The sequence below is a fragment of the Hemiscyllium ocellatum genome, chromosome 18, assembly GCF_020745735.1.
Source record: "Hemiscyllium ocellatum isolate sHemOce1 chromosome 18, sHemOce1.pat.X.cur, whole genome shotgun sequence".
Lineage (NCBI taxonomy): Eukaryota > Metazoa > Chordata > Chondrichthyes > Orectolobiformes > Hemiscylliidae > Hemiscyllium > Hemiscyllium ocellatum.
The window spans coordinates 41,993,156-42,225,305 of NC_083418.1; the positions used below are offsets into that span (position 1 = coordinate 41,993,156).

General features: G+C 39.4%; 3 protein-coding genes across 7 annotated transcripts; all 3 read right to left on the reverse strand.

The window, feature by feature from the left end:
* Positions 1-20,370: 20,370 nt before the first annotated feature.
* Positions 20,371-52,026, reverse strand: wee1 (WEE1 G2 checkpoint kinase). Of its 3 annotated transcripts, none has more exons than XM_060838911.1 (11): positions 51,949-52,026; positions 37,556-37,779; positions 32,865-32,934; positions 31,612-31,784; positions 31,077-31,198; positions 30,776-30,922; positions 26,803-26,901; positions 25,837-25,922; positions 24,310-24,480; positions 24,020-24,165; positions 20,371-21,155 (listed from the first exon to the last, which is right to left on the reverse strand). In XM_060838911.1, the coding sequence occupies exons 1-11, from the start codon at positions 51,979-51,981 to the stop codon at positions 21,002-21,004; spliced, it is 1,425 nt and encodes a 474-aa protein (XP_060694894.1). In that variant the 5' UTR covers positions 51,982-52,026; the 3' UTR covers positions 20,371-21,001. The 3 variants fall into 3 exon arrangements, with proteins under 3 accessions (XP_060694894.1, XP_060694893.1, XP_060694892.1); XM_060838910.1 differs by lacking the exon at positions 51,949-52,026 and adding an exon at positions 42,552-43,176 and having other exon boundaries at positions 32,865-32,922; XM_060838909.1 differs by lacking the exon at positions 51,949-52,026 and adding an exon at positions 42,552-43,176.
* Positions 51,968-150,048, reverse strand: znf143b (zinc finger protein 143b). Of its 3 annotated transcripts, none has more exons than XM_060838905.1 (16): positions 149,964-150,048; positions 129,593-129,703; positions 123,125-123,217; positions 122,428-122,511; positions 117,327-117,407; positions 117,044-117,240; positions 116,625-116,699; positions 108,085-108,207; positions 103,479-103,554; positions 89,760-89,885; positions 80,898-81,077; positions 79,699-79,923; positions 73,724-73,878; positions 58,895-59,056; positions 57,287-57,469; positions 51,968-52,057 (listed from the first exon to the last, which is right to left on the reverse strand). In XM_060838905.1, exons 1-16 carry the CDS (start codon positions 149,998-150,000, stop codon positions 51,968-51,970), a joined length of 1,998 nt encoding a protein of 665 aa, XP_060694888.1. In that variant the 5' UTR covers positions 150,001-150,048. The 3 variants fall into 3 exon arrangements, with proteins under 3 accessions (XP_060694888.1, XP_060694889.1, XP_060694890.1); XM_060838906.1 differs by having other exon boundaries at positions 129,593-129,686; positions 149,964-150,000; XM_060838907.1 differs by lacking the exon at positions 123,125-123,217.
* Positions 150,049-172,821: 22,773 nt separating this feature from the next.
* On the reverse strand, positions 172,822-231,518 carry ipo7 (importin 7). The gene is made up of 25 exons (XM_060838912.1): positions 231,213-231,518; positions 226,097-226,178; positions 217,087-217,240; positions 214,087-214,245; positions 213,556-213,712; positions 205,925-206,014; positions 204,613-204,707; positions 204,211-204,295; positions 201,925-202,059; positions 198,472-198,571; positions 195,817-195,893; positions 193,681-193,797; positions 190,794-190,883; positions 188,540-188,705; positions 187,757-187,917; positions 187,383-187,511; positions 187,170-187,236; positions 186,965-187,090; positions 185,773-185,870; positions 181,011-181,106; positions 179,928-180,148; positions 177,551-177,756; positions 174,768-174,968; positions 174,290-174,406; positions 172,822-173,997 (listed from the first exon to the last, which is right to left on the reverse strand). The coding sequence occupies exons 1-25, from the start codon at positions 231,294-231,296 to the stop codon at positions 173,900-173,902; spliced, it is 3,111 nt and encodes a 1,036-aa protein (XP_060694895.1). The 5' UTR covers positions 231,297-231,518; the 3' UTR covers positions 172,822-173,899.
* Positions 231,519-232,150: the final 632 nt, after the last annotated feature.

Here is a 232,150-nt window from a genome sequence, read left to right on the forward strand (position 1 = left end):
ATCCCAGCCTGGGGCGACTGTCTGTGTGGAGTTTCCACATTGTCTGCATGAATTTCCTCCCACAGTCCAAAGACGTGCAGGTTAGGTGTGTTAGTCTCTGGAGGTTTGGTGTGGACTTGTTGGGCTGAAGGGCTTGTTTCCACATTGTAGGAAATCTAATAAAATAAGGCTATAACCTGGTATTTTGTGATTTTTAACCTTGTCATAATTAATGTTAGTCTCCCCAACTTGCTCTGCCCTAAGAATGTCATCCCAGCTTCACCACTCCCTCAAAATAGCTGAATTCTCTCAGCCCTCGTGCCAACATCCTATGTATAATCTCCAATGCCTTAGAATCATTGAAACTGGGATCTCTATTTTAAAATTATAATTTACTGGATGTGGGTATTGCCTTGAAAAGCTGGTGATGAGCTATTTTCTTGAACCGCTACAGTCCATGTGGGGTAGGTACACCCACAAAGCTGTTCGAAGAGAGCCTCAGGTTTTTGACCCAGTGACAGTGAAGAACGGCGACATAGTTGCCAGTCAGGATGATGTGTGACTTGGAGAGGAACCTACAATGGAACTGTGTACAACACCCCAGCTGAGGTATAACTAGACATTTGTAAAGGATTATCATGAATTCCTTGCTTTTGTATTCACGCTCATCAAGCTAACCATACCATGAACTAATTCCGAATACTGCGCGCATTCAAGCAAAGGATAATTTTGCCTTTCTACAATTATTTCCCCATTGACCCTACTCATTGCTGTTTTTCTATGTCTGTATACTCCATCTCTTCTGGATAACCTTATACAAAAGGCAGCCCAGTAACTCTGCCATATCATCTTGCTTTGTAAGCCTACATTCCCCTCTCTTAAACCTTCACCCCCACCCCATTTGTTTAAGCCGTCTCTCCAGCTCTAGTTAATCAATTCACCAGGATTCTGGTCCCAGCATGGTTCAAGTGAAGCCTATTCCATAAGAAAACCTCACTTCTACCCAAGTACCAGTACCAGTGCCCCACAAAATGAAACCTACTCCATCCAACAGCAATCTTTGAGTCATGCATTTAACTTCTTGACCTCACTTATGCTACGCCAGTTTGGCTGTGGCTCAAGTATTAATATAGAGATTATTGCTTTAGAGATGCTGCTTTTAAATTAACTCATAACTGTTCAAGGTTTTTCAGCAAAACCTCCTTTTCTAGTTGTTGGTACCAATGTAAACAATGAGTACTGGATCCCTTTCCAAGTTTTGTTTCAGCCCTGAGAAGATGTCCTTATCCCTGACACTGGACAGGTAACATAGCCTTCAGGACTCCTACTCATGGCTGCAGAGAACAGATTCTATTCCTTAATTATACCACAACTACATTCATATATCCTCCCCTATGTGAATTGCTCTCTGTGCCAAGGTGCTATTGTTGGTTTGCTCATTCACCCTGTTGTCCCCACTCTCACCTGCAGAGTCTGCAAGAACTTCATAACTGTTGCAGAGAATAAGGCCTCTCGGTTTTAATCCCCTGGGATGTCACATATGCCTCATATATAGTCACTGCCTCCTGACCCTGATCACAGAACAATTTTCAATGACATAATCTGACTTTCAGCTCCATATCATTTCAGATAATAATTACTCCATACCAGCTCCACTGCTTTATAAATCAAAGAGCTGATGGAGTTTGATCGATTAGAGCGGTGCTGGAAAAGCACAGCAGGTCAGACAGCATCCAAGGACCAGAAAAATGGTGAAGGACTCCTGCCTGAAATGTCGATTTTCCTGCTCCCCAGATGCTGCCTGACCTGCTGTGTTTTTCCTGCACCACTCTAACTTTGACTGTAATCTCCAACATCTGCAGTCCTCACTTTCGCCTGATGAATTTTGATAGCCAACTCATCTCTACTTGAAGGAACAGATTTGAGACAAACATGATGATTTGATTATAAACACATACAAATTGCTGGAGGAATTCAGCCGGTCTGTTTGCATCTGCGAGAGACAGCAGAGTTTCAGGTCCAGTGACCCTTCTTTAGAACCAAAGGTTTCACTTGTCTTGCTGCTGTGGAAGCACCAAGTGACATGGTCTGAATTGCAGAAATTATTTCTTCTTTGTTCTTAAAGCCTCTGAATAAAGAGTCAGTGGCCTACGCCATTGCTTCTATAGTGACTTAACCATCTGTGAATGGTCTTGTGTTTTACCCAAAAATGGCAAATATGAAATAATGCTTTAGTGTAGGCCTTGCTGTATGCTGCTGGTTTAAAAAAAAACAACTGGTGACTTTGTGAATGAGAGACCAAACACCAAATTTATAACTTGGAAAAAGTTTGATCAATTTGCTAATAATACAGTAGCTTTAGTAATCTAATTTGGGCTGTGTTCACAAGCAACCTGGCACCAAGAAGACCTGATCCCAATGAGTCAGGGATGGTTTCCTGCCTCGTATATTCCACAGGTTAAGCCTCAATCAGAAGAAATTGGCAGCAGAGCGTGATCAGAGAATGGTCTTCAATGTGCCACATTTCTTCTCTCTCCCCTCACACTTACTAGAGGTATCCTTTTTAGCTTTCTTTTTCTCTGCTTGGTAATAGGTTTATTTCAGTGAAATAATAAATAGTTTGGGAAATAAAAATCATTTGTATTCTTAGTTTATTATCAACAATCTCAAGTATCATTACAAAGATGACATCAAATATTAAAGACCATTATTAGGAGTTATTAACAGAAACACCCTTATCATTTTCATTTTGGGTGCTTCTAGAAATTCCGTTGTTTTGAATTGATAAACGGGAATGAGGTGAGAAGACGTCAAATTAATTGAAGAAATTCTTAACCCAATGCTCAGAGGCTACACTTCCCTCAACTGTTTCAAGTTTCTGAGAAATATTAACAAAGGAGAGATACATTAACCAAAGAAAATATCTAATGGATAGACAACAAGTTGCAGGAAGGAAACTGATTCTAGCCTTGCCAGCTTTGATGTGGTGAGAAGGGTGATTCTTCACTGAGGTTTGAGTATGAGGCTATTGCCAGGGTAAAAGAGATGAATCTGTCTTTCTGATATTTGTAATGAGATTATTCCAATAGTTCTTGTGTGGTGTCATCTAATTTATGTTTGCCTTTGTTTCATGTTTTATTATTTAAAATGATAGCATCTTGTGTATATGCTCAATGACTGACTTCCACAATAAACAAAAGGAAAAAAACAATTCATGGTTTATCAGGTCAAGTTCTTCTCTTGGATCGGACTTGTTCAATGTTATCATTAGCTGGGATCATAACAGGCTATAGGCAAAAAATAGCATGTACTTATATGTTATGCTTGGATAAACCTAATGGCTACCGTCCTTCACACAATAACCATAGCACTTCATCCTCTGCCCTGAACTGGCCTCTTGGTCAGTGAGGAGTGAATATCCAGTAGATGCATTTTCACCAGAAAAGACTGAGCATGGATCACAGCTCCACACTGTGAGGGCAGAAGCATAGGTGAGTACTAATGAGTGAGATAGAGAGAAGCAAAGGCAAGAAGCAAACGATGTGCCAAGAGTGGTATGAAAGATGAAAGTGGCAGAAGGTTTGGTTGAGGCCAGAGCCACGCATAGCATGTCAAAAACGTCAATGTGGACAGAACTTGACTTTAGCAAAAACAGCAGTTGTCAAGGTGCACACAGTGAAATGGGAAATGACACTGCATGAATGGGGAATAAAAACAATTATTGCTGGAAAACCTCACCAGGTCTGGCAGCATCTGTGGAGAGAAATCAGCTAACATTTCAGGGTCCAGTGACCCTTCCAGATGTGGTGAGCTTTTCTAGCAATTTCTGTTTTTTTTTCTGATTTGCAGTATGCACAGTTCTTTTGGTTTCTATTGTGTGAATGGAATTGGACTCCAGCACAACACAAAATAATATTTCTGCACAGTCTCATGCTAAACTATAACCACTAAATCCATAGCATGGAATGTGAAGCATTAGCCATCATCAGAGAACCAAACCTGGGTCAGCCTGAAGACACCCAATCCCCACATCACAGCATAAATACTTCAGAAAATAAGAGATAGGACAAAAGCAAACTATTTGGTCCCTTAAGCTGGCTTCAATATTCAATAGTATCATGGCTGATCTGTTTGAGGCCCCAACCCATTTCTCTGACTGCCCCCTACATACTTTGACTCCTTTACTAGTTAAGAATCTATATATCTGCCTTAAAAATACTCAATGCCTCTGCCTCGATCACAGAGGAGAATTCTACAAATTCACAAGCCCCTGAGAAAAGAAAACATTCTCTTCTCCATCTTGAATGTGAGACCTCTGACTTTTAAACTATGTCCCCAAAAGTGGATAAATCCCCAGGACCTGATCAGGTGTACGATAGAACGATGTGGGAAGCTAGGAAAGTGATTGCCGGGCCCATTGCTGAGATATTTGTATCATCAATAGTCACAGGTGAGGTGCCAGAAGACTGGAGGTTGGCAAACATGGAACCACTTTTTAAGTAAGGTAGTAAGGAAAAGCCAAAGAACTATATACCAGTGAGCCTGATTTAGTGTTTGGCAAGTTGTTGGAGGGAATCCTGAGGGACAGGATTTACATGTATTTGGAAAGGCAAGGATTAATTAGGGAGGGTCAACATCGCCTTGTACAGAGGAAATCATGTCTCATGAACTTGATTGGGTTTTCTGAAGTAAAGAAGAGGATTGATGAGGCCAGAGCGGTGTACGTGATCTACATGGACTTTAGTAAAGCATTCGACAAGGTTCCTCATGGTAGACTGATTAGCAAGGTTAGATCTCATGGAATACAAGGAGTATTAGCCATTTAGTTACAGAGGTAGCTCAAAGGTAGAAGACAGAGGGTGGTGATGGAGGGTTGCCTTTCAGACTGGAGGCCTGTGACCAGCAGTGTGCCACAAGGATCGGTGCTGGGCCCACTACTTTTCGTCATTTATATAAATGATTTGGGTGTGAACATTGGAGGTATAGATAGCAAGTTTGCAGATGACACCAAAATTGGAGGTGTAGTGGACAGTGAAGAAGGTTACTTCAGAGTACAATGAGATCTTGATCAGATGGGCCAATGGGCCAGGGAGTGGCAGATGGAGTTTAATTTAGATAAATGTGAGGTGCTGCATTTTGGAAAGGCAAATCAGAGCAGAGTTATACACTTAATGGGAAGATCCTGGGGAATGGTGCTGAAAAAAGAGACCTTGGAGTGCAGGTTCATAGCTCATTGAAAGTGGAGTCATGGGTAGATAGTATAGTGAAGAAGGCATTTGGTATGCTTTCCTTTATTGGTCAGAGCATTGAGTACAGGAGTTGGGAGGTCATGTTACAGCTGTACAGGACATTGATTAGGCCACTCTTTCAATATTGTGTTCAATTCTGGTCTCCCCCCTATCAGAAGGATGTTGTGAAACTTGAAAGGGTTCAAAGAAGACTTACAAGGATGTTGCCAGGGTTGGAGGATTTGAGCTATAGGGAAAGGCTGAATAAGTTGGGGCTGTTTTCCCTGGAGTGTTGGAGGCTGAGGGGTGACCTTATAGAAGTTTATAAAATCATGAGGAGCATGGATAGGGTAAATAGGCAAGGTCTTTTCCCTGGGGCAGGTGTGTCCAGAACTAGAGGGTATTGGTTTAAGGTGAGAGGGGAAAAATTTAAAAGGGACCTAAGGGGGAGATCCAAGATGGCAGCGGTCTGAGTGATCTGCTGTGCTGCACTCTGTGCCATACCCTCTGGCAAGCTGGACCATTATCCCCCAGTTAACCACCTCGAGGAGAAAAATCGATAATATGTAGCTACTGAACATCTGGAGCTGCTAAAATTGTGGTTTGAGAGCTCTAAGATCAGGATGAAGGTGAATGAAGGAAACGGAGCAAAAGGAGTACAGCAAGCTGGGCACTCCCCTACTGTTTCCAGGGTGCCTGTAGCTATTGCTCAAACTGCTGGGCCAACCCCTTTGGATTTAAAGGGGAAGCAGCATTTACTCTTGGAGTTTGGCAAATTCTGAGAAAAGATTGAAGCAGTGATAGAGCCAATATCTGCCATTCTGAAAAAGCATGAGCAGGAGATTCAAATACTGGAGCAATGAGTAGAGGCACTGGAGGAGAGGACCATGGTATCGGAGACCGTGGCAGAGGTCTCAGGAGAAAGGATCTGAATATTGGAAGACCAGGTTCAGGTCCTTGAGGAACAAGTGGATGACTTGGAAAACAAAAGCATAAGGAAAAACTTACAGCTAGTGAGTTTCCTGGAGCGCAAGGAAGGTGAGGAACTCATTGGATTCCTGGGGCTGGAGTTGGAGTCGGGTCTAGTGAGTGTGGAGCGGGCCCACTAGATCATAATGTGCAGGTCCGGATGGAACCTGTGTCCCTGCACAATCCTAGTGTGACTCCAGCATAATAAAAGAAAACAATTAGTGATTTAAACAGCAAGAAGACTAGGAAGAGATTCACAGGCTTTAACATACAAAGGCTCAAGAATAATGTTTGATCAAGACTTCTCGGGAGCCATAGTTAAGAAGAGAAAGGCATTTGATGAAGTTAAGAGAAAATTAAGGGATCTGAACATTCAATATTCCTTGAGGTACCCGGCGGTATTGCATTTCACTCACAGAGGGATGGTATATAATTTTGATTTAGCAGAAAAGGCAAAGGACTTTGTGAACTCTTTGAAATGAAAGTCTTAGGTTGGGACTGAGGTGTGGGGGGAGGGGCACTGTTATGCACAATGGTACAGTTTTTCTTTATTTGTTCTGCCTCTCTTTTTCTACTCTCTCCCCTTCTAGTGGTCATCGGTTTTATAGCTTTTGTACTGCCTTGGTGTAAAACCTGGTTTTATTATAATTTCAGTGGGCTGGTTATTATTTGGGTTTTGTTTTGCTGCTGTCCTTCCTTTTCTTTTTGGATTGGGGGTGGCTATACCTGTGATTAACTTACATGGAGAATAGACGTGGAGGGGAGAGGGTGGGCATCCATTGTTAATTCTCAGAATATAAAAAATATGTTTTCTTTATCTGTGCATTGCCTGGGACTCAGGTGCAGCCTCAGAAGGCGTCAGGATGGTAGTAAGGATTGGGAGGATTGCCCCCTATGGGCATGGGGGTAGATCTCTAGTGAATTGGGTTTTATTTGGGTGTATGTTTATGTTTAATGTAGTGGTTAGTTTTTTTAGTTGGACTAGTTTTTAGGCTTTATATAGTTAATGTCTTCTTTGTTTCCCACAGCTCAGATAAGCTTCCTTCCTCTTTGGAAATCATGGGCTGCCCTGGACTACCATGGCTACTGATTTGTTCAGGTGCTGCACCTGGAATGTAAAAGGCAGTCATTCCCCCATTAAAAGAAAGGAGGTGCTGTCAAACCTTAGGAAGGAAAGGGTCGACATCGTCCTGACGCAGGAGACACATTTAACTGACAAGGAACATCAGAAGCTGCAGTAGCAGGGTTATAATAAGGTATTCTTCTCTTCCTTTAGCTCCAAGAGTAGAGGAGTGGCTATACTGGTAAGAAGGAACCTCCCTTTCCAGGCAACTGAGCAAATTAAGGACAAACATGGACGGTTCATCATTCTTTAAGCTATAATACATGGAGAAGAGTACGACATCCTGAATGTGTAATGTCCCCCAGCACACCCTCTTAAATTTCTAATTGATGCACTTGCTATATTAATGAATCTTGGGGTGTGCTGCACAATCATAGGAGGGGATTTTAACCGCCTAACGGATCCCAAGGTTGACAGGATGCCAAGGGGCCCAGCAGGCACGCCTGCACAATCTAAGCAGTTGGTGGACTTGTGTGAGGAGTTGGGATTAGTGGATGTGTGGAGGCATCTCCACCTGAATGGAAGAGATTTTACTTTCTATTCCAACCCACACCACTGCCATTCGTGAATTGACATGTTCTTTCTGCTGTCGGCTTGTTTGGACAGAACATTGGTGTGCAAAATTGGGAATATAACTATCTTATACCATGGGCCAGTGTATTTAGATGTTAAAATCAAGGGTGGCAGAATAGATTAGATTACTTACAGTGTGGAAACAGGCCCTTTGGCCCAACAAGTCCACACCAACCCGCAACCCATCCAGACCCACTTCTCTACATTTACCCCTTCACCTAACACTACGGGCAATTTAGCATGGCCAATTCACCTAACCTGCACATTTTTGGACTGTGGGAGGAAACCCAAGCAGACACTGGGAGAATGTGCAAACTCCACACAGTCAGTCGCCCGAGTTGGGAATTGAACCCGGGTCTCTGGCGCTGTGAGGCAGCAGTGCTAAATACTATCCCACCGTGCCGCCCACATAGATGTATGGCACTGGCGCATGGACCCATTTCTGTTAAGGGATAGCTAATTTGTTGAGTACATTAAAAGAGAGTTCAGGGCCTTCTGGGATATCAACTCGGGCACGACCATTAATCCAGCAATACTTTGGGAGGCCACTAAGCATATTTATGAGGCCTGATTATCTCATAGTCAACGGCTAGAAGGAGGCAGAGGGAGGAGCAGCAGTGGATGCTGGCGACCCGGCTGCAGATAGCTAAGTATATTATAATAGGCCTTCATTAGTCAAGCTGCAGCAGGTCACGGCTCTCCAGGCTGCTCTCAACTCATTGCACACACCAATGGCCAAAAAATGGTTGCCTTTGCTAAATAAAGATTGCTTGAATTTGGAGATAAGCCAGGTAGATGTCTGGCATATCTGGTTAAAAAGAAAAATGCTACCCAATCCATTATGTCAATTAGAGAGAAGGCTGGCACAGTTACCCATGAGTTGAAGATGATCAATGTTAGATTTAGGGAATACTTTGCAGAGTTATACCGGTCGGATGATGGTGAAAATGGTACAGAGAGAATACAGTCCTTTTTGAGAACCTGGACCTCCCCAGTGTAAATGCAGAACAGGTCTCCCTGTTAAACGTGCCTATGATGATACAAGAGGTGCAGGAAGTAATAAAGCACCTTCAGGGTGGCAAAGTACTGGGACCAGATGGATTCCTGAGTGAATTTTGTAAGAAATTCATAAATGTACTGGAGGAGTCACTTTTGGGAATGTATAACTATTCATGTGCACAGAATTGTCTGCCACCTTCTCTTAGGGAGGCTAATATCTCCCTCATTTTAAAGAAGGGGAAAGACCCCGAAGAATGTGCTTCATACAGACCCATTTCATTGTTGAATGTGGCCTTTAAAATTCTGTCAAAGGTGCTGGCCATGAGGTTGGAAAAGGTATTGCCCCAAATTATAAAAGAAAACCAGATGGGTTTTATTAAGGGCTGTAGCTTCTCCAACGAAATAAGGAGGGTACGGAATATAGTTGATCTTGGGTTTGGTGGTCTCACTAGACGCAGAAAAGGCATTTAATCAGATAGATGGCCATACCTGTTTGGGGTCCTACAGCGCCTTGGCTTGGGGGGAGCCTTTGCTAGGTGGATGGCAATGTTATATAAATGATCCTAAGGCAGCAGTCATCACAAATAGTACAAAGTCAGATAACTTAGTAGTCGACAGAGGTGTCCTCTTTCACTGCTGTTATTTACCTTGGTAAATGAGCCGTTAGCCGAGGCTATAAGGAGGGATCCTGAAATAGTGGCCCCAAACATGGGAATGGGGGAGCATAACACCTCCCTATACGCTGATGACTTCCTCTTGTTCTTAGCCAATCCGGAGGAGTCAATTCCTCAACTGATTCAAAAAATTAATTTATTTGGCAGATTTTCGGGATACAGGATCAACTTCAAAAAATCAGAAGCCATGCCAGTGGGGAGGATTAGTGGAGGTGCCTGATCTGAAGGACAGAATGCAGTTCCCATTTAGATGGTCGTCAAAAGGTTTTTTATATTTGGGAATTATCCCAGCTTTATACAGCTGGTGGAAGGCAAACTATGCACAATTACTGGAGAGGATAAAACAGGATTTTCAGCAGTGGGAGGGATTACCGTTACGACGGTTAGGCTAAGTAGCCCCAATCAAAATGAATGTTGTCCCTCGCCTGTTATACCCCATGAGAATGCTCCTGTTGTTGCTACCCAGACGAGTGTTATGGATGCTCAGTGGTTGTCTTGGGTCCTTTGCTGGAGTCGTAGGCGCCTTCTAATTAAATTTACTAAATTGCAACTCCCGCAGGTTGGGGGTGGACCTTCCAGATTTGGAGAAATCAAGCTCCCTGTTAGCTTATGTGGGTGACTGGGTACGGGGGGACTCAGAGTCAATCACAGTTGAGATGTCCCCTAGTTAATTTATTATTCATGGATAAGATGAAATCTGTGATCAAGCAGTGTAAGAGCCCGACCATTGTAATACGGTGAAAGCCTGGAGGATAATGGGACAAGGCCAGGGCAATTGGCTTAAGACCTCGCCGTTTACCCCGTTGGCAGGAGCTCCAGGATTTAAATCTGGGGCAATGGACTCCGGCTTTAAGCTATGGGAGAATAAGGGAATCTCTTGTTTGGGAGATTTATTCGAGGGGGAGGTCTTGGTGTCATTTAGCCAACGAAGTCAGAAATATGGATTGTCTAATATGGACCTTTTCCAGGACTTTTAAATAAGGGATTATATCCAGAGGAAGACCACGCTGCTGGCTAAGCCTTACAAGTCAGACATGGAGAAAGGAGTGTACAGATGCTCTTTCAGTTAGTACTTTGTATCATTTACAGAAGGGACGTGCCTTCGGAGACGTGGAGAGGCACTGTAGAACTTGGAATTGGGAACTAGGAGAGGGTCTCTCACTGGAAACATGGGAAGATATATGGGAAAATGTAAAGAAAATCTCAATATGTAACAAAGCGCAGGCTATGCAATTGAAGATTTTATATAGGGCTCATCTGGTGCCAGAAAGGCGAACTAAGGTCAAGAGAGAAGCATCTCCAGGGTGTCCCGAATGTAACATTAGTATAGGCACTCTTACACACTGTTTTTGGTCACGTTGCAAGATCCAGCGATACTGGAGTGCCATAGTAAGGGAGCTAAAGGAAATCCTGGGAATTGAAGACAAAGTGGACCCGGTATTTCTTCTTCTGGGGTTGCCAAATATGACCTCTTTGGGAAAATACGGGAAGAGACTGTGTAACATTCTCACCCACTGTGTGAGGAAGAACATTTTTAATGAATTGGATGTTGGAAAAACCCCCAGGTCTTATGAGGTGGCACAGGCTGGTGATGGAGCATCTCCGTCAAGACTACCTCACAAATATGGTGCACCACTAAATAGAGCAGTTTTACAAGATGTGACAGCCCTTTCTAAATTATATTGATGCAGACCTATCAGCAATATTGATTAGGGCTGTGGGAATCAGTTTGGGCTCACATAGGGCCCTGGTAGGGGGAGGTGGGAAAAAAAATAATACGGGTACAATGATTGGTGCTCCCAGGGATGGGAGCTTTACTGGAGATGTGGTGAGTGAAATAGAATAAAGAAATGCAATGTAATTTAATTTACGATAATTTGAATTTAGCTTAGATTAATTTTTGTTTTATTTAATTGCAGTTTAGTTTAAGTAGACACATTTGTTCTGGGAGAATAGTTGGCAGTTTATCATTAATAGTATTGTGATATGACATTGTTGTACTACCTCTATCTTTTTGTATTTTGGTTTTTTTTTTATGGTTGTTTTGTAAAAGATTTGAAAAAGTTTTTACTAAAAATATTTATATAAAAAAGGGACCTAAGGGCAACTTTTCCACACAGAGGGTGGTACATGTATGGAATGAGCTGCCAGAGGAAGTGGAGGAGGCTGGTACAATTGCAACATTCAAAAGGCATCTGGATGGGTTTACGAATAGGAAGGGTTTAGAGGGATGTGGGCCAAGTGCTGGCAAATGGGACTAAATTAGGTTAGGATATCTGGTCAGCATAGATAAGTTGTAACAAAATGTCTGTTTTCGTGCTGTACATCTCTATGACTAGTCTCTTCTACAAGGGAAGACGTTTTCAGCATCTACTCTATCAAATGTACTTACAGTCTTGTTTCAATAACATTGCCTTACATGCCTCTAAATTCAAATGATTACAGGCCCAACCTGTATGGACTTTCCCCATAAGGTAACACTTCACCCAGGAATCTGTCAAATGAACCTTCTCTGAATTGTTTCTAATGCAATTATACCTATCTTCAACTACCAAAACAATCTTCAGCAGTCTCCAAATCTCCTGTAATTGTTGAAAAGTATCACATTTACATTCCTCTCTATTTGATTTCCTAATCACTTGCTGTACCTACATACTAATGATATTTATATTGTTCATATACCAGGATATCCAGATCCCTCACAGCACTGCAATCTCTATTTCTGATTTTGCCTTGTTTTCATGACAAACTGGAGATGTTTACATTTTCTTTCACTATAGTCCATCTGTCAAATCTTTGTTTACCCTATCTGTATCCTTTTGGAATTTTATGTCCTCTTCATAATTTCCTAACTTTGTTCAAATGTATGTTCAAATTAATAATACATTTGGTTCCTTCATCCAAGTTATTGATGATATTGATTGTAAATAGTTGAGGTCTCACACTGATTCCTTTACAACTCCTCTCCATTACATCTTACTAACCTGAAGATTTCTTAATTATGCCTACTGTTTCCAGATAGCTTACCAGCAAATATGTTACCTTCATCATTATGCATTCTTATTTTGCCAAATAGTCTCTGGAAATCCAAGCAGATTATATCCACAGGTCCCCCTTCATCCATGTTGCTTATTGCTTCCTCAAAGAATTTTAATAAATTGATCCAATACAAACTTCCTCTTTCACAAAACTGTGTTTACACTACTTAGTTACATTGAAATTTCCTAAGTGGCCTGTTGTAACCTTAATAGTAGATTCCAACAGGTTTTCTGTGATGTTAAGCTAAGTGGCTTGTAGTTGCGTGCTTTTTGTCTCCCTCCTTTCTTGAATATTCCTTAGGATAGTGTCCTAGGACCAACCAGCTTCAGCTACTTCATCAATTATCTTCTCTCTATCACAATGTCAGAAGTAGAAATGTTCGCTGATGTTTGCACAACATTCACAACTCCTCAGATACTTAAGTAGTCCAAATGGAGCAAGACTTGAACAAAATCCAGGTTGGGACTGACAAGTAGTAGGTAACATTCACACAACACAAGTGATAGGCAATCTCTACCCCTGATATGATTCAATATGGTAATGCTATTGAATAGGAACAGGAGTAAGCCATTCAGCCCCTCAAGCCTGTTCCACCATTCAACAAGATCATGGCTGATCTGTGGTCTAACTCCATATTTGGCCCATATCTCTTAATTTCTTTGCCAAACAAAATTTTATCTACCTCTTTATTTAAAACTAGGAACTGATCCAATTTCTACTGCCATTTGTGGAAGTGTTCTCCAAATATCTATGACCATTGTGTGTAGAAGTGCTTCTAACATCTTTCCTGGACATTCCAGCCATAATTCTCAGGCTATGCCCCCCAGTTCGAGAATACCCTACTTGTCTTTATTTGTCTTTTCCATTTTATATCTTGAAGACTTTGAATTAGATCATCCCTTAAAATTTCTAAATTCTAGAGAAAAAAGGCCTAATTTGTATAACCACTTCTCAACTTAATTCTGGATATTATTCTTGCAAACCCCAAAATCAACATAGTGAGGTTACCATTGACCAGAAACTGAACTGGGCTAGCTATGGCTACAAGGCCAGGTCAAAGACCAGGAATTCTGCAGTGAGCAACTCACCTCCTGTCTACCATCTACAAAACACTGGAGTACTCTTTGCTTGCCTGGGTAAAAACAGCTTCAACAACACTCAAGAAACTTGACATCAATTCAGGACATAACAAGCAGCTGGCCAAATAATTAAGTATTTACAAAGTACATGCTAAAGTTGTTGGGTGGGCAAACATCACATGCCAACTTGCTCCTGATAGTGACTGCAGTCTGTCAGAAAATCTGGATTTTACAGGCAACAGAAAAATACTCAATAAAACAATTATTATTTATAAAATGAATCCTCCATTGCATTTATTTTGGGCTTTGAGTTTAAGATCCAAAAGGAAATGTTACAGAAAGTAGAATACTGGCAGATTTTGTTTGAACTATTGATAGGGAATCTGAGATTAGATTACTGAGAGAGGGAGTATGTCTGGTTGTGAAATTGGCACAGTAGCATATGTACAGTGAAAGGATGTGGGAATTAAATGCTTAGAGTTAAGTCCTTAGAAATTAGTTGGATTTGCTTTATTCATAAACACTATATGGGCACACAAGAGTTGAGCAGCAGTCAGTAAAAATGGAGCTGAGATCGCAAGCTCCCCAGATCAGCAATGGTCTCATTGAATTGTGGAGTAGGCTTGGAGGGCCAAATGGTATATTCCGCACCCCGATCCTATGCTCCCCTAAATGCCTCTTAGCAAAAAAAAAAACTCTCTGCATTAACTTAAAGAGGGTATTGAATAATATTTAGTTGGAAAAATTGCATGGATAAAGGATAGGACAAGAGAATAAGGCAAATTGGATAACTTTTTCAGTCATCACAGGTATGATCAGCTGAAAGACTTTCTTTGTGGCATATCATTTTGTGTAATATGGGAGGGAATAATATTTTATTGTTCCTTTATATTACATGCATTTCTTAATATACAGAGAAATCTTGATTATCCTGCTATCGATGATCCAAATATTGGATTATCCAGCAAAATCACAATGTCCCAATGCTCAGCTAAACGATGTCATCAGGCATTCAATAACGCAGAACAAAATTCTCCCTGCCCATATCCTTTGGATAATCTAGGTTCCTCTGTAGTACAATCTAACAAAATGTCCCAAATTTCACATTAATCGTTATTTACTTTTCATTCTGTCAGTTGGTATATTTGAACATTATATCTCCAAAACTGTAAAACCACAAGTTACTACATGATTTCTCTATTGTAGTTATCATTATTCTGAAGCTGTTAGTCCATCCATCAATTGCATTCTGTCCAAGTACAGCTCTGAATTAGAGTCATAGACATGTACAGTACATAGACTCTTCAATCCAACGCGTTTATACCAAATCACACACCCGAAATTAATCTAGTCCCATTTGCCAGCATTTGGCCCATATCCCTCTAAACCCTTCCTATTCATGGACCCATCCAGATGCCTTTTAAATGTTGTAATTAAAGTCTTTCACAAAGGTTTTAACCACTTAACGAAGAGTTGTGACTTTTCCACTGCCGCCTTCTTGGTTTTCATCTATGAAGTACGTTCTCCAAGGTGGGCCACATCCAGGTCCTCAGGAGCCTTGTTTACACTTTGTCACATGGGGTGCCGACTGCACCCATTCTCTCACAGGACGTCAATGCAATATTCACAGCTAGTGTTCCGCTGCCTGGGACTGCCTGGATTGGAGCCTAAACCCAACCCTTCCAACTCAGAGGCAGGAATGCTGCCATTAAGCCAAAGGCCTAATACTAAAATTTTAGCTATAAACAAAGATTTAACCAATTAGACTATAATACAAATATAAAGATTACTTTGAAAGGTGGCCTTATTTGCTTTGCTACATGTCCAATTTACAGAAATCACAAATATAGCAATCGACAACTACATGCCCTTGTACAGTTTCATCATACAGAGAATGATCAAAACATTTCACAATAAAGAACAAAAGGACACTTAGCATGTGAAAGGAAATTGGAATGGAAAAGCTTTTGGAAGAAATTCCATATAACCAAAACATAGTAACTAAATCAATAGCCATTAATACAGAGGGAACATCAGAATTTTGGTGTTAAGAGAAGAAAGGATCAGTGTAAAATTATAAGGCAAAGGAGATCACGTAGCCATTAGAGGTACTTAAAAATGAGTGGAGAATTTTGAAAGCATTTTGCAGGAGCACAAGATCCAATAAAAGGAAAACTGGGAAGAATCTAAAGATGAAAATCTGAGGAGGGAAGCAGTTCAGTTGCAGTACCAAAGTCTCATAGGCCCTCAGCTGAAAAGAAGGACCTTACTCCCCAAAGATATGCAGCAAAACACAGATGTGATTTTGTAATCCATGGCCTTCATTTGTGAATCAGAAACCTTTCCTTTATTGTAAGGATAAATGGATCCATGTAGCACATTCAATGAAGTTTTCAGCATCTCCTAGCTCAGTACTTACTTATGACCAAATCAATGCTTTACAGAAGCATAGTTTGCATTCTGTGGCAATAAAACATTTCTTTTTTTGGGTTGCTTCAGGCTACCGTGTCATTAGCTTTCAGAATCTGAACACTACCATTGCACTAACCAGTTCACTGTCTATAGTCAGTTAGCTGGCCTCTCCTTCAGAACACCATACAAGTTGAATATCGGAAGCAACATCAGAACGCTCAAGCAAAATCTTGAGGGATGAAGGAGATATGCCTGAAACTGCTTGGAGTCTCATAACAACTAGAACAATGTTTTAGGGGAAGGGTGATTTGATTAGCTTATTCAAACTTAGCTTATTCAGTCACGTGCAAGACAATTCATAGCAAGGCTCTGACACCAATCACATTCCATCAAAGTTTCTGGTCATGCCAGCCCAAGTGATGTTCCTGATGACTCCAGCTTGACACCAGCAGTTCAGGCCCACTCCAAGGGAAGCAAAGGTCTACACCCCTTGACTGTATCTTCATGGCATATCTACAATTTGCCATTTCAATGCTACACTTTAGAGCACATCATGACACTCTGTACAAAGAACAAATACCTAATTCATGAATTCGAGCAGGGTGCATCTCAAAATTCTTCAACTGCTTTTTTAGCCCTCTTCACACCACTTTGGATACTCAAGATGTCTCTGCCTTGCCTTTTTACAGTGTGCCCCTCATTCAGAACTTGGTGCCCTGAAATGCTGGGGGCTGCTATCCAGAGGAACAAGTGATAAGTTAGAGTCACTAAGAACCCCATGCAAATGACTGAATGTACAGAGGCCCCCAGGCTGAAATCAGAAACTTCCTATGACTGACTGTGCTAGAACCCCTTGACTGAATACTATCGCTGTTGACTTACCAGAGAACTATCCCACTTAAAAAGAGAGCAGAAGTAGCACTAATGAAAAGCCAAGTCTAAAAAGAAGCCAATGAAAAACCTAATGGACAGCAAACAAAATTGAGGAACAATTTCATCAATAAAACAGACGGTGAAAAAGAAAAGAGCGCACCACTTTAAAATTGCAAAGTGAACCAGAGTTGGCCAAAGCTAGAGGAAGCTTAAAACTTAGCAAGGCTTGTGAAAGGTCAGGCTAATGGAAGTAAATAAGTCACAAAAACATTAATACGGCACAGCATGCTATCTTGTGATGTGACAAGGTTTTTGTATTGATAGAATACCGCCATCTAGTGGTTTTAAAAAGAATTGACAATGGTGTCAATTTCGTCAGGTCCTATCTAGTTTAACCCATCTTCAGGAATGTTTCCTATTCTGGCTATTACTACTTTAGAACTACTTCCGGGTTTCACTCGTAAGTGACGAAGTTTCAATTGTAAAATTATGCACTCTTGTTCTGGATTCATGCAAAGGAAGTCTGGGTCAATAAATTAGTCAAAAGCATACAAGTATACTGCAACTTCCATATGTCTTTAACATTTAGCCAAAATTATAGCTCAGTCAAGTACTAAGAATACATTGCAATATTCAATCATAAGCCATTAGATCAGCACTTATATGGAGACTCCACCTACCTTCCATTGAGCATGTGGCAGTATTCAAAAGTAAGTGGCAATTTTCATTTCATGTTGGTGAAAGGCAAAGATTTCAGTTATCTAGTGGGGAGGGAAACATCGATTGCGTAGTTAATCAACACTGTTTCCTAACCAAAAGCTTTTCCGTCCCTTGATCTTGTCCTGCCAATTGATAAAATAACTGCTGACATGCCTTGATGATACTAATTTCAATATTATTGCCCTTTGTTGGAAATCTCACCCAGAGAAGTATCCTCCAATTAATTGCTTCAACCACAGACAGTAATAGAAGCCTTGTCTATGCACCCTACACCCTCAATTTAACAAAGGTGTACTCTGAACACTACTTGGTGCAAATAATGAGCACCAGAGTTTTGGATCACTTTCTCATTTGATTGTAATTTGAGTAATCAATTTTAAATACTAAAAGTATTTTCATCCGACGAGCTGAGTGATAATGGAGTGCAAGTGGAAATAAGCATCCGCAGCGCAAATATGTTATCAGAAACTCATCTTGGAATCGCACATGACACCCAGGATAAAATTGGTCAAGTTGAGACAAATAAAGCTTTAGCCCTCCAAATACTTAATTGGAGGAAATGTTTGCTCATCCTTGCTGCATGTGGAAAAAGCAGTCTGATAATTTGACAATAGAAATTAATACTTGAGAACTAACCAGTTTTGGATTATGGCACAAAGACATTGCATTTATATGAAAAAAAATACACAAACCTCCTTAGATAATAGAGATGGTAACATTATGAGAAAAGAAAAAATATTACCATTTAGCAGATGAAAATAGCAGTTCTGGCCACAGAACATTGGATGATGGCATAGGTAATGATTGTCAAAGGTTGCACTCAGATCATGAAAGGTCAAGCAGGGACTGTTTGCTTTTCCCATTAGCTAATCAAAGTTTCAAATGAACATCTAACCACTGTTCAGTTAATATTGTGGAGCTGAAAATCAAGTCAGAGGTTTAAACAGGCAAACACAGGAAAGTTGAGCACAGGCGGAGAAGCAATGCTATAGAGTAATTAAAAAAAGGAAGATCAGAAAAGGATCAATAACTTGCAGAGATGGGACAGTCAAAGGTGCTCAACGTGAATGTCCAGACACATGGCACCCAAAAGTCAAGTGCAGGACAGCAAATGGCCATGACCATACAATGGTAAAATAACTTCCGCTCCAACCTTTTTATTCTAACCGTTGTCACGTGAAAGCCAACAAGCCATGTTTCTCCCTCAAGTTGTATACGGAAATGAACTAACGTTATTCTGCAAGACTTATCCGTTTCAAATGCATCCAATCTGCTAATTTGCTGAAATACTTTGTCACTCTACACTTAATGGACTTTCCACAATGGACTGTAGATTATCTTTCTATTCAGATGCTTTTACATATTTCTGAATGTTTTACCATCAAGTGTTACTTTGTCCTCTTCACAGCGTCTCCACCAAAACATGTTTCCAACAGGCTAATGGACTTATTTCATATGTATCGCTCCCACCTGTTTAAATCACAGAGTAACACTGGCTTACACTTCTAAAACATCAATATTTTCATACAATGCTCAACATAAATATAAACCAGTCAAAAAGATCATTTACCTCAGATTTATGTTATGTTTCACCATTTAGAAATCCGATCCTTTTAAGATAACCACCTAGATTTTCTGTCGACAATTCAGTTCAGCTCTTTTGTTTCACAGAAACCCTACAGTGTGGAAACAGACCCATTGGTCCAACAACTCCACACCGATCTAACAGTAACCCAGCCAGACCCATTCCCCTACATTTACCCCTGACGAATGCACCTAATGGGCAATTTTGCATGGCCAATTCACCTAACCTGCACATCTTTGGATTGTGGGAGGAAACCCACGCAGACATGAGAGAAAGTGCAAACTCCACAGTCACCTGAGGTTGGAATCGAACCCGGGTCCCTGGCACTGAGGCAGCAGTACTAACCACTGAGTTTTTCACAAATGAATTCGTTGGATAGACAACATTGCATACGCAGATTTTGTTAGCTATAATGAAAGATCCATTTAATATTCTGAAATCAGATTGTTTAAAAGAACTTTGAACCATAACAATATGTTAAAACAAAATGGGAAAATAATATGTCACTAAGAGGGATAGATTATCTTTTTTTTCATAGGGGAAACACCAACACTAACATGTCCCATCTTGAATTGTCCTGGAGATAGTGGTGAAGAGTTGCCTTCTTCAACCAGTACAATCCATCTGATACTGGCACAACTGGTTGGCTGACCAACCAGTTTCAGAAGGAAAGTAAGAGTCGACCACATTGCTGTAGATTTGGAGCATTATGTTAAACCAGCTAAGAACAGCAAATTCATTTCTAAAAGAGGGAATTAATAAATTTTCACAACCAAAGACGGCAGAAACAATGACCATAGAACTGAGACTAGCATCACGTTCTGATTTATTTAATTCAAGTTAACTTCCATTATGCTGCTGCAGAATTAGCCTTGGCCCCTGGACAACCCAGTCCAGTTACATTACAGCTACACAACTGTTTCCGCTGTCTAGTTGATGTGCATAAAAGTCCATTTACTACTTGGCTGAATCTTCAGAAACCAAAATCAATTAATTTAACTTACTTTGTGTAATTAAGCAAATAAAGATCTTGACACTAAATGTAACATTTACAAATGTACACTTGTTTATTGGACAAGACAGTTAAGTGACAAACCCCACAATTTACATTTCTAAAAATACAGAAAATACAAACTGGAAGAAACAAAGGTGCAATGTATCCCTACAAAGCACTAGCTTAATAAAAAAAACTGCTGTAAACACAAGCAGTAAACAGTGAACAACTGTTATTTCATTTAATACACATAATTAAAAATGCATTTTTCAAAAACATCTAATCCTGGTACAGCAATGATTGTTTATAATGCTAGCTGAATTTTACAGAAAGTGTACAACACTGACTAATATAGCAGCAGTTTATCCAAGACAAGTTCATCCATGGTGTCTGCCATGGAAATCCCAATGTCTACAAAGTGCTCCCAGTACAATGTATAACATGGTTCAAATACATCCTCTAGATGTACACAAAGTTTTAAACATGAAACCTGGCAGATTTACAGAATTCATGGTGCATGTGCCACTCAATAAAAATATCCTGATATTTTTGATAGATTTTTGTCCTTTTATTCAAAAGGCACACTAAAATTGAAAAATAAAAGTTAAGACCAGAAAGGCAGCAGAAATGCTACACCCTAACCAAGAATATTCTCAATGGTCCTACAACTGTGTGGTTAACTAAACTGGCAACAAACTTTCAAAAATAAAAAATCCCCAGTTTAAAAACAAAATCAGCTGTCACCCCTAAGGTTTCAATATATTGTAAGGCTAACAGAACGATTGATCTTTTTCCCAATGATCCTTGTGCTTCTGTTACTTTGCACAGTAGACCTGGTTGTCATTCGGTCTGTGAACAATACTCTCTCTTCTGCTGCTGCTTTTGCCATTTGTGCCTTCTTCAGTTCTCTAAAATAATGAGAGGTTCGTTATTTAATGCAGCATCTCAATTCAAAGAAAGGAATGAGCATTCATAATTATTTTAAATTTATTTCTTGAGCATCAAAATTATATTCATAGGTGTATAATTCACTGAAGACTTTTACAATCCATAGGCAGCTACTCTATCAGTCATAGCCACAAATAATTATTTGTGGAGATTACAGCACAGACCAGGAGTGTCACATTACAATCTCCAAAGATTGGGAAAGAACCAAGAAAGCAAGTGTTGGGAAACAGCAAGGCGAAAGAAATCTCTCCCCCTTGAGAGATTGAGGAGAGAAAGCAGCAAAGAAAGAGGTAGAGGTAAGAAAAAGCAGGAAAAAAGAGAAAATGGAGATAAGCAAACAGACCAATTAATAGCTACAATTAAGTTTAGGACTTGGAAAAAACAAAGGTAAATCTGTTGAAAACATGGACTCGTTGTGGTTCTGTTCGCCGAGCTGGGAATTTGTGTTACAGACGTTTCGTCCCCCGTCTAGCTGACATCCTCAGTGCTTGGGAGCCTGCTGTGAAGCACTTCTGTGATGTTTCCTCTGGCATTTAGTGATTTGTATCTGCCGCTTCCGGGTGTCAGTTCCAGCTGTCCGCTGCAGTGGCCGGTGTATTGGGTCCAGGTTGATGTGCTTGTTGATTGAATCGGTGGATAAGTGCCTCTTGGACTTCCCTGGCTGTTCTCTGTTTGGCTTGTCCTATAATAATAGCGTTGTCACAGTCGAACTCATGTTGCTTGTCATCTGAGCGTGTGGCTACTAAGGATAGCTGGTCGTGTCGTTTCGTGGTTAGTTGCACAAAACCCTAGCCAGAGAAACAATAGCCAACCTGCTGGACATACAGAACAGACAACAAGACCAGGAATCTATCAACAAAGACTGCATACTCAAACTACTGGACCTGTGCCTCACAACACACTTCACATTCAACAACCAAATATATGAACAAATAAATGGCACACCCATCTCTGGACTCATAGCAGAAGCAGTAATGCAAAGGTTAGAACAAACAGTCTTACTGCAAATTCAACCCAAACTCTGGGTCAGATATGTAGATGATACCTTTGTAATAAATTAAAAACACAGAAATAGAGAACACACACGATCATCAACGCCACACTCTCAGGAATCCGATTCACTAGAGAGGAAGAAAAGGACAACCAACTCCCATTCCTAGATGTGATGGTACAGAGAACACCGAACGGAGAATTCACCACAAAGGTATACAGGAAAGCCGCACACACAGACCCAGTCCTAAACTACGAAAGTAACCACCCCAACACACACAAAAGAAGTTGCATCAAGACACTGTGAGGGCTTATGCTCGAAACGTCGAATTCTCTATTCCTGACATGCTGCCTAACCTGCTGTGCTTTGACCAGCAACACATTTGCAACTGTTCAAAAAGGGCCACAACACACTGCAGTACACCAGAACTGCAAAAAAAGGAAGAACACCACCCATATAACATATTCGTCAAAAACGGATACCCCCGCAATTTCATCAACAGATGCCTAAGGGAAAGACAACGGAATGAGGAAATGCCACAACCCAAAGGGCTAGCTACACTACCATAATCAAAAACACTTCTGAACTGACAGCCAGACTACTGCGACCACTAGGACTCATATCTGCACACAAACCAACAGCCACTCTCAGACAACTCACCAGGATGAAGGACCCGATACCCAGCATGAGCAAAACCAATGTAGTGTACAAAATCTCATGCAAGGACTGCATAAAACACTACATAGAACAAACAGGAAGACAGCTAACGATCCGCATCCATGAACACCAACTAGCCATGAAACAACAAGACCAGCTCATCCTTAGTAGCCACACATGCGGATGACAAGCAACACGAGTTTGACTGGGACAACTCTACTATTATAGGACAAGCCAAACAGAGAACAGCCAGGGAATTCCTAGAGACATGGCACTCATCCACAGATTCAATCAATAAGCACATCGACCTGGACCCAATATACCAGCCACTGCAGCAGACAGCTGGAAATGACAACCGGAAGCAGCAGATACAAATCACTGTAAATGACGGAGGAAACATCACAGAAGCGCTTCACAGGAGGTTCACAAGACTGAGGATGTCACCTAGACAAGGGACGAAACATCTGCAACACAAATTCCCAGCTCGGCGAACAGAACCACAACAATGAGCACCCGAGCTACAAATCTTCTCCCAATCTTTGAACATGGACTCAGCTCTGATTAGGTTTGGGAGGTGCAAGGAGGATTGAACAACTGCACCAAAATGAGTATGTGAGAAAAAGAGTAAGTCAGACAAAAGTAGAATCACAACAGAGGAAAAACGCAAACAAACAAAAAAAGACCAAACTTTGACAATATTTTTGAATTAATTCTGTCCATGCACTTTGAGCAGAAATAGCAAGTCAGGCACAGAAACCATGGAGGTACTGAGTTAACTGGACTTGTATCCATTTCAATACTCAGGCCAACTCAACACAATCTCATTTCAGACCTGTTTGACTCACTTATGCATTCCCTAAGAATCTTCCTGAATGACTGGCGAACTGAACCCCATACTTAAATGCCAAATTAGGATGACTACATTGATCAGTATTTCAAATACGCAGAGTCTAAAGCAGTAAAGTTAACACATTAACATGACGGTACAACAGCAATACACTGATAAGATCTACAAATATGGTTGACAGTTTTAAGATCTACAGTTGATACAGTAGAAAATTTCTAGACCTGTATGTTACTATCTGTACGCATGAAGGATCTGTACGCTTAAATGTCAATGAAGGAGTTACCTTAAGTGACCTACAACTGGCTAGCCACTGAAGAATAAAAGCTTACTTTTGCAAAAGTGCATTTTTGAATTTTTCTGCATTCAGCTCTAACCGAAGTTGATCAGCACTCTTCCTTGCAGTTGGAAGCAACACGGAATGCCTGATCAAAGTACTTGCAGTCGGTCGTTTCTCTGGGTCTGGATGGAGCATTAACTTAAAACAAAGAATTGAAATTAGCATTTTTTTTAAAGAAACAACACTGCAACTTAAAACTTCTCACCGAAAATGTCACCATTGCTTTACAAAATTATGAAATAAATCAAAATCCAAAATGAATTTGCTAGGCAAATATCCTACCTTCAATAAATCCAAAAATTCCTGAGAGAGCTTTTGTGGAATTGTAGGAAGCTTTCCTCGGCGAATTTCATGCCACTTTTCTCCATTGGTTGGTAATGGCTCTGCACCAGCAGCAGATATAACAGTGAGTGCAAGGGCAAAAATATCTGCTTTCAGCAAATGTCTGTAGTCCTGAAATAAAAATACACAGTATTCAAAAGTATCATCACACAGATCAAGGCTCAGTGGGGTTGGGGATGGGGTAAAATGGTAACAGGCATGCAGTTATAAGTGAGAGTGCACTTACTAACTTCACATAAGTCGATCACACCGAGAATTCAAAAATTCATGCAGAATTTATCACTTCGCTGGGTGAAAACATACTAATCTACCGATTTGATTCAAAGTATTTCTGATCTGCTTGGTTCAATTATTCATTAATTTCTGAATCAACAAGAATTGAAATCATGGCCCAGATTTTCTGACAGCTGGCACTTTCTGAATAGCAAGTGGGAGTTGTGCACAGGGACCCTATGGAATCCACATCATAGCTGACAATTCATTAAAGTGTTGGGCAACTGAAGATGCTAATGAGCAACCGATCTATGCATGAAACGCTTCGAAAATATCCATGAAAACCTGAGACATGCAGAACATTCCAAAGAAGGAGTAACATTGCTACTTCTCACAAGCGGTGTTTCACATATTTAGCAAAGATTGATCACAAACGAATTTTTAGACAGTACCCATTCTGAATAGGGTAGTACGGAAACCTAGTTCCCTGGGTTAGAAAAATTTTTCCCAATCAGAAAAATACCGGATAACCCAATTTGTAAGAATTCTCAGCATACTTCAAAGGGAGAAACAAAGATATTTAGATATATCATAGAACTTAATATTATATATATTAAGTAGGTGTTTATTAATTTCTTTAGTGTAGAAAAAGGGTGTTGAATATCAGTCTGATTACAGCTACAAAGTACTACTTTACACACAAAGGGAATATTTTCAAATAGTATCATTACCTTATACAACTTACATACATGGTGGATTCACATTCCAAGATTCAAACTCACTTAAAAATACTGACTTCCAATACCTTTTAAATATCAATGGGAGTTGCAATATTGATTAAGCAAATTACAAAGCTGTTGCAAAGCCTGCAAGGTGTTGGCAATATTATCATCATCTATACTATTTTGGATGAAATCAACAAACTATTCTGGCTGTTCACATAAAATTTTGTCCAACTTCATTTGATCACATTGGAATGAGCACAGCCAAGCTTTTGGTTTTTTTTTAAAACATAAATCACCAACTACACAGTATGCATATCAAATTAGATTCAGTGAACTCTTTCTCAAAGAGAATGTCACAATCCGATCTCAATAGAATTACTGATACCAATGGCAGAATGACAAATTTTTAAACAGGACAATCAATTAAAAAAAAAGTATCCTTATGATTAGGGGAGATGCAAGATAATCTGTTGGTACAAATAGTCAAGGATACATGTTCTACAAAATTATTGCAACAATCAAACACTACCTCTTGCAGCACTTCATTGGCCAAGAACCGACTATCTCCCTCCTCTACATGAGGATTGGATACACGAGTGACATGTCCAAGATCACCTTATTATAAAAATAAATTTGAAATTACAAAACAAATTCAAAAATTTGTACAATCAAAACAGAAAATGCGAGAGAATCTAAGATGATCTGGCAGCATCAATAGAAAGAGAAATAAAACTAACTTCAAAATTCAAAGATGCCTCTTTGGTTCCAGAGAAAAAAAGCATTATACTCTAAGCGTGGACTGTTTTTCTCTTCACAAATGTTGCCAAAACTGCCACACATCTCCACCACGCACAGTGTTATATTTTTATCTAAATTAGTACAACTCTTCACCCAAACAGATTCTTTGACTGTGCCATCTAAGTAGTCTCACTTTCCAAATGTTTCACTACAGGACTGCAAATAATTCAGTTTCAAATGTGTAGCCAATTCCCCTTGAAAGTACAGGTACACAATCCTTTATCTGAAATCCGACGAGCTCCAATTGCGAGGAGTGTCATTTTGGCATGCGAACAGGTGACCCAACTCCACACCCACTCAAACCACGTCACTCAGATGTGATGTGGCCTAGCATTGGCAGGTGTCAATTGTGCCTCAGCGTATGTACTATTCACACGTGCATCTGCTGTTAGGTAACTTTTTAAAAATTTCACTGTGAAAATGTAATTTATTCCGAAATCCAAAACACAACTGGCCCCAAGGATTTTGGATAAAGGAATGTGTACTTGTACAATTTAATCTGGTTCCATGAGCCTTCAGGTAGGGCATTGCAGACTATAATTTGCTGTATTACAGATAAGTATTCCCTGCCTCCCCTCTGGTTCATTCATCAATGATCGTAAATCTCCATCCTCTAGTTACTCTCCTACTGAGTGTTAACTGTTTGCTTATTTACACAAGGTCCTCAACTTAAAATGAATTCTGAAGTAAATTGTACCTATTTTGTAAACAATATTTGTTGATAATATGCAGTCTTCTTCATCCATCTCATCTGCTGCTGAATTAGTAACTAATTTTTTGGATATAAATATGTTACCTGAAAATAAAAGGAATATGCACTTTTAATATCCAACTATTAAAAGCAGATTTTCAATTGCAACACATTTCAGAAGCTGAATATTCTGTACAGATATTTATACATCCTTTCATCCAGCCACAGCAACACCAATAAGGAGGAATTAAGTATCTCCTTTATAAGAAGCATATCAATACATTGCAACAATGTTAAAGGAGTCTTAGCTACATCAGATTAAATTATATCTCCAGGGGTGATGGCTCTAAATTTGTGGTGCCCACTGGTTGTTTGAAACTTACAAACAAGCATGATGTAGCCCCTCCCAGGACATGCAGGTGCAGATGCAGTTACAGAAGACGAACGGGTAGTGAATATTGAACACTTCATTACTCAGACTAGAAAAACAGAAGGCTGGAAGAACACAGCAAACCAGGCAGCCGCAGGTGGTGGAGAAGTCAAAGTTTTAGGTTGAGACCCTTTGTCAGTAGCCTGTTTGTTTACTTTGGATTCCAGCATCTGCAGTTTTTATCTCATTACCCACATTGTCTGCTGGACCTCTCAAATGGGTTTAGCAGAAATCCATAAATAGGGCCTCAAAATCAGCCCATTCTACTAAAAAAGTGTCTAAAGGTCAAGAGCATAGTGTTCAGATGCAGCCAGAAGGAACAGCCATCTTAAACAATGAAAAGGGGGCTGTATCTCTCACATCCAAATGGATGAGAAAACGCTGACTCCTCCAAGCCACAGAAATATGCATTCGTGCTCTGTATCAGATTTCCTCAAAAGATTTTTAAAAAAGGTGTAAAACAGATGGCATCTTAACTCTATCCTTAGTCCTTTGAGTTGCCTGATCACATACGGACACTGCAATTAGTGTCAGCATTTTTAGGTATTCTTTTGGAGTGAAGGAGGAAGAGTAAAACAGAATAATTGTCCTGGTCTAACAGAAGTCACTTGATGTCAGGAGTTGGTAAGATCATCAATGAGACACTTCCATGATTAAATAGACAGCATTCATTCCTGATATCACATGAACCAGTGATTTCAGTGGGATGCGACAAAACATTCAGCATAAGACAAAGGAGCAATAATTAGGTCATTTAGCTCTCGTGTCTGCTCCACCTTTAAATAATGGCTGATATGCTTCTCGGTCAAGAGTGGGGTGCTGGAAAAGCACAGCAGGCCAGGCAGCATCTGAGGTACAGGACAATCGACATTTCAGTCATAAGCCTTTAATCAGGGCTTTCTCCTTATCTCTGTTCTAAAATCTCTTCACTTTATTTGAAGGCTGTACCTTCAGGTTCTAGTCTCTCCTACATGTAGGAATGTACTCAGCCAGAAGCTGACTGTCAAAAGAGCATGGGTGCCAGAATATATAAATATCAACAGTTATCATTTTATCAAGTCTGGAATTAACATCTAGAGCGATTTAAGGCTAAATATATGCTGAATAACTCAATATAATATTTAGCTTTACAAAATGAGCAGAAAGTCATGAACTATCATTATGAACTACAGCAAAGACGACTACCTCAGATTACAATGGGATCTTGATCAGATGGGTCAATGAGCTGGAGTTTAATTTAGATAAATGCGAGGTTTTGGGAAAAGCAAATCTTAGCAGGACTTATACACTTAATGGTAAGGTCCTAGAGAGTGTTGCTGAATAAAGAGACTTTATAGAGTGCAGATTCATAGCTCCTTGAAAGTAGAGCCGCAGGTAGATAGGATTGTGAAGGAGATGTCTGGTATGCTTTCCTTTATTGGTCAGAGTATTGAGTATAGGAGTTGGGAGGTCACATTGGCGGTGTACAGGATGTTGGTTAGGCCACTTTTGGAATATTATGTGCAGTTCTGGTCTCCTTCCTATCGAAAGGAAGGTGTGAAACTTGAAAGGGTTCACAAAGGATTTACAAGGATGTGCCAGGGTTGGAGGATTTGAACTTTAGGGAGAGGCTAAACAGGCTGGGGTTGTTTTCCCTGGAGCGCCGGAGGCAGAGGGGTGTCCTTATTGAGGTTTATAAAGTCATGAGGAGCCTGGATAGGGTAAACAGACAAAGACTTTTCCCTGGGATGGGGCATAGTTTTAGGTGTGAGAAGGGAAGATATAAAAGAGACCTAAGGGGCAACTTTTCCACTCAGAGGGGGGTGCGTGTATGGAATGAGCTGCCAGAGGAAGTGGAGGAGGTTGGTACAATTGCAACATTTAAAAAGCAACTGGGTGGATATATTAAGAGGAAGGGATTAGAGGGTTATAGGGCAAGTGCTGGCAAATGAAACTAGATTAGGTTGGAATATCTGGTCGGCATGGACAAGTTGTACAGCTCCATGACCCTTTTTATGAAGGCGATTCAAATTGGGAGAAATCCAAAATCATATTTTAGGAAGGATACAAAAAAATATAAAATTTGCTAAATGGACAGAATTTAACAGAAAGACTGAACAAAATTGGGATTGCTTTTCATAAAGCTGGCAGCCAAGAGGAGATCTCATGGGGCTCTACATTATGGAGGGTCTGGACAAATGAGATAAGGAGAAACTGTTGCCATTGAAAGGACAGTCTACTCCAGAGACTGTTTGGTCATAAAGTACTGGCAAAAGAACCAATCGCGATAAGAAGGGCCCCCTTAAAAGACAGCAAATGATTATGCTTGGGAATGGAGTGGAAGAGTAGTGGAGGCAGATTCAATTGGGGCTTTTAACAAGGAACTGGATAAACGCATTAAGAAAAAAGTGCTAAAAATAGAAAGAGCAGATAAGGACATTTGAACTTTTCCTGCAGAGAGTCAGTACAAAGGGGCCAATTGCCTAAGTCCTTGCTTAAACGATTCTAATTTTATAAAAGTTCATTAAATTGTATAGAACCAATAATAGAGTTTCATTCCCCAAGTTATTTGATATTAATGATATACGCACAGACGTAAAAGGCAAATAGTTCCGCAGTTCTAAGTAAACAAATCTAATAGATTGAACAGTTTTATGGAAATATAAAAGAACACTTGGAACCTTAAGATCTATGTTTAAACACAATGTTTAAACACAATGTTGACCGCTGCATTCTTTAACTTGACCACATTGCAATTATACTCTTGTACACATTCAAGATCCTCCAATTTCGAAACCTGCATCAAAAGTCTATGGACTTGAACTGCGATGAGACATACACACTTCAGCAGCAAAGCAAGTGTACTGTTCTCAATGGCTTGATTTGGCATTGAGCATAATGGATTACCATACTAACCTACATATTGTTCATACACAATCACGTAAAGATCAAATTTGAGACAAATATTTTGGGTAAAAAGCTAAGGAGTCAAATTTTATTTAGGTACTTTTTGAGAAAGGCTAGCTTCCAAATAAAACACATATTCCTAGTACATACAGTTTTCAGAAGCTGAAAAACAGCACTCATGCAAGCCAATTATTGTCTCTTTCTTTATTAAAGGAATATCATCTCTGGGAACAGAAGGAGTGACAGAGCCGGTGACTGGTTTCAATGCTGCTCAGGGAATCAATAAAGTGAAAGTGAAGCACTGTGCCATTGGAAATTGCCATGGAGCATAGGATGTGCACTCATTCAAGTTTCAAATGGTAAGGTCCAAACTCCCTTTCACTTCAGCAGAAAGGCTGAAACAATGAGTATGGATATAGGCCCAGATGTTCACCAATAACTGCAAGTTGGTCCCTGCATCTTGCTTTTACATTGGGAGAAACTGAGAAAAACAAATCAAAATCAATCTACATTCTTCCCACCTTAATTGACAATTATCAAAAAGATACCTTGAAAATTCAATAAAACAGTTTGTTTCCACAAAACTAATCATAAGCAGAGTCAAGTGTGAATATAAATGGTAGTAAAGCATCCACTAAAATAACAAGGCATTTCAATACTTACTTGGCTTTATATCCATATGTACAAGGGACATACTGTGAATATATTTTAGACCCCGAGCTACCTGTAATAACAGGTCTCTTAACTCTGGTTCATTAAAATACAGTTGGTTCCTATTACTGTCTGATATTGCATCTGACAGGCTTCCACCTTTCAAAACAAAAAATATACAAAATATTATAGTTTGGAAGGACCAATTTAATTGATAACTTATAGGTTAAACTTAAATTTACATACATATGATTATATATATTTTTACAGATATATATGAATATCCTAAAATATTCCTAATTTCAAAACTCACCATTACAATACTCATTTTGTATGAGCATATGATCATCTTCAGCCCAGGCTGAATAATAACGAACCACATGTGTGTGTTGTCCTAGCACTGCATGTGCGTAAACTTCTCGGAGAGCATTTTGTCTAAAGAAGAAAAATTGAATACAATCAAAACAGCAAATCATAGAAATGCAATTGTTGCAGTCAGCATAAATTAAAAAAGGATGGTTAAATTTCCAGGTATATAGCAATTATCTAGCTGAAGGTCAAGATAAGCAACCAAAAGACATGCAATAGTTTTATCAAACATCAATTTTATTCATTGTACTAAGAATTCCGTGGAAAACAAACCTCACGAGCAGTTGATATTAAATAAAACGGTAAGATAGTCAAAACACTGAAGAATTCAGCAGCACTCAACAAAGTGGGAGGGTGGAGCAAATCCTCTTACTTTCTGTTGAAAGGCTGGGTGTCAAAATAATGATAGGTAATTTGTGTTTTAATAAATGGGCAGTCACCATAAATCTTGACTACATAAACATTCATAAGTTACTTACTCATCAACTGAACCTGCTAATGGTTTCTTTGAGCGTTTTATTGCATAAATACAACCATCAAGTCGTTTGACGCACTTAAAAACGGAACCAAATTCTCCAGAACCAATCTTCTCCAATTCATGAAACTCCGTTGTATATCGTGACTTCATGTTACTTTCAGTGATTGGAATTCTCTATTTTAAAATGTATGAAATAAACCCAATGCATAAGTAAATATTTTATTACTCAGGTAGAGAATATGGTAAAACTCATATCTAACTGAACTGGATTACATACTATGTAGAACAAAAGTCAAGTGAAAACTGCCAAAGTATTTGCATACAATTGATTATAAAGATGAGCTCCTGTACTAAATCCAACCTTGCTCAAACCTAGATGTAAGCACATTTAAAAATTTAATCTGCACACAACATTCTTTTCCAAAAATGACAAATTATTTCACAATTATGTGATTAATATCCATTTGTAGAGTGTAATTTCAGCACTAAAAGTTACGGTTTGAATTTATCCATTATAATTTCTTTGGTTCACTGCAAATCAAATGCATGATACCTCACTAATACAAAGGCAGAAATCACAAACTTCAAAAACAATGTGAATTTTTTTTGACAAAAAGAGGTATTCAATTTATTTACACTTGAACAGTTGAGTAAATTTTTGAACTACATTCTACGTGGTACAAAATGTGAAGTATGCCTGGGAAAAAAAAAGACATGTTTTAATGAAATTACTAAATATTTAAACATCAACTGAAATCAGCCTATTTGTACTTCTGCGCACAGTACTTTCCATGAAGTCCTTGTATGCAGTTCTTGCAAACACTGACATTGTAGATATCAGCACAAGTCTCAATTTTGAAAAGTCGCATCAGATTCTAAATGATAATCATTTCTCTTTACTGCTTGACAAGCTGAGTTTCTCCAGAACTTGATTTAAAATAAATTTTGGACACAATTCTCTAAAGTATCTTACCCCGGATTAGTTTTCAAGCAATTTATTAATCCAAATTACAAAGCTGCTTTCAGACTTTATTTTTTAAGGAATAGGTCAATTGAACACATTAGAAAACAGGAAAATAATATTTGTTAAAAAACTACTTTCGCAGATCTTGATTGTTGATATATTTGTCCTGATGCAGTGGTTGACACACTAAACGCACTCTCTCCTAATATGAACTGTATAATGCAACAGTTTTGCATTTGTTGTGATTTTTAATTAAAATTGAGATGATACACGCAAGCATTTAGCATTACCTTTGCTGGTCGAATGCTTTCATCATCAAGTTCCCCATCGCTTCCATCCATCATCTCTCTGCATGGAAACCTAAAACAATTAGATTACAAAACCAAGAAATATCCCAACAATTACACATTTGTAATATGATTACTACAGGCAACAATATCAAGGAAGGAGGGTTTATATAGAAAAGCATTTACTTTGGTATGAAATAAAGTGGCTAAACCTACCTAAAAATGTGCTGTAAAACACACGATAATGCATACATCGGTTGTCATAGTTGAAGCTACATTATTGGCCCAGTGCAAAAATCAATTGAGATTTATCCCTTCATTTTACTGTCAGCACAACACTGTGGGACAAGTTTGCAAAAACTGTCATTTTTTTACATTATAATATTTTGAATATGCTTCAATAGCACTTCATTGGATGTAAAGCACTTGAAGATATCCATTCTCTTTAAGAGCACAATATAAGGGCAAAACTGTATTTTCATTTCCAATAACTCAAATATATCTAACTGTGGCCAGGTTATTACGCTCTACCATACCAAGACAGCTTTCACATATTTAACCTTACCTACTGGGACCCTATCTCATTTTATTCATGATTTTCACACCCATGTCAATTTCTCTAGTGTTCCCCTCAATCCAAAAGTTCACTCAGTCCCAGTGTTCAAAATAGTCAAGGCTCCGTATCTACCTGATATGTGTGGTCAAATTATCAGGAGATTGGGACAAAGTTAGAAAGGACCTCAAAAGGTTTAAATCTCCGGATTACTCCCAGTGCCACATGTTTCAAGATGCAAGATTCAAGATATCATCAAAGCCATGGTATGAGGCCGAGTGTAAAAGACTGAGGCATTGGGATGATTTCTGTGCAGAAGACATTAATTTGAGGAAAGATTAAAACTCAACAAGAATGGAATCAACGTGCTTTTGGGGAGGCTCACTCCTGACTGGAAAGAGTTTAAGTTACATTAGCAAGGGACAGGCACCAGCATGTACAAACATAAAAGACTACTGGAATTGTTGTTAACACAGTAACACCACATTGGAGGACATGGGTCAATATCAGAAATGTTGAGAACTTCAGAAAAAAAAATATAAAACAAGGACAGCAATACTGATTTGGGAAGACATTAGGAGGTTGAATATGCTGGAAGGTAATGACAAATTCAAGTTGTTCAAGTCAAAATGCATAAGTTCTATAATCATGTTATTAAGAATATTCAGTGGTCCTCCAAACACTGCCATGTAGATTTACTACTGTTGTTCAATCAGAATAGCGATAGGATAGACTGGTGATTTTGGGGGTTTTAAGGGGGCACCAAAGTTCAGGCGAGGCCAAATTATTGAATTTGATTCTGGTCATCACACTTTAGGATCCAGGAGTGTCTGAATGTGTGCAAAGGCTTACCAGAACTGTTCCAAGGATAAAGGACCTCAGCTGCAAAAGATTAATTTGTAGAAAATATGATTGCTCTCCTTGAAGCAAAGGCACTGAGATAGGCTATTGGGCCAATTGAGCCTGTTCTGCCATTTAATGAGTCCTCTAATTAGAACTTCAAATCCACACATCCACCTATCTTGATAACGTTTCGCCTTTTTGCTTACCAAGTACATGCCAATCTCTGCCTTAAAAATATTTTTTAAAGAAATAAAACTACACTTTGATTGCCTTTACTTGAAGAGTTCCAAAGATTCCTGACCCTAAATTTTTGACTCAGTTGTCTTAAAAAGGTTACTCCTTAATTAATAATGATCTAGTTCTAGATTTGCCGAAAGAAAATATCTTCTCCAAATTCAACTCATTGATGCATTGTCTCACATTTTTCGATTAAGTTACCTTTTAAGAAAGAATGTAAATTCATAAAAGGTGACCGATATTACATATTAACATAGCCTCACCAGCACCCAATAGAATTGAAGCATAATCTCTACTTCTGTATCAAATTCCCCTCGCAACACATGCTAACATTCTATTAGTTTTCTCAATCACATGCTATACCTGCACACCCAGTGCTCTGTGCTCTAGAATTTATCACCAAAATAGACAATTTCACCATTCCCCCACACACTCCTTTGCACTCGTTAGGTCACACTTTCAACAACTCAGTACCACTTTTCTGGTAAATTTTGAGTTCTTCCCTTGCTTATATTTTCCTGATTGAAAACGGCTTCTGGGATCTGCTGCCACAGTCTATAGTGGAGACTGATACAAAATTCCTGCTCAATTTTCCATGATCGATTCTGCACACAACTTCCTAAAGGACTAATGCTCGCTTGGTTAACTTTTCGTATTTACTGGAACTGTTGAGCATGTTCACGAGCATTTTTTGTACTAACTGTGCTCATTCAATTTTTTATTCATTTTTTACATTTTGCACAATCTTCTGACCTGCCCTCCCCTTGCACTATATGCAACCTTGACCTTCTAGTTAAGAACGATTGGTGGGTGTATTCCTTGGACATTTGTAGGAATGCATTTATTCTGCATTCTGAAACATCTGAAATAAAATTAATTTCCCAGTTCACTTTAGTTAGCTGCTTTATTACCCATATAATTGCCCTTATTGTTTATAATACTAGTTTTCAACTCATTCCTCTTGGAATGTAAAATTCAAATCATGTGATCATTGCCAAAGGGCATTTTATTGAAGCTTTTGATCTTGTACTCAGGACATTTTAAAAGAATATCAATTCAACTGGAAACTAAAAAGCTTCAAACAAAATGTATTTCTCAGAAATATTCAAATTCTGTACTACAGAATGATGTTTGTTAAATGATTGCTACCTAAAGGCGGTATTATTAGGTCATAAATCAATCCCACATCATTGCAGAAAATTAGATTTAGTGTAGCCTGCTCTCTGATTCCAAAACAAGATGCTTAAAGAAACGAACCCCAAAACATTCTATGAACTTACCTAAGCCAGCTTTTCCAATCTAGGAGACAGTGGGGACGGCAGGTGCTGGAAAAGGACAGGTTTGGCAGCATCCAAACAGGAGAATCGGTGTTTCAGGCAAAGCCCTTCATCAGGCCAATCTGTCTTTTTAAGTCCGTCTAGATTAAAATCCTATATTATTCCTATCGTTCAGACAAGTACTCATTCTTTCTTCCCTTATTCTCCACCCTGTGTGGTTACTGCTCGGGGGGGCATGAACCATTCCAAGTGGATCCTTATCTTGATCACTTTTCATTCCTACTCAAAACTATTTTCTTATCTTGGTGTGCAAGAGGCACTATTCAGAGTCTCTACTTCACCTTTTTGGATAAGTCACAAAACATTCTGCTCCCAATTAACTGATCATATGCAGAATAAGGTACAAAAACATAAGTCTCTGGCAAAAAGGTGCAGCAGAATGACAAACACTTTTTCCCCTTAATTCATGGCAATCACTTGGAACACAGTTTTCAGTGCATTAATTGTTGAAATCATTGATAATATCAACAAAAAAAAAATTGGTGGTGGCCTTGAAGTAAGCCTGCAGTGCATCAGGGGTGAATATTATTAGCCAAATGTCATCCTCTTGTACCAAAATGACTCTGTTACATTTAAAAGCAGGTAAAAACTTATATTTCCTTCTGAGCATCTGCCACTCTACATCAGTAGCTTGATGCTTTGCCCTTTATTCTGCTTTCCAAATGTGTTGAGATGTTTTTAACTATGAAAAAAGTTCTAGATAAATGTCATTTCACATAAACTTTTCAAGAACATTAATTTATGTATTAAAATGTCATTTTGCAAATTTACACTCTTCTTTGCAACCTAAACAGTCCTCCCCTCTAAAGAGGATTTACCATCTTATTTCCCAGCCTCATAGCAGTTAGGGCACTCAATGTACTAACAACTCAGACCTCCCAGTTTACTAGTCTCAACATCAATCTTCGGCTCTATGATCTAACATTTTGACTCTAGCTATAAACAGAAAGTTTTAATTCAGGCAAGATCCAACGCAAGAGTCTCTCTGCACCAAATCCAGGTTAAACTAGGGACAGCTGTGAGCCACTGACTTTAAAATGAGGGTTTTGGATAAAGGATATGATTCAAATAAGCTGTTTCCATGAGAAGAAATATTTATGCAGGAGGACATATTTAATCTAACTGAAGTAGTCATGGAAAAGGGAAGAATTTAGTAAGTTGTGATCAGAAATACATTGACTGAAATGATAGAGGGGGGATTCATGGCGAATTTCAAAATAAGTAGATATATACTCAAAAATTGAAAAACTCTGCAAATGGCACAGGAAAGAGGGGTGGGGGTAAACAGAATAATGGATTAGGATTGAGAGAGTTAGCAATAATCACAATGAGACTTTCCGCTTTACTTATCATTTTATCACATAACATCACAGAAATTAAAACTTGATTAAGAAATGCCTATTTTCGTTTTAATAAAGCAAATGTAAAATAATCAAGTGACATTAATTACAAAGAGTAGAATGCAATACCAGAGAAAGTAAAAGTAGGCGACTGACGTTATGTGCAGTCAGATAAGAGGGCAGAGGTTTTTAAGAACACTGAGCAAAATTATAAGAGACAATACTGAGTATGCTAAAAATACTTAAAATTAATAAATGCCACATAAGATATCATAACTATTCTCATATATATCTGAAACTGCTGACAAATCAAGACATACTGTCAAAATCTTAAATTTTCCACAGTTGTATTAAATCATAACCGGAAAACAGCTCAATACATACCCATCCCAATAGGTCCTTTTCCTCCTTCTACACTGTGCAGAAGAAGAATGGATGTACATGGAGTCTGGAGTGAAGGGGTTAATGTTGACATGCGGAGGCTTATTCCTGTTGTAATCACATGGCATTCTCTCGGACTGCTCAACATTTCTGAAAAGAGCCCCTCCACGACGTCTTACTGAGCTGGAACTCAGGCAATTCCTAACCCTTGCTTTAGACAGCAAACTCTGAAAACAAGCATGCCATATGAGCATTGGGATATCAACTCATCAGCAATAACAGAGCAAATTCAAAGTATAAAACTTATACAATGTCACATTCTTAGCTTGGCTCGGTTAATAATTAGCTCAAATTGAATCCATAGAAAGCTGACAGAATCCCTACAAGTGGAAGCAGGCCATTCAGCCCATCGGTTGCACACCAACCTTCTGAGAAACATTCCACCAAGAATGACCCCCTATCCTATTCCAAGTGTCTAATCCACCTTACTGACACATCCTCAGACACTATGGGGGACTGTGGGAAGAAACCAGAACACCCAGAGAAAGCCCACAGAGACACTGGGAGAATGAGCAAACTCCACACAATCAGTGATCCTGGGCATTGAAAGGCCTTGGCGCTAACCACTGAGCCACCATACAGGGCTCTGTAATGCAAACCTCTATTTCAGGAACTATGGACTTCTGCCAATATTATGCATTAACACCACAAAAGAAATTATCTAATCCTTTAAGTATCATATATAGGTCTTTACATGTCTGAGTAGTTGAAAAGTAGTTCTTGAAAAGAATTCTACTAGCTTTGGATCATCCTTGGTTAGAGACAAAAAACTGAACATGTGATAGCAAACGTATAAGAACCTAAAACTGTCTTAATTTTAAAAACACTTTTCATTTCACCATTAATAATTTTCACTGTCATAAAAAGGTAATGCGCAGCAAAAACCAAATTTCACATTCCAAAATAAATACTCATTAGCACCAATTGACACAGCAACAGATGTCAAAACAATAATAGCACGTGATTTTCAAGAGTTCAATAGGCGGCTAGAAAGTCGGTCAATGAGTCATGCGAACATAACCGGAAAAAAATCTAGGATATCTGTAATGCTCACCTATAGCGCCCTTTCCACAAAAGCAAACTACAAGGGGAAACGATTACGGATGTGAATGATGCAGCGTTAAATTTAAAAAGAAAAATCAGGAAACAGTAAAACCAATTGAATAAAACAAACATTTTCTCATTAGAAGATAACCTCACGATGTTTAGAGCCTGTAAACGTAATCGGGAAAATGACAACACCCCCAAATAAACAGTGCTTTACCACTTCGCCGGCCTAAAGCCACGTGGAACCGAGCGGCAAGTACACGCACGTGCATCATCCGGTCTCCGTTATTTGCGCAATGTGTCAGGTTGATAGAGAAATAAATTAGTTATAATAGTGGAAAACATAAAACCACTAATTATTCAAACCTGCTACGTTGAAAAATTCATTACAGTAAGGGATTATAGAAGTGGTGCATCTTTTTACCTAGCTATTTCAAAGAAATGAAAGTCAAGATTAGAGTAGTGCTGGAAAAGCACAGGTCAGGCAGCATCCGATTTTTTTTCCCCTGCTCCTCAGATGCTGCCTGACCTGCTATGCTTTTCCAGCACTACTCTAATCTTGACTCCTAATATCCAGCATTTGCGGTATCCACTTTCACCTACTTCAAAGAAATCTCAACAGAAAAGGCAACGCAATACAAATGGGCAATTACCAAGTAAAAGCATTGTCAATAGCAGAAACGGACCAACCTATTAAAATTTCACATTCGTATGCTTCTGGAAAGAGAAAATGTTACAATAGATCATGGCTAAACCTGACTATAGCAAAGTCAATACCATAGGAAATATGATTAAGAATATTGACTCAATAAATAATATATTTTGTCCATTTAATATCCCAACCCTTTCTAGCATCTTTTGGGAATTAGGAAACTACCCTCTTCAGAAGCTCAGTCACAGTTCTTTAAAATATCCTTTTTTAATGTTCTTCATGGGAAATGTAGGATTAGATGGGGTGGAACGCTTTTCAGCGGATTGGGTGCGGACTCGATGAGACCGATGGCCTGCTTCCACACTTCATAAATTCTATGACTCCTGTCTGTAAAATATAAGAGCACTTCAAAGGGTTTATTATTATTTGTGAATGAGGGATTATTGGAGGTAGGTTCCAGAAAACAATACACAGCCAACATCTGTTGACAATAAATTAAATTTGTGCAATTAAATTTAGTGATGGTCCATCCTGTGATTAAATAAAGCATTCGAATTTAAAGATAATAATACCGAACATTAACTTGTTCAATTTTAATGTATACAAGCTAATTTCAAATGTTTGTGTGGCTATTGTAACTTTAAAACTTAAAACATGGTAACTACCCAAAGAAATGACAATAAATTTGGATTGATAACTATCTCAATTTATGTTCACAACTGTCAAAGGGGTCTGGACACAGAGTACTTCACATAAAAATCAATTTTGGCAAAAACAGCTATTTCTTGTATTTCTTTTCCAACACAGCAAAAATCACAGACCTGAAACATTAACTCTTATGTCCATATCAATTTATAAAGTCATAGAGATGTACAGCATGGAAACAGACCCTTTGTTTCTACTTAAGTTAAAAATCACAATACCAGGCTATAGTCCAACAGGTTTAATTGGAAGCACTAGCTTCCGGAGCGCTGCCACTTCATCAGGTGGTTGTGTAGTATAAAGTTGTAAGACATTATTTATAGCAGAAGTTTACAGTGTGATGTAACTGAACTTATATATTGAAAAAGACCTTGATTGTTTGTTAAGTCTCTCATCTGTTAGAATGACCATGGTGGTTTCAGTTCTTTCACATGTAAATCACAAAACTTTTTTAAAAAATTACATTCTCAAGTGAACTTTAACAATTGGCGTCTATCAACCATTGAAAGTGAGAGTTCCCCTGTGTGATACTGTCTGTGCCATCATGTTTAGACTGATTCTAATCTAAAAAAAAATTGACAGAATCTTACATGGATTCATGCAGTTTTTGAGCAAAGTAAAGTGTAACTCTGCAAGTACAAATTCACCATACGAAGTTAAACGTGTATGTGTGCTTGTGTGTGGCTGTGAGAGTGGGGATGCATGTGCGCAAATGAGTAAAAATTGGTATAAGTCTATAAGAGGATGCATGTGTTCACTTGAGAATGTAACTTTTAAAAAAAAAACGTTTTGCAATATACATTTGAACGAACTGAAACCAACGTGGTCATACTAAAACAATCCAGGTCTTTTTCAATATATAATTTCAGTTACATCACACTGTAAACTTTTGCTATAAATTATGTGTCTTACAATCTTATACACCACAACCACCTAAAGGAGCAGTGTTCCGAAAACTAGTGCTTCTAATTAAACCTGTTGCACTATAACCTAGTGTTGTGTGATTTTTAACTTTGTACATCTCAGTCCAATACTGGCATCTCCAACTCATAAGATAAAAAGATTAGCCTCGAAAATGAAGCTCTGAAATTCTTTCAAACAACATTTCTTTGACCAAGCTTCTGTTCATCTGTTTGATGATCACTGCTAAATTGTATTGGACCAAGCTTCCAAGAAGGATTGAGATGTCATGTTTCATTAACAGTGCTTTTCACAGAACTGAAACAACAGTCATCCGAAAAAGGGATTAAAGACCGTGGCACCAGTTCAATCTGACATGTTGTGACATGGTTTCTTTATCTGCAAATTCTGACAGCAACTGCTGACAGGTTAGCCGACAAAGGCACTCCAAATTCCAAATCAATACCATTCCAAAAAGCATTGCATTGTCAACAGGAATGTGAACCCAAAGATATTTTTCTGACTTCAGCAACATCATTCCATTATCAACTGTAACATGTAGTACCACCCAAGTTAAGATTACATAACTCAGCATTAAACTGACATAGTCCATTGCTGGGGCTATATTCCTCAGATAGACTTATAGCTACCACAGAGTTTTGAACCTAATTTCTTCCAATATTGAGAAAATAAATCATGGACAATTTAGAAGTCTAGATCATCTTTAAATTAAAAGATGTATTGATCTTGGGAGATAGAAAAAATATCAAATGTCAGCTTTCAGAAATACAACCCTATATAATGAGAAATCACCAAAAACAAATAGAAAACGTATTTTCCAAAAAGTTCAATGTTGTTACCAACGATCTGACAGCAACACACAATCCAAAAAACAAACACATCCAATGGTCAAAATTGATAAGTTGCTTAAAAGTAACTCCGCAAATTAACTAACATTAACACAAAACACTGGAGAGAACCTTGTAGAAACTGATTTTCCAATTTTAGTTCTCAAATACCTATAGCTACAACAGCAGGCAGGAAACACAGAAAATTTAATTTGGCCATACCAGACAACCATTACCGATATCCAGATTCAGTTCCTACTATTAAAAACGAGTAGTGCACTTTATGTTGCTGATAACGATCGAACAGGAACGATGAACAGATTACACCAAATATCTCAGTCAAATTGGATCTTAAAACCTTGATGACTTATCTATCGTGAACGTGCACAATCTCGATTTCATGAGGTTAAACGTAAAGAATGAATTAAAAATTCTATACATGACGTTTCTGATATTCACGAAAAATGGTTGGGATTACTACTACCACGGATAGCAGCTGACAAATTTAGAGTCGGGAAAAGTAGAAAGATGCCCAAAACCTTGATGTAGTATAGAACAGTTATTCTCATTCCCAAAGTCAAAAGTTATGCCATTTCCGTCTTCAAGGAAATCACGTTAAAACAATGTGCATAAATATTGATAGGTCATTCTAAAACAAAAGTAAAATGCAGAATGTTCCAACTTCACTTGCACTGCGACTGCTAGATCACATCCTGGTGAAAAGTGTAATAACACAAACGTTTTTGAACCTTGGCAGTTGATCCTGGTATGACATGTGGTGTATTCTTACCTTGGGGGTGTGGGGCGTGTCAAACAGCCGCAGTTTTCTGAGTGTTTTATGTGGCGGTGTATCGGGGCAATCCGGAATTGGGGAACTACACTCCTCCTGCTCCCCTCCTTCTCGGATTGGGGAACTGCATTCTTCCCGGTCGCCGCTTTCACGGATGGGAGAACTGGAGGATTCCTCCAGGTCCCGACGCTCACGGTAATCCCGCCGTGTCTTGAGCGGAGACGGGCTGCTCACGAAGCTGTCCTCCCAGCTCAGGTTCCCCAACTCCAGCTCCTCCGCGCACTGACCGAGCGCAGCAAGCGCGCCATATTTCCGCTCGGGGTCCGGCGACTCCTGGAAGGCAGAGTCCTCGGTGCTGTTTCCATTATCCTCTTCCTCCTCGTCACTCCCTGCGAAGCTGAGTTTTTGTACCGGGAAACCCGAGGCTAGAGTGGGGCTGGTGCCGGCCCTTAGGCACGCTCGGCGGAAACTCATCGCCAGCAGAAAACTCAGTCACTATCCGCCCGGCTCTGACGGAGACCCCGCTGTTCCCTCGGCCCGGCCCTGACGGAGACCCCGCTGTGCCCTCGGCCCGGCCCTGACGGCGAACCTCGCTGTCCCCGTATCGTCCACAACACTACAGGTTTCCCGCGACCGTTGGTCACATGGCCAGCTCCACCAATGGCGGGCGCGTCCTTGTTTTCAAAAATACGGTCACATGATCTGCGGCACACCGGCTGCGCGCGCAGGCTGGGTGTTCGCGTCATTTTCGCGCCAAACTCTCCCTGACCTTATTCAACCTCTCTCTCCTTTGTTATTTTAAACATACTTCATGCAGGGCTTCATTAGCAGCATTCTTAAAGACTTGGATAAAACTTTTCCTTTATTAGCAATGAATGTAGCTTTCAATCAAATTAACTAGATTTTTCAGACTTAAAATTTAATTTTAAAGTAACCTCACTGAATAACTATTAAATCTGATTAAATATATTAAACCTAATCAACACCTGACTGACAAGACTTACTGCTTATTGTTTCAAAGTTAATCAAATATTGGTTTCCTTGTGCAGTTGTATTCTCATCTCTACTTTGACCCTATCTGCAAACCTGGCAGAGCAGATAAATCATGTTTATTTCCAAACAATGACTCAGTGACGGTGAATTGTGTTTATGACTGGATAATCTTTCATCAAACATTAAATCAGAACAAATGTTAACATTGTGCAACTGAAACCCGGGCCATAAACCTTTAAGCATATCTTAACATAGATCTTTCGGCTTTCTTCTTAGCGTCCGGCGAAGCAGCATCAAAACCGATATGTAACCATTCCACGTTCAAACGCCAAACATAGTCTCATTCTAATTACCTCTTCACATTCTACCCCCTCCCTTCTCTCTAATCAAGGCTACAGTTAAACCTCAATCCTCCAATATTGTACTGGACTCTCCCAAGAAATTAATCTCCAAAACATAGCTCCAGACAACCCAAATCTAAACCATGACGTAAATTTAGTTTTTCCCTTTTTTGAACATTTCATTTCTAAGCTGTGAAAAACATTTGATAATGAGGGGCAAGGCTCTTTTACTGAATCAATAATGAATTCAGTTGAGTAACAAAAAAAATCATTCATTTTCAATATATGGCAAAGATGTGTGTATGTAGTGTAAATGAATGAGGCTGAATACGAAGACAGGAAAGGGTGTCAAGTGATAACTCAACACATACAGCCAGAGTGGAGATCATTATTGCGATCGGCTTCATTCACTTCATTTAGCAACAAATCCAATATTTAAATTATTCCCCATCTAAAGATATCGCCCCTTTCTCTGCTCCGTTATAGGCAACTTTATATTTATTTCCTGTCATTCTGGACCACTAGAGTAAAAAGTTTAGCTATCCATCTGATTGTAACTTTTCATTGTGTGCTAACAGATCTTTACCTACGAGTAAGGTTTCTATCAAGATTTGGAGCTCGGGAGCCTGTTGTAGTGTGAAGTTGATTTGCAGGCGTTTCGTTCCCTGTCTAGTGACATCCTCAGTGCTCTGGAGCCTTTGGTGTCTTCCGGCATTTACAGCAGCAGCGCTTTACAGGAGGCTCCAAAGCACTGAAGATGTCCATAAGACATGGAAGTGGAAGCAAGGCCATTCGGCCCATCGAGTCCACTCCGCCATTTAATCATGTCACCTCGACAGAGAAGGAAACGTCTCCAAATCAACTTTCCAACTCGGCAAACATACCCACAACTTAGACATTTCAACAGAAAAAACCTCCTCTGCTCTCAATATGAGGTTAGTTTAATAAAAACATTGCATAACTGAAACACAATTGGATTTTTTTGGACGATATCATAATTCTGGTAACCCTATCTCATAATAATCATCAGCAATATCATCAAAAAACACACCAGCTTCCACATGGAAGCTGAAATGCCTCATAACTATCTCTTAACCACTCCACTGCTTTGTGACTGTTCATACTCCTCATCCAAATCTAGACGAGATCAATAGGGATTTCCTCCAAATAAACATTGAAAGTTTTGAACTACAGTGTACAAGTGCTGGCCAAAAACTGTATTCTCTAACCACCAAATCCACCCCAATCACTGGCCACCTTTTAAGGTTAATCTAGCCTTTTGAATTGTTGAGCCTACTCTGTCATTCAATAAAGACCATGACCAATTTGGTTGTGGTCTCAATCCACTTCCCTTACTGTCTGCCATAAGTGACTCCTTGTCTACAAAAATCTATCTAACTCAACTTTGAATAAATTTAAGACACTGCTGCCAGTGCTTTCTGGGGAAAGGGATTCTGTAGATTCACTGGGAGAAAAAAAAACTCATATCTATCTTAAAAAGGAGACTTAGGTTTAAACGATGTCCCATATTTGTATTTAACCACTGTTGGAATCCATTATTTACAATGTCAAGTCTATCCCCTCAGGGTCTTGTATGTTTCAACAAAACACCTCTGATTCCACTGAATATCAATGGATGCAGGCTTAACATGCTCAGCCTGACTTCAAAAGCTGTACCCTTCATCCCAAGAGAGTGGAGTGAATCTTGCCTGAACTGCTTCAAATGTGGTTATTTTTTTTCCAGATCAGAAGACTAAACCTATATATAGTTCTCCAGATGTGGTCTCACTAAGTCTCAGTACAGCTCTAGTAACACTACCCTATCTTTGTATTCCATTCCCTTTGAAATAAATGACAACGTTCAATTTCCCTTTCTAATCATTTGTCACACTTATATGCAAACATCTTGTGATTCATTACCAAGACACTCAGATCCCTTTGTACAACCAAAGTTTTGCAATCTCCCTTTATTTAGATAATATACTGCTTTTCTACTTTTCCTATCAAACTGAACATATTTACATATTCCCATATTATATTCCATGGATCAAATTTCTGCTAATTTCTCTATATCCCTTTGCAGACTCTATACCTCCTCTTGACAACTTACTTTACTGATGCCATCAGCAAATTTAGCTAGCATGCATTCAGTCCCTTCTTCCAAGTCATCGATATAGATTGTAAATAGTTGAGGAGAACAAACTACTGATCCCTGTGGCACTCTATTAATTATAGCTTGCCAACCAGTAATTATCCCATTTATCCATACTCACTGCTTCTGGTTAGTGAACCAATCCTTTATCCATGCCAATATGTTACCCATGTACTCTGTGCTCTTATTTTGTGTAGTAAACTTTGATGTGGCACCTTATAAAATGCCTTTGAAAATCAAAGTACACACCATCTACTGGTCTCCTTTTATCGACCCTGCTAACTACTTCCACAGAGTAAATTAGTTAAAATAGTCATGCGATAGTACAGAACTCGAGTACTGCTTAAAAAAATTATTTTAACTTTTCATATTGCACTCATCGGGACAATTCACAACAATACCAATTTAAGGGAAAAGCTTGCATTTACAAGATTGATATAGATAGGATCTTGGACAGGTACATGGATGATAGTAAAATGAAGGGTATGTATGTTAGTTTGATCTTAGAATAGGGCCTGTACTGTGCTATACTGTTCTATATGCTATATAGAAACCCTATAACATTCCAAGAGGACTAAATAGAATACAGACGGAAAGGATATTCCTGATGACTAGGGGGTCCAGAACCAGAGTCACTGCTTAGGGATACAAGGTCAGCCAGTTAGTCCTGAGACGAGATGAAATTTCTTCACCCAGAGAGTGGTGAGCCTTTAGAATTTTCTGCCACAGAAAGCAGTTGAGACCAAATCATCAACTGTTTTCAAGAAAAGTTTAATGATCAGCTACGATCTCACTGAATGGCAGAGCAGGCTCAAAAGGCAAAATGGCCTACTCCTTCTCCTGTTTTCTGCCTTTTTTCCTCCCATAATCTGGTGATTATTACCTCATTGCTTCCCTTTGATTAATCTCACTTCCACTCACATGATCTCTTCCCCTCCACTGTTTAGTTCAAAGCCCTGTCTACCACCCAAGTTATACAAGCTGCCAGAAGCATATTTCTTTGTCTTTATCCTCGATTATTCAAATAATTTCCCATACCTCTCTCTTTAGATTCAATTTTACCATTGTATTTTATTTTACTATTATTTTAAAGCCACTTTAATGCACCTCCTCACACTCTGCTTCCATCATGAACCTCATTCTGGCCTCCCAGTTTCTCCCTCTTAACTTCTGAAAATGTTACTTTCCAAAACAGCACTTTTGATAAAAGTCCCATTTTCATCAACCAAGGTCACACTCCACCCCCAGGAGAGACAGGACCCTCAATTATCTGACCCATTTCCCACATTTCTGCTCTCACCTATTTTCTCTCATCTAGAATCATGATACGGTTCCTCTTGTTCTCACATTTCATCCCATCAGCCTCCGCCCAGAAAGAAGGTAACCTTTCTGTTACCTTCAGCATGACATCACCACTGAACACATCCTTTCCTCCCTCGCCTGTCACTATTTTGAAGGGAACATTCCATCCATGATACTCTTGTCCCTTCCATGATCACTTCCATAATCTACAATGGGGAGACCAAACAGAGAATGGGTGACAACTTTGCAGCTCACCTATGCTGTGTCCACAGATGTGATCCTGACTTTCTGGTTGCTTGCTCTTTCAATTCTTCTCCTTGTTCGCATGCTCACATTTCTCTTCTTGGAACAGTGCAACATTTCCAGCTGGACCAACAGTACTTTATCTTCTGATTTGGCACTTGACAGCTTTCTGGTCTTAACACTGAATTCAATAACTTCAGACAATAAATTCTGTTCTCAGCTTTGCTTTTTGCTTTAAACCAATGGCCAGTTTAAACCTTGTTTTCATATTTTTACTTTCAGACAGAGCGATTCATTGTTTTTCAATTAACATTTATGTAGGACCATTACTTTATTGCTTTACTGCAACCCTTAACATTCCCCAAATACTTTGCTTTTTGTTCCATAACACTTGTTGTTTAATCTCTTGTCTTTAACATATTCTTGATGATTCCTTCGTTTCAACTCCTCTCTTAACAATATAAAAACAATAAGATTTCTACATTCCTTCTGTTGCAAAGAAGGTTTATTTGTCTCATACTGTTTCTCTCTCCACAGATGCACAGACTTGTTGAGTTTTGTCAGCGTATTCTGTTTTTATTTCAGATTTCCAGATTCCACATTATCTTGCCTTTATAATATTCTATTTTATTTTTGACTGGTTTTTGTTTTATTTGCTGGTAGAACATACTGCTCTTCAACTTTTCTCTTCATTAAGAATTTACAATAATTAAAAAATGTTGAGTCAAAGATGCTCATAGTGGGGATCTTGTTGTCAAAGCTTTGACATTATCAAAAGAAAAACTATTCACCTTAATTTGGACTACTTACAGTAATCACAGTAGGTTTGCAATTACTTCGACAGTACAAGGAAGACAAACGGGTGTCCATTGCCCATGTCAGTCAATAGTTTTCTCCAGTTTACTTTCCTATTCTCATTCCCTCAGTAATTATTTTTGCCAAATCTATAATCCCAGTCTTTGTGCAATTATTGTAGTATTCAAAAAGACAATGTCTAGGGCACTCTACCTGAATGCACACAGCATTCATAACAAGGTAGATGATCTAAAGGCACAAATAGAGGTGCATTGTTATGACCCAAGTGTCAGGACAGAAACAGAGCTGCATGGTGAACAGGACTGGGAACTGAATATTCAAGGACACTTAACAAGAGGAGGAGGAAAAAAGAAGTGTTTCCGTGCTGTACACCTCTATGACTATGACTCAACTATGAAGTTGAGCTGGTAACGAGGACTGGAATCAGTACACTAGTAAGGGAGGATTTCAGATTGGAAGAGCAATGTGGGGAATCCAGGTGGAACTAAGAAACAGCAAAGGACAGCGAACATTGACTGGAGTGATTTATAGGCCACTAAACAGTTCTGGCAGTGTGAGGCATGCGATTAATCAAGAGATGAGAGAAGCATGTAACATTGGCAATGTAGTAATCATGGTGACTTCGATGTACATATAGACTGGGTAACGTAGCACTGGAGCTATGGAGGATGAGTTTCTGGAGTATGTTAGGGATAATTTTCTAAAGCAGTATGTTGAGGAGCTGACAAGAGGACATGCTTTTTTAGATCTAGTATCACGTAATGAAAAACGGACTAATTAAAAAATCTTGTAAACCACAATGAGTATCCACAATGTGACACAAATGTTATATTATTTTTGAAAGTGAGGTTGCTCACTCTGAAACAAGGATGTCAGATTTGAATATGGGGAAATTATAAAGACGAGGCACAAATTGGATGAGGTGGATTAGGAACATACATGAAAAGGCATAACTTAACATCTTTCAAGAACTATTGTATGACTTACAGCAACTATAAATTTTTTTTCTAGCAACAATTCCAAAAGGGTCAATCGTCACCAATGAAAGAAGTTCAGGATTACACAAGATTAAAAATTGTTCATGAAGTTGCCAGAAATAGCAGCAAAGATATAAAAGTAAGCTTGTAAAAACTTCTACGGGTACATGGACAGGAAACATTTTACTAAAACTAACTCGGGTCCAGTCAGGCAGAGTCTAGGGAATCTATAATGGGGAGAGAAGATAAATATGTTTACTTTGGGTCTATTTTCACTGAGGGAGATAGAAAAAAATCTCTCTGAACTAAAGATCCAAGTGGTTAAGGAGAATAAGGAGCTGAAGGAAATTAATATTAATGAAAAGATTGTAGTGGAGAAATTAATGGACTTTAGGTTGATAAAGGCGAAAGTGAGGACTGCAGATGCTAGAGATTAAAGTCGAGAATGTGGTGCTGGAAAAGCACAGCAGCTCAGTCAACATCAGAGGAGCAGGAAAATCGGTGTTTCGGGCAAAAGCCCTTTATCAGGGCCTCAAAACGTTGATTTTCCTGCTCCTCGGATACAGCCTGACCTGCTGCACTTTTCTAGCATCATACTCTCGACCTTAGGGTGATAAATCCTAGAAGCTGGTGGTCTTGTTGAAGGAAGTGCCTACAGATAGTCGATGTGTTGATGATTATCTTCCAAAATTCTAGTTTCTGGAATGACTCCTGTGGAGTGGAACGTAGCAAATGTCACCCCATTATTAAAGAGCAAGACTTCACTACTCCTGTATGCAAATCCTCTTACAATAACCTTCTCATTGGTCTCGCTAATTGTTTGCTGAACCTGTAACTTAGTCTTCAGTGATCAGAAACATGTCAAAATATTCAAAACTACTCAGCATTGTACTGACTGTCGCACAGGCAAAATCCATTAACTATTTGGAAGATGGCGTATACAGAAAAATGAGACATTAATGCAATTTTGCTTCTGTTTGGTGAAACATTTTGACCAAGAAGAGCAAGACTTCTTCCTTCGTCTCTATAAATACAGCCATGAAATTCTTATCTTCCAACATAACCAAACAATTTGGATGGACTCAATTTACAGCATTTAATTCTTCAAATGGCTCTTCAACAATGCAGAACTCCCTTAATATTGTGCTGGAGTACCCACCTAAAATGTGTGTTCAGGTTCTGCTTCTGAGTGCTACCAAGCAAGCCAAGCTTAGTTAGAATGAATAACTGATGTTTTTAAACATTAGAAACTCAAATAAAAAGCCTCACAAGAGAATTAATTTCAAAATATTTTCTTTTAATATACTTAAAAAAAATTCCCTGGCAAAACCTGCTGACAAGAAGTTACACTACTTCTAAATAAAAAAGTAAACATTTAAATTTTTTTCCTAATTTATTTTTTAAAAATATAGTATAGTAGCAATAACTTTTATGAAGTCTCCTTAACAAAGTGGCTTTTATGCTTTAATAAATCAACCTTTCTACTGATAGATGTTATTGCCAAAATCTAAGCATATCTGTTTAAAACCCTACGCACACGATGCACCTTTATTATCAATTCATCAAATCATTCATGCAACCAATTGTATTTTTTCCTTTGTTTTCACCATTTAAAATGCCTTCAGAATAATGCCTGACACAAAAACGTGTTTTTTGAATAAAGCAACATAAATTTGGATTGTATATGTTTAATATTGCACAACCAAAGCTCCTCCTTTTGTACTTTTACATGATCATACGTAAAAAGTAAAATGTAGGTTACATCTGTGGCATTAGTATGTATTTACAGGTAATTGGTCACAAGCAAAGATCAAACACCTTTTAGTAGTATGAAATTAGTTTCCATAAAAGTGTAAAACTGTAGTCCCAAATATGTTCATCTCTTTAATGTTTGCGCTAGAATATAATATTCTATCACTAAGATTTCCCAGGTGTTAAAATACATGCAGAAATAACTTTTTAATGCATGCTCCCACATTTTCGGGTCTACAGTTTAAAGTACCTTAATATCAAGAACCTGATTTGTTTAGTCCAAACTGTACACAGTTAACAGACAGTGATAATTTACATTCTAAAGCTGCAATATATCATAAGACGTTTATGCAAACTTTAGCAAACCATTTAACAGGAAATGTATGTGTCCAGTAAAGTTGATGAATTAATTAGGAATAAAGAATCCACATCTTTAAACTGGAAATCAGTAGTACAGTAAATATTATTCTGACTCATACCTCCAACTCGAATACAGTTTTGCAAAGATACTATTTTCTTTCAAATAAGTTCGCTGCATCTAATAGACCTGAGCAGTGACAAAATAAATTAGAACAGTATACAAGCAAAGATTGGAGATAAATTAATACTCAACTTCTTAGATTAGTTTGCAGTGCAAAAATTTTGCTTCATTAGCTTATTTTCAATGAGTACTCTGAATGCTTGAAAAATTCATGACGTTTACAACAATATATTGCAGCTTTAAAAATGTTTAAAAGCTACACAGGGCCTGTAGGTGATACAGTCTGTGTATTATATACAGTACAATTATTGTTAGAAATAGGCAGAACTGCAGCCCTTACATTATTTTCAATTATTTCTTTATTGATGTTCATCAAGTCCTGGTGATTCACCACGTTGTATTCTAGATGCTAATCTGATTGCTTCCTCCAATGATTGCTGCTCGCCAAGCTATAAGAAAACATAATTATAATAATTTTTATAATGTAATCTTCCTTTTTGATAAAACTCCATTTGTCAATTCAAAACAATATGCCACTGATCATTAGACATTGTCAGTCAAAACACCGAAAAAAGCTCAAATTATATTGTGACAATGCTGCTCCTTCAGCAAGGTTATGTTGTCCTTGGGTTTTTTTTCAAGAGGGGATGTAAAAGGCAGAGGTTCCAATTTGTCTGGGAGTAGGGACTTTGCTAATGGCTAAGATATATTGTCTAAGGCAACAATCAGGGAAAAGGCTTTTAGGTTTTTTTTTAAAAAACACTTGTACAATGAAAAGGGAGTGGCCAGTTCTTCCAGTTCAGGCTTGTTTCTGGATTCATTTGGTTTTAGCAAGCAGTCTGTTCAAAGATCCTGGTCAAAGAAAGCTTCTGGGAAAAAATGATTCCCTGATTCAACATATGTCCCAGGTTGATTCCCTCTGCCATCTCTCTAATATCTCTCCCGTAACCACCGGTGTTTGAATTTACCTTTTTGCCAAGGAGTATGTTTATGAGGATGTTGCAGGAAATTGGAACAGTACTTTGTTAAGATGTGGGGGAATATCGTGTCAGTCAAGCTTTCAAATCATTGTTATTCTAAATTCTGTGTTCTTTTGTTTGTTTTTCATTCGGTGGTGGGTAAATGAATTCTGTTTTACTTGAAGCCAAGTGGTTTGACCAGCTGCATCACTCCTGCGATATCCACCTTATATCTGCCTAAAACAACTAGAAAAGTTAGGGTCTGGGCTACTGTCTTCAAGTGTTTTGAGGGGGTCTGGACTGGTCCATAACAGTATGAATAGTCAAGTTAGCTACATGGAAACAGGAACTAGAGACAAGAGTAGGCCATTCGTCCCTCTGAGCCTGCTCTGCCAATCAATATGATCATGGCTGATCATCTAATTCAGTGCCCTATTCTCACTTTCTCCCCATATCCTTTGGTCCTTTTTGTCTTCAGAAGTATATCTAACTCCTTCTTGAAAACATTCAATGTTTTGGCCTCAACTGCTTTCTGTGGCAGAGAATTCCAAAAGCTCGTCATTCTCTGGGTGAAAAAAGATTTCCTCAGCTCAGCCTTAAAATGTGACATTTGATTTTGGACTCCCTGGTCATCAGGAGAATTTAACCTGTCTAGACCTGTTAGAATTTTATAGGATTTGATAAATCTCTCCTCATTCTTCTCAACTCCAGTGAATTTAGTCCTAACCGATACAGTCTGTCTTCATACATCAGTCCCACCATCCTCGGAATCAACCTGGTAAATCTTTGTTGTACTTCCATAGTCAGAACCCTTCCTTGGGTAAGGAGACAAAAGCTCCACACAATACTCCTGCTGTGGTCTCACCAAGGCTCTGTACAACTGCAGCGAGACATTACTGCTCCTGTACTCGAATCCTCTCACTATGAAGACTAATGTATCATTTGTTTTCTTCACCCCCTGCTGCATGCTAACTTTCAGTGACTTCAGCAAAGGCACCCACGTTTCGTTGCACCTTCCACTTTATCAATCTATTGCCATTCAGATAATAATCTGCTTTCCTGATTTTGCTAATGAAGTGGATAATCCCACATTTATCCACAATAGACTTTGTCTGCCATGCATTTGTCCACTCACTCAACTTCTCCAAATCACACTGTAGCAACTCTGTATCATCCTCTCAAGTTGATCCTCCACCCAGCTCTCTATCATCTGCAAAACCTGGTGACATTATATTTAAATCCCTCATTTAAAACATTTATATATATTTTGTGAATAGCTGGGGTTCAAGTACTGACCCATGTGGTACCACCACTGCCTTCCACTCAGAAAAAGACAGAAAATTTGTTTTGTTTCCTATCTGTCAACCAACTCTCAACCCAGGTCAGTACACAAACCCAAATCCTATGCTTTAGTTTTACATGCTAATCTCTGACATAGGACCTTCTCGAAAGCCTTCTGCAAGTTCAGGCAGGAACAACAGCGTAGTGTTTTAAATATTAGAAAGTGTCTATGTATTTTAGAAGCTTCATAAAAAGTCAAGTCAGGTGCAAAAGGTACAGGTGTTGAATTTAAGGGTTGAAATAATCCATTGCTACTTCAAACATCTCCACAAATCCTGCACATTGTTTTACAAAGGGTTTTCCATGTAGAAGATCACGAGTTACTGTCTTTCTAATTTCAATAACTATTTAGCTAATTGGACATTTTACTCAGGAGATGTAATAAAGATTGTTGATCTAACGCATCCTACAGCATGGTTGGATCATTACCTGCTTACAGTCATCTCTCCACAGACAGATCAGTTCAAGAAGATTCCAAATTAATTTTATGGTACGATCCAAACCTGCAAAGTCTCTCACCTTTGCTCTTTTGTTACATACCTTCCTTCAGCCAGAACAAGTACAATGTAAACAAAAAGAAGCCAATACAGTGGCCATCAAAGGAACCACCACAACTTCATACCTATATAAAGCACATTTAACCCACTGCAAAATATAGAAGAAAACTGGACCAATCACCATTCTCAGAGATAACAAACAATGTTATTTTATCACAGCAAATTGAAACACTTTCGAAAACAAAACCAGCTGATTTGATATTCTGTACTGTTTGGAGACAAAGCAATGAGATCTAAGTTTTACATTGATGATCGAAAAAATTGTCCAGTGGCAGAGCACAAATTTCAGCTTAAACGTGGCAGTTGCCTGTTGGTAATTGTGTAGTCTAAAGGACAGCTAATACACAGAAATTAAGTATCTATCGTCACAAAAGCTGCTCCAAGGACCAAACAAAAGGTAGCTACCCAACTGAACAGAATTTGAACATATCTTCTTTGTATTATTTAGCTGCAATCAGTTTTTACTGATTATCCTTGTAAGAATACTGAAGGTGAATTCCAATTTTATCCTTGTTCTGCATTTTTATTGCATCATCAGTGGTGAAAACAACAGCCACAAGTGCAAGTTTATTAATTTTTACTCTAGAAACATACCTAAATTGACAGGTTTCCATCTTATTTTATGTGGATTGTTTGTAATAAAATATTTAAGTACGATTTTGAAAACATTTTGCTATGTTAATTTTTTAACAAACAATAGACAAAATGAAGATCAACAGTAATTTCTCTTTGCAAGACCTTGCACAACTTATGACATTAATGCCTTCTTAGGAGGAATTAGAGATCTGTATAAATGCTATCATGCCAGTAATATCCACATCCTCATTATGGATTATAAAAGTGTGCAGTGAGATTAAACCATAAAAGCAAAAATTTGAAAAATACACACGAAATAAAAATTCTGAATTTCAAGTATTTCATACTAAGGAGCCACTGATAATTTAGTATGATGTTGATGATAAAGGAAGGAAACTCATGGGATTGAACGCAAGTCGAGTTGTACATGAATCACAACTTGTGATTAATAGAATGAATGGTGTTGCTCTCTCTTTCTCCTTTGATGGGTCCAACACTGTGGAACAACATGTCAACATGATTCAAGCTTTTAAAAAGGTATGGGAAAAAAGTGAGAGAGGAAAATTTACTGTTTTAAATAGCTGGAGCAATACCAAGTTAGGGAATTTTGATGGCACCATTGCCACTCTGGCAGAAGAACTTTGGTGGAAACCCACTTTACTATATCAGTGAAGTTATTACCAAACTAGCACCTGAGAGTGGAGAAAGCACTTGGAAACTTTACTCTCTACTCTGACTTAGTTTGAACACTTCACTTCCCTAAATATAGTGGGCGGCACGGTGGCACAGTGGTTAGCACTGCTGCCTCACAGCGCCTGGACACCCGGGTTCATTTCTCGACTCAGGCGACTGACTGTGTGGAGTGTGCACATTCTCCCCGTGTCTGCGTGGGTTTCCTCCCACAGTCCAAAGATGTGCAGGTTAGGTGAATTGGCCAGGATAAATTGCCCGTAGTGTTCGGTAAAGGGGTACATGTAGGGGTATGGGTGGGTTGCGCTTCAGCGGGTCGGTGTGGACTTGTTGGGCCGAAGGGCCTGTTTCCACACTGTAAGTAATCTAATCTAATCTTGGGATTTCAATTATAATAAAGAACTGTACATCACTAAAGCAGATAGAATCATCGAGTCATAAAGATGTACAGCATAGAAACAAACCCTTCGGTCAAATGTATCCATGCCGACCAGATATCACAGCACTTGGCCCGTTATCCCTCTCAAACTTTCCTATTCATATACCCATCCAGATGCCTTTTAAATGTTGTAATTGTACTTGACTTCACCACTTCCTCTGACAGCTCTTTCCATTAATGCACCACCCTTTGCTTGAAAAAGTTGCCCCTTAGTCCCCTTTTAAATCTTTCCCCTCTCATCCTAAATCTATGCCCTCTAATTCTGGACTCCCCCACCCCAAGGAAAAGACCTAGTCTCTTTTCCCTATCCATACCCCTCATGATTTTCTAAACCTCTATAAGGTCACCCCTCAGCCTCTGATGTTCCAGGGAAAACAGCCCCAGCCTATTCAGCCCCTCCCTGTAGCTCAAACTCTCCAACCCCAGAAACCTCTTTGTAAATCTTTTCTGAACCCTTTCAAGTCTCTAAACATCCTTCCAATAGGAGGGACACCAGAATTGCACACAATATTCCAAAAGTGGCCTAATCAATGTCTTGTACAGTCTCAACACAATTTGATTTGTGAATTTGCTGATTTTGTATGTAAAAGATATCAAACTAATCATGAATAAATGATCACTGATTTCTTCACAGAACTGAATTTTGATTTTTGTTCCTCAATTCCAGCACATAATTACAAATCTTGAATCGCTGTAATGCAGTAGGAAAAAAACCTCGGCAGCATTACAGTAGTTCTTTAGATTTGAATGGAACATAAAAAATAAACATAAAGCATATCAAACTTTATTGGAGCATAATATGCAATAAATGCAGTAATTTTACCCTTCCACCAGGGACACAATGCTGGCAAGACTTCAATGCGAAAGAAGCAACAAGGTTTTAAAGATACAAGAACAAAGTTAAAGGGGGATGAGAAGAGACAAAATTATGAGAAATTCTGACAAACACTGGATTTTGAAATCAGTCATTAAGAATGCTTAGCACACAAAGATTTCTAGTATAATACAAAACTGTCAGGTCGTTTTGTTTTTTAGACAAGATTTTTCAATTTCATTCTGAAAAAAAATCATCAAAGCACTTACTTTTTATATTAAATTAGAATGATGAAAACCCACCTGCACTGCAATTTGAGTGCCATTTGCCGTAGCCAGTAATGTTACAGGTCGCGCTCCTCCAGTTACTAAATGATGCTCATGATTCTGTTGGGTAACTATTTTTTCCACTTCAACAGATGCAGCTTGTAATGCAGCTATAGTAGCCTCACCTCTCATCTCACAATCTGGTGTCACTATAGCCACCTTTAGAAAAAGAAGTGTTTTTAATCTTTTTTTAAAATGCTTTCAATTCACAAAGCACATAACCTCTTCATTCCATTTCATAAATTTGGTTTAATTATTAATTTTAGAAGATTATTTTGAATAATGCCATCAATTAGTCATGGTATTTCAACAGAAATTTAATTCATGTATAACTGGCCTGCCAAATACAGCTGACGGTCATTGATGCCTTGTTATCCAGACATCTGATCTAGTGATTGGAAAACATTTTGCTTTAGTTAGCTATTATTGCTATGACGAAAAATAAACAGATGTTATTGACTTAAGTGTCGTTTATGTCAGTGACAGAGTTAATAAATCTGCTTCACAACAGCGAACAAGGATAGTCTGTGTTTAAAGTAGGTAAGCTCCTGGTATATGATTTTGAAATTCCAAAATTCCTCACAGTTTTGCACTGCTTTCATTCACTCAAGTTTTCAGTTAAGTCCTCATGACCACAAAACAAACAAAGGCTTAATAATTTGTAAAATGAAGAGGCCCTGTTACGGTTTCATAGTCTTGCTAGGGAACTAGTCTGACAGCCTTTTTAAATGTAAAGAATATGTAAAACAAGAACAACTTGGGAAGGTTTGAGAGAAAAAAAGAAATGAAGAGTTCTTAGGTAAGCAGGAATGTGGAGTTAAGGACATAATCAGATCAATCATGATCTTTCTGAATATATAGCAGGTTCAAGGGGCCAAATGGTCAATTCCTGCTTCTACTTTAGGGAAGTCTAATGGCAGAGCTAGGCTTGACTGAAAAGGAGGATTAAATTTGAGACTGGACCAAATTGGCAAGAGCAGTATAAAGTTCCGAAGTGGGAAATGCCAGCACACCTAGACCAAAGGCTGAACCAAGAATGACACTGACATGCAACCTAGAGACTAAATAAGAATAAAGAACAAAACAAAAATTTTTGAATTTATATAGTACCTTTCACAATCTCAGAACATCTCAAAACATTTTAAAATCAATAAAAGAGATTCATCAGCATGAAATGAACGTAACCTGAAATTGGCAACTCAGAGAATGATGGGATGTCATGATGCCACTTAACTTGCCAATGCTCAGATCTATATTTAGCAGTCTGTTCAACATGTAGTCTCAAATAAATTTCTTTTTAACTTTATTTTGTTCACAATAAATAATGCAACAAGTAGATGGGGAAAATCGATTAAATATTTTGCATACTGCTCAAGCTGCATTGTGAGCACATTCAAAACATGCACATCCATAGCTATATGCAATTATGGTAGGTTTATTTTGTTCTGAGAAAGTGAAAAATAATTCTGAAGTTTAGAAAAAAATTAGAAATTCTGCATAAATGCATAGAATTAGAAAAGTCCAGCTAGTCTGAGCATAAGTCTGGCCCTTGACTGATCAACAGCTAGAAGAAAACTCCATTACCTGTTGACCATCTGAACCGTCTGTTGTCACCATTGTAACCGAGTGCGTATCTTGTGTTGAAATAACTGCATCATGCGTTGGGACTGTGATGGTAGTGCCATCCTGCGTAACCATTGTTATAGTATTGCCAATTCCTTGCAGATCTGTCTGAGATATGTTGACCTGAAACAAACAAATAAAGCAGTTTTCAAATTTTAGCATGCAGACCCAGATTTGCTTTTTTTCCACTTGCTAATCTCTTGAATTACTGCAGACGCAGAGTGGAGATTGTGTAATCTTCCGGGGTAGAAGGCAAAGAATAATTTAACTGTGTGTGAACATGTAATTTAGTCAATTTCAATCTCAGATTTTGTCCATACTTATATGTAATAGTAATTTTGTAGTTAGACTGCAATATTTGAATTGCAAATCGTTAAATAATAATACAAAAATTTAGAGAACAAAGAAATAACATTGCAAACTGATAAAAGAATCTAACTTTTGTTTCTCAAAGTGCGTTTACTCCTTAAAATATCCTGGAAGGGCAAGGCATCTCAAAAATTAGAACATATGAAGCTAGTTGTTTTACATTGCTACTATACAATAGCAACAAAATGCTGCTCTCAAGCCAAAAAGACATTCTGCCTATCACACAAATAAGTCATATGGCATATGAATTTCAGTGTTAGCATGATACCGTATACATAGGCCAAACATCCCAAATACTCTCAAATTGTATCAAACAACAAACCCCTTTGACTGTTCACTGCAGGTACTGACTGTACCAGTCAGTCTCTGCTTGTAAAACTGAAGACACAGCACCAACATTAGACACGTTTCTACACTTGGACAACATGTGTTAGACAGTCCTGACTGTGTAAAGAATTACAGTGACAAGTCAGGATTGTCAGTGCACAGTCTACCACACTGTGAGATACTATAAGCTACATATATTAATATACCGGGCCCTGTGCATAACAGCAAGAACATGTACACAGACTGCAACATTGGTGAGGGCCATTTCCAGACCAATGCTTCAACCAGTCACAATCCCTGCTGGGTTTTTTTATCAAAATTTGGCAGTTAACGATCAGTCAATAGCAACACCTTTGTCAATCAGAGTCTATTTGCTAAGTGATCACTGATCAAACCATCAGTCTCTCCTTGTACAGTAAAAATATTATTTTCCATTTACATTGCTTTTTCGTGTGAATTGTCCTAATGAATAAAAAATGAAAAGCTAGAGAAAATAACATTAGTTTGAAGATGTAGAGTCCAAAAACCGGGCTTACCAGTGTGGGATGAATCAGCTGAATCTCCTCATGAGTGCTTTGCTAAATATAATAACTAAAGTGTGCAAATGTAGTAAGCCACAACAAAACATAAACAAAAAAAATCAAACTAAATGAGCCTCAGCTAAGATGATGAATAGTAGAAAAAACAGTAATGATGTTATTTCCTACAAGTCCAGGAATGACTCAAATTTCCATTTCTAATGGCAACAAATACCAAGATCTTCATCCCCACTGGGGATAACAATGATGCTATAATTTGTGGCTCTCTCTTAACTTCCAGGAATTTGTATATACCCAGTGATTTGTACACTCATTCAATATAACTCATTGCTGTGCAAAATTGAGTTATGATGCTTTCTCTACTCTCTCAACCCCAGAACACGTTTAGCAGGGGCAGGGGGGCAAGTGTGTGGAAGAGTGAGAGAGGGTAAAAAGCAGATGTTGCCAATTTGTTTTCTGAACATAATTTAAAATTGAGAGTAACATTCATATTATATAAGTATTTGAAATACATAAGTACGTGAAAATTATGGGTTACACACACCGTAGTTTCAAAATGAACCAGTGACTCAAGTGTTAATCCCTTCTGCTCCCATGTTGACAAAAATAAACAAAATACAACGGTTAACATAATTTCTGAATAATGCATTTGGACCAACTACAAAGAACATGAGAAATAGGTCTTAATTAGTAGTAAATTAATCCTGGTTTTTATGTGCTTCAGTTGCACCACAGTTTTGGAACCAAAAGGTCACCTTTTCAGACTGAGTGAAACTACAAACTAGTTTGGAAAACATGCTGCACCAACTGACAGATTTGTCTAAAATTCTCAAATGTTTTTATCCAGACAGGGTAAACAGACTCTGACATGAATTCTGCTCTGGCTAAAAGGAACAGAGCTAAAATGCTCAAAGTGTTAAGTGAAGTTGTAAAATGTTTCCAAATTTCAACCTTCCATGTGTAATGTTTGAATTTTGGAGTTTTTAACTTTTTTAATGAAACAAACCTATTCCAAAAAAAAATATCCCATATATACTCAAGTAATAATTGAATCTTTTTAACTACTTTTTAAGGTTAAATTTTTGGGGTAGACTATTACATGGATACAAAATTCGAGGGGCTGAAATTCATGCATCATTAGCAGAAGTCCAAATGATCTCCAAATGAATAAAACAACACAAGTTGCAGTAGTTCTGAAAACCCGGAACGCAGCATGACAGCCAGCAGACTGGAAGACTCGGGGCAGAGTATAATGACTGGCACACTGACTCATAGATGTTTATCTGTTATCTGTGAAGAATGACGGTCGATTTTTATAGGTGGTATATGGAAACTTCCAGATTTTTTGGCCAAACAGGAGATCAACTATTACTTGAGCATATATGGTATGTATGGTGATATGACATAGATGGTATTAATTCTAGATCTAGACAACGAATCAGCTCAGCTAGGAGGCTGATAGAGTGGAATCAAAGTAGAGTTGGCAAACACATTTGAAAATTCTTCAAGATGCTTGAGGTCAAGTCATCAGTTCATAGAAAAATGATGCAAAACAATTTAGGTAAGCACAAGTAACTGACAAAGAAGTGTCCCCTTCATTACCAGTATATTGATTTAAATGCTTATATAACAGCCTTGAAACATTTACAAGCAGGTAAATGAGTTGGATGTAAACATTTAATAATATAAATTATATGAATACCAGTGTATTTAAATTGAGCAGTAACTATAAAATGTAGGGAACTAATTATCTCTACAAATAGGTATTATGGAATAAAACTGAGGTTTAAGAAACATAAGTGATAGAAATGACGACCAAAGATAGACCAAATAAAGACATAGAACAAAGAACAAAAAGTGAGGGGGAGATCAAACAATTCAGCATATTCATTTATAAATGATCCTGGGTTGTAGAAAAAGAAAATGCTGAAAAAGGAAAGGGAGCCACAGAAAATATGTATTGGTGAACTTGTTCAAATCTTAAAAGTATTATTGAAAACTAAGTAGTAGTTATCATGACATAATGCAATGATACTTATAATGTTAATTCTTGCAGTTTTCAGTACAACAGCATCCACTACATAAAATCATAGAGTTATAGAGGTGTACAGGACAGAAACAGACCCTTCAGTCCAACTCGTTCATGCTGACCAGATATCTTAAATTCATCTAATCCCATTTGTCAGCATTTAGCCCATATCCTTCTAAACTCTTCCGATTGATATACCCTTCCAGCTGCCTTTTAAATGATGTCATTGTACCAGCGTCCACCACTTCCTCTGGCAGCTCATTCCATACATAAACCATCCTCTGTGTGAAAAAGTTGCCTCTTAGGTCCCTTTTAAAATTTTTCACCCCTCACCCTAAATCTATGCCCTCCAGTTCTGGACTCACTCCTAAGGAAAAGACCTTGTCTATTTACCCTATCCATGACTCTCATGATTTTATTAACCTCCCAGCCTTCAACACTCCAGGAAAAACAACCCCAGTGGATTCAGCCTCTCCCTATACCTCAAACCCTCCAACCCTGGCGACATCTTTGCAAATCTTCTCTGAACCCTTTCAAGTTTCACAAGTAGCTCCTGAACCTATGCAGATATAAACTAGAGGTTCCACATTCACTTTTTATTTTAATATATTTTAATTTAAAAACAGATTTCTAAAATAGTACAAATACAAAACAATACAATTCAGAACAATACAAAGAAAGAACACAAAAAAAGTAAAAGAAAAACCCAACCCGCCCTCATGTACAAATATATAAATATACATAGAAAAATATATTTTTAAAAAACCCCAGCTAACTATTTAACTCAATAAATAATAACCAACAATAAACTAATAGATAGTAATAACTCAACTCAGCCAAACAAGACACTCATACATTTGCAGTTCATCCTTCCTGGACACTGGACTCGTAAAACACAATTGTTACGGTTATATAAAAGCACTTATTAGTGTGCAGATAAGTCTGCGTCCAGGTATTCCAAAAAGGACCACAGGCCTTATAGAAATTCTCAGTTTTGTGGTGTACCATAGTTCTGAGAAATTCCAAGGGGAATATGTTCCATAACAATCTTCCGCCAACCTGGCCAGCCGGTTTTGTCAAATAATTGAACAAAATTAGCTTTGAACAGTCAATCCAGGACTCAAGTAATGAATATGCCCAAGTAGACAAAACTCCTGTGACCACTTAAATGGGAATTGATATTCGCCCTCAAAACCACCCACAGGCACAGCCTCTGATTTTGCAGGATTAATCTTGCACCCCGAAAAGGCGCCAAACGCACTGATGTATAGTATCAGGTAAGGGTTTGACAAAAAAAATGAGGACATCGTCCGCGTACAACAAAACCTTATGTAATTTTGACCCCACTTCTAGAGCCGATATATTAGGATCCCAACAAACGGCCTCCGCCAATGGTTCAATCACCAGTGTAAAAAGCAGTGACGAAAGGGGACAGTCCTGCTGGCTGCCCCTAACAATGTTAAAATTGCTGGACTGCACCCCACTGGTGATGACCAAAGTGATAGAGTCACTGTAGAGAACCTTTACCCATCTTATGAAGACTTCACCCAAATCAAACCGCTCCAGCATATAGAAAAGGTATGGCCACTCAACTCTGTCAAATGCCTTCTCTGCATTTAGAGAAATCATCAATCCCTGTATTGACTATTGTTGGCATGCTTGAATTACATTAAGCAGTCTGCTAACATTATTGGAGGATCTGCAGCCCTTTATGAAGTTCATCTGGTCTTCTTTAATAATAGAAGTTAACAGTCTTCAACCTTAATGCAAGAGTCTGAGAGAGGATTTTGAAGTTCACATTGAAGAATGAAGTGGTCCTCCAGGACATTCCCTTTTTTTCAGAATAAGCGAAATATTGACGTTTCTCAGAGATGTCGGGAGACAATCATGGCTGTATGAGTCATTAAACATGTTGAACAGCGGGCCTGACAATATATTTATAAATTCCTTACAGAATTCACTGGGAAGTCCATCAGGACTGGGCACCTTTCCACTCTGAAGCTGCCTCAGAGCTTCCTGCATCTCTTGCTCTGGTAAGAGGGCATTGAGAAAGGACTCCTGTTCGGGGGTCACAACTGGGAGCCCCAGATCCTTTCAGTTTGGCCCTCCCCTCCTCACAACCCTCAGATTGGTATGACTTAGAGTAAAATCTCTGGAATGTCATATTAATCTTTCTGGAGTTACACGTTAGGTTTCCAGACCGTTCCCTAATTGCCGTAATGGCTTGAGGGGCACTCCTTTTCCTGTCAAGATATGCTAGATACTTGTCTGGCCTGTCACCATGCTCATATGATCTTTGCTTTGTAAAAGTAAGCTCCTTCTTTGCTGTCTGCGTGAGCACGGAATTCAATAGACCACAGCGCCATAATCCTCTAGCTTCACTAATGAGGGCCTGTCAAAGTAGGCCTTCTCGGCTGCCTTCAACGGTACTTCGAGGAGACATTGCTGCTCACCCTTCTGCTGCTTCCTACTGGCAGAATACGAAATAACTAACCCCTGGCATAGGCTTTGGCAATTTCCCAAAGGGCAGATGGGCTACTAACCAAGCATGAGTTGATGCCTAGGAATGCCCGAAATTCCAGAGAGTAGTCCACAAACTTATTATCCTTGAGGATAGTGGCATCCATTCGCCAGTGCCTTAAACCCATGTAACGTCCTTAATCTTAACCAACAGGTTCACTGGAGCGTGATCGGAGATGATAATATTACCAATCGTACCTTGCACCACCAAGTCCAGGGATGCCAAGGGAGTCAGAAAAAAAAAAATCAATCCTGGTGTGACATCTATGTGGATTGAAAAAAAAACATAAAGTCCCTGCCTGTAGCGTGCAGACACTTCCAAACGTCCACCAACCTAACTCCACATACAGACCCACTAATTGTTCAGTTTGTACAGAGGGTATTGGAGGGCTTCTGGGATCCATCTGGGACTTGAGACTGATCAGTTTAGAGAACACATCTACCAAAAGTTTGAGTGGATTGGCCGGAGGGCAATAAACATTGAAAACACCATATTCTTCCCAGTTTATCAGGGCTTTGAGAATTAGAAACCACCCGTGTGTGTGCCTTTAACACACACTCGTAACTAAAATGGGAGATTTCTCCTAACCAGTATAGCCACTCCCCTCTTTTGGTATTAAAAGATGAAAAGTAAATCCGACCAAAGCCATTCTGCTGTAGTTTCAAATGTCCCCTGTCGTCCAAGTGTGTCTCCTGTAACAAACCAAAATCCACCTTCTCCTTTCTAAGACTCAAAAGTACCTCCTTCCTTTAAATTGGTGAGTGACTCTTCTTGACATTCCAGGTACACCATTTAATCAAGTTATAAGTCATAACCTTCTGCAGTAACATTCAGATTCCAGACAGGAGGAATTCGAACCACAAACTGCCGAGCCTTAGTGTTGGAAGATCCATCACACACATAAATTACATAAACCAAAATTATTACAGTTAACAAAGATTATATACAACGAAAACCAAAAAACAAACTGATATTTCAAGTGGCAACGGCGCCGAATAGGGGAATTCATCCCCTGCCCAAAGTAGCAACTATCCATCCCAAAACCGAATTTCCCATCCCGCTGCCAAGACTGTAGCCCAGGCATAAAAATATTCCTGACCAGGCATAAACTGCCCATAAGTAGGCATCTAGCCATCCCAACCATTTTCCCTCCTCCTAGCTCGAGCCACACCACAAACACAAGCAGCAAAGAAAGAAAATACACCATAAAATAGCAATGTGAATAAAGACATTTTTTTAAAGAAAAAAGGGGTAAATACCCTACCCAGCCTTTGATCTAACTTAACTTAGAAATTGAGAGTATACATCTCAACCACCACCAAACATAGTTTAAAACATATTATTACCAATTAAAAAAAAAAGGAAAATAAAGCCCCAACCGGACTTCCTCTCTTTTTTTAAAAAGAGAGACATACCCAACTAACACTATTTGTACATACTAAATTGTTCAGATTAGGCTAATTTGTCCACAAAGCCTCTTGCCTTCTTCGACACATCAAAGATGTACGGATCCAACTAAGGTGTACTGATGCACGACCAGTTACCTCAGAGTACAGGATCCCAAGCTCCCTCAGTTTTCTCTTAACACCGTCATAGGCTCTTTTTTTCTGGATCACCACTGCTGAGAAGTCCTAGAAGAACATGATCTTAGAGCCCTCATACATTAGGGCCTTCGGACCCTTCCCCTGGAATCCAGAAGCTACCACGATTATTTCCTTATCTCTATAATGATGAAACTGCACCAAGAGAGGACAAGGATGTTGACCCAGACCGATCTCCACACCGTGACCCAGTGAGCGCTCTCGACATTTAAGCCCCTCATTCCAGGCTCAAAGTTAAGGAATTTCGGCAACCAGACCTCAATAAATTCCGCTGGCCACTCACCTTCCTTACCTTCTGGCAGACCAATGATCAGAATATTTTTTCTCCTGCCCCTGTTCTCAAGATTATCAATTTGGTCACGCAAATTATGGACCTGTGTCTCAAGGGCTTGAATCTTATTCCTGAAGAAACTGGTACCAGCTTCCACCACTGTGACTCTGTGTTAAACTTCATCTGTTCCTTTTCCCAGGTGTCCCAGCTGCTGTTCATGCTTCTCCAGCATGATAGAGATTGGGGGAAGCCAGCTTCTCCTCTATCTGCTTACCCAATATCTCACGAGATTTCACAAGCTCCTTCACCAGGACCTGGTAGGTAATGGAGTGTGAGGACCTTGCAGGCTGGACCGTGGGCCCGGCCTCGGACGCTCCTCCTCTTTCGGCATTTCTGGACGGTGAAAACCCAGGTAAGTTGATTTTTCACAGTTTCCTGGGACTCCACGACCTTTCCAGAGTCCCAGGATATCGCAATGGTCCAGGTTGGGTGGGGTTAGAAGTTCGTCCCACTTGTGCTGCAGTGCAGAGCTCTGCAACGCGATCCTCCTAGATCGCCGCCATCTTGGATCCCCCACATTCACTTTTAAAGAATTTATCATATCAGTGATTTCGAGTTTTCATGGCTTCCAATTACTTGGATGTTGCTTTTCAAAAAAATTCAGAGAGCAGCCTCCATCTTACCCTCCTTCTTACACAGTCTCCTTGCTCTTTTTCATTCCTTGCAGTCTCTTCCTCTTTGCCCCTCACATCTGCCTGCTTCATTCCCCCAGCTCGCAGCTGTTATAACCAGTCAAAAATCGGCATGGTGAAACAAACATCATGTTTGACAAAAGTCTTTGAGGATGTAACATGCAGGGTGGATCATGGACTACCAATATATATTGTGTTTTTAGATTTCCAAAAAAAAAACATTGAGTATGGTGCCAAATTAAAGGATACTGCAGATAATAAGAGGCCATAGCGATGAGATGATAATATTAACATCATCATTAATGGATAAAAGTTCCGCTAACAAAAAATGGAGCTCTGAGATAAAAGGGCAATTTTCAGGTTGGCAAACTCTCACAAATGCAATGATGCAGGAATGATTGCTGGACTTCAACTACTTAGAATGTTGATAACATTTGTCAAAAAGGTTTGGCAACAATTCAAAGATAGGTAGGTAAGTTGTAAAGATGGTACAAAGAGACTGTAAAGAGACACAGATAGGTTAAGTGACAGGGTAAGATCATTGCAGATGGAGTATAATATTGGAAATGTGTAGTTGGTACTTTGGCAGGAAGAGAAAAAAAACTATCATTTAAATAAAAAGACAATGCAAGATGCTGCCATGAAGAGAAATCTGAGTATGCAGACTCAAAATAATTAAGGAGGCAAATGGAATGTTGGTCTTTATCGCAAAGGGGATGCAGTATAAAAGCATTGAAATGTTATTCCAAGTGTACAGGCATCGGTGAGACCAACAGTACTGTGTAGCTTTACCTTCTTCATTTAGAAGAGATGGGGAGAAGGTGGTATAATGATAATGTCACTGCACTAGTAATCCAGAATTCCAAGGCTAATATTCTGGGAATGTAGTGTTCTGACTATGTGTTATCTAACATATTAATTTATAAAATTATATATATATTACAGAACTTATTGAAAAGAAACTTTTCAAAGCAAAGAACACCTGTTATAGCAGCAAAGATCTGGATTAGTGATGCTGGAAAAGCACAGCAGTTCAGGCAGCATCCGAGGAGCAGTAAAATCGACGTTTTGGGTAAAAGCCCTTCATCAGGAATACAGGCAGAATGCCTGAAGGGTGGAGAGATAAATGAGAGGAGGGTGGGGGTGGGGAGAAATTAGCATAGAGTACAATAGATGGGTGGGGGAGGGGATGAAGGTGATAGGTCAGGGAGGAGGGTGGAGTGGATAGGTGGAAAAGAAGACAGGTAGGTAGGACAAGTCTTGGGGACAGTGCTGAGCTGGAAGTTTGGAACTGGGGTGAGGTGGGGGAAGGGGAAATGAGGAAACTGGCGAAGTTCACATTGATGCCCTGGGGTTGAAGTGTTCCGAGGCAGAAGATGAGGCATTCTCCTCCAGGCATCAGGTGGTGAGGGAGACCACAGCAGCAAAGATTCTGCATTTACAAAATACGTAAAATGCTTTGGGTCATGGGTCTGCAACACGTTCAGGAAAAGGTCACATGACTCATTTTGTGGTTGTAAAGCACCTTGTATGTGAGCACAGGTAGTGAGAAATAATTTACCACAGAGGCAACAACCTCTGTCCACTTGCTCTCTGTGAAATTTCTCTCCAACTTTGAGATTTGAAAATGCCCCAGAAGGCCTAATCACCACATTGGCATGGCTCTTAAAAGTCTCAATCTATACCACCATCACCAAAACAAAAAGAATTAAATAGTCATTACTAATCCAAAACTAAACCACAGTGCCAAATGCATTTGTGGAAAGTGACTTGGGTTGCAGAACAGTATTTTGTGTAATCTGCAAATATTGTTTTTTTTCCTGAATATAACTATTACTTGGCCAAAGTACTTTAGGATAACATTCCACAGTTTAATACTTTCTCCAGGCTGGCAGATGTGTGCCTATGTGGAAGCATACGTTTTTGCATGCATGGAGATGTGTCTGTGCACAAGCTGTAAAACCTCGGCAGATCTGGCAGTATCTGAGGAAAGAGAGTTAACGTTTCAGGTCTAGTGACCCTTCTTCAGAAGCTCTTCTGTGTTTGGAGGAGTACCAGTGTGCGTGTGGAGTTCTGTATGGATGGATGGGTGTGCACGCGCATGCTGGGGAGAGAAGCATGTGCCAGAGAGGGCTGTATGTGGGGGAAACAACATTTGCTGGGAGAGATGCATTAGGGATGAGGTGTGTGTGGTGGGGGTCGGCATGCAACAAGGCAGTTGTGTGTGGAGCAGAGGTGCATGTTGGGGGGGGGGGGGAATGCGTATGTGGAGAGACACAGGTGTGACAAGGATTTTGTTACATTTAAAATGGAAGTTGGATGTATTTGCAAATTTAAATCCTTTTTTGTCAATAATCTGTCCTTGACCAAGTTTTTTAAGGCAGGTCTTTATTTATTCAGGAACCTGGCTAACTTGATATGGAGCTGCATGCAGTCTAATATAAATTATATAGATATAAAATTGGCAATATCACCTTCCTTTTCAAATTCAAGATTTCTTGTGTACAATGGAGATATGGGGCAAGGAAAGAGGTCCAGCAGCAGTTTATAGGAATGAAGGCTTTTATGAAGAGCAGTTGAGGATTCAGTCTAAACTCAATGGAGTTTAGAAGGTTGGGAATGGTATCTCATTAGAACTTACAGAATACTGAAAGGCCTGGACAGAGTAACATAGAGAAGATCCTTCCTCGAGCAGGAGAGACTAGGACCCAAGGACATAGCCCAAGTGAAGGGGATCAAGAATTATGGGGAAAAAGGAAGATGGGGTTAAAAAACCAACAGCCATGAGAATGGCAAAGCAGACTCAAAGGGGCAAATAGCCTAATTTTGCTCCTATATTGTATGGTCTTTTGGCCTACATGTAACTCCAGACACACACATGGTTAATGCTTAACTGCCCTCTGAAATAGCTGAGCAAGCGCTTCAGTTGTTCTAAACTGGAGCACCGTGGATGCATCTGTACCACATGGAGTGCAACTGTAGTTTATTATCACAAGCTTGCCATGGGCAATTAGGATATGCAACAAATGCTAGCTTGCCAGCAAGGCCCAAATGCCATGAAAAAAGCAAATGAACAAAATCACAACAACACAATTTTAAAATGAGGAATATCTCATTTAAAATGAAGAAATTTTTCTCTTAAAAGATCTCCATCTTTGGAATTCTCTTCCACTGACATCATCAAGGCCAAATCATTAAGTATGGTCTATATTGAGTTTGACAGATTTTTCATTGTCAAGGAAGTCAAAGGTTATAGGGAGCAGACATGAAAATGGAATTAAGGCCAAAATCCAGCAGCCATGATCTTATTGATTGCTAGAGTAAGCTGCAAGAGCCAATTGGTTTGGTCCAGCTCCTAGTTTTTAAACAATCTACAAATAAAGTAGCAAAAGTTGTTTGTCAATCTAAAAATATGTTTTCTCCATTCTTGCTGGTCCACTGAATGCTTGGGCCAAATGAAAAAAAAACTGTTGAATTCTACATAATTGTTTGTCAATGCTCTGTATGTAAACTTGACTGAAAGATACTGGTGACACTCAGGTATTCTTGTCTTTCCGAGCAACTAATATTGATATTTGGCCTATTTTAATATAATTTTTTTAAAAATTTACTTTGTGATGAATAGCATATAATTTATACATATATTTTGGAATCTGATTTCAAAATATATTCTGTTGCATTTTAGTTACTTCTGTGAGTTAAATCCAACATTTTGTCAGAGCGTTGTTGAGTCTGGATCCTGTGGCATTAATGGAAAGATATGAATATTAGTGAGTTTTGAGAAGAGTTGTAGCTCAGGTTAAGGTTCTGGATGGAAGTTTGCTCACTGAGCTGGAAGGTTCAATTTCAGATGTTTCGTCACCATACTAGGTAACATCACCAGTGAGCTTCTGGTGAAGTACTGGTGTTATGACTCGCTTTCTATTTATGTCTTTAGGTTTCCTTGGGTTGGTGATGTCATTTCCTGTTCTTTTTCACAGAGGTTGGTAAATAGGGTCCAAGTCAAAGTGTTTGTTGATAGAGTTCTGGTCGGACTGCCATGTTTCTAGAAATTCTCATGTGTCTCTCTGTTTGGCTTGTCCTAGGATGTATATGTTGTCCCAGTCGAAGTGGTGTCCTTCCTCATCTGTATGTAAGGATCTTAGTCAGAGTTGGTCATGTCTTTTTGTGGCTAGTTAATGTCTGTATCCTCGTGACTAGCTTTCTGCCTGTTTGTCACAGTTCTTGCAAGGTATTTTGTAAATGAGATTTGTTTTGCTGGAGGGTTTGTGAGCTACCATGATGCCAAGAGATTTGAGTAGTCTGACAGTCATTTCTGAGATGTCTTTGACATAGGGGAGAGTGGCTAGGGTTTCTGGGTGTGTTTTGTCTGCTTGTTTGGGTTGGTTGCTGAGAAATCGGCAGACCGTGTTCATTGAGTCTCTGTGTTACTGGGTACCCAAACAAACAGCTCTGTCAGCCATCCAACCCAAACTTTGGATCCGCTACATGGATGACACCTTTGTCATCACTAACCAAAACAAATTAGAGGAAATCTTCAAGACCATCAGTAATATCCTTACTGGCATAGAATTCACAAAAGAGGAGGAAAGCAACAATAAACTGACAGTCCTAGGTGTCACAGTAAAGCGAATAGCCAATGGGGAACTTCAAACCAACATCTACAGGAAAACAACACATATGGACCAAACACTGAACCGCAGAAGCAATCATTCCAACGCCCATAAACGAAGCCGCATTAAAACATTATTTCAATGAGCCACCACACATTGCAGCACAGAGGAGTACGAAGAGCAGAGGAAAATCATGTATACAGTGTATTCAAAAAGAACAGGTAACCAATAAACATAATCTGCCGATTTCTCAGCAACAAACCCAAACTAGCAGACAAAATGCATCTAGAAACCCTAGCCACTCTCCCCTATATCAAAGACATCTCAGAAATGACTGCCAAATACTCAGATCTCTATTATGCATCATAGTTGCCCACCAACCCACTAAAACAGCAGCTAATGAACTTGAAAGACCCTATATGGGCAACAAACAAAACTAATGTCATTTACAAAATACCACCAGGATACATGAACATCAAATAGCTACAAAAAGACCCACTCTGACTAATATCCTTACATACAGATGAGGAAGTACACCACTTTGATTGGGACTACACATCCATCCTCAGACAAGCCAAACAGAGACACACACGAGAATTCCTTGAAGCATGATATGCTAACCGGAACTCTACCAACAAACACATTGACTTGGACCCCATTTACTACCCTCTGAGAAAAAGAACAGGAAATACATCACCAACCCAAGGAAACCTAAAAATATAAATAGAAAGAGGGTCAAAACACCAGTGCTTCACTGGAAGCTCACTTATGATGTTACCTAGTTTGGTGACGTAACGTTTGAAAACAAATCTTCCAGCTCAGCGAACAAACATACATCCAGATATTCATATGGTTGGCTTTTGGGCAAGCAGCATAAACACATAAGCTTTGTTTTCAGCTCAGACGTATCTAGGATGGCCGAGGTTTTTCTAATTTCATTTCATAAGACATCAGTTTGAGTTTAGAAGCAAGTTTTGTTATTCTCCTAGAAGAAGTTTGTTTAGTAGTCTGCAGGTTGTTAGAAGTGAGAAAGTTAAAGTTTTCAGATTTGTGAGAAAAAGATGTCAGCAAATCTGTAAAGGATTAATCAGACTGTCTCCTCAATCCAGAGGAAAAAAATACTGAAAGGAATTAGTTACATAGAACTGTAAAGGGATGAATAGGGATGGCACCTCTCGAGACAGGTGTCTCCATAGAGCTAATGTTGAGGAACAGATTGAAACTTTGCTTTGTTTAGTTTTAGATTCCACATATTTAGATAAACTTTTACAATACCTTATTGTGAACCATAAATATCTGCTGTTGCAGAAAACTTCCTTCCTCTTGTGAATTCATCTCAATGTTAATCATATTAATTAATGAAAGAAGAAAAATATTTGAGTCAGATTTCATTCAGGGATCTGATTTTTTCAATAGTGCCTAGCTTCACTTATAAAAAATTATTTGGTATCATGGCAAAAATACAGCAGCTGCAATAAACAAATTGGATAAAGAAACAGATAGAAAGGGGAAGAGTAAAGTCACCATAGTTCCAGAAGATGATAGGGCTGGTCCCTTATTAGACAGAAACAAGTGGTGATATTTTAACCCGAGGGTCATCATGCTTCACATAAAGGGAAGGGTCGAAAAGTAACAGCCTTCATGATAACCCCAGCTAGTGTGGTAAATGAATCCATGCTGCTGGTGTCACTCTGCATCACAAACCAGCTGGCCAGCCAACTGAGCTGACTGATTCCCCAAGAGAAGAATAAGCAAACAAAAACAAATTAAAACTGGACTCTACAAGGCTAGCCAAGACAGGAATTTGAGTTTAGTTTTTTTTTCTTACCTGTTGCTGTGTACCATCTTGGGCAATAAGGGCCATATGTTGACCTACGTCTGCTTGAGCAACTGTAGTAACTTGTCCAGATAATCCATTGTCTTCTTCAACTCCGGTTACATAGGTAATTGGTTGTCCTTTAAGGATTTCATCTCCAGAGGTAACTTATAAAGCAAAATAGGACACAGTAATACATTTCAAATTGGGGAATATCTCATTGAACATAAAAAAAGACATACAGTTCAGTCTAAAACTAGTAATTTCACATTTATGAGAAAGATTGCAGGGAAATATTGGGGCAAGTGGGAATGAGGGACTGCTGTTTCAAATAGCCGGCACAAACTGAATAGATTGAATGGCCTTCTATGCTACACCAAGCTGTTATTTTATCATGCCACAAAAATGCATAATATTGTTATTTCAGTCTCCAATGCAATAACATTAAACAATTTTGCATGTTATTTAATTGAGAGTTCACAAAATAATCTAACAAATCAATATGAAAGTATTTTGTTTTAGAAAGAGCAAGTAGGCATTAATTGCAGCATATTTATACAATTCCATATTTGTATTATCTTCAAAAATTTCTCATTCTCACTTTTTTGCCAACATAGAAGGTCAGCAAAATTTCTTGCCTTCTGCTGCAGCACTGACATTAGTGAGGTATTACCATATAAAACAGAGCTGTTGTTTGTGGCTGTTTGTTTGACCCTCATGTTCAAAGAGAAGAAAAAGGAAATGCAAATTCACATTTTCTCATACTGAGTGGATATGCTGAGCAGTCTAAACTCCAACTGCCAAAATACAACTGAAACATATTTACTTTGGATGATTCATTAGTTTCAGACATAAATCAGTCCTTGACTTATATGCATGAGAATCGTTGTAAATCAGTATTAAATTTATTCAAGGTCAATATCAACATGTAGCTAAATAGTTTAAGTAGAAAGGAGATTTGGTCCAGGTTTACAAGGTATATTTGCTAGTTGTAAATTTATGACCTCACCAACATCTGAGGTTTTTATATGGTGGGGCGGGTTGGATGTGAGGGTGATTGAAGAAAGAGGAGCAGAAATCACCTTCATGAGTAGGTGGAAATAATGAGAGAAGCGAAAATATTATCAGTCCATCACATTTGTATAGTACAATATATATTTGTAATTTCTCAGATCTACAAAATACAGCTACAGAACTGATTTTTATTAGATTAAAAAATCATTATGATCATAGACCAGAATGCCATATTGATATAGTGAACTGGCTTGAGACCAGTACCATTTTTTAAAAAAACAAATAAAGTGAAAGATCCAGGGGACTTAGTGAATAGAGGCACAGGTTTTCATGGTTTTGACTAAACAACAATAAACGCTACTGTATAACTTTAGAACAATAATACAATTTACATACAAGTTAATCTTAATAACAGACTGAATTAACACCCTACACACGCATCAAAGAGCAAATTATGTCAACAGAGATTTAACAGATTTATTTTTGATTCATTCATGGTATGTGGGTATTGCTGACTAGACCAGCATTTATTGCCTATTCCTGATTGCCTAAGGTCAGTTAAGAGTTAACTACATTGCTGGGTGTCTGTAGTCACATGTAGGCCAGACCAGGTAAGGATGGCAGTTTCCTTCCCTAAAGGACATTAGTGAACCAGATAGGTTTATTCAACAATCGATAATGCTTCATGGTCAGAATTAGACTCTTAATTCCAAATTTTTAAAAATTGAATTTACAAGTTAACATTTGCCATGGCAGGATTCAAACCCAGCCCCCCCGAACATTACTTAGATCTCAGGATTACCAATCTAATGATAATATCTGTAGGACATTATCCTACAGTGGGAGTCAGAGTTAGAGCCTTCCAGTATGGTAAGTGGCCATTCAGTCCATTGTGTCTATGCCAGCCATCTAGCACTCTAGTCCTATTTTACAGCATTTAGCCCATAACTTGGTATGTGATGGCACTTCAAAAGATTGTGATGATGCTGTCCCTTTAATAAAGTTATTCTGTCCTTTGTTTTTTCAAGAGGGGTCATAAAGTCTGTGAGAAGATTTGTAGCTTGGATGCTCGTTGTGCTTCTGTTCGCTGAGCTGGGAATTTGTGTTGCAGACGTTTCGTCCCTTGTCTAGGTGACATCCTCAGTGCTTGGGAGCCTCCTGTGAAGCGCTTCTATGTTGTTTCCTCCAGCATTTTTAGTGGTTTGGCTCTGCCGCTTCCGGTTGTCAGTTCCAGCTGTCCACTGCAGTGGTCAGTATATTGGGTCCAGGTTGATGTGTTTGTTGATAGAATCTCTGGATGAGTGCCATGTCTCTAGGAATTCCATGGCTGTTCTCTGTTTGGCTTGTCCTATAATAGTTACATTGTCCCAGTTGAACTCATGTTGCTTGTCATCTGTGTGTGTGGCTAAGGATAGCTGGTCTTGTCGTTTCATGGCTAGTTGGTGTTCATGGATACGGATCGTTAGCGGTCTTCCTGTTTGTCCTATGTAGTGTTTTGTGCAGTCCTTGCATGGGATTTTGTACACTACGTTGGTTTTGCTCATGCTGGGTATCAAACAACAACTCACCAGGACAAACGACCCGACACCCAAACTGGAAGATAGCTAATGATCCGTATCCATGAACACCAACGAGCCACAAAACGACATGACCAGCTATCCTTAGTAGCTACACACGCGGATGGCAAGCAACATTAGTTCGACTGGGACAACACTACTATTAAAGGACAAGCCAAACAGAGAACAGCCAGGGATTTCCTAGAGGCATGGCACTCATCCACAGATTCAATCAACAAACACTTTGACTTGGACCCAATATACCGGCCACTGCAGCGGACAGCTGGAACTGACAATCGGAAGCGGCAGAGACAAACCACTATAAATGCCGGAGGAAACAACACAGAAGCACTTCACAGGAGGTTCCCAAGCACTGAGGATGTCACCTAGACAGGGAATGAAACGTCTGCAACACAAATTCCCAGCTCAGCAAACAGAACCACAACAAGGGGTGATAAAGGCAGAGGTGCTGATATGTCTTAAAAAGAGCTTACTTTAACAATGGCAAGGGAGTGGCCAGTTCTCCCAGTTCAGGCTTTGATTCTAAACAGGCAGACAAAAAACTGCTGGTAGCAGAGAAGCAGTTACAGTGAAAAAGAGATTCCATGCTTTCACGGATATTTCTTGCCTGAACTTTCTATCTGAAACCTCTCTTGCCTGCAAGGACCTGTGTTTGAATTAACCATTTGCCAAGAAGTGTGTTAATGGGAAGTTGCGGGAATTGGAACAGGTTCATTAAGTTGAGATTTTGAGTTGGTTGGCTTTTCAAATAGTTGTTATTCTAAATTCCTTTTTGGTTTTTCATGTTTGAAGTGCAGTGTTTAAATGAATTCTGTTTTGCTTGAAGCTGAGTGGTTTGAGTACCTGCATCACTTCACGAATCTCCACAATAAATCTGCCTTAAAAAAAATACAAGTTAGGATCTGGGCTACCTTCTTAAAATATTTTGAGGGAGTCTGGCCTGGTCCATAACATGATTTAAATACTTTTTAAATGTTGTGATAGTTTCTGTCCCGATCACCCTTTCAGGCATACCTATCACCCAAATGCTTATTTAAATCCCCTCTAAACTCCCTTCTCTGGGATATTCAGCAAAGTCCTCCAAATGATGATGACACAATGAATCAGAAAATCCCATCAAACTTCTCAAGGATTTGCCTTGAAATTCTCTCTCAAGAGTTCTGTGCCGCTTTACTAACTGCTCCCATTCTGTATCTGTCCCTGGACTTCAAAACTGCACTCATTCACAAATATAACTCCACCAAATTAAAACTGTTCCCAGTTTTCCCCAAGTTCCAGTTTTTCTAAGCTATATCAAGCAAACACTGCTTGCGTGCTTTCAATCCCCACTACCTCAGTTGCACTGAAGTATCATTTTAGCTAATAAGAGAGACTAAATAGGGTGAGGTTGCTTTCCTCACAGCAGAGAAAGCTGGGGGTGGGAGGAGATGGTGAGAAGACCTGACTGAGCTGTACAAAATTACAAAAGGACACAGATTGGGTGGAGAGAAAGAAATATCTCCCCTCAATAGAGGGATCAAATCTTAGGTTAATCAGATTTAAGGTAAGGGGCAGGACGCTTCGAGGGAATTTCAGGGTGATGGGTATGCCTGAAAGGATGGTAGGGGCAGAAACCATCACAACATTCAAAAAGTGTTTAAATGAACACTTGAAGCACTATAACATACAAAGCTATGAGCTAAATACTGTAAAATAGGATTAGAGTGCTTGATGGCTGGTTTAGACACAATGGGCTGAATGGCCACTTTCCATAGTATAAAACTCTATAACTGTATTACAGCTTACAGGTCCCTTCTGACCTGTCTCAGCTCCCCAGGACCACTTGCATCCTGACGGACTCCAGGTGCGCACTAATTTTGAGAATTTCTTGTTTCCTGACATACCAAAACATCCAATTGCTCTTAACTCCTTCCTGAGCTCTCTACATAGTGTGTAGTTTGACTATCTTCTTATCAGTACAGTAGCTTCAGTAATCCTACCATGGAGTCGACATTTCCCTCTTTCTCTTTATCCTCTCCTGTCTCTAACCTTGGAATTCCTCTTCAGTATTCCTGAAATGTTCTGAGTGACCTATTGAAAACCTTGCAGTAAGTCCCTCACCAATTGCTAGGCATTATGCAAAGTTGCCACACAACAACCTTCAGACCATCTGCTCCATTAATGCTATCGGTCATAGATTGCTGGCTTGCTTGGTACAACAAGCAAATACTACAGAGAATTTCATCATAATACTGACTTCATAATTACCTTTCATTTACATCTAACAGAGTCATAGAGACATACAGCACCTAAACAGTCAGACCCTTCGATCCAACTCGTCCATGCCGACCATCCAACTCAATCTAGTCCCACCTGCCAGCACCCGGCCCATATCCCTCCAAACCCTTCCTATTCATATACCCATCCAGATGCCTTTTAAATGTTGCAATTGCACTAGCCTCCACCACTTCCTCTGGAAGCTCATTCCATAAATGTACCACCCTCTGTGAGAAAAAGTTACCCCTTAAGTCTCTTTTATATCTTTTCCCCTCTCACCCTAAACCTATGTCTTCTAGTTCTGGACTCCCCCATCCCAGGGAAAAGATTTTGTCTATTTATCCTATCCATGCCCCTTATAATTTTGTAAACCTCTGTAAGGTCACCCCTCAGCCTCCAATGCTCCAGGGAAAACAGCTCCAGCCTGTTCAGCCTCTTCCTATAGCTCAAATCCTCCAACCCTGGCAACATCCTTGTAAATCTTTTCTGAACCTTTCAAGTGTCACAACATTTCCAATAGGAAGGAGACTGGAATTGCATGCAATATTCCAACAGTGGCCTAACCAATGTCCTGTGCATCCCAAAACTAAATATCCATTTGCTATCCAAAAACCTATAGTTGCAAGTTTGAGACTCAAAAGCAGCCAAATGCCCAGCTACATAAGTGGAAAGAAAAGAGGGTGTTGTATAGCTGAGTATGCTTAGTCTTACAATAGGAAAGATTAGATTTGCAGAGAAATCACTTGTGTTTCAATGGAGTTAGAACATTACAAGAAGCTGATGAATAAACAATATGTTACAAATAACATTTAAACAGACACATGAACAGACAGGGAATAGAGATATATGAATCATGTGCTTTTAGATGGGATTAGTTTAGAATGGCATCATAGTCAGCATAGACATAGTGGGCATATTTCTGTGCTGGACTGTTCTATATTTATCAGATATTCAGAGTGACTTTACAAATCCCATTTACACTGATTTTTTTTAAACCATGATGTTTGTGAATTTCACAGCACACAAACGTTTTCAGACTTTTGCCAAAATTGTTTTTATGATTCTTTAGGATTATTGAATATTACTAGCTAGTCTAAGACTCATGGACAAAAACATGAAAACAAATAAAGTTGTACTCACCATCCTGTGATTCAAAGAAAGTTTCTTCTTCTTCAGTTGGTTCACTGTCTCCATGTGCAGTTCGTTTATGCATTGCTAGGGTAGAGGTCTGTTTATATGTTTTGCCACAGTGGTTACAGTTGTAAGGTTTAGAATGGGTATGAACTACATGGTGCTTATATAAACTGGAGTACTCGGTGAAACGCTTATCACAACCAGGTACAGTACATACATAAGGCTTTTCCCCTGAAAATTATAAATAACGTCATAAATACATAACAAAGATAAATTCAACAATAAAAGTGCAAAATATTATAAAATGTTTCAGCAATGTGCAAAAAAAAATCTTTTAAAATTCTTTTGTCATTTAATAGTTTGAAAGAAGTTACAGCTCAAATTCAGCAGAATTAGCATTTCATACTAAGTCCTCTTATGTTTCTTTGAAAAACAATTCACTGAAGCATTACACAAACTGTACAGAGTTGTTAGTTTTTCTGTCCTAAATCCAACGTGCAGTCTAGACATCAAATCCAGGCTATAAATTCCTTTTAGCCAACTGTGAACTTTTTGCTGAGTGTTTCAAAATTTTTGCTTAATTAAACAGGACTCTCTCACCCATTATAAACATGCAGAAACTGCACAGGGTAATTATTCACTTAAACAGAACACCTTTTCTGAGTCTGTTATAGTGACCATCACCTTTCCAGGATTTAGTCTTGTTACTCAACAATGAAAAATTCTGACTTTCAGGCTTTGAACAAGAAGTTGAGACTCAGACCTTATTCTGAAGGATTTTAAACTCTGGCAAATTCTTGTATGCACACTGCATAATGTATATTATGACTACAAATTGAAAATATACCTGTGCATTGCACATTCCAACCAAAAACTCTCTTCTAAACATTATAAAGGTAAAGGATCTGAGTGGAAGTGAGGATTGAAACTTATCCCAGATTTTGCTCCTCATAGTAAATGACTCGTTGACTTAAAATTGGCTGAAGCCTGAGAATGAGCCATTCCCCTTCACCTATAACGTGTCATCCAGGAACAACAAAAGTAAATCAAAAAGATGGCACAACACTCTTATACTTTTATTGCAAGAAAGCATTCATTACATTTTTGACCAAAATGGATAGTTAAATAGTTATCTGCTCTGTTAGGTAACAAAAAAATTAGCAGGCTTTAGGAAATATTGAGTCGTATTTTATTCTGCTTGATACCTGTGTGTATCCTCATATGGTTCTTGTAATTGGTGGCACTAGCAAAGGCTCTTCCACAGCCAGCCTCTGGACAGAAATATGGCCTTTCACCTGTATGAGTCCGAATATGCACTTTACGAATATTTGATGTGGTGAACGATCTGCCACAGCCTTCAAAAGGGCATTTAAATGGTCTTTCACCTGTTGTCAGATACAATGCAATATGACTTTAACAAAAACAAGGCATAACACATGTAGTAAATCACCTCCAATATTTAGTCAACACATTACTTTAATATCATATTTACATCTTTATTGTTATGCATATGTATGCTTGAAAATAACTACTGCACAATAGTTCTGCCAGAGATTTGATACAAAATTTTTTGATTTATCTATATTTACTTTAACCTCGAGTAGTAAAATAAGGATACAAACAATAACATTCATTTTATTTTGATTTTTTTTTGTCCAATAACTAAACATTTAATATTTAATTGGTCCAAAACCTTGTATCTAGAACGCATTTGATAAGGTGTCAAGTAAAATGCTATTGCACAAGATTGGAGTTCACGGTAATCAGGGTAACATTACAACATGGATTTCGGATTAGTTAACACACACAAGCCAAAGTTTGAATAGAAACATCGAAAACAAGTCCATTCAATATGATCAAGGCTTATCATATAATTCAGTACACCATTCCCATTTTGTCCCCAAACCTTTTGATAGCTTTAGCCTTAAGAATTACATCCACCTCCTTCTTGAAAACATTCAATGCTGTGACATCAACCACTCTCTGAGGCAGGGAATTCCACAGACTCTCCACTCTCTGGATGAAGAAATTTCCCCTCATTTCAGTCCAAAATGGCCTATCACATACAAGTACTTCTTCTGTAACGTAATGGTTGCATTCTTGTGCAACCCCACATTATAGAAAATGTTTCTCATGTTAGAAACAGTGCTTAAAATGTTGGTGATGTAATCGTGTTACAGCAAACACGTTTTAAAGTTTTGCACTTTATAAGCACTGTCCCTAATTCTTCAATCGCATTACAACGAATTCGCCTTAATGAAATGCACGTTATAGCAGAATGACCAAACTGTGACCACTGGTTCTGGGATTCCCTGGTCATGAGGAAGCTCCTTCTTGCCTTTACCCTTCTAGTCCATTTAGAATTTTACAGTGTTTCCATGATATCGCTCCTCATTCTTATAAACTACAGTGAATATAATCTTAAACAATCCAATCTCTCCTCATATTTCAGTCCTGCCATCCCAGAAAACAGTAAACTTTTGTTGCATTCTCTCCAACACCAGAATTTCCTGCCCCAGATAAGGTGATTGAAACTGCACATAATAATACCACCTCATGAAGGAGCAGCACTCTGAATGCTAATGCCTCCAAATAAACGTGTTGGACTATAACCTGGTGTTGTATGATCTTTAACTTTATTCACCCCAGTTCAACACCGGCACCTCCACATGACGGCACATATTAACCCAGGTGTGGTCTAAGGTCATGTACAATTATAGCAAGACACCCCTGCTCCCACCAACATACCATTTGTCTTCATCACCTGCTGCACTTGCATGCTCATTTTCAGCAACTGGGTGTACAGGAATCTCCCCTTTTCCCAATCAATCGCCAAGAAAATACCTGCCACTCAGAAAAATAATTTGTTTGCCAACGAATTCTTTATCCATGTCTGTACACTATATGCAATTCCATGCATTTTAACATGTTAATCTCTTATGTTGGACCTTATTGAAAGCCTTCTGAAAGTTGAAGTAAACTATATCAACAGGCTCTTCTTGATGAACTCTATTTAGCAACATCCTCAAAAAATTCCAGTAAATTTGTCAATCTGGATTTCCCTTTCACAAATCCATGTTGACTCTGTCTGATCATGTCACTGTTTTCCAAGTGTTCTGCTATTAAAATTGTTTATAATGGGTATTTTCCCCATTACCAACATCAATGATCTGTACTAATTGATCTGTAATTCTCTGTTTTCTCTATATCTCCCTCTCTAAACAGTAAGATTAGATTAGAATCCATTCAATCCATAGGAACTGTTCCACAGTCTACAGACTTTTAAAAAGATGTTCATCATCAATGCATCCACTATTTTCTAGGGTCACTTCCTTAAGTACTCTGGGATGTAGATCATTATCCACTGGGGATTTTTTGGCCTTTAAATCCATCAGTTTCCCTACTAATACAGATTTTTTTCAGTTCCTACCTCTCACTGGGCTGTTCCCTGACACTTTTGGGACCTTTTTTTGAGTACTTCTTTGTGAAGACTGAACTAAGGTATGCATTTAATTAGTCTGCCATCTTTTTGTTTTCATTATGCCCTGTTTCTGACTGTAAGGTACTTATATTTGTCTTCATTAATCACTTTCTGGAAAGTTGTAACGAATGGAGTTTTGGAAGGATTATTCACAGGACCTCAATAATTTACTCCAAATATTCATAACTTCAAGGAGGCAGCAGAGTGCAGTGTATCTAACTTTGCTGATGGTACAACAGTAGGCCGGATAGCTTGTTATGATAGGACACAAGGAATCTACAAGAGGAAAGTCATGGGTTGAGAAGGCAAAAACCTAGCACATGGAGTTTATTATGGGGAAATGTGATGTCACCTGAGATGATGGGATTGACTAACAGCTAAACAGGTTAGGTCTTCATTTGTTGGAGTTTAGAAGAATGAGGTGGTGATCCAATTGAAACATACAAGATTCTGAAGGTGTTCAAACAGGTAAATGTGAGAAGATATTTACACAAGTGGATGAGTCTTGAACTAAGAGATGTAGTTAAGGATAAGGGGGCATGATTTAGAACAGATCTGAAAGAATTTCATTTCCCAGAAGGTTGTCTATGTCTGGGATTCTTTACTACGGAGAGTTGTGGAGGCTCAATCACAAAATATTTAAACAGAATTTTTTGAAATGTTAGGGAGTTGCAGTTAGCGAGGAGCTGGCATTAAAGAAGAATTGAGGCTTGCAGAAGATCAGGTACGATCTTACTGAATGCCAGAGCAGGTTTGACTGGCCAGATGGCATACTCCTTTTTTTAGGTTTTTACATTAAGTCCATATTAAATTGCAACATTTACTTCTAAATTTTGCAAACACAGTACTAGTAAAATTAGAATTATTGATCATGCTGTAAAAATAGAAAACATTATTTGGAAAGTTAGATTTATTTTTAAAATAGATGGGATTAAATGTATATGTTTTAGAGGTACATCAAGTTATTAAGTGATGAGATGGGGTAAATGCCTAGTATAGAAGGAATATTGATAGAAACAACATTAAATATAAAATAGTAAAACAGAGCGCCGAAGAAATATTTTACATAATGGGTTGTGCGGCTGTAGAATGCAATACTTTTAAGTGAGCAGAGATCATGTCAATATTTAAGAACAGGTTATATAGTTAACTGAAGAAAAATCAATGACCGCTCATTTGCAGGATATACATCAGCATGATTGCATTGATAGCCCTACCCAAACCCCTCGATTTTTACCATCAAGAAGAAAAAGGGCAGCACACATACAGGTATATCATCACCATTGAGATTCCCTCTAAGTCATGACATTCAGACTTAGAAAAAATAATTGTTCCATCATTGGCGCTGGGTCAAAATCTTGGAATTCCACAGATGAGAGCACTGTGGGACTTTCTTCAACACACTAAGCAACAGTTTAAGATAGCGGCTCACCATCATCTCTTGAAGGGAAAGCACAGATAAGCAACAAATGCTGGCCTTTCCAGTAACACTAGACTGGGTGGGCCAAACGGTCTGTATTCATGTGTAATTTCTGTGCAATTAAATGTTCATTTACCTGTGTGACGGTAACAATCCGTCAACACTGCTCTAAAACTCCGCTTCCTCCATTTCCTGATGTTGACTTAATCTCTGCTTGTACAGCACAGTGCAGTTCAGAAACTGTGCAAGGAACATGGGGAACATCATATGTTACTTTGTAGCCCACTAAGTAGAATATCAATACCTTTAACACAATGCTATCCTCAAAGTTTATCGTATATATGTCATTCTTATTGTATTATTAAGCAACCACATATTAACAGGATTTTAGGTACTAGAATGGTTTACATTTCAAAGTGGATCACAAAATTCATTGCAGTAAATGCCGAAATGCTGTTCCAATGTTGTTACTTACACTAGCATTTAATTGATTCTTGAGAGCTAACTGACTCAGTTAGTAGCACTCAATCTTCGACAGAACGTTATTGGTTCAATTACATTTCAGGACTGAATTACATTAAAAGTTTTTCAGAACTCACAAGTGATAATATTTTTCAAAGCACTACTTTCAGGTGGGACATCAAAAGCAGTGTGTGTTTTTGAGGTCCTAATATCAATGGTCAGATCTGCAAGAAAATACTTTCTATTGATCCAAATTGAGATTGATAAAGTAATGGATAAAAATAAAGTTCAGAGTTCTACTGAGCGCCATTCTTTCAGAATGAAATACCAACATTAAACAATCAGCTTTACTATTTTCACTTTTGTTTTATTCCTTTCTCAAAACTTTATTCTTTCATCATTCACTTTGATCTTAGCTCTACTGTGCACCCTTCATTTCTTCATTATATTTACTTGTTTCACTTTTATTCCAACTTATTATCTCAATTTCGTATTTGTCTCTATTTAGAAGTTGCTAATTTTCTCCCAGCTTTTTAGAATTTGGCTCAATTTCTAGTCTAATTTCTTGCTGACATATTTGATAAACTTGAAATTATACAACATTATTTTCTCTTTTAGTTTTGTCTCTTGTGTTCTTCATTTATGAGTTGCTTTATGAAGATGACAGCAGGCTTTTGTTAAAATGGTGTTCATTTCTGAATTTCCTCAATTCAACATACAAACTGTCCTCTAGAAAAGACAACCCACTCCAGAAATGGACAACAGCAATAGATTAATTCAAAAAGCTAACTTGCAGCTCAAATTAATCTAGCTAGCAACTGGGCTATTCACAGCAATAAATACAAGCTAGACTGTGAAGCTTCAATTCCAGAAAAGAACATGAAGATCCCAGGTTCAATAACTGGACAACAGTCTGAGAAGGGAAGGGGACAAATGAGCAGCTATTTAATGATAGCTGTTCAAAGTGCACAACTTAACAACACTGCATCCACCAAGCTTGTCCCATATACATTGAAATCGTCAGCCAGGCTTGAATTGATTCCAAAATTGTCTACTCCAATAGTTTACTTTCCATCTTTCTATGTCCCATCCTATATAAACTCCACGTAGAGTTTCTCATCAAATTTCACTGGTTCGCTTTCCTTCAACACAACAAATTTTAAAATCTCGAATTGATTTTTTAAAAGTTTTTCATGGGCTGAGAGTTTCATGCTGTTGATCCCTAACTGCTGTTCAAGAGGAGAAAGTGAGGACTGCACATGCTGGAGAATCAGAGTCTAAAAAGATCATGCTGGAAAAGCACAGCAGATCAGGCAGCAGCCAAGAAGCAGGAGAGTTGATGGGCACAAGCCCATGAAAAGATCCTGTAAGTACTTGAACTGCGAGAGTCCATCTGGTGTAGTTACATCCACAGTGCTGCTGAAAGGAGATTCCATTTAATAGACTCAGCACAAGTGAAGCATCGACAATATAGTCCAAGTCAGGATGGTGTATGGCAAAAAGTGAAACTTGCAGGTGTTTGTGCTTCCATGCATCTGTGGCCCTTGTTCTTCTTGGTGGCAGAGGTTTCAAGTTTGGATGGTCCTGTAGGAGGAGAAATGGTTTGCTGCCTTATCTTTGCACTCTTCCTCTCTCAAGTGCCAGTAAATGTTGACCGACTGTTAATTCTGGCACTGTCACCTATTTCATTGCTTCTTTAGATTTCGTGCTGTCAAGCTACAGTTTACATAGAGTCACAAGGCAAAGACAACATGAAAAATGTTATAACGCAATAGGAGTTGTCCAGTTTCACACATGAAATGGCTACTTACATGCAACAATGGCAGGTTTCTAATGTCCCAGCAGAGTTAATGCCACAGGCAAAGAAAACTTGTTGAAAAAAAATGAAGATGACAAAATAGACAATCCCATCTTAGAAAACCACAAACTATACCTTTAAACTTCAAAAGTACTGAACTGTACTGGCAGTGTTTTTTTCAATTACATATTGGAAGATATATGCCAACTCAGTGAAATTCAAATCCTGCAGGTAATTCTGCTATTGTTGGTAAGTAGCCAGATTACTTTGTGGCTCATGTTATCCAGATAGGTTTGGTTGCTATGGTAATAAAGCTTTGTTGAAAGGCATGAAAGCAAATAGTCTGTGATAAACAAATAGTTAGGGTCTCTTAAATGATTAATATTTTTCAGCTAGTGATAATGTTATCACATTGAAATTACTTAAAGAAAAAGTCATGTATATATTTGACATCTCAAAAAATCTGAAACGAATACAAGGTGGAAACAGAGGAGCAAATCTGCAGATGAGTTACAGAAAGATGCAAGAACTACAGGGTAGGAATAATGGGGTATTCAGTTATCCTAATGTGAACAGTAACAAATTTAACAAAAAGTACAGAAGGGGGACATTTTCTAAAAGTGTACACAAGAAAATTTTCATCTGTAGGCTTTCAACCCAATGAGGAAGCATTGGTGGATCAAGATCTGGGAACAAAGTGAGATAGGTAGAACATTTTAAGTGGGAGGTCACATGAGGAACAATGATCATAATATAATCAAATTTAGAATGGTTTTGAAAAATGGTAAGGAACAAGTAAGTATAAATTGCCTATCTGGAGAAGGCCTAATTCCAATGAATTAGAAAGGGATCTTGCTGTTTCCAATTATGTAGGGCTCATCACAAAATCACACCACCATCTTTTCCCTTCTCCTTTGAACATCTCAATCTCTACCAAATACCACATCAGGTTTCTCAGAGATATTTTGATTCCCAAATCATTTGAACAAATTAATAGCTCTCTCTCACCTGATACTATCTCTTATCCTTCAAGTTTGTCATCAGCAGTCCCTCCTCCAATAATCAACTCTTGAGTTCAGAGTCCTTGGAAACTAATGTCCCTTTTCCAAACTTCCTTTTTGGACCAAAGCCACTTAATAGGTTATCACCTACCAAATCCGTGCTCAAATTTCCCAGAATTCCATGTTTGGATCTCGCCAAAGTGATTTCCACTTCAACATTAAGTTGCAAAAGGTATCCTGACAAATTACGTAGCTATGGCCATGATGAGCCATCCCACTTAACCTTCTAAACAACTGACAGCCTTTGACATGGCTATCCACTTTATCCTATTCAATCATCCAATCACCTGATTTTATCATCTATCCAGTTTCAAATAGAATATCAGAGAATCTCTTCCCACAACTACACTGTTACCTCCGGAGTCCACAAGGATCTGTCCCTAGCTTTCTCTCACCTCTTGTCCACATATTGGTTTCTACCACAACATCTGAAAGCATGGCAAGTTCCACATGGATTCAGATGACATTCAGCTCTACCCCACCATCAACCTTTTCAACTTTTCCATAGTCTCTCAATTGTCAAGACAGTTTTTCAGACATCAAGAAATGCATGAGCAAAGATTTTCCCTAACTAAGTGCTGGGAAGACTCAAGTCATTGTTTTTTTTCCCCAATGTCCACTAAGTAGTCTCTGACTCCATTCCCTTCCATTTGCAGCCAGACTGTTCTCAATTTTAGTATCTTCTTTGACAGTGATACATTTTTTTACCGCACATTAACATTATTTTAAACATCATCTACATTGTAAAAACAAAATAAAAGCAAATTACTGCGGATGCTGGAATCTGAAACCAAAAGAGAAAATGCTGGAAAATCTCAGCAGGTCTGTTAGAGGGTTAGACTTGAAACGTCAGCTCGTTTCTCTCCTTACAGATGCTGCCAGACCTGCTGAGATTTTCCAGCATTTTCTCTTTTGGTATCATCTACATTTTCTTCTGCAGCATGGCTCAACTCTGCATTGCCTCAACTCATCTGCTGCTGTCATACTCATCCACGACTTATATACTCAAGACTTTGCCAGATCTCACAGCTCCCACCTCACACAAACTTTAGCTCATCTGAAATTGTGTGTCACATCCAACTCACAACGAGTGAGTCACAACACAACAAGAAAGGGATGGTCTAATCCATCCCTATCTCTGCCACCTCCACCAGGTGTCAACCTGCCAGGATCTTTGTGCTCCTTCAATTTTGGTTTCCTATTCATTCCAATTGTAACCCATCCACCATTGACATCCTTTGATTCCTAGGCTCCAAACTCTGAAATTCCCTGTTTAAACTCCTCTATCAATCTACCTCCTTCTTCAAGACACTTTCTAAAATATCCCTCTTTAACCAATCTTTCAGTCACCTTTGAGAAAAACTTTGGGACATTTTGCTTCATTAAAGCTATCACATAAAGGCAAACTGTTGTTAAGTTACTATGGTATCATTTAGATGAAGTGATATGTGGAAACTGCATTAATATCATTGTGTTTTCTAGAAATCAAGTAACCCAAAGAGGAAAGAAAAGTAGCAGTTAGAGTTAGTAGCACGCATTTATAACGCTATAAAATATAAAGAAGATAGTCATAAAAACACAATGTAGTGTATTATTGAATTATAGCTTTCAATTTCATCACTCAAGTTGCCCTGACAGCAAACAAGTATCAGATTGCAAACATTAATGTTTTTACTGAAAACCCAAGTATTTCCATAAAGGTCCACTTAAAGAAAAATCTGGTTACCAAACTGGTTACATCAAGTTGCATTTTTAATTGAGGATGTGAGAATGAAAAAAATGTAAAATGCAAAATGAAAAATGCATTTTCTTTTAACCAGAAGTAATTTATATATTCTGCTTGACCTGTGTGAGTTCGGATGTGTTTCTGCAAATCCCCTGAGGTTTTAAACGCTTTGTCACAACTTTCTTCTGGGCATCTGTATGGCTTTTCTCCTGTATGGGTTCTTGTATGGCTTTTTAATCCATATCCTGAAACAGGAACAGAAGTATTCATAGAGGAAAATACAATATTGAACAATCATGGAACGAAGCAAACAAATTTTTAATCAGATTGTAGGTAAAAACCTCAGCAAAAGAATTTTTCATGCTTACTGACATTGGATGCAGTGACAATGGAGCACCATCACAAAACAAGTGGAAAGGAATGAGATTAATAATTGTTGCATTTTAGTTTAAACATTTCAAATGATATTATTTTTGTAGCTTGTACACAGTGTACCTTTATTTTAAATGCAGTATAGACACTACAATTTGATTATTCCAATCATTAAACTAAAGACCAGACATGTATGGTAAACCAAAGGAATGGATAACCAAGTACTAGAAGGGTGAAAACTAACTAATAATTTCTCAAAGGAGTTGTCAGGGTGTTGTGGAATCAGTGGAAGAGTGCAAATCTGATTCCAAAGTTCAGTATTATTGGGACTGAGACCTTGATAGATTTCAGGTTCTCCCACATTTTGGACAAAAGACTTATAATCAGACCAGATTTTGCACTGGCAAACTGGAATTATGTTTAAAGGATTCCCATGCAACTTTGCAAAGTTTTAGTTTCTGGCTACAGTGACTCTTGAGGTATTGAAAGAGACAGAGTGCTCAGAGAACACTGACCAGGAATGAGAAATAAGTGACCAGTGCTCAACAGCAACTTACATTTTAATGCACTCCTTCATTTCGTGACTTTGTTTTCATGCAAGCATGTTTATCTTTTCTGGGAGAGGACAGCAGTGCTCACTTTACAACTGTTACTTACAATGCGCATTGTCCTTGGCAGGTGCATTGGTAAACCAACTACATGATGAGGTGAGTGGTGCAAAAAGTAGGCATGAAGCCTCCTGTTGGAAGATTCAAGCATCAATCATGGGGCCTATTTTGATGCTTATTCCAAGATTGCATGCAGTTGTCTGTCTCTTAAACTATGTATAATGCCTATTATGTCAGACACCCACAAAACAGGGAGTCACTAATAACTGAGTAACTCAATATTGGTAGAGCTGTGAATATAGTGATATTCAAGCAGGCTGCTTTGTCCTGAATGGTGTCAAGCTTCTTGTGTTGTTGAGGCTGCACTCATCCAGGCAAGAGGGGAGTACTCCATCACACTCTCGACTTGTACCTTATAGATGGTGGACAAGCTGTGGGGAATCAGCTGGTGAGTTACTCACTGCAGTATTCCAAGCCTCTGACTGGCTCTCGTAGCCACTGTGTTTATGTGGTGAGTCCAGTTGTGCATCTGATCAATGGTAGCCCCCAGGGTGGACTGGGTTAACAGTTGACAGTGGGGGAAATTCAGTGATAGTAACACTATTAAATGTCAAGGGACAGTGATTAGATTGTCTCTTGTTGGTGATGGTCAGAGCCTGGCATTTGTGTGGCATGAACGTTACTTGCCACTTGTCAGCCCAAGCCTGGATATTGTCCAGATCTTGTTGCATTTGGGCATGGACTGCTTCAGTACCTGAGGAGTCATGAATGGTGCTGAATACTGTGAAATCATCAGCGAACATCGCACTTCTGACCTAATGATGGAGGGAAGGTCATTGATAAAGAAGTTGAAGATGGTTGGGCCTAGGACACTACCCTGAGGAACTCCTACAGAGATGTCCTGGAGCTGAGATGGCTGATCTCCAACAGCCATAACCATCTTCCTTTGTGAATGGTAAGACTCTAACCACCAGAGAGAATTTACTACCACATTTCAATTGATTACAGTTTTGCCAGGACTCCTGATGCCACACTCAGTCGAATGTAGCCTTGATATCAAGGGCTGTCACTCTCACCTCACCTCTGGAATTCAGCTCTTTTGTCAACGCTTGAATCAAGGCTGTAATGAGGTAACTTTACTGGTGATTGAAGGTAGACTGATGGGGCAGTAATTGGCCAAGTTGGATGTGTCCTATCTTTTACGTACAGGACATACTTGAGCAATTTTCAATATTTTTGGATAGTTGCCAGTGTTATAACTGGAACAGCTTGGCTAGGGAACCGGCAAGTTCTGGTGCATAAGTCTTTAGTACTTCTGCCAGAATGTGGTCAGGGCCCATAACCTTTGGAGTATCCAGTGTCTCCAATTGTTTCTTGATGTCATATAGAGTGAATAGTATTGGCTGAAGTCTAGTACCTGTAAAACTGAGGACCATTTGGGCTGAAGATGGATCATCCACTCAGCACTTCTGATTGAAGATTGCTGCAAAGGCTTCAGCCTTATCTTTTGCACTGACGCGCTCCAGATGTTGGTGGATCCTCCTCCTCCAGTCTGTTGTTCAATCATCCACCAGCATTCATAACTGGGTGTGGCAAAACTGCAGAGCTTAGATCAAATTCATTGGTTGTGGGACCGCTTTGCTCTGTCTATCACTTGCTGCTTGTGCTGTTTGGCATGTAAGTAGTCCTGTTTATTGGATTCACCAGATTGACACCTCATCATCAGGGATGTCTGGTGCTGTTCCTGACATGCATTCCTGCACTCTCCATTGAACCAGGTTTGATCCCCTGACTTGATGGTTGAGTGGGGGATATTTCAGGCCATGAGGTTACAGGTTGTGCTGGAGTACATGGATGCCCAGTCTTGAGTTGCTAGATCTATTTGAAGTCTGTCTCATTTACCACGGTGACAGTGCCACACATCACAATGGAGGTTATTCTCAATGTGAAGGCAGGACTTTGTCTACACAAGGACTGTGCAGTGGTTGCTCTTATCAATACGGTTATGGACAGATGCACCTGCTGCTGGCAGATTGGTAAGTATGAGGTTAAGTTTTTTTTTCTCTCTTGTTGGTTCTCTCATCCCCTGCCGCAGACCCAGTCTAACAGGTATATTCTTTTGGATTCACCCAGCTTGATCAGCAGTGCTGCTGCTCAGCCACTTTTGGTAGCAGATATTGAAATCTCCCATCCAGAGAACATTTTGTGCCCTTGCCATGCTCAGTGCTTCCTTCAAAATGGAGTAGTATTGATTCATCAGCTGAGGGAGGATGTACATGGTAATCAGCAGGAGGTTTCTTTGCCCATGTTTAACTTGAAGCCATGAGACTTCATGGGGCCCGGAGTCAATTTTGATGACTGCCAGGGCAACTCCCTCCCGACTGTATACCACTGTGCCACCACCTTGGCTGGATCTGTCCTGTCAATGGGACAGGACATGTCCAAAGATGGTTATGGTGGCGTCTGGAACGTTGTCTGTAAAGTATGTCGTCAACCTGCAATCACCTTGCGAATACCTTCCATTATGTTGTGCCACTGTACTAGAAAGGTAGACTTTAAACAGATCTGGAAACTCAGGATAGCCTCGAGCACCTCATGGATATCCATCACCAACAGTAGACTTGTAGGCTAACATAAAATGCACTGTTATGGCTTAGCATATCTCCCCATTCTAGAAATTAACATCAAACCACTGAGTCATCCCTAGTTCAATGAAGACTGCAGAAGGACATTCTCGGAACAAAATTGAGCGCACCTAAAAATAAGGTATTAATGTAGGGAAGCTGAAAAACAGGACTAACTGCTTGCCAAAGAGATACACAACAAGTGATAGCCAGAGGAAAGTGATTCCACAACCAACAGGTCAGAGCTAAGTTCCGTAGCTCTTTCACATTTAGCAGTGAATGATGGTCAATGAAACAAGTCACTGGTGGAGAAGATTCCAAAAATATTCCCATCCTCAATAATGAGGGAGCCTAGTACATCAGTGCTAAGGATAAGGTTGAAGTAATTACAATGAACTTCAAGGAGAAGTGCTGAGACCAGAGGTCCCTAATATCACAGATGCAATTTCTCCAGCCAATTTGATTAATTTCTGGCGATATCAAGAAATAGATTGAGGAACTGGATATTGCAAAGGCTTTGAGCCCGACAACATACCCACAATAATACTGAAGACATGTACTCTAGAATTGCTGTGCCCTTAGCCAATTGATAATCTAACACTGACATTTAATGGCATTACCATTGCTGAATCTTCCAATATTAGCATCTTTGGGTTTACAATTGACCAGAAACTGAACTGGACTAGCCAAAAAAATACAGTGGCCACAAGAGCAGAACAAACACGAAGAATCCTGCAAACAAACAACTTATCTCCCATCTCCCCAAAGCCTGTCCACCATCTATAAAGATACAAGTCAAATAATGTGATGGAACACTCTCCACTTGACTAGATGAGTACAGCTACAACACTCAAGAAACTTGACACCATTCAGGACAAAGTACCTGCTTAACTGGCATCATATCCACAAACACTCACTCCCTCCACCACTGCTGCTCACCTTTCTAATCCATTAGCGCTACCATATGGAAGGACATAGTAAGCAGATTCTAACACTAACTCTATTGTGACAGAACAATATCACCTGCAAGTTCCCCTTCAAGCCACTCACCATTCAGACATGAAAATATATCACCATTCCTTCAGTGTTGATGGGTCAAAATCCTGCATCTTTCTTCTTAACAGTATTGTGGGTTTACACACACCAGATGGACTGCAGTGGTTCAAGAAAGCAACTTACAACTACCTTCTCCAGGGCAATTGGAGTGGGCAATAAATGCTGCCCTGCCAACAACACCCACATCCCATGAATGATTTAAAATAAATCCCTGGATACTTCCTGATGTTTATTTCTTTTCAGCTTCCTTTTCTTCTTTGTTCCAATTATATTTAAATGCTTGTACTTTTTAGTTCCAGTCATGGACTATTTGCTGCATGAATGGTGACCGAACTACTGCTGTGCTTCCACTACTTTTGGTTTTTGAGGCAAGGAGATTCTTCTCACCTCTGTCCGGAATGAGCAATGCATAAATTAAAACAGCCCACTGCTCTGAACTGACCCGCAAGAAAAAAAACTTTTCCATGTCCACACTGTCGTAACCATTCAGGATCTCACACACTTCAATCAAGTCACTCCTCATTCTTTTAGATTCTAATGGAACAAGCCTAGCCTGTTTAACCTATCCTGCTTTCTGTCCCTCCCTTTTTGAATTGAGAGGTTATATTTATTACTTTTCAAACTAATTGAGTCTTTTCTGAATCTAGGGAATTTTGAAAAATAAGCACCAGTGTGTAACTAGAAACCTCATTTAAGACCTTGGGATAAAGTCTATGTGAACCCAGAAACTTGTCAGCCCACAGTTCCATCAGTTTGCTTGACATTGCTTCCTGATTTATAATTAATGCTAGGTTTTTTTTTGTATCAATGAAGATAGAAGAAAAATAATTGTTCATTTCATACCCATTTCTTTATTACTAATTATCAATGCTTCATTCTCAGTCTCTATAGGAACAACACTTACTTGCTGTATTCCTATTGACATACTTGTAGAATCTCTTCCTGTCTCTTTGTACATTCCGATGCTATCATCCTCTTATATTCTAATTTCTTCCTTCTGATTAATCTTTTAGTCATTCTCTGCTGTTCATAATATTCTGATACATCATCTGACCGCCACTCCATCTCTGTACTGTTATATTATTTTCCCTTATGTTTTATGCTTACTGCTTGAGATAGGTTTCATTGAACACATCCATGTCAAGGATCAGTAATCCAAATTGCATCTAAACAGCCTATTAAAAGAATTAGGTGATCTTTGAAACTAAATTCATGAAGAACTATACTCAAGTTCTTTGTGTGTGTATATATGGGCTATGCTTGTTGGGCATATGATCTGAAGTTTTTATTGGCTTTGCTGGACTGTGCGACTCTAGGTTGGGTCTTGGGCCATTGAGAGTGGCTGGTTCTCTGGTGTCTACTCAAACATGGGGCTGTTAATCAGAAACTTTGCAGATCAGTTTCTTTAATTGGCTCAACTCATCCCCTTACAAGTCAACTGGTTACTGAAGAATTTTCCTGTATTACTGTGAATCTTCTTTAAATCTTGACTGATGAAACCAGAGCATTCAAATTGCCTGAAGCTCAGACTTCCCACAGCTCAAAGATCGTGTTCAGTCCATTATCTCTTTCATTCTCACTCATCTAAGCTTGGTTACCCCCTCATCGCATTTCATCTCATTGATCCTCCAAACACAACTACACATTTTCTTTATCTCTTTACAACCACGTGCTTTGACAATTGAGTTTTGATGCATTGCATTATTTTTTTCCCCAAACCTCACCCGGACACAAACTCACTGTTTGAGCTGCTTGTTTATTTCAATATGTGATAATATTCCAAATTGTTAAGCAGTTGCTTTTGTACACAGTTTAAAGGGCATCGTTAATGATCCATGAGCAAGAGACTACCTGTACATACTAAATCTCTCTATTGTTCTCTCAAGAAACTGAAATTTTTAGTTAATTGGATGTCAGTGACATAAAAAACTTAAATCTCCAAGCTAAGCTCCTGGTAATTGCCTATAGGCTGTATTTTATCTCCTGAGGGAAACTATCCACTTAACAACTGTTGTTTTTAGCGGTTGGAACTAGCTCTCATTTTCAGTAAATTTCAGTAAATGTTTCATATTTGGTTTGCAGCCAACTGTTTGAGACAGCACTTCTGGAACTAATGTGGGTTTTATCTAATGGCAAACTAACAACTGAGTGAGGCCCTCTTGCAGCAGGAGGCACAGTCATTGATTTTTTTTTTATACAACTTATCATTGTGTTGAGCACAAACAGTCGGCTAATCAGGTTAAACTGTTTGTCTTAGAACCAAAGCAAAGTTACAGTGCTGATAGAGGCCATTCAACCCATCATATCTGTGCCAACTCCCTTTATCCTTCTAAATGCCACCAGAGTCTTTTACTGCACCTTCACTCTCAGGATCATTCTTGTAAACCTCCCCGAATCCCCTCCAACGCCAGCACATCCCTCCACACAGTCAGAGCCCAAAACTGCTCAAAGTATTCCAAATGCACTCTGTCTAGAGCCTTACACAGTCTCAACGGTGCATTTCTACCCTTGTATTCTAGCCCTCTTAAAATGACTGCTAATATTGCACTTGTCTTCCTAAATGCCAAATGAACTTCCATGTTATCCTTATAAGAATCCTGAACTGGAACTCTCTGCTTCATATTTCTAAACACTGACCCCATTTAGAGAATAGTGTATGCCTCTATTCTTCCTATCAAAGTCACATTTTCCTGTCATGTGTTTTATCTGGCACTTCTTTGTCCACTCTCCTAATCGGTCTAATTCTTTCTGCAGACTCCCCACCTTGTCAACACTATCTGTCCTCCACCTACCTTAGTGTCATCTCCTAATTTAGCAACAATGCCCTCAGTTCCTTCATCCAGACCATTAACACTGACTCCTGTGGAACTCCACTTGTCACCAGATGCATCTGATAAAGATCTCTTTATCTCCACTCTCTGCCTTCTGCCAGTCAGCCAATCCTCTATGTCAATCTTCTATCCTCAAAACTTGGCCCGGACATAATGGATTCCTATCTTATTTAGCAGCCTTCTGTGTGGTACCTTGTCAAAACGCCTTCTGGAAATCCAAACAGATTACAGCTACTGGCTCTCTTTTGTCTAACTTGCTCATTATTTCCTCAAGGAATTCTAACAGGTTTGTCAGACATGACCTCCCATTGATGAAATCATGCTAACTCAGCCCTATTTTACCATGCACTTCCAAGTACTCAGCAAACTCATTTTCAATAATGGACTCTAAAACCTTACTAATTAACAAAGTCAGGCTAACCAGCCTATAGTTTCCCATCTTCTGCCTCCCTCCCTCCCTTGTACACAGGGTTGCTACATCAGCCATTTTCAAGTCCTCTGCGACCCTTCCTGATTCCACTAATTCTGAAAGATTACCACTAATGCCTCTACAATTGCCTCAGCTACCTCTGTCAGAACTCAGTAGTCCATCTGGTGTAGGGTGATTTATCCACGTTCTGACCTTTCAGATTCCCCAGCATCTTCTCCTTAGCGACGGTCACTACACTCACCTCTGCCGTCTGACTATGTTGAAGTTCTGGTATGCTGCTGGTGTCTTCCAGACTGAACAATGAATGAAAGTACCTAATCAGATCGTCATTTCTTTGTTCCCGAATACAAATTTTCCAACCTCATTTTCTAGCAGCCCAATGCCCACTCTGACCTCCCTCTTAACTTTTATATCTAAAAAACATCTCTTACAATCTTATTTCATATTACTAGCTATTCTACCCCCTTATTGCTTTATTAGCTATCCTCTTTCAGTTTTTAATAAGACTTCACAATCTTCTTACTTCTCACTAATCTTCATGACATTGTGTACTTTTACTTTTGCTTTTATGCTGTCCCGGACTTCCTTTGTCAGCCATGGTTGCCTCATCCTGCCTTGCTTCTTCTTTCTCGAGATGAATTTCTGCTATGCCTCCCAAATTATTCCCAAAACTCCTGCATTACCCCTCCATTTTCCCTGCTCAGCTCCCCTTCCAATCGACTCCACCTTTGTATTTACCTCACTCAATTGCAACATCAGATTCCAGCTTCCCACTCGCAAACTGCTGGGTGAACTCTATCATATTATGGTCACTGGGCCTAGGAACTCCTTCACCTTAAGCTCCCGAATTACTTCTGCCTCATTACACATCACCAAATCCAGAATTGCCTATTCCCTTGTGGACTCTACCACAAACTGCTTAAAAAAAACACTCTTGTTGACATTCCATGACTTCAGTTTCTTGTGGTACATTACCAACCTGATTTTTCCAATTTATCTGCATATTGAACTCCCCCATGATTATTGCTATTGTGCCTTTTTATCTCCTAATTTATTTTCTTCCCACATCTTGACTACTGCTTATGTACGAAGCCTGCACATAATTCCCATTAAGATATTTTTTCCTTCACAGTTCCTCAACTCTACCCACGCAGATTCTATATCTTCCAATTCTATGGCACTTCATTCTGTTAACTTAATTTCATTTCTTACTAATAAGACAACCCCACTCCCTCTACCATTTGCCTGTCTTTTCGATCAAATGCATATCCTTGAATCTTTAGTTCGCAGCCCTGTTTCCCTTGCAGGTTTGTCTCTCTGATACCCATAACATTGCACTGGTTAAAATGGGCAGGTACAACAAGCTCATTTATTTTATTTCTTTTACTGCATGCATTTAAGTACAACACCCTCAGACCTGCACTGACTGCACCCTTTTCATACCTGTTCCGTGAGCTGATGTGCCTGAAGTTACATACCTGACCCTGTCCATACTATTTGTCCTATTATTTGTTATGTACTTTATATTATGAGCTAGTTTAGTTATTTTGTAGGTCACCATTCTTCTTCCTTGAGATGAATTTCTGCTATGCCTCCCAAATTATTCCCAGAAACTCCTGCATTACCCTCCATCTTCCCTGCTGAGCTCCCTTTGCAATCCCCTATTAGGTCACCCTTCAGCCTCCTCTGTTGTAAGGAAAACAATCCTAGCATTTTTCCTCCTACTTGCAATTTTCAAGCCTGAGCAAAATTCTTGTAATGTCCTCTATACTGTCTCAACAACAATGTCTTCCTTGCAATGTCGCAACCAGAAAACCGTACTCAAAATTCCAGCTACAACCGAAGTAGCGTCTTATATTGATGCAGTATTAGATCTCTACTTTGGTGCTCAATACCATGCCCGATGAAGGAAGGCCTTCTTTATCTTCCTGTCTTGCTGCCTTCGAGAACTTGAAGGCGTATATTCCAAGGTCTCTTACTTCCTCTAATCATCTCAAAACTTTCCTGTTTATGGTGTATTTCCTTACTTTGTATGTTCTTCCCAAATGAAAATATTGCATTTCTCCAGAATTAATTCTGTTTGCCAATTTTCCACCTACTCAACCAAAACATTGATATTTTGTAGAAGTAGTCTATTTACATAAAAGTTAATGTTAAATATAAATCCGTATCTGTAAAATAATTGAAGAATATCCAATTTGACAACAGTCTACGGACCAGGACCGACGTATTTGGATATGTAACATTGGAAATGAGATTGGTATACTTCAAGAAACAGTGAGAAATGTAAATACTTAAAAATAGAACTCATAACAGTAGCAGGTACTGGGACTGCAGTTGTGAATCAGATGATAGAATTTTTTAAAATATTTATTCATTTGTGGAATGTGGGTGTCGCTGCTGGTCAGCATTTATTGCCTGTCCCTAGTTACCTTTGAGAAGTGGTAGTGAACTTCTTTCTTGAACCGCTGCAGTCCATCTGTTGTGGAATGACCCACAATACCATGAGGGAGGGAAATCCAGGATTTTGACCCAGCGACAGTGAAAGAATGGTGATATATTTCCAAGGATGAGGAGTGGTTTGGAGGGGAAATTGAAGGTAGTGGTGTTCCCATATATCTGCTGTGCTTGTCCTTCTAGACGGAAGAGATCATGGGATTTGAAGCTGCTATCTGAGGATCTTTGGTATATCCCTGCAGTGTATCTTGTAGATAGTACTCACTGCTGCTGAGTGTCAATGGCGGAGGGAGTGCATGCTTGTGAATGTAGTGCCACTCAAGCAGGCTGCTTTGGCCTGGATGGGGTCAAGCTTCTTGTGTGCTGTTGGGGTTGCACTCATCCAGGTAAGTGTGGGGTATTCCATCACACTCCTGGCTTGTGCCTTGTAAATGGTGGACAGTCGTTGGGGAGTCAGAAGGTGTATTACTCAACACAATATTCCAAGCCTCTGACCTGGTGTTATGGGGTGAGTTTAGTTGAGTTTTTGGTCAATTATAACTCCCAGGATGCTGACAGTAGGGGATTCAGAGATGGCAAAACCATTGAAAAATAAGGGGCGGTGCTAAGATTGCCTCTTACTGGTGACGTTCATAGCCTGGTATTTATGTGGCATGAATGTTACTTGCTACTAGTCAGCCTAAACCTCGATATTGTCCAGAGCTTGTGCATTTTGGCATGGACTGCATCAGTATTTGAGCAGCTGGGGCTGAACACAGTTCAATCATCGGCGAACATCCCCACTTCTGACCTTATGATAGAGGGAAGGTCACTGATGAAGTAACTTAAGCTGGTTGGGCCTTGGACACTACCCAGAGGAACTCCTGCAGAGATATCCTACAGCTGAGATGACTGACCTCCAACAACCATAACCATCTTCCTGTGTGTAAGCTATGACTCTAACCATCAGAGTGTTTGATCCCTGATAACCATTAATTTCAGTTTTGCTAAGGCTCCTTGATGTTACAGTTGGTCGAATGTGACCTTGATGTCAAGGGCTGTCACTCTCCCCTCACCTCTGGAATTTAGCTCTTTTGTTGACGTTTGAATCAAGGCTGTAATGAGGTCAGGAGCTAAGTGATCCTGGCGGAACCAAAACTGGGGGACACAGAGCAAATTATTGCTGAGCAGTTGCTGCTTGATAGCACTGTTGATGTCATATTCCAGCACTTTAATGATGATTGAGAGAAGACTGATGGAGCAGTAATTGGCCAGGTTGGATTTGTTCCTGCTTTTTAAGTCCAAGACGTTCTCGGGCAATTTTCTATATTCTCGGGTAGATGCTGGTGTTGTAATCATAAGAAATAGCTTGGCAAGGGGAGCGGCAGGTTCTGGAGCACAGGTCTTCAGTACTATTGCCAGAATGTTGTCAGGACCTGTACTGAGTGTGTCCAACTGCTTCTTGATATCACATGGAGGGCATTGAGTTGATTGAAGACTAGTATCTATAATGCTGAGGACCACTGGAGGAGGCAGAGATGGATCATCCACTCAGCACTTCCGGCAAAGGCTTCAACCTTAATTTTTGCACTGATGCACTGGGTTCTTCAATCATTAAGGATGAGGATATTAGTGGAGCTTCCTCCTCCAGTGGGTTGTTTAATCATCCACCATTCACAACTGGATGTGGCAAAATTGCAGTGCTTCAATCAGATCCATTGGTTGCAAGATTGCTTAGCTCTGTCTATCACTTGCTGCTTATGCTGTTTGACATGCAAGTAGTCCCATTTTGTTGGCTTCACCAGGTTGACACCTAATCATTAAGGATGCATGGTGCTTCTCCTGGCATGCCCTCCTGTACTCTCCATTGAAGCAGGGTTGATTCTCTGGCTTGTTGGCAATGGTTGAGTGAAGGATATGCTGGGCCATGAGGTTACTAATTGTGCTGGAGTACAATTCTGCTGTTGTTGATGGCCCACAGTGCCTCATGGATGCCCAGTCTTCAGTTACGAGATCCATTTGAACTCTGTCCCATTTAGCACAGGGATACAACATGATGGAAGTTATTCTCATCTCCACAAGGACTGAGAGTTGGTCACTCTTACAAATTCGGTCATGGACACCTGTACCTGCAACTAGCAGATTGGTAAGGAAGAGGTCAGGTATGTTTTCTCTCTTGTTGGTTCCCTCACCACCTGTCGCAGACCCAATCTAGCAACTAAGCCCTTTAGGATCCGCTCAGTTCAAATCAGTAGAGTGCTGCCAAGCCACTCTTGGTTATGGACATTGAAATCTCCCACACAGAGTTACTTTGTGCCCTTTCCATGCACAATGTGTTCTTCAACATGGAGGAGTACTGATTTATCAGCTGTGAGAGGACAGTACGTGGTAATCAGTAGGAAGTTTCCTTGCCCATGTTTAACTAGAAGCCATGAGTCAATGCTGAAGACTCCCACAGCAACTCCCTCCTGGCTGTATATCACTGTGCCACCACCTCAGCTGGGTCTGTCCTGCCAGTAGGATAGGACATATGCAGGGATGGTGACAGTAATGTCTGAGACATTGTCCATAAGGTATGATTCCATGAATATAACAATGTCAGGCTGTTGTTGGACTTGTTTGTGAGACAGCTCTCCCAGTTTTGGCACTAGCCCCAGATGTCAGTAAGGAGGGCTTTGCAGGGTCAACTGAGCTGTTTCTGCTGTTGACTTTTCCAATGCCTAGGTCGATGCCAGCTGATCCGAACAGTTTCAATTCTTTGAGATTTTGTAGTGATGGGTACAACTGAAATGGTTTGCTGTGCCATTTCAGAGGGCAATTGAGAGTCAACTACATTGCTGTGGGTCTGGAGTCACACATAGGCCAGACCAGGTGAGGATGGTAGATTTCGTTCCCTGAAGGACATTAATGAACAGATAGGTTTTTCTGACAATTGACAATGATTTCATGGTCATCAGTAGATTCTTATGTCCAGGCTTTTTTTAAAACTCAATTCAAATTGCATTTCAGTATGACAGTGGCAGAGCTTTTTCCTACCTTTTAGCATGAAAAAAATCTCAACACTAATATGACAACTTAACGCCCATTAAACTACGTAGTAACCTTTGAGATTTTTAAAAGAACTTTGATAGTTATCATATAAAAGGGACAATATTCAAAATATGGCCTGATGCTGGTCTGACACAAAGTAACGATTCTTCTTATTTTTATACACTGCTCTACGCCAGTGAATCCCAACACATATTTTCTCTTTAAGTGGCATTTGAGCAATGGTCATAGACTTTTGATAATTCCTACATTATGACGTCGAAGTCCTTACCCTACTCACTACACAGGCATGCATGGTGTACTCATTGGGTATACTGTGAGTGAACAGTGGTAATATTGTGATGGGCCAAATGTCCTCCGACTTTGCTAATATTTTCTAATATTAAATATTTTATATTCACATAATAAAAAATGAAGTTGCATCAAACAGTACCTGTAGCAAAAGCTTTTCCACAGCTTGGATATTCACATCTATACGGGCGATCCCCCGTATGTGCCCGCTCATGTACCTGTGACCAGACAATAAAATTGAAATGGGTTAAAAATGTCAAAATAAGTCAACATCAATCTGAATGGCACTCCAGCATGAGTACTCATTTATACAGTTTTGGTTTTATTCGTACAACTGAAAGATTTTGGGTTTGGTATGTTGTTAGAATGTTCCTTCTAAATTTCACACATATTGTATCACTCTTCAAAATGTACTGACTTCTAATAGTCACAGAATGTTGACAACTTTTTGACATATCATGCAAGAAATCAGTCTTCTTTCCTACGGATACTTCACCACAGTTTCCCATTTCTTTCTAATCTTACCCTCATCATCATCAGCCATAAAAGGGCATTTAGGTAGTCAATGTGAGGGTGGGATGTCAAATTCAATTTACAATATCCAGTAAGAACCAGGTCAGCTAATTTCAGTCACGAGTCATGTGATTTTGTGTAACACCGAGTTAAAATCTCACCTTATGATGACACTTCTGGCCTTTTTATTGTCCAGTAACTCTTATGTATGCATATGCAGACACTATGAATATTGACTATTAAGATTCAAACAAATTCCAATTAATTGAGGTTCTCTAGGGGCAGCGCGGTGGCTCAGTGGTTAGCACTGCTGCCTCACAGCACCAGGGATCCGGGTTCGATTCCAACATTGGACGATTGTCTGTGTGCAGTTTGCACTTCCTACCCGTGTCTGCATGGGTTTCCTCCAGGTGCTCCGGTTTCCTCCCACAGTCCAAAGATGTGCAGGTTAGGTGAATTGGTCATGCTAAATTGCCCATGGAGTTAGGTGCATTAGTTAGGGGGAAATGAGTCTGGGTGGGTTACAGTTCGGAGGGTTGGTGTGGACTAGTTGGGCCAAAGGGCCCGTTTCCACACTGTAGGGAATCTAATCTAATCTAAAGTCAGTGTCATGAGACTGCACTGTCGTAAAGTACCAATTAAAACAAACTGTGTGGTAAGAAAGCATTCTATACCATACTAAAGGAGCTGGGTGAGATAACAGCACTCTTCCCAGCCTCACTCTTTATACACATCTGCTTCGAGTTTCCCTATTACACTACAGCTGAGTAGCTAATCACATTGGAAGCTGTGGGTGTGAAACTATTTCTAACTATCCCATGAGGCACACTTGAATGGTATTCCTGTGGTGCTCTGCACAGATGAAATAAGCATCCTGACACATTTAATAGGGGCATAAAATGGCGACTGCAAACTATAGGAGTATATCAATGTCCAAAACTAGCATAAAATTCTGCATGCCGTATAAATTTAATTTGATGCCTCGTTGTACAAAGCTGGTTCTCTTTGGCATACAATAAAGTCAAATAATTCACCAAAGAAATATATGTGTCTGCTCTTCAGTACAAGGTGCGTATTTGTGTCACTTTAAGATAATGTGATTGTTTATCTATGCAAATAGCACCCTGCACCAGTGTTCAAAGCGAAGCAGGGAATTCTTCTATTTTCTTGATAATATTCCTCTTCTAACTGCCACATCAAAAGGGTTGACCAATTAATCATTTAGTTTCTATCTGTGGAACTTAATTGTGTGCAAATTACTTGCTCATGAAGAGTGCAGATCGAAAGCAGAATGATCAGATTGACAAGTGGGAGGACTTGCTTTTGGTAAAGAAAGTTTTCACCTTCCTGTATTTGGCTCTTCCTTCAGTGCAGAGGGAACTGAATGATATATAACAGGTAAGTTCTTCTACTTAAAATAAATAATCTGTAACGTTAAGATATGACAGGGCAGATCGGCAGAGTGGAATGGACAGTCTGTAGCATGTATCCGACACAAACAAACCTGCAGGAAGTGTCAGTAACTGCATAAACCTAAATTCCACATTTCGTAACACAGCTGGCAGCTGGAATCATCATGGTGCATTATGAGCTTCAGATCTGCTTGAATAGTAATTTTAGAGGGGTAATCACACCACAGGTTAGGAACATTGCAGACAGATGGGGAATGGATGACCGCAAGCACTCTAAGTGAATCAGTAAGGAACTGCAGGGTCACAAGGAAGAATCTAGCTTACTAATCAGTTTTCTGTTTTGGATACTTGTTAAGGTGATGGCTCCTCCGAGGAGTTCAGTCACACCAAGTCAATGGCCCCACAGATGGTTTAGCTGCACAAATAGTGTGTTTTTGTAGCATCTTACCTTGAGGTTCATGCCTCAGCCACTAGGTGCTGGGTTTTTTTCGCTTTTAGCAACAATTCTGCATTTAACTTTTGATGATTTTTTGAAAGTTCATTCCAGTGGGACATGGGTGTCACAGACTAGGCAACATTTATTGATCATTCTTGGTTGCCCAAGTGAAGATACCTTCTTGACCTGTTACAGTCCACATCAGTAGGTTAACCATAATCCCCTTAAGGAGAGAATTCCAGGATTGTAGCCCCATAATAGTGAAGGAACAGCAATATATTTCCAAGGCAGGATGATGAGTAGCTTGATGGGGAACTTGCAGATGGGTGATATTCCCATGTATCTGCTGCCCTTGGCCTTCTAGATGGAACAGGCCTTTAGTTTGGATGATGGTGTCTAAGGATCTCTGGTAAATATTCAGTGTACACTGCTGCTACTGGGCGCTGGTAGTGGAGGGAGTGGATGCTTGTAGATGTGGTGCCAATCAAGCAGGCTGCTATGTCCCAGATAGTGTCATGTTTCTTGAGTGTTTGGAGCTGTACCCATCTGTGCCAGTGGACAGTTTTCTGCCACATTCCTGACTTGTGTCTTGTGGATGTAGACAGGCTTTGGAGAGTCAAGTGGTGAGTTACTCACTGCAGTATTCCTAACCTCTCACTTGCTCTTGTAATCACTGTGTTGACATGGTACAATCATCAGCGAACATCCCCACTTATGACCTTATGATGTAGGTAAGGTCACTGATGCAGCAACTCCACTAGCTCAGATGAGAAGGAAAGATAGAGAGAAAGGTGATAATTTGACGTCAGTCACAGGAAGATTAATCCACTCATGATAGACTCCATCATGAAAGACTAGGCAACTGGACATTTAGCAAATAATGATGAAATTGGGTGGAATCAACATCAATTCATGGAAGTGAAATTATATTTGACAAACCTTTGGAATTTACACTGGATGTCACTTGTAGCACAGATAAAGGAGAACCAACAGACTTTCAGAAGATTTTTGATAAGCTTTCACACAAGAGGCTAGTAAATAACATTAGAATGCATGGGATTGAAGCAATTATACCAGTACAGATTGAGAATTGGTTAACAGACAGAGAGTAGGAATGAACACATTATTTTCAAGTTAGTAGGCTGTGATCATTACAATACCACAAGGATCGGCGCTGTGAGCACAGGTGTTCACAAATCATTTGGATAACCTTAATGCAGAGACCAGTTCAGTATTTCCAGATTTACTGATGATGCAGAATTAGATTGGAATACAAGTTATGAGGAAGATGTCGAAGGCAAGAACGGCACTTGAGCAGGCTAAGTCAATGGACAAGCACATACCTGACGAAAAATAAAGTGTAATGGCATCCATTTTGGTAGAAAACACAGAAAAACAGAATATTTCTTAAATGATGCGAGGTTGACAAATACTAGTATACAAGGCACGTGAGTGTTCTTGCACATGAGTATGTGAAAGTGAGGATGCACTTGCAACCATCAAGAGAGAGGGTAAATGGTATGCTTGCCTTCATTGCAAATGCATTTGAGTGCAGAAATAAAGATGTCTTACTGTAGCTATATAAACCCTTGATGAGGCAGCACCAGGAGTAATGGATACAACTTTGGTTTCTTTATCGAAGGATTGATATACTTCTCATACAGGGAGTACAATGGAAACCCCTGAAATGTTGGGATCATTTTAAAAGGAGAGATTAAGGAAATGGTACATGTGTTCATTCAAGTTTTTAAGAATGAGAAGTGATATCATTGAAACTTACAAAATCTTTACAAGGCATGATAGATAGGACGTCTCTCCTGGCTAGTGAGTCTAGAAGCAGGATACTCAAGCTCAGAAGAAGGGGTAAGCCATTTAATATTGATATGAAAATAAATTCCTTCACTCAGAAAAATATGAATCTTTGGAATTATCGACCCGCAAGGCTTTCAAAGCTCAATCATTGATCATGAAATGATAAAAATCGATAGACTTCTGGAGACTAATGCCATTAAGCAATATGGTGATGACGCAGGCAAGTGGCATTGCAGTATGTGATCAGCCATGATCTAAGTGAATGGCACAGCAGATTCAACAGGCTAAATTCCTACTGAACATTTGTTTACATCTCAGCTATGCTTCAGAATCTCCCAAGAACATAAAACGTCATTAGGCAATTGCCATTCTGATGGAAGTTCACCAACCTGAAATGTTTACTCTGTATCTCTTCACAGATGCTTCCAGATCTGCCAATTATTTCTAGCATGTTTTATTTTTACTGTTTTTCAAGTTTCCAGAGCTCCAGAATTTTTTTCAATTTAAGTAACTGCAAATCTTTTCAATTTTTTAAAGCAATGTTTGAAGTTAGTCAATGTTCTTTTGAACTATACCTTGAGATGATGAGCAGTAGTGTACAGTCTTCCACAACCCTCATATTCACAACGAAAAGCCTTTTCTCCCAACTGTTGAGCCTTGGCACTCACTCGTGCAGTTACATGACCCTGAAGAACAATCTTGGGAAAAAGAACAAATATGAATAAGTAACTAACTTTCTGCTGATTTATTCATTCCTTACATACAAAACATCCACAATTCATTGATTTGAACTCCACCATCTGAAATGAACTGATAATTTGTTAGGTTACATTTTGTAATGACGAGGCCAAGGTTTCACCAAAGTGTGCTACAAGAATGGGTATTGGATCCACTGGTTTTTGTCATTTATATAAGTGATTTGGATGTGAACATAGGAGGTACGGTTTGTATGCTTGTAAAATTAGAGGTGTAGTGGACAGCAAAAAAGGTTACCTCATAATACAACGGGATCTTGATCGGATGGGCCAATGAGGTGAGGAGTGGCAGATGGAATTTAGTTTAGATAAATGTGAGGCGCTGCAATTTGGAAAGGCAAATCAAGCAAGACTTATACACTTGATAGCAATGTCCTGAGGAGTGTTGCTGAACAAAGAGACCTTGGAGAGCAGGTTCATAGTTCCTTGAAAGTGGACAGTTTAGTGAAGGTGTTTGGCATGCTTGCTTTTATTGGTCAGTGCATTGAGTGTAGGAGTTGGGATGTCATGTAGCAGCTGTTCAGGACATTGGTTAGACAACGTTTGGAATATTGTGTGCAATTCTGATCTCCCTGCTATAGGAAGAATGTTGTAAAACATTCCAAAACTAGAGGGCAAGAGGGAAAGATTTAAAAGGGGCCGAAGGGGCAACGTTTTCACACAGAGGGTGGCATGTGTATGGAATGAGTTGCCAGAGGAAGTGGTGGAGGCTGGTACAATTATAACATTTAAAAAGCATCTGGATGGTTATATGAATAGGGAAGGTTTAGAGGGATACGGGCCAAATGCTAACAAATGGGATTAGATTTATCTAGGATATCTGCTCAGCATGGACAAGTTATAGCGAAGGGTCTGTTTTCATGCCGTACATCTCTATGTCTCTATCAATACTAAATACTGTAATGTGTGTCAAAATCCTTCTAATCTTTACTTATTCCTCATAAATTTAGGCAAACCACTATTAATAAAATAAAAATACTGTGTTTTGCTTTTACATCACTATTAATGGACAAATTCGTACTTCAACATCTCTTCAAACAAGATTCGCCCCTTTTAACTTTTCCTAATATTGACAAAATTCAACGGAAGTTCATCCAATCCTGATGCTTCTCCCTGATGCACAATGTCTACTTTGCCCAAATCAGCTGTTAAAATTCTTCAATCCAAGTATCTATTATCATCTCAAATTGGAGTAAAAGAATTTTATTACATTCTCATAATCCCTCCTTCTTGCTTCAAACATGTAAAAAAAATTAGAGAGGAAATAAAGCATTTGGCTTGTCAAGTCTGTCTCATCCAGACATGTTGCAATGAAGGCCATGACCATAACACACTGTATCTAACAACAGCTCGGTAAGCTGAAAAAATCAAATACAAACTTTTGAAACACCATATCGATTCAGAGAGAAAAGAAATTCTGGGTAATTCTTCTCAGATTCCCATTCCTGAAAATTCCAGTAGGAACTCCAATACTGTAGTACCATGATTTTAAAGGGCTCTTTTTGCAGCGACACTTTCATTACACAATGCAATCACTTTGTATTATATTTGTGTAATGTGATATTTGTGGAATTTGGACTCGCACACAAACAAAATTAGAAGAATTCATCGACATTCCCAATAATTATCACTGTTCCATTAAATTTAAAGCCACACACACAAGGTGTGCATTAACTTTCTTGACATGTCAGTATTTAAATAGGGACAATCCAATAAATGCTTTCTCTAAAATAAAAGAAATCTGACAAACACTTCTACATAGAAAAGCCATCACCTTAAATATGCTTGCCATAGACTGGTATGGCTGCAGCTAAACAGTTGTATTTTTTGTCTCTAACACAGTCACTGTGTCTCAAGTAATTCATTGCTTAGACATAAGGTAGCACAAACCTTTACAAAACTGTTCAATATTAATTGTACAATTTACACAATGCTCATTGCAACAGCATTCACATCATTTTCAGCCATTGGTAGATCTTGAACTCCTGCAGCTTTAATTGAGAGACTCCACATGAAATTGCAAGGAATTCATTAACTCAGTTTACCTTTTCCAAATTTACTGAGAATTCTTTTGACGAGTGGTATAAAACTCTATCCTTCCCATGAGAACCACTCTTTCCCTTTTCACACCCTTAACACCTTTGGCATCTTTCCATCCTATGTAGCCCCTTGCTCCTATACTGTGCAGCTCTTCTCTCATCACTTGGCAGCCTCACTTCCTCTCCAGCCTCAGGCATGGCTTCATGACCTCACTTCTAGGACCCCAGCCCCTAGCTTTGCTCACTTCTTCCCACCCTCTCCTTGACTGGATGCTGCCATGTACCTTGCTGTTCCTCTCTCGTCTTGCTGCTAATAGTGAGCCTAATATCAGTAAACACAGGAGATAAACAGCCTATGATTAAAGTTTTCATCCATTTACTTGCAGGGGTCTTTACTCTGACACCTCCATGGGTGAGCTTTCACAGGCAAGTTCGGGAGTAAATGTGCCTGCTGCCCTCTTGTGTATTGAGTTTTGACCAGAATTTTTCTCTTTCACATTTCTACATCCAACAACTGTCACTTGGCCAACCACAGCAACTTCAGGAAAAAGGACAAAGGCAAGAAGCACTGTCAAAAGATTAGATACTCATGGTCACCAGGATACAGGACCATATGAACTTTAAAGGCTAATATGGAACCAGGATCCACACATGGAAACTTGACAGGGATAACTCGTGCTAACTCATTGGACAGCAACTTTCATGAGATTTGTTATGAGAGACTCAAATGAGAAGTTTGATATTGTAGCTTAGAGAAGAAAATTGATTAATATGCAAACTAACTTAATTCAAGCATTGGGAGTTGAGTCATATAGTTTTCTTTCATTGTCAAATGTGCAGGAGTTTGATCCAATGTAACACAGAGCATCATGCAAGGCTGGAATCCAAGCCCTTTCACCACACAAATGGTGCTTAAATCCATAATAGCACTTTCTGACCTAGCTACAATACAATATGAAGTTTTAGCTTCCAATGTTGTAGAGGCAGAAATTGTTCTCAGTGCTGCACTGGATAATCAAATAGAAGTCACACAATTGATAACTGGTGCCACACAGGATCGACTGCAGTCATCTTGGTCCTCAAAGAAGCATTCACAATCTCACAACAGTCCAGTAATTTGTTCTTCTATGGATCTTAACCACTTGCCACTTAAAAGAAAATTCCTCACAGCTCTGTTTCTTTTGCTATTCACCTCAAGTTGATGCCCTCATTCTCAATCATTCCACTAATAGGAATGGTTTCCACACATTCCTCTGGTCCTACACCCATTTTAAAGTTGTACCCTTTGTTTTATTTTGCCCCTCCTTCATCTTCCTGCCAAATTAATAATTTTACACTTCTCTGCATTTAGTTTCATTTGTCGCTTGCCTATTCAGTCCACCAACCTGTCTGGGTCCCTTTGAAATACAGGACTAGTCTTCTCACAGTTCACAAAACAGCAAACATTTTATTAACTGGGACCTACGGGACCAGGAATATGTCAGTTGATCAAATATTATGGTTAATCAAGAAGTCCACATAATCAATGCAAACACAGTTATAGAAACATAATTCTGGAGGTATACATAATCAATGTTATACTTTATTTACAGCATAAATCACTTAAATAATGCAACTTTGCCTTAAATAAAACATCAGCAGAGAGCCTTCTCACTTTCACCCTGAACTGACTACTCAGACATAATGGGATTGTGATGAAACTGTAAACTTCCAGTATTTCAGATATATATGATTTGTGCTGGTTAATCAAGAGTACTGGTTCATAAAGTGCTAGTTAAAACAAAGGTTGCTGTACTTCCAACTTTTGTATAATCTATAAATTTTGAAATTGTGCCCTGTACATTCAAGTTGGTATCAGTGTGTGGAGACTTTACCTGGGTCAGACAAAGGCAGAGTGAATATAACTGGGAATTTGGTTCAAAGTGGAAATTCAGGACAGCAGGAGAAAGAAGTGCTTTAAATAAGGCTTATCTAAAAAAAAGTAATATCTACAAAGGATGAACAGAAAATGACGGAAGACACTGAAACAAAGGCCTACCTCATGGTGGAATGGGATCAGAATGAATTGATAGTCATTTTTGCTCTCATTTCTTTAAAATAGCTTAGGTAAAAGAAGGATATCGGTGTTTTAAAAGAAAAATTACAATACAGTATAAAGAGCAACTATTCCAGAGAAATTAAATAATAAATTAAAAATACAATTTTGATAACAGGTCAGGTGATGTATTGCTGTCACACCATGTAGAAGCTGCTGGACACCAAAGTGATCAGATTATTTGTAATAAGTGTTTGCAGCTCAAGGAACTTTGGATCAGAGTTGAGCTGGAGTCTGAGCTGCAGACATTGCTTCACATCAAAGACAATGAAATTAACTGGGCACTTTGCTCAAGGCGGCAACTTCAGTGTTCATTCAAATTTGGTCGCTAACCAGGGACAGAAGGTGACTGCAGGTGAGACAGGTATGAGGACTTGGAAGCAGTGCCAAGAAGTCTTGTTCCCCGAAACTGTTCAACAGTTATGTGGGCTCTTGCAAGCTGTATGGAAGAATAAAGAAGCAAACTGATCAAGATATGGGAAGCCATCAAATAGGGAGAGGAAATAGGACTGAAGTAGTAGTATTGGATAATTTGGGCAACAGATACTGTTCTCTGCCGCTTGGGCAGAAGTCCCAAAGATTGTCAGGTGTCAGGGTTAAAGATGTCCCCTCATGGCTAGAAAAGAGCTTGGCTTGGGAAGGAAGGTATTCAGTTGCCATTATCCACTTTGGTACAATCAAAATTGACTTGACTAAGAAGGATGTTCTGCCGAAAGGATTTGAACAATTCGGAGCTAACTCCTACCCGAGCCAAATTAAAATCTAGGAGTTAAATGTTTCAGTTCATAGGGCACTGATACCAATACTGGGATAGAAGAGAACTGTACTGGTATATTGATCCCAGCACAGTTCAAATGAAGCCAACGGGCAGCTATTCAGATAATGGCACCCAGAGTGTGAAAGAAAGGGGCAGAGTGTACAAATATAGAACTTAAAACCAAACAGGAGCAATAACATTGTTGGGAGTGTACTACCATCTGAGGGAGACATAAGAGAAGACAGGCAAATTTCAGAGACATGTAGAAGTAATAGGTTAGTGATAGAGGATTTCAATTTCCACAACGATAGCTGAGGTAATCATACACTGAATGTTTAAAAGGAACAGACTTCTTAAAATGCACCCAAAAGCGCTTTTTAAGCCAGTATGTAAAAAGCCTTACAGGGGAGGAAGTGGTTTTAGGTAATGAAGCTGCGCAAGTATCAGCTGGTGAGCATTTTGCAGACAGCAGTCATAACTCTGTAGGATCCATTATTGTTATGGAAAAAGAACAAGGATGGGCCTGAAATTAGACTTCTGAACAAGGGGAAGGCCATTTTAATACAATCAGGTATAATTTGGTCAGAGGGGATTGGGAGCAAATACTTTTAGGTAAATGTGTATCAGAGCAGTGGGGTGCATTCAATAAAAAAAGAGAGAGAGAGTACAAGGCCAACATATTCTAATAAAGACTAACAGTGGATCCAACAAATTCAGCTCACCTTGGATATCAAGGGAAACACAGGATCAGATTAAAGAGAAAAAGGGAAGCTTATGGCAGCAACCAAGGGCTCAAACCAGAGAAACCCTACAGGAGTACCAAATGTTCAAGGGGAAATTTAAAAACGAAGACAAGAGCAGCAAAAAAAAATGGGCAGAAAGAATAAAGGTAACATAAAGGAAAATCCCAAGTTGCTTTTCAAGTACATTAAGGAAAGAAGGGTAACTAGGGAAAGAGTAATGATAATTTGTGCATGGAGCCAGAGGGCATAGGTAGGACTTTAATTGAATACTTTGGATTGGTGTTCATGAGTAAGACGTTCGATGTGGTTATGGAAAGTAGCTATCTAGAGACAGTGAATGTAATTACTTGGTAGGAATGAAGATCTTGAATCAGTCTGGGTAGAAATGCAAAAAGAGAAAGAAAAGAATCCCTGGTGCACAGATTCCCCAAGCAGTGCTGTAGTTCTGCAATGGACGCTGTACAAAAGGTATGGCAATAATCACAGACGATTGTACTGTACGTATAGACTGAATTAAACAACTTTGCAAGGGTAGCCTCAAGGAAGAGTTTATTATTGAATGTATTAGAAATTGCTTGTTTGTAGCAATATGTTAGGGAATCAACCAGGGAGCAGGCTATTCTGGATTTAGTAATGTGTAATTAGGTGAGATTAATTAATTAATTCATTGGAAAGCATCTTTTATGCAATAGTGATCATAGTCTGATCATTGCATAGAATTTCAAATTCCATTTAAACTGCTGAGCGCTGGACTTAATTTCCAGACCCCTTTGCTGACTGACATTGTAAATGCCTCTCTCCTCCCTTTCTCTTCAAAAACCCATCCTCAACCCTTATCTCTTGCCACCTAATCTCTAACTTCTTTTCACCTCCAACATTCCTACAGCAGTTTTTCAACATAAATGGAATCCTATGTGACTGTGATTTGATTGCAATATCTCTCCCTAATTTTATATTTTCACGTCATAATTGTATAGCAAACATTTTTGAGAAGATTTGTAGCTCAGGTGGAGGTTAAGGTTGTAAGTTTGCTCACTGAGCTGGAAGGTTTGTTTTCAGACATTTCATCACCATGCTAAGTAACATCATCAGTGAGCTTCCCTCCGGTGAGTGTTGGTGATATGGTTCATTTTCCATTTATGTATCTTGGTCTCTCAAGGTGGGTGATGCCATTTTTGGTTCTTTTTCTCAGAGGTTGGTAAATTAGTACAAATCAATGTGTTTATTGATGGAGTTCCGGTTTGAATACCAGGCCTCTAGAATTCCCATGCCTGTCTCGGTTTAGCCTGTCTTGGAATGGATGTGTTGCCCCAGTCAAGATGATGTTCTTCTTCGTCTGTATGTAAGGATACTAATGATAGTGGATCATGTCTTTTGGTGGCTAGTTGGTGTTCGTGTATCTTCTGTCTGTCCAATGAAGTGTTTGTTATAGTCCTTGCATGGTATTTTGTAAATGACATTCGTTTTGATGGTTGTTGGTATAGGATCCTATAGGTTCATCAGCCACGATTTCACTGTGTTGGTAGGTTGCAGGCTACCATGATGCCAAGGTGTCAGCGTAGTTTAATAGTCATTTCAGATACGTCTCTGATGTGTGATAATGTGACTAGAGTTTCTGAGCGTGTCGTGTCTGCTTGTTTGGGTTTGTTGTTTAGGAATCATAAGACCATAAGACATAGGAGTGGAAGTAAGGCCATTCGGCCCATCGAGTCCACTCCGCCATTCAATCATGGCTGATGGGCATTTCAACTCCACTTACCAGCGTTCTCCCTGTAGCCCTTAATTCCTCGAGACAACAAGAATCTTTCAATCGGCAGACTGTGTTTATTGGGTACCTGTTCTTCTTGAATATGCCCTATAGATATTTTTTTCTGCTGCTCGTTATTCCATTTACAACCTCTGAGAAAAAGGCTCAGGAATGATATCATCCACCTTAAGAAACCAAGACACAAATAGAAAGCAGGACATAACGCCAATGCTTCACCGGATTATGGTGACAGAACGTCTGAAAATAAACCTTCCAGCTCAGTGAGCAAACCTACAACCTGTATAACAAACATTTGCTGCAACCTTTATTATTATGATCCAGCTTCTAAGCAGAGCTCCTAGTCAAGTAATTTTTCTTCACATAAAATCATTCCCAAAAGACTGGAAGCAAAGTATTTTTAAAACTTAATTCAAAGATGCGCACATGCCTATAAAGGTATACTTATGTAATACATATAATATAATATCTGCTACCAATCAGAACTCAAAATTCACATGGGTGGCAGGTAAATTGCCCCCAAAAGTTTAACATTCATTTATGACAGATCAGAGAAAAGGTGTCCCTGTAAACAGAATGGAAAGAAATGGCAAGGAGAAGCTATTCCAATCACAGGCTGATCCTTTCTTGTGCTTTTTAAAGTAACAAACGTGAGAGTCAAGCAACCTGTGATTGGAGGAGCAGCAAGCAACAAGCTAAGTATGCACTTGCAGGGCAGGAGTTGCTGGAAAAACCTTTGGTCATGGTTTAGCTCCAAGAGCTGGTGTTCTGGTAGGTAGGGTGCTGATGTCCAGGAATGAGGATTTAGGTTCAAGAAGTGCTGGGTCCAAAAGCAGACCTTTCTGAGTGGGAATATACTAAACAGGTGCCAGAAGAGTTACGAGAGGGACAGTATCAATGAAATCAGACTGAAATAAAAATCAATGTTACTGCTCCAATTCTTTTATTCATGAATGTTTACCTGCATTTTTTTCTCATGATCACTCTCATTCACTAATCCTGTACTACTGACATTCTCGCTTCCATCAGCTGTTACCTACACAAAAAAAAATACAATTAGATAAAATGCTAAGAAATATTTTTAAACAGTAATATAAATTGATGCCTAATATTTTTACTTTTCACAACTATTGACATCTATTCAGTTTCCTGCCATGTACTCCTTCAGCACCTAACAATAACAAACATTCCCCTTTTACTCAGGAGTTTCAGTAGTGCATCTCGAGGACAACACTGACAGATTATTTTAAAACTCTAAATATATTTTAAACACTTATACAAAACATTAAAAATTAAATTGTATGAAATAATTTGAATGAAAGATCGAAAGATCAAAGTGTCAATTGTTATTACACTGCTGACATTTAAACAAACACTCACTTTTGTAGCATACTGTTCAAGTGCAGTGATGGTCTCAGGATCTACTGTGGTTTCTCCTGTATGTAATCCTGCCAGGGTGCTATCAGCTTGAACGGTAAGAATAGTGTCAGATTGTGGAACTTGTATTGTATGGTGGATATAGGCAGTAGTTCCATCTTCCAACTGGACTGCTTGCACTGCATTTGGATCATAGCCATCTTTATAATAAAAAAGGAAGAAAGGAAATTATGAATAGTGTCCTTGTTCTTTGATGATAGTTTTACTGTAACCCTTAATGAATTACCTTTTGGTGTATGATGGATAAACGCTGTTGATCCGTCCTCTAGTTGGACTGCCTGTCCATCCTCAAAACGCAAACAATCTCCTGCAAGAGAGCAGTCAGCACAAGGAGTTTTTGAATAAATTTTGAGTTATTGTAATAGGAAAGTAGTAGTACCACAATGGCTCAGCAGTTCTATGTATTGCTAACATAGTCATAAAAATAAAGTTATCATTATATGTTAATGCAGTTGAGCTATTGAGATTAAAAACATCAGTCTGCAATCTTGCTCCAGGCAGCCATCCAATAATACAAAAGCAAAACATTGTGAATGCTGGAAATTTGAAATTATAACCGAAAATGCTGAAAAAGAGAATTCAGGTAGTGAAGAGAAACAGATCTGTTGTGAAGGAGAGAGGTTACACTTCATCAGAAATCCTGTTTGTCTCCACAGATACTACCTGACCCGCTCAGTTTTTCTAATTTTTTTTTGTTATTGCAGCTATCCAATAATATTAGGTATAAAGTTTCATTCTTTGTTTCTCAGGCGAGTATAAGATCGGTATCCCACTGTGATGTCTTCATCACAACTGAAACTGTAAAGAATGGACACGAAAGGTTATCCAAGGGAGTGAAGACACTGAAAATATTTTTCTTTTTAACATGCCGATTCCTGATGAAGGGCTGATGCCCGAAACATCAATTCTACTGCTTCTCGGAGGCTTCCTGACCTGCTGTGTGTTTTTCCAGCACCACACTCTCGACTCTGGTACATATAATGGCCCCAAGTATTTGCTCCATTTCACACCAATAACACAGGGCCGATAGTGGCACAGTGATAATGGCACTGGACTAGTAATCAGAGTTCAGGCCAATGCTTAGGAGAACTTGTTCAATCATTACTAGAATAGCTGGTGGAATTTATATTTAATTCGTAATATCTGGAATCGAAAGCTCAACTTAGTAATAGTTTAATGGTCAATTAATTGATGATCTTAAAAATCCATTCGGCTTGCTTAAGTCCTAGAGGGAAGTTATTCTGCCATCCTTATCCAGTGTGTCCAACACGTGACTTGAGAAACGCAGTAATGAAGTTGGCTCTTGACTGTCCTCTGAAATTGACTGGTGGCCCAGTCAAGTGTACCACTCCACTACAGGGATGCTGCAGTTTTCAAAAAGGTGGTTCACCACCAATTTATTTAGAGCAGTTAAGGATGAGCAGCAAATGCTGGCCTGACCAGAGATGCTACAGTCCAAGGAAGATTAATTTAAAAATATAGAAATTCTACATTTTGTTTCTCAGCAAGAATTTCATCTACACCTTGGATTGCAACCATTTAAATTTAGTGCTTTATACATTTAGATGGAATAAATATTTGTTTTCTGAATGGGATATCTCCAGCAGAGAGGAAAGATGTCACTCTTTGCTTTACGACAAATATGAGTCATTTGAAATTATTTGCATGCTGCGGAGAACCCACCAGGTGTGTAGGAGAACAGTGTGCTGAAGTGAGTGGGGAAGCCTGTTGCAGAGGGAGGGAGTGCTCAAGATAATGCATGATAAACACGAATCATTGGCAAGCATCTCAAATTTAAGAAAACCGAAGGCCTCATATTGTTTCAAACTACTTTACAGATATTTTTGTAACACATAGAACAGAGAACATAGAAAAATACAGCGCAGTACAGGCCCTTCGGCCCTCAGTGTTGCGCCGACCGAATCCTACCTAACCTACACTAGCCCAATAACTTCCAAATGCCTATCCAATGCCCGCTTAAATGACCATAAAGAGGGAGAGTTCACCACTGCTACTGGCAGGGCATTCCATGAACTCACTGTGTAAAGAATCTACCCCTAACATCTGTCCTATACCTTCCACCCCTTAATTTAAAGCTGTGTCCCCTTGTAACAGCTGACTCCATTAGCGGAAAAAGGTTCTCAGTGTCTACCCTATCTAAACCCCTAATCATCTTGTACACCTCTATCAAATCTCCCCTAAACCTTCTTTTCTCCAATGAGAACAGCCCCAAGTGCCTCAGTCTTTCCTCATACGATTTTCCTACCATACCAGGCAACATCCTGGTAAACCTCCTCTGCACTCGTTCCAATGCCTCCACATCCTTCCTATAGTATGGCGACCAAAACTGCACACAATACTCCAGATGAGGCCGCACCAGAGTCTTATACAACTGCAACATGACCTCAGGACTCCGGAACTCAATTCCTCTGCCAATAAAGCCCAGTACACCATATGCCTTCCTCACAGCACTATTTACCTGGGTGGCAACTTTCAGAGATCTGTGTACATGGACACCAAGATCCCTCTGCTCATCCACACTACCAAGTAGCCTACCATTAGCCCAGTAATCCATCTTCTTGTTACTCCTACCAAAGTGAATGACTTCACACTTAGCTACATTGAATTCCATTTGCCACCTTTCTGCCCAGCTTTGCAACTTGTCTATATCCCGCTGTAACCTGCCACATCCTTCCTCACTATCCACAACTCCACCAACTTTTGTGTCACCCGCAAACTTACTCACCCAGCTTTCAAGCCCCTCCTCTAGATCATTTATAAAGATAACAAAAAGCAACGGTCCCAAAACAGATCCTTGAGGTACACCGCTAGTAACTGCACTCCAAGATGAACCTATACCATCAACTACTACCCTCTGTCTCCTTCTAGCCAGCCAATTTCTAATCCAAACCTCTAATGCACCCTCAATGCCATACCTCCGTAGTTTTTGCATTAGCCTACCATGGGGTACCTTATCGAACGCCTTACTAAAATCCATATACACAACATCTACTGCTTTACCCTCGTCCACCTCCTTAGTCACCTGCTCAAAGAACTCAATAAGGTTTGTGAGGCACGAGCTGCCCTTCACAAAACCATGCTGACTATCCTTGATCACGTTATTCCTATCCAGATGTTCATAAATCTTATCCCTTACAATTCTCTCTAAGACTTTGCCCACCACAGAAGTCAGACTCACTGGCCTATAGTTACTCGGGCTATCCCTACTCCCCTTCTTGAACAAGGGGACCACATTCGCCATCCTCCAGTCTTCTGGTACTATTCCCGTTGACAATGACAACATAAAAATCCAGGCCAATGGCTCTGCTATCTCCTCCCTAGCTTCCCAGAGGATCCTAGGATAAATGCCATCAGGCCCAGGAGACTTATCTATTTTCATCCTTTCCAGTATTCCCAAAACCTCTTCCCTACATACTTCAATGCCATCCATTCTAATCACTTGTGACTCAATATTCACACCAGCAACAGTGTCCTGTTCCTGAGTGAATACTGACGAAAAGTATTGATTTAGTGTCTCTCCAATCTCCTCCGCCTCCACGCACAATTTCCCACTACTATCCTTGACTGGACCGATACCTACCCTAGTCATCCTTTTATTCCTGACATACCTATAGAAAGCCTTTGGATTTTCCCTAATCCTACCAGCTAAGGACTTTTCATGTCCCCTTCTTGCTGCTCTTAGCTCTCTCTTTAGATCCTTCCTGGCTACCTTATAACTCTCAATCGCCCCAACTGAACCTTCACGCCTCATCTTTACATATGCCGCCTTCTTCCCTTTCACAAGGGATTCCAATTCCTTATTAAACCACGGCTCCTTCACAAGACCCTTAACTCCATGCCTGACTGATACATACTTATCAAGGACACTCAGTAGCTGTTCCTGGAACAATCTCCACATATCATTAGTATTCTTCTCTTGAAGCCTGTTTTTCCAATCCACACATCCTAAGTCATGCCTCACCGCATCATAATTTCCCAGCCCCCAGCTATAACTCTTGCCCTGCAGTGCACACTTATCCCTCTCCATCACTAAAGTAAAAGTCACCGAGTTGTGGTCACTGTCCCCGAAGTGCTCACCTACCTCCAAGTCTAACACCTGGCCTGGTTCATTACCTAGAACCAAATCCAGTATAGCCTCACCTCTTGTTGGCCTGTCTACATATTGTGTCAGGAAACCCTCCTGCACACATTGGACAAACACCAACCCATCTAACGACCTCGAACTATAGCTTTCCCAGTCAATATCTGGGAAGTTAAAGTCCCCCATAACAACCACCCTGCTACTTTCACTCTTCTCCTGAATCATCCTCGCAATACTATCCTCTACAACACGTTCCCTCCAAGCAACACATCATCATAGCTTGAAATTATATTGCCATTCCTTCACTGTCACTGGATCAAAATCTTGAACACTTTTCCTCAGTGTGGACTGTGGGCGAACTTAAACCCTGGGGGAACCATCAGTAGTTCCAGGAGGCTTTCCCTTCTCAGGGAAATAAATTCTGGCCCAGCCAGTAATGTCCACATTCCAAGAAAGAACAATTTTTTAAAAATCACGGTTACAAAAAGGCAAATGTAGCAATCAGCTTGTAGACAGCAAAGTTCACAAATAGAAAATGAATATTTGAGAATTGGCTTTGGTAGTGCAGATCAAATAAGTTGTCATGTTGGAAGGTGCAGTTCTATTACTAGCTGCACTTCTAAAGACTTTTACAGCTTCCTAAGGGAACAGGCAAGTTTAATGTCTCACCCAAAAGACAGTATCTCTGACCTTGCAACATTCTTTGTACAAGGATGAGCTTTGATAGCGTGGTCAGGTAATAAGATTGGAACCTACACACTTCTAATTTAGAACAGAACTACAAATTAAGTTGACACTGGCAACACTATTCCAGGTGCAAGCTATTTGGAAGCAGAATTTCAATTTTTGTTTCTTTCCTCACTTTAGGTCCCTTCTTGACTCCTGCACAATTTCCTGACACAAACAACAAAGCTGATAAATAACAATCTCTAAAATTGCTTATGTATACAAAGCCATCAGTATTGTTCTTTCTGACACTGCATGAAATAAGTGCAATGTTTTATGTTATGTCATATTGAATTAAAAAAAATTTAAATCCATACAATTATATCTGAAATATTGAGAACAGTTTCACTTTTAGTTTTATCTATTCAAATAAAAGTTTACAATTGCATTCACACCGCAACTGCTGTCAACCTAAGTTGATACAAAGCAAGATAAGGTTAACTTATGCAAGTTCCAGCATATATCTTGCATCTAGCTTACATTCTTGGTCACCACTCACCTGATTTTGGGACTGAAACTTGTTGGACATATGCTGTAGAACCATCCTCTAGTTGAATTACTTGACCATCAATTAACTTCCCATCTGAAAAACATTAAGTATATCTTATAACCTTATAACATAAAGAAAATGAAGGTTCTTCCATGCACAACATGTAATAACTTGTGGTGTCACTGCTGCAAAATCCAGATCAGGAATGTTCCAGGAACTAACCCTGTTCAGGTCAGAATCACCAGAGTTCAGTCAGAACAGCAACAGGGTATTAAAATTGCTTACAGTATCCCTAGGCTAAAATGACTAAAAGAAAATCTGTTGCATATACTATTCATGATCAGTGATTCCTGCTGTTAAAGTGGTGAAGGGAGCCGTAGGTGTGTTTTAATGCCCATATTGCTTACATGCAATGTACAGGTTCATTCAATTTGGGGTATTAGAGGGTGGCTGTGCCGAGGAATCATTCATATGTCAACAGAGGAAATCCAAGATGTGGATAAATGTTTACATTGTGGTGATTGAGAACTAGTTAAGGTTTATAGGTATGGCACACATTTACTTCCTTATACATATTTTGTGTTTAACATCGAGCTGAAAGTTATAGCTGTAAACTAGATAATATCAGGAGACCAAATTATGGAAAACAAACAGATTAAATAGAAGAATTGTTGTATAATTAGAAATTCACCAAGAAAGTCTACACCTTTAGGATTGTGTTGAATATATGCTGTAGTTCCATCTGCAAGAGTAACAGCTTGTAAACTCACACCGTCCATATTTTCCAGTCGATCACCATCTAAATAAAAAGACTCATTACTGTTCGAAATGGGCATATCATAAAATAATTTTGTACACAAGTTGAACAATTTTCCCCCTACATACATCCACACACACGCATACATTATTGGGTAGTTGATGAAAAGCAATTGGAGAAACTGAGCAATAATGTTTACAAAAGCTGCATTATCACTTTTGTGATTCTGTACTTCCCAAATTCAATTTTTTTTTTCCCGTTACGTTGACCATTACAACACAAATTCTGTCTAATTTTGCCCGTGCCATTTAACATGGATTTGAAGCATAATAGAATCAAGAGGACACTGTGCTTATCAATTATCATTCTACGCACATAAGGGAACTTAACATAGTCTCCAACTAAAATCAAGAAATATCCACATGGCACTCTACAGACATTAATTAATGCACTGTAAAATGCCTTGAACCACCAACTAATCCACTACATTCCTTTAAATTTGAAAAATAAATATTTTAATTTGCTTCAGTAGGATGTTCATTTTATTTTTTTCTAATTAACCTGTTCAGAGATGTTTTTACACATCTCTAGAACAGGTGAAATCTGAACCTGGGTCACCCGGTCAGAGGTAGGGACATTACCACTGCACTACCCCGCCCATTCCTAAGTGGATGCTTGTTTGCTGTTCTATGACACCTGTATTAGTCATCCTTATGTTAACGCAATACTGTCATTGATAACCTTGTATCATTTACAGAAACACTGACCAAAATACTTGCAGATTAGTACAGCTCGATCTTGTAATCATATATACTTTCTATGGGACATTGGAAAACATTAAAGATTTTAAACAGCAAAAAAAATTGATGTCCAAAATCTTTTTCTAATCAAGCTATGTGCTATAAATTAACCCCTTAATTTTCTTCCCTGCTCTTCAACAATTCAGTCAGAGTTGTGAAGGAAGTATTTTCTCTTTCCTCCTTTCACCTGCTCTCAGACTGACACACCCAGCCCTGCAATTATCTTAGTAACATCTGGAACCCTAATTCAAAACTGAGTGACTTGCCCTACTGACGAGTCAACCAGCAGCCTAACATAGTCATATTCACATAGCCATACCTTACAGATAATGTCCCAAACAACTATCATCATACCCTAAGCATGTCCAGATCCAGCCGCAGGGCAGGACAGAACTACCCAGAGGCGGAGATATAGTGATATACAGTCAGGAGAGAGCTGTCCTGAGACTCCAGATCCCATGGGCAAGGAAATCTCATGCTGATTATCAACTACTGTCTCCATGTTGAATACCTTTAGGAGGAGGCACTGAGGATGGCTAGGTCACAAGTTGTACAGTGGGTGAGGGATTTCAATATCACTAATAGTAGTTTGAGAGTATCACTACTGAGCAAGGTGGACAAGTCTGAAAGGATATAGTCAATGAACTGGACATGTGGCAAGGAGTGGGAGGACTAACAAGAGGTTAAAAACTTTGTCATCCTCATCCTCACCAATCGACCTGCAGCAGATGCTGGGCTGCACAACAGTCCACCTGTCAGTCACTGTGGAAACAAAATCCTGTATGTATCTTGAAAATATCCTCCCTCATGTTGTTTGGCACTGCCAGAATGAAATAAACTTCAAAAAAGATCTAGCAAATCAATATTAGGCAATCAAGAGTTGCTGTAGACTGTCAACAGCAGAACAATTGTATTCAACTACAACGTGTAATCTAATGACTTGGATATTCTTCACTCTCCTGTCACCATCAAGCTGGGAGTGCATGAGGGCATGCCTCATGCAGTTCCAGTCATATCTAAAACTAAGATGGAAACTACAGCACAGGCCTACTTGCATATCAAACAGCAGAATCAAAATTAAATAGACAGGACTGCGTAATTCCTCACCAATGAATCAGATCGAAGCTCTACAGCAATGCCACAACGATCTAGGAATGATGGTAGGCAATTAACAACTAACAGTTGAAAAAGACTCCACAAAATATCACTTGGGGAGTGATTTTGTAAAAGAAAATGCTGAAGGCTGGATGAACTGCCTAATGGATGATTCATCACTGCCTCCTCCAAAGGTCCCCAGCATCACAGATGCCAGTCTTCAGCCAATTCAATTCACCCCACATGATAGAGAAACTGCTGAAAGCAGTGGTAATTCACAGGCTACGGACCCTGACAACATTCTGGCAATAGTATTAGAAATATGTTTCCTGGAAACAATTGCACCCCCTGCCAACCCACTTTAATACAGCTGCAACACTAGCATCTACCTAACAATATGGAAACATGCCTAGGTACACCCTGCTCACAAAAAGCAGGAAAATTTCAACCAAGCCAATTACTATCCTGTAAGTCTAATTTCAATTATTGGCAAAGTAATGAAGAGGCAGTCAAGAGTGTTGTCAAGTGGCGTTTGCGAGGAGATCCAAGATGGCGGCGACTCAGCAAGTCTGAGTTTACAGTGCTCTTCCCAAAACCTGGGTAAAGTGAGTTACTCACCCCCACCACACTTACCAAACCACCCAAAAAAAATTTCTAACCTTAACTAGCTGTTTACTATTATATTTAAGCAGTTTAATATTAAGTGGATAATGAGTAAACCAAAGGGATCCCGCAGCTCTCAGAAAACAAAGACCCCTCCCCCACCCTCCTCTCTTCCTCCGGCTGCAGCTGATGTAAAAACAGGCCTTGAACAGATGATTGCCAGGCTGGAAACGACACTCGTCAATTTCATCGCAGAATCCAGACAGAGATGGAACTCATTCGAAGAAAAGTTACAAAAGTACAGCCAGGCTATTGAGGAATTACAGGGCCGAGTGAAGGGGGCGGAGCTAAAGGCCACGACCTCCGAGGCTGCAGCACAAACAGCTGCAGAACAGGTGCTAGCTCTGGAGCAGAGAGTCAGGGCCTTTGAAATCTACATGGATGACTTGGATAATAGAAATCGGAGAAAGAATATCCGTCTTCTGGGCCTCCCTGAACAAGAAGAGAAGGGACAGTTAGCAGTATTTCTGGAGCGATGGCTGCCCCAGCTTTTAAACCTGGGGGCTGAAACTGACCGGGTAAGGGTGGAGTGGGCCTACCGGGTCGCAGTACGCGGATCTGGCCCAAACCAGCGCCCACACCCGGTCCTGTTCCGGCTGCAGAGTTATAGGGAGAGGCAGATACTCCTGGATGCCTCCAGAAATCTTGGAAAGGATCCTAAAGCCATGATCCATGAAGGATCCAAGATTATGTTATTTCAGGACTTCTCCCCGGCTTTGGCACGAAGGAGGAAGGCGTTTGATGAGGTGAAGAAATGTCTAAGGAACTTAAATATTCAATACACCTTACGCTACCCAGCGACGTTATGCTTTAACCACGAAGGATCCGAGTATAATTTTAGATCACCAGAAGAGGCTAAGGAACTTTTAGACTCGTTTAAATAAATCGTAAGAGACAATTTATGTTGGCTTGCCTCTTCCACACTCCGTGGGGAGAAGTGGATACTTTACTCTACTTTACTTTTGCTTCTGGGAGCAGGGTTGTTTTCCCTTGCTATTTTATGTTATTATACTTAACTGTAATTTGTTGGAGTTGTAATTTTATAGTTATGTGTGTTTGTACGTGGCATTGGTGCTATCAGATATACTCAGGTATGGGTGGGGAGGGGTGGGGGTGGGGCGCTCACTGTTAACTCTAGCTCGGTATTATATCTAAATCCTATTAAGGAGCGCCCAGGTCAAGGGTGGGACACTGTTTGGGAGAGGATATGGTGGACCTTTAGAAAGGAAGTAAGGCCCCCTGAGAACAAGGGGGAGGATCTCCATTCAAACATGTTTTTTTTTTTTGTTCTTATTGTTTGGAAATAGTTTCCTTTTTATTATACTGTTATGAGTGTATTAGAGAACATTTTCTCTTGTTTGAAGGATGTAAGTGACTCAACTATACACTCTGGATAATTGTGGATTAGATTAGTAGTTAACTGAGTTTCATTGTTTTTCTTTCTTCTTTAGTATCATTCCTTTGAATTTTGATGATTATATATTTAAGATCTATTTTTATATTAATGTTTGTGCTTGAAAGTTCTGTTTATTTTTGTAAATCAGTCAAAATATTAAATTTCTAATAAAAATATCTTTAAAAAAAAAGTGGCGTTTGCAAAAGACAACCCTCTTACTGCACAAATTTTAGGTTTTACCAAGGCTGTCGAGCTCTTGCCCTCATTACAGTGTGGCCCAAAATTGGACAAATGAGCAATGGTGAGGTGAGAGTGACTGGCCTTGACATCAAAGCAGCATTTGCTCAAGTATGGCATCAAGGAACCTAGCAAAACTGGTCAATGTGAATTAGGTGTAATCCACTGGCTGTAATCATAACAATCACAAAAAATGGTTGTGCTTTGTTACAGGTCAATCATCTCAGTCCAAGTCCATCATTTCTCAAGTTCCTCACAGTCATGCCAAAGACCTTCATGTCTTCATCAATAATCTTCCTTATCATAAGGTCAGAAATGTGGATATTTTCTGACGATTGCACAATGTTCAGCGCTGTACACAATTCTTCACATACTGAAGCAGTCAATGCCCACGCACAGGAAGACCTGTACAATATCAGAGTAGGATTAACAACCAGCAAGTAATATTCACATCACTGCCTGGCAACGACCATGTAAAACAAGAAAACCTAACCAGCTCCCCTTTACATTCAATGGCAATATCCTTGCTAAATCATCCACACTGTCAACATAATGGAGGTTACCAGTGACCAGAAACTGAACTGGACTAGACATGTATGCAAATACTATAGCTATAAAGACAAAATCAGAAGTTAGAACTTCTGCAGCTAATAATTCACCTCCTGTTTGCCCACTACCTGTCCACTACCTACAAGCCACAAGAGTGTCTAATAAGTACAGTTCCAATATCATTCAACCTTCCAAGACAAGGCAGCCTTTTTGTTTGGCATCCAAACCTTCAACATTCACTCCTTTCACCACTGACACACAGTAGCAGCAGTGTGTACCATCTATAAGATGCGCTACAGTAGCTCACCAAGGTTCCTTCAAAATAATTGCCAAATCGGCAATCTCCATCAACCGCAATGACAAAGACAGCATACAGATGGGAACATAACCATGTGCAAGTTCTCCTTCAAGCCACATGCCATCTTCATTTCGAATTGTATTACTGACCCAGTGACAGAGAAGGAACAAAGTCCCAAAACTCCCTAATAGCATCAGAGGATCTTGTCCTCAAGGACTGCAGTAATTCAGGTACACAGCTCACCACCAATTTGTCAAGCACCAATAGGGATGGCCAATAAAAACTGGTGTTAATCAGCAATGCAACATCCCATGAATGAGAAAAAATTGCCCAGGCAGCTGATTCAATATTACACTTGAAAAAAAAACTCTACAACCCACTGCAAATCATTAGATTGGTCCAAATATTGCGCTATATTTTACGAAGCTATAGCTAAGAAACCATGGCAATTAATCCTCCCCTTAATCATGGCAGAAGTTTCACATCAGTCTTCTGGTAGCAGGAAAACCGCCCTTGATTAAATCAGAGGGTGAAGGGACTGACAGGTTTTTGGCCATCAGTGGCAGAATGCCAAATGATATCCATTATCTTTGAGTCAACTGCAATTTAAAGTTGGCTGTGGGATTAAGTAGAGGCTGCATAGGTCTCAGAATGCCTCCCAGCAAAACCTATTGGGTTTTGAAGGAAAGGGGCAGATGCAAAGAGGAAAGAGAGGGATCTCTCACACCCAAGAATGCTATTTTGAATGACGGGAGCTAGCATCAGGTAGGGAAGAGAGCACAGATGGCCACACTTCTGCCTTTGCCTCCGATCCTACACTTCCATGAATTCTACTTCACCCTCATTCACCTGTGACCCGTGTTCCCCCTGTGATTCTGGATGTCAGGCAGGTACAGTGGTGCTAGCAGCCACCACTCCTGGTTGACTGGCCACAAGCTCTCGGCAGATGGAGATGTCAATCTCAAAGACAGGCCATTGTATGCTCGGGATTAAATATCTGAGTTACACTTGATTCCTTCAGACCTCACCATGGAACTAACAAGGAGTTCTCAACAGTTCTCAGACCAGTGGGCAAGACCTCCATTCGCCTGGCAAAATCCTAGCCACTGCTTTATAGACTGCGCACACAAAATAGGGAAACTAAGTCAACTGTATTTAAGCTGGTGGAAATCATCTACATCATTCAGTACTTTTTGGTTACATAGTAAGCCATTGTGTTGCTAGATTAATTACTTTAAAAAATGCCATATTGTCTTGTGCAATTTGCCTTCTGTTCTTTCACATCACTGGTGTTAACCTCAACCTGAAAATCTTCAAAAGAAAAAACAAATCACAATTCTAAAACTGTAATACAAAGATTAATACTTGTAGATATTTACCTGTTACTGCTACAGCTTCAGTTAGGCACAGTGTGACATGCTGACCGTTGCCCATTCCCTGGAATTCCGCCATACTTTGGGTTTCTCTGTTTATCTGTGCCAATAACATATCTGATAAAATGTCAAACAATCAGAATTAATGGGCATTACTTATTTCCAGCAGGAACACAATCTCTTCACAAGAATTCAAGTAAATTAAATCTGTTAAAACTATAGTGAGAGCATGCTAAATAATTGGTGGGAATAAAACTTCACAGAGTCACAATAATATGAGAATTTGTGAAATCTGACATTTATTAGCTTTGGATTATAGTTTAAAAGTCTGAATAACAATTTTACTTATCTAATAATTTTAACAAGATGTCTCACGCTAAGTATCGCCATGTTCAGCTTTCTCTCTGAAACATTTTGAAAGGGTAAAATTGAGGAAAAAGGTACAGAATATTGAAAGTAATAACAAAATTCAATAAAATTCACACTTCTGGCATCAGGATCAGATGGTGTTCAGAACCCAAAATGCCAGCTGACCTAAAAATTAATAATATAGCTATTTAGGGGGCTGATTGCAAAAGAACTGGCTGCAACCACTTGACACTGATACTTCATATATCATTTGATTCCAGTTAAAATAATTTTAAAACTGCCAATGTTCAAAACATGATTGTGGTCCCATGGATGTAAATATTCTATAGTCAATCAGTCAATCATAAAGATAATCCAAAGCTCCATGAAGGACTTAATTTAGTTTTGACCCAAGCCTTGATTTTTATTGTTCAGGTGCCTGTGAAAGCTTAACCACCACTTGCAAGCTGTAAAAGCTGCAAGTGCAGTTTCTAACTGCTTATTTTGATGCATTTGTAAATAACTCTACATGAGTTTCATGAAGAATAGTGCGTTTTGTAAACCTGGCACAAGATTAAAAAAACATTTCTGAGAATCCACATCCATCACATCTATATCTGGTGGAGAATTTATGTTTGAGAGAAATATACAAAATTTAGTACAATAGTTCAAAAATTAGTATCAATAATTCCCACATGGGCTGGTTCATTAAATTTAGCTTGGCCATCAGGAGATATGTTTACCAGATGGTAGGGAAATGAGTAGGGAAAAAAAGAAATAGATGAACTAAAACTCATGCCAGGTACTCCTGCATATCACTTAGGGGTCAGTTCAACAGTAGTATTAACTAGATGATTGCTCACAGATTCAGTCAACGAATGGCATATGCTGGATGGTTGTCGTTTAAAATATATAGGTAGGCAAGAAATTAACCAAGTACTGTCTGCAGAGCAACTTACAAAACGGTTAAGGATAGAACAATAGAGCGACCTTCAAATCATCAGAGCATAATTTGCCATCCTTGCAATGGCAGCTTTGGTAGACAGCAGCAAAGCAAGTGACATATTATTTTACACTGCCGTGAAAGTGAAAACTGCCCAAATATATCTGGTCCATAATAAGCAAAACAAAAACAATGCAGCCAATTACCATTCCTTCAGTCTACCATCAATCCTTAGCAATGTGACAAAGTGTCATTTCAACAGGAGATGTTTGCATACCCACATTCAGCTGGGGTTTTGCAAAGTCCGCTCCAGATGGCATCACCTTGGTCCATACATGGAAAAGAAAGAGTGAACTCCTGCAGTGAGGATTATCCTCACCTGTCAGATTGTGGAGGTCATTTTCAAGCTCAGTTTTTAGACAGGATCTCAAAATCAGGCACGGTCTACCTGCTAAGCTCAAATTTAAGGTTACATAGTGCATTTATCAAAGGCAACAACAGTTCTCCCCAGTGTCTGTGCCAATATTTACTAGACAATGTAAGAAGATGTGGCATAGGTCTAGAACTCTTGTGGTGCAGTGGCTGTGTCCCAACTCTGAATCAGAAGGCCCGGGTTCAAGTCCCATCTAGTTCAGAGTTGTGTCATAATGGTTCGGAACAGGTTTAGTAAAACAATACTGCATTTAAGGATCTTGATTTTTGCACAATTTTTTAAAAAGATATTTTTATTGAAAATTTAACGTGTTTTTACAAGTTTACAAAAGAAAACTAAAAAAAAACCCAAATATAAACATTGATATAGAGTTAAATCTTAAATAAATGATAACCAAAATCTATCAAACACGAAAAAAGAAATACCAAGAGAAAAAATAGAGAAAACTCAACTAACTACTCATCTAACATACAACTAACCAGAGTGTATGATTAAAATTCTGACATTATTCTAGAGAAAAAAAAACCAATGGATAACACATAAATTGAGCAGTGATATACATGCTTGGAATGTGTTAACATCAGATCATAACAAAACCCGTATTCATGCGGGATTCTTCGCCCAGGGGGCCCCGGACCAGCCAAGTTCACCCTCTCAATTACATAAAGGCCCGTGTAGGATGACCGAGATATCTGTATTTGTGTAATTCAAGAAGGGGCTGCCATATTTTTATGGAATAATTTGGTTTTTCTCCTGGTGCACCATATTTGTAAGGAAGTCGGGGGAGCATATTCCATAATTATTCTGTGCCAACACGAAAGTCCATGAGGGCCCTCAGCCACCCAGTTTACCAAAATGTTTTTCCCTGCACAGAAACGGAGAATGGAAAACAATCTCTTCCCTGTCGTAATTTCAGGTGTTCTTAATGTGTCTCCTATAGGAGAGCTATATCGATCCTCTCTTTCTTGAGGTTTGATAATATTCTCCTCCTTTTGATTGGTGAATTACTCCCCGTGACATTCCAGGCGCACCATTTAATCGACTGATCATCCATAATCACCGGGCAAGACCAAGATCCCCCCCCTCCCCCGGGAGAAGGAACCCTATCCAAAACATCCCGAGCAGAGAGCATATAAAATTCACAAAAATAAAAGCTCCTTAAATACATTTAGATCAATATTATAAAAAGCTATTCCTAAATAATAAAAAAAGTATAAAATGTATTTAAATGGAGATTTTCTCCCTTATTCCCAGGGGGCATCACTTCCTTTCCAAAAAACCCATCGTAACTTCTCCCAACCAGTGCCCCACCCTTGACCCAAGCACCCTTCGATAGGATAAAGAAAGTTCAAGTATACTACTGCTGAACTAGAACTAGTTCCTAGTACCCTATTCCCCACCTGCACCAACACTAATACCTGGATATATTTGGTAATGTTAATACCATATATGAACATATATGACTATAAAATTACAGTCTCTGCAAATAATAATTAAATATAGTAATACAAAATAACAGGGGAAAAACAACCCTGCTCCCAAGGACAAAGATAAAATAGGATAAGGTAGCAAAATCGCTAAGTAAAGAATGAATAAATAAACCGTTCTTCCCACCCCCCGGAGATAATGCTAAACTGTAAGATAATGAAAGGAATAAAGGGGGGGGGGTAGGGCAAGACAACAATCAATTAACTCTTATAATTCATCCAGGAGAGTCCAAAATTTCCTTGGCTTTCTCTGGTGATCCGAAGTTCTACACGGACCCTTCATGGCTGAACCGTAGTATAGCTGGGTAGCGCAAGGAGTATTGAAAGTTTAAATCCCTTAAACGGTTCTTTGCTTCATCAAATGCCTTCCTCTTTCGGACCAGAGCTGGGGAAAAGTCCTGAAATAACATAATCTTGGATCCTTTATAAGTCACGGCTTGGGTATCTTTTCCAAGATTTCTGGAGGCTTCCAAGAGCATCTGCCTCACCTTATAGCTCTGCAGCAGGAACAGTACCAGGCAGGGGTACTGGTTCAAGCCAGGCCCACGTATTGCAACCTGGTAAGCCCATTCCACCCTTACCTGGCCTGATCCAGCCTCCAGATCTAAAAGCTGTGGAAGCCACTGTTCAAGGAACCATGTAAGCTGGCCGTCTTCTTCCCATTTGGGAAGGCCCAGTAAACAAATACTTTTTTGACGATCTTGAGAATCGAGGTCGTCAATGTGATTCTCTAAGGCCCGGACTTGCTGCTCGAGAATCTGGACCCAATCCACGGCTGATTCTGCAATGGCTTTTGTCGCGCGGCCGAGAATGAATTCCATCAACTTCGGGACTCTTCAATGAAAGCATCGATCTTCGCATCAAGTTTAGAGATTATTTCCATGAGGCTCGCCACCATAGGAAGTCCCCCGGGCAGCTGCGGATGCCTCTGCTGCATCTGGGGAGGGTGGGGGAGAGGCTCCTGCCTGCTGAGAGCTATGGGGTCCATTCCCCCAATCATTTTTACAGGAGACTGAACTGTTTAAATTTAGTACTGAACCACTAATTACATTAAGTAAAAACTATTTTAAATGATTTGGTGAGTGTGGTGGAGGAGGGTGACCCACTTTGCCGAGGTCTTGGGAGGAGCACTATAGACTCAGACTTGCTGAGTCGCCGCCATCTTGGATCTACTGATTTTTGCACAATTTATAGTAGTCTGGTATTTCCATTCCTGTGTTGTTATAGGAAAATAAAGTAATAGCAGCACTATTTAAACTAGTGAGATCAGAATCACATTGTAACCAATACAGATAAGGAAAATTCACATTCTACAAATAATGGTCTAAATGCTTCAAACATGTTGAAGAAACCGGCACTATGGCAGAACCAACCGTACAAATCAATAGCTTGTAGTTTAGAGGCCCTCTCTGTTTTCTTTTATTTTATTCATTTTTGGAAGTTTGGAACTATGTGGAAGTTAGGATTCGAACTTTGAAGAGCAGCTTGCTTTAAAGAAGAGAACACATACAGATCTTTGAGTTGTTCGGAAGGGTCACTGGACCTGAAACATTAACTTTGATTTCTCTCCACCGATGCCGCCAGTCCTGCTGAGATTTTCCAGCAATTTCTGTTTTTATTGTGAACAAAGCCAAATATTTGCTATTGGGAACTGGCCTTAATTATTATTATTCTCAGGACACTGTAGATGAATCAACACCAAACTGTTCCTACACTTTGGGCTGGCAGCTGGTCAATCAAGGGAGGAATGGTACTAATCAGCTAACCACAGAGTTAAAAATCACAACACCAGGTTATAGTCCAACAGGTTTATTTGAAAGTACAAGCTTTCGGAGCATTACTCCTTTGTCTGGTAGGTACATAGACCCATGTCCCCACCATAAAGATTGTTGACTTGAGAGAAGAAAACAACAGCTCTGATGGGGTTTTAACAGGAGGCAGTGGGATTTATTTTTGGAAGCTTCCAGAAACTGCCATGATTTACTCTCTAAATTTCTATCAAGTTATCAAATTGTTTCTCAGAAATTAAACAGTCTGTAAGAAATAAGAAAACATTTCTAGGAGTCTGTTGAAACTGCTTGTATTAACTGGTGACTTCAGAATTCAAGCAACATACACAGTTCTACAGACCTGTGAACAACCCACTGACCAAGCTTTTCATGAAGGCCTCGCATCCATTGATTGGTTTATTGAACTGACAAATTACAGTTTTTATTTTCTCAGTTCTTTTATTTTCTTTGACTTATCCTTTAACTGTGTCTGTCTGTGAGAATGAGACTTCTGATCAAGAAAGTTAAGTTTTAGATCATAAATATTAATTACATATTGTTTATCTTGCAAAAGTCACATTATTAGTAATAAGTTATTAATTTTTGCTTAAGTTATAACATTGGAGAATTCATAATGTTTGGTTAGGTGCAATTGGGCAATTTTGAGGGTCAATGAATATGTTAGTTTCACAGTATTGCAAACCTCATGATAATGAGGGTGATTTTGGTTTGGCTTGCTATCCCTGTATTGTGACAATAGGAAGACAGGAGTCGTTCAACAAAGAAAACCCAAGTGTAATGTTGTTCACCTTCTACCATTAAGGTAGTTGCATGTATGGTACAACAATAATTATGTTAACTAACCATAACAATCAATGGTTGCCAACACGCCCAGACATAAAGTGAGAAAATCATTATTGGCAGAACACTTTGGGAATCATGGATCCAAAATCAACTTTTTCCTCTCAAGCATGTGAAACTTAAGGAATTTCATGTTGCCAATTATTCACTTAGAGTATCTCAAATGAATGTCACCTATTTCCACTGCCTTTCTAAAGTGCATATTCTATAGATTCACCATTAGTTCATTGAATCAATACTTCTGAAGATTAGCTCTACATTCATCCCCTTTCAAATTGAAGCCCCTTTCTCTCTTTGTGCTTGAAATAACTCACAGAGGAGTCACTGGGTCACTCTTTATTTACGCAAGGAGAGTCCCTGACACTGATGCAGCTCCCTCAGAACCAGCTGTCAGAGTGTACAGGATTTATGACACTCCTGAACTTATCTGTCAGCCAGGGCTTTCTGATTGGACTAGATAAACAGCCCCAATCAGGGAACTCTTATTCTATGAGGTTCACCTGGCTAACTTTGTTACAATCACAACAGTACTCTTATTGGGCAAAGTGAAAATTTAATAAAATCCACCGATCTGATTTCTTTAGAATCCTAAAAGGACAATTATATCTCCTCGAAAAAAGTGAGGACTACAGAGGCTGGAGATCAGAGTCGAAGAGTGTGGTGCTGGAAATGCACAGACGGTCATGGCTCCAGTTATGCCTGCCTCTTTGTCAGGAATGTGGAACAATCCATCTTCCAAAGCTACACCGGCACCATTTTCCTCTGCTACATCGATGACTGTATCAGCACTACCTTGTGCTCCCACAGGGAGGTTGAACAGTTCATCAACTTCATGAACACCTTCCACCCCAACCTCAAGTTCACCTGGATCATCTTCAACACCTCCCTCCCCTTCCTGGACCCCTAAAACTCAATTTTCGGCGATTGACTCAACATGGACATCTACTTCAAACCCACAAACTCCCACAACTACCTGGATTACACCTCCTCCCACCCTGCCTCCTATAAAAACGTTATCCTTTCTTCCCAATTCCTCTGCCCTGCACCGCATCTGTTCCCAGGAGGACCCATTCTACCGCAGGACTTCCCAGAAGACCTCCTCCTTCAAAGACTGCAATTTCCCCTCCCACGTGGTCGACAATGTCCTCCAGCATATCTCCTCCACTTCCTGCACCTTTGCCCTTAAAACCCACCCCTTCAATCACAACAAGGACAGAACGCCCCCCCCCCCCACCCAGTTCTCACCTTGCACCCCACCATCCTCTAGATATATCATACCATCCTCCATCATTTCCACCACCTATAAACAGACCACACCAGTAGGGGTATATTTCTCTCCCCAACCCTATCTGTGTTCTGAAAAGCCCATTCCCACCACGCCACCCCTTCCCTCAACCAAGCCACCCTCCACTCCCGGCATCTTCCCCTGCCACCACAAGAAGTGCAAAGCCTGTGCTCACACCTCCCCCATCACCTTCATCCAATGCCTCAAAGGATCCTTCCACATTCCACAGAGATTTACCTGTACTTCCACACACATCATTTACTGTGTCCATTGCTCTCGATATGGTCTCCTCTACATTGGGAAGACAGGACGCCAATTCACGGAACATTTCAGAGAACATTTCTGGGACACAGGCACTAAACAACCCCACTGCCCTGTGGCCAAACACTTAACACCCCCTCCCACTCTACCAAGGACATAATAGTCCTGGGCCTCCTCTACCGCCAAACTCTAGCCACCCAACGCCTGGAGGAAGAACACCTCATCTTCTGTTTTGGGACCCTGCAACTACACGGGATCAATGTGGACTTCACCAGTTTCCCCATTTCCCTCCCCCCACCTTATCCCGGATTCAACGTTCCAACTCAGCACTGACCTCTTGAACTGTCTACCGGTCCATCTTCCTTCCCCCCCATCCGCTTCACCATCCTCGCCGACCTATCACCTTCACCCAAACCTTCATTTACCTATCAAATTTCCAGCAACCTTCCCTACCCTCCGCCCAACCTCCTTTCCATTTATCTCTCAGCCCCCTTGGGCCACACCCCTATTCCTGATGAAGAGTTTATGCTCGAAACATCAAATCTCTTGCTCCTCAGATGCTGCCTCACCAACTGTGCTTTTCCAGCACCACACTCTTCAATAATTATATCTCCTGTCAGTCTTCTCTTTTCTTATGATAAAATCATTTATTTACTTAATTGGTTTCCATAAACTAAGCCCTGCATCAGTTTGGTTGTGATTTATTGTACCTTTTTAACAGTTAAAAATCTCAGTTTTGTATATTGTGATGGCCAAAATTGCAGCCACACTAATTATTTACAAAGTGATAAGCTTGCCTTGTTATTTCACTTAAAATTGATATTTTAAAGAGTTATATTCAGGCACCTGCAAAAGTGATGCAATTAGGTTTAATTTTGCAGTACTTTTTCTGAAAATATGAAAAATAGAGTAAGACAGTTCATTTTTTAGATCAAAATATATATACTCTGATACAATTTTTTTAGGGTTTCTTACACTTATACTTGGCATCACCTAGAATCTATTCCTGCAATTTAGCAAAGCCTAACCAAAAGGGGTTTCTTCAAACAAATTAAGCTGAAAATCTCCACCTTTGTGGTGAACTAATTGCTTTTCTAATTATTGGTTTGTTCCTCTGCAAACAAGCTAGAAAAGGATCATAATTACCTGTCTTCGTTATTCAATTTGACTCTAAAAATTCACAGTCAAAAAGTACAACTAGTCAGGCAGCACCTGAGGAGGAGAGTTGACGTTTCAAACATAAGCTCTGCATCCAAAATGGGGCGGGGGGTTGCAAGGGGGCTGAGAGAGAAATGGTGATGGTGGTGGTGGTGGTGGGGGGGGGGGGGGGGGGGGGGAGTAGTTAGGAATGCGATAGGTAGATGAAGGTGAAGGGTGATGGTGATAGGTAAGACTGGAGGTGATAGGTGGGAAGGAACATGAAGAAAGTGAGGACTGCAGATGCTGGAGATTAGAGTCGGGCATGTGGTGCTGAAAAAGCACAGCAGGTCGGCAGCATCCGAGGAGCAGCAGAGTTGACGTTTCAGGCAAAAGCCTTTCATCAGGAGTCACTTTTTACTTTTTCCATCAAGATTCCCACCCACCTTTCGAGGACCCCTTCGCCCACCTCCAACACACCCCATCCACCCAGACACTCCATGTCGGTCTGTTACCCACCCTCAATCTTTATTTCTAACTGCCACTGTGACATCGACCACCTCAACCTGTCCACGCCGCACCACCCCCCCTCACCCATTCCAATTTCTCACCCTCAACACACAGCATTCCACTCCCTCCGCTCCAACCCGAACCACCAAACCAACGGACAAGGGGGTGTGCAGTGCTAGTTTGGCACACTGACCTTCACACCGCTGAAGCGAGATGCCAACTTGACCGTACCTCTTCTTACCGCCCCCCTCATCACCAAATCACCACCTCCCAACCATACACAACCTCGTCACCTCAGGGGATCCCAACCATAGCTTCCAACCTCATAGTTCAGGAACCCCACACTGCCCGGTTCTAACTACAAACTCAAGCCTAACTACAAACTACTAGGCTTGTAGTTAGATCCACAAGCCTAACTATCCCAGCTGACCCATTGTCTCGGCTTGCTCCTGCCCCACTGAAGGAACATGAACAGGTAGGACAGTTCAAGAGGGTGGTGCAGAGTTGAAGGGTTGGATCTGGGATAAGGTGGGGGGAGGGGATAGGAGGATACTGGTGAGGCCGACATTGATTCCATGTGGTTGGAGGGTCCCAAGGCTGAAGATAAGGTGTTCAAACCTCGCCCCTCACCTCCATCCAAGGTCCCAAAGGATCGTTCCACACCCGGCAGAGACTTACCTGAACCTCCAAATACCTCATCTACTGTATCCGTTGCTCTCAATAGTTCTCCTCTACCCCGGGGATACAGGACGCTAACTTGCAGAACATTTCAGAGAACATCTCCGGGACACACACATCAAACAAACCCACTGCCCCGTGGTCGAACACTTCAACTCCCCCTCCCACTCTGCCAAGGACATGCAAGTCCGGGGCTTCCTCTACTGCCAAATCCTAGGCACCCAATGACTGGAGGAAGAGCACCTCATCTCCGCCTTGGTACCCTCCAACCACAAGGAATCAATGTTGATTTCACCAGTTTCCTCATCTCCCTTTCCCCCCACATTATCCCACATGCACTCTTCCAACTCAGCACTGCCCTCTTGAACTGTCCTACCTATTTCTGACCTATCACCACCACCCCCCACCTTCATCTATTTATCGCATTCCTAGCCAACTCCCCACCAGCCCCAACCCTTCCCATTTATCTCTCAGCCCCCTTGGGCCCACCCCACATTCCTGATGAAGAGTTTCTGCTCGAGACATTGCCTCTCCTCCTCCTCAGATCCTGCCTGACCAGCTGTGCTTTTCCAGAGCCACACTTTTTGACTCTGATCTTCAGCATCTGCAGTCTTCACTTTCTCCCATCTTAAAAATTCATGACATGCTTTTTGGGAGACTAAGTTTTTATGTGCCTCCTCCTTCAGCAAGTCAAGTGTTAATTTTTCATCCCGAAGGACACTATCAAATCGACTATAGTTCAGACTGCTTGACTGAAACATGAGAAAATAATAATGCAGCTGGTCTTTTAAAGCTTTTCTGTTTATGTGTATGGATGCATCTGAGTCACAAAATATAATTGGTCCGTGTTTCAGGAACACCTGCTCTTTTTTAAAGGCTTTTACTTATTAGGTTCCAGTATTTTTGATGAAACTACAATGAAAATGCAATTGTTGCATTTGTAACTCTAGAGATATTATTTTCAAACCGTAACTGATTCCAAAACCAAATCTTAAAACATACTTTCATTCTAAAAGGAACCACAAATTCATCCATCTAAACAACAGTCAGCAAATTATAGTTTCCTCAGATAAAATCATGATTTCAGACATGATATAATGGTGAACTGTGAACTTTGTCGTAATAAGTGTCAAGGAACTCCTCAATCAAACAAGTCAAACCTGCTCATTGATCTTCAATGACACACATCAAGACTTGAGGGTTAGCTTTGACCAGAAACCTTGAGCCATATCAATAATATAGCTAAATTGCATGGCTGGCTGGGTTCCTTGATCTGGAATCATAGACGGCCCCTCATTAAGCTGAAGAAGCTACAGCTTCCACAGGCAAGGGGAGGACTGGATTTCCCAGATTTTAGGAAATATCAGTTAAGTTCCCTATTAAGCTACATAGCCGATTGATTGCGGGTCAGACAAGACCCAATCCGGCTGGACATCGAGACTTCTCAAATAAAATGCCCACTTATTAACCTCTGGTTTTCAGACAAGAGGAAAATCATCACAGATCAATGTAAAAACCCTATAATACAATTAAAGCTTGGAATATAATGCAGCAAAATGAGGGCAACTCACATAAAACATCCCCCTATGCTGCGATAGTGGGAGCATGGGGGTTTCAAATGGGGCTTATAGATGCCACTTTCAAACTCTGGAGATCCAGGGATATCTCCTGTTTAGGGGATCTGTTTAAAGAAGAGGTCCTGATGTCTTTTGAACAGCTGCATCAAATTTGGATTACATAATGGTGATCTCTTTCAATACTTCCAAATTCGAGGTTACATACAGAAGACGACTACGCTATTAGACAGTCTTTATAAATCAGATAGAGAATGTAGAGTGTTATGGCTAGTGGGGGTATCTTCGGTCAGCACCTTTTATCATTTATTACATGATAAGTATCGAGAGATATGGACAATCTGCTTAAAACATGGGATCAGGATTTGGGACTGGAAATCTCTATAGAAATGCGGAATAACATGTGGGAAAATGCCAGAAAAATCTCCATCTGCAACAGAACTCAGGCCATTCAGTTGAAGATACTTCATAGAGCCCATATAGCACCAGAGCGATTGGAGATGCTCCTGCCTTAAATTTTGCCAATGTGTCCCAAATGTAAACTAGAGGTGGGCACTCTTGTACATTGCTTATGGACCAGTTATAAGATCCATAGATATTGGACTAAAGTAGCAAGTGCTCTAACAGAAATCTTAGGAACGGAAATTAAAGTGGATCCAGTATCTCTACTTTTGGGCTTTTCAAACTTACCCTCCCTGGATATGCACGGGATGAGATTATTTTCTATTCTCTCTTTCTGTGTAAGGAAAAATATTTTGGTAAACTGGGTGGCTGAGGGTCCCCCTGGACTTACGAATTGGCACAGAATAATCGTGGAATGTATTCTCCTTAACTTCCTTACAAATATGGTGCACCAAAAGACCGCATTATTCCATAAAATATGGCAGCCCTTCTTGAATTACACAAATACAGATATATCAGCCATCCTAACAAGGGCTTTTATTTAATTGAGATGGAGAACCTGGCTGGTCCAGGGCCCCTTGGGAGACGACTCCCACACGAATACGGGTTTTGTTATGATTCGATGTTAACACATTCCGAGTATGTATCTCACTACTCAATTTCTGTGTTATCAGTCGGTTTTTTTTGCCCTGAATAATGTAAGAGATTTAATCATACACTCTGGTTAGTCGTAGGTTAGATTAGTAGTTAGTTGAGTTTTGTTTTTTTTCCTCAGTATTTCTTTTTTCTGTTTGATAGATTTTGGTTATTTAATTGTATATCAATGTTTATACTTGGGTTTTTTTATTTGTAAACTTGTAAAAATGTTAAATTTTCAATAAAAATATTTATTAAAAAATAATATAGCTAAAATATAGGGCAGGAGGTGGATAGTTTCTAAACATTGTTACCTTGTAACCTCTCTAGCTCTTAACTGTCTGTGATACAAACTCAACCTTGATGGGTACATCTATAGCAGCATTTAAGAAGCTCAATATCAACTAAGACAGAGTAGTATGGATATTAGCATACTTGCTAGAGAATCAATGTTCACTCTTGCACAAGGTTTGGACATAGTGTAGCAAGTTATTATTAGTTTACAGAACTTTCCTCCATTGCAACTGTTAACGCAAAAGAGATTGTATGAGAGATGACATAATAATCCTGTTTGCTAGTTTCATGCCATTCTGGCTAGATTCTAAATACCATTCCTTCCATATTTACAGGGCTGTGAAAATTTCACTGTCACAAGGGCTACAGCAGTTCAAGCATCTACCATCACCTTCACAGGAAAACTAAGCATGGGTAATAAGGAGTCTTACCAATGTCACTCACATCCCAAGATCAACTTTTAAAAAGTAAACCACAGAAATCACATTTACAGCTACAAAGGAGTCTACAAACCTTTTATGTTCAGCATTTTCTGAAGCAATGAATTAATTCCACAGTCTTAGTCTCTCCCTTTCACCATACACCTCAGTTTACATCACATGCCAATCAACTCAACATTAAAGAATATGATAATGTCGATTTCGAAGCATTTCATTCTTTGAACTAATAATTCATTTTTAACTTCCTTCCTCATTCTTTCAATTACTTCTGGATTGAAGTTGTTGGAGAGTCAAGCAATCAGTCTTTCTCCGCTCATCGGTAAATCTTTATCTATACATGTATTCATCAGTGAATAAGGTCCACGCAGAGAACAGTAGTAAGAAATGAAAATTAAAAGCTTTTTATTTGAATGCATGAAATGTCCACACAAGATAGATGAACTATCTGTAGAAATAAACTGTTTTGACCCAACCATCAAACTTATCCAAATTCTAGAACTGTTCTGGTAGACTGGAGAGAGGGAGAGAAAAAACACGGAGAAGTTTGCCAGACATCATTTGTTGGCTGGGATGTGGAGGTGTTAGTGTCAGATTGGTCACACAACACCAGGTTACAGTCTAACAGGTTGTTTGAAATCACAAGCTCTCACAGCTCTGCCCCATTGTCAGGTGAAATGAGAAGAGCACCCAGGCACAGACTTGAAAATCAGACAGTCCTCATGGTAGACTGGTTAGCAAAGTTAGATATAAGGTGAGGTAGCCATTTGGATACAGAACTGGCTCAAAGGTAGAAGACAGAGGGTGGTGGAGGAGGGTTGCTTTTCAGACTGGAGGTCTGTCACCAGTGGTGTGCCACATGGACCGGTACTCAGTTCACAGCTTTTCGTCATTTATATAAATTATCTGGATGTGAACAAAGGAGGTGTAGTTAGTAAAATTGGAGGTGTAGTAGACAGCAAAGAAGAATTTTGTAATTATCAATGATAGCCAACAGAGGTACCATTAATGGCCAAGCCCTGAAGGACAAATCTGGCAGACTAGACCTACAGCTAGTGGGGAGGGAAAAGTCCACTTGATAACTTTCTCGCCAATCTACTACTGTAGATACATTTGTTCAAAACAGCATTGATAGGAATTATCATCACAATCTTTGTGGACATGATGTCTATGGTGAGGATATTATCCCGTGCTGTGTGGCATTAATACTATATTTAAATGGGATAGATCCACATCAGATCTAGCAGCTCAAAACTGGTCACCCATGAGGTGTTGTGAACAATCGCCAGCAGCAGAATTGTACTTAATTACCATCAATAGCTTCATGGCCCAGCACATCCCGCACTTTACCAATACCATCAAGTTAGGTTATTAACTCAACTTCAATTAGAATTGCAGAAAAGCATATCAGGACTATTTCTGGGACTACCTTAAAAATGAGAAATTGACTGGTAAAGTGACAACAAAGTACAACATCAATGCTAAACAGCAGAAAACGGACAGAAATAAGTAATCCCATGACCAAGAGGTCACATCAAAGCTCACATTGTGGACAATTAAACAACTGATCAGATCAAGTTCCTATTCCCAACAATATGGGTTCTCAGTACATTGGTACAAAAGACAAATCTGAAGAATTTGCAATAGTTTCAGCTAGAAGTCCCGATTGCATGGTCCATCTCAGTCTCATCTTGAGCTCCCCAGCATCACAAATGCCAAACTTGAACATAAAACTGACTTTCCACGATATCTAATTAGAGCTGTTAGCACAAAATACAACAAATGATATAGGGTCTGAGAATAAACCAGCAATAATCCTGCAGACTTGTCCTCCGGAATTGAAAGTCCCCCTAGCCAAGATACTTCAACATAACTCCAACTCTGCCCAGGTTTGTCCTGTCCCTAAAACACAGGACAAATCCAATTGGTATAACTAACGACCTATCAGTCAACTCTTGATAACAGTGATGAAATGGAAAGTGATGAAAAGTGTCATTGACAATGCTATCAAGTGAAATTTACACTTCAATAACCTGCTCATTGATGTTCAGTTTGGGTTCTGTCAGGGTTACTCAGTTCCTCATCTCATTATAATTTTAATCAATAGACCAAGGGCCTGAACTCCAGAAGTGAGGTGAGACTGACTGACATAAAAATCGAGGCAACATTTAACTAAATGTAACATCAAAACATTTTAGCAAAACTGGAGTCAATGGGAATCAGGATGGAAACTGGCTAGAACCATGTCTACCAAGAAAGGAAGCTGGCTGTGGCTCTTGGGGCGGGTCAAATGTCTCAGGTCCAGAACAGCACTGCAGAAGAACACAAGGAACACACAAATTTAAATTCTTCAAAATATTGTCCTAACTCCAATCTTCAGTTTCAACTTCAGTTGTTTCATCAATGACCTCCTATACATTATAAAGTCCAAAGTGAGGATGTTTGCTGAATACATCGTAGCCCATAGCAAGAACTGAATAAGTGACATGTGTTAGATATCATCTTGTGGAGATATCTGTGTTGTCACATTGTACTATTTGTAAGCTTAGAATTGGAATGTCTTAGTGTGTACATCTTTCTAAGTGTCAGATACTGGAATGCAGCTTTATAAAAACAACCCTGAAGTATTGGTTGGGGATGGGGCCAAGGGTTCCTGTTTAGGTACAAGTTATGGTTAGCAGTAAGAATGGTGGCCAAGTTGATTCCATCAAAGCAAGGTGGTCAGAGTACACAGAAGCTAAGAATATTTTTCCCATTAGTCAAGAATTGGAAATAATTGTTTAGAAATTGTGGGTTTTGTTGACACTTGTACATAAATTTAGGTTAAAATATTACAAAATTATTTTCAACAAAAAAGGTGTAAAATAGAATGCATTGCTAAGATTTTTGCATTTACTGAGTGATAGAAAATACTTATATTTGTTAGAAGATACTTATATGGGAGAACTTTGAAATTAGGAGTAAAGCACATGCTTAGCAGTTGGCATTTGCCGGAGTAATTATCTCAGATTTTGGATTGCCGTAAAAATCCAGAAGTTGGGATCAGTAAAGTACATATTAATCATTTTGGGAATACTCACCTTGGTTAACTCTTATTCTGTCTCCACAAATGCTACCAGACTTGTTGAGTTTCTCCAGCACACTGTTTTTATTTCAGATTTCCAGCATCCCCAGGATTTTGTTTTTATTTGTTTGGAAGCTGTGTGTAGCTCCAGCAATTAAGGTGGATTAGAAGCTTTAGCAATTAAGGACCACGACACTAAAGATGAAGTCTTAAAGCTGCAAAGTGATTTGTAGATGTATTAAAGTTGGCTAAGTTAAAATGTTAAAGGATATTGTGATTGAAGAAACCAGGGTTCCAGAGAAAGGATAGGCCGATCATATTGTACTTGTGAATTATGCTGTCCCTCCACTAGCAGAATGCTAAGTATTAAGAACTGTCCAATAAACGTTGATGGTTTACCTTTCAAATTAATTATTTTCCTTCTTGTCAGTTATTGCCAAACAAGAACTTGGGGTTTAGTATAAAATGCCAATCGCACAAGTAAAACTAATGCCATGCAAGTGCTCTGCAAAGATTACCTCCAATATTTAGCAACATTATCACTGCTGAACCCCCACTACAAGTGTTTTTTTTGAGGGTGGGTGGGGGGGAAGGTGAGTTGTTACCATTGTCCAGAATACTGTGGTTACAGGTAAGAGAATAGGAGTCAGATTCTGGTGCACAAAAGCCTCTCTATCATCAAAGCACAAGTCAGGGGTGTGATGGAATATTCTGCACTTGACTGGATGAGTTGAGCACCAACAACACTCAATAAACTTGATAACATCCAGGACTGGACGACCCACTTGACTGGAACCCCATCTACCACCTGAAATATTAACTCCATTCACCAACTGTATAATGGCAACAATATACACCATCTGCAAGATGCACTGCAGCAACTCACCAAGCTTCTTTCAACAGACCTTCCAAATCTTCAACTCTAACCAGAGATTGTCAAGGGCAACAGATGCACTGGGATATCATCATAGAATCATGGAACTCCTACAATGCAGAGAGACCATTTGGCCCATCAAGTCTGCACAGACCCTCCAAATAGCAACCCACCTTATCCCCATAACCTCACATTTACAATGGCTAATTCACCTTACACATTCCTGGACACCATGGGACAATTTAGCATGGCCAATCGATGAAGTCTTCAAATCTCTGGACCAAAGGAGGAAACTGGAGCAGCCAGCAGAAACCTATGCAGACGTGGGGAGAACATACAAACTCCACACAGTCACCCAAGACTAGAACTGAATCCAGGTCTCTGTGCAGTGGTGCTAACTTCTAGCTTAGAACTACACCACCATTCTTTCACTGAATAGTCGCTGCTGGTATACCTGCACCAGATGAACTGCAGTGGTTCAAGGCAATGGCTCACCACCATCATGTTAAGGGCAAATAAAAATAAACAATTCCTGGCCTTGCTAGAACACCTTCATCCCATGAGAGACTAAAAAAACTCCCATGACTGGTTATCAAAATACATAAAAATACTGACCACATCCTATGAACGATATCATCAAAAAGTTGGATTAGAAGAAAAAGACAAGGGGTCAAGAATGGATTCTTAAGTACTCCAAAGGGCATCATCATCACTGCTTGTTACTCCAAACCTTTTCATATGAAGATTATTTAATCTGATGACATCAATTTTTGAGTAAGTCTCACTGGGATAAAAGGAATGCGAGAAAAACAGCTATCATAATGTAAACATTCCTCCAGAGTATTAGGAAGGATGAGTGAAACCAAGCAAAGACAGTTTTGTAGAAGACAGATAATATATATTAAGTGTATAGCACATTTATACTCCATGTGAATTGCCTCCCATCCTATATTTTCTAACCCTGTTCAAATATTCTTTCTCCCTCATGTGTAACTAGCTTCACCTTGAGGTATTTATGCTTTTCATCTTCACTAATCCTTTTTGGGAGCACATCTCACATTGCCAGTGTAAAGAAACTTCTCTTAAATTTCCAATTGGATTTATCTGAGTCCAACTATATTATTCAACCTTTCCTCATAAGTATATCCACTCAGTTCTTGTAGAATCCCTCTGGATCTTTTTGAACCTTCCCCAATTCCCCTATATATTTTCCAATTATGGAGATAAAGTTGTGCACAGTACTCCAAGTTAAGAAATAAAAGACTGATTCAAATTTAACATAACTTCACTGCTTTATAATTCCATCATTGCAGAAATATGCCTCAATGTTTAGTTTGATTTCATTATGACTTTATCAAAGGCTTTTTGAAAGTCCAGATATCATTCATTTGTTGCATTGCTTTTATCTAACATTCCTTTGGTTGTTAACTTGATAAGATTGTTCAAGCATGATTTTCCCATTTGAAATCCATGCTACTCTTTATATTTTTGGCTTCTATATATTTTTCTGTAGTATCTTTATAAATAAATGTTCCACATATTACTGACTATACTAGTAACAGCTTGAAGTTTTTGTCTCCTTGTAAGTGGAAATATCTTTGTATTTATTCCTTTATAAATCTTTAGACATTTAAGTAAATTTGATAGTAGATTTTAACAGCAGATCCATTTCCAAAGCAGGTTCATCAAGGTTGATCAAATTTATTTTGCACAATTCCATTGATGTCAGCAGCAGCATGGTGGCTCAGTGGTTAGCACTGCTACCTCTCAGCACCAGGGTCCCAGGTTCAATTTCAGTCTTGGGCAACTGGCTGTGTGGAGTTTGCACATTCTCCCAGTGTCTGCGTGGGTTTCCTCCAGGTGCTCCGGTTTCCTCCCACAGTCCAAAAATGTGCAGTCAGGTGAATTAGTTATGCTAAATTGCTCCTAGTGTTAGGTGCATTAGTCAGAGGGAAGTGGGTCTGGTTGGGCTACTCTTCAGAGGGTCGGTGTGGACTTGTTGGTCCGAAGGGAATCTAGTCTAAAACCAACCAATTAAATTTACACTCTGTGGTAGAGGAGTTTGGTGACAGCCTAAACAAATGGACTAGGCAATCCAATCTATTAGGTGTATTTTCAGACAGAGAGAAAATATACACGTAAGTATCAAAATATTAGACTGTACATAAATACATTTAGTACTTTTTTTGATTCCAATGACTTTTTAAAACTAATTTCCTATATTTTGGAATGTCTCTCTCTCTGTTCTCTATATTAGATTTTGTGATGGCTTGGGTCAGAGAAGGGGTTGATTTCCAGCACACTCATCCAGTGAGTTGCAATAGTATCAAGAGAAAGATTTTTAAATTACAAATACTCAATTTAGCATCTCTTATTAAAGTTAGTTTGTAACACAGAGGCGCTGGTAGACATTGGTCTTTTTTTCCTTTATGGTGAGTGTTTAATGTATACTAACCCTTTGCTTTATGCTTATTAATAAGTTTTTAATTTACTCATGGGATTAAACAAAAAATCAGTTATCAAGATATATGCAATTTACTGAAAGTAACATCGATATGTGGCCAATCGTGGTAAAGAAAGAACAATTGTAAAAGCTTTTAATACATTCCAGTGCAAAGTTAGGATTTAATGTTCAACAACCTGTTTTAATAAGCGTTTCAGTCACTTCCAACTGTTGTCATTATAAACGAAAAAGGGAGTTTACTTTGAACAATATAGATCTTGAAACTGCATGTACGAAAGAACGAAAGCTGAAACTAATGGCAATCCAGATCAATACCTGGAACAAAAAGGGCTACTCTTTCGGCTTCAGAACCCTACACCCAAACAACTCTTTTCTCGTGTCGGCAGAAAGTGTACATTAACCAACACCTCTTGCATGTATTTCTCTTCAACATCATTCGCAGCTCTCTCAAAAGAGAGCCCGGCCAACTCATATGGGCACAATAGGTAACAATCCAAAACAATATATCACGGTTAAACTGTTTTTTACTGTCAACTTGATAAAGGTCCCGTTAGAAAAGCCAGCCAGTCCTTGTGGTGAGGAAAATGTGGGAAAAAAATGTGCAATAAATAAAAAGGGTCAGTGACGGTTCACAGCAACATCCACTCAGCTCCTACGGTTGGTAGTTAACGTGCGATAAATTTGAAAATGTACCGAGCACCAAACAACAAGGAGAGGAAGGGGGGCGGGCGGGTGGGAAGAGAGAGGGAAGCGACTGTTAATTATCTATCAGAAGAAACTAACTTCCAAACGGTAACCGAACTACCCTCGAGTCCATGTTTTGCCTGACCGACACTTTTCCCCTCCACCCCACACAACTAAAACCTTGGCTGATCTGGGTAAAAGAAATAGGGCATACTGGGTAAAAAAAAATTACTAACCTCTTTTTTTCCAACAATTCCTCCCTTCGCCCACCATGCACTAGGAACGGAAACAGAGAGACACAGATCAGGCGGGGAGGCGGAGGCTGGGAGGGAGTGCAAGCGGCCCCTCACTCTGAATGCCCACAGCATCCCGCCCCTCAACACCGATCATTGGTCAGCACCTTCTGATTGACAGCTCCCGCTTCCACCCACTCCGCATTCCTATTGGACAAAGGCCAACGGCCCACCCGCCCGCTCCCGCTTGTCATTGCTCAGCTGCCACGTCAATCACAAGAGCGTCACTAGGATCTTCCGTTACCCGGGCCCTGCTGGAAACGGAGGGTTCACGATGGAGATGGTATTCATGTTCCCGGGTACCTACCGACGCCATTTTCCTCTGTGTAGCATGACGAGCAGTGACTGAATTGAGTTCGTTTTTTAAAACCGCAAGGAACATTTTTTTAAATGGAGAATTTAATAGGAAGAAAGAGCAGTACGCCTGTAGTCAGCGGCCACTGGCCTAATACCGCCTGTTTGTAACCGTCGTTGCTTGTTTGAACGCGTGTGGATGGCGCCCCCGAGTGACTGCTGAGCCACTGCACCAGCTCTCAGTTCATTCTCTGTTGACACCCAGGGAAACATATCACAGAATAAAATCAATTTCAACTCTTTCTCTCCCCGAAGAAAGAATATTTCGACGGGTATTCATTTTAAAACAAAATATTGAGTTCCTGCTGTCTTGAACAATAATTTAAGGATTCTCGTATGATTATTTTCATCCCCAAAAAATCAACGATTTTATTTAAAATGGAAAGCTGAAATAAAGTCAGGTCGAAATTGCACCATAGTGGACATTCGGGGTGAAAACAGCAGGAAATACTGAACAGGTCAGTCAGCATCTATGGAGACACAGAGCAGACCTAAATATGCAGAGCTCTGAATCAGAGGCAAGGCTGCTATTCACTGAGCCGTGACTGACAAGGCAATAATCTACAGAGTTGTTGATGAATGCAAAAAAAGATTAAATTAAAAGCATACACTTGTATATTGTATTTGCTGCTCACGATGCAGTTTGATCTTGATTAGCAATTGCTTACCAGACCATTTACGTTCAGTCTACAGTCTTCCAGTTTAGATTAGATTACTTACAGTGTGGAAACAGGCCCTTCGGCCAAACAAGTCCACACCGACCCGCCGAAGCGCAATCCACCCATACCCCTAACCTAACACTACAGGCAATTTAGCATTGCCAATTCAATGGAGTGGGAGGAAATCGGAGCACCCAGAGGAAACCCACGCAGACACAGGGAGAACGTGCAAACTCCACACAGTCGCCTGAGGCAGGAATTGAACCCAGGTCCCTGGCACTGTGAGGCAGCAGTGCTAACCACTGCCACCATGCTGCCCACAGTTTGTTTAGGTCCTTTGCCTAAAGTCACCTTTGGCCAACGTTCTATCACACAGGTCACTATCATCAGTCTCCTACAGTGTTTCGGTGGAATTGAACTTGTTTTTTTTTGTAATGAGTGGCTTTTGCTTTAAGTGGTACATCTGTCATTGTAATGTAACATTTTTTCCAAAGGATAATACCACAGTATTTGTAAATACATAATCTGTGGAGCGGTTGAGTAGGTTAGGCCTGTCTGTACTTGTTTAATTTAGATAAATGACACGCAACCTTATTGAAACATAAAATTCTTATGGGACTTTACAGGATTGATGCAGAAAGATTGTTTCCCTTTGTGGCGGATGAAAGGGGTCACATATTTAAGAGATAAGGAATTTCTCCTGTCAGAGGGTAGTGAATCTGTAGAACTCTACCGCAGAGTGCTGCTGGGTCTGGATCATTAAGTATATGGAAAGTTGAGATAGATAGATTTTAAAATCAATAAGGGAATCAAGATTTATCTGAAAAAGGAGGGAAAGTGGAGTTGAGGATTATCTGATCTGTGATCTCATTGAATGACAGAGTTGACTCAATGGGCTGAATGGGCGAAAGTGTGGACTGCAGCTGCTTAAAATTAGAGTCGAGAGTGTGGTGCTGGAAAAGCACCGCCAGTCAGGCAGCATCCGAAGGGGGGAAAATTGACATTTCGGGCAAACCCCTTCATTTTCATGCACCACACTCTCGACTCAATGGACTGAATGGCCTACTTCTGCACTTACATAGAGTCATAGTCATGAAGATGTACAGCACGGAAACAGACTCCTCAGTCCAACTAAATCAAGGGAATCAAGGTTTATGGAAATAAGGCAGGAACAGGATACTGATTGAGCATGATCAGCCATGATCATAATGAATGGTGGTGCAGGCTCGAAGAGCAGAATGGCTACTCCTGCACCTATTGTCTATCTATTAACTCGTCCATGCTGACCAGCTATCCCAACCTAATCTCGTCCCATTTGCCAGCACTTGGCACATAACCCTGTAAACACTTCATATTCATATACCTATCCAAATGCCTATTCAATGTCATAATTGTACCAGCCTCCACCACTTCCTCTGGCATTTCATTGCATACACGCACCACCCTCTGTGTGAAAAAGTTGCCCCTTAGGTCCCTTTTAAAATTTTCACGTCTCACTCTAAACCTATGCCCTTTAGGTCTGGACTCCCCCACCCCAGCACAGTCAACATGTCTTCATAAAGGGTAAATCAAGCCTAACAAATTTATTAGATTATTTGAGGAGGTAACAAGCAGCATAAATAAGTGCATGCCAGTAGATGTATTTGAATTTCCACATAAGTGCAGTTCTGGTTGGAAGAATGTTGTGAACCTTGAAAAGGTTCAGAAAAGATTTAAAAGGATGTTGCCAGGGTTGAAGGATTTAAGCTATAAGGAGAGGCTAAATAGGCTGGGGCTATTTTCCCTGGAGCATCAGAGGCTGAGGAGTGACCTTATAGAGGTTTATAAAATCATGCGGGCCATGGATAGGGGTAAATAGACAAAGTCTTTTCCCTGGGGTGGGGGAGCCCAGAACTAGAGGGCACAGGTTTAGGGTGAGAGGGGAAAGATATAAAAAGGACCTAAGGGGCAACTTTTTCATACAGAGGGTGGTACGTGGATGGAATGAGCTGCCAGAGGTGGAGGCTGATACAATTGCAACACTTAAGAGGCATCTGGATGGGTATATGAATGTACAAAAGTATCTTAACATGAGATCCAGATAGAGAGAAGACTCTTGGCTGATCACTGTGCTGTTGGTGTCCTTCTCTCCTCGGAGCTCCGGTGTTTAAATGTTCAATAAACTCTGTTGTTGAAACCCAACTATGACTCCGAGGCTGGTGATTTTTCCCACAACAATTGGCTCTGCAAGCAGTGTTCTTATTACTGATCCACTGGTCGAAGGCCACAATCAGGGAGCCGGGTAAGAACCAATATGTACCCGCAAACGGGAAGAGTCAGACCGGGCCAAAGACACAGTTTAAAGGGTATACCAATTGTAATGTCTAACAGTACTGAGTTTTAAAAAAATTAAGTGCATGTCTATGGAGAATAAGTGTTTAACTGTATTAACTGTTGTAAGGACCTGCTGCTTGTGCTGAATCAGCCAGAAAAACAAGGTACTGCCTGTCTCAAAACCCCTGCCTTAAACCGGTTGTTAAGAGGGGTAGCCTGCCCAACGCGAAGGTTAGGATTTGAAGTGGGAATTGAAGCCCAAGTGACAATGTCAGGTAACATTGGACTTTGTAGGGTCAAACAACAGAGTCCAGTTAGAGTTTAAGTTAAAATTTGGGTGCTTGTAAGAGCCATATCTCAGTGGATCGCACATTGCCAAGGTGGGGAGCATGAACACTGTGAGTACCATGATATCCTGTTAGTCCTTAGTAGAGCTTGAATCATGGTGCTGGCCGGGAGGGTAGAGAGTCCCACTGGTAGAGAGCACTCCAAGCTAGAGGTAGGTGTCTGGGCCTATTGGGATATGTTGGAACAGTAGAGGTGGCCGGGAGGGTAGAGGAGTCCCGGTAGAGAGCACACCCTCTTGCAGCCAGCATTCCCACACAACTGGTAGGTACTGACTAGTCGTGGTGGCTGGGAGGGTAGAGAGGTTTCACTGGTAGAGAGCACACCTTGCTTGGAGGCTGCTACAGGCTTATGGACGGTGCTGGGACAGTATTATTTGTCAGGGGGTAGAGATGTCCCCACTGGTTAGAAATACTTTACTGGTGGTATCTGGGGTACACAATCTGCTCAATGGCAGATCAAAGTTTTAAGGGGGTATATTGCAGGTTCCCTTGTTGAGAAATACAAGGCAGATAGACAAAGGTTCACAGCGCAAATGAAGAAGAGGGGTTGGGATCCATCTCAGATATTAGCACAATAGAGAGAGTGGATAGATAAACAGAAACGGAATAAAACTAAAAAGATTGGGGTAATGTTAGTGGACCAATTAGCAGGTCTAATTGAACAAGTGTGTGCATCCACGAGTAGTTGGAGAAAGGACCAGGAACAAGTTAAAGAGCTGGAGGACAGAATACAAGAGTTAAAGCAGGGAACAATGTAAAATATTGCAGTCAGCACAACAGAATAGTGTGATGGGAAAAGCATGGGGCACCCCCAAACACCACACGGAACACTACGGAACCGCAGAAGTCCCAAGGTCAGCAGAGAAGACAACCAGCTGCCCCCATTCTTGACGATAAGGGAGGAGGGAGAATTTACATGCCGGCAGAAATAGGAGGGAGTAAATGTGAAATGATCATGGACACAGGATCGCCATATCTATCACAAACTTACCCTTACCCCATACAAATAAAATGATTTACTTAACTGGGGTAGGAGGGGATAAAACACCAGCTGACTGAAGTAAATTACCCTCATAGCCCCATGAAATTCTACGTATGCTAAAGTAATGAGGGCACCATAACAGGCAATGATCTCATGAGAGAATATAATGTTCTAATTGATTATGCAAAAGGGAAATTGATTTGGCCCAGAAAGGATTGTCAAAGACCGATATTGGGAAAGTTATAAATCACCTTGAAACTATTAAAGTGGCTACAGTTACTAGTAGGGACAAGAATCTTGAAAAAGGGGGACGAGGAGCCATCTGCGCCTCCGTTCCCGGAGCTGGGCAGAAACAAAGTTAGATACAGGTTTAGTTAACATATAGGAGAAAGTGAGGTCTGCAGATGCTGGAGATCAGAGCTGAACATGTGTTGCTGGAAAAGCGCAGCAGATCAGGCAGCATCCAAGGAACAGGAAATTCGACGTTTCGGGCATAAGCCCTTCTTCAGGAATGAGGAAAGTGTGTTCAGCAGGCTAAGATAAAAGGTAGGGAGGAGGGACTTGGGGGAGGGGTGATGGAGATGCGATAGGTGGAAGGAGGTCAAGGTGAGGGTGATAGGCTGGAGTGGGGTGGGGGCGGAGAGGTCAGGAAGAAGATTGCAGGTTAGGAAAGCGGTGCTGAGTTCGAGGGATTTGACAGACAAGGTGGGGGGAGGGGAATGAGGAAACTGGAGAAATCTGAGTTCATCCCTTGTGGTTGGAGGGTTCCCAGGCGGAAGATGAGGCGCTCTTCCTCCAACCGTCGTTCCCGGACCAGAGCATAAGCCCCACCAGCAAAAGCCAATAAAACTCGAAGTAGAAAAAGCAGTTGTGGAGATAGCAAAAGGACTAGTGACACAGGGAATCTTGAAAGCAAACACAAGTACAACTAATCCCCCAACATGGCCAGTAATAAAGCCCATTAAAAGGAGCCAGCAAGAAGGAGTTCAAGTTGGCTAAAACTCAAAGGAAACCAGGCAGCAGATCAAGCTGCTCAGAAAGCCAGAGAACAAGAAGCCACTGATTAGGCTGCAATAGCCTCCACCACCATCCTCTGTCTTCCACATTTGAGCCAGTTCTGTATCCAAACGGCTAGTTCTCCCTGTATTCCGTGAGATCTAACCTTGCTAACCAGTCTCCCATGGGGAACCTTGTCAAATGCCTTACTGAAGACCATATAGATCACATCCACTGCTCGCCCTCATCAATCCTCTTTGTTACTTCTTCAAAAAGACTCAATCAAGTTTGTGAGACATGATTTCCCACACACAAAACCATGTTAACTATCCATAATCGGTCCTTGCCTTTCCAAATACATGTACATCCCGTCACTCAGGATTCCTTACTACAACTTGCCCACCACCAACATCAGGCTCACTGGTCTATCGTTCCCTGGCTTGTCCTTACCACCCTTCTTAAATAATGGCACCACATCAGCCAACCTCCAGTCTTCTGGCCCCTTACCTGTGACTATCAATGATACAAATATCTCAGCAAGGGGCCCAGCAATCTCTTCCCTAGCTTCTTTCAGAGTTCTTGGGTACACCTGATCAGGTCCTGGGGATTTATCCACCTTTGTGTTTCAAGACATTCAGCACTTCCTCCTCTGTAATATGGACATTTTTCAAGATGTCACCATCTATTTCCCTACATTCTATATCTTCCATGTCTTTCTCCACAGTAAACACTGATGCAAAATATTCGTTTAGTATCTCCCCCATCTCCTGTGGCGCCACATAAAGGCTGCCTTGCTGATCTTTGAGGGGCCCTATTCTCTCCCTAGTTACACTTTTGTCCTTAATGTATTTTTAAAAACCCTTTGAATTCTCCTTAATTCTATTTGCCAAAGCTCTCTCATGTCCCCTTTTTGCCCTCCTAATTTCACCCTTAAGTATATTCATACTGCCTTGATACTCTTCTGAGGAGTCACTTGATCTATCTTGTTGTACCTGACATATGCTTCCTTTTCTTCCTTAAGCAAACCCTCTATTCTTTAGTCATCCCATATTTCCTAAACCTACCAGCCTTTCCTTTCACTTTAACAGGAACTTTCTCTGGACTCTCGTTATCTCATTTCTGAAGGCTTTCCATTCTCCAGCCGTCCTTTTACCTGTGAGCATCTATCCCCAATCAGCTTTTGAAAGTTCTTGCCTGATACAGTCAAAATTACTCTTCCTCCAATTTAGAACTTCAACTTCTAGATCTGGTCTATCCTTTTCCATCACTATTTTAAACCTGATAGAATGTAGGTCATTGGCCCAAAGTGCTCCCCCATTGATACCTCAGTCATCTGCCCTGCCTTATTTCCCAAGAGTAGGTCAGGTTTTGCACCTTCTCTAATAGGTACATCCACATATTGAATCAGAAAATTCTCTTGTACACACTTGACAAATTTCTCTCCATCTAAACCCTTAACACTATGGCAGTCCCAGTCTATGTTTGGAAAGTTAAAATCCCCTGCCGTAACCACCCTATTATTCTTACAGATAACTGAGATCAAATGTGTTTCTCAATTCCCCACTGACTATTAGGGGGTCTATAATACAATCCCAATAAGATTATCATCCCTTTCTTATTTCTCAGTTCCGCCCAAATAACTTCCCTGGATGTATTTCCAGGAATATCCTCCCTCGTTACTGCTGTAATGCTATCTCTCATCAAAAACACCACTTCCCCTTCTTACTTGCCTCCCTTTCTACCCATCCTGTAGCATTTGTATCATGGAACATTAAGCTGCCAGTTCTGTCCAGCCCTGAGCCATGTTTCTGTAATTGCTATGATATCCCAGTCCCATGTTCCTAACCATGTCTTGAGTTCATCTGCCTTCCCTGTAGGCCCTTTGCATTGAAATAAATGCAGTTTAATTTATCAGTCCTACCTTGTTCTCTGCTTTGTCCCTGCCTGCCCTGACTGTTTGACTCGCTTTTCTCAGATTGATATCTTTGCTCATTATCTCCCTGGGTCTCACCCCCCCGCCCCAACCTTACTAGTTTAAATCCTCCAGAGCAGCTGTAGCAAATCTCCCTGTCAGTCAATTAGTTCCCTTCCAATTCAGGTCTAATCAGTCTTTCTTGTACAGGTCTCTTCTACCCCAGAAGAAATTCCAATGATCCAGACACCAGATCCTCAACCATGCATTCATCTGCTCTGTCTTCCTATTCCTACCCTCAGTAACTCGTAGCACAGAGAGTAATCCAGATATTACTACTCTCGAGGATCTCCTTTTTAAATTCCTGCCTAACTGCCTATATTCTCCCTTCAGAATCTCATCTTTTTCCTTCCTATGTCCTTGGTTCGAATGTGCACAATGACCTCCTGCTGGTCCCTCTCCCCATTGAGAACATTCTGCACCCTCTCTGAGATATCCTTGATCCTGGCACCAGGGAGGCAACACACCATTCTGATTTTTTGCTGCTGGCCTCAGAAACGTCTGTCTGTGACTTGGACTGGAGAGTCCCCTAACACAATTGATCTCTGGAAACCCGACGTACCCCTCATTGCATTAGAGCCAGTCTGGATACCAGAAACTTGGCCTTTTTGTGCTACATTCCCCTGAGAATCCTTCATTCCCTACATTTTCCAAAATGGCATACTTGTTTGAAATGGGGATAGCCACATGACTTTGCACTGCCTGCCTACCTCTTTTACCCTTTCCTGGAGTTAACCCATCAATGTGATTGTATCTACAACTTTTCCCCCTTCCTATAACTGCCATACATCACACCTCCTTGCTATTGTAAATACCTCATTGCCTCTATCTCTCCAACTGAGCCATTTGATCTGATAGGCATTTATCGCAGATATAATCCTCAGTAACACATAAACTCTCCCTGAACTCCCACATCCAATAAGAGGAGCATATCATTCTACTGAAGGCCAGTTTTGCTTCTTTCCATCTATAGACCCAGAAAATAGCACTTTCCTATTCCTCTACAAAACACCGCTCCAGGCTAACTTAATATTCGTGGCTTATATTTTTAAGTTTAATCAAGAGACATATCTCAATGAAACATATAATCAAGGAAGAACCCACTCTGCTCACTACTGCAGACTTACACCAAGGCTACACTTAAAACTATTTACTTATCTGTCTCTGTGCTGTGACCTCTCCCAAATAGGTTCCTCCAAAATCAGTTGTGAATTTCACTGTTAATTTTCCCAGATGTACTCCGATGTCCAGCGATACATGACTTCAAACAGCAAAGGCAGAAACTGCACAGGTTCACTGCTGTGTCAGGGAATAGTGTGATTTTCTCTCTCTCTCTCTCTCTCCCCTGCACTGCCTGACCATGTGCTGCCTTTGTATGGTCCTCTCACTTTTAAACTTTTGACTTTTTATTTACAAAGTTTCAAAACAATGCAACGGCGTATAACAATGCTGCTCCTGGAATTCGAGGAAATCACCTCCACCACCCGAAATACAGCCCGAAATCTTTCCGTCCTCCATCTTTGATTATCCAGAATTCATGGAAAAGTTGGACCAAAGGATCTATTTCCATGCTATACATTTCTATGACTCTATGACATAAAGTTACTTAATAAAAGAACCTTTTTCAGAACTGATTATATCAGAATACTAGAGCAGATGTTTTATCAAAAGCAAAAATGGAGGAACATGAATGCTGTGATCAAAATCAATTTGTGTAGAATATGATTTTTGTTGAGTGTTCTTGTGTATTTGATATAAATACATTATTATTGCTGGAGTAAAACATGTACAAATTGAATAATAATAAATGGGACTTCTAATAGGAAATGTGGGGGAGCACTTTGGGGCCAGTGACCATAATTCTACCAGTTTTAAAATAGTGATGGAAAAGGATAGACCAGATCTAAAAGTTGAAGTTCTAAATTGGAGGAAGAGTAATTTTGACAGTATTAGGCAAGAACTTTCAAAAGATGATTGGGCGCGGATTTCGCAGGTAAAGGGACGGCTGGAAAATTGGAAGCCTTCAGAAATGAGATAACGAGAGTTCAGAGACAGTTTATTCCTGTTAAGGTGAAAGGAAAGGCTGGTATAGGGTGGTGATAGAGGGTTGTTTTTTAGACTGGAGGCCTGTGACCAGTGGAGTGCCACAAGGATCTGTGCTACGTCCACTCTTTTTCATCATTTATATAAATGATTTGGATGTGAGCAGAAGAGGTACAGTTAGTAAGTTTGCAGATGACACCAAAATTGGAGATATAGTGGACAGCAAAGAAGGTTACCTCAGATTACAACAGGATCTTGATCAGGTGGGCCAATAGGCTGAGAAGTGGCAGATGGAGTTTAATTTAGATAAATGTGAGGTTCTGCGTTTTGGGAAAGCAAATCTTAGCAGGACTTATACACTTAATGGTAGAGTCCTAGGAAGTGTCACTGAACAAAGAGACCTTGGAGTACAGGTTCATAGCTCCTTGAAAGTAGAGTCGCAGGTAGGTAGGATAGTGAAGAAGGCATTTGGTATGCTTTCCTTTGTTGGTCAGAGTATTGAGTACAGGAGTTGGGAGGTCATGTTGCGGTTGTACAGGACATTGGTTAGGCCACTGTTGGCATTTGCATGCAATTCTGGTCTCCTTCCTATTGGAAAGATGTTGTGAAACTTGAAAGGGTTCAGAAAAGATATACAAGGATATTGCCAGGGTTGGAGGATTTGAGCTATAGGGAAAGGCTGAATAGGCTGGGGCTGTATTCCCTTGAGCATCAGAGGCTGAGGGGGAGCTTATGGAGGTTTATAAAATCATGAGGTGCATGGATAGGATAAATAGACAAAGTCTTTTCCCTGGGGTGGGGGAGTCCAGAACTAGAGGGCATAGTTTTAGGGTGAGAGGGGAAAGATATAAAAGAGACTTATGGGGCAACCTTTTCACACAGAGAGTGGTACGTGTATGGAATGAGTTGCCAGAGGAAGTGGTGGAGGTTAGTACAATTGCAACATCTAAAAGGCATTTGGATGGATATATGAACAGGAAGGGTTTGGAGGGATATCGGCTGGGAGCTAGCAGGTGAGACTAGATTGGGTTGGGATAGCTGGTCGGCGTAGACAAATGTGACCAAAGGGTCTGTTTCCATGCTGTACATCTCTATGACTCTATGAAATGAAAATGTTTCAAAGATCACTTTCATTTCTTTATTCCTGAACCCCTACACAAAATAATGTACTTTGTTTAATTTGTTTGGCTTTTGCATGTTAAGGGGGAGACATGATTATAATTTCATTTTTAGTATTGTTTTTGTAAGCTTCGTGTGTAGAGAATCTGGAAGCCTTTTTATATGGCAGGTTTGAAATCAGTGAAGAGATGTGGGTTAGTAATTTAGTGTAGTTTAAAAAAAAATGTGTAATTGATTAGTGACAGAAGTTTAGGGATACACAGAGAAAAAAGTAGAAATCAGTCAACGTGTGTGTGTACCAGAAGGTTACGGCAGGATGTTAAACTGAATAAGAAACACTTCAAGATTCTAAAAAACTAATTCAGAGAACTCATGTTTGCTCTTAAGTTTAAGTGATAGCAGAGTTTAGTTTAGTTCTCAAGTTCATTAGTTTAGTTTGCAAGTTGTTTCAGGTATCTCACCAAAGCAAATATTCACCAGGAGGAACTTGATTATAATTGTGACAATAAACCTCTGTGTTGAGATAATGGTAAATCCTTGCCACGGCTTTTGTGTTTTTCATGATATTGATGGTGAACTAGGGAGAGGCATTGGTTCAACCTGCAAAGCCCACATCCCATAAGTGATTTTTTTTTAAAAATGGAACTTTGTAAATGTTATTTCCTTTCTGGTATTTGCAATCAAGAATTTCCAACTATATTTTTGACCAGTGTAATGTAGTTCATGTTTTTTCTTGTTTAGTAAATATTTTCTTCTTTCTTTGATTTAAGTGCATTGACAGATTCTTGTGAATGTGCAGAATAACTGATGGTTAAAAAAGAAACAAACAGAAATCAGGGTGAATTAAGCCAGGTTTTACTTTGGATGTAACTTCTCTAGTAAAATGATCAGCTAGCATCATAGCAATATACAGAACACGTTTTGACAAGCTTTGATAGCACAAAGCAATTTAGCACATAAAAATAAAAACAAATACAAATACAAATACAGAGACAGACCTGCAGACCCCTGGTCAAGTTAATTTAGTGTGAATAAGAGAATGGAAATGAACATTTGGAGAAGAAATGGTAAGGAATGCTGTGCAAATACTGAAGGCTTTTCACTTAGAATTGTTAGAGCATAGGAGGTATACAGCATGGGAACAGACCCTTCAGTTCAAATCAGTCCATGCTGAACATAAACGAAATTAGTCCCACCTGCCCACTCCCAGCCCATATCACTCCAAACCTTTCCCATACATGTATCCATCCAAATGTTGTAATTGTACCCACATCCACCACTTTCTCAGGAACCTTGTTCCACACAGGAACCACCCTCTGTGTACAAGATTTGCCTTGTACGCCTTTTTAAATCTCTCTCCTCTTACCTTAAAGATGCACCCCCCTCCCTCCCAGTCTTGTGTTTTCCATAAAATGGGGAATTTCAATTACTATCAACTATCTGTATCTCTCATTATTTTATACATTTTTATCAGGTCACCTCTCAACCTTCTACACTCCAATGAATAAAAGTCCCAGCTTATCCAGGTTTTATAACTCAAAGCTTCCATGCCTGGTGACATCTGGTAAATCTCTTCTGAATCCTCTCCAGCTTCATCACATCCTTCCTATAACTGGGTGACCAGAACTGGACACAGTATTCCAAAAGAGGTCTCACCAATGTCCTGTACAACCTCAACATAACGTCCCAACTCCTGCACTCAAAGGACTGAGCTATGAAGGCAAACATACCAAACACCTTTTAACCATCCTAATGGTGTGACACAAACTTTAAATAATTATGTACCTGCACCCACAAATTCCTCTGTTCTACAACACTACCCAAAGCCCAGCCATTAACTGTATGAGCCCTACCCTTGCTGTTGTACCAAAATGCAATACCTTACACTTATCCAGATTGAACTCCATCTGCCATTTTACAGCCCATTGACCCATTTGATTACCTTTTTGTAATCTTAGAAAACCTTCACTGTCTACCATGGCCATAACTTTGGTGTCATCACAAACTTACTAACAATGCCTTCTATATTCTTATCCAAATAATTTATATAAACTGACAAACAAGAGGACACAGAACCGAACCCTGTGGAACACCACTGGTCACAGGCCTCCAGTCCAAAGAGCAACCCTCTTCCATTAAGGTCTCCTGTTGTTAAGCCAATTATGTATCCAATTGCCTAGCTCACCCTGAATCATGTGGCCTAACTTTACTAATTAGTCTACCACGCAGAACCTAGTCAAGGGCTTTACCTCACAATGTCTACTGCATTGCCATCTACCACCTTTTTGGTAACTTCCTCAAAAAGCTCAATTGAGTTTGAGACACATGATTTTCCTCGCACAAAACTGTGCTGACTATCCCTATTCAATTTTAACATCTCTAAATATCCATAAATCCTATCTTTTATAATCATCTCCAACAATTTACCCACAAGCAAAGTCAGATTCACAGATTTATAGTTCCCTGGTTTCTCCTTAATATACCTTAAACAAAAGTACATTAGCCACCCTCCAGTCATTAAGCACATCACCCATAGTTATAGATAATGCAAAAATTGCTGCAAGGGGTCTCATTACATCTTCGCTTACTTCCCACCACATTCTGGGAAACATGATGTCATGACACTGTGGTGAACTCCTCTGTTAATTAAACCAAACACCCAGAAAAGTTCACCTCACCTGGTAACTTATTAAAATATGAGTGACAGAACTCCCAAATTCCACTCAATTTAAAGAAAATAACATCAATTTTTTTAGCTTTAAAAGTGAGCATTAAACCAGAACTATTCACAACTCTCAGCCTCCCTTTCTCTTAACTACTTACTATCTGCCTCCAACTCTATTACAATATGCTATTCCAATAAGACACTTATTAAAATTACATCAACTTAATTTCAAACCCACTGCCGCTGTCATTTCTCTGACTTCACTCTTCCAGCTACTGAATTCCCTGGGTTGTTGTTTTTTTTTGTTACTGTGAGTATATTTAATATGAAAAGGAACCTTTGATAGAGAGGGTTTCCTAATTTATTGATTCTGTCTTGAAGGCACTTGCTCTCTCTGCAATTTTCAAAATGCCTTAATTTTTATACCCCCAACATTGGATTGTCTCATTGAATTTATTATTTTGTCAGCATCGAACCAAACTCAACCCTGAGGCATACTTTAAACTGATTGGTTAAATCTAAATGGTTGTCAAAACAGTAACCAAAACTCAGGTATCCATTTCTCAGCCAAATATTACATATTTTCAATGTTCCAGTGCACTCTGGGACTGCCAGCTAGTCATTTATAGGGGTGCTTGTAAGCTCTCATTTCAGAACATCATTCACTCTCAAAAGGTACGGTAGACATCTTCAACTTCATAACACCCCCCACTAAAGAAAAAAAATGAACCATCATGAAAAGATAGCTCCATATTTTTCTAATTCTTAATCCCATTACAATAAAGTACATAGATTAGTGACCTCAGTTACACTTGTCATTAATTTCTGCACACAACATTGGAATCATTGTCAAATCTTATCTACACCTTTTGATCCATGATAATGCATCTGCTTTCACATTTTTACAAATTGTATGTGTTGCGGGTTGTAAATTAAAAGTCTGTATCATAAGACTCCAATGAAGTAGTCTCAAATTTTTGTCTTTAAATATTTTAGAATCTAAGAGGATTGTGCTTTGTGTACACAACTGTCTCTGACACATTGTTTTAAGGCTAGTACCATGTTGTTTCTTTGAAAAGTAGAAAATTAACTGTTCAATTCCATCATTGTCTTCCTGTAGCAACACAGCTCCAAATCCAATATCGCTAGCATCAATTGCAACTTCGAAGGGTTTCAAACAAGTTGGTGTAGCTAAAACTAGTGTGGTGGTTAATACTACTTTTAAATTCATAAATGCCTGTTGGCATTGTTCTGTCCATTAAGATTGTGTTCTGCTTCAGTAAATCTGTCAGTCAGTGATGCCACCACGCTGCTGAAGTTTGAAACAAACACTTAATCCCAAAAATCGAAGCACCTCTTTCTTAGAGGATGGTTGTGGAAATTCCTCAATGGCCTTCATCGTTATCTTTCTTGGAGTCAACCTTCCATGACCAATGTTATGTCCCAAGAGTGTCCCAAGATTTGACCTTCATGAATTCTATTTAATTTCATTCCCAGTTTTGTTTCTTGTAATCATTCAAAGAACTCTGCCAACTATACCATGTGATATTTCCATGACTCGCTGAAGATCACTACATCACCCAGATAAACTGCACAATTTGTTAATCCAGCCACAAGTCTGTTAATGAGTCTGTGGAATGTGGCTGGTGTGTTCGTCATTCCAAAAAGCATCACTGAATTAAGATAGCCTGTTTGGGGTTACAAACACATTTGTTTTGCTTTCTCTGATAAAAAGGTACCTGCCAATAACCACGCAGTAAGTCCAACTTTGTGATGTAAGTGGCTTGACCAAATTTCGCTATACAGTCCTCCAATCTTGTCCAATTGCATAGGAGTCCAATTTTGTTCAGTATTAAACTTCCAATAGTCCATACAGAATTGCTGAGTCCCATCAGGTTTGGGAACTAAGATGATTGGCAAACACCATTCACCGACTCAGTTTGATGATATCTTCATTGAGCATCGCATCCACTTCCTTCTGGACCTGTGTGGCTTTGAGGTTAAGTCTGTAGGGGTGTTGTTTTACTGGAACAGCATCCCCTACTGCCACCTCGTGCACAATAGTATTAGTCCTCCCCATTTTGTTTGCATATGCCCTCAGTAATGCAACAAACCCTTCCACTGGGTTCTTTGCTCCTGAGACACTTTACTAAACTATCCCACTCCTCAAGGAGGTCCTCATTATTTAATGTATTCAGAGGTACAAACTCCGCAACATCTGGATTTGATTTCTCCCTAATATCCATTTCTCCAGTTTCCTGTCTCTTATTATAAGGTTTCAACATCTTCATGTTGACATAATCAATAGAAAAAAAAAGCTCTTTCCCAGATCATTTACTGGACTCAACTTTTTCTCAACTTGATAGGGACCACTAAACCTGGCTTTTAAGGGATGTCCTACCACTGGTAATAAAACTAATGTCATCCCCATGAGAAAACTTCAGTTTTCATCTACCTGCTTCATTCTATGCTGTGACCTCTTCAGGTGCTGTTTAGTTAATTCACCTACTTGATTTAATCTCTCCCTCATCCCTGATACATAATCCAAGTGTGAGATCTCAGACTTCAATCCTATCAATTTTTCTTGAAGTGAGAGAGGGTCTTTGAGGTAATATTTGGACATTAACTTCAAAGGGAGTAAACAGTCAGTTCATTTGGGGCATCTCTAATGGCAAACAATACGAATGGGATACCGTTATCCCAATCATTTGGGTTATCCTGACAGTATGCTCTTAACATGGTCTTCAGGATCTGATGCCACCTTTCCAAAGCTCCCCAAAATTCAGGATGGTATGCACCTGAGCTAAAATGCTGTATGCCCAAGCTATCCATGACTTCCTTTAACAGCTGAACAGTAAAATTAGACTCTTGGCTGACTGAATCTCTCTGGGTAAAGTTTGTGCGAAGATTTGTAGCTCGGGTGCTTGTTGTAGTGGTTCTGTTCGCCGAGCTGGAAGTTTTTGTTGCAAACGTTTCGTCCCCTGGCTAGGAGACATAATCAGTGCTCTGGAGCCTCCTGCGAAGCACTTCTTTGATGTTTCTTCCGGCATTTATAGTGGTCTGTCCTTGCCACTTCCGGGTGTCAGTTTCAGCTGTCCGCTGTAGTGGTTGGTACATTGGGTCCAGGTCGATGTGTCTGTTGATGGAGTTTGTGGATGAATGCCATGCCTCTAGGAATTCCCTGGCTGTTCTCTGTCTGGCTTGCCCTATGACAGTAGTGTTTTCCCAGTCGACTTCATGTTGCTTGTTGTCTGAGTGTGTGGCTACTAGAGTTTGCACGTTCTCCCCATGTCTGCGTGGGTTTCCTCCGGGTGCTCCGGTTTCCTCCCACAGTCCAAAGATGTGCAGATCAGGTGAATTGGCCATGCTAAACTGCCAGTAGTGTTAGGTAAGGGGTGTATGTAGGGGTATGGGTGGGTTGCGCTTCGGCGGGTTGGTGTGGACTTGTTGGGGCGAAGGGCCTGTTTCCACACTGTAAGTAATCTAATCTAATGCTATCTCATATCCCTTCTTTGCCTTCCTGACTTCTCTCTTTAAGAATGTCCCTTCACATTTTATATTGAGATTTAATTATAAAAAGTTGTCAATATCTAGAATAAGATTTTCTTTTTGACTAGAACCTCAATATCTTTATTCATCTATTGTTCCTTAATCTTACCCTTCACGAACAGGAATAAAATGCCTCTGAACTCACATCATCACACTCTTGAACATCTCACACTTGTTAAGTGTTCTTTTACCTGCAAACACTCTAATCTAATCAACTTTCGAAAGTTTTGTCTCATACCATTAACATTTTCCTTACTCCATTTAAAACTTGAACTTTTTACAGAAGGCTTATCCTTTTCCACAACCATTTTGATACTTATAGAATTATGATCACTAGACCCAAAATGTTCCCACATTTACTTCCATCACCTGTCCTGCCTTGTTTTCCAAGATCTAGTTTTGTGGATACTCTGAGGAGCATCCACATACTGATTTAAAAAATTTTTTGTACACATTTGACAAATTCTTCATCATCCAAAACTTTAACACTGGTAGTTCCAGTCAATGTTTGGAAAATTAAAATCCCCCATTATTACAAGTTTATTATGCTTACCTATATCTGACATCTCCCATTTTTGGCTCTCAATTTCTCTTACTACTGGGGGGCCTATAGTACAATCCTGTCAGTGATCTTTCCTTTCTTATTTGAAATTGCCACCCATATATTTTCACTGGATGAATTTTCAGAAATATCTTCTAGTTACAGCAGTAATGCATTTTCCTTTCCCCCTCTCCTTTCATGCCTCCTTTTCTACCCTTCCTATAGCATCCAAAACCCAGAGCACTGAGCTGCCAATCTTGTCCACTTCTCAAGCAGGTTTCTGTAGTAGCTATGACATCCCAATCCCATGTTCTTAAACTTCCCCGGAGTTAAATCAGCCTTACCTGCAAGATACCTTGCATTGAAATAAACACAATTTAATTCTTCAGTTACTAAACACCGACTTATTTTCTGATTGGATTTGCTCTCTTCACATTCAGAATGTTCCCCATTAATCCTTCCATTTACACTGCTACTTAGAATTCCTCTGCTCACCTTCACTCAGTATAAAGTCTCCCTTAATAGAGTTAGCAAATCTCCCTCGAGATGTTTCCAGTTTAGGTGAGACCCATCTTTATTGAACAGGTCTTTTCTATCCCAAAAGACATTCTAATTGTCCAAAAAACCTGAATCCCCGAACAATACACCAGCTCTTCAGCCACTGATTTATCTCCTTTTAACTTTTTGTTCCTGCCCTCCTCAAAGTCTGGCATTGGGAGTAAAGCACAAGTTACCACTTTTTAAAAGGTTTTATATTTTAATCTTCTACCTAACCTCAAATTCATTCTATACTGCTTTAATTGTTTCCCCAAAAATTCCTACTAATGCGTATAATAATTTCTGGCTTCTCAATCTCACTTTTAACAAAATGCTGGTCACATTTAGATGTCCATAATCCTAGCACCAGGAAAGCAACAAACCATCCTAAATTTACACTCACTGCCACAGAATTTCCTGTCTATGCCCCTGACAGGAGAGTCCTGCATAACAATAATTCAATTAAATCTTATCAAATGTTGCCCAACATAAGAATGATTCCAAGTGTCCAATAACTGATTGCCCCTTCCATTTTAATCGGAGAGACTATCCCCTTCAACAGTTCCAAAAACTGAATATCTATTTGATAGAGGAATAGCCACCAGAGACTTTCCTGACAGTCACCCATCCATCTGACTGATCCTGCTGGGTAATTAATTTTTATAAATCTGCTAGTCATCTCATTCTGTACCTCATATGGCCTCAATAACATTCAGCCTATAAAAAGTTTTGATAACACCTTATGTATAAAACAAACTACCATTCATCACCTACAGAAAATAGTGTTAATAGAAAAATTAAATATATCAAACAAATAAAACTTAAAATTAATCACTTAAATTGAATAAAAACAATTCCTGGCAGACAAAGTCCATATCAACAACTGGCCGGTGGACTAATAACCAGTTACTTGCTGTCAGCCAAAGCACCATTCATACACAATCCTTGGCTCCAGTTGGTCTTCAAATTAGGTTTCCACTGCTGCTTGAACAAGTAACAGTGTAGACAGTGCTTACAATGTGTCAGGTTATTTGCTTTTTAAAAATTCAAATAATCCTTTAACAACCCTGTTTTTTTTATAAGTTATCTTCCTACTTCAGTCCTCAATGCAAAATATAGCAAAAGTCAGTTTTTACTCTTCTGTAATACTCCTTTTCAAACTTCTATTTGCAGTTACCCCATTAAAACCAGTGTACCTCCAGCAAAGACTCATCTATTTCATTTTTGGCATCCATCAAACTTCTACCCAGTTTCTTTCCAGTACTCACTTATAAACTGGGTCTTCATACACTCACATGAAATAACCAATTAATTTAAGATTTTGAAATATTAGAATTAGTGGCCAGGCAATGATAGTGTTCAATGAGAGACAACCTGAGACCATTCCTTGAAATTCAATGATGTTACCATGTAAGAGCAGGTGGGAGGTTCAGAATGCTGTGGCAAGTAACTCGCATCCTGATTCCCAAATGCTTGTCCATCTGCCAGGCACAAGTCAGGAGCATGATAGAATACTCACCACTTGCCTGGCATATCTAGAAGCACTTACTCCATCCACCACTCACATCAAGTAGCAGCAGTGTGTGCTATATCTACAAGATGCAATGTAGAAATTCAAAGATCCTTAGACAGCACATTCTAAACCCATGACCACTTTGATGTAGAAAGACAAGGACAGATGCGTGGGAACACCAAAACCCATAAGTTTCCCTCATCATCCTCACATAGAAATATGGTCAACATTCCATTGTTGTTGCTGGGTCAAAATCCTTGAATTCCCTCCCTAAAGGCACTGTGCATCTACTTATGGTTCAAAAAGGCAGTTCATCATTTTCTCAAGGTGACAGCCATCAATATCCACGTTTAATTTAAGAACACAAAATTTTAAATGCAGATTTTGGTCAAAAGCAAAAGAGACATTTTGCACTTTGTGGCTGAGTTATAAACTTGAAATTGCTAAAAGATGTTATTTGATCCTTCAAGAATTCTCAGAACAAAGAAAAGGGTTTTCCAAATTGACAGCATACAGTGTCCAAGTTGGTGTGTCTGCATCAAATTCTCTTGTAAAGAACCTCAGACGTCAAGTAACAAATTACCCTTAGATTGAGAATATAATGTGTTAATTTTTGTATATTCCAACTAATATTTAGGAGGATTTTAATACTCCACATTTTAAAATTAGATTTATTATCAAACATTTGGACCAAAATAACTTGCTGTCAATTGATAAATTGATTTTAAATATTCTTCTAACAACCATTGAGAATGTCATCCACTATCAACTATTACACAATCATTAAAAGCTAAACTCAAGCCTCAAGATCGATGAAATATAACTCATTTAAGAATTCCATGTACTGAAATAAGTGGACTCAGCAAAATTGTCTATAGACCAAAGTAGTTACTTTTTAAATGTATATTTAATAGTCTGAAAACTAAGTGAGGACACTTTTTACAAATATATATTTAGCAACGTCAAGTTCCTATGATGAAAATCTAATTTTGTTGAGGATTTAAGACAGTAAGTTAAACTGAATAAATTTATCTATGTTGCTGGGGACAAAGCTGGAGCATTACGCCCAGCAGTATTGTCAGAAATTTCACCAATTCAACCAGATTTTGGTTATGACACCCATAACTGCTTGTGAAATGGACTAAATTCCACAAAGGAACATTTTAATTACACATTCAAGATTGCATTGCATTTGTTTACACCTACATTCTAAAATGCAATCCCATTTCATGGCTCCTTCATCCCCAATTGTAGATTCAGAATTTACTCCCCTTTATCCCAAAACATCAAAAAATACAATGCACAGCATTTCATACCACACTAGCTCAGTCTTAAATTATATTTGCAATCAAATGTCAACTAAGAATACAGAAAAAAAAATCCTCAAAAAGACAAAAACTGGAAAAGCTGTGGCAGATCACTGTGCAATGAATACTTCTGGATATTTGTAAGGTGAAATCAAACTTGGCCAAATATTAAAGATAACCTACCATCTCCCTGTGGAGGCTCACATATGCAGTAGCTACCTAGGATCTCGAACAAAGGCCATTAACATTAGGAGTGTAAGGTTTGAGCAGGCTTATTTTCCGAGAAGGTAGACTTGAACCCAGAGGTGGAAAGGATGACCTAGTTATCTACATTACTGTTCCCATATGTTGCACTTTGCTCATAATAGAAGCAAGCTCTCTCTCACAAAGTTTGCCTTTCCTTCGGAGGTGGGGGCAATTTGTTTGCAGTAGAGTTCCATTAGCATCATTTGATATTGTATGGAGGTAATGATTCATTAGGATTAGAACCAGAAATATGTATGTGTGCGTAGTACTGCAGGACACCAGAGTATTCCAGAGACTTCTAGCTGTCACGAGACAGTAACATCATGAAACTAGTGATTTTAACATCATTCAAACTCAACAGTCCAATGTAAAACAGTTAACAGCTTAGAGTATTTCGTGATCTGTAGAACACAATCCTCACCACATCATATGGCTGTATCAGTAGAACAGCTCCTGCATTTCACTTTAGCTTACATGCTGTAAAACTTGATTTTAAATTAACCAATTTTAAAATAGGTACTTTTTATAGTTAGTTTTTCGTTAATACAGATCATTAGTTTTAATTGTTTGTGATTAGCAAATTATAATGGCGATCATTATTCAGAAGAGGTAGAGAGAAAGAAAACTTAACAGCAAAACAGACCCTTAAATACACTAAGGCAAGCAGTTTCCTCAACTTATTGCTTTCTATCAGAATGAGTTGGTTTAGGCCAAGGTTCAAATAGTTAAATGGACCAGTCTTAACTCAAAATATTCTCCTGCGTTTACAATTTACACAAGTTCAAAATGAAAGTGTTCAACTTAATGCATTTTATAATACTATTGTTACATGAAAGATACATTTTAAGTGTACCCTGGCATCATTCTAAGTAAAGCCTACTCTCCAGATTACACAAAGCAGAATTAACTTTCAAGTTTATGACGGAGTCCTCAAATTTTTTTTTATTAAAGTTCGTAACAGAATATCACCACAAGGTTACAGGAATTGCAAAAATTAATGCTCTTCTGCCATTTCGCCATGTGGTTTTTATTGGTAGGTACTCAAGGTCCCAACTTCATCATCCTTGGCTCTGAATTTTTCCATATTCTTTTTACAATAGCTTCTGTATAAATTTCAACCAGTTTGGTACTTCCATCCATTCCCCAAACCTTCCAGCGTGATTTTCTCATCGCAAACATTACTTGTTCATTTTTCCATCTTTGTAGTCATCTGCCACACTACTGCAATGAAGTACAAGATCACCACTGCTCAATCATGACATCTTTTGATCAAAGTTGTGTTTAAACAAAGTGCAGCGTAATGCAATATTGATTTTTTTTGGGAGCACATTAACTTAAACATGAACCCATTATTCAGGTAACTAAATAGTAGCAACTGTTTTGCAAACCAAGTGAAAAGATGACCATTAATTTTAATATTATTTTACAGAAGTCATACTGTGCACTTTAGCACAAGCACAACGATGATTTGCAGTAGCACCTGAACAGTGCACAATGCATTTTAAATTGTGTTGATAACAACGAACTGGTTATTCATGAGAAAACAACTGCCTGGAAAAGGATAACCAGCGCATTTTCCTCCTAACCTTGAAGGCCCTTTTCAAGAGAAAGCTTAACATTACACAAGTTAAACAAAGACCCTTTTTTTTAAAACAAAGTTCAATCCAATTTTTCCTTTTTAATAGCTTGTTGCATATACAGATGGCTCATCCATACACTCAACCAATTACAGTACTTTTTTTCCACTTGGATATTAGAGCTTGCAAGTCCAATTTTACATGCCATTAGATTTTTGTTGTTCTTGAATTAGTCTCACCAGCGCTTACAATTTCACGATATCCAAATTTATTATTTTTAAAAAAGACTTGTACATAGAGAGCTTAAAAAAGGGCACTGAGGGCATTGCCATTTTCAGCAGCAATGGAATATCATTTGACTTTTTATAGCCAAAATCCCAATCAAAACCAGCGGTGGTGACTACAGGCAAGACACCTCATTTTAAACTTAATGTCTCCATTTATATTTAGATCACAAATCCCTTGAATTTGTAGAACAGCAAATAAACTTGCTATTCAATACAGAAGGCTAGAAGGTTTTCATAATATCAAAGTGCTATTTATGCATTTACAAATACACATCTGCCATTATGTAGTGTTACGTTCTGTGTCCGATAGTCTACATTTGAATACAATCATTTTTAACCTTGGCATAAACAGGAAAATTTGGAGACAATTTTTAAGAGTTACCCACCTGCTGTCTTATTTACATTAAAAATGAACTCAATGTGGAAAACCAGACTAATACTAACACTACCATGGATGTAAACACTGGAGGCGCCTGCTAGCCTAAACTACCAACGTGCTGAAATTACCCCAGAAGCCAATGATTTCCTTGCCTGAAATCAAATCAAGGATAAGCTGTCAACATGACATTTCCCCTCTTTTCAGGTTCCTATGGTTTGGAGATATTTATTTTCATTAACACTAGTCTCTCTCTCTCTCTCTCTCTCTCTCTTAGGCCGATGTTCCTCTGAAACTTTTGTTTTTCTTTTCCAGAGGGCTCTCATGATCAAATTCTCACTTCTCTGGTCATTTTGTCCATTCCATGTAGTAGGAAGTTGAGTGGATTTTGTGGATGATGAGAACTGATTTTTTTTTTGTTTGGAACCACTACTGGAAGGAATAACACAAGCTTTCACTACAACCAGTCACACAGTACAATGAATCAAAAGCGAACTCAATTCATTCCCGGGGCAGAACCACCAAAATTAAATGAAGCTGGCACTACTGGAGCATTGAACTTGTATCCACCATGTTTTTCAATCATTTTGGACTCTGCAATGAGAAGAAAAAAAATTAAATACTTTCCTTTGGAACAGACCCTGAAATTTTAAAGTTCAATTCTAAGAAATTTTTAAAAAAATATTCAGTTGTTCAAATTAAAAGTACAGATTGTAAACAATTATCCTAACTTATACTGTTCAGTTAAAAAACATTTCTACTTGAAAGGCCATCACTGAGGAAGTGATTTATGGATCAAGGGTGGCAAATTTTAAATCTTAAAATAAAAGCAACAATATTTAAATTAGCAAAGAACTTCATGAATATAATTTGACTACTTAAATACCTAGAGCAGCCCGTCTCTGATCTGCAAGAGTTCCAATGTCTTGCAATTGCTTCCTATGCTCATCAGTAAGATTACATGTTAGGGCTTGGTACCAGGATGGATCACAGTTTTGAATAGCTGAAAAAGAAAATTCAGACTGTGACACGACTGCAAACTGCGCTACAACAGCATTGATAACAGAATGCTATTACCCAAAGAGCATCGGTTATTGCTCCAACTGCGGATTTTTGTTAACAAATGCATTCTTGCACATTTGACTTTTTTTTTAAAAAATGACTTGGAAGATTTAAATTTTCAGGTGTAACAAGAATCACCAATTGAAGTACTACAACTGGTCTTAATGTCCACAGATACTGAATGATAAAGTTAGCCAGAAGATCTGCTTTTGATTATCCACCATTTCATACTGGACTGTGATTATGTGAGCTGATAATTCATGTTGTAAAGTAACCAAATCAAAAGCAAAACCTATTCATACTTTGCAATACACTTTTGAATATCTGATATTCATCAATATTGCTGTCTTCATTATCAACAATGGTGCAGTATCCTTCAAGAGCAGTCTCTTCTGCATCATCTTCCCAGTCCTCTTCTTCGCCATCTTCCCCAGCTTGCTTAGCCAACATTTCTAAATATTCTTGTCCCTCTTCATCAATATCATCTTCATCACTGCCTAATTCTGTTAAAAACAAAAATTGAGATTTCTCAAATGAGGTCAAGATTGTTCCTTTTTTTAAAAAAAACTAGTCTGCTCAATAAGGTTCAAGTGTACATTTGAATCAGTGTAACATAACCTCCCATGACTTTAGTTTGCTGTCGTAGTGAATGTGGTTCACTGGCTTCCGTGCAAATCTGATTTGCTTTAAGTTTTTTGTTGGGTGTAACTACCACATGTGATTGAGTCCACTGCAAATTAAGGGTGGTAAACCACCATTCTTACCCAACATATCCATTACAAAACATTATAAGTTTAGGACTGGTTTATTAATAGCTTGTTCAAATAATTTGTTATTTCACTTTCCCCCCCACCTACAATCTGAACCTACAGAAAGCAAGTGATACATAATTGCTTTTAATTCCAAGTGTGATGTCATTCGCTATTTTGTTTTTGCTCACCACTTAGTGAGAAATGTTCTTACAATCAAGGCAAAATATTCAAAATCATCTATGTTACAATAAAACTGAATGAATTTAATAGGAAAAGATCAAACCACGATTGCTTGACTTACTAAGTCAAAGAGATGCTCAACTCAAAACTACTTGTTACACTGTTTTTTTTTAAGATCACTTAATGTAATAATTTTCCTTTAAAAGGAATGCATTACTATAAAACCTTCTCCTACAGCAAGATTTGATGACAGAGGATCACTTTAATGGTGTAGAGGAATTGAGCCAATTGACAGACCTTTCTTTCCAGGGACAGATACATGAGGTGGGTTTAAAAGGAGAAGTGGAGTCTGGAGGTCTTTTCCCCAGGGTGGAGTCATAAAATAGATGGCATAGATTTAACAGCGGGAATAATTTAAAAGGGACGCAAGGGGCAACGTTTTCATGCAGAGGGTGGTGCATGTATGGAATGAGCTGCCAGAGGAAGGAGGAGGCTGGTACAATTACAACATTTGAAAGGCATCTGGATGGATATACAAATAGATAGGGTTTAGAAGGGCCAAATGCTGGTGTGTGGGACTAGATTTAATTAGGATATCTGGACGGCATAGATGAATTGGAACGAAGGGTCTGTTTCCACACTATACATCTCGCTCTTATCAGTGGGACTTAAAAGAAAGAGATTAATGAGCTTTTCTGATTAGGAGAATGGAATAGGAAGACCATGCACCTACAACTTAACAATTTTGCAACCTACTTGTGCCTGTGTGCCATTTTTCCCCAAAGTAGGTAAAATAAAGTATATATTGATTTACTGAAGCAGTATAGGTGGTTTTCTAGATGATTATGCAAACTGATTCAATGAGTAGCTATAAGTTATGCAAGCTGGAGATCTCAAATACCATCCATAACCAATGCTGATTTATGATGCTAGGAACACATCAGAACTCAGGTGTCCCAAAAGGAGGTGAAGAAATCATAGAAATGGAAGAAAACTGGTGACTGATCATCTGTTCTAGTCACATTCTTTTGGGGTAGAGTTGAAAACTGGTTCAGGTGTTGTATCACTCATGGAAACAGCATGCATAAATAATAACCACTTGGTCAAGGTCCCAGGGAACTCAACCTTTGGAACCAAGCTCAGAAAGGATGGAAAGAAATGTTCAAAAAGGATTTTAAAAAGGGATATTTGCATAAACACTAACACCACCAAAGTTGTAATATCAACTTTTTTTTAGTGAAATGTTTCTCATTAGCAAACATTAGGCTGCCCACATTGACAATTTCTTGACTCAAAACAGTTCTAAAGCAATGAAGAGAAAAAGTAACAATATTAACCAGCAAGATTTCACCATTTTATGCTCAGGCGAAAAGACTTTGTGTTCATAAAATTTCTACCTTAGCTTTTGTGGCTTATGACATTACCTAGTTCTTATATTCTATAGCTTTAAACCTTTCACATGATCTATCACAGTATTTCTGTAACCCACACATTCCCCATCCTGGCTCCATTTATGTCTCCACGTTACCAGATGAAGGCTTCAACTTTTCATCTGCAATCCACTGGGTTGCCACTATTCAGACAACGGTCAGACTCTACAAAACATTCTTAAATTAGAAACAAGCGCAATGCTGGGGAAACTCAGCAGATTTGGCACCATCTGCCGAAGGAGAAACAAGAGCTAATGTTTCGAGTCCTATATGACTCTTCTTCAGAAGAACAGCAAAGTTCCGACAAAGTCTAATGTCCTTGAAACATTAACTCAGTTTTCTCTCCATGTACTGAGTTTATCCAGCAATGATCTTGCTTCAGAGTTCAAGCATCCACATTGATTTCATTAATTAACATTGACCTTCATTTCTTTGACTTAAACTCTATGCTTTCAACAATAGCTGAAACAGCTAGAGCAGTATCAAATCATATTCCAATTCAAAACACTAGCTTTTTTCTTATTAATGATTTCAAAAATACGTGAGTTGGGTTCAGTTAAACAAATCCTAGAAAAAAAGGTTAACAATGACTCATCAGCATGAAATGGCCACAATTCACAACATCATTAGAACTTGTAACTCATACCTGGGAATGAGTATTTAGTATTCAAATTAGATGATAACATTCATATCACAAATTTAATCCGTAAGTTATAGTCATACCATTTTCATCTTCATCTTCTCCATCCTCATCCTCATCACTGTCATTTTCATGCTCTGCACGACAAGCATAGGCTCTCTTCAGTCCACCAAAGAGAAGAGTGAGAGCTGGCAGAATCTGTCCTGCAACCTGGTTCACAATTTGAGGTCTCTGTTCGAGTTCAATCAATGCACAGAGACCAAGGACACACATTTTCCGGTCATGTAAACTGGATTAAAGAAAGAAGTTCATTAGATGTCACACATATGAAAAATACTTTATTATGAACAGGGATGAGGGAACTAGAGACTCCTTGAATAAATATAGGCATCAAACTCAGTGAAATATTTTAGTTGCATGATTAAACAAATGAATGAAAAATCTGAACCTAAACCATGACACATCTATAACATATCCTTAAAACACAATAACCTGTTACAGCAATAAAATAGTAGAAAAAGTAACCTAGGTAACTATTGCAAATTAATTTGAAGATCAAAATTTCAATGCTCCACTTCCAAGTTACTTTATTTTCCACCACTCAGGAATTTGCCACACCTCACAAACAATGCTTCCATTAACACTGACCTTAATTTCTCCGAACTAACTTGAACCTCTGGCTTCAATGATGTTCCAATGGCAATTACATCAAGTCATATCAGTTCGTACTAGATTCATCTTAGATCACATCCTGGCTCATGGCTTTATAATTTGAGCTATGGGGCATGGGAAGGAAAATAGACATTTCTACTCCCATCAATATTAAGTGATACTGATTTTATATATGAACAACACTTCTTTCCTACAATGCCTCCTTATAGCCAACAGAAACAGGATGTGGATGGTGAAGATGGTTTAACTTTTATCATGAATTTGTTGCTGGTGTAGAACACAAATGTTTCACAATATACTGGCACTGATTCACACCAATACTAACAGGTGACTGCTGGTGGCACTGAAAAGGCCCACACAATGTAAAAACAAAACTGCTACTACTGTACCAAGTATCACTGATGAAAAACCACAATTCCTGTTCTGCTTCACCACCCTTTTTTTCCACTGTAGCTGTGTAATGTTTGGCAAAAAGCAAATGCTTAAAACAAAAGGCTAAATTAGCTATAAATTATGAAAATGAAAAATATATAGTGACCCAGACGTGTTGCACTTGCTCAGGTTAAAGTCTGGACATTTTCTGAATTTATTTCAGCTAATTGTTTAGCTATTCATATCAACTTAGGCACAAGCCTTTTTGTCAGTTTCCTCATATTTAGAAATGGGACCAAAAACTTCAAATCATAACTATCTTGTAATGTGTACTGGAAATACACCTGCTTTGACACCAAGTTTGGCTGCAACCTTTCTTCCTTTTTCTTCTCCGTCTAAATAGCATGAAAATCTCCACCACAACCTGATTCAACCCTTTCCTGCAGATTGTCAAATTTGACCAAGGGAGCAATGTACAAACTTGATGTCCATTCAACCTTGAATTAAGTTTGAAATCCTCAGTTTAAAACACCAATGCCCAGATTACCTATTTTCAATTCCGGAATACCCTCATCTTTGCTGAGCATTCTTGCACAATACTGGAATCTATTTGAGACACCTTGGCAACACTGACTATGCCTCTCCATTGGCAAACTCTAGGTCTTCAGGGCTGCTAACACCCACACCCTTAAAGGCCGGTTAGCTGTACTCCAGATAACATTGCAGTCAAGAAGCCATTATATTAATATGATGGACAACTCCTTCAACTTGACATCTTCTCACCGTTGAAAACTCCTCTGATGTCTTGCACCCCGTGCTGTTTGGATTTTGGACCATTGCATGTCTTCAAAATGGCCAACTCTCAGCATCCCCATTTCTATCTTTTGAACATCCTCTCTCTGATTACATTCCTCTCCATACCACCTTGCTACTTTCCTTCTACTCTCAAAAGCTGAAAGATTGGATCAACAACTTGGTTCCCACTTGTTACCTGATCAGTCCCTGGGCAATTTGTAAATTATTGCTGTGCATTAGCTCAGTTTAGAGAAGAGGAAAGAAAAATACACCTTAATTTCAAAATGCTACAAGATCTACTTTCTAATTTGCAGACCTTGAATATTGATCCCAAGATACCTCATTTGAGGAAGACTTCAAATACCACAATCCTAACCTACACTCTTCCCAATCTCCACTCTATTTAACTAAACAGTACACATAAGCCATTGTAGTAAATCCTTTCAGAGAGCTGTGCATTCCCCAAATGCTCTGACAAATACAAATCTAATGCTCTAACCCACTGCTCACAAAAGTTACACATTAGTTTGGTATTTGAGATCTAATTGCTAATACGCAATAGTCCCAATTCAGTACATAAACTGGATATCCATTCCATTTCCTCAATTTTGCAACCCTTACCCTAAAAAGCAGTCCACATCATTCAACCACTGGTTAACAAACTGGGTGGTGATTGGCTCAGTGTTGTTGGGAAAGTGAAGATTTTCCAAAGTATTCAGCAACAGAATTGGATTATAGTATAAAGCAGCAATGGCAACTTGCAGACACATAGTTCTTAGTTCACTGGTCTTGACTTCCCTGGTCAGCCTCTCAAGTGCTGCTTCCACAAAAAGAGGTATACACTGTGGAGGAAAAGAAAAATACATTGCAAATCACAAGGTGAAACACATTTAAAAAGAAACAAAGTTTAAGAGAATGTCTTCCAACTTGTTAAGATATCAAACCAGCAAGTTATCAGGGCAATCCAGCTTGTAAAATACATTTAGTGCTAAGTGACTTACTTTTGTGTTAAGACCTAAAATGTCTTGTTTATCTTATTTGGTGACTACTTAGTCAAATTTGCGGACAATAACATTTTTTGTTTGAATCATTCCAACACTACCTGACTGGTTCACCTCAAGGGGCAAAATACCTTTTCTGCCCAAGTGGTCACTATTTGTAAGGACATTCTAACAATATTACGAAATACACACTGTGGATGAGTATAGGCAAGCTCAAGTAGGTTTTCATTCAATAGGTCTGTCTCTCCAGCAGTCATGTACATTAGCAATGGAAGATAACCAAAGCTACCCGAAATCATTAACTCATCACAGGAAACTAATCTGGGGCTTTAATTTTTTGTCTGTTGTGTCAAGAAACTGAACCTATTTGTGGAAGATAGCTGAGGCAATGCTGTATTAATTCGAAGATTTCTAAAACTTCTGTGTTTTGGTCACTATTAGCGGTTTGCTTTTTAAGTTAAAAATACTAAAACTGCTGCACAAAAATAACTTAGAAAAGGTTAGTTTTCTAATAAATTCTTTTGGTCAAAAGATAAGTAAGTAAAACAAGCCATATTTCTAATCAAAACTCAGATGCTGTAACATTTAAAATACTAAAAGGTTTGAGTTTTTTCTTTGGGTGGGAGGGAATGTCTTCAAACATTTCAAGTCAGGTTTATTGAAGGGCTATCAATACTGCTATTTGCCATCATACTCTTCTCACCTGGTCAATGCCACGGCCTTTGCACTGTAGAATTATCACCTCTAACAGTTTAGCTGCATGGCATTCTGCATCTTCTCCTGCATCTCCTGTTAATACCTAATAACAGAATTAAATTCAATTTTTCTCTGAACAAAATAGCATGAAAAGTAGTGGACAGTTTCAACAATTAGAATTTTAAAATTCATAGGGCATTAGCATGCACGGCAGAATCACTGAAGCTTTAAATAGCTGGTTTCAATGTATGTGTCTTCTACACTATATATCCCAATCTGCATACCATTTGAGTAGTCTGCTACAATCAAGCAACATGCTCCAGGAACGTGCCAGTTTCTTTTAATCATGAGCAGCCAAAGTACAGAATGGGAGGCTTTGCCCCATCAAATGCATGAAGTTTATTTTCACGTTAGAGATAGAACCGGGAACTCAAACTGTGCAACAATCCTGCTCTTTGGAACAACCAGTTAGAACTGCAGTAAAATCAGGAGAAGCTTTCTGACAGTAGCATTAGATGGGGAACGATAAAATAGTAGCTTTTACACACCAATATTTACTTTCACATTAATTTCAATAGAATAGAAAATCAGGGCAGATGAAAGCTACTTAATTCAGTATTTTTAGTTTTACAGTAATGCTCCAGATCAAGTTCAACTCCATTCTTGTTGTCAGTCATGGTTTGACTACGTGCAAGAGTATTCAGACAAATAAAGTTGAAATGTGTAGGTGCATATATTTAAGAAAAAGAATCAGTCTCAACTGACCACCTCTCAGTATTCACCACGAGTGGAACTACAAGGTCAGGCCTGTGAACATTCCTGTGAAGCATATGTTCCATTACATTAGAATTATTGTATAAACAAATTGTTAGTGATTGCGGAAGTGCATGCAGATCAGGAGCACAGTCGATTGTCACAACTCCATGGAATCACAGTAACTTGTTTCCAGCTCCAAGCTGCTCAGTCACCTTTGAGCCAATTGTGTAATTGTTTCAAAGCAAATGGTTTGTTATTAATAACCATCACTACTCCGCAGACCGACCAACCAACTTACTGGTGCCAACAAGAGCTACATGAGTAAATATCCTCTGCTCCCAACTATCTGCAACCTTTACTTCAATTACTGTTGTTCTGTTTACAATGCCTATCACATTACTTGCTTTCAGACCTGTAGCTACTCTTTCAAACACTGCTTTTTAAAAACATTTATTTCAGTCCTTTGTTTTTAAATAGCAAAAATTAAAAAAGAGACCGTCCTTATACAATATAATCTGAAGAGGGGTCACTCTGGACTCAAAATATTAACACACTCTCTTCACAGAAGCTGCCAAAACTGTTGAGATTCACCAGACTTAGACTGATCCAGCTCCCTCAGAGCAACACTCATTCTTATGTCAGCCAGGACTCCACGATTGGACAAGCTTAACATCCCCAGTCACGGAACTCATTCAATGAGGTCCACCTAGCTGACCTAGTTACAATCACTACAGCAAGCAAAGTTGAAAATCACAACACCAGTTTGTAGTCCGACAGGTTTATTTGAAAATACAAGCTCTTGGAGCACTGTTCCTTTGTCTAATGGGGCAGGATATGTAGGACACAATTTATACGTAAAAGATCCAAGTGTCAAACAACTGATGCAATGCATGAGGTAAACCTAGATAGTTGTTCAGTCTTTAATCACTTAGGGATGCAGGTTTCGGTAGATTCATTTCTAAATTCCAGAATTTCTTTCAAGTCACTAAGATAACTAAAGGTTTTATCAGTATAAAAAAAGTAACATCTCAACTTAGATAATCATAAAGTCCCTAGAGTGTGGAAACAGGCCATTTGGTCCAATGAGGCTACACCTACCCTCTGAAGAGCACCCTATCCAGACCCATTCCCCTACCATATTGCTCTACAGTTTCCTGGACTAATGAACCTAGCCTACATCCCTGAACCCTATGGGCAATTTAGCATGGCCAATTCACCCAACCTGTACATCTTTTGACTATGGAAGGAAACCGGAGCACCCAGAGGAAACCCACATAGACACGGAGAATGTGCAAACTCCATACAGTCAGAGTCTGGAATTGAACCCAGATCCCTGGCGCTGAGACACAGCAGGGCTAAAACAATGAGCCAGTGTGCACTAAAGGTGTGAGGTTAGAGTCTGTGTCCCAACCTGGAGTCAGACTGGTTCTATTACCAAAGTAGGAATTTATAAAATATCATATTGACTACCTACACATGGTGCACTTTTTGAACAAAATAGAATGTATCTGCAAATACAAATTCACTTTTGTGCATGGAGGTGAGGGACGGAGGCACACAAACTGTGTGCGTGCATGTGACAGAGTATATACAGACAAATGTGAGTGAGAGACACAGCATGTGAGAAGAGGGTCTGCGTGAGTCTGTTTGTGGGGGGGGGGGGGGGGGGGGGGGGGAGGAGGAGAGAAAAGAGTGGGTGCGTGAGTGCAAGAGCACACGAGTGTATGTGAGGAAGTGTGCATCATGCGGTGGGGTTACCTGTAGAGTGATATGAACCCAACATTCTGGTTGAGGCAGTCTTCATGGGTACCAAACTTGGCTATTAGCCACTGCTCAGTAACACTGCGTTGTTGCGTACCCTGAAGTCTGCTCAGAGGATGCTCACCTGAAGATCCAAGGCCAAATGTCCTTGACCGTCCATTGTACAGGGGACCCCCAGCTTCTGCCACGACACTACAGATTTCTTAGAGCAGCTCAGCGCCCACATACCAGTCAAACGGAACATTTCCCATCAATGGATATTTCAGCACTCTATACCAACATTGCTGCAATAGCCTCAGTACTCAATATCCACAGCCGCCAATCTTCAGGCACCATCCTAAGACAGATCTGCTTCATATTCGACAATATCTTCATCTTAAACAACCAGTTCTTGATCAAAACACATAACCATGGGGCCCACATTTGCAACCCATATGCCAACATTTCCATGCACAAGTTCGAACAAGCCTTCCTTGCTGCACAGGACCTCTGACCAATGCTATACGCTAGATACAGTGACGACAATTTCTTCCTCTGGACTACGGTGAGGAATCACTGAAATAGCTACAGTGATATCAACGCATTTCATCCATCATCCGTCTTACCACGGACTACACTTTAGAATCAGTCTCATTCTTGGACACATGCATCTCCATCAAGGACGGATACTTCAGTACCTCACTGTACCACAAGCCTACAGATCACCTCATGATGCTGCACTTCTCTAGCTTCCACACTAAACATTAAAAAAGCCGCTCCCTACAGACAAGCCCTACACAAACAATGGATCTGTTCAGATGAGGGGGAATGCAACAGACAGCTGAAGATGTTGAAAGACACCCTAAGAAATGGATATGACACAACTGATTGGCACAACAGAATTGGTGATCTCAGTGAAAAACCATAATGATACCCTCCCGGTCATATCCTGTCTCCTGAGGAGATCCTTCATCATCCAGTACTTCCCAGGAACACCAAGTTCCTGGGAGCCTGCAACACATTACTGATGACGATGAGCACCTCACCAAGATCTTCCCTATGCCCCCACTTCTTACTTTTAAACAACCACCAAACCTTAAATAGACCATTGTTTGCAGCAAACTGCCCAGCCTTCAGGACATCAACCACAACACCATACACCACTCCAAGACATTTTAGAGCATCGACAAGGATACTACCATCATAAGTAGGGACACCACCCATGTACACAGCAGGTACTCATGTAACTCAGCCAATATTGCCTATCTCATTCATTATATGCAAGGATGCCCCAACACATGGTGTATTGGCAAAACCATAAAGATGCAATGACAATGGATGAATGGACATTGCGCAACAATCACCTGAGAGGGATGTTCCCTCCCAGTGGGGGAACACTTCAGTGGTCAAGGTCATTCAAACCTTGGATCTTCAAGTGAACGTCCTTCAAGGTGAACTTTGGGACATGCAACAGTGTAGAGCTGCTGAGTGGAGGCTGATAGCCAAGTTTGATACCCATGAGGATGGGCTCAACTGGGATCGTGGATCTATGTCACACTACACGTGACCTCACCACACTATACAGGGGAACCTCGATTATCCAAACGAGATGGATGAGGCACTATTTTGTTTGGATAATTGATTATTTGGTTAATGTATTCAATGCCTTTCCTCTGGGGCTCTGAATTTTCTCTTAAGTCTGCTCCCTGTTCAGACAGGGCAGCCGCACACCGCACCCATGCCCCAAACCCCATCCAACACCGATCCCCCAACCTGCCCCCACCCCCTCTCTGAGCAGCCGGACAGGACAGCAAAACTGCTGCGACTACCTTTTTTTTGACTGGGGGTGTGTGTGTGTGTGTGTGTGTGTGTGTGTGTGTGTGTGTGTGTGTGTCTCCAAATATTGCGTGCACACACACACCTTTTTGACAAGTGTTCTCCCCCCCCGCCCCCCCCACACCCAGCTTGTCTCTCAGACTTGAAATTGGTGGAATTATTCAATTTCAATGGGTTGAAGTATTAGCTTCCCTTTTGCTTATTTGTTATTACTGTCAAAATAATAGACCAATGCATTCTTAAAATACAATTGGCAGAATTTGGAGGGGTTGTAGCTGAGTGATGTGCATGTGGGGAGGCATTGAATCATATTACATTAATGTAAGCCGATGTATTTCTTAACTTGCAAGGTACCATGGACTATTCATGTTTAATGACTTGCTCTCACTTTGTAAATTGTGTATGTTCGAGTCTCAATTTATGACAAACTGACTTACCTTTTTACACATACTGTAAATCATTTCCAAGTACTTTGTGTCAGATAGTAGCGTATCTGTGTCCACAGTTATATAATTGTGTAAGAGAGGCATCATATCTGTAATATTGAAGTTTTGAACAGTCAAACTCAAAAAAAATTAGTGGCCATTTTATAGGTTTAGTGGAAGAATATCATAACTGAAAATGTTCTAAATGCAGAACGATTTAATCAGCATCTCAAAATTCTTAATTTACAATTACATTGCTCTATTAACCAACAGTCCTACCTCTCAATTCTGTTTTATTCCACAATCAACTGAAGTACCTTATTAATAAAACAGTGATAAATTTGAAGAATTATGTTACTTCGAAAAGAATGTGAGCAAATATCCCACTTGATATGGTGGTGAGCTGGAGTTGAAATAAAAAGCACAAAGACAACTGTTCTAAATTTAACAATTTTTGATTCCTAATACCAAAAACAGCCTCAATGTGTCAATTTACACGAATAATACACTTTTTTCTTAATTATCTGCTTTTCATTCCTCGCTCACCATTTTGCCTCACACCTTTGAGGTTGGAGTTTGCGGAAGTACAATTCCACAGCTACTTGGTACTCTTTGTTAAAGGACGTTGTGTCTGCAAAGACAGCATGTTGTATGCCATCCATTCTACCTGACACTGCCCAATTACCCCACATATGCATTTTTCACAAGAGATTACTTCACATTTACTGGAAGCAATTACCTGGTAATTTTCTGCTAGTTTTAGCAATTGAACAACTAGTTCAACACAAAAGGAGCTTATGATATGAACATCTCATGTTAAATCCAGCACAATAAATCAACCAACATCAGTAAACGCAGGGATATGTTTAAGCTAGTTATGTAACTTCAGCCAGGTGAGACTATTGATGTTGTCAACAACAAATCAGCCAGCACTGAATTCCATGTTACAGGCTTCTGTAATTGAACATCATGACCAAGAATTAGCAAACTAAGTCAGGCAGAAATGACTGACAATGGGCATACATACTTGGAGAATACTCAACTAGATATCAACTATTTCATTTTATTGGGCTCTTGCTACTGAGTTGAATACATGGATATTATACCTATTTGCATATATATTTGCCACGCACCACTTTGTTTCTAAATAAATTCCCTTTGCTGTCTTGTGTACAACAAATATGAACCACACTTTTTTCCTTACCAGTATAATAATCAAAACCATCCTGCTGGAACACCTCAAAAACGAGAGGCAAAAGTTGCCACATCTGTAGTGAGACTTGTTGACAAGTCAGACTGTGCGCCAAGGACAAGATTTCCTCATAAAATTCTGAAATAAAGAACATGGACTTAATAATCTACAAAACACAAGATAACGGTGCTGCACTGATGTAAAAGTCGTTACATACCCAGCACATGCTGCTGCAAGACAGTTCCAATAACCTGCAAACAGATACCTTCCAGCTGCTGCGTGATCTGAAGTTGAAAGGAGAAGTTCAAAATCCATTAGCTTGACTGAGTAATAAATATCATAGGCCAAAACTACAAGGGTGCAAACCTACAAACAATCCAGTAAGTAACAAACATATGTTCAAATAAAATCTGCCATCTGAAGAACCAACCTCTTTGTGATCTTCCACAACTGTAAGGAGTGTATCAATAGTATTAAGAATTCCCATGGCGGTTACTGCCTTATCATCGCTGCCCTCCTCTTCTGGGCCAGTCTGTATGACTTGGTTAAAGGTCATTGCCTACATTAAAACAAAAACTCTAATCTTATTATAAATCCCTGGATCAGCTGAAGGAACTGTTGGTTTTTATAGTTCCGTTTTATTACAATTGAAATAAGCAATGGTTCAATTGCTCAGAACAAAACTAAGGTGACTGAGCAGTATGGCAAATGGGAGACAACATACGGAAGGAGAGCTCTCTGGAATTGTGGTTATCATGGACAATATTATTTAATCTGCAAGCTTATTGAACATAAACTGCTTACCAAATGCTGAGTCATCTCCACTGCAATAGGGGTGACCTCTTCACTATATTCACAAATCATTTTCTGAATCACATTAGTTAAGTCATCATTCTCAGTCTCTCTTACTATATGCAGCAAGGCCTGCATTACAGGTCTGATAAAAGGCTTGATGTACTCCTTGGCTGCAGAAGGAGAAAATATGAAGTAGTTTTTCTCAGAATTATTTAGACTTAAAGCTAAAAGGCTTGAGAACAAATAATAGACATATCCTAAGTTTCCCTGATGCCAGGCACAATTGCATCTGATGAATAGAAATGCAGACAAACTGATTTTAAACTGCTTAAACAACACAACACATTATCCAATTTACTTTCCATTGAAGTCTGTTTCCTGTCTGGCAGGTTAGGTCCTTATCTTTCTTAAGAAAAGGAAAATAAAGTTGCATTTTTATAGCATCTTTAACAGCTTCAGAATATCTCAAAATCCTTTAGTTAGTGACCAATTTGATTGGCGCAAAGATCCACGAACAACAGTTAAACAACTAGCTCAATTGCTGAAGGACAAAATTGTTGAATTTTCTAGGTAGAAAATTTGCATTATAACTAATATGAACAATTCTGGTGTAATAATAAAAATCTAGTAGTTGAGTTAATTTAGAGATGCTTATGACCATAATTTTAAGGATCTTGAGCTAATATCAGTAATTCACTGCATTTCATCTGATCTTACCCTCTCAAAGTCACAGGTAGATGAATGTCACAACCAATGCTATATTGAGGGGAAGTCTGAATTGGATTTTATTACCTTTCTCCTGGTTACTGATGAGGACCTGAAGAGCTATAGCAGCCTCCACTTTGACAGGCATTTCTTTATCTTCAATCAGGCACCTTCTGGTCAGCTCCAGTGCAGTCTGCAGATTCTGGTCATTCTTAAACTTCACCTCACAAAAATAATGAAGGACCCAACAAGCCTAAAAGGAAAAGTTGAAAGGTCAAATGTTACACTCCTCACACTTTGATTACCTGTGATTCAGTGACCAGCCATTTCTATTGGACAACCAATATTAGGCAAGTTTCCATGTAGTTACAGCAGTTAAAGTCTTGTTAAAGTGCAATTAACCAAGACTATAATGTGACATTATATCATTAAAGTATGGTTACAATGTAGGGGGCAGCCACTTGGTCCACGTCAGTATCAGTTTTGTGTAGAAGGCGAGTTGCACTCCCAAACCTTATCTTAACCTCGCAAATTTATTCTCTTCAGATTATTAGTCAGTTCTCTTTTCAGAGGAATGACTGAATTTAGTTCCACTAGATTTCCAGACAACGCACACCAGATTCAAACCATTTGCTATATAAAAAGATTCGTCCTTGTGTTGCCATTGGAGCGTTCGCTATTCATTTTAAATCGTTTTCCTCAGGTTCTCAACCCTTCCACTAATAAAGGGAAAAAAATTATCTACTGTCTATACTTCTTAAAAGTTTCCTTGATCAAATCACTTGTCCTCATTTTGTGAAACATTCTCAAAACTTTTCCATATCTGTTCCAATGTCTTCATATCCTTCAGAAAGTTATGCTCAGATTGGACACAATACTTTATTGGAGACCAAACAAGCAAAGGCTCACTATAAGTTTCTTGCATTCAAACTCTGTATTTTAAGGTCAGAATTACCTTCCTGGGTAAAAGAGATGAAAGGTGTCATTCAACACCTCAGCAAAGCCCTGCATTTCCACTTATAGGGCTCGTTTTTAACTCCTTAACCAGCCCAACTCATTTAACTCCTTGTTTTACCGTTTCTATGCCTATAAAACTATTCCAATTTATTTTTATGTTAGCTGTCTGCATCTTCTCATACTTAAAAGAAGTTTTCAACTTTTCTCTCTGAAGCCGATATTCAACCCGACTCTCACCTGCATTATCAAACTGGCATTTACCATACATCCAGTTTTATCGCTATTTCTATGTTTTGTCATCCAGTGAATTCTGGCTTTTGTTGTGCAATTTCTCCTTGTGGAAGTGTACCTGGATTATATTTCCTCTTAAAAGTCCATTGTTCAAGTTTAGTTTTACCTGTCGATCTTTAACTCCAATTTACCAGCAACAAAAATGTTGTCAAGCCACTAAGGTTGGTTCGCTCTATTTTCATTTCAGATTGCTCAGGGTCACCTTTTCATAATTAATTTAAAGCATATGATGTCATGATAATATTCCCAAATATGGCCTAACACTTGACGTACCTCATTCACCAGAATCTGATCTCAGAGTTTGAAAGATAATTATCTCGATAAAGTTCTCCAGGCCTTTTGCTCCTTGCAACTCTTTTCATTAATAGAAGTATTATAAAATGCATAATTAATTGTTTCCTAGCTGATTCCCAAATATGCTTCCCACAAAGTCTGAGCTATACTTAACATTTCTAACCGGTTACGCAACACCACAACTCTGGGGAACAAGAACAGTCAATAGGTAGAATTTGTTGGTCTGTCTTATCCTAGTGCCAGGACTCATGGCTTATCCCTTCCTGGTACAATGTGCACACTAAATGGCACAGTGACTCAATCATTAGCACTGCTACCTCAATGTCAGGAACTAGGTTCAACACTGCCCATGCATAACTGCATATGCAGGGCTTGCATATTCTCTCCATGCCTATGGGGGTTTCCCCCAGGTGCTCTGGTTTCTCCCACAGTTCAAAGATATGCAGGATAGGTGGATGAATCAAGCTTAATTACCCATGTAATGTCCAGAGATATGCAGGCTAGGTGGATTAGCCATGGGAAATGCAGGATTACAGCAAAGGTAGTGGGGTACTGCCTTTTCAAATGAGCGAGCAAGCCAATTAATCCAAGAGCAGTTAGGGTTTGGTGATCAACGCTGGCTTTGCCAGCTGTCCTGTTCCATTAAAAAATAGAATTGTTTTGTTAGTTTGCTACTGCCTCAGTCTGTTCTCACTTAAAGAATGTGATGACAAAACATGGAAGTAAGAGAAGGCAGACTGATCCTATCTTGAACCAACTGCAAAAGGGTAAAATGGGGAACTTGAGTACACCTACTCACCCTTGCTCTCATATAGCCAAGCTCACTGCTGAATAGTGGGAAGACATGGTTTTGCAACATAAATTCCATCTGATCCTTGTAGATCTTTTTCTGTTAAAACAAACAAATGTAACTGGATTAGACAGTGCATATAAATTAATGTTGTACAAATAAGAAAGCAAGTAGTACACTCTATATTCTTTAAATTGTGTTCACTCTTCAACCATCTTCATTTTAAAAATTCGCTATGTAGGCCAACATTCATTGCTCATCCCTAACTGCCAGAGGTTGGAATAGCAAACTGCTTTCTTGAACGCACATCCACAGTACTGTTATAAAGGGAATTCAGGATTTTTAACCAGCAATTGTGGTGCCACCATACTTCTATTATCATTTTCCTCCGAGGTGAGTAGAAATCAGGGGTTGTAAGGTGTGCAGGTGTCTTGCAGAAGTTCTTGTAGTTCATATTATAGATAATGCATATTGTTACCATTGTGTATTAGTGGTTGCAAACAATAAAGGTAAGAGATGGGGTGCCAATCAGGCAGTTGCTTTATCTTGGATAGTGTCAAGCTTGTGTTGTTGGAGTTGCAATATGGAGAACATGCCGTTGTACTCCTGACTTGAAGGTCAAGTTTCCAAGTGACAAGAGCTCCTGATTGCAGAACCCCCAGCCTCTGACCTGCTCTTGTACACCGACAATATTTATATATCTAGTCCAGTGCAGTTTCTGGTCAGTGATAACCCTGGGATGTCAATAGTGGGCTTTTCAGCAATGAAATGCCACTGAAGAACATGGGGCAAAGGTTAGATTCTGTTTTGCTGAAGATGTCATTGCCTGGTACTTGTACAGTGCAAATATTACTTGACACTGAACAACCCAAGTCTAAATGTTGTCTAAGTCTTGCTCCATTTGGACACTGACTGCTTTAGCACCAGGAAGTCATGAATGGTTCTGACCATCAGTAATCATCAGCACCTAATCTTATAATAGAGGGAAAGTTATTGAAATAACTGAAGATATTTTGTAGAGGACACTACCCTGAGGATATCCTGCAGAGATGTCAACTACAACCATCTCCCTTTGTGCTACATACGACTCCAAACAGATTTCCCCACTCCAAATAATTTATTCTTTGTCATCCACCAAATGCAATTCTACTCTGGGATTCTTCAGTTCCAAGAGGCATCCAAATGCAGAAACCTGTCACATGTCCACCTCCTCCCCAGAGATAAATGATTGATTGCTGTGAACACAAGGGGCACAGGTACAAAATTATTCTGCTAAAGATCTGAGTTAGAACATGCTGCAAACACGCAACCTAATTTCTCAATGAAGACCACATAATATCAGAGACAAGGGCGGCACAGTGACACAGTGGTTAGCACTGCTGCCTCACAGCCCCAGAGACCCGGGTTCAATTCCCACCTCAAGCGACTCTCCGTGTGGAGTTTGCACATTCTCCCCGTGTCTGCATGGGTTTCCTCCGGGTGCTCCAGTTTCCTCCCACAATCCAAAAATGTGCAGGTTAGGCGAATTTTCCATGCTAAATTGCCCGTAGTGTTAGGTGAAGGGGTAAATGTAGGAGTATGGGTCTGGGTGGTATATGCTTCAGTGGGTCGGTGTGGACTTGTTGGGCTGAAGGGCATGTTTCCACACTAAGTAGTCTAATCTAATCTAACAAGACAGCACATCACATACATAAGACTGCATACATTCCCCACCAGGTGGAGCACAACTGCAAATATATGGTACTGTTTTGGAGCTGCCTGCTACAAGAATGGCACTGTTGGCAACAAAACAGACGGAAAGTCTGACCAATTTGTACTGTTGCTCATGTCCAATCCAGGACTGAACTGGCACGAGGCGCCTGGAGGAAACAGCAGCGAAAGCAAGGAAGATTATTCTAAAAATGAATTAATGTTAAATAAAGGTGGGAAATACGTGCACATGCTGACATAGAATCTGTACAGTGCAGAGAGAGGACATTCTGCCCACTGAATATGCACCGACCCTCTGAAAAGCAAACCACCCATACCATAAAACTGCATTAACCATGGCTAATTCACATAACCTGTACGTCACTGGATGCTAAAGGCAATTTAGCACAGACAGTCCACCTAACCTGCACACCTTTAAACTATAGGAGGAAACTGCAATGTCTGACAGAAACCCACAGACAGAACATGCAAATTCCACAGAGTCACCAGAGGCTAGAATCAAACCTGGGTGTCTGGTGCTGTGAGGCAGCAGTACTAACCATTGAGCCACTATGCCACCGGGAGATCCAGGTTTGATAGAGAAGATACATTAAATAAAGCAAATCCGATGAACAACATTGTACAAAATGAATAGGTTGAAGTATAAATACATTTTTTTGTACTTTAATGGTGTGGTTGTGTCAAATTAATTTAAGGCTACAAACACATATTGGGCCTCACGTCTCATGGATGCCCAACTACCAGGATCATGAATCTCAAATGACCTTTTCAGGCAGTGGTAGCGCTTCTGATGTTCAAAATGCTCCAGTGTTAATGAAAAGGTCAGCTAACTGAACTCCATGGTGTTTGAATAGGACATGGAGACTTTATTAACAGCAAAACAGCTTGGATGTGAAGGGCACTACATCAACACATTCCTATAAGAGAGAAGAGGGAGGGTTTACCTCGTGAATAATGGCACAGTTCTATGGCCTGAAGGTATCACTACGTACTAAGGAACTGGTTAACTGAAGTGGCATCAGTGTTTGAGTGGGTCGCAGCACAGGACATTACACAATAGAATGGCACCTGAATGTACCCTCAAGTCTGTCATGGCAAAATAACTGTCACCTACTTCATCCACAGATGTGAAGGGCACATTCTATCACTTCAGCATTCAGAGGAACCATTCTGCTAAGATAATCACCTTTAACAAGACTTCTGCTAGGGAGCCAATCATATGCAAAGCTCCATCTTTCTTCCGTGGATCAACAGTTGGTTCTGTGAGTAGTTGGTAACAGAAACCCATTGTTTTCTGCAATACCTGAATAAAAGAATCATTGAGAAGATTACACAAGCCTTTGTTATTGTCCAAAATATCAACAAATATGAAGTAGAAAAGGGGAAAATTAGCACACTTCTGCCTTTAAAAATAGAACTAAGTAGGAAACAAATTATGCATATACTATTCCCAAGCGAACAAGGCTGAAACAGATGCTTTGAAGGGAAAGGATCACTGCTGAATTCGTAATCTCTGCTTGGATATATTTGTAACCATTTCCACACCTGCAGCTAGGGCACTGATGTAATAGGCGAACAGTTCATCACACTTTCAGTTGGTCAGAAATTCAAGGACTGGATCACAGAATCCCAGCATACAATTCTATCTTAGCATTACCTGGTGGATCATGCTGCATTAGACAATAAAAATAAAAGATTCTTAAGTGATGTTACAGTGTCAATGCAGAGAGTTTGTTAGCCCTTATTAGAGTCTAGGGTCAGGTGGCATGATCTCAGAATCAGGAAATGGTTGCTCCTGATTTCAACAGGGTTGGAGCAGAAGAGTAGAGAAACCTTCCTGCAACTTTTCAAGGGGCTGGTGACACCACATCTGGAGTATTGAGAGTTTTGGTCCCATTATTTAAAGGAAAAATAGCTTTCGTTGGAGGCAGTTCAGCAAAGACTCAAGGATGATCCCTGATATGGAGGGATTGTCTTATGAGCAAAGGTTAAGCAAGCAGAGACCCTACTCACTTGATTTTAGAAGAACGAAAGTGAACTCGTTGAAACATATAGGATTCTCAAGCGGCTTATCAAGTAATTGCTGAGAGTGTCTAGAACCACAGGGCACAGTCTCAAAATGAAAAGGGTGCCAACTTATGACTGACGTAAGGAACAATTTCTTCTGAGGGTTGAATGTATTTGGAAATTCTTGTCAGAGCGTGCTGTGGGACAAGCCCTTGTGTGTATTTAAAACTGGAATAGATAGATTTGTGGTCAGTTGAGGGAAAGTGAATCCAAGGAATTTTGGATCAGCTACAATCATAGTGAATGATTTTAAAGGTTCAAGAGGCCAAAACAGCCTATTTCTGTTTCTATTTCTTATAGTCTCACAAATAAGCACATTTAAGCTAGAAGTGAGGATGGGATTTCTTCTGAGGATATTGAATCTTCACTGTTGTGAATTGTAGAGGTTGGGTTAAACATATTCAAGGCAGAAATAGACAATCTTTCATGAGGTAAGGGAATCAAAGGTTACAGGGGAAAAAAAAAGTCAAATGGAATTGAGGATTTCTCAGATTGGCCATGTTACCGCTGAATGATGGAGCAGAATTAATGGGCTGTATGGTCTACTTCTGTTCCTATGCCATGTGATTTTGTAATCCTAAACGACGAATATAATAAGTGGCAATTTAACAGCTGTGTTGGCTTTTCAAGTTGATCAATTTTCAACTGATTTCCCTGTAGAATTAATCTAATCTTTGCACAATATTCTGAAGCATGTGGCATGACCACACCGTGTTGAAGTAAACTGAGTTACTTTCACTCATACTTAAGCATTAAACTGTTATTTGCTACCATAAAACCCGAAAATAGAAAAAAAAATCGAATTGGGAACATTTTACTGCTCTCTCAAATTGAACAGAATTAGGGTACAATTCACTTTAGTTTTTGTATTCTTTATTTGGGCAATTTGCAATCATGAAGCCTGTTACTGAACATGCAAAATGCCTGCAAGGTCAACAAAACACTTGGTGGCCACAATGTTCCCTCCAAGCTGCCTGCTCACGCAGACTGAAGGTTCCGAAACAGGCCACACAAATTATGATCTCATATTCTCCTTTGACCAACAGTATCCAGCTTAAGAAATAACTTAAAAAGCAATACACAAACAACCCTCAGCCAAGAACAAAACTAGCAGACTAAAGCACTGATTTTTAAAGAGCACATTTTAAATTAGCAAGTAAACAATTACAGCATTTTGTCTGAATATTTATAAGTGTAAACTACAGGGAAAAAACTCAGCTAACAGCAATATCTAAATATCACAGTAAAAACTCACTTCTTTTCTTTTACTGCAGGCTGTGTACAATAATGTCTGAGCAGCTGTTGTTGCAGAGATGAAATCTTCAAACACATCTATAGATAAAACCCAGGAATTAATTGTAATAATGATGATCCAGCCCCCAACTGCAAATTGATCAAAATCAAATTAATTCTGATTTCCCAGGTCAAATTAAACCACAAGCTATCTTAACAGCCAGCAGAAAATAGAAATACAACCTGGATTGTAATATATTCACTGTATACTTTATCTTTCTTTTCTAGATTTATTCAAAAATCAGCTAGGTTCAAACTATAAATACGTTGCTCCTCCATATCTAGTCATGTACAGTAGTTGATAATTAAACTAGTAACTACAGAAGGTGGCTCCAAGGTATTGTAAATGACAGGAGAAGCCCAATAGATCAGCATAAAAGACAAGAATATATTCAAGACCTACAATCCAAAACTACCTAGAAGATGATCGATTTCCGTGTCCTCCCAAGATTTCCAGCATTACAGATGTCAGTTTTCAGACAATTAAATTCAACATGGTTAAATCACGTAACTTGAATATACTCGATATTGCAATTGCCATGCAGTCTGACAGCACTCTGCCATTCGTATCAAAGATGTGTAGACCAGTATGACCATACCCCTGACAAAGCTATTCAAGTCCAGTCAATACTGGAATCTACCCGACAATATGGAAAACTGCCCCGTTCTGAGCACAAAAAGAAATCTGGCCAGTTACTGTCCAATTACTCTCCCCACGTATATTAGCTAAGTGATGGAAAGTGCCATCAAAACTGCTCAAGCAACACTTATTCAGCAGTAACCTCTTTATTGATACTCAGCTTGGGTTCCATCAGGGCCACTTAGCTGGAGCTCACTACAGTCTCAACACAAATGCAAGCTAAAGAGCTGAACTCTGGAAGAAAGATGATATCTATTGTTCTTGACATCAAACTGCATTTGTCCAAATATGGCATCAAAAAGACCAGAGCAAAATTAAGGACTCAAGATCTAGCAAAGGAAAATGGCTTTGGTTTTGAAAAAGCTAATTACCTTCATCCCAAAGCTTCAGTGCAGGAGTTCCTCAGGGTAGATATTTTCTAATTAACCTGCTCATTGATATTATATATCTTTGGAGCAGGTACTAGAACTTAGGCATTCCATCTCCAAACATGAACAATACCCAAAGAACGCAGTGGTCAAGTCCAAACCATTTTCAATTAACTCAACATAACGTCAGGAGCATAGATAGTCTCTGACAATTATATCATATTCGGGATTTCTCAAATATTGAAGAAGCTCAATCACATGTCGCAAGACTTGGACATTATTCAGATTCGCGTTAATAAATGCCAGATATCGACAATCTCCCAAGAGGAGAAATTTAATCAATGCCCATGATCAACATTTTGAGAATTACCAATGAAAATCACAATTGGACTGGCTGTAGAAGAGGTTAGAAATTAGAAATAATTGAGGTTCTGACTTCCCAAAGCCTGCTCAGTATAGTGCTTCACTAACATAAGCTTTGCATCATCCACAACAGCCGCCTGTTTGGCATCAGTAGGTATCATCTACAAGACACTTCAGCAACTCAAACCCCTTCCAACAGCATTTTTCAAACTTGCAATCTCTACTACTTAGAAGGGCAGCCATATGAATGTGAATGCATAGGAACACCACATCAAAGTTAATCGACAAATATACCATCCTGGTTTGGAACTATAATGCTCTTCCTTCAATAGCTGAAAATCATTGAACTCCTTCCTTAGGAGCTTATGGGTGCACCTACGTATCTTTGTAATGGTCCAACAGGCAACTCACCACCACTTCAAGGGCAATTAAAGATGGTTAACAAATACTGGCATAGTTTCAGCTCACATCCATGAAAGAAAAAGACCAATAAACTTTTAGGTAACTTATGTGACAAACTGTCAGGAAAAGAAATTCTACAGTTAATTTATCAGGGCTTCAGCTAATCCTTTTAACACTGATTGATACCAGTGACTACGAATTAGAGTTTCACGTAATGTATGAAAATTTAATGAGAACACATTCTTGGGTAAGGAGTATGGTTTATGGCACTGGCAAACGGCTAAATTGCCAGGTTCCCACCTCCTACCCTAAACATTTACATCCAGCAATTCCTGTAAACGACATTGCAGCCAGTGGGATGAGATTCACCTCAATGAGCTGAGGTTGGATGGAAGCTTGCTGATCTGTTGTCTCTGCCCAATATGAACAGTGCTTGCTTGGATAAAACACTCTAGAAGGTACAATTACAATTCAAAGACATTTGCACAGGTTCATGAATAGAAAAGGTTAGGAGAGATATGGACCAGCAGATGGCAAGTGGGACAAGCTTAAATTTGGGATTATATTTAGCATGGATTGGTTAGAGCGAATGGTCTGGTTCTGTGCTGTGAGACTAAAGCAACACAGTGTATGTGGAATCACCATATCAAGGAATTAATGTAAAAGGAGGCGGTTCGCTTGAATTATCTAAACTTAAACCACAAGGATTTGGTGGCAAAGTCGAAGGATAGATTTTATTTTTTTAAAAAATCATTTATTTTTCAATATGGCTCTCTCTCTTTAGGAATGAAATAATACATTTTTCAATTAATACCCTCACCTATGAGCCAAAATAATACCTTACCAAATTTCATTCGAATATACTCGTATGGATCCTCCTGCCATAGCTCCTCATCTGCATCTGTATAGCACATCAGGGGGAAAACAACATCTTGGATAATGCCCTACAAATATATCAAATGTGTTAGGATAATAATTCATTAATAAACTCAAAATTCATTCATTCAACATTTTTTTCTAAAAAAATCTGGTTCTAGTTGGTGTGCAATTTCAACATGACAGCCCTAGTTAACTCACCCAAATGACCGATCTTCTCATGAGCCACAAGTGTATGTCAGCAGCTTTCATACTTACTGTTCTCACTTAATGCCTTGGTAATTGTCCCTTGGTAATCACTGGATTAGAAGTAGGAACTTTAACAACTGCCCTCTTTATTGAGGCACAAAAAAAAGTCAACAGAATTGTTCCTATTCCCCACTCCCAAACCCTGAAAATTTGCTGATTTAGAATCTCTGCCCTTGTGCAATGACAATAATTTGTGCTTAAAATGAATTGCCCCAGATGTCTTCACACGAGCACTGTACAAAGTATGACACCAAGTTACATGAGAAGACATTGGTCAAATTTAGTCATCTGACCCAAAGACACAAAGTAGTGTCTTAAAAGAAGGATTGAAGGGCAAATGAACAGAGGGATTTCTAGAGTTTGAAGGCTAGGTAGTTGAAATCACAGCCCATCAATCGTGCACCAATTAGGATTGTGAATGCAGAAAAGACCAGAATAATACGAGTGCAAACATTTGAGGGGTGCGGGGCTGAAGGGGTTTGGAAACAAACATGAAAACTTTAAAATCAAGATACTGTTTACTCAGGAGGATGTCAGAGGGCACTGGGGTAATAGGGAAAGGTACCTGCTCCTAATCAAGACAAGATATTAGGCAAAATACAACTGCAAGTTTATGCATGACAAAATTGGATAGGTCAGCAGTAGGTTGGAATAGTCAGTTTAGCACTAACAAAGCACAAGTTAGGGCTTCAGGTGGTAGATGAGCTGGAACAGGGTCAGTTTTAGCAAAGGCACAAACATCCGTTTGCAAGTTCATCTCACATTCAGTGTGACAAAGATATGACCAGATGACTTCATCTCAGACCACTGCCAAAACAGAGGTATAGAACTGGCAAGAAAGTGGAGTTTGGAGCAAGAACTGAAAATCATGGCTTTCTTCTTCCTAATATTTAACTACAGGATGTTTCTGCTAGGTCAGGATTAGATGTCAGATAATCTGTCTGATGTCACGCCAATGGTGACGTCAAGAGGGGTAGTGGCAACGTATTATCAACATACAAGTAAAATTAATGCTGTGCCCTTGGATGATGCAACTGTGAATTAGAAGAAGAATCAAGGACAGTACCACAGAGCCCACTCTTAATAACAGCATGAAAGCAGGAAGAGAAGCAATTGCATGCAATTCTTGGGCTAAAATAAAACAGATAGAAATGGAATCAGGTGAGGGCAGTGCCAGCCACCTAAAATGAGGGGGAAGTAGTAATGAAAGATGGCAGCATGTAAAGGACTGCAGGCAGGTCAAGAAGGGCAAGGAGAAAAAGCAGCATGTGCATTTTAAATAAATATTTAACTTAGTTGAAATGAAACAAAGCCTGATGACGACCTAAATGATTAGGAAAGTCACTGTTTTAAACATGTTTTTGTCACTTTCTGAAAGGAACTGTTAATTATATAATGTAACTCAACAGCAGTGGACTGACTTGTCACAGCAACTCAAAGGCTAGAGTCCTGATTAAAACAGACATGATCAATTAAACAGTATTAATCAAATTTTTATTCTATGAGCATCATGTGGTTCATTAGAATACCAAAGTGGCAACAGCTGAGCAAGTTACGGTTGTGGTCAAAGTTTGCTAAGACCAAGAATTAAGCCTCTTTTCACAAAAAAATAACCAATCAAGTTCTCATGAGTTAATTGATCAAATTGGCAATGGAAAACAACATAGGAGGAGATTGGAGTGTGTCAAAGTTTGAATGTACAACTTGTCTGCGTAAAAAAATTAAAAGAAAAAACTTATTTCAAAGTACATTTAGCTAGCTCAAAAGGTTTCCTGATCAGCAGCTGGAGGTCAAGACAGTGAGCTGATCACCTGGTTTGGTCTGATCCACATACATTTTAATCACTTGAGTTTGCAAACATTGTACAGGTCAGATTTTCACACTATTGCAGCAATGCATCTTGCTTCAAAAAAATTCTGATTATATTCCATTGTTCAAGCTGCCTTGGGCTACTGACATCCAAGTAACATAACAGACCAGAAGTAGGAATAAAAGCCTACTAGTGGTACAACTAGCTGAGCCACTTGGGAGACAGATTCTCCCCACCCTCACCAACTATTATTTACCAGTTCGATTCAAAGAGGTCTTTGCAGTATTTCTTAGTTATACAATTCCAAATATGAATTATATATCAATCAATTCAGGATTAATCAAAATCCACCCGGTATTCTGTGGCAATGCCTTAATGTAAAACAGCAGTTGAATTAAAACTTTAAAAGTTTCATGATTGCTTAACTGGTTACAGCAATTATCACTTAAGCATTTCTGAGACTGTACCAAGTGAAGGAAACGACAACTGGGTTTCAATTTTCCACGTTTTGGGGAGGGGGGTGGTCTAGTGATGAGTATGACAGAAAGCACCTTCTCATTCCAGTTTATTAGCTGACCTCCTGTGCTGTATTATTTTATATCAATTGAGAAAGTGATCTCAATGCGAGCACATAACTTGGCTCAGTTGTTTCTGTCAGTTAAAAACCTGACATAACATTCTGGTAATGCCTCAGACGACGAACATCCATGTAATAGCACATTTTCAAGATTTGAAACAGACAAAGTAGCTCCATTGGTTAAGTAGCTTAAGTTTAGGTCAAGATTAGAGAGTGTGCTTGAAAAGCACAGCAGGACAGGCAGCTTCCAAGAAGCAGAAAAATCAATGTTTCAGGCAAAAGCCCTTCATCAGGAATGAGGCTGGGAACCTTTGGAATGAAGAGATAAATGGGAAGGGGATGGGGAGAAGGTAGCTGAAAGCGCAATAGGTGGATGGAGGTGAGGGTGAAGGTGATTTTCCTCATTCCCGCCCCCATCCCCACACTTAACCCAGTTCCAACCTTCCAGCTCAGCTCCATCCTCATGACCTGTCCCACCTGTCAGTCTTCCTTCCCACCTATCCACTCCATCCTCCTCTCTGACCTATCACCTTCTCCCAGTTCCAACCCCCCTCTAATCTCCAGCATCTGCAGTCCTCATTTTCTCCATGCGTAAGTTTAGGTCTCAACTGATACAATCAGAGAATTTGACCCCGTATAAACATGATTAAAACTCTTGGAAATATAGCATTATTAAATTAAATTAACTGAACTTAATTGAAAGTGTTATAATGTTTTTGATATAAAGGCACTGCTCAGAATTTTTGGTCAAAACATGCAGCAATTGAAATTACAAGGAGCCTTACCTGGATATGAGGTTTTAGATTTTTCCAGGTGACAGCATGAGCAACCCCCTGATTGATGTAGTTCAGTGTTTGCTGCAGTACTCGAGGAGCCACATATTGTTTTTCTTTGTATTGATATAAAACTTTCAAAAGCACCTGTAACAATATATAGTATTAAGGGCTAGTTTGGATACAGGAAAGCAGAGGTAGGCCAGTCTATCCAGTCTGCTCCATCATTCAATATCAGGTCAGCCATAATCTCAATTAACAATTTCCTGCATTTTCCTTACAACTTAATTCCCTCAGTGAAGAAAATAAAATTATTGGCCCTGAATTTAGTTAATAATCCATCCTCAACAGCACTCTATGGTAAAGTGTCGATACCCTCAGAAGACATTCCCAATCAAGTCTTAAATGGACGAGCCCTCACTCAGATTATATTCTGTGGTTCTAGATTCTCCCAAAAAGGAACCAACCCATGCACATCTATCCTGTCAAGCCCCCTAAGAAACATATTATTCTATCAGGTCACCCCTCATTATTCTGAAATCTAACCAGTACAAGCTCAACATACTTCACCTTTTCTCATAAGACAGTCCCTCCATACACTGTCATCAGTCAGTCAATCTTCTCTGGACTGCATCCATTGCCAGTATACCTTTTGGTAGTTAAGGGGACCAATACCATTCATGATATTCCAACTGTGGTCTAACCAATGCCTTGTCTAACTACAACAAAACCACTCCACTTTCACACCCTATTCCTTTTGAAATAAAGGCCAATATTCCATTGCTTAAAATTTATTAACTTGTGGAATCTGGGCATTGCTGACATGCAGCATTTATTGCCTGTTCCTAGTGCCCTTGAGACAGTGGTAAGTTACCTTCTTGAACTACTGCAGATCATTGCAGGTAGACCCAAAAATCCTATTTAGAGAGGGAATTCAAATTCTGGCCCAGCAACAATGACGGAACATCAAATGTTTCCAAGTGTGGATGGGGAGCTGCAGCTGGCGGTGCTCCCATATATCTGGTGCCCTTGCCCTTCTGCATGGAAGCGGTCATGGGTTGGAAGGTGCTACCAAAGGTTCTTTGGTGAACTTCTACAGTACATCTTGTAGGTAGCAGAGGTAAACAACCCTTATCAGAAATTCCGAAATCCGAAAAGCTCTAAAATCCAACGGCCTTTTTTGTGAAGTTTGTAATCTCATTAACAAGGTTGTTTGGTGTCCAGACAGTTAACCTAACTCCACACTCACTCATTGCATGTCACTCAGATGCGACGTGTGGGGACATGGCTCAACACTGGCAGGCCTCAATTCCATCTCAGGGCCTGCTACTCAGAGTGAGTCTACTGTTGGGTAAGATTTTTTAAAATTTCACTGTTTTACAAATTCCCAAGCATTTTGAATGAAGGATTGTGTACCAGTATGCACTTCTGAGCATCAGTGGTGGAGGAGTGGATGGTAATGGATGTGGCACCAATCAAGCAGGATACTTAGCCATGGAGAATGTCAAGCTTGAGTGTTGTTTGATTGACATACATGTAAATTCCAGATTCCATCCTACTCCTGAATTGTGCTTTGTAAATGGTAAACAAGATTTGGGGAGTCAGAGTTACGCGCCACAGTACTCCTCGCCTCTGACCTGCTCTTGTACCCACTTTGTTTATGTCACAAATCCAGTTGAGTTTCTGGTCAGTGTTGATGTTGGTAGTGGTAGAAATCAGATGGTAACAGCACTGAATGTCAAAGGCAGGTGATTAGATTGGCCATCTCCAATAAGAAACATCACCTGGCATTTGTGTGGCATGAATGTGACTTCTCACTTGTCAGCCCAAGCATGGGTATTATCTAGATCTTGTTGCATTTGAATATGGACTGCTTCAGTATGGGTCATCATGAATGGTGCTGAACAGTGTAATAACATTGGTAAACATCCTTATTTCTGACCTTACAATGGGAGGGCCATTGATGATACAGAAGACAACTGTATCTAGCACACTAACCTAAGGAACTAGTTAAGAGATGGTCTGAAACAGAGATGATTGACTTCTAACAATCACGTCAGTACGACTCCAACCTCATTCCCATTGCCTTCTAAACTTGAATTTTAGCTTTTTGTGATTCATGCACTTAAACTATTTGCATACTTACAACAACACCTAACACAAAAGATCTAAAATACATGATTTACACAAAGTAAAAGTGGTAAAATGCAGTTTTAAAATGTTACTAGTCACTCATTATCTAACAAAAATGCCTTTGATGCCACAGCTTAGAGGAATTGCACAGAAATTATACTGTACCTGCTGGATACTGACAGCATAACCTTTGAGGAATACTTCAGCAAACTCATTGTATTCTTTGGAGACATTGCCTGGACTTCCATATCTGGAAGACACAAATACTTTTCAGGAGGTGCACTGAAACATTTGAAATTTTAGTCACATATTTGCAAGTTTCACAAATGCAGCTTTCAAATCAGTAACCAAACAGCCACAATTCTCAGGCTATCCTGACCGTTACCCATTGACATCTACTGCGTGAGGTTAGAATGATCTCAGCTATAATGCTCAAGGTATAGATGACTGAGCATAGTAATGAATGACATCTGTGAAACAAAACTCCAGTTATGAGTAACACAAGCAGAAAATGAGGAAAAATAAAGTTCCTTAATTTATTTATACATTACAGTGAAAAGCAATCACCTTTCAAATAATCTGGCCAAGATGTGCAAAGCCCATTTCTTGCACTTCCACCAAGGCAGCTCAGGTCGATCATCTTCATCAACTTGCAAAGTTTCCTTAAAACACAAATACAATGATGAAAACATCACTGTAGCATTTACCTGCGGCACAATGATTTATATAACTTCCATGATAGGTAAGGGCAAAGAAATATATTGGAAATATTTTGCAAGGAATGCACAGATGAAATGTAAAGCACTGCATCAGGACCTTAAGCTAACAAACGGGCAAATGGTCTGATGTGCATATCTCAATCTGGTCATCACTATCATTACTTTGCAAAAGCCCAGTGCCTTGACTGACTTATGAAAACGTTTTAGAATCTTGAATACCAATGAAGAACAATCTTATTTCATATGCATCAGATGACTTTCAGGGAAAAGATGGCAGCAAATACTGATTAGGAATGCTTAGAAATAAAATGCACATGTTTAACTGTTATAAGAGGAACAGATGAGAAAAGGTTACATTCAAAATTGTAACATTTTCCCAGTTTAATACTAAGTCAAAAAGCTTATCGAGAAATAGTAACGTTGCACAGGAACTTGATTCAAAGTCTTCCCATTTATCTGGGAAGCAAATACTTATCATATTTTTAAAGTGAAAGCTTTATTTTTTGGCAGCATTTCAAAACTTAGACCATCTCTAATGGCATCCCAATTCAACTTCCACCAATAGCAAAAGCACCGAATAAAATTAGCTATCTTATTCATGCCAACCCTCTGCAAGAACTACTCAGTTAATCCCGACCACTTATTTTTTTACCCATAGTCTTTCAAACTCTCTCTCTCAAAGAGCTACCTAATACCCTACTGAATACCACAATTGAACATGCCTTCACCTCACAGGCAGGTCCTACCAATTTGTAACATAACATTTAAGTTCGCACCTCTGTTGGTTACTTTACCAATCACCTTTAAATTGGGTGCCTTTGGGTTTACCATTCCATCACTGGAAACAGTTTTTCACTCTCTACTCTCTAAACCCCTCATGACTTGAGTATCCTTGCCAAATCAACTATCCATTTTCTTTTCAAAGTCGAACCATGCAAGCTTTTCTAATCTAGTCATTTAACAGAAGTCCTTCTGAGAAACTTTCAAATTTGAAATCTATTTTCCCAATTTCCCACACCCTGAAGGATGAGGAAACATGCAACACTTCTTTATTCATGCTCCACTCCCTTTGTTTGAGAATGTAAACTCACATATTTAAGCAATCAATACTGGAAAGAATGGGGAGAGATTAAATTTAAAAAAAAGAAAAAAAAACTTACAGGAGGAACATCCCTATCAACAACTGTTTTGAGTATTTCCATCCATTCAGTAAGGTTTTGCTGGCTTATCAGTTCCAACGGCAGAGTGTACTGTAGGCAGGAAACAAATCATTAAACAAGAGAACTCAAAGTTCAGCCTAATATCATTAATTTTAGAGCTTTGATTTTCCACTAGTGGCACATAGATTTGGTTTGTCTTTATTGATCGACTGTCAGTATTTCCAGAGCCATGATTGTCTTAAACCATTATAAAATAGATACTGAGCTTCTGGCATGAAAATGGGAATTTATTTGCATTTGAAATGTTTTCTGATTGTACAGACTAAACACTGAGAATCATCAGCTTATTTTCAGTGAAAAAGGATCAAGTTTATATTTTGATGAGGGGAAAAACAAAGCATGGAAAACATTTGGTTTCAGTGCACAGATCCACTTACCAACCCTCTCACCATAAGGCTGGAACTTTTTTTCACTGGAGGATAGGAGGTGGAGAGATGAACTTACAGGTTGATAAAATAATGAGAGGTATAGATAAGGTGAATGGTAGGGTGTCTTTCCCCTACAATAGGGAGTTCAACAAGGGGGTGGGGGCATATTAAGGAGAGAGAAGAAGGATATAAAAGACAATAGCCAAGTGTGGCTCGTGTGCAAAATAAAGTTCCAGAGCAAGTAGTGGATGCATGCAGAGTTACAACATTTAAAAGATGTTTGAATAAGTACAAGAAGAAGAAATATTTGGAGGGATATGGCCTAATTACAGGCAGGCAGGACTAGTTTAGTTTTGGAACATGGTCAGCATGCACTGGTTGAACCAAAAAGTCTGTTTCCATGTTGTATGACCATGTCCTGATGGATGTTAACATGAATGGATCAGTTTCTCCTCCGGGAAAGGGGTAGTTCGGACAAGAAGGAAAAAGGTTACCTCAGTGCAAGTTGCAGATCAGAAGAGGGACTCAAACTAAGAAAACCTAAGTTCAGTAGTATGACTAATCATAGAAGTCTTCTGCAAACTGAGAAGGAATTGAAAGCAACAGTTAAGTCAACCCTAGAGATGAAGTAGAAAATGTGTCTTGCACTCTATTGTTTGTGTGTAAAGAGATGGTTTTGGAGTTAGAATTATACTTTAGTGTTGTGAAATCTTTCAAACTGTGTTGTATGCAAATAGTTTGGTTTATTCTATTTTATCTTCACTTTCCAAAAATAAGCTTTTGCTTTTAGAGCAATAAAACAAATCTGCAGCATCACATACTTGCGTTTCAGTGAAGGACCACCTCATTGGGATAGCACAGTGGTTCAGAGATTAGCATTCCTGCCTCACAGCACCAGGGACCTAGGTTTAAATTCTAACCTCAGGCAACTGTGTGTGGAATGTGAACATTTGCCCCACGTTTGCATGGGTTTCTTCCTACAGTTCAAAGACGTGCAGGTTAACTGGATAGGTCACACTAAATTGTCCATAGTGTCCAGGGATATACATGCTAGGTGAATTAGCCATGGGATATACAGGGTTGCAGGTATTGAGTAGGAAGGTGGATGCTCTTTGGATGATCGGTGTGGACTCAATGGGCCAAATGGCCTGCTTCTTTCCTGTAGGAATTCTATGATTACTTACAAACAAAACATGTTGTAAGCCAGATTTCGGTCTGGATCTTACTTGGCCAGTAACACTGGCTGGGATCATAAAACATTCAAAATCAGTTATATTGAGCACAAGGCCATGTGACCCATTTTGCATTGGACCGCCCAATGATTAATTGGCTTTGTGCCATTTCTAGTTTGCTCCTGATAACCCTGCACACAAATTTTCTCAATAGCAGTGTGATAGTCATGCCACCATTAGACAAAAGACTCATTTAAGTGGGGGGAAAAAAAATGGAAGATGGAAGTAGCAGCAGCTGGTCCGCATCATTGCTGCTCATTAGAAATTAACAAAGTAGCTGACTCAAGGTAAAATTATAATCACATTTACCTAAACATCTAGTACCAAGTAATACAACTGCTTTCACAAAAAACTTCGAATTCTGGGGTGAATTAATCAGAAAAAGTGTTTCTTAATGCAGCTTCTTGATTTCATATCTAACAACTCTACCGAGAAATTGTCAAGCATGTTTATTCACTCAGATATACTATTCACAGCCATGGTCTAATTACAGAACTCACCTGGGACACTGTTTTCCATATGCCCTACCTGCCCTGTTGAAGATGCTTGTTAATGAGTGGACATTCCTTTGCTGATCAATCGAGAAACTACCTATTACAGAATTTTAGTGCATGTGGAAAGGTCACTTCTCTCCAACAGGTCTATGTTGATGTTGACATATGACATGCAATGCCTTCTACCTTGTTATCTCATCCAATGAACACATTCTTCCATTTCTTTATCTATCATGTACTTATTTAACTTCCCATTCAATGCACCTATTTCAAACAAACATGACTAAGAATGCTGTGTCTCTATTTTATCAACAAGATATATGGTTAAAGCAAACATGCTCATGCTATTCATGCTGAATATGAACGAGATCACATGGTATTATTATGAAGTTGTAGACGTGTACTGTACCTTTAAAAGGACCTGAAATTTCTGGCTGGTACAGGTTGCTGAAAGATTTAAAAGCATAACATTTGGTTGACAAATAGCTGGAGCTGCATTGCCATGGTACAACACAAATTCAAATTCGTCCAGTTTAAATAATGCCTCAGATACCAAAGTCCAATCGAATTTGGTTTTTACTGTTTTAGATAACATCAAACCAATGAAGTGATCCAATGTTTTAGGGTATAAAAGTCGGACATTTTGAATAGTTCGGGGGAAAAACAGCAAAGAGCTGCCAAGCACCAACGTAACAGTTGCCAGAATAGCTCTCTGAAAAGGTACCAGTCCATAAGAAATTTGTACAGAACACTGAAACTGACCTAGAGAAATCTACAGAGAAAGTTCTACATCCAAAGACAATAACTGGGTCTGAAACTGATTTTGCAATAAATTTAAGGGGGAATTTATCAGACCAGTATTGCAGAGTGGGGGAGGGGAATTGAAATACGTTTAAGAGAAAGGAGTGATAAATAGTTGTTGTTTAATATTCTCTGTTGGGCTTAAATTGTTAAATTTTTTTCTTTAAATAATGGTAACTGGGATAGTTCTTTGCCTCTTGAAATTTTACAGATTATGGCAAAAGGTGAGCGTTACTGTGTGCCTGGTTTAAATTCAGAGGGTCTACCCATGTCATAACAGCTTGGGGGCTCATCCAGGATGATACATACTTCATTTCAATTGCTGTATACCCAAGCTATCCATGACTTCCTTTAACAGCCAATCAGTAAAATTAGACCCTTGGTCTGACTGAATCACTGAGTAATCCATACCGCGTGAAGAAAGCTACTAACTCCTCTACCACTCCTTTTGCCTTGATACTCTGTAATGGAATTGCCTCCGGAAATCTGAAGATATCCATTTTGGTTAACAAGTACTGGTTCCCACTTTTAGTTCCCGGGAGGGGACCTACACAATCAATTATAACTCGTGTGAAAGGTTCTTTGAATGTGGGAATTGGTAACAAAGGTGCTGGTTTTCTTACTGCCTGTGGCTTACCTACCATTTGGCATATATGACATGTAGAGCTGACCACATCCTTGTACATTCCAGGCCAATAAAAATGTTTTTGCACCTTAGCCCTCAATCTCTTGTACATTTAGGTGACCTCCTATGCTAACTGTAACACTTTCTGAAAGTATGCTACCGGTAACAATCTGGTGCACTTCAGCCCACTTCTCCTCCGCACTAACCTGCCATGGTCACCATTTTCATCTTTCAGATAACCCTCAAATATTCTCTGCCTCTTATATAGAGAGTATGCTTCCACATATAGATCTCTTATTGTCTTGTCATTCTGTTCCAAGTCCATTCACCTTTCAGGATGAAACACTTCTGTCAGACCCTCTGCCTGTTCATGTTTCTCTTACACCAAAACGTCAAATAGGGTGTCCACTAACTGAACCTCAGCTCCTTCATCTTTGTTTAGTTTTTGCTTCATGCTCTGGATTATGATAGTGGGATCTGGCTACTACACAGTCTAGGAAAAATACCAGGATATTTCTGTTTTAACTCAGTTTCTTGGTCTTCCTTGGGCTTCTCTCCACCCTTCAGGCACTCTGCCTGTATTCCTGATGAAGGGCTTTTCTCTGAAATGTCGATTTTCCTGCTCCTCAGATGCTGCCTGAACTGCTGTGCTTTTCCAGCACCACTAATCCAGAATTGGGCTTCTCCACAACAAGGAGTGTCACTGCCACCTTGGATTCTGCTAAAATCATTCCCAAGAACAAACTGGATTCCTGGAACTGACACTCTGTCAATCACTCTCACTATAACTTCCAGAGTCTTGATTTGGCACTCCATCCTGATCTTACATAGGGGAACACTAAATTTCTGTACATCTATCCCACAAATTAATAGACTCTCAGGTAACAGATTTGGAGAGCGTGCTAATTTATTCCTGTTATTATTAGACTGGTTAGATCCTGTCTCAAAATTACAACTTCTTGCCCTTCTCCTTCTGTTCTTTTGAGTAAACTTTACCCACACAGATGAAGTCTTTAGAGAGATCAGGCATGAAACTCCACACTCAGCCCCTGTCTCAGCTGTGCACTCTCCTGCAGCTCCTCAGCTTCTCCTTTACTACTTTCATAAATGCAACTGGCTTAGCTTCTTTTAAGATCTTTTCCCACAGTGCTTTTCTTTAACGACCAGCACTGTGACTTTATGTGTCCCACTTTCTGGCAGAGAAAACACCTTTTCCCAGCGCCTACCTTGAACTACCAGCACTGTCATTTTCTGTGTCCCACTCCATTACAGTGAAAACACCCGAGGCCTTTCACTTCCTTTCCACCCTCTTGGGCTTCTTTAACCTACGGTAAACAATTACTTATGTTCTCTACTCTCTCTTTCGTAGTGTATGATCACCCTTTCTTCCAACTTCTATCCCTCAGGACGAAATTCTGGCCAGAAGCTTGACTTATGCACCAACATGTATTCATCTGCTAATTCTACTGCCCTGCTCACTTCCCGAACTTTCTGTTCCTCCACATGAATCCTTACTGTCTCTGCAAGTGTGAGTTTTTACACTCCTCCAGCAGAATAATCTGAGCGCCTCATAGGTCCTATCTTTAAAGCATGCACTGATCTATCAAAATGACTATGCTTAATTCTTTCCAACTCAACATAAGTCTAACTTGGTTCCTTCTTTATATTTCTGAACCACTGTCAATGCGCTTCTGGTACAATTCATAAGCACTCAAAATAGCCTGTTTGACATCTGCATAATCGCTCAACACCTCACCTGACAGCACTGCAAACTCCTCACTAGCTCTGCCTATCAGTTTAGTCTGAACTAGCATTACCCACAAGTTCTCTGACTACTCCGCCTGCCTAGCCAATTTTTCAAATGAAATAAAAGTTTGCCATATTTTGATTTAAGATGTTGAGAGTTTTGACGTACTTCTTTACATCACTACCTTCACTTTTAACCTCCATCCTATCAACTTGACTTTGCTGGCTAAGTCGCAACTTCAAGTTCAAATTCCCTTTCTCTTCCTCCTTTCTTCGCTCAGAAAAGAACCTTCTCTCTTTCCTCATCTTTGAGCTCCACTTTTGTCAATTGTAATTTAGGTTTTTCTACCTCTACTGCACTTGTCTTTTTCTGTGACACACCCAAGTGTTGAGTAATTCTGTTACAATTTCAGCTTTACTTGTGTCCTTGGTTAAATCTAAACCTAACTTCTTTGCCAATCCTAAATGTATGGCCTTTTCCTTTCCTTCCAAACTTCCTTGGCAAATTTGAGAATCATCTTCAAACCACCGAATCATTGCTCACTTTTAATTGACTCAACCATAAGTCACCAAAATTAAACAAATCATCTCACCTATGTTAAAGATCTAGGACAGTAAGCTGCAAGCGCTTAAATTTACTGGGCTTTTCGCATTCCCCAAATCTACTCAAATCTGTCCAAATCTCAGAATGGATCTGTCTAAACCTATTCAAATCATAAATCAGAGACCCAAACTCTTCAAATCTTGGCAATGAGCCCTCAAATCTGTTACAACATAGGGTAAACCCTCCTGCCAATTTAAACCAGAAATACAGTAAAGCTCACCTCACACCATAATCTGATAGATTTCGAAGGCAAAGAACTCTCTCAATTATCAGTATTTAAAGAAAAAATTAACACTTAAAAAAGTCCAAAATAGAACATTTAACAACTATTTATAACTCCTTTCTGTTAAACGTATTCCTACCACCTCCCCACCCCCAAACTCTACAATACTAATCCAATAAATTCCCTCAGATTTAAGGCAAAATGCAATTTCAAACCCAGTTATCATCTTCAGATGTCGAAATATCTCTGTGGATTTCTCTAGGTTGGCTTTGGTGTTATGCTGCACAAATTTCTCATGGACAGGTATCTTTCAGCGAGCTATTCTGCTGGCTGTTACTTTGGCGTTTGGTGGCTCTATGCTGTTTTCCCCCTAAATGTTCAAAATGTCTGATTTTATACCCCAAAACATTGGATCATTTCACTGGTTTGATGTCATCCAAAACAGTAAAGTTCAACTTCGGTTGGATTTTGGTGTCTAGGACATTACTTAAACTGATTGGCAGAATTTGAATTTGTGTTGTACCATGACAGCACAACTCCAGCTTCTGCGACAACCAAATGTTACACTTTTAAATCGTTCAGTACATTGTGCCAGCCAGAAATTTCAGCTCCCTTCAAGGTACAGTACACATCTACAGCTTCGTAACAGTATCTACGGTTCATTTTTTAATGAAAGAAAATCAGCCACACCTAAATTCTTAATTTTCTACTTGCTGTCATTAACTAGTTTACCAACTTACACAACTGATTCAATCACATTTAATCCTCTCGGAGTTAAATGACTTCATCTCAAATTCATACTTCCAAACAGATTTCCTACTCAGAATCAGGCCGTTGTATCACCTAATTTTTTTCTGGACATATCAACTACCAAAAAAGCAAGACAGCTAAAGAAAGAAGACAGTGACAAAACATTCTGAAGAACACCGATTCAATAAAGTGTTCATAGGTGCCTCTATTACACAACATACTGATAACCTGAGCTGATACAATGCTCAATTAAATTCAAAGGAAGCCTTTTTCTCCAGGAAAAAGAACTGAAGATCTCCAGAACACTTGTGGTCAACCTAATATGCAGCATTGTATAAGAGCTGATTACTGCAATGGCATGAATAAAAACTTCAGATTTCCAGGACTCATACAACAATCACATAACTTGACTTGCAGTAATAAAGCACAAAAACACTAGAAGCAGCCACTAACAGTTGGGTCTCCAAAGAACAGCAAGATCACTGAACTTGGATCACTGGATCCCTTGGCTTCAGAAGCACTGCAAAAACTTTGTATTTCTTCAACATTCAACAGATATGAATGGAAAATGGGAGAGTGACCTTCCACAAACTAAAGGATGGCCCTGAGCTTGTTTTGGAGCAATACATAAGTTTCTCATGCTTAGGAAGAGCACAGCCATGTTTTCAGACAACCTCACTGCATAGGGAACCAGTGTTGAGGTAGCACTTCATTTTACATTGTAATACCTGAACAAGTGCATAGAAAATTTTGAAGATCTGCTTTTGAATTAGGACAGAGTGGTCTGAAGGATCAGAGAGAAGTTGGACAAAACGATCTTTCATCATTGGCAAAAAGTGCTGCATAGCTGCCACCAATGGGCTTCGTTCCTCTGTTTTCTTGTACCTGTGTGTAAAATATGTAAAACTACCAGTCAAAAATAAAGCACAACACTGGAAATATATTCCTACATTTGAATTGCACATACTATCATATGACACAATTATATCAGTTCTTCTGGTAAGACAGACTTCTAGGCCAGTCTGATATTGCAGTCATTCTTGCAACCGATCAAAACACTTCATTACACAGCACTCTACCAATCATAAATCTTTGAGGTCAAGGAGCTATAAAAGTGTGGAATATATTGGTGGAGGCAAGGATAAACAGCTTTTAGAACATATCTCAGATTTTAAACCAAGTATTATTTGGCTTGCTTTAAGGTCATAATGCCCAGAAGACATAGGAAAACTGTTCAGGACCAAAAACACAGCACTTACTCGTAATTCTTCACCAACTGATAGAGGCAGAGGAGGATCCCAAGCCAATAGGCACTGTTATCAGACTGCAGATAGTATCCAATTTTATCGACAACGGCTGGCCACCTGACTGGATAGTCATGTTTGATAATTTGGTTAATGCAAGTTGTGAGCTGTACCCTATAAAAGATGATTAAAGGTATCGAGACATCAGTTTTCAAAAACAAAGTCAGGACAGTTCTATAAACTAAAATGTTTTTAAAATCATGTTATCGAAATGTAATGTCTAAAACTTCAACAGTTACAAGATGCATTCACAAGTTAAAACCTTAATGAAGATACAGTATAGTTTAAATAACTGTGTTGAGCTGGTCTAAGGACATCTATCATTTGATGTGCGTCCTTCCCCTTTTCTTTCAGTAAAAAAGCTTTCCATAAAAGTGACACGATGGCTTGGTGGTTAGCACTCAGCCTCATGGTGCCAGCGACCGAGGTTTGATTCCAATCGCAGGGGAATGAGGAATCTGCACTTGCTCCCCACGTTTGCATGATCTTTCTCCGGGTGCTCCGGTTTCCTTCCACAATCCAAAGATATGCAGGATAGGTGAACTGACCATGCTAAATTGCCCATGATGTGCAGGGATGTGTATGTTAGGTGTACTTCAAATTGGAAATGTAGGGTTATATGGTAGAGGAATGCGTCAGGGTGGGATACTCTTCGGAGGGTTAGTGTGGACTTGTTGGGTCAAATGGCCTACTACAACACTATATGGTTTCTATGGTATTTATACAGGACCTATTTCCACCCAAACACTTTTTGCATATTATCCAATTCAAACTTAACAGTCAGGATGCATGTGTAAACCTCACTGTTGACACCTTCTATCATACGTTATCACAGCTAAGCTCAACGTGCACTCAAGAAATTTACACTTCACCCAGAAGGGTGACAGCAAAGCAATTAGAAGTACATTAATTCCAAAGCAATTTAAGCCTTTCCCTTATTCAGAGGAAATGACGACAAATTACTTTTAAAAACAAAAACAAAGCATGCAACAATCCACCGTTTTGCAGACTTCAGGTTAAATCTAACACCCTACTTGTCTGCAAAGCTTAACTACAGCCTAAAAGATTTTCTCTTTTCCATCCACAGAGGGTCAATTTATTGCATCCAACAGGGAAAAATGTTTAATTCCACATATTGCTGTTTAAGACCACCTACATCATGGCAACACCCAGAGTTCTCCATCCAAAACAGGAAGCATCAGTAACATTCGCACCACACCACGCTAATTGTACTGAAGTCGTGTGCGCCAGAACTTGCTATGCCCGCACCCAAGCTTTTTCACAGTACAGTCACAACACTAGGATCTAAATGACAATGGGGAAAATTGCCTAGATATGTCCCGTATATAAAAAGACGGACAAATCAACCCAAGCTAATTACCGCCCAGTCTACTCTTGCTATCAAGCACTACCTGCTCAGCAAAAAACTAAGCGCTGCCTAGTTTGGGTTTCCTCTGGGCTGACGAGTAACATTGACATCACTCAAATGCCAGGCTATATGATCATCACCAATAAGAGGCAATCCAATAGTCATTCCTTGACATTCAATGGGTGTTACCGTGGCTGAATTTTCCACCATCGACATCCTGGGGGAGGGGTTACCAATGACCAGAAAATTCAATTGAACTTGTCACAAACACACTGGCTACAACGTCAGTTACTGTGGTGAGAAACTCACCTCTCAACTCCCCAAAATCTGTCCACCACCTACAAGACAAGTCAAAAGCATAATAAAATACTCACTTGCCTAGATGGGAACATAAGTTTGACATCATCCAGGATGAAGCATTCCACTCGGTTGGCACCACACCCACAAATAGCCACTCACTCTACCACCAATGCTCAGTCACTGCAGTGTGTACTATCTACAAGATGCAGAAAAGATGCTCACATAGCACCTCCCAAACCCATGACCACTTCCATCTAGAAGGATGAAGTCAGAAGATTCACACAAACACCATCACCTGCAAGATCCCCTCCAAGCCATTCACCATCCAGACTTGGAAATATATGGCCATTCCTTCACTATCACTGGATCAAAATCCTAGAATTACCCCAATAAGGGCATTGAAAGTCAACTTACAACATGTGGACTGCAATGGCTCAAGACAGCAGCTCACCACCACCTTCTCAAGGGCAACTAGAAATGGGCATCAAATGCTGGCCAACCAGTGAAGCCCATCACCCATGATGGAGTGAAGATGATCAGGACTGCAAGAGCACTAAAGTGCAAGGCAAGAGGAAAAATGAATATTTAAACAGTAATGCAGAGGGAGAGCACTGGAGGAAGCAGCTTAGAAAGATATCTACCACACCAAACATTTGATTATAGACTAATGGTATGAATGCAGTTGCCAGCAGTTAATAAACCAGTATTTGACTGAACACTCATAAGAATTCCACTTTTGATCACTTGAATGCATTAACCAACTCAACTTGTCAGAACAGCAAACTTAACTAACACTGGCCTAAATGTCACAAAGAGGATCTTGAAAGTGGAAGATACATGAAAGAATAACTATTTCCATAAAGTACTTGAAATAGATAACATGTAGACCAAAGAATTCCGCTTCACTGATACTTTTGAATAGTAGAAAACTGAAAGACAGGCACAAATAAAACAGTTTTTAGGAGGAAGAGAAAGGTCCAGGCTTTAACCAAAGAAAGGAAAAGAACACATGCTGTTGATCACAGCTGATTTTGCAGACCATGCTGTAGTTGTTTACCAAACTTTAACAAAGATTTGCAAGAGCTTCCAGATGTTTTCTTAGCTAGGTGAAAAGTACCTCAGAGGTCAAAGATTATGGAATTCAAGGATCCAGAACATGTTCACATTGTCTGCAAATAAAGGGAATGCTGCCTGTTGTGCTAATTTGTCAGAGGTGTTAATTTACAGGATATTCACCAGTCTTTGCAGTAGCATTTATAAGCAAACAACTCTTTCCTACTACAAACCTTATTAACTCAGGTGACTGAATGATAGCTTCTATTATGTTGTCACGGATGAACTGTTGATCTTCTTCTGGAATAGTAAATGGTGGTACATCACCCGATGTAGCTTCACGCTCAGCCCAGTACTGCGTTATCGTATTTTTCAAGTAAATTACACCTAAGAGAGAAACTTCTAAAATTAGTCACTTACAATTCCGGCACTTTAATAGACAATTTGTGAACTATTTGCTGATTTGAATGACAACATTTGCACGCTCAAGGTGGTCTTTCAGTTCCAGTGAAAGAAAGGTACTTGAGTTTCCAGTTGTAATCACTGTTCAATTTATTTGATTTTTAGAATGAGAAAAACTTGCATTAATATAGAACTTTCAAAATCTCAGTACATTCTAAAATCCATCATGGCAAATACTTTTAGAACAGTGACAGTCACAGCAGCTGATTTGCACAGAACAATGTTCCATTATGAGAAGGAACACAAAGTTGAGAATGCAATTAAATAAGATTTAACAAGGGTCATATGAAGCAAAAACACTACCATAAACATTTTGGCCCAAATGGTAATACATACCACTCTTAATGTTGTAAAATTCCACATAACATTAGTGTCTAAACGCAGGTTATGAGGGACACACATTATTCAGAACCAAATAACCACTCCTCTTCTCTCCATTCAATGGTGCTGAGGTATGTATGGATCCACCTGAGTCAGGAATTCAGCATCTCATTCAAAGGCCAGTTCTTAAAGTGTCAACCTAGCTTAAATTGTTAAATCTTTGGAACAGAGCTTGGACCCACAGTCTTTTGACTATGAAGCAACAGAAATACACTAATACATGGGGGAATGATGTGTGTGCACACACTGATGCATATTTAGAAATTGAAATAAAACAGTTTAACTCTTAAATGATATACTTCTGCATGGCAATGGACAAATTTTACTAAGCAGCAAACGAAGGTTAAGACATATTCAAAATTGGAACTTGATATTATTGCAGACATATTTCATAGGATTGCCCTGAACAGGGGATCTGACACCTACCCAAACAACAACTCTCTGCCTCCTGAAACAATTCAGTCTTAATATTGAGTGCAGAACCAGAGGTAGGAGCCATCACTAAATTTTTTTTTAAACCAGATACAGAAATAGAAGAAAAACAAAGCATAAGTGGGATTAAGAAAGCAAAAAGTTAGAATGAAACTGCAAACATTTTGGTGCCAGGTAGTATATTAATTAAAAATTATCACCTGTTGAAAAATATACTGGGAATGGAATGAACAATCCCTAATTTTTCAGGTGTGCTAAATAGATCTACACCATGCAAGAACTGAACTTCTATGCCATTCTATGGTCTTAAAATACTTTGTTTCCACCAGCTAGCATTATCAGAAAGTCTTGACAGAACAAGGCAACTTCTTGAATTCTGCCATTTACAACACCGCCTGGTATTTCCTCGACAAATTACACATTAATGATGAAAGTATTCACTATTGTTAAAGTTGAGATCCTGCATTATGGGCCTGTTTGCTAAACAGCAGGCATCAGAATTATATAGCATACTTTTAAAAGAACGTAGAGCTTCCAATACGAAATTATATTTGGCTCTTGCTAGCAGCAGCAGTAAGAAATGTGAAATACCCCACAATTCCTTTTCATAAAGAAATTTTAAGTATTATGAATACTAAAACAGCAACTTGCTTATAAGAATCCAAAAACATCAAACTGAATTAGCCCGCTTTTCTGTTCTATATAACAGAAAATTCTTCAATTAATTTCAACTGACAATCCTTAATCAAATACTTTAATATTCTAGACAGCAACTGAAATATTAATAATTCAAAATTCTATGCAACTTCCGATTGCTCTACAGTTAAACGGGGTTCCAAACTTTTTAAACATTTAAAAGCCAACCAAGAACAATCTCAGGGACAAATGCAATCCTGAGTTAACACTTTGCAGGCCAGTTAGTCTTCAAAAAAGTTTATAGAGCTACGCCAGAACATTAAGAATGAACAGGAACCAACATCATCTGTGGTGAAAACAGTTTCTCTCGATAAAGGTCAAAATAAAACATGCAAGACTCTTAAAACAAGAGCACTATCCTCAAACATACATAGGTGCTCACATCTATCCTGATGTATCAATTCAAAAGTTAACAGGGCAAATAAACTGCAACAGGAGAGCAAACCGGCTTTCAAGTTTAAACAGAGGTTTATTTTAAAAACTGCTGAGTGTTTCTGACAGGGGAGAGCAATTGAAATAGTTTTGTGCCTCTAATTGGCTCAGTTAGATGGGAACCAAACAGCTTCACTTGTAAACAAGCCCTCAATTCCTGATCAACTGCACATTTCAGAAATCCACAGCCACAAAAGAGTTCACAATAACAATCAAATTCCTTGCCGTGAAATAACACAGTCATCCTGATAAATTATTTTCAAAAACAGCTCTCACATTGCAGTCCGTTTTTTTTAAAAAAAGAGAAAAATAAAAAGACAGTCTTTACAGCAGAGCCAATCTATTGCACAAATTATTACAAAATCATAAAATGGTTACAATGCAGGAGACCATTTGGTTGTCATGGCTTGGCTAGACTGCTGACGGGAGCAATTCACAATGCCGTACTGCAGCCCACTCCCACCTGATCTGAACACATTGCCAAGACAATTGATCAGAAATCCACAAGTGCTGAGATCAGTTCCAGTAGCCTGGACTTGGTGGTCAGCAGAGAAGTAACAATGCTTGCTGCCAACCTTGGAAGGTAGTTGCCCACAAGATCTGAATCTCAGGTAAAAGAAGTGTGCCATAAAACTTGATTAAATCTGGTGCCAAATCAGACAGAATGCCAACTGTACAGCAAGCGATGCTATCAAACTGACATGCAACTAAACACAAAGTATTAACAAACAGAAAACCAAAAATATCAAAGGCATGTAAACATTCTTCAGATAGGAATACAATTGATTGTTGATCTTCTAGCTTCTATCTTAAAATCAGTATTAAAAATCTGAGCAAAAGTTGAAATTCAGTAAATAAAACTAGTTTTTCAGGATCAGTGTGTTCGCGATAATTATGCATTTTATGTTCCTTTAAAATTCCTGTTACACCTCATTTGACAAGGCAAAATTTTTTTCATGGCTTTATTTTAGAGGGACTACTAGCAGCACAAAAGGGTCCAATCTGTTTGTTTCCCACTGATAATAATTGGAGGGGGGGCTCAGAATCACTAACAATTGCAGAATGATTGTGCTTATATGTACATCAAGGCACATAACATTGTTCCAATTGCTTTTCTTGAGATTAAAGGACTTTTGCCATTCACTTTCAGAGGAATATCTTTCTAAACTAATTCATAAATTAGGTGACACAGTCACAAGTAATATCTTCAATGGGGTATTTGGACTTGCACACGAGCAGTATTCAATAAATTCACATCTAAAATCAGCTGTTTATTAAACAAAGTCACAAGAAAGCATTAATTTTGGTTTTACAAAATCACAATACGTAAATTGGCATACAACACCCAACATAAGCTGGCAGCAAAACCTTCAAGAGAACTGACATTCCTACACAGGGAAAAAAAATCTTAAACCCACTTTTCACATACTGCTAGATTAGAGTTAATGCATACCCATCACATATGCACAAAGTTCAAAGAATCTAACCAGGTAGTCACCTTTTTAATGCAACTCAAATTTAAACTTAATGGTTGAATAAGGATCACTGAACTCGAAAGGTTAACTCTAATTTCCCTCCACAGATGCGGTCAGACCTGAGTTTCGCCTGCATTTTTTGTTTTTGTTATATTACGTTGCTCCTAAACACAGAATTACCACATTTTGGATTCTTAGGTAGGGTAATTTCACTTTACTTGAAAATCACAAACAAATTCACTTGAGATATACTAATAACTTGCAGTTAGAGAGAAACTATATACACATCTTTAGTCTAGCATGCTGCTAGTTGAACTCATGGATTTGGTCATATAAATGTTAGCCTGGTCCTTGATTGCATGCACTAAAATGAAGAAAATGTAAATTTAATTGTTATAACATTTATACCAGAATAAGACTTGCAAAATTTAAGTTGAGAGTCTGTGTAACACATAGGTAGTTTGGCAATCCTTCCAGCTCTCCTGATGGTATTTGTGATTTGTATGTAAGTTGTTTGCTTACATGTTGTAAGAGTGTTGGGCTGTTGTGATGATCCTCCATAACTTCATTATCCAAGAGTATGCTCAAGGCACATTTTGGTGTACTGTGCAATTACTGGAGATAGTTTCTGTTTCGCCACTGTAGGATCTAGACTCACTGCATAAACAGGGCATTTCTGTGGGCAGCCAGTTTCCTTTAATAGATTGTATGATTCCAACTTTGTCTGACACAAATTAAACCATTCTACATCTCAAAGGAAGAAATGTACCATCTTCACTCTCCTTTGTTTCTCAAACAACTTGTCCTGTACTTTAAAACCTGGGTAGGTTGTCTAATCTTGCTTTCCAAACATTAACCTCTGTAAGGAGCCAAATTCATGCCCTGAGGTGTTGTTCTTAGGTGTGGCATATCTGGGATAGTGTGGTGAAATGGCCACAATGTGTCCTATTTGAACGTGCTGAAAGGTTTGCCTGTATTCAATGGCTTATGTCACATATAACCCTTTCAGATGTCCTTATTGTAATCATCCTTTCATATTCTGATAATTGGTAACCTGCATAAAAATCACTGCCATGTATGGTAAATGAATTCGTTGTGATTTTGGACCAGGTGACTGATTATACCTTTGAAGGTGTAGGAGATTCTTCTGGTGTGGTTGGTGATAACATTATTGATCCCTGGCCAATACCACACCAGCAATCTTTTACGGACTCTGTCCATATGTCCTTGATGCAGCTGCAACAACGTTCCTTGAAGGACTTTGGAGACTAGCATTGTTATCCTTTCAAAGGCTATGCCTTTTGCGACAACTAGTTCATTTCTGTTTGATTGGCCAAAATGTATGTCTGGCACCCCTGACATTAAGTCAGGCTATCCTATGATGGAATTTGCATTATACTTTCATTAGTTGATCATTACCCATTTCTTCCTGAAGTTGGTCACATTTGAGCTGACAAAAATTAAATCAAAATGACTTAAAGCATGCCATTCACCTCAAAATCATCCATTTGCAAGTCCACTGAAATTTTAGCCAAATCTGAAGAATGCTATCTGCTCTGTCGGTCTGAGGTTTGTAGCAGATGAAGTTGTGCCCCTGTAGTTTGACTAGACGTGATGAGAAGTCACTATAGTCTCGATGATACATTTGTCAGCAATTTCTACTGAATCGATTCTAATGGCTTGCGTTTGATCTGTGAACCATTTACTGAACAGGCACAAATGGTAAAATACTGACTGCTAGAGCAAGTATGTGATACTCTATGTTGTGATAAATGGATTGTACTTACAAAAGACTTTTATATCAAAACGTAATGGGTTTGTCACCTCACTTAATTCACATTCCCAGCTCTTCCCTGTGATGCATCGACTTTCAAAGATGGTCGCCTTCCATGGGTCATAGTATTGCAGGGACATATACTTGAGTCATTCAAACAGATCTTGATAGTTCTCCTGCTGTGCATAAGCTCTCTTAACAATAATGCTTTGTTGGGAAAGTTTTGGTGTGCACTGTGTTGGAATGTTAAAAAAAAACTGATATGTCAGCAGATCTTTCCTTTTGTGGAGTCACCACAACGTTTTGGGCTTTCCAGAGTCAAGACAGCAATCATAACCTGAAATGTTTATCCGACCTCATTCACCTGACTCTTCTTGAAGATTGCATCATGAACAGTTTCTACCATTAGGGAGTGTTACTTTTGGTCTTGCTCTTTGATCTTTCCCACGACTGTAATACTGGCAGCAATACATTGACTAGGAGAAAGTGAGGACTGCAGATGCTGGAGATCAGAGCTGAAAATGTGTTCCTGAAGAAGGGCTCATGCCTGAAACGTCGATTCTCCTACTCCTCGGAAATTGCCTGACCTGCTGCGCTTTTCCAGCAACACATTTTCAGCACTACATTGACATCAATGTATATTTTCTCTAATTCTGCCATAGCCTGCTGGAACAAATCCTGACTAGCAGATAAACCAAAAGTGTGTCTTTGGAAGCAAAATTTTCCGAATGGTAATCTGAAAGTAGAGATTTCTTGAGATTCTTTTGCCAAGTGAACTGACCAATATCTATGCCTGGCACCCAAGGATTTGGTTCTTGTGAATCCTCAATTCTAACTTTTAGAATTTTGAGAGAGCATCTGTTTAGAGAAAAGTTGAATTGTTGACGCCAAACATGCCTTAATTGTGTTATCTTTCTTTAGCACGCACACACGTGTAATAGAACTGCACCAGTCTGACATACATGACAGGTAATGTTATAACATTCTGGATCATCCTGCTCACTCTTCCATTTCCTTCACGTGTGATCACTGAACTTTCAGGGAAAAGTTGCATGATGGAATTGAAGAAGTGTTTGAAAATTCTCATGGTATTGAATCTCTCTGGATATATTTCTTGTAAGCTCTGGATCAATTCATCCAAGTATCCCTGGTCTCTTCCGATATCAGTAATTTGGGAGATACCCATGAATGATCACAATGTTGATTTCTGTACAAGCAGGTAACCTTGTTATTGTTGGTCCATACATACAAGTAAAATAATTGTGGCTTCCATGTATTTCATTGTCAGCAAGTCTTACCTTTGCTCCTTCTGGTTATAGCTCATGCTCTTTGTTCCATGTATCTTTTTCTTTTTGCTTACAAATAGTAAGCAAAAGAATAGTATCAGGGGCTGTCCTGACACCCAGTTTGCAAAGACTTGCCACCCACACGGACCATCAATCTGGCTAGCTCACAATTAAGTACACACTTCGGTTTGCATTACTTGGGTCCATGTATATATTTATTCAATTACTACATTGCTTCATGCCTGGTCTGAGCTTTTCTCCCCGTAGTCTTCAAATTCTCATCATTACCTTTTTTTAAAAAAAGGACACATCACTGTTGACCACACTGTATTCTTGCATTGTATTGTTCCCTAACACAGCATAATAACATTCATACTGGGGTAGTAAATAGTGCCAATTCAATTTACTTTTACATCTCCACCAGGCTTACTCAGGAGATAACTTCCAGTTAGAGTGTAACATACTTAGTTTTGTATGCTGCTACCTGGACTCCTCATGGCTGCTGGCAATAGAGTCCTCTGGTCCTGGATTATGAATACATACAGTTCGAGCACATACAGTAACGAGTGTTCATTCCAATAGTATCCACTACATTTCTCCCTACATTATTGCAGATCCTTAATATATGCAATCCCAACCTAGAGAATCCACATTCCATTGTAATCCTCAGTAGTTAAAATTTTCCTGGTTCCCAGGCAGAGGAGTACTATTTTATTGAGAAGCTTGAAATGGTTCTCTCTCGTGAATTCAACCTACTTCCCACTCACTTCCCACCTTCAGTCAGCTCCTAACTCCTTCAACACCACAGTTATCCAGCACCTCTTCCTTTTATTCCTACAAGGTACAAGATCTCATACAAACGATTTTAAATAGTATTCAATTCACATCCAAAAAGTCAATTCTGGAGTTTTGGTAAAAGAAAATCCTCATATTTCATATGCCTTATTGCAGGTTAACCACTGAATTTTGCGCAAAATATTTAAACCCCTTACACTTGGTACTGGTCAAGTCAAACACTGATGCAAATCCATTTAATAGAATCACTAAGACATAACACTGGGAGCAGCTGTTCCACATCTTGTATACTTTCGACTCCATTTGTGCTAATTTCAGGGGCAGGGTTAAGCAGGGCCAATAGTAACTCTGCAACATTCAGGAGAACGATGGGGGATGGATTTCAGCCTCAAATTTTACTCAGTTAAAAAAAATTGATACTCTACATTTCTTCATGGAACGACTGAACAATGCAGGGAAGTCTCAGACCTGTGTTTTAACAGGACTAAAAACTGACTAGATAAATTACAATGTTTGTTAAATAGGAGCTCGATCCCAATTTTCACTACGTACATTAAAAATGAAGATGTGCAAAGCTAAATTCTTACACAACAGGGTCAAGACTTAAACCTGAAGGTGATTGTCAAGAAAACATTTTAAATGCAACATTCTGTTCTTTTCAATTTTACCTAAATGCCAGCAATTTTCTTCATTAACTTGGTCACTTTCTGGTTCCCCAAAGTCAACTCTAGTGCATCACATCTCAATTCTAGCACCCACAAATTAACCAGTTAAGAGGCTGGGAGCCAACTTGTGTTTGTCATTTAGTAATGTACTCAGACATGGTCATGATTGGAGTACATTGTTCCCCTTCCTGTTTCAACAGTTCAGAAAGAGGTGTCAAAGAATCACACTGTTGAAAGTTGAGAGCTTGTTTTGAAAGTAGCCACCAACTCAAAAGTGGACCACTGTAGACAAAGTAATATTTTTCAACTGAAAATGCTGAGACAGATTTGACAGAAAAAAGTAAAATGCCATAATTAGAACAGAAACTGAAAAAAACCAAGTGGGCTGGCAAAAGATAGAGGCCAAATTACAATACTTAAATATTTTGGTATCATTTTGCCAGTGAAATGTTTATACTAAAACAAAGCTGTAATTGATAGTTACTAGCTAGATTATCACCCCGATTTCAACTTAGTCTATTTTCTAGACTTGCATCCCGCTGAATTAAAGAAACATCGCTAGTGGGACATGGAATAGTTTCCATTTTTCTCTCTCTTCCCCCTCCACCAACTCTTACATATTTTGAAAGGGCAGGACGTTTACTTACATCTTCATATTTCCAAATTATTTATTAATCATATCAATGATACAGCATGCAGAATTAAATCTGGTAAATAGTGACATTAATCATAAAGAACATCACCTAGAAACAAGTACTAGCATCTAGCAACTATATATATTCAGCCACATATATGGAACGTGTAATTCAAGATCTGCCTTGTACAATGTTGAGACAATCACTTACCTGCTTGCCTCACAGGCAAGTCCAGTTGGTCTGACATTGTAATTTGAAGCAGAGTTGATACAAACGTAACAGCCTTGTTGGCCTGTAATGTACACAGATAAAAAATCTATTAAATGTGTATTCAGGTGACAGCTGCTTTAAACATTTAAATACAGGTTACAGTTCCGTATTAAGGCAAGGAATCAGTACTGAAAAACATTTCAGGTGATCATCTGATGTCAAAAAGTGCCCCTACCATGCCTAGATACAACACAAAGCTATACATATTCTGATTTGGAGGTGGGGTTGGACTGGGGTGTATAAAATTAAAAATCAACACCAGGTTGATTCACCAGGACAACCTGATGAAGGAGCAGTGTCTCAAAAGCTAGTGCTTCCAAGTAAACTATTGTGGACTATAACCCTAGTGCTGTGTGATTTTTAAACTTTGTACACTTATTTTGGTTCATCTTTTAATATGCCAGAATCTTAAAACATAGCAATTCAATATCAGCATTCTTCTCCCTCCAACTTCCAGGTATAATGTTGCTTAATGTAGCTGAGGCAATTCACTGCTGAATGTTGTACAATTATGGAGTCAGTCATATATATGGAAACAGACCATTCAGCCTAACTTGTCCACACTGACCAGACATCCCAATCTGATTTAGTCCCATATGTCAGCATTTAATCAAGAACCCTCTAAACTGTTGCCATTCATATACCCACTCAGATGCCTGCAAAAGTTGAAATCGTACTTATCTTCTCCACTTCCCCGGCAGCTCTCCACACACGCACAGTTTGTATTAAGTTACCCTTCAAGTCCTTTTTAAATCTTTCTGTTCTCACCTTAAATCTATGCCCTCTATTTTTGGACTCTCCACTCAAAGAAAAAGATCCTGGCTCTTCACCCCATCCATGCCCCTTCAGTTTATAAGCCTCAATAAGTCATCTGTCAGCCTCCAACAGACCAAGGAAAGAAGTCTCTTCTTATTCAGCTTCTCTCTAACACAAACACTCCAGTCCCACCTGCATCCTTCTAAATTGTTTCTGCACCCTGTCAAGTTTAACAGCATCCTTCTTACAGAAGGGCACAAGAATTGTACACAGTATTCTAAAAGTGGCCTCACCCATGTCTTGAACAACCTCAAGATAATGTCCCAACTCCTACAGTCAATGCATTGACCAATAAAGGCAAGCAAACCAAACACCTTCATTATCCTATGTACCTGCGAGTCCACTTTCAAGGAACTGTGCACTTGCACTCCTAGGTCTCTGTTTGGCAACAGTCCCCAGGACCCTACCATTATTTGTACAAGTTCGACCCTGGTTTGCCTTACCAAAATACAACACCTCATTTATCTAACTTAAACTACTCTGCCACCCCTCAGCCCACTAGCCCACCTGATGAATTCAGAGAATGTACTTCACTGTCCACTACTCTACCAATTTTGATGTCACCTGCAAACTTACTAACCATGCCTCCTAAATTCACCTCCAAATTAATTACATAAATTACAAAACAACCAGTGGATTCAGCACTGATCTGTGCAGCACATCACTGATCCAATCCAAAAAGCAACCCTCTACTTCCACTGTCTATCTTCAAGAGAGTTTTGCATCCAATTGGCAGGCTCCCCATAGATTCCACGTGATCCAGCTTACCAACCGGTCTACTATGCGGAATCTCATCAAACGCTTTACATATTACAAATTCCTTACCAAGATCTAGAGTAATATTGCGTTCATTTCACACAGGATTTTCAATCCATAGTGACTTCCACTGCTAATTACTTCCATCCCATCAGTTTATTGTGCTATGAACATTTTAAGGAATGAAAGAACAGCATGCAGCACTCAACAATCCAAGTTAAATGCTTGATTTCTCTCAATCCAGTGGCACCTTCTTCTGTACAAAATGTTAGAAACAAACTCAAAGTGTTGGCAGTTGTACTTCCAGACTTTTTTTAAAAAACTTTCTTTCCTAAAAATGTGCTAATCCTGGTTAGAGATTGCTTACAATAATCCGATCTCATGCAATGTCAAGTGATCATTAATTATATATCAACATTAGCAAACTACTCAACATTGGATGACATTCTAATTAAGTCAAAACCTATCTTCAGATGCTAACCAACTTTGCAGAAGGGGTTTTGGACTGTAAATGGTAACAAGGTCATCAGTATTCACTCAAGTAGCATAATGATTGAGGCAAACCAGATCAAGACAAAATTAATCGAAAAGCAAACTACAATAGACTGGAGACGAAGTAAAAAAGTGCTAAAATCACATCAGCCAGCACTTGTGCAGAAAGGTGCTGACTCTTCACAAGCCTGAAAAATTGAGACATGGAGAAGCAGATTAATACAAATAGAAATACATTGAATAGACAAATCGTAAATGCATAACCACAGTCATATGATTCTTGAGAAATAAGAACCATGGAAAACCTGAAGGACCAGCACTCTGAAAGCTAGTGCTTCCAAATAAACCTATTGGACTATAACCTGGTGTTATGAGATTTTTAACTTCATTCACCCCAGTCCAACACTGGCACCCCCAAATCATGAAAAGTCTGAAAGGCATACTGGAATTTGGTTTGTCAAAGACTACATAACTAAATATGAACTTGCTGAAATCAATCTCCATACTCAATACTTTATTTTTAGAAGTTTAATCCTTAAGAACATAATTCTCTCAAAATGTACTTTCGTACATCCGTAGTCATGGATGACAACTGTCAGAATACAGTTGGATTACATTAGAAAATTGTGGGTGGAGACAGATTTGTCATTTTCAATTTAAGGTACACTGCAGTTTGTCTAGTTCCTTGATTAGCTACTTCGATTTCAGTCCCACATACATACAGCAATCATGAGTACTAATGACCAAAATACTTAGTCTTGAGAAGCTAAATTACTGTCACATATGAAAATTAGAATGGTGTTTTGAGGGCCTGCTGCAGCTAATTTGCTATCATGAAATCTTTTTACTGACTAAGTCAAATGGTTCTTAAGAGCTGCAGAAGTTGGTGAATCATGTATCACTGCCTTCCTAAATATACTGTGGAAAAAATAAAGGCAGCAATACCCACATGTGGCATCATACATAATTCGACAAATGTTTCTACTGATTCATGCTTTGACACAGGACATGAAAATGTTATATTTCCTGTCCTAGATTCTCAGATTTTTTTTTGCTTATTTTGATCTTACTGGTTCATGAAACTAGTAGAGTAGCTATATAATGTGAAAATACTTTTCAGAAATCAATGGTAGAAATCAAATTACAAATGTTCCAGAAAAGAGACCCCATTCTGTTTTGTCTTGCATTTTCCAGAAAATAACATGGGTCAGATGGTTAATTTAAGTCCGGCCTGAAATCATTACTGCTCCGAATACCCAATCGGATGCATAATAGGGTGAAGAATGAAATTAGGACTCTGCGCTCTTAAACAGAGATTAAGTAATTTAGCAAAAACTAAATGCAATATTATTCAAGCCAACCAAGTGTGCTTCCCAACAGGTTCCAGCAAGTACTTCACTCAAAAGTGTGACATGATATGCTGGGGCCTAGTTTAATATAATCCTTTTTTTTCAAAAAAGCTTGAATCAAGGTATAGGCGGGGTGGTGAAAAAAATTGAGAGGAAAGGAAAAAATTCCGATACTCCTATCCCGGTCACCACGGAAAGGAACTACCATCTGATGATTATAGGCTCACTGTCAAGGTTCATAAAAATACTAGTTAAGTTTATCACACCTGCTAGTTGATCCTCATGAAAAATATTGATACTCCATGATACAGTATACCAGCATTCACTATTAAGGACTTCATTGTAGAACAGCTGCTTGGACAAGTACCAAAAAGAGAAGGATAGCATCAACTCTGACAGTATAAAACACTGCAGCGTTCAGTGATTTGTAACTATGTGCATTAGTCAGGGGTAAAGGGAGGAAAATGGGATAGGGGAATGGGTCTGGGTGGGTTGCTCTTGAGGGGGTCAGCGTTGACTTGTTGGGCCAAACGGCCTGTCTCCACACTGTAGGGATTCTATGATTGATTGAAAACACCCTTAGGAAAGAATGGAGAAAAGTAGCAAAGTGAGCAAAAAGGATATCTGCAAAAATGTCCCAACTGTGCTAACAGTTTATTAGAACTCAGTGCATTGATAACAATACATATGTGAATGAGGGCCTCTGGAAAACTACCCTTCATTACATAAAAAAATGTTACCAAGCACAAAACAAATCTGCTGGCATAGTTAACACTATCAGGTTGGGGTTTATTAAAAAAATGAATTGAATGCTGAAATCCAGCATGCTCAAGTGCAGTAGCATAACATACAGGAAATGGTTTGAGACAAATTAATGGTCGCATTCTCAACCAGGTCTACACAAAATAGATTTTCCATTTGATCCAACCCCTGCCATAAAGTCTGCGATACTCGTGCCAACACTATAGCTGACAACTAATACTTGTAAATCAATGCAGGAGGTCATACCAAGTTCCAGGCATCACTTACTTGCAAGCAGAGGGAATCAAACTCTATAGCCTCTTGTCAAATACGATTTTGCAATAGTTAAAGTGAAACAAAAAAGTGAGGTTGAAGAGAAAGGGGTGAGAATTTAAGATATAAACATTAAAACATGCTTAAAAATAGACTTTGAGAAAAGAACACTACTTGGACACGAGTCACAATTGCATTACAAGTTAGGACGATGAGGGTTTTGCTTTCTATGGCCCAAGGGTGAATACTGTACCCGCATTCCCACTCTGCGCACATCACAAAGTTCGCAAACCACTTGATACAAGAACAAGAAAAGCCTGGCATAGATACAACCTGAGGCAAACGCATCAACTAACAGTCTAACGTGACTAGTCAGGAGAAAGTAATAATCTGAGTTTGAGTAGAGGTCATTGTATTGGCTCCAAGAACATTGAGAACCTTTGCGTGTGATGAGAGGCGTGAGAAACGCAAAACATTGTAACATGTCCGCTGGCAGCAGGCGGCCCTGGAGCGGACACGGTGAGAAAGCCGAGGCCAGGCCCGGCTGCCAGCGGCCCCCAGCTTGGAGATTTCACTCTTGGACGCGCGCCGACACCTCCAGGGGCCTGAGCTGCAATTAATTCTGTTACCTCGTTGAGCTGTCGCTCGGCCGCCTCCCTAAGCGCAGGGTCCATGGTACCCCTCAGGGCCTCGATAATTTTAGTTGGATCCATTGGAAGTTTCTCAGCCGCACTCTCGAAGAAAATCGACGTTTGGTTAAAAATAAGAAGTCTGCTCTTTTCCCCTTCCCTCAATTTATTTTTGAATTATATAACCGAGTCTGGTGGTTGCTGGGCCGCCTCTCAGCTAGCGGCCGATGCGCACATGGAAGCTGCGCTTCAACAGCCGCCGGCGCCAAAGGAAGAGCGTCGACCTCCGATGCCGGATACACCAGCGCAAGGCTTCCCGTCATCAGCCGGGCCGAGCCAACCCTCTCACCAACTTCCGCTTCCGCCAACCATCACGCAGTCACTGCCTGCCTGCGCGGGGCCACCTGGGGAATGTAGTTTCCCTCCCCCTCGCTCCCTGATCCAAAATGGGAATTAGGCGGAAGTGGGCAGTGCAGATGCTGGAGATTAGGGTGGTGCTGGAAAATACAGCAGGAAAATCGACGTTTCGGGCAAAAGTCCTTCAAGAGGAACTTTTAATGAAGGCTCGAAACGTTGATTTTCTTACTCCTCCGATGCTGCCTGAGCTGCTGTGCTTTTCCAGTACAACTCTAATCTTGACCAAAATGGGAATTGTCATCTCCAAGTCGCAGTTCCCCTGCAGACTTGTTACTGTTTTCTTTTCATTGACTTGATCGTGTCTGGGTCAATACGGCCTGTTCAATTTCTCATTAAAACACATTTGGTTTGACTTGAGATAATTGGCCACAGTTTGCCTCTTATTTGTAATATCAAATGGAGTGGCTCCTGCTGGAAAATATATTGAAATCTCTCGATATTATTGGATTCAACTCCTCCGTGAGCTTAATAGTCAAATAAACTAGTTAAGATTAATTCAAAGGGATGTGAGGGCATTGCAG

What these genes read in the sequence shown, in the direction of transcription:
- wee1 (XM_060838909.1), bottom strand. Translation starts at nt 43,025, where the DNA reads ATGAGTTTCCGCCGAGCGTGCCTAAGGGCCGGCACCAGCCCCACTCTA. An exon ending in AAAAGGACCTATTGGGATGG is followed by an intron (nt 32,935 to 37,555) that starts GTATGTATTGAG and finishes TAATTGTTTTAG; the next exon opens with GTTTCCATGCAGAGAGATGA. An exon ending in AATTTTTGGATTTATTGAAG is followed by an intron (nt 24,166 to 24,309) that starts GTAGGATATTTG and finishes CTTTGTTTTAAG; the next exon opens with TTAATGCTCCATCCAGACCC.
- znf143b (XM_060838905.1), bottom strand. Translation starts at nt 150,000, where the DNA reads ATGGTGGGCGAAGGGAGGAATTGTTGGAAAAAAAGAG. An exon ending in TGAAGCTGTAGCAGTAACAG is followed by an intron (nt 123,218 to 129,592) that starts GTAAATATCTAC and finishes CTTTTTATTTAG; the next exon opens with ATGGTGATCGACTGGAAAAT. An exon ending in ACACATCCGAACTCACACAG is followed by an intron (nt 81,078 to 89,759) that starts GTCAAGCAGAAT and finishes ATCTGACAACAG; the next exon opens with GTGAAAGACCATTTAAATGC.
- ipo7 (XM_060838912.1), bottom strand. Translation starts at nt 231,296, where the DNA reads ATGGATCCAACTAAAATTATCGAGGCCCTGAGGGGTACCATGGACCCT. An exon ending in AGAAGATGAAGATGAAAATG is followed by an intron (nt 174,969 to 177,550) that starts GTATGACTATAA and finishes TGTTTTTAACAG; the next exon opens with AATTAGGCAGTGATGAAGAT. An exon ending in TCAGAGACGGGCTGCTCTAG is followed by an intron (nt 173,998 to 174,289) that starts GTATTTAAGTAG and finishes TTCTCATTGCAG; the next exon opens with AGTCCAAAATGATTGAAAAA.